General features: G+C 39.6%; 8 protein-coding genes and 2 non-coding genes across 18 annotated transcripts; 4 read left to right on the plus strand and 6 right to left on the minus strand.

The window, feature by feature from the left end:
* Window positions 1–314: 314 nt before the first annotated feature.
* LOC122984674 (rho guanine nucleotide exchange factor 17-like) lies at window positions 315–74732 on the minus strand. 2 transcript variants are annotated; one of them, XM_044355264.1, is made up of 25 exons: window positions 74446–74732; window positions 68865–74321; window positions 20654–20731; window positions 16295–16477; window positions 12422–12538; window positions 11281–11373; window positions 11015–11191; window positions 10713–10763; window positions 10397–10506; window positions 10127–10212; window positions 9663–9781; window positions 9016–9223; window positions 8800–8873; window positions 8609–8692; window positions 8354–8457; window positions 7539–7648; window positions 7266–7385; window positions 6894–7161; window positions 6708–6794; window positions 6304–6371; window positions 5844–5992; window positions 5565–5739; window positions 5151–5246; window positions 4626–4808; window positions 315–4506 (listed from the first exon to the last, which is right to left on the minus strand). In XM_044355264.1, the coding sequence occupies exons 2-25, from the start codon at window positions 74217–74219 to the stop codon at window positions 4298–4300; spliced, it is 8304 nt and encodes a 2767-aa protein (XP_044211199.1). In that variant the 5' UTR covers window positions 74220–74321; window positions 74446–74732; the 3' UTR covers window positions 315–4297. The 2 variants fall into 2 exon arrangements, with proteins under 2 accessions (XP_044211199.1, XP_044211197.1); XM_044355262.1 differs by having other exon boundaries at window positions 68865–74732.
* trnam-cau lies at window positions 14507–14579 on the minus strand. The gene has a single exon. It is a non-coding gene; the product is annotated as a tRNA-Met (tRNA).
* Window positions 74733–76268: 1536 nt separating the features above from the next.
* On the minus strand, window positions 76269–94870 carry LOC122984675 (P2Y purinoceptor 3). Of its 3 annotated transcripts, XM_044355266.1 has the most exons (5): window positions 94761–94870; window positions 94531–94636; window positions 80733–81169; window positions 79341–80028; window positions 76269–79308 (listed from the first exon to the last, which is right to left on the minus strand). In XM_044355266.1, exons 3-4 carry the CDS (start codon window positions 81158–81160, stop codon window positions 79356–79358), a joined length of 1101 nt encoding a protein of 366 aa, XP_044211201.1. In that variant the 5' UTR covers window positions 81161–81169; window positions 94531–94636; window positions 94761–94870; the 3' UTR covers window positions 76269–79308; window positions 79341–79355. The 3 variants fall into 3 exon arrangements, with proteins under 3 accessions (XP_044211201.1, XP_044211200.1, XP_044211202.1); XM_044355265.1 differs by having other exon boundaries at window positions 76269–80028; XM_044355267.1 differs by having other exon boundaries at window positions 76269–80028; window positions 94531–94618; window positions 94761–94861.
* Window positions 85062–85134, minus strand: trnaa-agc. Its single transcript has one exon. It is a non-coding gene; the product is annotated as a tRNA-Ala (tRNA).
* Window positions 94871–101535: 6665 nt separating the features above from the next.
* fam168a (family with sequence similarity 168 member A) lies at window positions 101536–134116 on the minus strand. Of its 4 annotated transcripts, none has more exons than XM_044354326.1 (8): window positions 133864–134116; window positions 118129–118236; window positions 117319–117410; window positions 112647–112727; window positions 108840–108985; window positions 107834–108020; window positions 107255–107381; window positions 101536–106966 (listed from the first exon to the last, which is right to left on the minus strand). In XM_044354326.1, exons 2-7 carry the CDS (start codon window positions 118188–118190, stop codon window positions 107269–107271), a joined length of 681 nt encoding a protein of 226 aa, XP_044210261.1. In that variant the 5' UTR covers window positions 118191–118236; window positions 133864–134116; the 3' UTR covers window positions 101536–106966; window positions 107255–107268. The 4 variants fall into 4 exon arrangements, with proteins under 4 accessions (XP_044210261.1, XP_044210260.1, XP_044210259.1 ...); XM_044354325.1 differs by having other exon boundaries at window positions 101536–105455; window positions 112647–112730; XM_044354324.1 differs by having other exon boundaries at window positions 112647–112730.
* Window positions 134117–135794: 1678 nt separating this feature from the next.
* Window positions 135795–142356, plus strand: kbtbd3 (kelch repeat and BTB (POZ) domain containing 3). Its single transcript, XM_044353686.1, has 10 exons — window positions 135795–136340; window positions 136712–136997; window positions 137087–137252; window positions 138012–138194; window positions 138733–138906; window positions 139012–139302; window positions 139413–139655; window positions 139738–140028; window positions 140185–140334; window positions 140744–142356. The coding sequence occupies exons 2-10, from the start codon at window positions 136723–136725 to the stop codon at window positions 140864–140866; spliced, it is 1896 nt and encodes a 631-aa protein (XP_044209621.1). The 5' UTR covers window positions 135795–136340; window positions 136712–136722; the 3' UTR covers window positions 140867–142356.
* On the minus strand, window positions 141857–142699 carry LOC122983696 (sarcolipin). Its single transcript, XM_044353687.1, has one exon. It carries the CDS (start codon window positions 142570–142572, stop codon window positions 142477–142479), a length of 96 nt encoding a protein of 31 aa, XP_044209622.1. The 5' UTR covers window positions 142573–142699; the 3' UTR covers window positions 141857–142476.
* A 1315-nt stretch (window positions 142700–144014) lies between these two features.
* On the plus strand, window positions 144015–162314 carry alkbh8 (alkB homolog 8, tRNA methyltransferase). 2 transcript variants are annotated; one of them, XM_044353683.1, is made up of 12 exons: window positions 144015–144425; window positions 151505–151638; window positions 151739–151839; window positions 152004–152135; window positions 152519–152614; window positions 153089–153193; window positions 154048–154118; window positions 156509–156615; window positions 156963–157123; window positions 158200–158480; window positions 160819–160968; window positions 161466–162314. In XM_044353683.1, the coding sequence occupies exons 1-12, from the start codon at window positions 144195–144197 to the stop codon at window positions 162168–162170; spliced, it is 2274 nt and encodes a 757-aa protein (XP_044209618.1). In that variant the 5' UTR covers window positions 144015–144194; the 3' UTR covers window positions 162171–162314. The 2 variants fall into 2 exon arrangements, with proteins under 2 accessions (XP_044209618.1, XP_044209620.1); XM_044353685.1 differs by lacking the exon at window positions 144015–144425 and adding an exon at window positions 149443–149629.
* A 2433-nt stretch (window positions 162315–164747) lies between these two features.
* cwf19l2 (CWF19 like cell cycle control factor 2) lies at window positions 164748–188820 on the plus strand. Of its 2 annotated transcripts, none has more exons than XM_044354117.1 (19): window positions 164748–164879; window positions 166064–166174; window positions 166694–166819; window positions 167142–167258; window positions 167721–167840; window positions 168253–168346; window positions 170373–170491; window positions 171389–171959; window positions 172215–172452; window positions 175269–175383; window positions 177380–177481; window positions 179679–179807; window positions 180385–180522; window positions 186826–187038; window positions 187281–187397; window positions 187547–187702; window positions 187851–187931; window positions 188155–188256; window positions 188537–188820. In XM_044354117.1, exons 1-19 carry the CDS (start codon window positions 164787–164789, stop codon window positions 188675–188677), a joined length of 2883 nt encoding a protein of 960 aa, XP_044210052.1. In that variant the 5' UTR covers window positions 164748–164786; the 3' UTR covers window positions 188678–188820. The 2 variants fall into 2 exon arrangements, with proteins under 2 accessions (XP_044210052.1, XP_044210053.1); XM_044354118.1 differs by having other exon boundaries at window positions 171389–171953.
* Window positions 188821–194436: 5616 nt separating this feature from the next.
* Window positions 194437–237116, plus strand: gucy1a2 (guanylate cyclase 1, soluble, alpha 2). Its single transcript, XM_044354119.1, has 9 exons — window positions 194437–195837; window positions 204108–204169; window positions 205206–205330; window positions 208044–208954; window positions 223571–223783; window positions 224400–224672; window positions 226904–227047; window positions 235017–235171; window positions 235815–237116. The coding sequence occupies exons 1-9, from the start codon at window positions 195514–195516 to the stop codon at window positions 236032–236034; spliced, it is 2427 nt and encodes an 808-aa protein (XP_044210054.1). The 5' UTR covers window positions 194437–195513; the 3' UTR covers window positions 236035–237116.
* Window positions 237117–261964: the final 24848 nt, after the last annotated feature.

Raw genomic sequence — 261964 nt, forward strand, 5'->3', positions numbered from 1 at the left:
GTAAATGGTGTCTAAAGGGGAGAATGATCATTTTCCGTGAACTTTGTATTGCTGCTTCTGGACTTTATCTGATAATGAATACAACATCTGAGTTGTCATGATAACCTGGAAGGAGTGATCTATATGTCCTGCAATATAGATTATTTATTGGACATAATGGGTTACCATAGGGACTTCTAGTCTTCTTCTAACTATAGGGCTTTTTTGTCCCTCCTGTTACAAGTATTAATGTGCATGTACACTTGTAAAATGTTGCAAATTTTCAACCCAGACCCACTCCTCAGCAGCTGAAGAAAAGAGGGACAGGCACAAACTGACACCAGTGAACTGATTTAATTACAAAGAGGAACCCACAGTGACAAAACAAGAACAGCTACATACAGGAAGTAACTCTCAGACTGAAACTGTGACAACTGAGCAGGATGTCAACCAGACCCGGAGATAAACAGAGTTATGACCAGGTGGCAGCATGTGGGTCTGCCACGTTGTTTTCCCTCTCGTAGACATCCGCAACAAGGCAAACATAAAGTTTTGGAGCCAACATGGCTACCGGTGAAAACAGCCAGCTATCTATTCAGTCGCTCTGGTGACAACAGAGGCCATCTTGTCTCCTTTTGGAAAGATGACAGTTATAATTTAAATGTGACTGACAGCGCATGCCAGAAGGAGAAAAAAAAATACAAACAAACCTTACACAAATATATAAAAATATGCCATTAGATTCATATCAACAATTGAGGGCCGTGGGTGCACTATTTACAGAAAAAAGGCAATATATACCAATATTTACAACAATAAAGACTTCGTCCACATATGGGCATGAGGAGGTTAGTTACAAGTTGCTTAGAGTTACAGTGATGATAGAATGAGTTTCATGTGATGGTGAGAGTGAAGTATAAATCTTCTGTTCCTTTAACTGGCACACAACATGCTTATTTCTCTCAATCAAATAGTCAAATGAGCATGGGGATCAGTTTTACTTCATATCTAAGAGTGTGTATGTGTGTATAAAATGAGGAGTCAGTTTAATTTCACTGGATTCAACACCAGAAATGTAAAAATATATTCTTAAGGCAAATATTTTTTCTGATTTTAAAGAAAATCTACTAAACTTCCTGAATCAGCTGAATTGAAAGTTATTTATTCAAACTATGTTAGTGATTTGTTGTAGGAAAACATGAGTATGGGTCATCAAACATACTTGTCATACTGTTTTCAGCCTAGGACACAAAGAAATTTTGTGACACCCAGAAAACACATTATTGACCATTGAGAGGTCATGACCCTCACAGTTTGAGAAACACTGCTCCAAAAGTGCAGGTACAAGCACAGATTGCACACAGATGTTGCTCTAAACACCCACAATTTTTTCTTTCATTGTTCACAGAAAACAGACTATTTCCATTCGGCAGGGCATTCACTCCCTCAGGCCCTACAGCCAGCATGGGTATACAGCATTTTCATAGGGTGAACCGACAGCTTTTGGCACTGAGAACATAATGTAAGAGTTGTTGTGAATCATACAGAACATAAAAAAACAAACACATCAGAACATGTCAGCTAAGTTTATGTTAGAAAACATTAAAGGAATAATTTGACATATTGAGAAATTAAATGTCTCAGAAGTTTTCCTTCTGAGAGTTATATGAAAAAATTGATACCACTCTCTGTCTGTCTAAATTAACATGTAATTTCAACACTTCTGTTTCTGTGTGAATTAAGCAAACGAGATGCAACATGTTAAATAGTGATTTTAGAGGTGCTACTAGGCAGAGTTGGTTACCTTTAGACAGAGCAGGCTTGCTGTTTCCCCATTTCCAGTCTTTATGCTAAGCTAAGCTAATTTGTTTCTAGCTATAGCTTGATATTTACTGTACTGACAAGAGAGTTGTATCAATCTTCTCATTTAACACTCGACAAGCATATTTCCCAAAATGTCAAACTATTCCTATAACGTTTGTTAAAACTTCCGAACTTTCCCCCATTGTACTCTTCACAGGCTACCAAAAGCTAACTGGAATTTCGCTTCAATTGTTGGCAGAAAATCACAAACAAGCTCCAAATAACAGAGCACTTGCGGAGGGCTCGCACACACAGGCCTTTCCATTTTACAGAGGCAAAAAGCTCACTTAGCTAGTAAGCGGCTATCATAACGGCAAGCTAATCCTCTTAACTGTTAGCCCTTCTCACAGTGGAAGAGTTAACCGAATGTTGATGCATTAAGATGTGGGAAAGCTGAGGTGAAGTGCCCAGATGGCTGGCAAGGTGGAGTGAGGCTTTCTAGGCTTGAAGGGATCAAAAACAATCACCGCTTAACCCCAAAGACTGAGGCTAAGGTGTGCGCAAGGACAAGTCAGAGTCATCCTTCACTTCCACAGACATCTGCTGTAGGACAGATGGAGAGCTGACTTTTCGCTGTATGTGTGTGTGCTTGTGTGTGTGTGTGTGTAAAATGGCTTAACTTTTAGCCTTCTGAAGGCACATGCAGGTGCTCAACATTTGTCCTTCTGACCTACTCTGTATCTTGTGCACTCCTTTTCCTCACAAACACACATCTGTCTTGTTTCCAATGACAATCAATATTGAAATCAGTGTTTGTGTGTATGTGTTAGTGCATTAGTGGCGAAACGATACTTTTACTTGTCAAAAATGCTACAATATGCATTGTGGAGTTGAAAAATTATTGAAATATCAAGCAAATCTTACCATGAGTGGACTGTATCATTATTCCCCTAGTTTCTGTTTGCCTGAGCCCAACAACGCCTATCTATCTATTCTGGTAATCAAGCAGGGGCCTCCTTGTTCTTCAACTCAAAAAAAAAAAAAAAGTGAAAGCTACATCTTCTATAAATTAAGTGCTGTAAAAGAAGGCGCTAAAATCAAAAACCATAAATACTGTACATAACCATCGGAGTTAACAGAGCCTGCTATAGAAATCAGCAACATCCGTCCTGATTTCCTTCTTGACTAGAGGAACGCTCAACAAATTGAAATTCCATGGCAAAAGAAATCCTTTCAGATCCCTTAATGTCAAAAACTTTAACACATAAAAAGCTTTGGCATAGTCATGTTAAGGAGGAATGTCTCCAATGCACTTTTTTCCTACCAGACAATGGGACAATGCATCATCTACGATTGTGTCATCTTAAAACTGGCTGAAAAAATTAAATAAGAAAAACAGATATGACATGATTATCTGTGGAAAAAACACATAGGATATGTTTTTCACAAATGACTACTGATTTATCGAATGAAAGGTTGTGAAATGAATGTGTGTGAGTGTATCCATGTGTTTATAGTCTTGTTAGATAGCCTTGCCACATATTGCACTTAAATCATATTCACTCTCTTTCTACGTGATCAAGGGAAAGGATGATTTTAGCAGTCTTGCATCTATAAGCACTGATTGAAGAGTCGATGTTTTTACATCCCTACTTTGCCCAGAAAGGTCTGATCTCAGATCTGCCATTAGGGTTTGTTACCCAGGCATGTGGCTGGCCAATCAGGTTTAAGGAGCCAAACCAGTTCCTCTTTTACTCCTTTAAAAGCTTGTAGACGTTAACTGAATCTTTCTGCTAAGCTTAAAATCAACACAAATTCCAAATTCAGAAATCCATCAAACTTCAGTCTGTGTTGGTATGTTTCACTTAATTTCCATTCATTAGATATATTTTGTTATGACATGTGATTAGCTGGAGGCTTTTTGTTTTCAGTTCAGGTTAAGATGAAGTGATGAGGCAGTAAAGGGTTGATGTCCAAGTCCAAAAAAACAAAAACAAAAACAGAGAAACATGCTTTACTCATGTCTCATTTCACTTAAATGTCTTTCAACTTCCTGTGCAATGGCATCCTGCAGAGTCCAAATCCTCTTCCGTCCATCTTTTCTTCACTTGTTCTCACCTCACGTCCATCTGTCAAGCTTGAAGATGTGCTCAATACATTTTTTTCCCTTCTCTGTCTTCTTCTGTCTCTTTCAGTGAGGGCTTGAGTGTAATGACCAAACGTAGAATACATCCAATGCCAAAAAAGCAAAAACACACACGCACTAACACCACTCAGTGTGGAACAACGCACGCCACCAGGAACATTAACACAAGAAAACTAGGTCCGAAGTGATCATATTCATTAGTAAGTCCAAGAGGGAGTTGACAGCCATATGCACATAGAGACTGGTGGACCGAGCAGAAGACTAAAACAACACCAAAAACTGTCCGATTGGGGGGAAATTACAGGACTTGCGCACTGTTCTCAGCAAGAGGGAGGTTGCGTCAGGTTGTTCAAACTGGGGACGATTGTCTCAGACCCTCCAAAGCAAAAGATGGTTGGTACTGTCGTCCCGTCCGACTGTTTCACTGCTATTGGTCAGTCTGAAGTCCTCATAGCCATCGCCGCCGGATATGACTAGATGATTGTTTTTTGGAGGGAGGTGGGCGGAGGCTCTGCGGCGAGCGGAGTCACGCCTTTGGAGGCTCCCGTCAACTGTGCTGCTGCTCTGGGACTGGTTGCCTAGGAAACAGAGGAGGGGAGGCACAAGAGAAGTTAACACTTCAGACTTGAAACTTTGATTCAGTTCAGGTGTTTTTCTGCTGCATAAGTAGAGCGCACATAAAAACAACAATAACTACCTGTGGAGTCAGGTGTAGGAGGAGGGAAGTTCATGTCAAAACCTTCCGGTAGTTCGATTGACGTGAGGAACCGAACGTGGCCCGTGTGTCCGTGAGCAGAGCCCATTGGCACCAAGGGGGATTTCAGTGTGCCAGCTCCAGTTCCTGAGGTCACTGCCGGGATCGCCAGTGTGAGAACCACCCCTGTGGAGAAAAACTAGCTTAAAATGTGCTTTTTGAGACCAAGGAAAAATATGGAGAACATGGCAAGAAGATAGTGATGATCCCAGTTTACATGAAACCAGATGAAAGCATAAATAAGATGTGATTAAGTCCCTCTCTATATGTAGAAGGTTTGCACTGCAAATAGTATTTTTAAAATCTGATTTGCATTTTCTTTCTAATTGATTTTATTCCTTTATTTAAAATCATAATTAACACCACAATTCACTTTTTTTTGATGAAAACTAAAAATAATTAACTATTTTGTATGCACATATTACTTTGATTTATTTTGATTTCTTTACACTAAAATTATGTTTTTACCTGCACTGGTGCCGATCCACAGCAGATCTTTACAGGCCAGCAGAGCTGTGATTCTCAGACAGGCGGCCTTGTGCTGTCTGATGATCGCATCTGCACCTGAATGGAGAAAAAGAAAATGGAGAATGGGATGGTGATCAGGGGAGAATGATGAGAGGGAAAAGAGGGTTGGGTTGGGAGGACAGTGCAAAGAGGGGAAAAAAGGTGAAGTTTAAAATTTAAGGAGCACTGAGAGGAAATGGACAGTTTGGAGAATTAAGTTAAAGACAGAAAAAATAAGAAAAAAGCTTCTGTATATAAGTTGCTGCTGACATCTAGTTTATATAATGTCAAGAATTTTCTCTATACAGGCATTTTTTGTATTAATTCTTGTCTGTATGCAGTATTTATGCTCATATAAAGTCAATACATGTTTACCTGCAAGCATCTTGTGTACAGCCGGTGCCACATCCACCTCTGTCAGGCTCTCCCAGGTTTGAGCGTGGTACAATTTGACATGCGCACTGCCCTGCAACGCCAACCACACACCCTGACCGTACGCCACCATGCACGTCACGCACCGGCTGCTGTCTGTGCCCACCTGGAACCAGTGCTGAGATGGAGGAAAGAGGTCAGATTCTGTGATCCACATCTTCACAGCTCATCCATCCCTCCAACTTCTCTCCATATGTACACACCATCCATCCCTCCACCTACCTCTTGTACCAGTGTAGTTGTGTTGATAATTAGGATTCTGTTCTGTGAGCCACACCAAAGCTTCCCTCCCACAGGAACCATTTTGGTGACAGGACTGCTGGGTGTGCCCAGAACTAATGTCTGAGAAGACTGAGGGTCCCAGAAACTTCCTGCAGATTGAGATTGACAGGGATTATATGGAGGGAAAAGGAAGAAAAAACAGACACATTTTTAAGTGGTTTTCAACTTTCTTCATCTACATTAACAGAGCAAAATCTTGAGCTGAATGCACTTTTGTCAGTATTTGGAACCTTGACTCCCAGTGGGTGCAGACTAGCAAGGCTATATGCTAGCAGCAGTTTGAAAACTGTCGCAGAGGAAAAAAAAAATCAACAAAAGCTTTACACTTCAGCTAGCACTGCAATGATTTTATTTAAATGAGCAAAAAACAGCCATATATCTGTCCTTCCTACCAACTCACCTGCTTCTCTCTGATAGACTATCACCTCTCCATTGGCCAACGACACAAACACTTTGTTGTCCAAATACCTGAAGGAGGCAAAAAAGGAGTAATGTGGAAATGATAAAGAAAAGAGAGGATTGAAGCAAAGCATACAAAGAACGACATAACGTACAATATATAACACATTTTTTGCAAAATCCTCATGTATGTTTCACAAGAAAATATACAGATAGCAGAGAGAAGAAGTAGAGACAGAGCTCAACAGCAGACAAACCTAATAAGACACATTTAAAACCGGTCGCATCAAATGGATATCCATCCCCTTTTCTCTCCCAACTGCCCTATCTGAGTATAATACAGGATAAATTGCAGTAGTAATTTTGCCTTTGAAGACAAAGTTGTGTCCAAGAAGGCAGACTCACAGTATACATAGGATGGAAGCTGAGTGTTGTATCTTCATGCTGTTTTTACGGTTGCGGATGTTGTCTGAGGACTGGTACACATGGATGCTAACAGAAACAGAGAAAATTAGGTGATGAAATCAGTGCACCAACAAACAAGGAAGTTGTGAGTGTGATTATGTAGGTTTAATTTATAAAACCACACACCATCCATCTTCTGTGCCGAGCCACACGGAGCTCTGGTAGGCCTCTGGGTCGATGCTGAGCAGGTCCTCCAGGCTTGCTCTGGTAAACGAGCCCCGGGAGGAGCGGCGCATGGCGCGGCCGTCCATGGGGCTCTCTGTGTGAGCACGGCCTCCTCCACCAACTCCTAACATCCCTGGAGCTCCATAGGAACTTGCCACCGGGAACTCCTGTTCCTCCTCACTGCTGGTGGTCTCTGTAGCCATGTCTTTGGAGCCTGGACCCTCGTCATCTTTGGGGGGAGATGAAAGAGGGTGTGAGAGCTTGAAAGAGACAGCGAGGGTGTATATTTGAGTGTGGGACTGGGGTAAACATTATACGACTGTTTTTACTCACTGCCATAGCTGGATGATATGGTGGAGTGACTGGCCTGACTCTGTAGGGTAGAAGAAGGGCTGGGTGAATCCTCATCATCAGTGTCATCGCTGTCAAATGGGACAAGCTCCGCCCCTGGTCCTGGAAATGATCAATTGATCAGTCTACATACATGCTGTGATTTTCATGTATGACGGAAAACTGCAGTACATACAGGTAGAATCCGAATAATTGAATTGAGAAACACGTTTGTTTAGCAGATTACAAGCAGACTTCTTTTAAAAAAAAACAAACCTGTGGGTTGCTCCGTCAGCTCTAGCGATGAGTGAGAGATAGATATATGCAGCTGCTGCTGGGTGTGGCCAGGTGCTGCGGGGGGAGGGGCAGACTCGGATCCACGCTCCCTAAGAGGTGAAGAGAGATTGATTAATGGCACATCGGTGAGGTCAGGAACATAGTCAATGAACCACCAGGTGGCACTACAGGGTGATATTAAAGCATCTGCTTAAAGAAACTAATGTTTGAGCTCAGCACACTATAAATCACATACTGACTGTAGAGTTAAATGCAAGCTGTTCATTTACATTACAAGAATTAGAAACAAACACTCTAAGCTAATTTCCTGACTGACTTGTGAAAGATGGTAGGTTTGGATGCTTAAAAAAGGAAAAACAATCTTCCATTGATGAGGAAAAGGAGATTGAGGACACTCCAAATTAGGTTCAAAGATATAGTGATGAAAGCAATGGGACATATTCTTGTTTCACTTTTCATAATCAGACAAAGACATAAACAGACAAAGAGAAATAAGGCTTAACCTATTGTGGACTGCCTAGGATCTTTTTCCCCAAGGTGAAAATTATTATTTGTCAAGGTAGCCACTCCACTTGTAGTCTATAGTCTAAAACTATTTCTGTTCAAGCTCTGTTTTCATTTCATCTCAGACTTGAGATGTGCAATAATTAGTTTTAAATTACTTTACAACTCAATGTAGCACATGAGTGGGGAGAATGAATCCAACAATTTTGAGTTATAACTGCAGTTTGACTTTAAAGCTTCGTAAACAACTTAAGTTTTGTGTGTGTGTGTGTGTGTGAGTGTGCACTGACCTCCCCTTCAGTCCTGGTACAGCAGCAATACAGATGATCCTCGCTGAGCAGACAGCGATGCAGGCCTCCACTGTAGGCTCATCTTTGATGTTCAACAGACACACCTGGAGAAAAAAACGTCACCACATCAATCAAACTGCTTCAAAATTCAAGCTTTTACCTCCAGCAGAGAGCACATGGAACAATCTGCTAGCCTCTCATTTACATACTGACTGATTTGTCGATTATTGGTACATATATTTTATATTTTCTCACCTGTCCCACATATCCATCACTGTTACACACCCACACCTCACAGCCACTGTCAGGGCAGCTGTGACTGGGAGAGGCACATGAAAACTGGAGACAAAAAAACAATACATGAGTGGAGATGACTTTAATATCTCTGTAAGGAACAGTCTTTTACCTTCACATATACACACTTTATATAGAGTTAATGCTCTCACCTGCATTCCACTACGTGTCTTCATAATGGGAATGGCCTTCAGGAACTCAGGGTCCCACTGGTCCTTATTCATAGCTAAAACACACAAGGAAAAATGCAACGGTGCACAGATGTTAAAATGACACCATTGCATCCCCAGGCTGCTACTACTTCTGCCATCTTATTAGCAAGCCACAGTAAATAATGTTGTGTCTGACTATAAATCTTTTTCACAGACCTAGCTTCTTCTTGGCTTCCTCAAAGGCCTGTTCAAAGTTGGAGCGAGCGTCAGGTGAGGTGAACTCAAAGATGAAGGTGTTCTCAGCGGAGACTGTGGTAAACTCCAGCTTGGTGGGCAGGAACGTCATACTGAAGGCCAAAGACTGTTTCTCTGACAGCTCCCTGTGCACCGAGGCCATCAGATCCTTTATCGCCTCATCTAGGGACTGAGAAAGACGGAGGTATGGAGAAGAAGAGAAAAAGAACAGATAAAAAAAAAAAATTACTAAACGTCCAGTTTCTCTAATGGCTCATGTTACACCTGTACTGGGAAGGAGCATTAACAACTGACCAATCTGCAGGAGGATCAACAAAATTATAATATAACATATTGAACATATTAATAACATATTGATTTGAAGAAACCAAAATTTAAAAATAAAGGAAGTAATGCAACACAATTTCTCCTTGTGTACCTCACTGTTGATCATCAAATTAAAACAATTTATGCGACTCTCACAAAGTTGGTTTATTAAATTACAGACAAGATAAAGAATAGAAGAAGAAAGGATGGGTTGAGGTAAAAATAAACATGTACCTTCAGTCTGTGTGTGTGTGTGTGTGTGTGTGTGTGTGTGTGTGTGTGTATGTGTCAGTATGCAGTACCTGGTGTGGGAAGCTGATGGTTTCAGACAGTTTGCTGATCTGACCCAGTGTACTAAGATCCTCGTCTAATCGGCTAATCATCTTCTGGATGCTCTCCTTGTTTGTTGCCTGAGCGGAGCCTGGCACAGAAAAGCACAAACAGTCAGAGAAATAGTTTCCTTAAACTCCCCCCCCCCCCCATATTTCAATTAAACGGTTAAAGAACTGCAAACTATAATGATAAAAACTAAACATCTGTAAGTTAACCAGCATATTTCTATATCTAATATTTATGCTGATGAATGAGTTGACAGTGAGGTTGACTTGATAGATCAAATCTGATTAACTAATTTCAGACTTGGGGTCTCCACCAATGAAAATTTTTTTAGATAAAAGATATTTGAAATTACACAGGGTAATAAGACTCGTACTAAAACAAAGGAAAGAAAATAAAACAAAAATGTGATCTTAACAAGAAGCCTTACTTTTCACCACCTCCACGTCCTCTAGAGGAAGCTTCCACAGGAACTTGTATTTACTGGACGTATCAATCACACTCGCAGCAGAGTATCTGAGAGTGAAAGAGACAGATGAGGACAAAAAAAAAAAAAAGATTGTCAAAAAATCTGTATATCCATTGTTAAACACCAGGGGGCAGCGTGGTTAGGAAACTATTTTGACAATGTCTGTGTTTGTGCATGTCCCCCCACGCCCCTGTAAGTGTGTTTATGTTTGTGTGTCAGTGGACTGCATACAGGCTCATGGAGCTGCGTCTTAACGAGCCAGACTTCCTCTTGAGAGTGGTGCAGATGATTAGATCACTGAAGAGGAAGAGAGAACGGTCCTTCTTCCCGCCCACTGTCTTCTACAGACAGACAGAGAGAGAGAGGAAGCAAGTCTTAACTTGGTAACAATCAAAGTTACAATACAGTATCAGCAAAAGTTAAAGTTTGCGAAAAAGTGCACAAGGTATTATATCATGGTATTGTTCTATATTTTCCAAAGGATGAATCTCAAAATGATGACACCAGTGTATTTATTTCATCTGTCAATTCAAAAATGATTTCTTACCGCCTCCATGACAATTTCCTGTCTCAGAAACTTCCTCTGGGGGTTCAGAATCTAACATAAATAAACACAGGGAAGGGTAATCATCACTTAAGTCCATAAATATGTGTGTAAACTGTGCCACATCCCACTCTTTTTGAAGGAAATCAACTATCATAGCTGTGTAAAAGCTACAACCATTGGGAAACAGGAGACTTTCTTCTGCCCCACAATCACTTGAAACTTACAGCACAATTCAGATGAGTGAACAGCTGCTATAAACAGATGTTTATCCTCATAAATATACTGTATAATAAATATCTCACATGTTCGACACCCTCTATATGCGCCTCGATCTCCTGGATGACTCTGGCCTCCCTCTCCGCCTCCTCAGCGGAGCGACGGCCCTTATTGATCTTCTCAGCCAGTCGTTTGATGTCCCTCTGGGCGTCCAGCAGGAAAGAGTGGTCCGGGTGGTCCTCTTGAGTGTGCTTGAGCAGGTCCTACACACAACACAAACATATTCAGGCTCTTTTACACAAGCTTCTTACAGTATACAGAAAAAAGACTGTTATCTTTTGAGATAATTCACCTTAACCAGCAGCTCATATCGAGGGATCCTCTGAACCGGCTTAATCATCAGATCACCCAGAGCCTGCTTCTCCTTGTTCTCACGCATGTTTTGCTGTTGAAACAAAAGATAAAAGAAAGATGGAGATAGGGCGTGGATATGAGAGAGTGAGAGAAAATAACTGAGACTGAAGTGAGCCCCAGATGATTGATGAAATCAGGTCAGTGTTGCGCTTCATTTCCCCAGCACAAGATGGCGCAGCAGTTTCACTGTCAAAACCCTGCCTGGCGTTAAGTTCTTTGTGGTGGTAAACTGAGAGCAGGACCAGGACATGACGGGTTTTTGTGGTGCCTGATTACATTTCTGCATCTGAACTCTTGCCTCTGCAGCCAGCTTGTGCAGTTTTTCCCATACATGTATTTCTGGTGGCACACCGCAGTATCAAAGTATACAACAGTGGTCTACCAAATTTAACTGGACATAGTGCCAAAACATCCCCAGGTTTTTAAGTGGAATTATCCGGTTGAGTTGGTTTAATGAGAGGACTTGTAGAACATTTCATGGACAATAATTTGTACTTACATACAGCTCCAGAAACAGGAGCGACCCAGATAAATACAAAAAACTAAGTACTGAAATATAAAATCTTTGTCTCTGGCATCGTGAGAACAATTGAGATCCTCCAGAGCTAAAAAGCAGAGGAAGAAAACATGTTTCTTAGATAAAATCTGATACCGTTTGGATCAGGAATTACATTATTAAGTGGAAATCTTGATTTGATTTTAATAGGTTGGTGTATTTCCATTTTGATTCATTCATTTATAACCAAGCACATAACTCTGGATTCATAAGACTGATCCCAAAATCCTGTAAGTGTAGAACAATCAAATATCTATCTTTGAAAGACAAAAACTTCTGGGAATACCAGCATGAACAAACAGGAGGAACACAACCACAGTGGGTATACAGTGGATAAATTCCTCTTAGGAAATGTTATGTTTATGTGTTTCTTTTGAGAGTTTCAGGCTGTAAAAAGCTGGTTAAAATGCCTTTCCACTAGATCAGGAAAACACTATAGACTGGTTTACACCTTTTCAAACAAACACATCAGAACAGCTGCTCGGAGGTTACAGCACATCCTGTGACTCACACGGACACTCACCTCCAGAAACTTGTGAAACGCTGGTTTGGCCTCCTTGGCAATCCTCACAGCATCTTTGGCGTTGAGAAAGTTGTCAATGTACGCTGAATACATATTGGCAAGAGTCTCTTTGGAGAACTGGAGAAAAGAAGGACAAGAGGGTATTAAAGTTATTATGTGTATAATTATCTTTAAGGTTTCTGTTTAAAGAAAAATGAACCAATCCAGATAAAACTTGGTTAAGAAGAGAGCTGAAGAAGTATGAATATCACATTCTACCAACACATCATAATATATCTCACCTGCTCCAGGATGGATATTCTTCAGGTACATTGTTGCATTTGGGTAAACCATCAGGAAAAACAAATATTACAAATAATAAAAAGCTAGAGCTGCATCTCTATTTTTGGTTAACCTTAAGCTAATTATGTGTGCTCAGGAGCTACCATTCAGCACTTGTTTGTGTCGCTGTGTAATTAAATCATACCTGCAAAAAAGAGCTGTAATCGGAGAGATTATCAAAGAACTTTTGGTGTTAGTGGTGTTCAGTTTTTCTATCGGTCTGGTTTTCTTTCTCTCAAACAAACACAACTACACGCATACATACAGATGAATCACCCTGACCTGCTTTCTTCTCACAAAAAGAGAGCTCAAAAAAAAGAAGATGAACAGAAAGAGAGAGTGTTAACAGACAAAACGCACAATGTGGCGCCTTCTTTAACATCTGACAGTCAACGGCTTTCTACCCTTTCAAAAAATGAACTGACCCTTTTCTGTTCCTCCTCCCTGTCTTTCTCTTTCCCTTTTCTTATCATCCATCTCCCAGTGAATTCTCCTGTCTTTATTCTCCCTCTCCCCAGTCTTTGAGCAGCGACAGAAAACAGCACAATAATGTCTGGGAAAGAACTTAAATGCTCTTTATCAGAAGCTCTGATAAGGATTTTTCTGACAATAATATATATTGTTGTCAAACGAATCATGACGGTGAGTAATCTACTCCTTAACCTTAATTACCTTTAAAGAAAAACATTGCTAGATAGCAATCCCAAATAGCATGTGAATAACTTAATGCTCCGATTTATATTTTTAAATTTTTCATTTATTTATTTTATATTGTTTGGTGTCTCTGAAACCCTCTACTTTGTCTGATTCTTGAAGAAAACGAATGTCTGCTTGCATGTGAATTTGACAGTTTTTATTTCTTAGTTTCCAATATTTCTTAAACCAGACATAAAAGAATTTGATTTTGCTGTTTTCTAATGTTATTGTTGGTTGATTAGACCCGGAGCACTGCACTTTCCATGATTTACAGATGAATAAAGTGAACGTTGAACTTTGGACGCCTGTCTCCATCTTGATAAAGGTTGCTGGATTGTGAAAACATCAGAAACAAGTCTAAGACTTAACAGTGCTACCCCTAACAAAGTCTATTGAAGTCTATAAGTTGTATATTATAAATAGATTCGAAAATTGTCAATAAACCAGACCTATTGAAACTACTTAAATACAGTAAGTATTTTTGACTGACGGGAATATTGTACAGTCTGTATCTGTGTATCAAAATCAGGGACATGTTTTCAAAAGTGTCCAAGCTAAATTTAGAAAATTGCATCCTAGTCTGGGAAAGAGACTTAATGAAGCATGCCAGTAGAGTCTAAAATCGTCGTATTACATCAAAAACAGCCCTGCGACATATATTCTGTTAAATCCTCTGGATAATATGCCTTACAGTCAAGGCTCTATTAAAATATAAAATACTGTCAGTCTTTTCCTGGATGCATTAAGACGTGCAAATAAGATTACATATATCTGTTTGAGAGGGAGGGAATCTGAGACATCTTAAAACCATGTCTCATAACAGCACAGAGTGCAACAAAAGAGGACAGAATTATGAAAATGTCAAAAAAACAAAAACAAACAAGCATTGAATCAGTGTTATCAAATCCTTCTATTATGATATTTTCCAGAGATTTAGAGCTGCTTGTGAGAGAAAGCTGCGATCAGCACAGACACAGAGACGTTTCCCACAAACTGTGCAGCAGTGACACAGCAAGACAGCTAAATCATCCGCCACTTTACACAGACCAGACCTGAACAAAAACACTCTGCCCCGTGTGAGGCTCGAACTCACGACCTTCAGATTATGAGACTGACGCGCTGCCTACTGCGCCAACGAGGCCTGAAGCACACTGCAGCTGCTGCAGCTTTAAGAGCTGCAGCGGGAGGAAAGAAGGGGGAGGGGGGAGAGGAGTGGGGGAGGGTGGCTCAGTCTGAACACTGTGGAGGTCTGACTGCAACAGGAGAAAAACTCTGCATTCTCAAGTTTTGCATGTAAATATTTACAGTTATGTTCTACTATTTGTATATTCTTATTTTCTCTTTAAAAGGATAATCCACATATAGCAACATATTGCATTATACAGTATTATGAAACTGTGAAATCTCTGGAGGTATGAAGTGTTATAAATGAGGTAATTCAATTTTGTTATGTAATTTTTTTGGGTGATCTTCTTTGCCTCGACCTAGATTCAGCAAGAGATTTCCTCGTCTTTTGACAAACTGCAGCGAGAGTTTTTGAGACAGTTTCATTCAGCAGTGGGGGGCTGAGAGTGATAACAATGGCATTAGCATAGCAAGAGAATGAAAGGTCTTCCAGTCAGTGAGATACAAAACCTGTTTCCAAACCGCTTTCTGGTCTATTGGTCTCGTCTATGAAGAAACTGGTGTCTTCTGCCATGAATTTCTGCCTGTATGTTTGTTCAAAGTCTGTTTGAAACCGTCAGCCAGGATTGCAGCTCTTTTCTCTTTCAAAACCTGACATTTAGCCCACCACTGACGTTTCAAGAGCACATGTTTTTCAACGTCTAGGTTGCAAGCCACCCTTGGGTCATGGGAAATTTTAGATGGGTTGACACAGGGTCACCGGGAAAACAAAATATTAAACTAGCGCTGCCAACTATAGAGCATCTCTCAATAAAACATATTCCCCTCACTTGGCCCTGCAGTCAATAATGCTTTTTAAAGATTGTTTATTCATTCAAGCTCAAGTCTACAGTGAAATATATTGCATGTCATGGCATCTGTGCAAGTTTCTTCACTGCTGCAGCACAGTAGATTGTAAAGGTGTTTTAGAAATTAGATTGCCGTAAAGCATTTAGAGAAAAAAACTTTGAAAGCATGAAAAAGAGTGCTATTAAAAACTATCAGAACTTCTGGACATTACATTGTCTTCATCCGGGCAATTATTTGCAGGTGTAATAAAAAATAAGCACAATAAAATGGGCTCAGGGTCTTAAAGGCTTTTATGGTTTGCTGCTGTCAAGGATTAGGAAGTGCAGAGCCCTTATTTTAAGTAAGGGTTTTTCCAGTTACTGGTTGATTCTCACTTGAGGATGTTCTGCTGTGCTCCATACTGTCGTCACATAACACAGATGTTAGCATATGCCCACGTATCTCTCACTCATCACAGTCTTATTGTTTCCTTGACAAAGGCGGTTCAGAGAGGTTAACTATCTCACACTCTCAGCCTACATGTCACATACAGAGGCTAATAATACTAACATATGCTGAATACATGCTCACAGCACAAACAGGAGATCTGAATGAAATCTCTTCAGCCAGGATGTGCGTTTACATGCATTCAAGTGACCTGGTTACAGTTGGCTTTCTGCAGTAAATTGTAAGCGTCATATAAACGAGAGGTATCTGTTATCAGTGTAGGGGATTAGAGAAGCCTGATTTCCCTTGTAGTAATTTATTTTGGTCATACATGCGGGTAACCAAGCTTTTAAATCTTCTTCTTATGATTTAACTGCGTATGAGCATGAGCTTCATGTCTGTTAAGAGAGACAGCAGAAGTGGACGGATATCATTTTTATTGTCAGCTCTACTCACCGATTGGATGAGGAGGTGTCCAACGGTCTGCCGGTCGTGCCATTGGCTGACGCAGCCAGCAACCTGCTCCAGGAAGTGCTCGTGGTGCTCCAGGATCTCAGGGATCTGGTAGAACATCTCGTCCACCAGCAGTGGGTCCACTATGGAGCCGCTGTCCGGCTGTTTGAGAGGACGCATGTAGCCCTGAGGGAAGAGAACAACCACTTAATAACAGACACCATACACCATTAATTATGCGAAAGATCAGACCTTTTTAATACCACAGAGAATGGTATTTAATACTTGTTTCACCACCTTGAGATATTATATTATTATTTATTGATAGGTCACATTTTTTCAGCACTTCCCAGAAATACAAGAGTAATTCCTGACATTGATGACTGAATGTCATCAATGAACTATATAAGCAGCTGAAAGTGGATGGATGGATGGATTAACCAATTAAAAATAATTTAGGATTCAGTTTTTACTAAAAGTTGTAAGTGTACCTCAAGTTAGGTGTTCTTTGTTTGCTTGTTTTGTTTTTTGATTGATTCCAAGGTTAATAATCAACTTTCATGCTCAAATTTGTAGTTAGCTCCATTTCATATTTTCCTCAAAACTCTGTTTATATATTCATACTCCCACTTTCATTTTCCTCTTCTAACAACTGATATTCCTGATACTCAGAGTAATCTATAACGATTTTAATACTAATAATAATAATACAGCAAAACTAAACATAACTTTCCCTCCTTTTTGCAACATTATCCTGGAAACAACAGCCTTAACAAACATCTTTAGTATTTCTCCACATGAGTATGTCATAAGCATGTTTCTTAATTAATATTTTATAGGCAGGAAGGAGAAGCAGAAACAAACTAGCACCATACTCTTAATATATTCAATGATAGTGCCTGTTAATGAGTGAATGAGTGCAAAGATGGAAGGAGGGACGCTGTCCTTTTTCCATCCACTGCTTCTCCAGCACTCCAAGTCTACAAGAATGTTAATATTGTTAGAAAATGTCTTTAAATATTTTGTTGCTAAGCATCCTCCCAACACACAAACACAGACACACACACACACACACACTCGACAAAGTGTTTATACTTCAGTTAGTGTCACCCTAATTCCTGACCGTCAGCCCACAGTATGTCAGATGTGTTGCACACACTAACACATGTAATTGACCAGCAGTGGTGGTTAGTTTGTGTGTGCTACAGGTGTGAGTTCTGGCAGCAAACGTTGCTTGTGCTGAAAAAAAAAAAAAAAAAAGCTGTTCAACTCTTTTGAATGTAGTCTATCCAACTCTCTGTGTTTGTGTGTGTCCGTCTCTCGATTTGACATAAACACACACCCACATGGCGCTCCATGGGCTGTGTTAGGAGTTCACTTGGCACCTCGGGTTTCTTTAATCCATATTTCATCACACACGTCCACCCATAAACCACCATGAGGTCATATTGGGTGAGTATTGGGTGGTACATGTCCTCAATCATCCATCTATGTATCCATCCATCACCCTCTCTCCCTCTAATTCAATGTCAACAATACTAAAAAATGATGCTAAAAACAAAGAGGCTTCGATGTTGATTCGATAAATCAAATGTTGATTCAAATTATAATCTCTGGTGACACTTTATTTTAAATCAATCAGAAGAAGTTTTCTTGTTGTCTCATAGACTGAGATATACTGCATGCACACCGAGCAGCTCGACAGATGCAGGATCTGGTTATTCTCCCTCCGTTAAAGAGAAGGTCGTTTTCTATTCACTGATCTCAAAAGATTGTGGTGAGTGCAGCTGCGCCTTGTTTCTGGATCTGTCTCTGCTTTTTAATATTAGTGATATAAAGAGGCACTCTGGCAACTCATATAGCTGTTTAGGGATCAACATTTTAATTGGCTATGTTTATTTTTTTCCCAATATTGAACATATGATTCTGGCATAAGCTGATGATATGACAGTAATAGCCAGATAAAGTAGCCTTAATTAGCTATTTTTGTTGTGTTATGTATTTGTAGTGGTTCATTAAAAGGTGAAGCCAGACACAAACAAACAGTGTATAGCTCCTTTGAAATGAGCTGAATCAGTTATACTAATGTTGATAGTTGATTTTAATTAGATGTAATTGCAGCGATGGAGGCCTTGCAGCCATGTTGCCAGCAGTTTGGTGATATTGCTGTAGTGATTTTCACCAGGTGGGAGATATCATAGCTGTGATATCTCTGACTCAGAACTACAAGTCTGAAGCTGACGTGAGTGTTTTTTTCCTCTCAGCTGCTTTGAATGATATGACATGAATGCAGCATTAGCCATGTTGATGTAACTGTCATGACAAACCAAACTGGATTCAGAGTAGTTAACATTTAAAAATTTGACTGCATATAATTATATTCCATTACCCTTCTCCTTTATTTTCTTCTTCTCCTAAATCTATTTCCATTTCTTTTTCTGCCTTTTGACTTGGATCTCAAGGTGGGGGGGGGGGGGGGGGGGGGGGGGTGACTCTGACACCCTCCCCCATCAATCCATTAAACTTGAGGGAAAATTTGGAGACTCAATTTGCTCTCTAAAATAGAGCATAACAGATGTGACCCTGATGCCTCAGGAGCTATAAAGTCCAGTCAGCTGTGCCTGACTTCGTGACACATTTAATTTGATGACTAAACCAATCTGTTGGTTAAAATACCTGAACTGAAGAGAGTTGGAACAAAGAAGGGTTTTTAGGATCTTTTTAAAGCTATCGTAATTAATGTTGTGTGTCCTTCAACTAATTTACGCTTGGAAATACAGCATTTTACATAAGAGACCTAGAACTGGAACTGCTAACTTTATCAAATGAGGAAGCTTCAGTTTCTACTTTTTATTCAGATGGACCCATATAGAGCATGATCAAGTGAATTAACACATTTTTAATTAGCCAATCACCATATGATTTGTTTGACAATCTGTAAAAAGTATAATTCATCAGCAAATGCTTATTAAAGACAGCAGCATCATCGAGATGCCAATGATGTGACTATAATTGTAATGATAAAAGATTACTTGCTCATTCACTAAAAAAAATATACTGAATGACTGAAAAGAAAAAAACTGGAAATTTCTTAGTGGACAACGAGCCTAATTACTGATTGTTCGAACAATCAGCTACGGCAGGGCAGCTCTTTTTAAAAAAATCTATTGCAGGAGTGTTCCAGTCATTTTTTGGCTTTTTTGGCTCGAAAAAAGTTCTCTTCCTGAATCGAATGGTGCAGGTAGGTTGGGAGTTTAGTGGAAATTTTAAAGCTTCTACTGGCATTAATTGTGCACTAACATGTATTGCTGCTTATTTGTGAAAGTATTCTATAGTACAGTTGCTCTTTTCTAGAGCACAGAGAGGAGAGTGTCAGGTAGGTGAGAGAGAGAGTGGAAGATGTGTAATATCCATGTAGGTCATGAGCCTCATACTGTGTGACTTGAAGATTCACAAATGCACATTTGTAACAGGTCTAGTTTCATGTGGTGCCCATCTTTTGACAGATATGTTTTTACTGTACCTGACCTGATACTGGCTGATGTTTTATTTGGATCTTTATGCATGTCCAACCTCAGCAGACTTAGCTGCATAGCAAAAGTCGCATATAGTTATTCACAGAAACCTTCCCAAGTCCAACAAAAGTGCATAGAGTTAGTTTTCAAACCTAGATCTCAACTTTGGACAGCGCTGCTGTAGAGCTGTCTCAGCTGAACCACATCTGACACCCTCCTCCTTCAGGGATATGCACTTTCACTGCTGTCACCGTGGTAACACTTACTTCTTTCCCTGTGTCACCATGGGAACGCAGCCCAGGATTATTCACTTTGTGGCCACACACACACACACACACACACACAGAAACACATGCATAGGGAAAAGCACTGCAAAGTCAGTCTGTATGTGCACACTTGCAAACACACATTGTCTGCCCACACACACAGCCAATGGTGACAGGTTACACATTGCAGGGTGATCACAGGTAGAAAAAGAGAGGGTCGTGTGTGTGTGTATGTGTGTGTGTGTGTGAAAGAGGGACGCAGCTAAGATTTGGGGTAAAGGTTAGTGAGCTCTTGGAATAGAGATGGGTGTAGGGTATAGAAGAGAGAGAGAGAGAGAGAGAGAGAGAGAGAGAGAGACTGTGTGTGTGTGTGTGTGTGTGTGTGTGTGGGCAGATAATGCTGATGACAGTGAGATGTGATGAGGTTAGCAGATTAGCCTGACAAGATGAATGACAATAAGTGGATTACATAACACCTTGGTTACCTATATTTGTTATTCATGTCCTCAGCAATATATGAATCCACAGTGGTGTGTTTGTTTTTGTGTTACTTGTAACACTGTGGATGTGTGTGTGTTTACCTGTATGAGAGTGCGTAGTGACTCCACATATGACTGTTCTGTATCCAGGAGGGTCATCATCACATGTCTCCTCATGTCCTGTGAAGACAGGAGAAGAAGGTCAATCGTTTCTTCATATAGATTTATCTTTCTCACTAACTGAGTTATCTCATATATCTATAACAATATCCTACTAGGGATACAAAACATGAAAATAACATCAATTCCTGCTGAAATGTAATGCTCTAAATGTTTTTAGGCTTGGCAAAAAAAAGAGTATATATATCTCAAATATATGTATTTCAAAAATCCACAATCTAACTTTTTGTAATACACTGTGACCTTGAAAAACCTTGTAAGGTCTGAGAGATTTAATTAAGTTCAGTCCAATTTACATTTGCAAGAACCAAGGTCAGATATCAACTCTATGTGTCTCTGACAAGACAAAGGTCTTACTGGATTTATTCTGCAGTCGTGAATTATATATTAGTGGCCTAGTGGTTAAGATGCATATCACATACAGTCCCAGTCAAAAGCAGAAGGGCACACCTTCCCATTCATTTGAATGAGAAAGTGTGTCTAAACTTTTGACTGGTACTGTAAATGCAACATCTCTGGTTATTTTCTGGCTAAGGACCTTTGTTGCATGTCATACATTCTCTCTCTTTCTCTCCCTGTTACTTGTCTGTAACTTCACCATGAAAAGGTTTCTGTCAAGGCAAAAATACCCCAAAAAAGACGGGAAACAAAAGAAAATTTGAACTATTTAATAATATTTGTTGCCATTTGGATTTTAATTTCTAAACTTCTTTCCACTCAAAAGGTGTCGAAACTCTTTATGGTTACAATACACAACGACAGAAATGGGACAAATAATCATCTGGGGACAAATAAAAATTATTTAAGTTGAAATAGCTGCAATAATGTCTGATTCTGCTCTATTAGTCTACATGACAGCAAAATGTGAAATATCTCAAAGATAGTGGAGAGATGCATCATAATGAAGCAGACTGACTCTAAAAAGTCACAGATGTTTAGATCAGCCTGGTTTTTTTTTTTAACACATATTGTACACGAACACACACTTGTATTAAAGTGCAAGAACCTACAGTAGTTCTGGTTTTAGTTCCCGGGTTGTAGTCCCTGACCCCTTTAAAGTCTCTGCTCCCAGCTTTCCTACAACCCAAGAGCACTAAGTGTGCTGCACTGTGTACACATGTTGCTGCAATTTTGAGGCTTGTGTTTGCCCAAACAGCACTGGTTGTTCCTAGCATCAATATTTTGAGGAGGGATGTTGTTGACGTTTGAGCAACAGATGCGCAGCAGACTTCCTGCAGTCTATAAAGAAAAGATTATGAGACAGAGAGTGAATCTAAGAGAAGCATCACTGTAACTTAACTTTATTTGATGTTTCACTGCTGATATACAGATGGCTAAATAACTTCTGTACTTTTCTTACTACCGCTGCAACTCTCCTTTCCAACATCAGTCACATAACGCTGAATATCGAAGAGCATCACCATTACTGCTGTTGTCTGATTGCATGCAAGAATTACGTCTGAAACCACGTGGTTGTTTTGTAATCCATTATCAATGTAATTTGCCTAATCTTTAAGGTTTTTGAGAGTAGTTCCTGCATTTTTAGTTCCTGAAACTATCTGATGGAAATGTCAGTGTGCTATATTATCAATATTATCATACAAGAGGCAAAAACGGACAAGACTGCAGTGATATTAAATATTTGAACATTCACAAACATCTAACACACACAAACACACACACGGGATTAGAAGTCACGGAGGCCAAGAAGTCCACAGAAGCAAAGCATGACTCAGCAGTTCGCCCTAACAATGACTCATAATCTTTGATAAGTGAATGAGCTGCTCAAACACACATTGGACACAAATCCAACACATTAAGCCCCGGAGGGAAAACAGACAGAATGAAAGTGAAAGAGGAAAGGGCAAGACAGAGACCCAGAAACAAAACATTATACCGTGAACAACCAGAGGGAGGAAAAAAAAACCCAATCATAAACGCTAAGTTGATTTCTCTGCAACTGATGCCGCAAATGAGGAAAATGTGATAAACTCTGTCCTATCATTTGAGACAAGCTGTGTGTGCGTGTGTGTGGCATAACGAGGAGTATAACGATCATGGAACAAGTCAGACGTATTATCTCAAGGGTCCCAGGGGACACTCCCAAAATATTCTGGTCCCAAACATGGTGGAGACGGAGCCACGGGCAAAACCCTATGATCAATCAATCAAGTTTATTTGTCACATGTAATCATATAAGGTACAATCACAGTGTGACGTAATCCTGCCAGTCCTTTCAATTTGTGCATTAAAAAGAGCTTAAATAGAATAGGAGGCAGTCTTAGGCAGTGACCTCATTCAGGATCCTGGTGGCCTGAGGGTAGAAGCTCTTCCTGAGCCTCTCAGTGGTGGCCGGGTGTATCCGGTACCTTCTTTCTGACCACAGCAGGGAGAAAAGGCTGCTGTCTGGGTGGTTGGGATCTTTAATGATGTTGCCGGTCAGGAAGCTCTCGATGGTGCAAGAGTAGAAATTCCTCAGCATTTGAGGGGATATCCAGAATTTCCTCAAGCGTCTGAGATGAAGCAGTAACTGCCTTGCCTTTCTCACCACTGAGTCAGTATGCAGCGCCCAGATCAGGCCCTTAGTGATTTGGACACTAAGGTATTTGAAGCTGTCCACCCTCTCCACTGAGGACATGTTGATCTTAGGGGGGGGGGGGGGGTTGCTTCCCTGCTTCTTCTAAAAGTCCACTATCAGCCCCTTAGTCTGACGTTCAGGAGTAGGTTGTTTTCCTGACACCAGCGGGTCAGCTCCTCTACTTCCTACAGGTAGGCCTTTTCATTGTTATCTGTGATCAGGCCCACCACAGCTGTGCCATCAGCAAACTTGAAAATGGTGTTGGGAGTCAAAAGTAGCTACACAGTTGTTGTGTGTACAAGGAGTAAAACAGGCCAAAACGCTGCCCTGGATTGCTCTGGTGTTAAGGATGAGGGTAGAAGAGGTATGTTCGCCTACCCTCACCACCTGGGGTCTGACCATCAGGAAGTCAAGGATCCACATTCACAGTGAGGTGTTTGATCCCAGGTCTTTAAGCTTTGTGACAAGCCTGAAGGAAACTATGGTGTTAAACGCTGAACTTAAGTCAACGAACAGTAATCGCAGGTGAGATGTGTGCTATGGTGACTTCCATTGATTGGTTGGGATGGTAAACTGTAGTGGGTCCACTTCATCACTACAGAGGTGAGTGCCACTGGGCGGTAGTCATTCAGACAGGCTGGTCTTGTTTTCTTGGGCACAGGAATGATGGTGGACTTCTTGAAGCACGTGGGTAGGACAGACTGAGCCAGGGACAGATTCATCATTGTGAACACCGGTGCTAGTTGGTCAGCACATAGTTTGAGGACTCACCCACTGATACCGTCTGGTCTTGCCGCTTTCTTGGTGTTCACACACTTGAAAGCCTTCTTGATGTCATGCTTAGAAAGGGTGATAGATGTGAAAGGTGCACCCACAAATCCATGAACCTCAGCTTCAGCTGTTTTTAGCTGGTGTTTATCCCGCCAAATGACAAATCTGCATGGCCGATATACTGTATGAGCAGATACTTATTGATGATATACTGCATTGGTGTAAATGTCAGATATGTTCGAAGTAGTGTAGCGATGATGCCACCATTACATATTTTTTGTGTTAAAGTTAAAAGGTGAATATCAGTCTTATATAAGGGAGTTAGCAAGAGAGAATATATTTTTCTCTTGGGCTGGTGCTGAATTGCTCCAGAAGCTAAAACTGCAGTGATAAGATGCTGTTTCTGTTAGCATTTCCTGCGAAGGTTCTGCACACACACCTCACTCCACACCAGAACACAGCTGCCTCTGCATGAATGTCTCTGTCATATTAAACCTCATTAAAGTTGATCAAATTAACGAATGCAGATCCACTTTCTTTTTCTCACGACTGCTTAATTGGAATCATTATTTTCAAGACAACCTTACGAAAACAAACACGCAAATGTGGGGGATCGACGTCTGTCACTACAATGCTGGTAAATAAATAAACACTTGCACGCCGTAGAAATGATTGTGGTGAATATCAATAAAGATGCTGATCATACACCCTGACAGTGTGTGTGTGTCTGTGTGTGACAATGAGATAAAACAAGAAGGGAACTTCCATCAAGACAGGAATGTTCCTCTGTTCTGCGCTGGTCGTCTTTATTAGATTACGCACACACACACACACACACACACACACACACACACACACACACATCAGAACATGGTGAAATAATGCTAGGAATGCTAGTTTCATTTTAATAGCAGGGTTGCCATAGTAACCCCAGCTGAGAGGCTGAATGGTCACAGGACAGCCTGCACTCACACTGCAAAGCCACCACTAGAGCTCAAGTCCAGTCTGAGAGCAGAAAGTTCAACTGAATCCAGAGCAATAAAATGAATGTTATGCTCTGTACTGTAACTGTGGTACTATGATGACACAGGAAGATGACTGTGTTTTTCACTGCTGAGGGTGCTGCTGGGTAAAATAATCATTTCAACATTTTACTAATTGCTGAGATCTAAAAAGATTTCCTATGAGGCAAAAAACATGAACAGTCAGACAAGTTTTAGATAATGTCGCAGGTTAGTAGAAAAGTAGAAAAGTAGAAAGAAAGTAGTAGTAGAAAAAAAGGCAAATGATACATTTATTACTAGACCTGTCTGTTGTAAACATCCATCACAGTTTACAGACCGATGCCCTGGTTCAAATGTGACCTACAGTGCTACAATTTTCCTGTTGAATGGGGGATTATTACCGACACGGCTGTGCTCACTTTCAATTTTACCTCTAAATTAAGCAGTTTAGATAATCTAGTGGTTTGCTTACAACCTGTCTGATTGGCTTTTTTTTAGAGATGTCGCCACATTCCCAGATCTCAGCAATTAACTTGGTGAGTAACATTTTATTGTAACCAATACAAAGCATTGCCAAAACTATAATAATAAGATTTGTGTTGTAATAAACTGAAATTGCCTTTCATTATCTTGAGACGGGAGAGGTGACGGGAGGGAGTGACGTTGGCACAGCTGAGACTGTGGCTCGGTCTTCTGTAAAAGAGAGACAGCCTCAGGAAGCTGAAGACAGGAAGATGCTGTTTGAAGTTGCTTTCTTTTTTCCTCTCACCGTGTTGAGGAGAAGCACCGACATGATCTTCTGTGTCTTAGCACCGGAGGGCTGTCACGCTCAGAGAGACGTGTCGGACACAGGTGGGATTTCAAATTGAAGTGAAGCAGCCATTATTAATGCTAAAATGACACTTGTGCTTTTCTTTCTATGTCAAATCAAAAATCTCTGCTGTGAAAATGGCCTATTCATCTGTCCTGCTGTGCAGAAAATTGAACCCCTCAGCTGATGAAGGTGACAGATCTTGCCTGTGCACGCAGCTCTGTTTATTCTACATTATGTCTCTGTATACATGGAATATTTCATGATCCACACAGACATGGCAGATGACAAAATTTACCTCATGCAGACCCTCGTAGATTCTAGTAGCCACGTGGATGCAGGGAATATAATTAAGGCTTTAGCCACAACAATATTGTTTGGTTGTTAAGTCACCACTGACAACATGAATATCCAATAGAAAAAAGAAGAACTTCAACACAGAAAGCCCAGACACATGAATCTGTATCCTTGCCAGGAAGAGGGACTTTTTTTTTTTTTTGACAGAGGCACACAATGCTGCTTCAAGATGAAAGAGCTTCACTTCCCCTGAGCAGCATCCAAACATCCTCCACATCAGTCGGGGGTTAAGCGGCAGGAGTGGATGTATCACCAGGCTCACTGTCACAGCTTACTGGGAAACTAGATTGGAACAGAGCCATCATTGATGTTATTAGTAACACGTGTCCTTTTACTACTATGATACGTCAAGATGTCTGCTGTGAAAAAGGCCTATTGTCAGCCCATCTCAGTTCGGTCTCACGGAAACAAAGATGTTGTTGTCTTAATGTACTTGTATTTAACATGTTCAGATAATGGTCTGCCTGTATTTCATAGATATTGCTTGTACAAAACAAAGCAATTAGCGCTGCACCTGGTCCAGTCTGGACTGTTTTAATCGTAAACAATTTCGGTCAATTTGCCGCTCATTTGCAGGGAATAGTGAAAAGTAGGAAAGATGAGAGGATGTGACAGAATTTCATAAAATATGAGTTAGGGTTAGGGTTATTTTTTGGAAATCTTTGAATCACAGCTTCAAATTATTTGTAATCTGAAAACTTTAATCCTTTTAAAAACCTGGATCTTAGGAATGATGAAAGAGAAATAGTCTGTGTTTGTGTAATTTAATCAGCCCAAAATGGCCCAGCTAAGTTCTGTTTAGAGAGACCGGTTTGTCATCTCAGTCTGTTCATTTGAGATGGAATTCACACCCAAAGTAAAAAAAGTATGCCAGGCTATGTAGTACAGCAAGTGTGAGGTTTTTCTTTTCACACATTAACAGTCTCAAACAGTTCATAGAAAGTCAGGGTCACAGCCTGTGGCGCGCTGATAAATGTGATTGGACGGGCGGCTCACAGGATTCGGCCCTCACTTATTAACACTGGAGGGGGATCTGAGAGGGAGCTTTCAAGTGTGTGTGAGCGAGAAACGTCTGCACGGGCGTGTATGTGTATGTGTGTGTGTGTGTGTGTGTGAGAGTACAGCATGTTCTCATGTGTCCCTCTGCGAGCTCTGGTGTCTTAATAATGGTGCGGACACAGGGGATCCATAAACTAAGTTATTCCTCACAACTGCAGCCAAATATTACAGCGCAACAGTAAAGACAACACACACCAGAGTCAGAGAACAGGCAGCTCAGATCTCATGTCATTCTGTTTAACGTGACATGATTTTAGCTGCGGTTTCATACAGCAAAGGTCATGATGTTAATCAACTATGTATGTGCTGTATTTCTGTCTTTGTTAGCAATGTTGCGCTGTTCTGTACACCGTCACATGTATCTGAAGTACCAGACGAAAGCAAAGATCAGTATTTCTTTCTTGTCTACTCTCTTTTATGTTGAGATTTTTTGTTGCTGCTCACCTTCTTGTACAAAATGTTACAAAAACAAATCCTTCGATTCTGTTTATGTACTCATTATTGTTGAAAAAAATGAGTGAATGAAATTCCCAATTATTCTTTCAATGTACTGCAGCTGCTTTTAATTTTGTGTTATAAATATTTTGTAATGTCACTTTCTTTTCTTTTTTTTTCTGTGACCTTATCCGCCAACAACAACAACACACAAAAAAAATGGGACTTAAAAGCTGCACGTGCCTTTATGAGACACAGCTGCCAAGACTGCAGCTGCATCACTTCAGACTTCACACAAATAATTTATTTGCCAACATGGGTAAGCTTTCCATCCTATTTAGGCTTTGTTTGTCTGTCTGTTGTCTTATGTGTAAACAGATTTTAAGGTCATGCAAATCCACAAGTGTTTTCAACTACAACAGACTCCTAATCAGAATGATAAAGATGTGATTGGAGCCAGGACAGTGAAGAGCTGCCAGGACAGTGAGGGAGATGTCAATCAAGCTGTCTGTACACATCGACTGAGTCCTAAGATGTCTGATAATCCAAAATAATTAAAATCAACTATGTATGTTCACCACAGCTGTGCACGGCCTCTAAAGGGAATTTGTTGGAAACAAGATTGTTTTTCATGCACATTAAGGACTGACTTTATAACCTTTGGACCATATTCTCCATGTCTAGATCTTACTTGAATGGAAATAAAAATATTTATCACCATCATTATTTTAATGGAAAAAAAGAAAGAATTGTTTCCTTTTTTATTATTAAAATAATATTACTACTATCAAGGACTGTGTAGCTGGTATGCTAAAATGCTAAAAGTCTGCTGTAGGAGCCAAATTAATGACACTTTTTTGTGCTGTAAATGCAATTTTCACCTCTCAAAGAATGAAATATAATAAGGGGGATAATAAACTAAGGGGGAAATACTGAATATGTTATGTAATTGTCATTTTTTGATACTTATCAGGTATGCATGTGGTCAAATTACAACATATAGGCATCTTAATTATAAAGATCAAAGGCAACACCGTTTGAAGTGTGAGTTGAAGTTATTACAGTGAAAACAGCAGCGACAGGGATACTTTCTCTTTCTTCTCATCTCATCGCTGTCGTCACACCTCTCCCACCCCTGCCGCCTCCATCCCCCCTCCTCTCTGCTCCCCTCCCCTCCCGGACGACTGTATCCCCTGGCAACAGCCTGGCCAAAGCAGCAACAGGCAACCTCTAAGGCCAAAGAGAGAGCATCTTCATCACCTATCTCTTCCTCTATTCATTCATCATTTATCTGAAAAAGATTGATCACAGGGTTTCAAATTTTGTTGGTTTTAAGAGGTAAAAGCCCTGAGAGTGGAGGAGTCTCTTCCTTTACTTCTTCTTGAGCTTTATCAAGAAGAATTATCAATATGCAAGAGCGTGTGTGTGTGTGTGTCTGTGTGTGTGTGTGTGTATATGTGAGTGTATGTCTCCCTAATTGTCATTTGCAGGCCACAGACTGCTCTGACCTACTCTGTACTGATCAATAACTTTCTCTCTTTTTCATGCACATGCACGCACGCACACACTATTGATCCATCTCCCAACTCCTTCCAACTCAAAACCTCCATCATCATCATCATCATCATTATCATCTCTTCCATTCCTGTCCTATCTAGGCTCTTATCCTACCCTTTCATTTCTATAGCTCTTCACATCTGTGTCGCCTCACGTTCACGCAATCAATCAACAAAGTAATCCATATTAAGGTGAGTAATTAGTCCTACTTTACTTCAATACAGCAGAAGAATAGGAGTATTGGATAAAATTAGAGCTGAAATGATTAATCTACTAGATGATTAAATTAGATGACGATTGATAACTGATTCATTGTTTAAGTTATTTCTTAAGCAAAAATGCTAAGAATGTGCTTTTTTTCCCTGTCCTCGAATATTAATATTTGCTGGTTTTCTTCGTCTTTATGATATCAAACAAAATATTTGGGGGTTTTCTGTTGGTCACACAAAACAAGCTGTTTGCATATTTCATACTTGGGCTGTGGGAAACTGTGATGGACATTTTCTAACATTTTCTGGGCCACAAAAATGAATCAAAATGACTCAGGAGATTAATCGACAATGAGACTAGTAGTTAGTTGAAGTCATATGTACAATTCCTTTTGAAGATTTTTAGAAAACTGAAACAGTATTTAAAAAGCTTCATAATGTAAGACTAAATAAAGGCTTGTGTACTTGGTGTGGTTAGCTTGATTTTTGAAATTTCTAGGGACTTAATGTGGGAACTGATTACTAAATAAATGAACAGACACTTCTATAAATCTCTTGCAGAGATTTACTTAACTCCCTCACACATACAAACACACTGCAATCCTTGGTGCAGATTAACAGGCTGGGTGTTTAGATTAGCAGAACTACAGTAGCTGTGTTATGTCTATGTGTGACTTTGTGTGTGCATATACTACATGTGAGCGTGTTTGTTAATTCTGCTCCCACTCAAGCACACGTAACTCACACATGAAGTAAGCAATTCACATGCAAAAAGACAATGCTGCTGCAGTAGAGCTACGATTACTGTGCAACTTAAATTAAACACACTTAATTATACATCTACCAAGAAGGTGTTAAGATCATCCAAACATTAGACAGCGAGTGTGCAGATTCATGAAAGAATACAGATGGACAGACAGAGGGACTACAGAGTGTGTGACTGTTTGTGACAGTAGGTGTTGGAGCTTATCGTGTGATTCACTCAGCTCTAATTCTATTATAGACAGGCATGAGAGAGAGAGAGAGGAAGAAAGAGACATTGTCTATGAGAGACACACATATTAAAACAAGGAATGAGCTGCAGGAGAACAAGCAAAAGAGAGGAAGAGAGAGTTCAAAAGGGAGAAGCGAGAGAGGAGGAAAAAGTAGATTTAATCGCAGAAGGAGGCTGGAGGGAGTGAAATCTAAATCAACTTGGACAGGCAGGTGATAACGTCCTAGATCCGCAACAGAGGTGCAAGACAGTGACTAACCACGCAGACACACACACACACACACACTTCTCTGCAAATGAGAGAAACACTAGTCTACCTCTCCGTTAGACTGGGGGCTTCCAGCACAAAGTCCATTCCCGTTCAAATTCCCGCCGGAGTGCCCGTTGTTGTTTCTGAACTGATCCACAGCATCTCTGTCTGCCACTTCTTCTCCTCCTCCACCACCACCACCACCATCTCTCTCTCCTCCACCTCCTCCTTCATCTCCAGTGTTCTCTCCACTTTCATTCATTTCCTCCAGAGCGATGCTGAACTGGGCTAGGGTTCGAACCATCTGCAGCATGCGAAGCGGTCCGTGTGCCTGTACGCACACTCGGTTTGGCACATAGACACGAAACAACCTGAGAACACCTGCAGTGTTTGTTTTGTTTTGGGTTTTTTTTTTTTAATGGGAGGTTTACTCACACGAACTCGGTCTTCATCTCCACAGAATAAAGAAAAAAAAAAACAGACACACCTGAGGGTCGATACAGAGAGAGGGAATCACCACCTTTCCTCCTATTCACAACAGAAAATAAACATCCTTCCTTCCAGATGTTTTTTCTGTCCTTTCTTCTTCTGGCAACAAACGCTCTGAATAATTCAAGCCTTCAGAAAGCAACCTTTTCTGCAAATGTTCTGCTCTTCCACACATTCAGTCTTGCATCTTCAAGTGTGTCAAAGTGTGTCACTGTTTTGTAGCAGGTAGGCTCGGCTGCGCAGCTCTTATGTGTGTGTCATACAGCGCACTCGCAGTGAGTATGTGAAAGGCAAATGAACACACTTCGGCGTGTATGCATGGGTGTCTGATCTGTTTCTACTGCATGGATGATGTAAGCAAGATCTGAGCGCATGTCGAGGTGTGCAGATAGAAAGAGTGTGTGTGGGTGTGTGTGAATGTGTCATGGCCCTCCCCCTGGGTGTGTATAATGAGAGGCAGCAGGCAGGGCAGATGCTCGCAGCGCTCAGCTCCACTCCGCTCAGCCAGACTCGACCAATCCCCCCACAAATAATCGAGTGAGGCATCTGAGGGATGAGCAGGGGGGGAGGCTGACCGAGCTGTCCATCCATCCATACGTCCATCCCCTCTATCTATCTATCAGCTGACCCTCTGCCATGGCAACCTCTGCTTTCTTCATCTCACACATAGCACAAATTATTTTATGGCAACACTGTCCAAAGTTCCCCTCCTCCCATTGCAGCTACATGCGCTATTGAGAAACACAGATTTGAATAGAAATGCTCTTTCTGCCACTTCTGTTTCTATGCAGGGAGACCCAGAAATAACCATGACAACAGTGAGCAAGGATGTAATTTTAAAAGGACCATACCTGTGTTTGGAGTGTTTTTGCCCATAAACTACAAATCACTTAAACTGTCGACAATTTTATTTTTTTAAGCATACTGTAACTTTATAAAAGGATTTCTCATCTGCTTTCTGCTCTATGACTGAAACTTTATTATTTTCATCATATATTGATCAGTCTACTTTTTATTAATCAGTTAAAGGGGAACTCCATCATTTTACACATGAAGAATGACTGTGGAGGAGCTTTACAAAGTTTAAAAATTCCGTATTGCATTTGAAAAAGTGGTGGTTGTTTTATATTCCAGGAGTAATGAGTTTGGATCACAAGATCAGAAATGTTTGAGTGGAAACAAGTACCAGAGTAACATCGGCTCCAACAAAGAGTGTTGCATTATGGGTTGTTTGTAGCATTTATGTTGCTAGGCTAGCAAGTGTATTCAAATCTGTTTATAGTGAGTCTTTTAGGGTTAGTTAGCCCTGAAAGTGTTTCATTAGCTCAGGTAAACTTGCAGGAGCTTCTGAAGGTCATGTAACGCATTTTTCTGCTGTAGGGGAAATAAATTCATGACGAGTGAAAACAACATCTACTGTAGTAACGGACCGGGGTACGAATCATCTGTCGTACAGCCAAGAATTACTGCTTTCACAGACAGAAAAATGCCAGCTGTCGGAGTAAATAAGTTTGACCGCTTCCAAGAGCCTGACAAGAGAGAATGTGAGTGTGTGACTGATAGACAAGCTACATAAATGTGGGATTTACATTCTGCTTTAATGGAAGTATTTCACTATATTTCAATATACACACTTATGATGATGACTCTCTTCTCCTTGGATTGATAGTTACAAAAAGGAAACTTTTCCATCGACTTGAACACACTACACTGGCGGCAGCTTTCCAAACAGTTCAAACTGTTTAAAAAATGTATTTCCCTGGAAATACATCTGAAAAAGTGGAGTTGTCTTATAATCAGGGTCGCCTTATATTCGGGCCAATACAGTATTTAGAAACCAATTTTTTTTTATAACATTTGAGGTTTAAACTATTTTTTTTATGGAAGTTACCGCAGTGGTTTGAATAACTCCGCTAATTTGTGCAGTAAGGAAAAAATCAATAGTTTCGTAACACTCACAGACCCCCCCCCCCCCCAAAAATGAAGAGCATAAAGACAGTAAAACTGCAAATTTAGCAAGACAAGAGAAGGATTGTGTGCATCTGCATATCAGCCAGATGGCATGAAATGCTAAAGAGTTTCCATGAGTGCAGAAATTCAAAATGTAGTTTTAATGAAAAGTTAAAGAATTGGAAGACAGCACGGGATGTGGGCTGCAAGTTAAACTCAAGAACTAGTTCCAAGTAAACTAAAAGAACAACAGTCGCTTTGAAAATACAGCAAACTATGCAATATTAATACAAATAAATGATTTGATGGCTACCCGCATAGTACAGGGCACTTCTATATTGCAGATTTTTATAGGTAAAAACTGAGAATATAATTTCATAAAAAACTGCCCTCAATGGAAACATGTTGAGCTTCATAAAGTTGAGCATGGTGTGAGGTGGCTCAGCACAGGAATAAACCAAAACAGATTTCAGGCTCTTTCTCTCCAACAGAGATCAGATGGTGACAAGAGGAAAGGTCACAAAAGGACATTTAAAGGTCAAGCTCGTGGCAGGAAATTGGCCTTTAATCCTTGTTGCCATAGAAACAATAGACGGTTTTGAAGGTCTGGTGACAGAGATCAGAGATGACAATCTCAGGCATGTTTGGAGCTGCAGCACAGACATTTTTAATACATATACTCTCTGTACGCCTGCCATGCATTTACTTTCTTTTACTTTACTCTATCAATAGAGTACCTTTTACACAAAACAACAAGTAGCTTGCAAAGAAAAACAAAACAAAAATGTCAATTTTACTTATTCAAAAATCTACCCAGGTAGTAATTTTGCACTTTGTAAATTAAGAACACTGGAGATATTTAAGTCTTTGTTTAAGTCTGCATCAGCATGTTTCTACCTTCATGTACTCAAGACTACATTTAATACAATGCTCGCATTTTCTTACTGTTTTCATTCTTGAACATCTTTCCATTGGTAATAAGTGTTACTGAGTTTGCTACCCATTAACTTACAAAAAAATAACAATTAGTGCACCACTTTTACTACAACAATCATCAGATAATAGGTAAGGTGACCACTGAGGGGATGAGACCTTTAACTATTATGAGTGTCAAAGTCAGCATGTCTGCATTAAAGGATGAGGCTCGTGTTACTCAATTTTTTTTTTTTTTTTTTGCCAAAACAAATCCAATCAAAAGGCCAAAACCAACTATGTGTTAATCCGTCTCTCAAGCCCAATCTTTCCTATTGAAAATTAATACATTTGAATATTATTTTTGAATATCAACTAGAAGAGTGCACTCAGTAAAATGCAGATCTCTACCAGGTGTGCACAGTCAAAATGGTGGCAAAGATAACAGAAATGGGGATGTATTCATCTCGTATCATGCCTAACTTTAGCAGATCATAACATATCAGGTATAGAATTAAACTGCAGATGCTCCTGTTCAAGATGAGACCAAACTTTTCTATGGATGTCAGTTTTTGAGCCACGTCAAAGGCCAAAATATGGCCTGCAACAGACTAGGTAAGCCTTGTTTTTAGCCTAGCTGATTGCCAGAAATGCTTTTTGCTTTTGTTCTGTATTTCTATTTGGTGTTCTAGTGAGTATTTACAGCAGAAGGATGATATTTGTGGGATTGACGGGAAACAAAACTACAGTGCCCATGTTTACCGTAATGAAGAAACGTGTCAGTTCAACTATGTTGCTCTTTGATGAGTTTTAATTGGTTTTTAGACCACAGTGGAGGCCTACTGTCTGTCACAGAGGAATAAATCTGATTCTTCACAGAGGAATCGGATTTATCAGGCTTTGGCTACACAGGCTTAGTGTGATCAATTCATTGTTGGTTTTGCTCTTTTCACTGGATTTTTTGACACCTGACCAGTTATACCAGCATCAATAGCATGTTGTTTCCATAGCAACTTCAGAGAGCTCACATCCTCAGCATTTCCTGTTTGGTTTTGGACTAATGCAGTTGCTAGGTAGTGAAGAAAAAAAAAAGCCATTAAGTGTGTCTGTGTGTGTTTCTGCATGTGTGCATTCAGAAAACGTGGCCAACCTGGGGATGGAGTGTTCTCCCTGAATGAGTTACCGGCTCATAGCTGGCTGACCCAGATTTCCAAGTGGTGTGCATTCATAGACATAGAAACACACACACACACACACACACACACACACACCCTTCCACATGGGCTCTAACTACATGGTCTGCTCAAGATATCTGCCTCCTTTTCTTGGAATTATTAGTGTTTTTTATGTTCAAATTGTGGACTGGCAAAAACAATGACTTATGATGAAACAGGGAGTGAACTGAACACAACAATGACCATGAGCCAAATTAAAAAAAATATTACATTCTGCAGCCTGCTAATCACCTTCAATCAAGTAAAAACTGTCCTAATCTGATTATTCAATATTTGTGTATATATCAAAATATACAGTTGGTGCAGTCAACAGCATTTATACATAAACACACCAGAACATCATGCCAGATACACATATGTGGCTGATCATGAGTGGGCTGCATCTGTAGATGTGATTCAACCTCTTATTTCCTCCCCACCCTGCAAAGAAATGTGCGTGTGGTTTAATTCCTGCTCAGCCGCCCCGCCTGGCCGGGTCACCCAGTGCTACTAAGTGCTGCTAAATGACAGCTGATGTGACATCTGCATCACAGCCCCTGAGCCATCATCGGCCCACGAAACACAGAGTCAGTCTATAGATAAACATGTAGGAGGGCTGATGACACCTGTCAGCATACCCACTGGTCCACAGGTGTGTGTGAGAAAGAGAGAGTAACCTTAGGAGTAGTGGACGCATGACTGCCCAAACAGATCAAAACAGATTTCTCATCGCACACCTGTGCATGCAGACAGCTTGTACCATTCAAGTCTTTGTGTGTGGTGTGTGTATGTGTGTGAGTATGTGTGTGTGTGTGTGTGTGTGTGTGTGTGTGTGTGTGTGTGTGTGTGTGTCCAGTTATCCATCTGGCGTTTATCACAACAACCCTTATAAAGTTACGACATTGAAAGGCAAAATAAACAAAGTAGGACAAAAAAAGATGTTTTAATGCACTAACACCACGTGTCATTCAGGTGTGTGCAGCAGGTGTGTGTGTGTGTGTGTGTGTGTGTGTGTGTGTGTGTGTCAGTGCTGGGTAACAAGATAATGACAGACGATTCCAGGAAAAAGATGATTCCCACTGCTGCCTACAACACAGGAGGTCTACATAAAGTTCTCTGTCTGTCCATATTCAGTCCATTTTATCGATTCCTGTCATACCCCGTCTCACCTTCTCTCCATATGTCTGTCTCCTTAAAACAACAGATGTATATTTATCTCTTAAATATTGTAGAAATATGATTAAGTACTGTGCGATTGATAATAACTATCAATTTCTAACCACAGCCTCATACAAGAGACTGGGGGTTAGAAAGGCTCAGGATTTAAAGGTTACTAAAGTTTGTGATTTATATCTACATCAATGTACCTGACAGCAGCACATGCATACACAGCATCCACAAGGGGGCAGTATTCATACTGAAAAATAATTACACAGTGTGTCAATGTTTTTCTTCCTGTCACAAGGTCAAGGTGTAATTACAGTTTAAACTGTTCAGAAGCCATGTGACGTCAAATATATACACTAGTATACACTAGAATAACTCTTGAGATCCTGTTTGCTTTGATAGAAAATGACATGTCATTACAATTCTTTGTCTGAGGTATTTCTAATTTGTGTTCAAGTCAGAGACAACAGTCATTAAGAGTTTAATTAACAAAGTAAACAATGCATGGTATCAAACTGAGCTGTGATTGTTGTCAAAACTGCAGCATGTGTGTACGAGAGAGAGAGAGAGAGAGAGAACGCACAGGTAACCAGATACACTTGTGCTCCAAATACGCCCTTATGGGGTGGTGTGTGTGTGTGTGTGTGTGTGTGTGTGTGTGTGTGTGTGTGTGTGTGTGTGTGTGTGTGTGTGTGTGTGTGTGTGTATGTAAGAGAGAGAGACAGAAAGAGAGATACATGTGCTGTGAAAAGAGCCTTTGTCCCTGATAGGTGAGGCTGAGGCAAGGACAGGATAGACACTTGGGCTAACACACACACACACACACACACACATACACACACACACACACACAAACACACACACTCTCTCTCTGGAGGGACCCAAGAAGAATATTCCTTCACTCTCTGACACACATGGATACACACATGTGAAGAAGAAAACAAACAAGATTTAGAGATGCAATTAAAATCCAACACCTCTTAATGACCTGCATGCTTATTAAGTCAGATTTTGAACAAAATGTTCTTCTGTTATTATAAGTACTTTTATATCACACTATCAATATATATGATGTAGTGCATTTTCAACCACAGATTAAATAACCAGATGAGAATGACCGCTTTTGGCTATTCCAGTGAATTAAATACTTCAATATTATCAAAGTACTTCATCATATTGATGCAAAAATTTGATAAATATTGTCATAAAGCATTTCCAATCATTGATTTGCAATGATTGCCTAATGCAAGCTGAGACATTCAAGGGAAAAAAAAATCTCTCTGCTCTCTGTATACTGTATAATAAAAACTCTCCTCAAATATCAAAAAATCCCTCTCTGGCCAAGGATCAAAATAATCCATGAACACTCTCAGCCTGTTACTGCAGGTCATCAGGTAGAGGTCTGCTAACTGTTCCCACACTCCACACTGAGGAGCAGCATTAGTTACTTTGTGCACTTCAGAGCTGAAGCAAACTTCCAGGAGATACATGACTCCCCCCCCCCCCCCTGACTTTTGCTACCATTAAATTCAGATTAAATACTTTTATGTTTTCCACCACCTTTAACTGAGGCACTCATCATTATTATAACCTGCACTTACATCTTTACCTATCTAGTATTTATTTCTTTGTTTTACAGCTTTAATTTCTTTTAGGTCGGTCTGAAATGTTTCATTAAGCATTTTAATGTTTTAATGCATTATACATTCAAGGCTTTGAACTACCTTTGCGTAATATTGGGCTCTACAAATATACTGGGCTTGCCTCAAGGAAGGCACATTTGATTTGCAATCTCCAGTGTGGAGTAAAACCAGAAATAAAAATATGTTTAATAATAAGTTTAGAAGAGACAAAAGGATTTGTATCCACACTGCATTCACATCAATACTTGATATAAGCCAGTAAAGGATTTCTCAATGACCTTCTAGCACTCGTTTAAAGGTCTCAAAATTAGTATACTAGTACTCAGTGCCTTTACAGTTTATGGCCTTGTTGTCATACATTTACATCAGACATGACCGTGAGTTTAGCGTCATCTTCACAAGAAGACATCCAGCCAGACAGCATTACAGTGACACACCAGGAGGAGCCTTCGATCCACTCTACATCCTTGATTTCCAGTCCTACCGCAGCCTGTAATCTGACATCCCCTCGGCTTCCTGTCCAGCAACCTATCCCACAATGCACTGGGCTCCCGAGATAGCCATCAGCCACAGAGACTAGCCTTCACCCCGACACCACTCCGGAAATACCTTCTCTGTGTCTCTGTCTCTCCCACCCAGTTTGTCCTTTCTGCCGCCCTCTGCCATCTCTTTTTCTCTCTCTCTCCGTTAATTTCTAGAATTCCTCTCATGTCTCTCACACTGCCTCCCCCACAAATTATAAGAAAAATAAATCCTATCTGTCTTTCTTTTAAAACAACAATGTTATTTCAAGGAGATGTAATACGGGGGAAGCCGTCAGCTGCATTTCCCAAGAAACTGCGTCACATAAAAAGATGCTATAGTTGGCTCTTCAGCATGCTCTCACACACTCACTCCAAAGTGCAGTGATATGTATAGTAGTTTGAGATTGAGAATGGGAAAAAGGGAAAAGGTGGTAGGAGGCGAACAGAGGAACAGGGATGAAGTGAAAGCATTGATAGAAAAAGGGGGTTAGAGGGGTTAGTTAGATAGTTAGTCAGCATTGCTCCCAGCAGATTGTACTGTTATAATACTACAGCTTAGCTGAGACTTAACACTATACTGCAGATTAAGCCAATCTCTCTCTTTTTCCCCTCCACTTCATAGTTCACTTTGTTTCTCCCCCTTGCTTGTCCCTCTTCCCCCCTTTATCCCTCTTTCTCTCCATTTCCCCTCTTTATCCTTCTTTCCTCGACATTCCTGACCCCTCACGGCCTAAAAGTCCTTGTATGTGTGTATTTGTGTGTGTGTGTGTAGAGGTTTTACTAGTAAAGCTACAATAAATGAAGCGTCTTATTACGGCTCTAAGCCATCGAGACTTGTAGCATGATCATTCAAGGGTTGAACGGACCAATAACATTTTGAGGAAGATGGTGTCAGAGAATATAGCAGCAGCAGCTTTGTGATTCGCAATAATGAAAATGCTCCAACACCACAAACATTGGGACATTTCTGCATGTGTTAGTTCACCACAGGCAGCTACAGAGCCAGTCAAATGGTGAGATCAGAGAACAACAAACACACACACACACACACACACACACACACACACACACACAGACACAGACACACACACACACACACACAAACAAAGGAGTGACATAATGCACCAGAACAAAGGAAGATCTCATGAGAGGATATGACAGAGTGGGGAAAAGGTAATGAAACACAGAAAAGAGATATTGTTGTATCCTTATTTAACCCATGGGTGTTTTACAGATTACTCGGTTCATGTTCAGACAGAGACAAGACTCTAAAAAGTAGAAATCCTTGTGAAACTTCTATTTCACTGATAGTTTAAAACTCTTAAAGAGCAACTGTTTTAGAAGGAGGCAGAAACATGGCTGCACTGGCCTCTATAAGTCTCTCAAACCACTTAAAGCACTGAACTTCACAGCCGGCTGTGGTCAGGTGTGGTCTGTTGTACTGGGTGACCACACCCTGCTGTGATGTATTGTGGTACTAGAGTGCATCAGAGCTGCACAGGCTGTGAAAAAGGCACGTTGTCACCACTACAGTAGTTGGCAGGACAAGCAGCGTTATTAGAGCATGTCTACACAGAAAGCGTAGCATGAGCAGCACGTTTAGCAGAGCAGGCAGTGCTCCGTTTGTGTGTCTACCCTGGAGGCATTCAGGCACAGTGTTGAGTGTAGGTCACCTGTGTTTTGAAGGCACTCAGTGCCCAACACATGACTGTAGTCAGGCACGTAAAACAGAGAAAAATAGACCTGAAGCCTAAAAATACGCTTCGGGTATAGTGAGAATGAAACGTGAGCCATTATGCGGGCTGTGTAGACAGCTGTATCGATTAAAATAGAGGTGTATTTGTTCTGTTGTTCACGTGTGGGACCGATGATGCAGCTGAAACTCTTTCTGTGTAGACATGGTGTTAGATCGGGTGCAGTTACTCTTTGGGCAGTGCTGCCAGGAGGGGTCTATGTTAATTTTGTTTTTGTTTTTTTACAGAGCACGACATAAAGAAAGTTGAAAATAGTTGTAAGCAGATGAAGCATGGATCACCTGTCAAACTGCAACTAGCAACCAATGAGGGGCAAGGGATCTGGTTTGATTCCCCTGTGACTAATCAACCACCAATTTTGGTTTGAAAATTTGTACTTTTCTTAATGTAATTGTAAAAAGAAGGTCCGACAGAAGTACACAAGAGTGTTTTCACAATTATTGCTGGGATCTGGGAAACCTCTCCATATGTCTGCCTTCTTTTTCATTCACAACTCTCTCTGTATCATCCTCTCATGATGCTCCTGGTGTCTTCAGTGTGTCTTGAGAATCTCTAAACGGGCAAACCTCTGCTCCACGAACATTTGCACTCTTGCACACCTGGAGGCTGTGCAGGGCAGCAGCTGCCCCACAGAGCATCTTCCCCAATGCTGTATGAAAGTGAATTCGGAGTGCAGTTATTGAAAGAGTTCACACAGATTTCTTGTGTCTAGTCAAGAAACTCAATCCTTTCATAAACTGACTCATGTAAAGCATCAGAAGAGGAAATGCTTAGTGAGTAATGATTTGATATCAGTGTCTGAAGGTCTAAAGGCCTTTATAGATAAGAAAGATGCAGGTTGTCAACTCTACTCAGCTCAATGAATGAATGTATGCCTGATAGGAGGCTACTGAGAAGGGTGAAGAGCAATTGTTTTGAGATTCTTTCAGTTTGGACAGGAAGGCAGGTTAGTTGCAGGAGAGATGGAGCAAGAGAGAAGCAGAGAGCGAGATCAAGCTCTGTTATTGGCTGGTCAGTTGCTATGTAACACTGGTTGCCACAGAAACATCTGAATGGAAGAGAAAGCATGAATGAGCAAGCAGGGGAGAAAGAGAAACCAGGCACAGAGCACCTCACGATTAGCACCTACACACACACAAACATTAACCCTGCAGTGTTACACTGCAGACGTCACACATCTCCTAGCGACCACATCTGGTACCATCATGGAGCTCTGACTGGATAACTGGCTGTGAAGCACTCACACATGTAACAGGGAGGCTAAAAAGAGATACCTGAAAAAAGATTTATGGTCAAGGATGTAGGTCAACTTAATAATGCAGCAGGAAAATGGGCCACACAAATTAGATAAGGTTAGTATGATACAGATAACTGCTGTGTCTGTTAACACGGTCTCTTCTGGTTTCTATTTTTGTTTGTGTGCTGTTTCTTTTTTCTTTGAAAAGACAAAAAAAAAAAAAAAATTCATATATTATATATATATATATATATATATATATATATTACACACACACACACACACACACACACGTGTAGATAGGAGGAAACAGTATGGGTATAATGGGTGAAGGTTTACACGGCAGTGGTAATTGTATGTAAAGGTACCGTGTGTAGTGGAGGATCATCTTGCAAGGATGTGGATATTTGTTTCTTCTTCTTCTTTTTTTTTCTTTCCAATCAGAATTAAGTTCGTTTTGTATAGGAAGTAGATATGGTGTGAAGTTGGTGTGTGTGGAGTTACTGGCTTCAACAGCAAAGGGGGGAGGTTGGTATTTGAGGCATGATTATATGTGACTGAGTGAGTGATTGCACTGTATATGTTTGTATGCTAGTAGGGTTACTTACACTGGTAGGTCTATAGAACTGATGAGTGGGGTGAATGGGGCCCAATAGTAATTAAACTGGTCAACTTGGTTTTTTTATATATTGCTTTCCATTGTGATTTGTTCAGATAGTAGGTGAAGCCACTGGGATGCTGAGAGGTTGTGTCTATTTTTCCAATTGAGTAGAATTGTATTCTTGGCAATTGTTAAAGTGATCCAAGTTGGCTGTTCATTGCTGAGCGGTGGTTCAACTAAGGAGAGTTCTCCCAAGAGACATACGGATGGGGAAACTGGAATGCTGCAACCCAGAATGGAGGATAATTTATGAGTAACAGTTGCCCAGAATGTTTGAATGGGTGGGCAGAGCCAGGTGGCATAATAGTAGTCGCCTGTGGTGTTTAGTGTGCAGTGTGTGCAAGTGTGGTTGTCTGCGAATCCCACTTTGAACATTTTCTGTTGTGTGTAGTGTACTCTGTGCAGGATTTTACACTGAATGAGTTGTATTTTAGTGTTTGAGGACACTGAAAAAGTGTTATTGCAGATTTGTTTCCAATGGTTGATATCGGTGGTAACAGCTAGGTCTTTTTCCCAGTCTTGAGTCAGAAAGGTGAAGTTGGCATCAGATTTTAACAGAATCTTATAGATTTTTAAGAGGGTTTTTTTGTGAAACGTTAGTTGTCAAAGTTGATCAATCATTGGAGGTGGTTTAAGAGTGTTGTTTGATAGGTTGATTTTACACTTAAGACAGTATTTCAGCTGTGAGTATTGCAGGAAGTTGTTATCATTGATATCATAGTTGTGGTATCGTTGAGTGGTGGTCTCTTCTGGTTTCTTGTCTCACAGCAGCTGGTTTGAGCTGTTAAGCATATAATTGAGCAGGTATAATGTTTACCATGTTCGCCATCTTAGTTTAGCATGCTGGCATGCTAACATTTGCTAATTAGCACTAAACAAAAAGTGCAGTATTGCATAAATTAATATTTTGACGTAATGATGAAGCTAGAATGAAATGTCTCTACTATTTATGGTAATCCATCCAATAGTTGTTGAGATATTTCAAATGTTAACCTGACAGTGGTGTTGGAGGAAAAGTCAGGAAATGTTATTTTCTGGTAATCAATGTCTGTATGAAATTTCATGGAAATCCATCCAATGGTTGTTGAGATATTTCATTCTGGACCAAAGTGGTGGACGCCATGCAATCATCATCCTCATTACAAGGTTTCATGTGTCCAAATGTCCATCAGGTCTACACTTCTTTTTGACAAATTTCTTGCTAATGTTAATTTATATGCTGCTTTTTTAGCATCAGATAACTATCCAGAAGGCTAAACTTGCAATGCAGCTCATATGAATGATAACATAGGACAACTTGTTACTTAACAGCATCTGTAGTGCATAAATGACATGCATAAGCCATTTAGCAAGAGAGTAATGTTTAGCTGATGAAATACTGTGGTTAGTTATTCATGAGCTGATTTTACATTAGCACAAGTTGACCGAAGATGTATCAATGTCAAAATAATCGCTTCTCTGAACATCTGAAATGAAACATGTCTTTTTAATTGGATAGACATCTTAGACCACTTGAGCAAAGCTAACATTCTAGCCACACCAATGGCAACTGTCACATGTTAAACAAGCACATAAGCTTACATAAGCCTTTGTACTGAAAGAGCAAACATAAGAGCTCCTTCGCGCTTGTCATCCATGTGAACAGAAGAAGACCTGATTGAGGACCACCCTCCAATGTGTTGTCCCAGTGGGACAGAACTAAAAAAGGGAAACAGTTTCTTTATCTTCAGTACAGACACACACACACACACACTCATGCCGATACCGGATACTCCCAGGAAAACGAATCCGTTTATAACTGCTCACATGAAACACTCACATTCCTCTACACATACAAAAAACACACAAACCACAGGGGGTGTTTCTCTGTCGTCTTACTGTACACATTAACCACTGCTTTGTCAAAATATTCACTATGTCATTATATTCACAGCGTCACGTTGAACTTTGTGACTCCACATAAAGACACCGTAGGTCCAAAAGGCTTGATTTGATGTCAGGAAACTAGTAAGAGGCAAGCAAATAAAGCAAACTCACTTTTGTCATAACTGTGGGATACAGATCAAGGTTAAACCATCAAAACCAACACAAAGGATCAATAATGCAAACATCTCTACATTAAAGCACATGTGCAAAAACAAGCCTTTTGGAGGAAATTCACAGTAAAAGATTCAACTATTCAGTCCCAAGTATTGTCGGTTTCCCGCAAGAACCTCGTATTGCCAAATATTGATATCAGCTGCTAAAAAGCACAAAGTGGTTTACAACTCACGGGTCAAGCCAAACCACTGAAAACACATTATAAAATGTCAAATACACATGGGGTCGCTTGCAGGGCTCAGTCTGCAGAAAACATTCAATAACAATGAAAACAATGAAACAATGAAATCAACAAATAGCCGAGCAGAAAATAACAGACTTTGTCACACCGTAATGTCGTAGTGGAAGTGTTCCTTTATTTGCTTACACTTCAGATTAAAACTTACTTATTTCCTAAATGGCCTTACACCGCCGTGAACCATGTGTTTGTACTGGGCTAATATCAGCGGTCTATTTGAACAGGGGCTGGTGAGCAGTGGGACATTTAGTTAATGTGTACTCATGAGTAAAGCCGGAGAGGAAAGAAAAGGTTTACAATTTATAAATGGTACAGAGAGAGCTTTCCAAAAACTGGGTGTGTACTGTCTACTGAGAGGCAGAGACAGTTAGCTTCGGACTAGGGGGGGGGGGGGGTACAAGGAGCGGGATAAGAGAACAAACTAAAACGGAAGATGATGAATAAAGAAAGAGCGAGCTGCCAATGAACTTTCAGGATAGCGAGAGAAAATGGGAAAAAAAAAAGGGAGAGAAGAAAAGAGACCCCCTGTTTCAACCCTACCCGATTCCCTCTCGCTCTCTCCTTATATGGCAGTGTTGCGTGTGTACGTGTGTGTGGTGTGTGTGTGAGTATATGTGTGTGTGTGTGGTGTGTGTGTGTGTGTGTGGTGTGTGTGTGTGTGGGGCTCAATCCCAGTGTTGCTCTCAGAGGGAGCGATTAGATCAGCGAACGCACGCTGACTAAACTCAAGGTTCTTTTCCATGCCATTTTGACTCCGCCGCCCTGTTTTACAGTTCTCCAAAAGTCCCAAAAAATGTCTATGGCATTTAATACAGACTTCGTAAAAAGAACTTTATGTTACAATTAATGTAAATTGCCAGGAACTCGTTAATGCTGTGGACTTTTTCATTCAAAAACAGCTCTATAAAAGTCCTAAGTTTTCAAGCATGGCAGCAAAAACACATTTTAGTTTCAGTCCCTCGGGTGACAAATGAACTTTTTTGGTTGTAAGCCATAATTTAGTATCATTTAAGAAAAAAAAAAACATTTTAATCTCTGAACAGCGGTGAAAAAAGTGAAGAGGAAGAGGCAAGTAGAGAGCAGAAGAAGAAAAAAAAAAAGACAAGAGATTACATCACAAATCAGCCTGTTTATGGCTACGGAGCCTCACAGGGGACAAAAATAACCCCTGGGATCTCTGCCTCAGAATGGAAGCCAGAATCCTCTCATTCTTTCTTTTCCTCTTTTGTTGATTTTTCTTTTCATTTCATCTTTCCTGCCCTCCTCCTTGCACCGGTCTGTTTCCCAGAATGTTCTGGCCTGAGCCCAAATTACTGGAATGCAGGAATCCAGGTGGAAAGTCTGCATGTATGTGTGTGCGCACACACACACACACATACACAATGCATCCATCCACACATACTGTACAAGGAGGAATGTATACTGTACATGTAAATATACACATATCAGTGCAGACATAAACTTTCAGCGAAACATGTGACCTTAAGGTGATTCCACAACTATGCTTCTAAATATTTTGAGCTCACTGGCACCAACACTGACGGTGTGCGTGCATGTGTGTGTTTGTGTGTGTGTATCCTTTAACCAAGGGAAAAAAAACAAAAGAAGTAAATTCTATTTCCTGCATTTATCTATGTTTATATAAATCTAGGAAATTTCATATTATGATGACATGTGTTATCATTCTTTTTGATGCTATTGCTACATCATTAGTGCATTAACTCTACTTAAAATCACATTTAGTTTCCTTCCACTAGTTTCCTTGAGAGAGACGATACTTTATTATAAATAATATTGTATTTTCATCATTACTAGAAAGAGCACTGTACTTTACTATCTTACATTGATGTTTAGCTCCAGCATTTCTTTAGGAGAAATTCAACTGCAAATAAAAACATAGATTACATTTTTTAACCTGATATAAGTATTTTTTTCAGCTGAGTAGTGCCTCCAGTTTTCCTAAAATTATGTGCAATCCCAACACCCTCCACCAATAAGGTAGGGCAACATATATGTAGCCTGAGAGGCAGAACCCAGGGCAAAATAAGTCTTTGTTATTTCTCTAAAACATTTAAACTGTAAAACTGGGGGAGGGGGGACAAATGTAGTATTTTGAAAAGTGAGGGGGCATGTTCTTCCTATTCCAAGTCGAAATTGTGCGCTTGTGTATGTCTAAGTGTGTCAGTTTCCACGAATCATTATTATGTAATGTAGAACACTTAGAAGCACTAGAAGCGCCCTTGAACAGGTGGAGCAGACAGAAAGAAGAAGAAAACAAAGAGCAAAAGGATGATGTGATTTTTGATGTCATGCCGTCATCAAGTTAATCATTTAATCACAAAAAAAATGTAACTGCGTATATGTTCTTTTCTCGTGCGTCATGATGAAGACTGCCCTTGAATGGATGAGGTGTTAACATCACTACAAAACAGCGGGAAAAACGAAAAAGACTAAAAAAGAAGGTAAACAACAAAATGGGTGTTTGATAAGCACATCTGGGGGATCATTGCAAAAAATGTGTGTTTACATATACATATATATATAAATATATACATACATACACATATATATCAGCCGATATATCGATATCAGAATTTTTTACTCCCTCATATCAGTATCGGCCCCAAAAATCCAGTATCAGTCGGGCTCTAGAAAAGACCACCTCCCCCTTCTCTCCTCTCCTCCTCTCTCATACCATCCCTCTTCCCCTTATCTTGTCATTTTTCTTTCCCTCCACATCAAGTCATTCCCATCTCACATGGAGAGAGAGAGAGAGAGAGAGAGAGAGAGAGAGAGAGAGAGAGAGAGAGAGAGAGAGAGAGAGAGAGAGAGAGAGAGAAAGAGAAAGAGAGACAGAGACAGAGACGGGAAAGAAAAGTTTGTTTTTCCGGAGCGGACAACATTCCCAGGCCTGAACCATTCCTCTCCCTATTAATAGAGCACACACACACACACACACACACACACACACACACACACACACAAGCCAAACACCAGCTTCACAAAAAACACAAGCCAAGTTCCATTTCTTTATGTCGTAGTCTCCAACAACAGCAACAGCCACTTAAGTTGAGCTGTGACAAGATTTTAAGAGAAAAGAGACAGAGATTCATCATTATGACTCATTATCAGTGTTAACTTGGGCCTCAAGCCTGATTTATTTTTTGTGCTTGGCTTGCCCATGTTGACCCTTTCACACTGACAGTCAACTCACGTATTTTCTGGCTCACCAACTGTAAAAGAGTCAGTGTGACACCCAACAAGTCAGTTGGCCAGAAAGCTTCTGCCCCTCCTCCACTGTTAAACTTTCTTTTTTCCTTTTTTTTACCAAGACTGCAGCCTATCATTAGGAAGATAAGAGGCACAGAACTGCTGTCATGTAACTAGCTGTTAACTCTCTGTTGGGTTAATGCGTGTAGTGTTTAGCTGCCACAGAGTTGAGACAGAGGTGAGGGATGAGAGGTCAAAAGGTCTGCTGTCGACCCTGGAGGCTGCTCACCTCCGACAGCAACAAGGAGTTTTTCAGAGCTCTGTTCAGCAACGGAGGTGGTTGTCAGATTTATAGTTAACTGTGAGTCTCTACATGATGGGAGTAATGTGTTTAATGTCACAAAGTCCCAAAGTAGAAGTGGATTTCATAGACTGCTGAGTCTAAAAAAAACAAACAACTGAACATTCCCTAATATAGATCGAAAATTACAGTCAAATCTTAACATGATGGCAGCTCCAAATGACAGCAGGCAAAAGTGAAAAAACTGAACTGTAATACCTATTTATACCAATCCAGTCATTCAGTATGAGTTTACACCAAAGGGTGACAAAGTGATGATAGAGGCAAAGGCTGTTGGCAAGTCTTTCTGTATTAGACAGAAAATGGGGAAATCTACTGTATATGGTCATAAGTGCAAAGGATGGAACATATTATGCCATATAAATACTTAGTTAAGTAGCTAGAAGAGCAGGGTTCATTGTGTAATCTTTTTTCCCCTGAATGCATGATTAGTTCTCAAGAAAAGCTTTCTATGAAGACAGTTACTGTAACTGCAAGCGTCAACGCACTACAAGATCATAAGTCAACAATAACAAAAAAAACTGTCATTTTTTCCCTACAGTCATAGAATTGATCATAGGCTTCACAATATTAGCTTTATGTATAATCAATGGTATCTATCTCAAACTGTGCATTTTATGTTTGGCAGACAACATACAAGCATCAAACATAAAACAACCACAGTGAAACCTGTGTATATATTTAGCTGTTGCACACTATTGATGAAACATGCATAATTTTGAGAGAAATACACTGCTTGTAATAAAGTAACCAGAGAAAATAAACTTTAAGACATACAACTCACCCTAAAATACATCATTGATGCACAGTATATCAAAACTGCTAGTCCATGTAGCTCCTATGCTCCTGTAAAGTGACTGAAAACTCACAGATGTTGTAATAAAAATCTCATTATTACTTGAATTAAGTTGAAATTTGTAGCCAATGGGGAAATTAATAAGTGGACTGCTAATCTAATAACTCATAAAGATCATTAAAATATAGTGAGTCAGGTTATTAAATCACTGTCAATACTATTATCACATCTTTTACTGTAATCATGGCGTATAAACATTTAATATTCATTCTATACAGCTGTTATTACATTAACTGTTTATTTTTTTCAAACCTATTCATGATAAATGTTATTGCATGCTAAAATGGTTTTCATACAGTTATTGCATCACATTTACCTTTTCATATCTGCATCATACATCTTTAAAAAAGAAAAGTCTACAAATAAAAAACAAACCAGAGACACTGTTAAAGCCTTACAGTGTTACAGCTGCTGATGAATGTCTGTACACTGTGTGTGAATGCTTGTATGGTTTGTTGAAGTCTCCTTTTAACTGCTGGGTGTTTATATTTAGGTCTGCCATGCTTTGCACAAACCAGCACACAAGTACACACACAGAGTCCAGAGAGTCTTTTATGGTTGAAGGGCTGTTCGCTCTGTCAATAAGATCCAGATGTGAGCTCAGTGGGAGAGGGGATAAAAATAGCAAGAGAGGTGAGGGAGACAGAAAGAGAAGGAAGGAGACAGCGTCAGAAAGAAAGCAAGAGAGGGACGAAGGAGCGCAGATGGACGAAGAAACAATGATCTCAGTGGGCAAAGGTGGGGGATAGACGTCCGAGGGCAGACAGACTGATGGGCCGAACAGAAAGGTGTGGAAGACATGCAAGTTTGTTTTATTGTCCCAAACTTCTTCCTCCTCCTCCTCCTTCTTCATGTTTCTCCTCTCAAACAGAAACACTAGCCGCTCTGATGTCACCACATTCCTACAGCAACATACGCACACACACCCGTCCCACACACACGGTTGCCACGGACGACCAAGCGAACACATAAGGGCGGCCGTCATCTTTCGAGTCTAAAAAAAAAAAAAAAAAAAAGTCCACATCTCCATCACTGTTGATACTAAGTACAGTGTAAGCTGCTAAAAAAAGTGTTCTGTTCGTGTTAAGTAGTGCGGCACCCGCTGTCTTTTCTGTCTTTTTGCTCTGACGAACACATTAAGAGACGTTTTGTGTGTGTGTGTGTGTGTGTGTGTGTGCATGTGTGTGTGCGCGATGGTCAAAAATGCCTCCCCCAAACCCACTTCCTGCCCTGCCCTCTCAATGAAGACAATTATGGCTCCTGCAAGAAGGATAACACAGAAGAAATAGCTCCTTAAAAGGCAGGATCCATGTTGTTTTCACCTCTGCGCACATTTTTCACATTAAAGCCAATACCGCATGTTTTTCCAAATATAAAGAATATGTTTTTTCAAGTCTGTATGAAGGTGTGCAGAGCCATTTATTATCTTTATGGCAGTTTGGCTTTATTAGAAAGTGGACAGTGACGGCAGAGCTGCCTGCCATTAAGATCACAGGCTTGATTTAAAAGGCTAATAATACAGCTTTCTACTTGGACACAGTTATGGTCCAACAGCCTTTTTGTCACATACTGTATACCTGGTAGTTGGCATGGCTGTAATTCCCATCACAAAACAGATCCCTTAACTTCAAAAGAACTAATCAATGTCTGAGGATGTCAGGGGTTTTCAGGGTTTAGAGAGAGTGAGGTCATTTGGGAAAAAGAAGGAAAGAGAGGGGTGTTTCCGCCAAACAACCAAGCCAATCAGAGCTTTGTGGGTGGGTTTAACAATGAAATTGTCATCTTCTTGTGACGAGCCAGAAAAGTAGCAACAGAAAACCTGAATTTGACATCTGACTATGGATTGATTTTGAATTCTTTGACCGATATAACAAACATTACCTGCTCCTAACAACCACTGCTGCAGTTTCCATGTCGACCAAAGATGACATTGGTGGAAGAGATACATCACTCGCTATTAATTGGTTAGGTTAAAGTAACAACACCTCCCAAATAGGGAATGGTTAAAGGCTAAAACATGCTTCTCCGGGATCGTGTGATGTTCATGTAGCTATTTCTTTATACTTGTAGATCAAACAATCAACTTGCCTGAGATGCAGGTCAGCATAACACATTGGTGAGATTTGGGAGGTTGGCACAGCAGTTCTTGTGCAAGCTTCTGAAAACTATGGTTAACCACAAAATCCTTCTGTATTTAGGTTGGCATGAATGGAAAAAAAAAAGTTGGAGGCAAACAAGTTATGAAAGGCAGAACAAAGTGAGCTGGAAACAAATGAGGTTAAAAAAAAAGTATAAAAGGCACAGCTCATTTGCTTACTTAAAAAAAAAAAGAACACTCATCCAGTGGCTCTAAGGATGATCTGCTTCCTTCAAATCACGAGAAATTATTTTGCACTTCAAGGTCAGATTGCTGGCTATTTTTAGGAAATTGGCACCTTCTTATCATGGATGTTTTGTCTGCTCAGCCTTCATTCACAACATTGTAGCTTTTCAGTGAAAGTTGTATCTGCACTGACATGCTAAACATCTGCTAGACAACAACATGATACAGCAGGACATGTGACCAAGATATGAATGCAACAAAATGACCGAATGCAATGAGTGTGTCAAAGGTTTCAGACCCACTGATATTTGTTCCCAGTTCACCTGTAGTTGCTGAACTAAAGGTTCGGATCCCAATCATACCATATACAATACAGGCGTATTATTTTAGGTCCCTACATGGCCGAATCAAATGGATTCATGGATCGAATCCTGTCCCGACATTTTTGGGGATGTTTGATGTGAATGGCATCTCTGTAGCACACTGTGTGAACCCTAAATAAGTTCTCTCCTCCTTTCACAATAACATTTCAGAACCGCACAATTGAAATGCCAACCGGTGAATAAAATGTTTGATGGAGAAAAAAGTCAAGGCCTGGTTGAAAATAAGAAGCCCATTGAGGAGTGAAGAAGGACTACATTGTTTCAGTAAAGACTGACCCGATTACCCACAACCCCCTTGCTGTCACTGGATGATGGGAGCTTTGTGTGAGCCCTTCAAACATACCTTTGGACATACACACACACACAAATCTGCAGATAAATGGCAGTCATCATCATTAACCATCATCACTGCCATGGCGATCATTACCGCTGTTTTATTTGGCGAAATTTCCACATCGCTGGATGAATGTGAGAGAGACAGCCAAGGGACAGCAGGTCAGTGTGCACAGACACACACACACACTGGACTAACTGGACACTAGTTCAAAAGGTAAAGCTTGACAAGACAAATATGGCTTGTGACCTTTGACCTCTTTACCACAGGTTGTAGGAGTCTGCTGTTGAACCAAAGTTCCTGTTTTGGACAGCTTTTAGAGGCATGAAGAGGTAAAACTATCCAAGCAAATATTAAAGAAAAGTTTGAAGAAATAGACAATTTGTGAAGCTGATTTTTTTTTTCTTAAAGGAATATTCAACATTTTGGGAAATACAGTGAGAAGATCAATACAACTCGTGTCTGTACAGTAAATATGACGCTCACTTCAACAGAGCTCACTGATTTAAAAGTTATATCTTGTTTGTCCGTACAAAAAACAAAACCGACAATTTGTGGTCGTTTTGTTTAAAAGTCTTGCTGTTTTCAGCTCACAGTACCTTCTAATTGAATCTCTGTATTTTGTAGTTTAGTTTAGTAAAAACAGGTCTAGACAACAAGATCCGGAGATTTTTCACACCATCTGGTCCGTGGATCAGTTTTAAACGTTGCAGTGAGGAATGGTACAAGCAGAGAGGCCCACCGCCGCAGGGTTGAGCGGAGGTGTGTGGGGGTGTGGGCGTGTTTATTTGTGCTCCAGAACGTAACCACTGTAAAACAATCAGAAAACGTTTTGTGGATCTGATTCTCCGCTCACTACCGGCACTCCCTCTCTTCATTCACTCTCAAGCTCGCTCGACCACAGCTGCTCTCTCTCTCTTTCTTTCGTCTTTTTTAAAATGAGTCAGGAAGCTGACAGCAAAGTTTACTTTTAACGTTATCAAATGAAGAGAAATGTCCTCCCCTCCTCCTAGTAACATCTTTATACTCCCTAATGGCAGGGTTTACAGCTCTGATCAGCCTGATCTCTGGCTGTAATTGGCCTTTAGCCGCAGTGACGTTGGGTTGCATTTCTCCAAAAGTTGACTCTGGCTCAACACTGCCGCTGCGAAACGCACTATCCCCATTCAAATGAATAAGAGGACTGGCGTTTTTCACCACTCCACCTGATTTGGTCTGAATACTGCCAAACTCTTACTGCATTTTCAGCAGACCAGCACACCTCCAACACGTCATCACATCTTTTACCTTGCCATGCTGTGCAGTGAAATAACACTTACGCCACACTCAAGGCTGTTCACAGTGTGGCTCAGCACAACTAACCTCACCACCGAGGAAAAACCCTATAATGCCGGGATCAGACTACATGATATTTTTGTCTTTCACAATGGTGACCATGTCAGATTAGGTAATCATAGTCCCAGAAATTCTTGCTGTTTCTTGGTTGGGAGACTGGCAACACTATAAGTATCACCCTGACCAATCATCATTCATGACCTTGGACAATTTCATAGGTCATGGGGTGTCCCAGATGCCACATCGTTGTTCTTTGATTATGTCACATTATACGCCCATTCGTCGTTCCCGACGTTCATAATCAGGCCCGATGCTGGAAATGTATCAACGACAACAAAATCATGTCAAAATTGGGCTGAAATCGTGGAGTCTGATCCCAGCATAAGTGAACTTTAGAGGTGCTGATGGGCGGATGCTGTCTCTTTTGGACAGAGCCAGGCTATTTCCAGTTCCCAGTCTTTATGCTAAGCTAAGCTAACCAGCTGCTGGCTCCAGTTACATATTGAACAGACAGATATGAGTATGGTATTGATCTTCTCATCTAATTCTCGGCAAAAAGGGGAATAAGTCACAAAATGTCAAACAATTTCTTTTATTCCTGTCTTGTTATCAATCTCGCGACTCCCTCAGATTTATCTTGTGACTGCTTGGAAAGTCCCAAAACCCAGGTTGGAAGCCACTGACTGACAAGATGTGACCTTAGAAAACACAATCTGGAGCAGAATACATTCCTTTAATTTACAATGTGTTCAATAACCTTAACCAAAGGTTATATTTGATTGTCTTTTCAACCCCTATCAGAGCAACACCTTTAAAGACACACCCTGTTTAACTCAAATGACATACCTATAAACACTCCATTAAGCCTTTGTTACACTAGCTTGCTCTTTACCACATGCAAACAATACTCAGCAATCGCAGAGAAATGTGGGGAACTAATTTGTGTGGCATTGTGACTGAAGTGAAGTTTAATGACGTGTTATCGCTTGGAAAACTGATTTTCTCACAATCACTGAAACACACAGTTCAGTTCACACACGCAGTGATTTATCTCTCCTCATTTCTTCCATTCTGTTGTATAATGTTGTATTGTATACTTCAACTAGTGGTTCCCAACTGAGTTCAGAAGATAAATCTGAGGGCTAAACTGATAGGATAAGAAAAAAAAACAAACATATTGTCACTTTTCTTGCTTTTCTCCATTTTTTTCTTTTAGCTTCTCAGGCCTCTGTAACTACTTGAAATGAAATAATCCAGGAAGGGAACATCAACATCACTCCTTGGCTGAATCTCTCGCAACTCATGAGGAACCACTGACTATTCTGATATGGATGCTGATAGTTGTATGTCTGCATGAGCTTGTTGTGCTTAAAACTTGCAATTAGCATCAAATTCCTAGATCCATATCAATTAGCAAGCCACAACACAGCCACGAGGAGTGATGAGGGAAAAGGAAAAGTAAGAGACAGTGAGACAGAGGAGGAGAGAGAAACAGGAAAAAGACAGACAGAGGGAGAAGACAGACATACTAGAAGAAGTATTATTTGGCTAAAGTTGTTGAAACACAGATACACACACACTACCCCCATACCTCATTCTCTCTCATTCACACTGTAACACACACACACACACACATGCACACACACACACGTCCAAGTTTTCTCGGTTGAGGTAAGGTCAACATACTTTCAGGCTGACTCAGAGTTTTGTGAAAACTCATCTTGGGACAAAATGTTTTACTTAAGTACAAAGGTTGGCAGCGGCCAGAAAGATCAAGCCTCTCACCTGAGAGGGGGCAGGGAAAAGTAACAAGTCACTCTTTTGGACGAAATCCACATGACAGGGGTGATGTCATTAATATGATGACAGCAGAAAAGAGCCAATAGTGAAATAATTCTCTAGCATATGAATGAGAAACAAATGTGAAGAGAAAAATACATACTACATATACAATAAAACAGGTTTTCACTTCAAAATTCTACTTTTTAGTGAGTCTTGTGAGTCTCTTTTTGTCATAAACTCATGCATGCATTTGACTAAATCAACACTAGCTTCAGAAAAAATGAATGTCACTCTTCACTTGAGAACTTTGAAATCTCACACACACACAAGCACACAGAGGACAGACACCACCTGCCTGTGAGGCTGCTTTGGCCTTAGCTGCGCCTGTCTCTCTTTTCCAATCATCCTCCTCCTCTCCCTGCGCCTTAATCCGAGACCCCAGCAGCCATTCAGGAGCAGCGCTCCGAGATTTCCAGCGCCTCCCATTCCCATTTTGACGAGCGTTTCTCAACTGGCAGCTAGAGCATGATCCAAACCGGCGGACCGATGCCATAAGATGGACGAAGGAGAGGGTGAGAGGAAGATAAGGGCAGATGTACAGGGAAGGAGGGAAGAAGCAGAATATTTCTACTGTCATGTTTCACTAGATGACAAAAGACAAGTGAAAGAATAGGACTGAATGGCCCAGTCAACCCACAGTCAGACTGAAGCCTAAACCCTGCATGTGTGAGTATGTGTACGTGCGTGCGTGTGTCCGACCACGCTGTAAACTATGCTATGCTACACGGGTGACACAATTGTACCATTGTGTGAGTGACTGGGGGAGATGCAGGCAACAATCAATCTATGACAATCAGTCGAAGTTCACAGATAGATATGCACAAACACATACTTGTATATAGATGCATAATACTGTAACCAAACACTGTCCACATTCTCTACTTCTTGAGTATATGTACAGTATGAATAATTTGATTAACCATTCTTCTTTGGTTCTCAAAAATCTTTGAATATTCAATACAGTATTTCTTTTCCATAATGAACTATTCAAAATACTATATAGTGTATGCCCTGGCTGAACAACAATATGCACTGCAGCTAACTGGTTGCCAGGTGGGTGGTTTTAAAAGGAAGAATTTGGCTCTAAATTATAAACACTCAATTTTTTACTCTGTGGTGAGCAGTAAATTGAGATTTCAGATGCTTGAATCATCATTTTGCGCCATTACTGACAGATGTGTTGTTGTATAATTACATTTTTTGCATCTAACAAAGGCACTGGAATGAACACTGGAATGAACACACAGACACAGCCTATTTGCTGCCAAACTACTTGAAAAAACAAAGCAAAACTTGTTGTTGCTGACAAGAGTGATGGCTTTTCATGGGCTAAAAAGTCACAATCTCAGAAGAAAATGACACAAACGCTAAGAAATTTGAGATATGCATTTTTGCACAGCTAGACATCCTTCACTGGCTAACAACTAGCAACTAGCTTGTTAGCTGGGGGGCTGCCAACTCTCACACACTGAGCGTGAGACTCACACCATTGACACCGATCTCACGCCACACGTCTTTTCTCAAGCTAACTTTTCATCTTCGCTTCCTCCAATATAAAATTTGTGATTTTTTTTTTTCCAAGTTCAAACGGGCTGAGGCACAGAGCGAAACAAGGTTAAGGCAGCACTTTCCACGGATTGTCCATGAACACAATGATCATCATCTGTTTGCCAATAACAATGATTTGTAGTTGAGCATCCAACCCACTGAGCATGAGTGGAGCAAGGCTGGAGAGACTGTGGTGTTTGCGTTGTTCACACTGTGCAGCTCACTACGTCTGCATTACAGTTACTGTATACTAATATTAGTTAACGATGGTTCAATATTTGGTGGGTAAGCACCTTCATCAGTATTGTATTTGTATTGTATCTCTTCAGCAGAGAGAGTGGTGAGGTTGTGGGTATCAAAGTAATTATACAATCTGACTTCCAGATTTATCCCTGCTGAGTTTGTTCTTAGTCATATTGTACACTGTATTCGTTTTTCTACCGTTATTTTCTCTGGTTCTCGGTCTGTATTAAGATGATAATTTATTCAGATATTACCTCTATTGGATAGACCTGCGAGACTAAAGTGGGGAGGGTTGGATGGTGGGAGTGACCTGGTGAGGAGCATAGCTATTTCTTAACCGATGTTTTGTAGAAAAATATGAGTACATCAAAAATGCTACCCAATTATCACAAATTAGCAAAAAGAAAGCAGAAAGAAAGTCTTATGAAAAAGGTGTTGGTCCATAAGGCCAGAGAGAGGTCGAATGGATCAATTCCATTACCATGAATAATTAGGGCTGTAGTCTGCTGGTCGATTAGTTGGTCGATATGCTCTCGTCTGACTAAATTCTCATTGGTCGAATAATCTCCGTGTTATTTTCATAAGGAGAAAAGTGCTACGTCAATAGCTTTCCAGGGGTAAACCATTATTTCCTGCGGCGGGAGGGACAGACTAACAAATTATCTGTATTCAAAACACCCTTGTTGTTTTCACAACTTTGAACTCGCCCAACCTAATGTAGACTGCTGGGTCTAACTATACTCAACGTTTACTGAACGTACTGAGCGTTTACTGAATCTATATTTCTCCATAATGACACAACGAGAACCCCCGCCAGGCCAAAAAAAATTTTTTTTTAATATTTGATATCCGAATCGATAGCATTTGGTAGTCTCTGTGCAGCACTGATCCAGTACGTGAGTCAACCTCTGTCGTTGCCTGGGAAACCACTGGTAGCGTGGCTATGTTAAGGAGTATGTTTGCGTAGCGAGTGGGAAAGAGTGTGGGGCAGAGAAGTGACGGTGGATATGAGCGGGGCAGAGGAAAAGGTCAGTAGTAAGTTGTCAGTCTGGCAGTAAATGTACAGTACAGACTACAGTGTGTCAGTTAATAAATGCTAAAAAAGTCACGTCTGTTGTTTCCCCAAATGCTGGAAAAGTGAAGGAGGTTAGCTCCCCCCCGCGCGACTAATCAATTAGTTGAAGATTATGTACAATTTTAGTTGACCAAGATTTTCTTTGGTTGACTACAGCCCTATGAATAATGCTCATTTTATTATAACCAAGAACTAAGTACTGCAAAAATACCCCCACGGAACAAACCTCACTCCAAGCTGAAGTTAAAAGTTGGCAGCCCTGGGCCCTACATTGGCTAATTGTTGTTCTTTTTAAACATAAGGGGGTTACTCATGTAAATGGCATTAATTCTTTGGAATGATCTGAGACTACAAGTTCTGTGATTAGAGACCTCCTAGGCTGTTGGTGTCCTGCCAAACACAAAATGTTGTGTGCTAATGCTAATGTTGATGTGATATCACTACAAATAATTAACTTATATGGCCTTATGTCAACAACCATTCTAGGACTGGAGCTATTTATTTTTATATTATCAATTAACCTCCAGATATAATTTTTCATTGGATCTTTTAATTTTTTTTCCACAACCTGAGAGTGACAACTTTCCCTTTTCATCTAAAACTATTGAGTTAATTTACAATAATAAATACAGAAAAAAGCAGCAATTTTTCATATTTACTGTAAGACAAAGGAGCCAGCAAATGTTTGGCACTGATTTTGCTTAAGAAATGACTTTAACCAGTTAATCATGTTGTTAATTAGTTTTCTTTGTGATCAGCGAATTGATGAATAGACAAATTGTTTCAACACTTTGAGAATTTTCCCTGTAAGATAATGATGAAATGTCCAGTTAGGTATATATTGCTATTATTTGACATTCAAAGTAATGTGTCGTGCTAAGCCATGCTGTGCAGCAAAAAAAAAAAAAAAAATCAACACAATGACTGAGCTACTGGCTATCAAGTGCATTGTTCATTGTTGTTTGCCGCTGTACAAGTAAGACCTGCATGTTATGATCTCCTCTCCTCTGTATCTGGAATGGATTTTTGTGGCATGTGTGGCATGTAGCTGTAACGTAAATTTTAGGTGATTCCGCCTGGGACCTGGCAGCAAACAGTGCAGCCCGACATGAAGCGGCACTACAGCAGTTGAAATAAATTAGGTGAATCATCAACAAACTGTGAACCTACATGCTCACCTCTTTGTGGCCACGTGGACTGCAGATGTATGAGTCAGACAGAAAACTACAGGGGAGACTAACATGTCTGAGGGAAACCCTGCCAGAGATATACCATATGTCTAAGGCACAAACACACAGTCCTTGACAGATGACCCCATTTTCCTGAAGTTTAAGAACCAGGTGAAACTGGAATTTACTTCACGCACACACACAAACACACATTTTAGTAGAAATCTGCTTGTGCTCACAAAAAAGCTGAAATAGCAGCTCTGCTAGAAAGTGCTGTTTCAGAGGAGGCTTTCCTTACATAAGCAAAGTGCTCTGTAATTACACTGGGTGGATCCACACAGACTGAGAGGAGAGAGTCAGGAGGAAAGCTACTGGGACAGACAGAAATGAGGATAACAAAGAGGAAAAGAACAAAGAACAAGAACCCGAATAGCCACTGTTCAGGTCTTAACAGTCATGACTTTCCACTGGTGAGCTGGAGTACATGAAAAAAAAAAATCAAGGGACTATCCTTAAAAGGGAAAGTTAAAGATTTTCAAAGCATATTGCAACTGTCACCAAGCAAGGGGCAAGGACATCCAGAACGGTTTTCCCACAGATGTTTTTTCCTCGCTGTGAGAAACCAGATGGAGCCTCATGTTGTGATTTGTTTGCAGTGACCCTACACGTCAGTCGGGTTTACATGTATTTCTTTTTTCAAAAATGCTCACAAGCTCTCATAGATACATTACAGTGGCGGCTGGTGACTCAAAAAATTGGGGAGGACAGGAGGAAAACCAACATGGAATCTTACAACAAACTGCATCAAACTATATCATTGTCCCACCTGATGAAATTGGAGGGGTGGGGGGCAATTTTGTATGCCAATAAAACAATTTGCTTGAGTGGTGAAAAGGCTGCTTCTTTAAAGACATTTAGCATATACATAATGTCTCTAAACAAAGAAGTGCTCATTTTAGCCATGGAGTGGTTCAAATGTGTCATTTTACCAATAAAGTGAAATTCAAATTTATAGTATTGTTCTATTGTGACAACAAATTTATGTTCTTATCAAAAACAGACAAGATATCACATGATTCACAAGTGTTTCCTATTTATTTTCTTAGTATACAGAAATATATTAAGTAGCTTATAATGTGATACAGGTTCAGATCAGTGCTGAATACAAGAAAGATTGAGGGGGGGTGATCCATACGGATCACGGATCAACTACAATCCGTTACACCACTAGTTAACACTTGTTATTCTAGTTACCTTAAGCTTATTACACAATATACAGCTCAGCTTAAAACAAACTAAAGAAACTGTCAGAAGCAAGCAGCCAGACCTCCTGCACTCATTCACTAATCACACATCAACAGGTGACTGAACAACCTCTCAATTAAAAAATGAATGAATGAGTGAGTCCAGACAGCTCACTGTAACTTCAACAAGCAAACTACCCACAACACATTATATGATCTCTGCTGCATTCTTGTTAAGGAGATAAAAAACACAAAAAAGCTACACAGAGAGACATTTAACCATCAGAGATGAAATTAGCGACCAAAGAGACAGAGAGAGAAGCTGTATCTGACTCACATTGTCTGACGTCTTCCTCTTTCTATCATGGAGATGAAGTATTCATGTCATAACGTCCATTTGTGACTGTTGGTCATCTTGTTTGTTAGTTAACAAGAACTTTATGGCTGCTGGTTAATCAGTCTGATATCATTAGCAACAATGACAAACGAGCTAACTCTCCTGGTTGTTTCTCTGGTTGCTTCTCTCTCCAGCCTCCCCGGCAGCGTCCTGCAGCTGCTGCGCTGCCCAGTCCAGATCATTTCTCCCATTAGCTTAACAACAGTCCTTTACAGTCCTTCCATGGATGTATAAAGGGTCCTTCAGGCTGTTACAACAAGCTAACTGTTGCGTTGGCTAACGCAAGGAGCTATCTACTGCTGCTACTCTGCCTTACAGTGGAGAGAATTGACGATGAAATCTGGAAACTATCATCGGACCAACTCAATGTCAATATTGCATTCTGGTTGTTGATTGGTAAGGGAGGACAGCCTCCCTTGGAGCGTCATTTTACGTGTCATGGATTAGCATGAAAAAAAATGAAATACATTAAGTCCAATGTAAGAGATCCCACCCTGTGGAGGACAGCAGGCACCCGTCCTCCTCTGTCCCCCACTCCACCTCCACCAATTGCGCCCACCAATAACAGCGATCACATTTTCACTCTCAGGAGAGCAGTTCCTTGTACGGCAGACGCCACTGAGCATGTGCAAGAATGCGATTCTGTTAACACTGGTTTTCTAGCATGTTGTGCTACATATCACAACTTTATGACTTTGTACTACATTGTAAATTTCTCTAAGAATTTCAGTATGAAGTCAAGATGCTGTGATATGTAGGGCTGCTAAAAAGTAGAAAACAGGACTGAGGAAAGTTACAAGCATAGTTTGACATTTTGGTGTGGATTAAACAAAGAAAATAGATACACTGTGCTAATTAAAGAGTTTTACTGCGTTTATATACCTGTCTGTGTGAGTTGAAAATGTTTCAACTTGAGCGAAATTCACGTGCATATCTTACTTCATAAATGTTTAGAGACTAGAGGAAAAAGGAGACTGGATGGAAATAACAGAAAGAACTGAAGTCTCCGGTGAGTCCAGTCAGAGACTGGCATTCACGTCCTGTCTGAATACACCTTCAGAGGTGCTGGTAGGCAGATTTTGATACCTTTGGACAGAGAACTGTTTCCTCCTGTTTCCAGTTTTTATGCCATGCTAAGCTAACAGGCTGCTGTACATTCTTGTGCTTGTCTTGGTAATATATTTAGATCAGAAGAAACATGATAGTGGACTTTGATGTCCGAACACACATTTATCTAAAGTTAGTTACCTTTAAAATTACAGCAGTATTTCTAAAATCAGCTCCCTTTTAAACTAAATATGTCCTTCATTAAATCACCCCCCTCCCCATTCAATCTTACTCAGTGGAACAAAAAAACATTTTTGTTGTGCCTGTTCCAAAAGAAACACACCAGGCTGTGTGTGCATGAGAGCGTCAGGCAGACAAGTTTGTGTGTTTGTGTGTGTGTGTGTGGACCAGGTATTCCTCGTGTTGTGGGAACTCGCCTCCCTTATGTGGACAAAAAGCAAGTCCCCTTAATGTAAATCATTAATTTTAGGGTGAAGACTTGGTTTAAAGTTAAGGTAAGTTTAGAGTGATATTAAGGTTAAGGTTAGGGTTAGGGTTAGGGTTAGTATAAGTTTTCAGGAAATGAATGTAAGTTAATATAATGAAAAGGGGACAGGATGGCCGGAGGTAGGGGACATTCTTGCTCCATAATTCTCTGCTCTCTTGGGACCTTAACTACATAGGAACAGAAACCACAGCAAACATTAAGGAACCAGTTTAGCCCCTCAGTTATTTCTGTTATTTCTTTTAAGTGAATTGCATGTTATATTAAATCTACTAAATCAGTCAAATCTACATAGACACCATCACTTTCTCTAAACAGAACCACAACATGGTCATGTCAGTATCTCAGTACAGTGATCAAGCCTCCTAAGGCGCAGTTACAACACTTTTTCCACCTCCACCAGCATAAGTAAACTCAAAATGTCTATCATTAGAGACTGCCTGTATGTCACCAACCCCACAGGTATCTGCACTGCGACCTTTTGATCTTCTGATTCATCCCACCTCTTCCCTCTCATCCGCTGGAGACATAAACGAAGAACAAACCACATCCTCATCCTTTTATCTCTCTTTCCCTTTTACCTCTCTCAGCATCCTTCACTTTTTGGACTTCACTAAACCTGTGTTGACCTTTATATGTTAAAAAGAATCCCTCGCACCCACACGGTATCCTGTATGTGTGTGTGTATAGTGACCTTTCACTTTAAAGTCTGCTTTCAAAGGAACAGGATGTTTACTGGTTTGAGGGTAAAATTTTCTACCGCAGTGTTCTTGATTGCATCACAGAACTACTATATTAGTTGTGCTGGACAGAATTTCTATGACCTTTTTTCCACTAATAATGAGAATAATGGCCTAATCAGACTGTAAACGCCTCATGTAAATACCACAATCAGGATAAACTGGCGCATTTTGAAAGAAAATATATTCAATTTAACATGCATGACATATTTGGCAGATTTATCATTTACGGTGAAAGCTGCTTTTGATTACTTTGTGTTCAGAATATCTAGCCTCTACTTTTCTTTTCTGTACATGCCGACCTATGTGATATCACTTTATTTACTGCTGAATCAATTACTTCTCAACAATCATTGACATTTCATCCTTAACAACCAACTCATGAAATAACAGCCATTTATGGCTAAAAATGGTTGCTGCATTGATATCAATGGGATTTGTTTATAGTATAAACAGATGCAAAGTGGGAGAGGCAGCTGGTTTCGGAAGTGTTTTATCCCCATTCTGTGGTCCCATTTCAAGTTTTTCTTTCAAAGATATCCTCAGTGTTACTTAACATAGAAACACGGGACTCTACTGGATAATGTGGTTTAAGTTATGGCCATGAGTTTTAATCATTTCACCTTTGTTTCTGAGAAATCATGTCTTGTCATTTTGGCATGTTGGATGGCTCAAAATACTATAATACCCATGAGCCTCGGCGCCATTGCTATGGAGAGGAGGCCAGTCTATGTTGTTGCAGTTGAGAACAAAACACAATGCTACAGTTGGTGAATTAAAACACAATTTAACCAAAATTTAAAAGTGAATTGAGTTTGTGTTTTCAGTTTTCTCATCATCGTAATCTTTAGCATTCACCCACTGTTAGCAGCGCACGTCACAGAATTTTAAGCTTGGTGTTTAGATATTTATTGCCAAAATGCACCTTGGGGGTTGTAGAACCAGATATTTCCAAATACAGTTGTTCTTTTTCTTTTGTACTGATTTAACCATGAGGAATTCATGCCAATCGAAGCCGTAGAAGTGCTCTAACTGTGAGTAACATAATGTTGTCAATGGGAAAAATGAATGGAACTTTTATTTCCAGAACCAAGGGCACCCAGAATAGCCCCTCCCACTTCGCAACTCTATTGCCCCTGTAGCCACACCCCAAACAGTGATGTCACAAAACCACCTCGCCCTTGACGCTGATGATAAATCCTGCTGTGACATCGCTGACTGAGATGTGGCCAGAAGTTAAACCTGCTTGAAAATTACAAGCTGTACAAAGATGTATGTGTTTTTCTGTTCAAAGTTGCTGCCTTAGAATTGTCGACTGACCCTTTAAAACATCCAAACATTTATTCACAAACTCCCACACAATCTGTGGTAACACAGAGTTGCAAATCCATTTTTTCTCTCTACAGAGTTTCCAATAATGTATCAAATATACCATTAGAATAACTAAAGCCTATTTTTGCCTTTTCCCTCTTTATCATAATTTCAAGTTAAACCTATGAGTCAACAGCAAACTGGTACCTTTACTATTCCTTTACAGCACAACTACATTCGGGGAAGAATGGGAATTGCAACAGGGGAGTGAAAGAAAAAATAATAGGCAGAGGGAAAGTATTTGATTCCATGTGGGTGGCCTGATAAAACAAAGTCAGTCATAAATCTAAAGCTATAAACACTGTGCTTTTAGACCTAATCCATGCAGAGTGGAGCATGTGTGTCTTTCTTCTCTTTTGGCTTTCTCCTTTCGTTGCTCTTTCACCCATTAACACTGCAACCAGCATCTTCTTTATACCTGTACTGGCCTCATCAATAGGATGAAAGGCAATACATCACCATTAGTGTAAGATGAGTCAAGCTGTTTTGAGAAATTTGTTAGTATGACTGTAAGTCAATTTGAGAACTTTGCAGGACACCAAGCTGTCCTTTGTTTATGCCAGGGTTATACAAGAAGTACACATATTAATAGGGATGGAAATCCTTGTGAGCACCAACTGTCCAAATGTGTCCAAAACACAAAGTACAAGTACTTAAAGTTGGCATCAAATGCTTCGTCACATTCTTAGTCTTGTTTACTTATTCCTTCATCAGATATTTCCTGATTTAACTCATAGTGTTACTAATTTTAGACCGTTTTATTGAAGCAAAGTTCTTGTACAAATGTTTGTGTTAAGACAGAAAAAACAAAGTGAAATATCAAACATGTTTTTATGGTATCAATATTGAAACTTTGAACATTACCCAATACAGCCACTAATGCATGACACACATGAATCTCTGGCAGTCTTCAGTTCTTTTGGGGAGTTGAGAAGACTGTTATGCAACAGGAGAAGGGAAGATGGGCTGCATTCCTGCTGCCTGCTAAAGTGAAAACTACTTAAACAGAGGAAGTGCACACACAATTATTCAAGAGGAATCGTAATCCATCAAGTGGAAAAAACAAAACAGTAACTTCTTTCAACAAACAACTGTTGTTTTCTGTAATACGTTACATTACTATCACTTTGAACCTGTCTGTTCAGCTGCTGTGAAGGAAGAGCTGTTCTGTACCTGAGATGTGTTCATTGAGAACTTGAGAATACACTCATGAAAAGTGCACAGAAAGCTGAATAAAGCCAATAGTGCTCTTTTTCTTTCACTGATTTTCTGTTCAAATTAGTGCAATAATGTTGTATTAACAATTACTGTGTCTCCATATAATCATATTCTGACAATATTCTCATATATAGATGCCTGAGATCAAAGTTTCCATGTCTAAATGAAAAACAAACAACATACTGATGTAGGTAACAAACTGAGACAGTTTGTTACCTACATCAGTATGTTGTTGTAAATCTGTATCTATGGTTTTGGATACTTCAGTAATTCACAACAAAGCAATATATCAAAATGTATGCACATACTAATTTAGTACAGATGACCCACCTCTGGTTCAAGTACAAATCTAGCCTTTTTCTACCATCCTCTCCCATCACCTCCCCCTCCCTCTGTCACTGTTTCATTCTTCAGCTCTCTCTCAGTTCTATTTTAATCCCGCAACTTTTTTTCAGCCAGCAAGTCGTTCCTTCCAGCTCTCGTCTTTTTTTGTCTTCGTCTTTCTTTCTCTCTACCTGATATTTGGCTTCGTCTGCCTTACACCAAGACAAACGTTATGACCTCACTTCACTGCAATGTTCCAGAGACACAGAGAGAGGAGAGAGACAGCAAAAAAGAAGAATAAGACGACATGTTGGAGAATTTGTTATAAAAAAGACAGAGAAAATGCAACATGCTTGCACACTACAGACACAGACTATAACCGACACATCTGGATGAGGAATGAGGGACTGATGGAGATGAGAAAAGGGAAAAAAGAGAAGAAAGTACATCAGAAATATAGAAAAAAGTGAAATTAATGACACATTTTGGTGTGAGACAGCAGGCAATGCACTATGGGTGCAGAGCCTGCCACACTCCACTCTCCAGAAAAGGAAAAACTCCTTTTCTCCCTCTTTCGCCTTCTTTCTTCCTTTCTTTCTCCCTTCTCAGAACTTGTCTGTGCCCCATTTTGGCCTGGCACAGTTATTGTTACATTCAGTCCAAATCACACACACTGTCACGGTGCACCAGAGCTGCAGGGCAGTGCTCTAAACACAGCATGTTGGCAAAACTCTGGGCTCCAAACATAGAAACAAGGCATTGATATATTCCAGACAAACAATATGCGCACACACACACACACACACACACTCACAGAAAGAAAAAGAAAGAGGAAACCAGTTTATAATACACACACACACACACACACACACACTCTCACACACACAAACATACATATGTAGGCTAGTCACAAAAACACACTACACACAATGAAGCGCACTTTCGCACACGCCAGCCGGTGGTGCTGGATATCATCAAACACTTCAGTAACCACAACAACTTCCCGTTTCCCTAAACCTATTTCCTGCCTGGTGAGGTCACTCGCCAGCTACTGCTACTGTCACTATAGCAACAACAAAAGACAATGAATGGACAAGGGACTGAAACAATCGACAACTACTGAAGGCCAGAGCAATATAGGTAAATACCATCAAAAGTCAGCAGAGCAGCTTTGTGAGAGAACTTCAAAGTTGAGAGAAATAAGTAAATTTTCGTATTGGGATAATTTTTAACAAATAAAAACAATATGGTCCAGATTACTGAACTACACACAGTGACAAATCACAAGCAACCACAGGCACCATTTGGCCTCCCGACCAAAACTGAGTGATTCCAGGGCTGCAAAATGGTAACTGCAATTAAAAAAAATAGTTATGATGTTGTGAAAGCAAAGCCCTGGATGTTGTGTCTACAACCTTCTGTCCTGAACTCAGTGAGAATGGTAATCCCTGTGTTGTTTTTACTTTCTCCATGCCTGTTCAGAGCCACATCAATGACTGTCTAATAACTTTGACTTTGGCTCTGTCAGATCTCCAGTATTATACATGTTAAACCTCACAATGGGCTATAACACAAGTTTCAGTTTAAGATTAAGTCATAAAATGCTGGTGACAGTTAAAAAATACATTAATTTACTGTCAATTTATTGTTCTGTTTAATTAGCTGATATTGATTTTTGGTTATATCATTCAGTCCAATCAGTTAGCCTTTTGAATGGCTGTAATATAATAAGTGAAAAACAGTATCCTAATGTTTAGACACTGCTGTAGCTTCGGTAACACAGACACATTGACACACTCTCACCCTATCTGTGTTTGGGTGAACTGTTTATTACATCCACTCTCTATGACTCTATAACTCTGGCACCAAGACAATCGATATTGGATGAAACAAATAAATGGAAACAGAAACACACACGCAGCGGGCCTTGGTCCACTCCTTAATGCCCTTTGTCTGAGATTTGTTTAATCAAACTAATAACATCCTCTGATGTTTGTTTAACACTGCTCAGACTTTAATGGCTTCTGTACTGTAGTCGCACTCGCAAATGCACTCTGAAAAATAACTATATGAGTTCTGATTCACAGCACTTCGTAAAAGCACAGACGCACATGTGCACTTTTGGATGTAGGAATGAAACCAAAGGAACGAGCCAACTGTACAAGACTACATTAAAGGCTATTTAGGACAACTTGTAGCTTACCTCAAACCCTATCCATCTTCCATCATGATAACAAAAAGCCAGTTTCACCATAATGTGACATCTGAATAAAGACAGTAAAGTCACAACTCATTCTCTCCTCCTCAAATAGAAACCAGATTTAAAACCTTTTGTAAAACGACCCTTTCGTAATAAAACCATTCTTTCACTGTCTCCCACTAATACATGAGGGAAAAGCTTTGACTCTAAACTTCACCTTGAGAGCAACATCCTTTCAACTCCACACCAACCAAATTCAAAATGCGTGTAGTACTGTGTGTGGTGTTAATACTACAATATCTTCAGTACTTCTTTGTGTTACCCATCAATGACAGACTACACATAAAAGTTCAATCCAAGTCATCAGAAATCACAGACATGATGCAGCAATAGAGTATTGAACTGACCAGCAGAGCTTTGGACTAGCATACATGGCTTTGAAAACCATTTTTAAAATGACTAAAAGAACAGAAACAGAAAAAATATGAACTCACCACTCTAGGCTTGGTCCTCTGCGGGATAGGCGTTGATGGAATATCCTCTGTACCCTTCTTTTGAGGCCCAGCTTCTGTAATTCCACTGGTGCCAGTCTCGCTGGGTCCCTCCAACACTGAACCCTCAGTTCCATCCCTGGTACCTGGCAGAGGCCCTGGGCCCTCAGTGTCTCTCTCAAGGGCGCTCCGTTCCAGAATATATTTCTGAGTCACATCCTCTAGAGATGGGGCCTCGTCTGCTGGAGTCTTACATGGAGGATCTGCTGAGGGTTGGATCGCGAGGCAGTCTCCTTCCTTCAGTGGCTGTAGTTGTGGAGGTGGGGAGATGGGTATAAAGGTGGCAGGTTCGCTGGCATGGCGGACATGCTTGGATCTGGGTTTGGGTTTGGATGGGGATTGGAGAGGAGGAAGAGGAGGTGTGAGGTCAGTTGACACCCTGTGATCCCCTTGCTTGTCTGAACCTGGTTCTGGGGGTTCAAATGGGTCCTCAAGAGGGGAAAACTGAGCCAACCTATTTGGACGCTTTCTGGAGGGTCGACGAACCATTCTGGGGGACAGAACCTCAGCGAGCTTAAGGTCAAAGTTAAACTTGTTCACCTCTTCGTCTTTCTGTTCTCCACCTTGGTCTATTACATCATCATCATCATGATTATCAGAGTTAGGGGTGCATTCTGATTTGGAGCGAGGCTTCTTGACTTTAGTATTGCTGTTTCCATAGTGATAGTGATCTGGCTGTGTCGGCAATGCATGTTTCGGCTGACTTTCCACCTTCCAAAGTTCCTCTCTCTGCTCGCTCAGGATTGGTTCACTGCTGGAAGGTGGGATCTGGCCAAGCTGATCCAGCTCACTGATTGGCTCAGCGCTGCCGGACTGACCTTTAAACTGAGGGTCATTCTGGGAAAGTAAAGGGGCATCACTACGGCGACTGGGGTCACTGAATGATTTCTTCTTGGGAGCTTTGCCGTTGCCATGGTCATCAGTCATCAGTCTGTCCATTGCACCTGGCTCAGCTACAATGCTCCTGATCACCCCACTGTAGTCACTAACAGCATCATCACGGAGTCCACCATCACTGTATACTGACAAGTCACTGGCCACACTACCTTTGTATTCTGACAAGGTGGCCACAGCAGAGGACTCTGGGGCACCTCCTCCTCCTCCTTTGACAGATAGAGATCCTAACAAGTTGCTGTCCACAGAGGAAAAATTGTTGTTCCCTTCCTCTGCTACAGAACACCGCCGCTGAGGCATGGGGTCACTGAGAGAGCGGTAGACTGTAGACTCCCCATTTCCAACAGCTGCCATTGTTGACTCTGCATTACTGCCATTACTGGAATCAGAGCCTGTGTTGTTATTACCAGAGGGAGAGAACTTGCGCCTTCGACGGATAGCACTGGGGGTCGCAGGGGCTTCAGCTCCTCCTGCAGTGCCAGTTGACCCCTGAGACACAGCATTGTTGGTGTTGATCTCCTCATTGGTAGTGTTGACATTGTTCATACCAGCGGTGGTACTCAAGTCCATGATAATGCTGTCACTCTCAGCCATACAGGCAGCGTGAGGCAAGGAGGGAGGTACGCTGGCTTCATTCAGACGATTTGTACAACTCATGCTGTTCTCTGTCATCTCCTCTCTTTCCTGCTTAAACCCTTCCACCTCATGGAGAGCCGATTGCTTCCATACGGTGACAGGCTGCCCTAGCACATCCCTAGCAATTCGTGACCCCAAATTAACCCCTGCTGACCCCAAAAAGGACCTTTCGGAGGGGTCACTGGGGCCAGTCTCTGGCTCTGTCACAATCCCTTCATCTGTTAAGCTAGACTCATGGCCTGAAAGTTCATCCACAGAGCGGTCGTAGAACATGCTTTCCTCCGAGTCACCCTTCAGTAAGGCTCTCTCAGTCTCTCTGCTCTGCCTCTTTGCGTTCTCCCTGTACTCTGTGCCCCTGCTGTTTAGCTTCTCCAGCTGCATACTTTGTCCATCCCTCTCGCTCCTCTCCCTCTCTCTGTTCTCTCTCTCCTTCTCATGTTTATCCCTATCCTTTGTGTTCTTAAACTCAGCCTCTTGATCTGTCTTTACCTCATCCTTAACTCTCACTCCTGCTTTCTCCCTCTCCTCATTTGTTTTCTTGACCTGGAAACATTCATTCTCCAAGTCATCCACAGTTCTCCTTATATCAACATCATCATCATCATCTTCTCTAGTGCTCATCTGGCAGATATCTCGAATAACCTGCCTGGCTTCCTGCACATACCTCTCCTGCAGTGGAGTTGGCATCACCTCATCATCATCATAGCCATAACCCCTCACCCTTTGTCCTCTTCTGACCCTAGAGTCACCTCCATCACTTTCTACTTCCCTGTCTGACACAGACACCCTCCCTCCATCCCTCTCTCCATCCAAGTCAAGCTGTTGCTCAGAGGAACTTCTCTTGGTGGGGCCAGCTGTTAAGTAACACCTCACAGCTGTTGTGGGTTTGTCTGAATAAGTGAAGGATTTTGCACGCCGCAGTGTGGCAGTCAAGTCTTTCAGTGACGGACGTCGACCAGAAGGCAGGAGGGTCCCACCATGACTCCGTGAGCCCATCCTGTACACTGATGACCCCTCCACAGCCCCGGATCTGTCCCCCTCATTTGTTTTCCGCACCCTGAGCTCTGACAGGTCAGATTTTAGGAAGCTCAAGAGTGTCATTGTTTCTGATGTGATATCAGGGTTGGACATGGATATCCGATTCTTATCTTTATCATCTACCCTCTGCCCACCTGTTGTCCTCCTTAATGCCATGGTGTCACCACCCCTAACACCTGCAGATACTCCTCCTTCTCTGGGAAGTACACTGGAGGAGGAAGTAACTGCGGGAACAATCCTGGGGCGCACCCGCACAGGGTTACGGGAGAAGTTGTCTCCATGACCAAAGCTAGGGGAGCGGTACATGGTAAAATTACCATGGTATGTTTTACTCAGCATGGACGAGGATGCATTTCTGCTGGTGCTGCCTCCCGCTCCGCTAGTGTTGAAAAACACATTTGCTGAACGGTTGCCACAGCCAGTCTGGTCCTCCTCCTTCAGTGTCTCAGTGCTGGAGTATCGGCTGCTACAACGGGAACCACCAGGACTGGAAACAAAAGGGGGGATGTTAACTTTTGACACACGTGATACACCAGGAAGTGTCGTGGACGCCACAGGTGAGGAGATGCGCTCCCATTGCTGCACCCTGGCTCTATGACTGCTGGGTTCTCTTGCTGAATGGCTCCGAGATGCTGTACCTACAAATTCTCCTCCCGTGTTCTGCTGGTGGTGCCTGTCTAAGTGCTCCATGGTCAAGGCCGTATCACTGTCACTGTCTTCTGATTCGCCATCATGATCATCGTAATCATCACGGCCTGTTGCTAGAGCAACACCACTGACCTTCTTCTTCTTTCTTAGCGAGCGGCGGCGCACTGCCTCTCGACTGGGGGGCCCTAAATAACCAGGACTGTCCTCCTCACTGCCTGAAGACCTGCCAATGCCCTTAGCACCCCACCAGCCATTTTTACTGCGTGATAAATAACTGCCTCCTCGCTCTGTGACACCCCTCTCTCCTCCTCTGTAGGAGATGGAAGAAGCAGGGCCAGAGGGAACACTCCAACCCCCTCCTCCACCTCCTCTTCTTCTCCTGATGTGCTCCTCCTCTTCGTCTCCAGAGCTAAACCTCCATCGGGAACTGACGGAAGAGGCAACTCTTGCTGGGGCTCTTAGCTCAGTGGAGGGAGCTACAGTAGAGGAGGAGGAGGTAATGGCTTTATCTGGAGCTGGAGCAGAGAAGGGGGAGGAGGAGGTGGGGGCCTGCACTCTAGAGGAGCTATGTGAGGAATGTAAACTATCCCTGGGCAGCCCGACCCCCTGTCTATCCCTTCTCTCCCTCACTGTCGGCTGCTGAAGAGAGGAGGAGCAGGAGGAGGTGTCTAGGCTCAACGAACTGCTCAAAGAAGAAGTAGCAGGGGGCTGAAGGTCAGGGTTGGGGTCAGATGTCAACCCTGTCGTCCTGGGGGTCTTACAGGCAGCCTCTGCCTCAGTGCTGGGACAGTGAGATCTGTATGGAGATGAGTTAATCCTATGGTAGTGACTACCCCGAGTACAACTTTGAATGCTACTGCTGCTTTGAAAAGTATTTCTGCCAGAAACTTTGTTGTTACTCAAACTGAGTGACTCTGTGTCTGCCTCCTCATCATTTGAGTACTGCTGGTGGTCAGCTTTGGAATTAAAGTCCATACCATAATAAAATGTCTCTTTAGCAGTACCACTTTCTCTGCTTTGTGCTCCAACTATGCATCTCTCCTGCAAAGGAAGGTTACTGGCTTCAGTAACAGAGCTGCAAGGTGCAAGCTTGTCACTTCTATCCGACAGAGGGGCACTCTCACAGGGGCTGAGCTGGTCTGGATGACCTCTGCCGACCTGTTTTAAATTCTCATAAGTGTCAGTCTTGTGCTGCTGTGTAGCTTTGCTTTGTCTCTCATCAAAAATTTGTCTAATTTTGGTAACGCTGGGCCACTTGTCAGAGTGCGGGGGAATAAAGTCACTGTGGTGTGGGGAGATATAACTTCTGTGAGATTTACAGGGCGGAGGAACCCCTCTACTAGTAACATCCTCTTCCTCATCTGTAGTCAAAGTCTTTTTGGGATCAGAGGTACATGCATTGATCTGCGAGTAATCTCTCTTACCAGAATTGCTGCTGTCGGCTAACTGTGCAAAAATCCGCCTTTCACTTCTCTTCTCCGAGTCCGACCCTGACACAGAGTCAGTGCCAGAGTGAAACTTTTGCACTTTGTCCGTGAGAGACTCTGCAGTAGTAGTATTACTATCCTGGAAATATCCACCACCGCTGTCCTCATGAAATGATTTACGAGAAGGCGACCCTTCTCTCCTGGAGCTTCTGGCCCGGGGAAGAGTGCTGCTCCCCCGCGTCACTGGTGCACCGTCTCCCGGCGAGGCTCTATGCGTCCTGTCGGAGCCACCGCTGCTGTTGTTGTTGTTACTGCTGCTGCTGCTGCTGCTAAACTTCTCAGTGAGCTGGCGGATGGATGGAGAAATAGAGGAGAGAGGAGTGGAGGAGCCTCTCTTTGAATCTGCGGTTGGGAGGCCGGCGGTGGTGGTGGTGGTGGTGGTGGTGGTGGCAGAGATTTTGGAAACTTTTCTTGACACACTGACATTACGCGTCGCCAAGGGCTGTTCTGCTTTGCTGGGCTCCGGGGGAAGGGCGACGCCAGCTGCCTCCAAATCCTCTGATTTGTGTTGTTGGTCTTCACTCCTGTTGCTCCAAGACCCCAACTTTCTGAAAGAGACGCTGCGATTCGCATTCTTCTTCTCTCTTTCTGCCATGTCTTTCTTTGTTAGATTTCATGCACACACATTTTTAACCTCACGGGTATCACAGATCCAAGCACCTTTTTGAATTGTGGTCCATTTCCCCCCCTTCGCAGCCTAAAGGCATGAAAACCCAAAAATCACTCTTTTTTAAATTTGTTGGCAAAGCCTCAAACAGTAAAGATTAGGCATTAAAGTGTTATAGTAAGTAGGTGAGTGCTCCTCTGTTATCAAAACTTACATGCTGTCGATCCACGAAACGCATCCGCGCAAAGAAAGCGCCACAAGTTTTTCTTTTTGGCCAAAACGTTCCCAACCTGTTCACAAACACAACTTTTCCATTGTTGTCCCCTCCTGTTGCCAAACTTCTGCCCATCGCCAGGTCAGCACGCCTGCACGGGCCCGACGCATCAGTCACCGTTAATTCCCAAACTGTTTGTGGATTCCTTATTTTGGCACGATTTGGTTTTCCGTGACTTATGTTGTTTTTTTTGCATGTTAATGCCTGAGATAGGGCAGAGGGGGGTGGGCGGGACTGGGGGTATAGGGGCTGTCATAGCTCCCTAGGGGATTGAGAGGAAAAGCTTTTTCTTTTTTGATAGGAGAAGACAGATACTGTGGACAAACTGGGTGTAATTATAGCCCTTTCCCGTACGAAAAAGACAGCAGCTCTGTGAGGAGTTTTAGACTCAAAACCACACATTTTCCAGCAAAACTTTGTACCTGCAGCATTTTTGTAATAGTTAAAAAAATATATCAGTAGGAAAGATTTGATCTCCACAGGTGCAGCTGAATTCTTACAGTTATATTTATCTTTTTCTCACATAGAAACCCAAAAAGGCTTCAGTTTGATTTTATCCTCTTGCCTCACACTATTTTGGTTTATTCTGCAGCATCTTTATCACCACAGTGTGTTGACATGATGGTGTTGCTGAATTAGAGTGTCAGCATTCAGAGAGTGGAGAAAAAAACAAAACAAAACAAAAAAAAAACAAAGAAAAAAAGTTTTCACCCATGCACAATAACCCCTCTGTGGTGCTTCCCATGTGGCTGTCTGGTTAACAGGTCCTTTTGTTCCAAAGGGGAATTCTGTGTTACATTCCCTCAGAGGAGAGCAGATGTTGACTGCAGCGCCCTCCACAGGCCCGACCTGTGAAATGTCAGGTGGTAGATTATGGATATATCTCATAGCTCTCTGTAGCTGGTACTTCTGAGGAGGGTAAATGTAATGAGCTCACAGAATCTGTCTTTAATTGTGTATCACTGGAGCAGGATTCAGTTTGGAGGGCTAAATGTGAACAAAAAAAAAATTTATTTTAATGCATTTGGAATGGAAGCTCGGGTTCATCTTGATACTTGCTCAAGCCAAAGTCTGACCGTTTTACTTGTGTGTTTAAATCTTACGATATTATTATTTTAGTCCAATAATTTCCAAGGAAATCTGAAGCAGACACTGTCATGTTGCCAGGTGAAATTGTTAACCTGTAAGTTGGAAAAGTAGCTCGTGTCAGGAAAGTTGCAGGTTGCAGTCCAGGAAAATGTGAGTAGGTAAAGAGAGAAAGCAACACAATCTCCTGCATCAACAAGCACAAAATACTGTTTGTTTCCTTTCAATTGCTTCTGACTGTTCATTTGGCTTTTAAAAAGTTCTGATAATAAAGCCTCAGAGTGGTTTCTGATCAGGGCTGCAATGATAAGTCGATTAATCAATTGGCTGCCAACTATTAAATTAATCGCTTCATTGTTTTGAGTCATTTTTTAAGGAAAAAAATGTCCAAATTGTCTGGTTCCAGCTACTCAAATGTGAATTTTTCCATTTTCTTTAGTCCTCTATGATAGTAAACTGAATATCTTTGGATTGTGGACATTTTTCAACATTTTCTGACATTTTATGGACCAAACAACTAATCGATTAATCGAGAAAATAATCACCAGATGAATCAATAATGAAAATAATCATTAGTTGCTGCCCTAGTTCTGACAGAGAGGAGAGGACATGGAGCCACCAGAAACCACCAGTTTGAACCACCAGAAATATAATATACAAAATGATCTTTGTCTGAATGAAGTGAAAGCATTCATGATATTTTTTAATCACCATTAATTTTACATTATGACATCATTTTCACAGGCAATGCAAGATGGCTGCATAATTTAAAATAACAAAAATATAAAGAACATAAATGTTACTTTTTCATTAAAATAATTATGTAACAAAAATATAATTCTATACCTGATTCTACTCCATGTTACAGTATTTTACAAAAGAATTCTTCTAAATAATACTGGTTGACACAAATATGTTGGCACAATGCACAGACGTCTGAATTCTCTAAAGTGACCACACACACGTATGACTCTCCAGACAGATGTGGGGAAAAAACATGTAAACTCTTGTTTTAGCTGAAGCTTAAAGCACAACATACAGTACATCACTACATTACTTATTATGTATATTGCACAGACACACACACACACACACACACACACATTAAGAAGTTCCTAACATTTTTAAGCACATGACCTCATATTGAGGTGAAAATTGTATTCACATTAAACTAATATACACAATGTTTTCCCTCTTGTAGGTGCAGAACTCATTATTGTTGCAAGCTTTTCAATGACCAGATTTCAAAAGGCTGTTGGTGAGTTGAATTAATTTAAAAATAATCTGAATTAAGGATTCATTTTGTCATTTCAGTATGATTTGGATGTTAAATTTTAACATTAGACTCTGGTCTAAGTTATGGACTGAGAGACACTATAGTCTGTTAGTTATTATATTTGGCATTAAACTAACCATCTCAGAAACACATTACAATCAGAATTAATTTATGTTGTGTATCAGCTAAATGACATAATTACCTGTATATTTCAATGCCTACATCAGAGATCTACTAATAAGACTTCTGCAGCAGTGTCAAGACATCATAAGGCACAGTTCAAAGAGCAATACGGAAGCAATGATGAAAAGATAGAAATCTTAAAGTACTGGAGAAGGTCAGGATGAAAGGCGAAGAGAAGGGGATCAAAGAAAGTTCAATCTGGACATGAGAGGCAGTGATATTTAAAAAAATCATAACAGAATTTTTTTAAAACTGTGTCAGAAAGATAGCGTGCAAAACTAAACATTGATGCTAGAACAACATTCAAGTGTGAATTTTGTTAAATTAACATTACAACACGTCATGAAGCCCATTTACAATGCAGTCTGCTTTGGTGTTCATTTCATGAACTTTACATGTACAAAATCAAAAACTCAGTAACTCAGTTACTTGGTATAACTCAATGAGAAATAGAGAAATCTCCACTGTATAGACTGTCTTTAGGATAAGGTTAAGAGCCATTGCCTGGCTTTATTTAAATTTGTATCAAAGTTTTTGTTTTCACTTTTTACTTTCAGCAGGCTTTCAAAACTATCTGTTATTTAAAGATATTCACACCCTTTTGTTTCATTTTAAATATTCTAACATTAAAAGTTCTGTCTCTTCATCAGACAAAATTAAAATTTTTATCAAGTGGAGGCCATGATACAAAGTACCACATGATACAAAGTACCACATTACACATGTACAGTTCATAGAGTACCTCTCTACAAGTACACAGTTCCTTCTCATGGCTGTCTCTACTCTCTATTGTTTACAGTATTTTCTATTTCTGTAACACTACACTTGTATCAGCAGATGTGATTTCTTGGGGGGAAAAAAAAAATCAGAAATTTCTTGGGAAAGGTTCACACACTCACAGGAAGTGGAGCCTTAATTTAGACCCCGCTCCAAAGTCTACAAATTGCATTTCTCCTTCCTTCTACTCACCTAATGCATCTGATAAGGATTTTGATATAAAAAAATATATTAATGTTGGCACAAACTTTTCAATGAAGATTTTACAGACATGTGGGAGGAAATTTATGGCCTATTTTTCCATGGCAAGAGCAGGATTACTTATCAATTTTGCTGGCATCTGTTTGTCTTTAATTGTAGTGGTTGAGTTGTAATCCTTTCTGGATACTGTTTTAATAAAAAAAAAATTTTTAAGTTTGTTTTTGTATTTTTTTTTTAGAAAAGAGCTGCATGTCAGTGCAGTGAGGTTAAAGCAGTGGTGTGCACACACCACCCGGTGGTGAAAACATGCAACAACAAGCCCTGCAACTGAGAAAGGAAGTTAAAATATATAGTCTGACTTATTTAGAGGGGGGAAAGAAAAAAAATCAGTAAAAACCTTCATGTGATGAAAGTGTAATATAAAAAGTCACATATTTTTTCAGTCTCAGTCTTGCTCTCACTATATTCATATATGTTTTTGCAATTCTGTTTTGTGGGACATTTTAACCCCAAACAAAAACTCCTTTTACAAGAACTTCATGTAATTTTAACATGGAGTCATTAACATATAACATTGCATTGAGCATTTTTCATGACTTTCATGACTGCCATAGTGGATTTTATCCCAAAAATTATTGTGTTCTCTCTTTCACTTCTGAATGTCTCCACTTCCATATCACACATATGGTCACCTTATTATACATTACATTTTACTGTACAGTTCACAGTGCTTAGTGACAGAGAAAAAATATAGAAAAAAACAAACATATTAAAAAAAAAAAAAAAGCTTCTACCTTATGACCTAGTGCACAACTTGGACTGAAAGCAAACATTTGCCAGATAACAGTGACAATGCAGGATGAGTCAGAGTGCCCTGGTCTTCTGACGGAATCATCAGCATTTACAGTGTTAATCGCCACGATAATTATGTGATCAAGACAACACAAATTATTCTGCCAAAAATGCCTGACTTCCCCTGATAAAATTACACCCATAGTCTGTGATGGCTGTGATGGTTAACAGCAACTCAAGAAAATGCACGTAGGAGAATACAGATTTTCATTTAATTTTGCGGTATTTCTCCTTGTTTTTGCAGTCTATGTTTACCTTTCATATACAAGATTACAGCCTTCACACAGCATTTCAGAAGGCCTTTTGATTTGCCAATGCCTCTCAATTTTTTAACTTTTTGCAGCAAATAGTAGGTATAAACCTGAAAGACATCAGAAACCAGCTCTTGTATCACTTTGCAGCATCATGGGATCCACCACTGGTTCTGCAACAAGGTTTTAAGATATACTGTTGCCATGTATGATTGCTTGTTGGGTCACACACTGGTGCCTTTGCTCCTAAGGGTGGTGACTCTGAGCACAAACCTTCGGGTGTTCCTCCGGTAGCGTGGCTGGGTGAAGTAGAACAGAATAGGATCCAGAAAGCTGTTCATACTGGCAAACGGCCTGGTGCTCTTATAGATGATTGAGAACATATTTCTCATCTCGCAGGGTGCGTTCGGCAGCGTGCGCACCACCAGGTACATGGTCTTGGTGAGGTGAAATGGCAGAAAGCTTATGCAGAAAACTGTCGCCACCACGATGATCATCTTCACCGCCTTGTCTCGTTTCTCCCCGGTAGCTATGGAGACACCCTGGTAGGACACCGGGCGGCAGAGGATGTGGGCCATCCGGCAGTAGCACACCATCACACCCATAAAAGGCAACAAGAAGCCGAGGCAGGTCAGAGCCATGCCATAGGGGTAGTAGTCCACAGAATGCTTCGGTGTACTTAAATCATAACACACCGTGCGGTTTCGCTGGATTCCCGTTGCAGCAAAGTGAAACGTTGGAGCACAGAGGATGGCGACCACCAGCCATACCCCTCCGCAGATAGACCACGCCATCCTCCGCCCACCTTGCTTGTGCCACATTGCGAGAGGATGGCAAATACCCAAATAGCGCTGCACACTGATGCAGGTGAGGAAGAGGATACTGCCGTGAAGATTACTAAAACAAGAAAGAAAACACTGTTAAATTATATCTTATTACTCTGTATTCTCTTGTACCGCACTGTATTGTAGATATCACATTTCAGATATGATGATCTATCAAACAGCAGGCAAAAGTTGAAATTAAGTCATACTTTTTGCTCAATAAAATAACAGTTAAGATGTATAAGATTCTTCCACTAAAACATTGTCACAAATGGAGAATATTTGGAGGTAACTAATTTGGGAAAAAGTGAAAAACTTCAAAGCTTCAGTATGCTTCAAACAAAGTGCTTGTCGGATCATCTAACAGCATCTGAACTCCTTATTCCCACATCTTTCCCACGGCAGGATTCTTGTAAACTTTGCAAACTGAAAATAATCACCCACTTCATGCACTGACCAGGTATGTGGAGGCAAGAAAGCAGGCGAGGTTTGAACTTTTTGCATGTACAAGTGATGGCAACACAACAAATGCCTTTGAGGAGACTGTCCAAAGGTGTGCACTGTTTTCCAAATTTGTGCTATTTATAGTAGCAGCCCTTCAAAAAAAATATAAATGTTTTGCCTTTAAACATGGTCTGATGACATGCCGGATGAGCTTGTCTAAAAGCTTCCTTTGAAACATACTGAGACCTTAAGAAAGTTTTCCAATTTCACTAAAAAGTTACAAGGTGCACAGGTGCTTACAGAAATAATTAGCCAACAGACAGTCAACCTCACCTGTAGAACTGAAACCTGACCAGTTTACAGGCAAACTCTCCAAAGGGCCAGTAGTCATGGCTGGCATAGTTGTAGATGAGCAAGGGAAGTGACATCACATACAGGAAGTCGGCTATGGCCAAGTTTAGCATATAGATGTTGGTGCGGGACAGATTGGGTCGCGTCCTCCATATCTTCAGTATGACAACAGCATTGAGAGGAAGGCCAAGCAGGAAGACAATGCTGTACACAGCAGGGAGTAAAATACGTTTGAAGTCCTCCTTGTAGGTGCAGCGAAGGACACCATGCCCGCTGATGTTGCTGATCCTGGGGAGTAATCCGTCTGCTGTGTATGGCTCTGTGGTGTGGTTGCTGGTAGAGAAGAAGTCCAAGGAAAAGGGTTTCGAGACGAGAGCTTCTGTAGGGAAGTAGTCGACAGAATGTGGCATCTTCACATTCTGCAGGAGAGACAAGGAGAGACATGAAGGAGGTTTAACTTTGATAACATTAATATAATAACTGAATCAAAATCAACAAGAGTGATGATGTATGGACCATTGAATGTGATAGTAAAAGGTCATTTTGAGCTTCCAGCCATATGTCTGTATGCATTTAAACTGACTTAATTTTTATGGATGTTACTGCACAAAATGTAGCACATATCACGAGTACCAAACCAGTTACTAACTATAGAAAAAGTCGCAAATTAATATTTTTCAAGTGCCATGTGATTAATGTGTGATCAAGTGTTCACAAAGATACAGCAGAAAGACAAACAGAAATCCTCCACCAGAGGGCGCAAGCAATCAGTTTTGTTTGATTTACACCATCAATATTTCAAACATCTCAGTGAAGCAGTAACCTTGAAACCTGTCAACACCAGACTTTTAGTCCAGGACCTTGTGAGCTAAGCCCATATTTTTATCCTCAGGTTACATGAGTTTATGAGTAAATGACCTTCTGACAAGCCTCAATGCTTTGTGAGCCCATATTTGGAGTAGAAATAGCAATCACAAGGTCATTAAAGGATTTCCTCTAATCTTTCTGGTTTCTTCTACACAAGTGTGGTTTCTTTCTTCTCCTTGACTGAATAATTTCATGTCCTCAGGCCTCTAAACAAGAAAAATGAAACCTATCCGGTGGTCACAAGCAGTAGATATCTGCAAGCAGTGACGAAGGGTCGCATGTAAACATTGCTTCTTTTAAAGGGCTCACAAGTAAAAAAGGTTGGAGGTGGTTTGTTGTATGTTGTAAAGTTAATTTAATCTGCACAATAACTACAGCTATCTGATGAATGTAACAGACTAAAAGTAGCCTATAGTATTTAGTAACTCTACTACCTCATAATTTTACTTTATTACTTTCCACCTGTGATCATTGTTGCAGGGTGGTTACTGTGTAATTAGTAGTAGCTGGAGTATTACTAGAAAATCCAATGGTGGTGACAATTTGAGAGCCAACCCATCAGATTATGTTCATTACATCAGTCCTTCCATCATTTCATAACAAGTACAAACTGGACAGCTGGAAGTTTTGAAATGAAAACCACTGCACACTGTCTGGTCTCCCACTCACAACTCACACTGTCTGTCAGAAACAGAGATTAATCAACAATCTGCAATTGCTGCCTCCACCGCCAACATCAATCATATCCATTTCCTTCATGGCAGCATGTGGGCGGGTAAGTGATTGGCTTAAGCCACTTCCTCCAGAGCATTGACAGACTGTGATTCATGGCATTTCACAACTAATTCCCTTTCAGCTAAAAACCCTTGCGTGTATGCATACAGTTTGTGTAAGAGTGGGTACATGTGTGGTGTCTCGTGAAACCGCTTAACAATGTGTTTGGGTGTTTTTAGAAAAAAAAGCTGTGATTGAGAATGTGTGTGTGTTTGTGCACGTACAGATTGTTGTGAACAACAGTGACGCATGATTTCATAATTCCTGGTAGAGTAATTGGAGGATTGGAGGGGGAGAGAGCAGCGTGCCAACAGACCATAAAACGTTTTTTTACACTCAACCAATGAGCAGCTAGCGAGGGATAAAAAAGGTTTGAAAAAAGTGCACTGACGTTTTATTTGCTGCTGACTCATTTACACTGTAATTCAGATTTTAGCTTGAACTTTCTTGATGTGAATGATGTCATGACGGTCATTCAAATCACTAAGCTTTCTTAGAGCACTGCATTTTAAAAAGTGATGTCTGATTAAGCCCGTAACTCACCATCTCTGTATTGTATTATTGTAGTTGTAGTATTGTGTTTCTTAAGAAGATGAGTGAATAGGGGCATGTGCAGGCTCGCCCAATATCCAAGGATTTATTGTAATAACCACTTCCCTTTTTTGGTCTGCTTCAGTCCACACTGTAACTTTCCATATGTTTAAACCACAGCTGAGGTGACTGTGTGTCCTGTGTGGGAAGATGTGTCACTTTGAAAGTGGTGAAAATGTTATAGAACAAGGCACAGACATGACACAGAACGTATTATTTGCTGTAGTAAAGAACCAAACAGCTCACCAGCAGGTCTCCTTTGTCTAGTTTTACACTTGAGGGTCTCCAAAAAAAGAAAATGCTTTAAACAAGCCCTTGAAAGCAAATCATTGGTCTACAAGGCAAAGCGGGAATAACAGCTGAGTTCTGCCAACTGAAACAGTATCTTCCAGTCCTGAGTCCCATATTGAATATCTGCTCCTTATTACAACTGGCACTGTGGAGGAGATGATCACATATCACTGGAGGAGGATACTGTTTATGAAGAATTAATGAACTGCTGAGTGTCAAATTCTTTTTAGATTAATTAGGGGAAAGGGGCAAACAGAAATATAAAACTCTTTCTGATCTATTTTATCATTGATGGTAATGTTAGACACAGATTAGCGGCCTCCATCGTAATTTACTGCACATTGAAGCATGCACGTTCTTTAGTGCTTTCTACAGCTGTCACAAAATTTGTTGAATTATTTGAAGTTGGTCTCATCGAAAACGTGAACAAGCTTCATCCTGTTACAGTCAAACATGCTTTAACAGTTGAAAACATGTCTAAAATTTGTAACACGAGCAAAATGTAATTAAAAACAATATTAGTTACCAGTTAATAAGCCATAGTTCACTACTGACTTTTATTGGTTATCTTTAATGGGTTAAAATTAAAATATTTATTCAATGAAAACAGATACACACTTCAGACTCACATTTCACATGTTCACACATGTTTCTGGTGTAAATGTATATAGAAGAGTATAAATATGAATGCATGCCAAAGAACGCACCGAAATCTTTAGTGTGTGTCAGATATGGTCATGTTTCCAATTTTTACCTTCGAGAGCAAACAGTACTCAGACAGCTCTGAGTGGTGTTTGTTCACAGCTACTCTCCAGGCTATATCTATTTCCTAATCGAGATTTGCTCTCAGTTTAGTAGCAATATAACAGACGAACACAGACAGACCACAACAAATCTTCAGCAAAATGGTAAAAAAGCGTTTCATTTAGGAATCACAACTTTTGATTTTACCAGATTTAGATCACCGGAATGACTCCAGAGTAAATATTTGTAGTCAGCATATTTGAGGCGTATAAGTGTTTTTCACTGTTCAATGCAAGCAAAAAAAAGCTCTTAGTTTTTGCCATGTATGCGTGGCTAATACCTGTGATTACATTTTTAGCCCTCTGTGTATTTACAGAGATGTATCAGATATCTGGGTGTTGGTAAAATGACACCCTTATGCATGAATATAAACCAGGCTTAAATTGGCTACAGTAATAGTAAAAATACTCCTCTCTCGAACACAATTATGTCAGAAAATAATTAAGGCAAAGTGACACAAAAGGAAGACACAAAGTTATTTTTAGACTTGATTTTCCAAACATGAAAATGGAAGTTGTAATTTAGACACTTTACGCCAGATGTCTACTCCATCATGACACTGACAGCAAACACTAATTTGAACATTACTCACTAACATGTAATCCTGCAATGGCTATTTGGCTCTTGCATTATGGTTGTGAAGGAGTCACCCACTTTTGCTTTGTGACTCAGTGCAGATTTTTCTGCCAACATAATTGTAGGTAGATTGGCAGGTTTCCTGAAACTTGTCCATACATCTTCTCCTCAAATCCTTTCTATGGGAAGTTTTAATAGATGGCAAAGTAGACAAATAAGTTGACTTTACCATCAACTCAAACAACTACTTAGAGAATGTGGTGGTTGTATCTTGTAGTACAGTACAGTTAGACTTCTTACTATTTGTTTGAGCAAGACGAGAGTTTCAAATATTCAATACGTTATACAGTAGTAATGTAAATGCTAAAATTGCATTTTACTTCAATTGTCCACAGACAAAAAGGACCTTGGAGAATGCGGGCATCGATCCCGCTACCTCTCGCATGCTAAGCGAGCGCTCTACCATTTGAGCTAATTCCCCTGCATGCTGCCTGCTGTAAAAAGCACCAAATGACAGGTCATTTAGAAGGAAACACCCACAGCACTGCCCAAAGGAGTAAAGTTACCAGTCACTGACAGCAACACTCTGCACTCTGTTTATCTCTCTCACACATGCTTTGACAAGAGAGACGCCCTGCTGCATACTCTCACCCCTCAGGCCTGCCAAGAGGCAGAACTGAAGGTTACACAAGATTATTTATAATCCATGAATGCTCGAATGTTCCGGCAACCCAGGACAAATATAGCAGATTAATAACTGACCATAACAGGGTTGTAAATCAAACTACCCTACATAAAGTTTTAATGATTATTCAGCATGTGGATTTGGTAGCATGAGGACTTTTGAACCCTGGTTACGGTGTCATGACTGAGAGCGTGAGAGAGCTCAGAGTAGGTCAATATCTGCAGCAGGCAACAGAGCCTGGCTATGACTCTCGATCAATCAAGTAGTCTATTCATCAATTGATAGTCATTTTTGTCTCAATGTCTCACATGTGAATATTTGCCAGTTTTCTTATATACGATAATATTATTATAATAGTATTCTGAATATTTTTTGGTTTTAGACGGTATGTCAAGCAAAGCAACACACCTGACTCTTACCAGTGATCAATTGATCAAGAAAATAATCTGCAGATTAATCCAAAAGGAAAGTAATCATTAGTTGCAGCCTTTTTTCTCTCTGTAATGTACACACACAACTGATAAATTGCCTGATTGCTTGAGCACTAAAGAAAATCATGGAACAAAGAGTTGTTGTGCTCTAAACACATACAAAATCAAATATGACTAGGCTATGTGCAAAAAGTATAATGTAAATAATACAGTCAAATATGATAAAAACAACACTCCAGCTACACACACACACAGACTCACAATAATTTGGTTTCATTGGCTGTGGCAGGTTCTCTGTATCTCTGGCTGGCTTCAGAGTTGCGCTGTAGGGAATCTAATCCCCTACTAATCTAACTGGTGACTGACAGATAAAGACATATAAAACCACATGCTGTATACTGTAAACACAGATGCTCTGTTTCTGTAATAAACACAGAGCAGCAGATGTAAATGAACAGAGAAGAGATGCTGAGCTGAGGAGAAAGTTTAAGTCTAAATACTCTTAGACTGTTCATGACCACTGCTCTTTACTCACTCACTCACTCACTCACTCACACTCATTCTTTGGCTGTAAAAAATCTGAAAAATAACGCACACAATGAAAAGGAAGTAAACAAAAATCAATATCACACATGATAGACTGCACCATACAATCAGGTTTGCAGACATAAATATACAGAAACCACACACACACACGAAAACAGGCTAAATACACTTGTCTGACAAATAGACGAATATAGAGACTTGCATGTACAAAATATGCAAGTACAGTGCTTCTTGAAAGTTTGTGAACCCTCTAGAATTTTCTGTATTTCTGCATAAATATGACCTAAAACATGATCAGACATTTACACAAGTTCTAAAACTAGATAAAGTGAACCCAATTAAACAAGTGAGACAAAAAAGTTTTCATTTCTTTCATCTTTTTCATTTATTTATTGAGGAAAATTATCCAATCTTACATATTTGTGGGAGGCAAAAGTATGTGAACCCTTGCTTTCAGTAACTGGCGTGACCCCCTTTTGCAGCAATAACTTCAACCAAACAGTTTCCAGTAACTGTTTATCAGCCCTGCATATCGGCTTGGAGGAATTTTAGCACATTCGTCCTTACAGAACAGTCTCAACTCAGGGATGTTAGTGGGTTTCTTTGCATGAACTACATGCTCAGGTTCTTTCACAGAATTTCTTTAGGATTAAGGTCAGGACTTTGACTCGGCCATTCCAAAACATTATCTTTCTCCTGCTTTAACCATTCTTTGGTAGAACGACTTATGCGTTTAGTGTTGTTGTCTTACTGCATGACACACTTTCTGCTGATCTTCAGTTCATACCTTGACATTTTCCTGTAGAATTTGCTGGTACAACTCAGAACTCATAGCTCCATCAATGATTACAAGCTGTCCAAGCAGCCCAAACCATGATACTACCACCACTATGTTTCACAGATGGGAGAAAGAACTTATGCTGGAATGCAATGTTTGCTCATTGCCAAACATAACGCTTCTCATTCAAGCCAAAAATTTCAATTTTGGTCTCATCCATTCACAGAACATTGTTCTAATCACCTTCTGGTTTATCCATGTGGTCTTAAGCGAACCGTAGACGGCAGCAATGTTCTTGTTGGAGAGTAGTGGCTTTCTCCTTGCAACTCTGCCATGTACACCATTGATGTTCAATGTTCTCCTGATAGTGGACTCATTAACATCGACTGTAGCCACTGCAAGAGAGGCCTTTAGTTTCCTAGATGTTACCCTGGGGTCCGTTGTGGCCTCCTGGACTATTACATGCCTGCTCTTGGTGTGATTTTTGTTGTTCGACCACTTCTGCGTAGGGTAACAATTGTGTTGGATGTCTTCAATTTGTACGTGATCTGCCTGACAGTCGACTGGTGGAGTCCTAAACTCTCTAGAAATGGTTTTGTACCCCTTTCCAGCTTGGTGAGGATCAACAACTCTTCTTCTAAGGTCCTCAGAAATCTCTTTTGTTTGGGCCATGACACACTTCCACAAACGTGTGTTGTGAAGCTCAGAGTTTCACAGTGAAGACCCAGATTTCTCTTCTTTAAATAAGGCAGGGCCTCCCAGACTCACCCTTGATTGTGACACCCGACTCCAACACATTGGATCATTTTCCTCAATAAATAAATGAACAAGTGTAAGGCTTTTGTCTCATTTGTTTAACTGATGTCTCTTTATTAGTTTTAGGACTTGAATGGAAATCTGATCACGTTTTAGCTCATATTTATGTAGAAATAGAGCAAATTCTAAAGGGTTTATGAACTTTCAAGCAACACTGTACATGTCAGCACGAAAACATAAACATCCTCTTTGCTGAACAGCAAATATTATTTAATTTTCCCAACAAATGTAGATGCAACTGCACGGACAAAACACACTGCATGTTGCAGACATCACAGCTGTTTGTCTAGATTAGGAAAGAAACAAAACATTTTACTAATTATCTTAGATAATACGGTCACACTAATAAGAGTCTATCAATCCTGAGGACAGGCCTGGTGGCCATTATGGTGCAGATGATTAAACTAATCAGCTGCACCATAAATAAATACTTGGCTGATGAGAAAGGCTGGTGTTTGACACAAGCACACTGCTTGCTGTGTGGTCAAGAAGAGAATAAAACAATTTGTTGCATGTTTGTTTGTTACATGAGGCTGAACTGCAATTAGTCAACTGTCCTAATAAACAACTTAAAAACTTTCTCAGAGAGCGCATGCCATCTTGCCAAGAAAGCAGCACGCATTTGAGCTAATCCTCCTTTCTTGGTATTCTGGGAAAAATGATGTTCGTAATGATTGTTTCACTTTCACAGAAAAAGTGCAAAACGTTTAAGTACAAATATGGGCATTATTGCATGGCGAGAGAGAGTGCTTTATGCATGAATCTAGTGTAGTAAATCCCTTCTGGAAGAATCTAAAAATGTTTAAACAGTTACATCTTCTCCACTGAAAAAGTACAGATGGACACGAGCGCATTCCAAAGTGATATGGATCACACACACAGCTGCAGATGACAATACACAGCGCTTTCTAAGTAATAATTTTCCGTAACTTGTAGACAAAGACGTGTTGATGCACGTTGCTGTAAGGATTTGGACTAAGGATTTCATCAGGTGTGTGACACAAGACTCATGTGTGTGATTGTTGTCAAGCGGTTGCCACACACAGCTCTAACAAAAGCAGAGTGTAAGTAATATACTGAGACTATCATGACTTCACCTTTATAGAGACTGTGATTTATGCTTTTTGCCCTGTGACCATTTACTCTTCTGTTGTTAGAGATCCTGCCACTCCCATCTGCCCTGCAATCACTTTATTCCCCTTACCTGAGCTCCCCCACCCATCTCCACGCCTATATCTCATGATCTTCTTCAGTCAATCATTCATATACCAGATTCACTTACCCTCTGTCAGATTGTCTAGAGTTTTATGCCTAGCTTTCCAGCAATTCCCTGCCTGATACCTTGCCTGATTACCGGTTAAAATATTTTTTTCTATTCCCCTCAGTTTTGTCTGCCTGATCTGCCTGTCTGCCTGTTTTTTTGACCCCTGCCCGCTTTTTGGACTTGATTAAAGATATTGGACACTCAGTTAACTGCCTCTGAATTCATGCTTTTGGGTTCTGTGTTTTCTGAGTCATTACAGAGACAGGATAGTCAGGCATTGATCAATGAATACGTTTACATGCACAAAATATTCTGGTTTTTGCCCTTATTCCAACAAAGACAATATTCCTACTAGGCTGTTTACATGGCCAATGAAAATGAATATTCCACTATCTATTCTCATTTACATGCAGAGGGTTTTCAACATTGCTCCAGTGGGAACGGGAATCACAAGATCTCTGTAGGTGTGAAGTACACCAGCAAGGTGAAAACCATTAGTGAGCTGCTGCCTGATATTTATAAGTGATATTGATATGACTCGTATAATAAATTTATAGTTACAGGCACATCCAGTACCTAGGTTGTTCCATGATGTTTACTACACTGCTGCATCACACCGAATCGTCACATCAGTCAAGATAATTACCAATCCCCTCCACCCCTGACGTGGGGAAGGCGCACTTTCCAGCCCGTCCTGAACAGCTCTGCACTCTCCTCTCATTCCTCTCCTCTGTCTGCCTTCCTGCTCCAGCATATGTCATTCTGCCTGCACAGGGGTAAACAGGCGAGAGGGCCGTGTGTCGCAAACAGCGGTAAAAACCCCAATTAAGATGCCTATTCCGAATGCGCTGTATACATGTTCAAATAATGCTGCTAAAACCCAAATAATATTGGCATATTCCAAATGTCTTAATCGGAAAATGCTACATTTGGAATAAGGCCTAATTCGGATTATCCAAACAGAATGTGCTGTTTACATGACCTGCATCAAATTTGGAATATTGTCATAGTCAGAATAATAGTGGAATATTAGTGTGCATGTAAACTTTCGTTAGGTTTCATTTATGGGGTTTTGTTTTGCCCTCACTACTCGGTAACTGGTCTCATTCATGAACACTGAAAAATTGTGTCAGTAAAACGGTGACAAGTGAGGATGTGATTGATGCAGCTGTTCAAGTTGTTGTTAGTAGTCTTACAAAAATAACAACTCCTGAATCGACATATTTGTCTGATCGGAGTGAAAAATGTTAACCGCTCCTGGCGAGTGCAACCACAGCTTCTGTGGATGGATACGTCACTCACTACTTAACATGGGAATCTTTCTATTCTGCCATATGGTATCAATGCGCCATGAGCACAACGCCTGGGGTGTATTCCTGAAAGCGGGTTTAGTGAAAACTCTGAGTTTGTTAGCCCTGAGATGAGGGAAACTCTGGGTTTTCAGTTCCAGAAAGAGAGTTAACTTAAACTCTGGGTCAGTTACCAAGGTAACTGACTCTGTGAAGCTCTTGCTCGCTGGCACGTTTTCTGCAACAAATCCTGAGTTTCTGTCTTATAGAGCCAGACACACTGTTACATTTCTTCATTCATTCAGTTCATATCAAAGTGCATATCGAAGCTCATTAATTAGCGGAGGTTTACTGTCTGTCAGAATCAAAGTCTTGGTTGGATATTAGTTTGTTACTCAAGGAGTATCTGTACTAACATTACTGCTTTTATGCACCATCAGTCATTTGTTTGAACAGCGTTTTTTGCTCTCAGGTTCACATATTAGCCTACACAGCGTGAATTTACCCTCAGCTCAGAATCAAACCTCTGCATGTCTTTCTTTTATAACACTGTGACTCTGTGCACACAAGATAGCTGTCAGTTTGTTAGAGCAGCTCCTGCACTGAAATGTTCATTATACATAATGTGTCATCTCAGTTTAAATTTAGAAAAGAATCGGTATGAAGCTTTAGACACGTAGGATCAATATTTCTGAGTGAGCAGGATGGAGCAGCATCACTGAATGCTGTTGAGCCAAGATACAAAATACATGTCTAAACATGTGTACTTTTCAAGTACAAATCACCAAACACATATCTCTAAGTCTTTGATCTATATATTTTTCAAATCTTTAACCATATTTTTCATCTTCAGCTGCTGCCTCCTTGTCTCCCATCAGATTAAAGCTGAACAAACGTATTTAAATATAATGTAGCTAAAGCCTGATACACAGTCAGATACCACTTTATCATCTATTAAGGAAATGGAAGTCTGGTAAATATTGAATTAATGGACAGCACTCCTTCCCTTCTCGCTCTGACTCAGGTTCTTTTGTTTAAAGACAAATGTGCACCGTTGGCATACACATGCATTAATATCTCTACGTCCAGTGGATTCAAATGGAGGCTCTGCCTTTTATTTACCTGTTGCCAGTGTGAATCATAGTATTGGAAGCTTTTTTTGGCTTTTTTCATTCATCATGCACACGCTTGACTAAGCCTGAACATAAGTCAGAGTTGATTGAACTGACTCCAATCAGCTGGTTCCCATCTCGGGGTTAATCAGCTCAGAGTTCAAGGTTTGACTTGGAGTTTGTTGAACCTGTTTTCTGGAATAAACAGATTTGAATAAATCAGAGAAGTGGGTGGACATTCAGAGGTCTAGGTTCCTTCTGTGATGGTAACAAACTCATAAAAAGGAACTTAAAATACGTATTTAGTTTAGGATTATACACAACAAATACATGTTGCAGATGCAAAAACATCTCATAAACACTAATATTTTCTACTTCTGTGGCTTCCTAAGCACTTGTGTTGAAGGGTTACTAGTTGATCGAAGTGTTGACAGACAAACATGTTGTTTCAAACAAGTTGCTGTAACGTCTTGATACACACCTTTCGTCAGGCAGAAGCTTATCAAAAGCTTAACAGACTGGTAAGTAGCAGTTTGCCTGGGCTCTGCGGTGGCTGTTGTCATGGGTTTGTGGTGCAGAAGGGATGTGAATGCAGCTCTGGTGAAAGCAGTGAGTCAGTAAAGTAAAAAAGAAAGGGACAAACAACATAAATGTCTTTACAGACTGATCACCCAATACATCTCTGACCATCTTGCGGAGTACTGTAGTTTTTTAACATGAGCTCTGGTCGCTATGGTTCCCAATTAAGACAAATTATTAGAGTCGTCCCTCTAAATCCTACTTTGGCCAGAGAGGACAGAGATATCGATCATATTAAATGATGCGGTTTCTTTAGGATAGCAGCCACTGAGCTTTTGCTTATTTACTCAGTACTGTGCACTTAACCTTGTCCTGTAAACAACTTTGTCTCTCTCTGCTGCTCTATCACCTAACTGACTGTGTCTGTGAGTCTCTTAACCAGTGTCTGTTCCCAGTCAGACAGACAAAACACCCACAGAAGCCTGACCACTGTCTGGCAGTAAGGAATCTTAACTAAAAACACAGTAACGGTAACTCCCATGGTGAATGCGCCAGGTCTTTACAGATGGCAGCCCTTCCAAATTGTTGGTTATTAATGCTGTGATGTGTCTTCTTACTGGAGTTAGGCTTAGTGCCCTTTCAAATAAAAAGCATAAAGAAAACAATGACATATAAATGTGTTAAACAAGAAAATATTGCAAAAAAAAAAAACCTCACATCTCTCATTAACAGCAGAAATGATCCACATTATGTCTTAAGGGAAGTTATTATATGCACAGATGTATAGATGTAGAGCTGCAACAATGAAGCGATTAGTTGCCAACTGTTATATTAATCGCCAACTATTTTGATAATTGATTAATCATTTTGAGTCATTTTTCAAGAAGAAAATTCTCTGATTCCATCTTCTCAAATGTGAATATTTTCTGGTTTCTTTAGTCCTCTATGATAATAAACGGAATATCTTTGGGTTATAGACTGTTAGTTGGACCAAACAAGACTTTTGAGGACATCAGCTTGGCTCTGGGAAACAGCGATCTCCATTTTTCACCATTTTCTGACATTTTCTAATACCTAATCGATTAGTAACTAAATCGATAAGAAAATAATCAGTAATTGCAGCCATAGATAGATGTAAATGGTAATACTGTATGTATAATAGCCTGCTGTGTATTGTATGTCCCACACTTTCTCTCACACTTAATGGGACGTCTTTTAGTGTCACTACCTGCTTTGACGATGCCCCGTAACGTTGCCTTTTTCCTCTCAGTCAGTGAAGTATAAACCATCTCTGCTGTTGCAGCGCAGGATGCACTGAGATATTAATGTGAAGTCAGTATTTTGAAACACTGTACTGGGTTTTCTCAGATGGCTGATACTGATAATAGAGACTAATGGTTATTCTGCAGACACACTGGTTGTTGTCAAACATCTCTGACTGTACTGGAAATTCTGGTTTGAAAAAATATTTATCAAGATTGTGAGATTCATAACAGTAATCCGTTATGTTCTTAACATTCCAAACAAATTTAAAGTGATATATAGTTTAGATTAAATTCTGAAAAATATTTGTCTTGTGGAGATTTATGAACATGAACAGGTTTCTGCAGAAATTTTTTTTATCTGTGACTTCACGCCTTTTCTCAAGCTGAAAAACTGTACTCCAGCTTCATGGGGGTTGTGGCGGTGTCACAGTATGATTTTATGGCCCAATTTTTACAGTTCAAAACTTCCGACTCAACAATAAATGTTTTTCGTTTCCTTTTTCGGTGAAGTTCTGCAAAACGTCACACTAATTCCTGCAAGCCTCACCAAGACGCCGTCACACATATTCACACCTGGTATGTCCAGTGGTTCCCACACCTGGTATGTGCACAATAACAACTCGGCGCACTGCAGCAGGCTGTGTAGCTTGCATTAGTGCCTTGCCCAAGAGCACTTTGGCTCTGTTTATTTTACTCTCCCGGATTTAGAGAGAACATTAAACCTTATTAAAACACTTGAGAGGAAAGGGATGCAACAAATCTGATGTTATCACGGCAGCCAAGCTCTTATCAAGAATATAACCACAGTAAAATGACCTGTTCTTCGCTGCACACAGGATACAAACCTTCATCCATCATGACAGCAGACATTTATGACGCTTGGTGGGTGTGTGGCGCGTTTATTTAGTACCAGAAACGTCCTGCTGTTTTGTTTCATTAACATTTCAACTGTTCCCTGACTGTGGTGAGACTTGTATACATTTGACAAGGTTTCAGATGTCTCAACAAAACTATAATGCTTTAATAAGATATCACAATGACACCACATGGACTGAACACGCTAATCCCCACTGAGAATATTATGTTTTGGTTGGTTATAAATACCTTTGCTAGAGATTTTACATTCCTTTGGGGCGTAGTGAGAAAGAGGAATCATAAAACTGTAAACTTACCTTGATTGACTGCAACAAAATTGAGTGGCAACATCAACAAGTTGGCGACTCTGCCATGGCACAAGACCCGTCCTGCTGCTTTCCTCTCCTGTGTAGCAACAAAGACCTGTTCAGCGTGAAGGAAAGCCAGAGTAAAGAAACCCCTCTGAACGCACTCCAAGCTGTTTTATATCACAAATAATGAGTACAAGTGTGGTCTGAACTCGTAGTTTATCCTGTCCCGGACCTACCTGCTGTAAAGTAGCTCTGTGGGCTGCACACACTTTTCACACAGTCCTCACACACTCCTCTCACACACTCACTGCTGTTCCTGCCACTGCGGCGCGCCACAACAGCCAGAGTCATGCCGGGGCCACGCACGCGCAGTCAGCCTTGACCCACCAGACCAGGGTAAAGGGAGCGATGCAAAACATAAATATATGTATCTATTTTTAACCTGATATGTCAGCATTTTAAACCAAGGTCACAAGGGGAATACTTTAAAAGTCCTCTGAAGTTTCATAAAACTTCAAGTAGTGGAAAGTAACTAAGTACATTTACTTAAGTACAAATTTGAGGTATTTGTACTTTCCATGTTAAGCTACTTTGTACTTGCACTCCACTACATTTCAGAGGGAACTATTGTACTACATTTATTTGACAGCTTTAGTTTCTTTTCAGATGAAGATTTGACACAATGGATTATATAACAAGCTTTTAAAATACAAAACATTGTTAAAGATGAAACCAGTGGTTTCCAACCTTTTGGGTTTTTGATGTTTTACAAAAAGCAGTGTGTAGTCGGGGTCACATTTCAGATGTCTGAGTTGTTAACAGCTCCACCAAATAGTGATTTAGTACTTTTACTTTAATACTTTAATTTTCATGTGGGACTTTTACTTGTAATGGAGCATTTTTACATGGCTCTATTGGTACTTTCACGTAAGTAAATGCTCTGAGTGTTTCTTCCACCACTGCCTGGCTTTGCAGATGCACTTAAAAATGACTTCAAACATTTCTGTTAACAGTTGAATCACCGTTCCATATCACAGCGCAACAATATTTATGCTTAAAACGACATCATCAGTAAACTGTGGTGAAAGAACCAAACCACAAGTTGCTAAAAATGGACTTAAAAATGTAAATCAGTACTGTTACAGCCAGTTTGTAAGTGCCAGTGGTGAAGCATGGCCAGGATTTAATTAATAGATGTCATGAGCTGAAGTTCCACCCATGTCCTACCAAGTTTGAGCAGACACCACCACAAGAGTCTGCAAAATTTTATAAAAATACAGACTCAATGCTTTTATGTATTCAGTTAATAGTTCAACTATTTTATGTAAAGTTTACTTGCCAAGATAAACATGTAAATGCTGTATAAACCTTCTACAAATTTCCAGGAACAAAATTCTGGTGAGGATTTTTAAATACATTAAAGATACAGGAATCAACCTTTAAAATATTCTCCATGTGTACATTTCAACACACTATAGAGACTATAGGAGACTATACTTGCTATAAATTGACCATATGGTCATTGTTTCAATTATACAATCCAATTAACAAACATCTTCGATTCTGTTTGCAGCTAAGTGATATTAAACATTGGTAAACATAAAGAAGAGAGACAGGGCTGGTTTTTGTGTGTATCACTGTGTCTCATCTAATTGGGATTTTATGAGACTCGTATTGTTCTCTTATTTGATTTGTCAGCATTGTTGTTTCCTGCACAGCATCCATTTCCCCATCAGAGTACAGCTGATAAGATGTGGTCACAAATTTAGGACACCATAGTGTTGGACAACACGATTAGCCTCCTAGAAACATCACAAAGCACAAACTGGTGTCAGTGACAAAAAAAAAAAAAGGTTGGGTTTCCCATATTAAGCCAAGAGAGTTGCATATGTGAGGCACATTTTCTGTCAATCACACCTAAAGCATTAACATTTCGAGTGTCCATGTCAATGCAGTGGTACAGCTCAGAATATACAGGTAAGAACAGCTGTAAGACCTCTGGACAACTAGTGCATTTTTGAAACACGAGCTAAGACATCATTCCTCTGAGTTCTCTAAATAAAATAAAGGAGACCAACTCCCAGTTCCAGATAAATACTGTAGATATTCACTGGAATACGAAGAGTTGAAAACCACATGTTACTGACAACGGAAGTATTAGCTGTGTTTTGGGTCCTGGCCAAGACGTCAAGTGACTGAGGCATGAAGAAAAACAGTGATTCCATATTTGTGTTTTCAAGCTGGCCTTAAAACTTTACCTAAAACATTGTAGTATGTTATGTACTCTTGCTTTTGGCCTCATCATGACTCCATCACTCTTAGTATTTATTTATTTTTAACATACATTTCAATATCAGAGGTTATTGACAGAGAGGAGAACTGTCTGTTGTCATGTTTCTTTTGAGTCACTCCCCTCTATTTTTCATTTATGGCTTATTCGAGCATGAATGATCGATTTGAACCGACTTCGCTCACTGCAGCTGTCAACAAAGATCTGAGCTGACGCCTGGAAATCAGAATATGAGCCATAACACGATGGTTTAGATCTTCCTGTTTGGCCAGACTGTCTTGTGTTGGTTGGTCTTGTCTGTTGACAGTAAAAGCATTCACTGTCATTCTTCAAATATTATTTTACTGAACTGAACAGATTGCTGGATTTATATTAACAAACCCTCAGAGGCTGCATGCTGACAAGTCTCTTATATAAGTGAATGTTTGTTTGTGAGACACAAAATAATAAATGAGAGTTCCACAACAGGAGGAGGAAGCGCTGCATGGTTCTGTCGGCTTGTGCAACAGGTGCTCTTTAGCAGGGCAGGTGAAAACATAAAAAAACAAAATCCAGGAAGTCTTGCTGAATATTTGTCCTTAAGTGGTACAGACGACCATGGGAAAAAATGAAGGCATTGCCTTAGTTTTTTCCATGTTTTTTTCCCAAAAACTAAGGCATTGCTTTCATTTTTTTCCATGGTTGTCTGCACCACTTAAGGACAAATATTCAGCAAGACTTCCTTGATTTTGTTTTTTTTAATAAATGAGAGTGTTTGTTGGTTTGAACTCAAGTGAACTGTAGCGTTCACAGAAATTAGGGACTGCTGGGAAAAAGAGAACAAGACGACTTAACTATGTAACACTGGCTACTATTATCTTTGACCACACCTTTGACGTAACAGCATAAAAACCATCTGTGTTGCTAAATTTAAATAATATCTTCACACATTTATACCATGAACACAACAATTCGAGTCAACTGATGTGGCACAAAAATCCGTCACAGGTGCACAGATGTTATAACCAAAATAAACAGAAAAGGGATGTTAGTCAAGGGGTTGAAATAAGGTTCAATAAGACTAAATGCCAACTGTAGCAAACTTAGAGTATGTATGAAGAGTGGAAATAGGACTGGACAAGAGACAATAAAAAGACCAATATGGTCAAGAAATATAGCAATATATCTGCTTTTTCTCTGTCACCGATTGAGAAAATGAATATATGAAAGAGAGTCACTTAGATAATTAAATTTACAAATGCTCAGCAAGATCACACTGACAGTTGACTGACATCCAACAGACTGAATGAACTGCTCTGATTAGTCATTTTGAAATTGAGACATGCAGATGGGGAAGTAGAATTTATTTCCCTTTAAACGCAAGTTGCTCAGAGCTAATTCAGCAAATTTGGACAATAAGTTTGAACTTTACTAACACAAGGAGACTAAGCTGTTAAATCAGTAGTATTCTGGTGAAATCCAGAGTGTCATAACTTTGCAGCATATCTACAAACTCAATCTGAAGTCACTGAAATTTATTTCAAACAACCAAAAGCCAAATCAAATAATCATTGTGTGTTGTTTCCCACAAAAGACTTTTCATGGAAAATACTCAGATGACCCTGTGTGACCCAGGTCGTGTGTACCACTTGAGCTAAATCATCAATTCCTCATTACAAACTTTCCGGTCTGTGACTTCATGTTCCTCACAGTATTGCAGTCCCGTAAACGCCTCCGTATTCTGTGAAGTGAGAGATGGAATGTTTTTACAACCTGAAGCCAGTTTTCCCAGGCTATCAGTCGCTGTCAGTTGAATTTCAAAACCCTAAAACTACTGTCTAATGTCAGAACTAATTGTATGTGTCTATGTTAAGTACAACATGTCCAGTATGTATGTTTGAGAGAGTCATCTGCAGCAGGATGCAGGATGTTATGATGTATCGATTTACCAGATGTCTTCTTAAAGACCAGTGTGTATTTTGTACATGTCAGCTGAATAAACAGATGGCAGTCTGACTGTTCTTGCACTAACAGTCGACTAGCGCAACATATGTAGTGATGGCACCCTTAAAACATACACACTGCACAGGAACTATTGCACTATAGGTCTCATTAAAGAAGAACTATATTAAATTGGAAACCCAGAATTAAAGGCACAAATACAGTTTGAAGATCATGATTCAGTCTTGGCCTGAATTTTTTTTTATTTAGGAACAAAACGTATCTTAAATTGCAGATTTTCTCTCCTTTTGAATATCAGGTGGAATCTACAAGATGAGGTGTTCATATTATCAGAGATCAGAAGTAAAAACTTAAGCAGCTGGCAATACTGGTTAGAAAGAGGCTGCATTATGGGAAAATATTATAATGTATGTTTTTATGTCTTTTAAAAAAAACATTTTTCCCTACATTGCAATAAAGCCTGTACTTTGATTTGAGTCTTAATCAGATTATGCTGCTGACGGGCTTTTATGAGATAAATATTTCTATAGAAATAACATCCTGACACATAAACTGTAAAATGTCTTAGCTGCAACAACTTAACTTCAATCACCAGTTGAAACAAGAGCACAACAGACTCAAAGAAAACATGCTGATACCAAGCTGGAGATGAAGACAGATCCGAGGCAGATACGGTCCCTCTTTTCAAGTAGCCACTGATGAATCCACTTGAAGAGTTTTATTTATAGAGCACAATCTCATACAAAAGGGTTAAATCTCATGCTGAGAGGCCATGTGTTGCCATATGATCTGACCTGTTCCCAGCGGACGACAGAGGAAGCAACATGCCAAACTAAGTCAATAATGAACCTATAATGAGAATGACCACCGTCATTCTCATTATAGGTTCACTCATCACCGACACTCATTACCTCAACTACATTCTGACACTTCTTGTCTCACTGTTATCAGTCTGTACCCTTTTTTTTCTTCCTATTTGGCAAAATTGAAATCTTTTCGTTTCTTTTTAACATCTTTTTGCATTAATTTTATTTGTTTTCTCCTTTTTTCTGTTATGCTTTTACACATGAATAATGAGATTCAATTTGCTGCTCCAAGTCTTTTGACTTTCAGTGCATTTCTTGTATGAAAGGTGGTGTATATATTCTATATATACATATAGTTTTGATTGATGGGTCATATTGTAGCATTGATTGGAGAAGCAACAACTGTATGTGTGACTGTGAAAAAGAAAGAGGAAGATGAGAGCAGACGAGATAGTGAACAGGGAAATGATATTGCACAGGCAATTAACATGTGATTCAACACCGTTTTCTGGCTAAGAAATACTTTACCTCTCACCCATCTACAAAGGCTTAATATACTGTATTTAATGACAAATAAGCATCTTTTCTTCAGAGACTTCTGCAAACCACTCAGACACAGCACTGTCACTGCACAAAAGGGTAAATTTATGAAGTTGTGTACGTTTGGCGGGGCACTGTGCATTAAAGAGGCGTGTGTCAGTGTTTGTTCAGCAGCAGTGCGTGTATGTGTATGAACGGTGGTTAGTGTTACACAACCCAGTCGGATGTCTGGTGATGGTTCGAGAGAGAAGTGAAAGAGTGAATGGTCTGTTTGTCATTCTTTTTCAGCCACAAATGACACAATGCTTTCCTTTTTTTTTTTTCAAATTGGAGACTGCATTTTTTTTAAAGTTTTGCAAATGTTATCAGTGTTTGTGTCTTTTGAGCCTGTTTTGTGTTTGTGCCTGTTCTTGGAGAGGCATGTAGAAAAATGAAGTGTGGAAACAGATTTTAAAGCACATGATTAAAATGATTTTGTACCATAAACAGAAATCTGACTACTTAAAAGGATACAGCTGGTGAAATTCTTTATTTTTATCGTGAACAAATTCCATGAAAACTTCTAAACCAACAAAAAATTTCTCTTGCTAACAGTGTATGTAGCTGTAGTCTGATAAATCTTTTCCCTCCTTGACCTTCAGTTTTGTCAAAATTCTATGAACACGAGCACTGTAGTTCATTCCAAAAACAAAGAAATTATCTCAATTACACAATCCTGCTGCTGTAAAGACTCAATAGTGCACAAAATGCATATTACTCCACAGCTGAAAATAGTCCCCAACAAAGGCACCATTAACTCCTGTTTCAGTTACATTTGCTGAAAACTAGTGTCCTGCTGTTTAAGGAAACTACGTCACCTTTTTTTCTACTATGTAGTTTTGACCCTTTTTTAAAGATTTACATAATTGGTTTGTGCCACAAGTACAGCAGGGAAGTCAGAAAGAAATACCGATGGATTGAGGTTTCTGGTTTTGATCATCTCAATCATTTGATGACAATGAGAAATTATGAATTATCCTTTCAACTGGAAACCAGAACATTAGTACTTTATGTCATCAGACGACACTTTCCAGAGTTTGGTGAGAAATTATTTGCTTATTTTATTTTTGTGCTTCCTGCTCTGAATATGAAAATGTGCTCATATATCACTGGGTCTCAGATTTGTCTCTGTATAACAGCATCACTATTGTCTTTTTTTGCTATTCGGTTTACTGAGATGCACAAATCAAACTCAAATTCACAGATTAGGTCTGAACTGTACCATTTGTGAAATTATATTAGGGCAGAATTCAACTGTAATATAATAAACTCTGGCCAGATTTGTGACTCATGATGAGATCTGTGTTCGTTTTCAATGAGATTTACTCTACAAGCAAATATAATAATGGCTAATGCGACCATAGAGTTTTCTGAATAAAGTCACACAAGACAGTCTTCCTTTTATAGGAAAATTTTAATAGTTATTCAATGTTCTACATTTTACAGTAAATATACAATTACAAACTTGGCTTAGTTATAGTACTAAGATCACTAACTGATCTTTAAAAAAAACCCTCAAAAAAAAAAAAAAAAAACGAAAAAACAAACAAAAGAAAAAAACATAAAAAAACAAAAATTAAAAACAGATTTACACTTCATATCACAAGCCTGACGCAGGTCCTTCACTCTGGACCAAATAGCTAACATACAATTCACTTCTCTCAACGCTGAACAGACGTTGGGCTTCAGTTTCAAACACAACCTTACGGTAACAGATATACCATAGCATGTGCAAACTGGGTACCAAACTAAAACTTCCAAAGATGGGGTTGTTCCTAATACTCGATCCGGGGGGGGATACAAGTACGCTTTTTTTTTTTTTTGGAAGACAAGGAATTTCCACTTTTTGCATCACATTTAGTGTCAAATTAAACTAAGAAATATCTCTGACAAATTGAAATTAAAAAGCTGCAGCAGAACATCAAAGACATTTAAGAGCCTACTATTCACTGTGATAGTAGTGTTTTAATTTATATTCATGAAAAAACTAAGACTTAGCAACTGCAAGGCAAAAAAAGAAGGGGGGAGGGGGGGAGAGTGAAGATGGAAGGACAGGAGAGATGTGTTATGAATGGTTCTGTCGCATTTTCACTATCAAAGTGAAAAAATGCAAAATAAAAATATACTGAAAACAAAAACAAAAGAAGTAATTATCATTAAAGTTACCACCTTTCAATGCTTGGAAATGTCACAGAGGAAGAGAGAGGAAAGTAAAAAAAAAAAAAGATTATAAAAGACCATGATTAAGACAACTTTGCATTTCTCCCCTAAACACTTTGAAGTGTTCAACTGTCCATTTTCACTTAAGTGCAAATTTAAATAAATGAGAAGCAAGGAATGAAGTGAAATGAGGAAGCAGTTTCACCACCCTGGAAAACAAACTGCTGAGTTGTTTTCCTTTAACTAACCTGAATGCTCTGTGGCTCTGCATCTCTACTGAGCTTCCACATTAAAAACACAATTACTGTTTTTAAGAGCACCGGTCCACTGCCCATAAGGGGAAAAATCTCTTATTACCATCTCAAACAACCGACTCCTCCTAGTAGGAAGTGTTAACACCACAAATAAAATATTAGTGTCTTGTTCTTGTCTAAAATTGTATTTCTGAAAATCTCCAAGCAACAAAACATTTAATTTGGAACAGGTCAGTTTCTTCAAATATCTCAGTGCTCAAAACAGCTGCTTATATCCACTGAAATTAGATGAGACATTGATATTTTTTCATTTTGGCTCACAGCCTTGAATCACAGTGATGCCAGTCCCAGACTTTGTCACTGGCGACATCTAGTGTTTAAACAGGCTCAGTGGAGTATTACTAATGCAAATAAAATACATTAGCTTATCACCATTGTTGACACAAATTTGATGACTATCATATAATTCAATATGTCTGCTACTCAGACAGGGTGGTGAGGGTTGCAAAGGTCAGACTGATAGCGCGTAAAGGCCAAAAAAAACATTTTGAGAGCAGAGGGTTAGAAGAAAAGATGAAGAGTGGATACTGGGGTGAGCGATACACGTGATCCGACATCATTTTGCATCCCTGAATGTAATAAAAACAAAACGTTTTAATGTTTGGGGTAGGGGGATGCAAAATGGCCTCTGAATAGGCTTGTGGCACAGAGTGAAAACAGGATACACACGGAGGATACAGTAAGAAAGATAAAAGTGAAACAGGCAATATGCATCAACAACAATGTGAGAAATAGGACAGCACTAAGAAAACAAGATTCACAGGAAGCTAGACTTAACAAGGACTCAGAATTCACCAGTTACTTAGGAAAAGAAACATATTTACTGAACAACAGTTTGTGAAATATGGCACAGAACAAAGGGCATTGATCATTCAAATATCTTTGCACCCACAGAGCAGAAATAGATAGCAAAGACGGTTTTTAAAAAGGAGCATAACGGTATCCTCCTTCAGTCAACCAAAAATGCTTTCCATTCAATGCTTTCCAAAGTCCTAACTTCATTTACAGACCTCGTCTTAACTTCTCCCCCCTCAGTGACAGATATGTAAAAGGACAAATATGCAGAAGAGGAGGTAAAAAAAAATATATATATTAAAAGCACAAACAGTAGCTGCCACACTGATGCAACCATGCTTAGCTAGAAATACATTACTGTACCACTTGCTGTATAAATATACTGCATTTTTTTTTTTAAACTTAGAGATCCAATGCTATAGTGAAATACACCTGAATATTATGCATACCCATTATGCTCAATTGACCAGAGGGAAAGAAGAAAATAAAGTTTAATTGAGAAATACTGACAGAAGTAGTGGTTGGTTAAATAAATCCTAATGACAAATAACATTACTGCTGTCGCAAGAAAATCCAGTTTTTCAATCTCTTTTTTTCCGTTTTACTGGGATTAAAATGTACAAGATCCTTAAATGGTTGTAGCATTTAATGACCCTAATAACATCCACTTGATAACCAGGCTTCTAAAATACAAGGGTCATTTTAAAAATAGGGCTCAAACATAGACGGTTTTCATCCGACAGCGGTATTATGCAATATTTTCTTGAGAATTAACCTACTAGTGTACAAACATCTGGACTAAGAATACCTCAAACACTCGACCTTATTTTATTTTTAATTACAATATAAATTGCTTCTTCCTCCCTCTTGCACTAAAAAGCCTAGGTACCTGTTACTTAGCATTAAATTATAGTCATCAAGTTTTTTTTTTCTTCTTATGTTGTGCAATATTTCCTCACAAAGTTATTCAATACCCAAATTTTTGATATGTTCTACACTTCTTAGCAGTAATAATTATTGAATGGAGGGCATACAGAGCCTGTAGTCCATGTTAAGAGATTACAACAATAAGCATTTTTTTCAAAATCAATTCAAAACGCTGATAAAATAATTACTGTTTGTCAACAGTTGGAGGCATTCCCTCTTGTTTTATTGCAATATCAAACCACTTCATCTACATACCCGCGCAGTAAATGCTCTTGTTATACCAATCGGTCCTCTACAGATTATGAAGTTGTGAATTGAGTCTTATTTTAATTGTGTAAATCCTGAAAAATGCCACAGGCCTAACCTATGTATTAAACTCCACCAACACCACCCTTTCACCTCCCTTTTCTCAAGCCAAGAACCAATAAACAAAGACTCACTGCAGAGTTCGATTAAGATGGATCATCATACTGCGTGTAGGAGCATAAATAATGCAATAAAGAAATGGTAAATTGCTCTATAGGGTCCACGTCTCATTGTCTTAAATATTATCCTCATCTAATGACTATTTGCTTAAAATCTAGTTTATGCTGGATTTTTAAAAGTAGAGGATGTTTTCATGCAGTGAGTAAAAGCAGATGTGTGTAAATCACAGCCTCTTGCAGAAATGAGCACATTGAACAAATGTATCATTCTTTATTCATAAAAACTACTAAAAGCCCCTGGTGGGATCGTGCTGCTTTGCTCCTGACCCCCCCAAGAAGGACCAAACTGGTTTAAAAGCAAGTGACTGAGTGACACTGCACCCTCACTGCACTTTTGTGATAATGGTATTCTGATTTGGCTCATGCACTCTCACAGAGGAGTGCCCATAACTGTAATTTCTGACCTAAATTCTGACAATAAAACATCCTTATGACATGGACCATGTGTACACACACTGCAGCCGCCTGGTTGGACACAATTTCCTGCTTGCACAAGCATCCAGATGTTACTGCAGAACTAAAGGATTAAATCCTTTCCAGCCGCCGGGCCCATGTATTCAACTTGTCCATTTTTTAAACTGTATGCACAGAGTCTGACTTTCTGTTTGTTGAGTGTTTGGTTATTGGTCCTCTTCTGGGAGAGAGAAGGAGAAGACGACATAATCACAGTGAGAAACCACAGTACAACACATGTAGTGCAAACAGCAATGTGTCTGTGCAGTCTCTTGCAGGTGAGATGTCACAAACTCAAATTTCTTGTGCCTTGAAATGAAATGACTGTGACCACGTTGTCGTCGTCTCCTCCTCTTCCTCCTCCTCCTCCTCCCTTGTCTGCTCTCTCTGTCTCATCCTGCTCTCTTCTCCCGCTGCCAACACAATCCCTTTAAACTCCTTCTCTGCTGGCTGTGTCTGCCATGCACACCCCTAGGATCCATGTTGTGTGTGTGTTTGCTTGTGTGTGTATGTATGTATTGATCAGTAACGACATAACTGGAGGTACTGTACAGTAAGTGCCACTAAGTGATCGTGTGTTTCCGACACGCCGCAGGAGCCCCTGCGCGTGTTCATGCTTGCGTGTATGTGTGTGAAAGTGTGCACGACCACCCATGCTGTTGACACGGTTATCATAAATATTTTTACATTTTCTAAATGTTTTGACCTACGCTAACCACATAAAAAGCTGACATGACCCGGACGACCCCAAAATGTTCTCTAGCTAGATTAAGATTTCAATAGTGTCACAACATACTAGCCTGCATAGTATGTAGCATGAAGTAGGTGATGTTTCCTTAGTGTACACTGGATATTATGCTAATGTGGACACAGTGGGACACGCAGCAGGATGGGATAATGGTTGGTAAGTGCTCTGTTCATAGTGACACAGCACTCATATGGAGACATAACAACAGGGATGACATACTGACTACTGCCGGACAGACAGCTAATGTGCTGGAAGACGACAGATTAAACTGAAAATGAAACAAAGTGGATAAAAAAAAGGATGAAGAAGAGGAACAAAAGTAGGAAAAAGTCTACAGGAAAAAAGCAAAGGTCATTCAACTGGGTGTGGTAAAAAGAGAGTATATTAAAAATTAAATAACCTGCAAAAAACAAAACAAAACAAAAAAATCCTAATTGTGTTAAAACCCTGTGCTGATATCTAGTCGTTAGAAAATTTGGCAGCATAAGTCAATAAATCTTTGTAGTGACTGATGGAGATGATAATGAGGAATAAGTGCCCGATATTTTCCAGCCAACTGAGCAGCAGGCAGGACCACACACACCAGCACAACACAAACAGGAGCAACCGACACCCGTGATTGGTCAAGAGTCCTTCTGGAGTTCCGATGACAGACACAGCAAAAGAAAATGAGGAAAGAAAAAAAAATCATTAAAAAAAAAAAAAAAAAAAACAACCGTAAAAAATAAGGTAATGACTGGTTGGCAAATGAACAGAGAAAAAAGAAAAAATAAAAGCAGCTTTTGTAAAAACGTTAGAGAATGTCGCATAATAACAATAACAATAATGGTAAAGTGGCTGTTGCACTTTAGTTTTGTTCTTGCAGACAGGTGCCGAGTTCCCATGGTTACCATAGGGAGCCCGTGTAAGATTTGAGCAGTTGCATACGATGGTGGACTCCAGATCTGGTGGGAAAGAAGAGCGAAGGTACACATTGGTGATTGATTTAAGAGCGCCTCAGACCTCTAAAGAACAGGGGGGGGGGGGGGAATGTGAGGCGGCACAGTTTGTTCAAGTCAAAGAGACAACACATGAACAAAAAAAAAAAAAAAAAAGGAATGAAAAAGGAGGAGGAGGAGGAGGAGGAGGAGGGGTCGGGGAGACAGGAGGAAACAGATGGAGGAGAGAAAATTGGGGTGGCGAGGAACATCTCAAAGAAGAGAAAGCGGACAGCGGGAGGTGCAGACACTCACATGATGGGTGGGCTCTACCAGTGAGGCGGTACGTAGCTGTACCCAGGTGTCCCTTGGGGCCTGTAGGTTGGCACAGTAACTGGGTGTGCTCCGATCGGGGCGTGCTGGGGCGTTGTCAGCAGGGTCCCTACAGGAAGTTAATGACACCATTAACTATGAGTTTTAGTCATTTATGAATCCATCTGCTGAACAGTGAGGAAGGCTCGATTACAGAGAGAGAGAGACAACAACATCATCATTTTTTAGATCTATTCAAGTATTTTTGAATATTTTCCCTCATTTTTCAAGCATTTTTCTTTTTTTTTTATATCAGATATGACATCTGAATTTACTCCATTGCTAATTAAATACTTTTCTACTGACCTTGTACCAATAAATTTCCCACTAAAAGACGTTGGCTGGATAACTGAATGTCAAAAATCTATTTATAAACATCTTTATATGGTATGCTGACCTGAACCTGCCAAGCACATAAAATCTGACATATGAAAGCTTCTCTCTCAAAATAAATAGTTAAAACATTACTGCCAATAAAACCTGAAATGACAAAATATTTGGAGTTGATGTTTCTGGTGGTACCTGCACTCATGGCCATGGTTGTCCCAGCTACCATCCCCATGGCAGCCATGCCGTTGTTGCGAGGAGCAGGTACAGGGACGGGGGCAGGGTACAGGGCTGTGGAGGGGATGCTGTTGGGCTGCACCACGGTGGTGTGATGGATCACGTGTGGCTGGGCCGCATACACTGGTTGGGTATAGTACGCTCCCTGTTGAAACAGTCGGGACAGTTGATGAGGCAGAGGGTGAATGATATAGAAAGCTTACTACAAAATTTAAATATTTATTTGAGGACATTTAATCTACTATTGGTCAATTGGCACCGCAGGATCCTTTGATGGGACTCTGGGACTTTATCTGCATCCCTACAGCAGAAACAGTTTCAGAAAAGTAGAAATCCAACACTCAGCAGACTATCACTGCTTTGGGCATCTTGCCTTTCTGGTACTTTCCATCTCTCTTCCTGCCTCTCCTCTTTTCATCCTTCTGTTCAATTTTTTTGCACAGTCGTACAGCAGTAAATTATGCAGAACATGATTGCTCTTTTGTCTTGCCGTGCGTAACTGCATCTCAAACTAAGCCAGTGCTTTTAAAATCTCCTGTCAGTCTACTTTGTCCAATCTGTCAGATGCTGTGGAAGCACAAACATGAAAGTGTTGTTATTTTTTTTAAGTTTTAGGTTTTGGAGGTCCTTAGCTTAGCTTAAGACGACTGAAAAACTTGATTCTCAACACAAAACAACATTAACATTCAAAGAATTCTTCATCCTTGATTAAACCACAGTTAATACCTAACACTGTTGCACATAACACAAAAGTGACTGTCTTTAGAGCCGAATGGTTTCCTGAAAATTAAACTATTGCAAAGATGACAGACCAGACCGTTTTTAATGTGCCTTAAAATATCATCAACTGTCCAGGCAACATAACAGCATTTACTAAAGCGAAGTGGCAGTTGAACAGGTCAAAGACAAAAAACCCTGATCAACATTTGTCGGCAGCGAAGGACAGAGTACCTCGTATCCTTACCTGTGCGTATATGTTCTGCTGAGGGTAGGCACTGCGGATGGGGTACATAGCTGTCGGGTATGGGGTGGGGGTCGGGGTGTAGGGAGGGGGCGCTCCATTTGACTGAGTAGGGGGCACTTTGTATGGGGTGCCTGCTGGAGTATATCCTAAAATAAGGAAAAATAAGGGAGAAAAGTTAGAAATAAATTAGATTAGAGTGATTTACTAATTAAATGATGAGATTTTGTTTGCAATAAGTGATTTTCTGCTCTCCACCAACTCTTTAGCTACTAAATGTTCCACTACCAGCTAATTGCTAACTGTGTCTGTCTGCAATTTGATGAGCTGCCTGAAAAAAAACCCCTCACCCTAAACCATCATCACTTCCAACAACCCCTCCTTTTAAGACTTTCTTTTTTTTTTTTTTTCCAGTTTTTTACAATGCAGCATGTCACCACCAGCCCAAAAGGCAATTCTAAACTGAACCTCAGTGGGATGACTGTTTAATATTGTATTTAGATATGGTATACCAAGGGAAGATATAAGCCAACAATATGAATCAACCACAAAACAATATCAGGGATTTATGGGGGGCAATAGAAACCAAATGAGTAACATACATATTCATACCAATTTGCCTCAAAAACATGAAAATCCCCTCTACAACAATGTGTTGTTTTATTATTTTCATTACCTACACAATCCACCAGATGGGGGACTGGTGCCGTCTTGTCACGGAAGTCTCTAAACAACATTTTATGCTGTGTTTGAGTTTGTGCATCTTAAAAAAACCTCATTCGGCCAGTTTTACCATGACCTTTGAAGATGGCATATTTGTATTGTTTACTGCTGAAGACAGTACTTGTGTAGTCAATGTATATGGAGTATATTCACCTTTTAATGGTCCAAATTCATTAAAGCAGGCTGTGAAACCCACAGAAACACACCATTATAAAATGATTTAAACGTATCCACCTTTTAACAAGCCCAACATGACTGATTGAAAAGCAGAGTGAAGGCATCTGCATTCTTGTTTGCTGCTGGCTGCAGTTCCACTGATCCGCCACTCGGAGGAGCCTGAAGGTCAAACATGCTACTAGCTAGTGCTGCTGCGGAGCTTATGAAAGCGCTTCTCTCACACAAGGACAAGGGAACAAAGAGATGCTGGAGCTGCTATGTGTGTCTAAAAGTGTGTGTGTGTGTGTATGTGTGTGTGTGTGTGTGTGTGAGTATGCACACACACATTCTTTGCTCTAACATGCATGCAGGGCATTAGAGGACAATGGTGTGTGACAATTACACAAAAGCCCTGCTGATAGAAAAACAGTTTGTCTATTCAATGGTCTTGAGATATAATGACATTGACCAAGACACGTTTCTAAATCAGACCACGGCTGGCTGGTTTCAGATTGATTCTTGTCTAGATACGCATATTTTAATCTCACTATACATTTAGAGAGAAACATTACTGCTGCTGATTTAAACTCAATAATTAGGTACACTTCAGTTGGAAGAAAGCTGGGTGCCAAAGAATAGCAGATATTTTGTTAGACTCCCAAAAGATAAAACAACACTGGGGGAGGGGACAAGAGGCGAGGGGCTTCAAAAGCAGCACAGATGAAATCTACAAACCCATCCTACGTTGGTAAGATACTTAAAATTCAGCATAATTTCTTCACAAAAGGAACCAAGTCTAGTAACTATTCACCATGGTTTCCAAAAACTAAGCATTTTTTTTAAAATCAATCTCAAGACATCACTCATTTTCTTTTTGGGCTTCAAAGCACTTTATTTTCACTTTATTGTTTTTTTTTTTACTATTCTAGTATAAAACAGAGATCCCTCTCTCATCTTTTGTGTCACCAACTTCATTGTCTTCAAAATCCATTTGGAAAAACATCTTATCGACAGTACCAATTTATTATTCCTTTATTTTTCACACCGATGTTCCAGATTATTCGATTTTTCCTTTTGTCTTCACATGGTCAGTTCACCAATCATGTGTTTTTACTGTATTTTGCTAAGTTTCTTCGGTTTGTGTACCCGATGTTGTTGATTACACTTGACTGAAATGGTTTCATATTGAGTTTGTCCTTGTAGAAGTCTCCTTGGTGTCTTTCCACCTCTTCGGTACCTTTAGATTTTTGGTTTAGGTATTCACTAAGATGCTTTGAGCGAACAAATTAACAAATCTCTTTATAAAACTGACTCACCACCAATGATCAGCTCCTTTGACAATAGCAATATAGTAGTACTCCTTTGTTTTTGGATCCAAACTGTGTCCTCCTACTATTTCTGGAATATCCCCAAATAACAGTGTTCATGACAAAAGACCCAAGTGAGGTTGTGTTCACTCAATCTGGGTTTTTAGGCTAAAAAGTTCAAGACCCCGCTGCACTAAACTATCTATATCAATACAGACACACCGTGTCTGGAAAGCACTGAGACAACTGTTATTCCCATCTGCTATTGGGACCAGACACTGAACCCCAGCAGAGTACCTATCTGCTGCTATAAGGCCACTGGCAGCTGTTACTGGCTAGCTTCCCATTCCTTCACCATCAATGCTCTTTAGTCCGGGATCACTTTTAATCCACGCTGCCTTCACATTAATGCAACCGGTGTGCAGCTCTAAACGACCTTCTGACTGACTCACAACAAATTGTGATAAAAGAGAAGCAAGAGTGATTGTAGTGTTACATGAATTTTTTTCTAGGCAACGCTGGTATATTATTCACAAATAACTTATTAAAAATGTAGGAAAACATTTGCTTTAGGATAATGATGCATAATTAACGGATACATTCAATGCATCATCATGCAGCAATATAAAGCAGCAGCAGTAATGGATCCTCTTGACTTGAAATTATATTCCATCAGTGTGTAATTTATTCAGCATATCAAGAGTTAGCAAAGTCTCATCCTAAACGCTGAGTAACTTTCATTCCACACCAACACATTACTCGATTGATTTTCAGAGTCTTAATTGGGATTCAGTGGTTACTCATCAGCATGATTAACATATTCTGAGACAAATGTATAGGTTGTTCAGTTTATACATTATTATTTTAAAACTTTAATGATTATTACAGCAACCTTGGCACTATTCATAGCTACCAAACCAGGAAAAGTCATCAGCTTAAAATGCCCAATTTAAAATGTGTTACCTTGCTCCTCGAATTGGGAGCTCAATCCATTTTATTTCTTTTTAAATTTTTTAGGGAACTCTTCTTTGGCAACACTTTGTGTGTTTTTTATTGTGAATTTACATCCATAACAGTATTGTAGAATTAGGTTTGCACAGATGACTGTTGCATGATTGTTGTTTATATAGTTATTTGCTCCTGAAATATGACATCTACTTCTCAAAGGGATTCTTTCCTTATGTTTTAACCCTTTATAATTCTGCTCTGTATCTTTACATTTTTCTATTTTGTTTTGTACAAAGAAACAAAGAGTGTCATATATACCCAAACACCTACAGAGAACCCGACACAAAGAGCAGACAGAATAAAAACACACATGCTTGTAGTGCAGTCATTAAAATGTGATGATTGGTTGTTGTAATGATAATCTGCATATACCAGTGTGTCTGTGTGATACCCCTAACACAAAACTTCAATGGATTCCCCTTAACTCGTTGCCATATTTGTTGTGTGTATATCCAAGATTTTTTTTTCCTTGAAAGATGACAAAATCCCACTAATCAACTGTAAAAACTGGGTAAACTGACAGCTTTTTAATTCCCTAGAAATTTCCTTGTTAAATATGAACAGAATCATCAAATGGCCTGTGTGTATGTATCTGGATGTGTGTGTTAGAGCTCACCTGGTGGATACCCAGGACTGCCTGTTTGATAGAGGTTGGGTGTATAGGTGGGAGCCGTGGCAGGATAACCCCCTGGATAGCCTGCTGGACACATCACAGATGAGTGACAGAAAAAGGTATCAGGAAGTGTAGATTAACAAACAGAGGCATCTGAGGACCACAGACACAAACCAACACACAGGTAGGGCTGTATTTGGTTTGGAGCAGGATGTGCACAGATGGCGCTCATTAAAAAAAATGTCTGCGCCAATAGCACAGTCGGCTGAATGCGTCTCACATACACCAATCTGGCAGACGAGACACACCTGCCAATATGGTGTGGGAGGAGATAAATTCAGAAACATTAGCAATGCACACAGACACGTGCAAGGGGGTGCACGCACACACAACGCACTTGTGCGTCATCAATTACATGCCAAGCAGACAAAGCTGATTTGACCTGAGAAAAGCTTTCCTGATGGGAGATGCGAGTTAGACAAAGAAGACAGGAGAAAAGCAGGAGACTAAGAGAAAGAATGTTGGTGAGCAAAGTGCTGCTAACGGTTTGCTATTATTGGCAGTCAATCTCACAGACTTTCTGTTCTGTAGCCTTGAGCCTTTGCTATATCTAGCTGTGGCTGCAATCGGCTGCTGTAAGTTGACCTACAGTCACATGTAACAGGTCTAATATACATCCACATATACACTGCAATGCCATACCTCAGTTAAAGACTGAGCTGAGTTTATTGTATTTTTTATTACAGCTTCGAGGGAATATTAGATTACAGATTAAATAGCCTTTTTGACTACATTGTAAACAAAACTAAATGTGTCGATTCACAAAATTCACATTTTAAATTCAATATTTTCTAACTTATTACAACACTCAGTTCACATACAATTTTAATAAGAAAAGGAAAGTCATTTATCATCAAAAATGTCAAACATTCTCTGATCATCCCTTCTCTAATTTGAGGATTTGATGCTTTTCTTTGTTCTATTTAATTGTAATTGAGTAATTGGGTTTTGGACCACTGGTCAGTCAACACTAGCAATTTGAAGATCTAGCTTTTTTACCATTTTTGACACTGTTTAGATGAAATGAATAAGCAATTAGTTTGAAAAATAATCTGTAGATTATTCAATCAAGAAAACAATCCTTATTTGCAGCCCTAAACATTACATTTTAGAGACTTTAGAAACTATAGTCTCTCGGCTCATTTGGATAAATAACAAAACTAAAGCAGTCAATAGCAAATGCAACAAAAACAGACAATATCATCTCAACTCAACAGCTGGAGAAACTTCATGGTTGGAAAGATTTAACAACATCTCTAGTGACTTGTTCAATTATGCACTAATCCAGAGTCTTGTATTAGATGGAAAACAGCAGATGTTGTTACGGCCCCTTTAAAAAAACTCTCTTTATGATTAGCAAAGTGTTAAAAGTTTGATACTTGAAAGCTAAAGGAAACTATTGAAAACTAAAAGCATGAACTGAATCGCACCTAATAAAAAAACTTTTCTTAGCTCATTTTTAGTGCTTAAAAGGAAGCAAAGTTGTGTCTGTTTTTAATGTCTGATAAAATACAAATAAAGCTGCTGCAAACAGATTAGTCGATCGACAGAAAATTAATCGGCAACTATTCTGATAATTGAACAATTGCTCTAGTATTTTTTTTTTATTTTTTATTTTTTAAAATGATTTTAAGCTTTTTTGCATCATACATGATATTAAACTGAATATCTTTGGATTTTGGACTGTTAATTGGACAAAACATGACATTCAAAGATGTCACCTTAGGCTCTGCGAAATCAAATCATTTTCACTATTTTCTGACATTTTATAGACAAAAATCTGATTAATCAATAATGAAATTAAAATAATCTGTAGTTGCAGCCCTACCTTCAACAGTATTTCATGAGTTGACCTCAATAACATTCAACCCCTCTGAACTCGACCTAGCCAGTTGCAGCATGTAGCAGATGAACTCGGGATAAAAGTTAACCATGTCTACTGGAAAACAGTCGGTTGTTTATTTGTTGTATACAGTTCTGTTGTATTCACACTTAAGTTTGCATGTTTGAGAGTCTACCACTCAAATATCAAGGTTACAAATCAACCTGATAATTAAAAACCATCAATGTTACTCAACTGAAAGAACAAATATACAAACAAACCAGGTATAACCAGCCTATTTCTAGTTCAACACAGTAATGAAGGACACCAGAAGGTGATTTTGTTAATGAAAATAATGTGAATGAATTTGCTCAAATCCATATTAAAATTATAACCAACTATGTTATTATTGCCTCTATGTCTCCCTCACTGTCAAAGTAGTTAAGAAATACATATCAGGGTTCATTCTCCTATATTCAGAAGAGGCCATTTACCACCAGTCACATTTTCACATATGAAAATCTACTTTTACTGACAATTTAATCATTCAAACATGTCTGAGTTGAGTGTTTTCGCATCAGTGGACACACATGAGATGGACTGTTGACTAACTGGCACCAACGGGGGAAAAAATGTAACACTCTGCCAGGATATAATCCTGCAAAAGACTCCATAGATTTTGTCAAATAGGAATTCTAGTTCACATAAAAATGTCACCAGTTGTAAATGTGGCATTACAGTGAGTAACACCAGAATTCTCATTTTACGGCATTAAATCTTCTTATGGAATTTAATGTGCAAGCTTGGTAGCGAATAAATAATGTTAACATTCATCATTCCTGCTGCCAACTTTGAACTACAGTTAAAACTCTGCCGTGTATTTCGGAAATACATATTAAAAAGGGAGTTGGAGAGAGGGAAAGGTACAGAGTGTGAAGAGCAGGGAGGGTGGGTTCAAATCCACAAAAAGCATGGAGTAGCTGGTAAAATATTAAAATAATTGATGTCTGCTCAAATAAATATTCTCCATGTATCTGTTTGTCATCCCGATTTTCCATAATTTAATGTCCTCATCTTTTCATTTTCATCTATTCTGTTCACACAACATTTATTACATGTCTGAAGAAGAAGCAGGATCCCCCATCTGTTGCTGCTCTTGATGTTTCTTCCTTTTTCCCCCTCTTTAAAAAGGTTTTTTTGAGGGGTAGTGGGGGGTTCTTTGTCCAAGCTCCACTTACGTGCTCACTGGCTAGCCTTTAACAGAAGCGGTTTTAACCAGCCTCTTGGTACATTTCATCGACCTGTCCTTCATCTACTGCACTGAAAGCCTGTAGCTGCTTTTATTCAATCAAAAGCCCTGTACTGATGTAAACAATAACATGTACAGGTCATTGTACGGCTTTATGCGCCTGCTCTGCTCTACCTGGGACAAAAGCCTCCCTTTAGAGACTCCATCTCAGAGCATCGACTCTGCTCTCTCCTGCGTCCTCAGACGGAGATTGATGTTCGGGAGAAGACCTCGCTCTTCTCAAACTATTATCTCCTACCTTCCTTTCCTCTTGTCTGACTTGATTTTCTCCAACTTCTACTGAAAATGCTAAGAACACTAATGTTTTGTAGATTTCCCCCCCCCCCCACCAATTACTGTAGATTTTTTTCAACTTAGGAATTAAGATTTGGTCCATTATTAGAACAGTGCGTTTTTCTAGCAAAAAACTGTTTAACTGAATACTTTAAGTTTGCTTTGTTCAAATGCACACTGAGGACACTTCCCTCACTGAAACTGAGACTCTTTCGGTTTACTACCAGCACATTTTGTTTCTTGTATGCTAAAATTGCACAAGAACAACATGCATTTAACTCCTCGTTTTGCAAGTGGAAAGATGATGTTACAGTAGGAAATGATGGTGCAACACCACTGTTGCATTCTTTAAGGAAATCCCTGGTAGCGTGTGGTACTACATTTTGAAGCCTGGGTTGAGCAAACTGCTCATTAGCATCTCTGTGAGTTATTAGAGCCAGAAAGTTAAAATATAGGCACTGAGTGGCGCTCCAGTGGGAGGAGTAAGTGGCAAACACTATTGTTGAGTAGGGCTGCTCAATTATGGCAACGATCATAATCACAATTATTTTGGTCAATATTGAGATCACGATTATTGAACACAATTACTCGCTGACTTTGGAAACATCATGTATTTATTGAGCTTTAAATATAATTCAACTGAAAAACAAATAAATATCTTGTAATTATAATAATAACAATATGATAAATATAAATACTTAATATATGATGTGTAATATAATGTCGTTTTTATTTGGTATATAAAATGTGAGAAAGGATTGCTGAAATGCCACTCAAAGCACCGGTACCGTAACAGCATGGATAGATGTGCATCAAAATCCAAGCGGCAACTGACTTGACCGGGTTTTCACGAACGACGGCTCACTTGACCGCAGTGAGCTGAACTAAACATGCTGGAGCCTGGCTGATAGTGAGTTTGGGCTTTTAGGGAGGGGCAAAAGCGCACCGCTGTTAAGGAAAGGGTGCGCTGGGTTTATAACGCATGCCCCTGTATAACCTTGAAATTGTTTTTTTACTTCTCCAAGAACTATTTTTTTTTAGCTATTAGCTATTGAGACTAACTCCCTATGCCTGTTTATAGGAGGAGCATAATGAGGCTATTAGCAGAACTGATATTATAAAAATGCACTTTGTTCACTCGCATCCCTCCTAAGAAACAGGTTTACAGTGGTTTAGGAATTGGTTGATGTGTGTGTGCCTTTTAGTCTCACCTGTAAAGGCCATGTTCTTAGGGTTTCCATAGGGGGTGCCAGGCTGAACAGGGCTGTAGACTGGATTCATAGCTGAAGATAACCTGTTCTTACTGAAAGAGAGAGAGAGATGGAGAGAAACAGAAAATGTGACAGAGAGAGGAAGGGGGATAAGAGAAGACAGAAGAAAAAAACGGAGGGGAGAGAGAGATGTAGCCATGTAAATTGGAAGGAAATTGTTACGATTATCAAGCATACGCACACACTCGTCGCACACATTAATCCCAAACTCAGATTCTTAAGGCGACATCCAGCTGAAGGATTTTGCCAGCATGCAACAAAATCAAGCACCGTGAATCCTCACCCTCAAGTAAGCTCAGCATAAGCATGTATTTAAAAACACAGACTGGTGCAATAAAAAAAAGGCACGACTACTGACAGAAAAGCACAAGAACGCATGGACCCACTGAAAATAATGGATCCGTTTCCTGTATGGCAGTTAATAGCCAGAAATACCTCATTTACACTACTGCACCAAAAACAAAGGCAGGACGAGGTTTACTGACCAGCCTGGTTTCAACTACAGGATTCAACAGAGGAGTGGCCACTGAACATTTAAGTTGCTGGCTGACTATACTACATCTCCCATAAGGCATCTTTCTCCACTGGTCTCACAATGTAGATGAAAAAGAAGACCGCTCAAGAGCTTATTTCAACTTACCTGGTCAATGAGGATATGGGCGTGAGTAAGTGTGTGTGTGTGTGTGTGTGTGTGTGTGTGTGTGTGTGTGTGTGTGTGTGTGTGAGTGTGTGTGCATGCGTGCCCCGTACCTCTTGTGCGTGTCTGGTTGATACATGAAACTGAATTTGTCTGTGGGATGCCCGCTCGCCATTCTTGCTGTATGCAAATGAGGAAGGAGTGGAAGTGGATATGCAAATCTGAAATTAAAACAGCGAGAGGTCATGATTACAACGAACACAGGAAAAGGGAAAAAATGAAAAATTAAATAAATTAAAAAAATTAAAAAAAAAAAAAAAAAAACAGCAAAAAAAGCAAGCACCAGTGCAACAGCAAATGGTTAGTGACAGCAGCAGGGGAGACGGTGATTTAGACGGTGTGTGAGTGTGTGTTTGTGGTAACTGCTGTGTCTTTGACCACCAATAAATGAAGCTAATAACTGTGCTACATACAAACAGCGCAATAAAAAACTGTTTATGTAAATGTGACAGTGAGAAATGGACTGTTTGAGCTTTGAGGTAGTTATTCCTTTCTGTTAGGAGTAGGAAATGGGGAAAAAAAGGACTCGCATAAGAATCACTATTCTTATTTTCTGTTATTCTAAACTGACTCACATATGCCAGAAATCGATTTAATAATGTTTTGTTAACTGAATGAAAAAGACAGAGCTCAATGTTGAGGGCAGAGTAATCTTGTAGTTCATCTTCGGTAAAGATTTTGGGTGTATTTTGGATTTAATAACTTAAAAATAAGCTTTGTAAGAGAAAGTTGAAGTAAGCTACTTCATGAATACTTTGATCTAAAGATTAATGTTAGCAGAGCAACCAACTCCTGCATTAACAAACAGGCTGACCAACACACACTGCAGCACTTTACAAAAACCAACTCTGAATGGTATTTTGCTTTTTTTTCTTCTCCTTTTTCCATCCCTTACTCCAACACACACACTAACTTCTGCTTTTACATTTAACCAGTGATGTTGGCCAGAAAAATTACACTTTAATTTCTTTATTCTCATACAGAGAGAAGACTGTAAGATACTTGCAAATTAATGCAGTTAATATTTTTAAATTAAAAAGCTCTCACACCCTTTTCTGCTTTTTTCCTATTCATCAGATGATGACCTTCATCAAAACCTTTAAAGTAAGGACACAATTGATTGGTTTGGCACTGGAGTTAAGGGCCTAAAACTAATGCCCCCCTTTCTATTTTTCTACTGAGAAATCTGAATTGAATCATGAAACCAAGAATCTGAATTGACTACGTGTGTATGTAAAGCCTTTACAGTGTGTGTACAGTAATGTCCGAGTGTACGAGATAGTGAAGCATGAGTATGAGTGTGTGTATCTGATGTGACGTGCTGTACAGAACATCCAATGTGAGCAGCGAAGCAAACATCCAAGACGATGAAAAAGCACAACACACCCAGTGAGCGGGCAAGTGACAAAGAGCAAAACAACAGGTCAGCACACAAAATATAGTACAGTCTTGCACCGAGCCACGTGGTAAGCATGATCCAGTACACACATGAGCACTGCACGGACACAAAGCGGAAAGCTGAGGAATAAACAAAGAGGAAAAGTGTGTGTGTTTGTGTGTGTATGTGAGTGTATTGTGGTGCAAATATGAGTTCATATGGATCTCGTGTTGAATTCTGCATCACTTCCTGAAAGAGATGGGATTCAACCAGTCGTTCTGTCTGCGTCTTGGATTAAAGTGTGGCTCCGTCATGTGTTTATGTAGAAGACTGAGATTTGTTGCGGCAAGCTCTCGGTACACAGCACATCACCCATTCATTCACCAAGCACAGAAAATAAGACCCCATTTGTCTGATTCTGCTTCCTATCGAAATATACATTTGTGAAATGGACTGTACTTATAGACATATTTCCAACTCCAATCTGTTAACGACCCACCCTGGGCTTGTGTTTCATAGCCAGTCAATAAAATCCTTTTCACCATTACAGCGTCGCTGTCATTTCCTGGGCATGCACTGTACCGCGGTGATGCCAAACGGCACCGAGTGACACTTCAAATTAGGCGAGGAAGCATTTAAAAGCTCCGTCCAGGAACACTGACGTCAAAACGCCCAAAGACACTTATCAGCTGAATGCTACCATAAAACATGTAGGTGCGCTCACTTTTTTTTTTGTTGTTGTTTTGCAAATAAAATTCCTTACAACACATGTCCTAAGAAATGAACAAACAAACAAAAAAAGAACCTGTGTGGGGGTGTTAAACAACAAGGAGAGTGGCGATATGTAAACTCTGGTTCATTACTCAGTTTCATATCTCACAATAAAACAATGTCCCAGGAGAATTGATTATCCCACCTCACAGTACATTCCTCATTAATCTTTTGTATCTCCTGTGCTTTGATCCCTTCCTCCAGCACTACTCTGCCACTCTTCTTTGTTTCATTCATCATTCATTTTCTCTTATTCTCAACAGTTTTGAGAATAAGATCAAAGCAAAACTTTGATTATTGCAACTTCCATTTTGAAAAGCACTTCCATGGGATCCTAAAAATAAAACCGCTGATTTTCCCCAGATGTCTTCCAAGCTTTTGTAAAGTTCAGCACAATTGATCAGCATAAAGACCGTAATACTATTACTTTTGTGCTAATTTTATTTTAAATGAAATCTAGAACTTCAACATTTATTCAAATGGTCAGCAACAATTTTCATAATCGAATAATTGTTATGCAAGCTTTTTAGCAAAAAATAGAAAAGATTCACAGGTTCCAGCATCCAAAATGTGAATATTTAGATCTGAAAAACAGTGAAAAATGTTTGTCACAGTGTCCTAAAATCCAAGGTGATATCTTCAGATAGATATTCAGATATTAAATTTTCAATTCAATTTACTTGTAAGACTAAGCAAAGCAGCAAATCCTCATAAACAGCTGAAACTGGGGGATGTTTTGACATTTTGTCTTTAAACTTCGACTGAAACTATTATCAAAATAGTTGGCGGTTATTTTTCTGTCAATGGACTTATTGACTAGTCGTTACAGCTCTACTTGGCTTTTGAGCTGTAATCAAAGTAACGCTGGTCATTCCCATGAACTAAGGTGTAATGTGCATGTACATGTCTGGACTAGAGTGAGGGAAAATTGCCCATTAACACATGGACAGGTGGCTAAGCTAACCCTGAGGTCCTATCCTGCATACACGACCCATACCCAATTACAGCTGTTCCTGAATAGAGCAGAGAAAGACGGGTGTGTTAATCTGTTTCAGCTTGAGAAGCAGTGTGTGTGTGTGTGTGTGTGTGTGTGTGTGTGTGTGTGTGTGTGTGTGTGTGTGTGTGTGCGCGCGCAGGCAAAGGTGATGAAAAGTGAATGGGTGAGAACAAGAGGGGTACCACAATGTGTCTAATGAAGGTAGTAAATGAAAGAACACAGGACGGCAGAGATGCATGTGTCTAACCACAACTCCCTTTGTTTTCAGGGGGAGGTGATGATGAGGCGCTTCAGGCCCTCCACTCTTCAAAAAAAAAAGCTCTTTTCTAAGCAGACACCACTATCCATGCTTGTGAAAGACCATTCTCCAGAGGACGTTCACCATACACCAGACACACAAAGACAGAGTTTGTACATTTATTTGTAGGTCAGAGGGGAAAGGAGAAGAGACGAGTCTACACATCTCATCCATGGTTTTGGAAGCATTTTTGGAAGCTCTACTTCACAGAGCGAAGAACTAAAAATGACAATGTATTGTTGGCTGCCTGAAAATGTCAAAAAAAGAAATCCACGTTTGCTTACAGACGAAAACCAGCACTTGAGGACCTGGCACAGAGCATTTGGGTTGTGTGCTGACACTGAAATACAAGCTGGTATTGATTTTATTTTGCTACTCTTTTCCCTGTAAAGGAACAAGCCACCATTTTGAGAAATCAAATTAATGATTATCATCATTTCAGATTAATCTTTTTTTTTTTAAATGAACTGACTCTCAACTAATCTGTAGATGTGTAAAAAATAATGATAAATGTCCATCACAAGTTACCAGAGAATTCCGATCGTTTATTGTAACATGTTTAGCGGTATTTCATTTGATAAATGACTAATTATCGGATGACCACCAGTCTTAAATTATACATTTTAATTTATTAATACACCGAAGAGATAAATATATATTGTTTTGCTCAATTAGTCTATAGATAAATAAATAACATAATGATAAATGCCCAAGTTACTGGAGCCCAAGTAATGTATTCAAATTGTAATAAGTTTAAAGATATCATGAAGAAAATCCATTAAATTTGCCAAACTGAGGCCGTGTCATTTAAGTAGCACAATAATGGGCAGATAGCAGAAAGATGTGAAAGAGCAGCTGGTACATGATGTACAGAAGTACTGTGTTAGCTGTTAGCCACTGAGTGCTAACTGCTCAGGAAGTTGGTCTAAACCTAGATATGTACTTTTAAGTGGCTTTTTTATTGACAGCTACTCTACAATTTCTGCTTACGCCATGTTGCTGTCTGTTGTCCCGGTGTGTTAAAATCAATTTATTTGTCTTTTCACTCATCTTTCCTTGATACAAACACCCCTGACTTCAAAGTCAGTGCAGTGTAACATTCCTTGATCTGTCAAACGGCTGCATCTTATGGGGGATGAACCTGCACATGTGACCTGAAGCATTTTCACTTAACTCCTGGCAGCTATTACACCTTTCTGTGGGTTATGACAATCAAACCAGTAACCGTGTTACAGCACGTTTGACTCTGTAACAGCCTGCCATTCACAATGTGGAATTGGGTCTCACTTCATTTTTTTTTCCTCCTACCTCTCTATGACACGGTGAGGATGAAAAACATTTATCAGAAAATTGGATTTGCACTGAAAAGTGACGCTGCTACACAAACTGTCAAGTGGATGATGTGTGCATTTCTGACTAGTTTAGTGCTTTCTGTAGGTGGCTTATCTCGCATTCACAGTTTTCAGAAGAGAAACATCAAATCTTCACATTTGAGACGTAAAATCTGGCATTTTTGCTTGATTACTGACCGAATCAATCGTTATTTTTTTTGTTGATTGACAACAAAGTAAATTAACTGCTCTTTTCAACTTTAACTGCAAAGCACAGTACTGAAACCAAATTTAACTGTCTGTGTCTCTCTAAAACACACAGAGCAGGAATTCATTCACTATTGACTGACATTATTAAGGAGTCCTCCCTGCTCCCTGGCTTAACCTGAGCCATTCTTCAGGACTTTGTTAAGCTTAAACTCTATTAGCGGGACTTCATTTGGGTTGAACTCCCAAGCTGTAGCCCCAAGGTTTCAGTATAAAGACACAGCTAGCTAGTCTGCATGCTAACACAGCTGGGTCTTTCTTTAAGTGTATTGTGTGACAGTCAGGTCTTTTATTGTTTCAGATCTTTATTCCCACTTATTTAATTTGCGTATGTTAATATATTACGTGCGTGTTTGAAAACAATAATGTTGGTTCCACTTCATAAATGGAGATTCCTGCAGCCTAGGGGGACCAGGAAAGGTAATAATGAGGGAGGAGGAGGAGGGAAGGATTGTGAAAGAATAAACCACACACACACACACACACACACACACACACACACACACACACACACACACACACACACACACACACACACACACACACACACACACACACACACACACACACACACACACACACACACACAAAGAGCTACCATTCCTGGAGAACATGTACAATACAACACAACCCCCACACCGGTTCTATCCTCCCACATAATACCTCACCAGGCATCTACTCTTTAAGCAACAAATCAAAACCAGTGGGCGTTATCACACTTCAGCACAGGAGAGAATAGAACTGAACAGATTTTTTTTTAATCCTCCAGAAGGCAGCTTTTCACTCAGGTCACAAGACAAGGAAATAGAGAAAGACAAATCATAAGACAATAAAATGCTGAGCGCTGTGTGGTGCGTCAATCAGTCTAAACATCTAATGAGTATGATGATTAATGCACTTTAATTAGGCAGCTCTTTTCCTGTTTGTTTTCTATTTTATCCTACAACATGTTATTTTGGCGTCAATTACATGTGTTATACCAATGATCACCAACAATACAACTTAATACAAGAGCTGAAAAGATTTGTCACTTAAATCGATTATTTGATCAACAGAAAATTGATTGGCAGCTATTCGAATAATGAGGAAATTGTTTTAGTAATTTTTTAAAGCAAAAATGCCAAATATTTGCTGGTTCTGGCTTTTTCATGGAATAATTTTATGATTTCTTTTTTTTCTGTGATGGTAAACTGAATGTCTTTGGGTTTTGGACTAGGTCAAGCTATGGGGTATTATGAAGGGCATTTTTCACTATTTTCTGACATTTTATTGACAAAACAACTCATTGATTAATCTGAAAATATTCAGAAGATAAATAAATAATGAAACTAATCGTTGCAGCCCTAATTAAAACTGGGATTGATCAATCAGTTATTTGATCTATGAAATGCCGCCAAACAGTAAAGAAATGCCTCTCAGCTTCCCAGAGGCCAAGGTGACATCTTCAAATGTCTTTGTTTGACAAACAGTCCAAAACCCAAAGATAATAATTTTTATAATCAAAGAGGTGATAAGAAACTGAGAAACCCAGACAATATTCACATTTGAGAAGCCGTAACCAGTGGCTAATAGCCATTTTTGCTTAAAAAACCCTTTTATAAAAAAATGGATTGTAAAAACTGTCACTAAATAATTTTCTGTTGATTAACTTATCACTTCAGCTCTATAATTAAAAGGCAACTGTTTTGATAGTAAATTTAATCACTGAAGTCATTTTTCAAGCACAAATGCCAAACATTTGATGGTTCTAGGTTGTTTTCATTCATTTTATTATAGAAACTAAATATCTTTTAGATTTTGGACAGCTGGTCAGACAAAAAAAAAAAAGCAATTTTAAGATGCCATCTATTTTCTGACCTTTTATTGACGAAACAAATACTAGATCAATCCCAAATAGGGATGTCAACAGTTAACTGTTAATCAGTTAACTGCTGAGAATAATTTTGACCTGTTTTACATGTCAGTCTATAGGTTAATTTGCATACTAGGGATAGGTACTGAACTTGTTACTTCATGTTATTGGCATTAGTTCAAAATTTCATTACTTTGCAAGACTGAGAGTGAGTGCAGCCCCAAAATAAGTTTTAAAAACACACATTTACCGACTGAAGTGTCTCACTCACAGATACAAAGATGTGACGGATTTATTTTATCAACCTGCATGGTGGCTAGCAGATAGTTAGTATGGCTAGCATCATTAGCATAGCTGTGTAAAATAGACTGTATAAAAATAAGTTGTAGCTGTGTCTCCGGTTGAACAGCACCATGCTGGGCAGGTGTGTGTATGGTGTTTGTGTGTTCTGAAAGACTTCACAGTTAGTATATAAAGTCACATACCTGACAGACTGTTAGCCTAGCATGCTAATCCTACGATCTATCTGTAATAACAATTAACAGAAACTGACATCCCAACCAAGATGAATCAAAATCAAGTTGGAGCCCAATATAGCACCTAAAAAAAAATCCTTCATCTTCTTTCTAACCTAAGTCCCTAAGGGACAGACTAACTAATAGTGCCTGCTATCACAATCAAAACTGACATCCATCATGAAGTCCAAGACCAAATCCATCTCACTACAATATTCAAGGGCAGTGTGATGGAATCAGAAATCCTTCCCTGCTTTCCACACAATCAGACCTGCCCTGCAGCAACAAGCTCCACACAGCTCTGGGCTATTTTAGATCTAGGACAGCACTATACACTTTGGGACAGCATCTTCCCTTTTTTCTGTGCTGGCGTCCTCCTCCTCTATTCTCCTTTCCAAAATCATCTCATCAGTCACACACCTCATGGGTCTGCATCCCTGGATTATGTGACAATAATGTGCTAGGCCACTGAAAATGGAAATGTTTTTATGGGCAAAGCACCTATACGGTGAGATAAATACCCTTCAACGTTATCCATTTATGGAGATTTCGTCCTCTGCTGTTGTCTCTGGTTGCATTGTGCATTATGGTAAATGGCATTATCCAAAAATATTGACTCGTTATACCTCAGATTTATCATTTTGTGTGCTTAATGGAAAGTTAAGAACACTGAGGTCAGATTGGTAAGAGTAACTTTTGTGATAAAATACTCAGTAGGTTCTGATGAGGATTTAAAACAACATAAGAAGCACTTTGTCAATTAAAGTGACTAGTGACCCCTTTAGTTGTAGTACTGGTCAAGATTAGAGCTACAACCATTAGTTGATTAAATCACTTAGTTGTCAACTCTTAAATTGTCAACTATTTTTATAAATCGATTAATCCATAGACATTTTCCCCCATTTTATGTCTAAACACCTAATCGATTAATCGAGACAATAATTTAGAGATTAATTGACAATGAAAATAATTGTTAGCCTAGTTGCAGCCCTAGTCAAGATCATGTTTTGCCAGTATTAGACAAAATTTCAACTTGAAAGATGACCACCATGGCGACAGGTGAATTTACCCTCTGGATTTTTCATATTTGTTGTGATATAGCCTTGTATTAAGTATTATGAAGAAAGAAAGCTGAATAGCCTGCAGTTATGGTGTAAAGTAGTAACAACAAGTTCTTCTTTAAAAAGGTGTTGGAGGTTTCTGTCCAACTTTCCTAAAAATGGAGCATCAAATAATATCACTTTTAATTAGCTCTCACAGCAACTAGGGCATTACAACATTGATTTGATTGGGCTAAACGGTACTGGAGACAAGCTTAATAGTTTTGCATGGATGCAAATGGAGAGAAAACATACACTGTTCATTCTAGCATTTAGCACATAACATGCTAATTTTACTCTGAGCCTGAGCCAAACTGAAATCCGGGACTGCAGAACATTAATTTGCAGTAAATGTGTGATTTTAGGTGCATTACAGCCAACCAGAAGTGCCTCCATAACCTGATGTGGTCACTTCTGTATGTTAGACAAGGCATGCTTACTGAAAGCATAAAGAGCTCCACAAAGGTGCCCCAAATTATGGACTGCCTGAAACAGGTGCATCAGATATTATTGATTGCTCTCAAATGCCACATCAACCTGAATAAGAAGGGAGAGCAAATAATGAGCTGCTGGGCAAGATGTAATTAATTTAATTTTGGATTTTAATAACCTGTCAAACATTTTTAACACTGATTTTGGAAAAAAATTGTTATACGTGTCATAACTGTAAAATACGAATTGATTTCCACAAGAAAGTCACAATCTTGAAGAAAAGCTAGGATAACAATTCAGTAATTAACAACTTAAAATCAGTACATATAATTATCAAGTTCTACTAACGAGTGTTAAAAATATTGTGAAAACCCTATCCCCAGTGCAAGTGTCACTGCATTCATTTTCTGAGTAATTTTACCCGAGGAGCTAAAGCGAAAAGACACAGAGTACAGACGGTTTTATGAGCTAGGACTTGGAAGTTAAACCCATGACAAACAATCAATAGATTCAGGCAATATTAACAGCAGACAAACATTATTGCCTGCAGTGAAGGAGGGACATAACACATACGGGAGAATAAAAGATCATATTGTACTGAAAAGTGTAATTTGTAACATTTTCCTGTCTCTTTGATGAACTGAACATAATTAATGAGCAGGGGGCTTGTAAGTGTGTCTGATCAATGCCAGTTACTCTTCTCTTGCTTCAGTTGCTGCAGATATTTCCAGCTTTCTAAACATACCCCTGAACTGCCCACAGCACACTTCACACATAGCTAAAACGATTGCGAACTTGATTACAACTACAAGTGTTGTACTCTGCTGCTTTTTAAAAAACACCCATTCATGCATGTAATGTGCCTCGTTGACCATTTTGTTTAGGAATGTATCTTTTTGGGAATTAATTACTCACAGGAAACTTAATCTAGCTGTCACTAGAAAAACTCTTTGTTTTGATTTACCGTCCCATACATAGACTGTATAGTTGTGTTTCACCACTATAAACAGCCTCGATGTCTGACATCGTAAACAAACAACCTGTGATAAGCCAAGTCTACGCTACCTGACTGTCCAGCACAAATCAGCAGAAATCCAAACTAAACCAGTGGCTGCTGGAGAAACTCAAGCATCAAGCTAACTTCAGAGTCAGATATTTTTCTCAAGAGTTGGTGGTCCAATCAGATTGATGCTCATGTTGTTCCAGTCTTCTGGATTCGAGATGCCATGGTCCCACCAATTAATAAACTTGTGACAAAACGCTCTTATTATCTGGAGAGCGCTTACTTTGATCTTTAGATAGTTAGATTTTTACTTTAGATCTTCCCCTTACTTAAGAGTTAGTGACGGTCGGCTTCAGGCTGCTGCCAGTGGGTCGTCCTCTGTGTACAGCTGGTCTGTGGCACACACAGACGCAGGGACGAGCCAGAGGACTACCATCGCTTAGAACCAGAACTGGAGAGAGACACACCGGGAGCAGGCTGAGCAGGCAGAGAGCAGAGAGTTTCTGCCAAAAACAAGCACCGAGACTCCTGAGACATGAGAGCAACTGCTCACTAACAGCTACGTGTGTTTACAGCAGAGAGCAGGAGGGAGAACAGGAGTCTCACCGCTACCCTGTGCTGCAACGCTGCTGCAGACGGAGCAGACAATTTAAGTTTATAATTGCAGCGTTTGTCATCCTAAGTATTGATAACATGCTTTGTATTTTACTAATTACAGTTTTTTTATTTGATGAACGTGGGCGCTGATATGCAAAAATGAACTAAATGGGTTTTATTTCTATAAAAAAAGAAAAACGATGCTAAGGGCGGTGGGCAAGTAATGTAATCGGTGTACATCCAAACACCGTGTAAGACTGGTAACAGACTACTACTACTTCATCTTCATTAGTGGGCCAAATATTTTTGTTGGAGGACCAGATTTGGCCCGTGGCCACTATTTGCCTACCATTGCTGAATATACACAGTATGTATCCAAAAAGGTGTAGTCTGGGATGTAACAATCTCATCAGCTTTCAGAACTTGATTGTAACTTCAACTTACTCACTGGGCTGGGACAGCGGGTGCTTGAAAGGAAGAAAATGGTGTCCCCTGAATAGGACAAAGATTGAAAATTTAGACGTCGCAGTGAATGATCATAACTTCAATATCTATTTACAACCCATTTGAATTCTGCTAGTGCTACTGCGCTAAAGCATGAGAAAATACTATTGATGGCTGTAGGTAATGCTGTTGAAAACAACAGCCTGCAGCGCAGACACATATGTGTGAGTGTGTGTGTGTGTCTATGTGCACATATGCACACAGTTGCAGACCCCTAATATGACTGACAGATGAATGTATTACAACTTAGCCTCCAGGGATCAAGTCAAGCTTTTCTCCTGGTCGTTTATTCCATGTGACATCTCTCACACGTCACTGTACACAGACATGCATGCTCATACGCACGCACGCACGCACACACACACACACACACACACACACACACACACACACACACACACACAGAGAGAGATCAAGGATTGATCATCAAGCAATGACATATCCAGACAAAGCTAGTCAGGAATGTGTTTGGGTGCTTGTTAAAGGGTTGATCAAAGCATAAGTCCATCCCACTCACAGCACAAACCAATATGGCACGCTGATGTTAAAAAGTGCCAATACATCATTGTAGTAGCAAAACACCAATAAGGGCAGAATGTTACTTGAGGATGCCTCTACAATTTTTGTTGTCATTATGTTAATACATTTACTACCAAAAAATGAAACTGCATTAATGTTATTTCACAAGATTTCTCAACATGTGCTAAAATGAAAAATGAAGTTTACTGTGATGTAGCAACTGTGATCTTAGCACAGCTATGACCTGAGTCATAGCCAAGTTTGCTCAATCCTTTGTTGCAGGCAGCAAAGCCTTAAAGTGAGACCAAGGTACCAAGTAACTATCGGAGAAGTCCACCTTCAACTCCTAGCATTCATAGACAATTTAAATCAATGCTGGAGTGCACCACAATATTCTCATGAAGCTAGAGACCAGAGTATTGAGGCTCTAAGGGGATTCTTGTTGTTGAAAAATGTGCTTTGTCTGAGGATGGTTAAATGGTAACATTCACCATTACTGCTGTGCAGTAAAGCATGTTACTTTCATGCAAAATATTTTGTAACCTCCAACATATCTAAGATCTGCATTATCTACTATATTTAAATTAACTAGGTGTTTGCTATCAACCTACAAATGTATGTGAGCAGATGAACATCACTGTCTTAAGTCATTAAAGATGCAATCTGTGACGTCAGGTGTTCAAACTACAGTAGAGACAGGAGGAGGAGATGCCAGTGTTGCAATTGTGACATTGTTTCGCTTCCTTATTGTTAGTCTGCAGTGGAAAGGTCACCGGCCAGGTAATGTGAACTAACTAATTCAAATTAAACACCACTGAAAACTGATCCACATTTCCTAATAGCAGTGAATAGAGAGCGTCTCCTGCTGTGGTATGTGAGCCCTTTAGTGTTAAATCACACCTCACAATACAGACAGATATAGCAATACACATATTCATACAAAAGCAAAACAGATGTCAGTTTTAATACAGATGTCAGTGGTAAGATGTAAAGACTTTTCTTCTATTGCTGACTATGGGGAATGGTGGTGCAAGTGTGCTTACTGTCAGTCAACCCGAACTAATGTAGATAGGGCTTGTATCATTTTGCTAGTTCTAATGTTATTGTAATACTTGTGGTTTACTACAGCATGTGGTCTATGGGAGTTCTTCTGTATTCCTTTATCAGTGCTTCACTCCCACAAAAGAAAGTATTACTAGAATGAATAGTCCAAGAACCACATCTTTATACAATTACAGAGAAAACTGATAAAGCATGAGAACGTCTTAATCTGATATCTGAGTTAAATTATTTCTTTTCATGTGGATTCTATGAAGAAACTAAGTGGATTTCAAGAATAAACTGAAACGATAACTAGTTTTCATGCTGAAATTCAGTGTTTTTGCCCTTCAAAGATGGAAAACTCCTAATCTGATGTCACCGACTTCCCAGCCTGTCCAAGCATGCAAAAATTTGCACGCTGCTAACTTCTATTAAAAAAAAAAAAAGTGGTTGGGTTGTATGGATAAATTTCTCTATCTCTGTATATGTAATTCTACACTGCAAAATCTAAATATATTGTGATATATTAAATTTAATGGAAAATTAATTGAGAAACTGTTTACGGATAGTTTTTATCCAGTTCAGCTAGTCAATTTAACTGTAAAGGAAAATAACTGACAGTAGACACATTTATATTTTCATTATTGTCTCATGGTAGTATATCGTCTCATATACACAGTATATATCGTCATATAACCCTTCATATGTTGCTGTGTGCTGGGCACCAGGACAGGGTGAATCTGGAAGCTGACGTCTGTAAGTGTTTCGTTCACTGATCTCTGATGAGCAACTTATTAAGTGGTTCAACCACATGGGAATGAAGTGCTGGAGAGACAACAGTCTGTTATAGAACCACTGACTCTCGTAACATTAAGTGACTCCAGCTTTCTATAGTCTGACAGTTTTATGGCTGCATTGTACAGCCCACCATTCATACACATGAGACTGCTCTCAACACATGCCAAAACCCACGTCACCCCCCCCTCGTTCCTCCAGTATGGCAGACAGGGGTCACCTTAGATTGAAGATGAAATTAAACTAGTGAATACTTACATTTAGCTCAGTTAAGCATACCTTGACTTTTCAATAATCCTTGTTCTTCTCCATCAGCAGAAAAATAAATGTACTTTAAGTGTTACCTTTGTACTATAATGTTCATAGTTTCTGAGTGGACTTCCCAAGGATGACCGATGTCCTTGCATTTAATACGGCTGATTACACTTAAATCTTAAAGATCGTGCACAGACTATATAATTAGGATTTTGTGCTGTTTTCATTGGGCAGTATCAATATAAACCTTAATTGTTCAGCCCTGTGAAGGCAAGCAGTAAATACAAACACAGAAGAAAACAGTTTATTTTAGAACTACTTGAATGAAAAAATAAAATAAAACACACCACTGCGTGTCTATCATACTACTGTAGTACTTCTTCCGGTCTCTGCAGAATAATATCTGAACTGTACACAGTTTACTTACACTGTGTTCCTCTCATGAAGGCCAAGAACAGTAGTATCTCAGAAATCCCTTTAGACAGATAAGGCTTCTTGAATTAATTGGGATTAGTAGTCAATGACAGAAGCAGGTAATCCCCCCCAAAAAAAGAGATGATGGTGAAGAGGATCCATTTCACTGATAAGACTAGTCATCGGAGAGAAAAAGAAGAAACTACGCCTTTAGCATTTTGTGTAATCCTGTCTCTTTCACAAAATTTGGGGTTCAAATTCAGTCAGTAAAGTGATACCCTCTAAAACTGTTGCGTGCTTAAATGATCGGTTGATTTAGATGAGCCGATGGACGGAAAATGGATTGACAATATATATATTTTGATATCATTTAGTTGTTTATTAAGCAAAACTACCAAGAATTCGCCATTTCCAGCCTCTGAAATGTGAGGATTTTCTGTTTTTCTCGATTTTATGAGACAGTAAATTGAACTATCTTTGGGTTTGAGGACAGTTGGTCTAACAAAGCAAGTGATCTGAAAAGGTTACTGTGGGTATTTTACATTAATTTCTAACTATTTGTAGACTGAATGATAATCAACAAATCGAAAAATTGATCATGAAAATCATTCGTTTGCAGCCCTACTTTCTAATCCTACACACCAAGACAAATCTGTATTCAGCATTAAATACAGATAATACTAATAATAATACTATTCTGGCAGTAGATGGGGGTCCTCATGTCCCTGAAAAACTGAACCTCAAGTGAAACTGTTTGTTATAAACCTAGGAATAAGTGCCGTGCATTGCTGTAGTAAATGTAAACCACTTAAAGTCAGTGTGCAAACATTTTCATACGCAGAATAGACGTTTCTCCTCATGTTGGGCTGAAAATGTGTCTCAACAACACCACGGATTCAGAACAAAACTCAGTTAAAAACAAACGTGTCCTTTCCCCGAAATCCAAATGTTTTGCTCATAACGGTGGCGGCATCCTGGAGGATTTGCAAGCATTTAAATTTACAACCACATCATTGGTTTAATATGTAGTTATATCCATCAGAGTGTGGCATGCACTGGCAGTGCACTGCATTCCGGAGATAGCAAGCAACGCCAAAACAGCCAGGGTTGGACAAAAATGGTCACACTCAAACAAGCTTAAGACACCATTTTGAAAATCCACCGTTTTCTAGATAACAACTCCGAGATGCCATCTTGCCAATTATCGTCAGATTAGCCACCGTTAGCATGGCTATATTCTCCCAGTCCGAAGCACCCCGTGCAGGAATCTGTGCGGGTCACGTAATACTAACGTTAGCTTAGCTCGCCTGCTAGCCTGAAAAAGACAACCGCTAACCCGCCTGTAGCATCCCCTGCATCCCCTCGGCACACGCTGCTTAAAAGTGCTAATTAGCGAGCTAGCTGGGGCAAGATTAGCAAATGACTGTGGAAAAACACTCGCCGTGGGTCAAGTCAGACTAAAAACCAGGACAACAAGGGCTATTTTTTTTTACAGCCACTAACGTTAGAAAGCCACACCGATACGACAACTAACTAGTATCAGATTCCGCTATTTTAAGCTAGCTCGTTTAGCTTTAGCCGCTAGTTCCCCCAACAGTAGCCACCGCGGAGGTAAATTGAAGGGATACGGAGGAAAAAGAAAGACAGAAAAGAACAACTAGCAAGTCTACACATGGACATTCTTGCCCCTCTTAATAATAAACAGCAGACGAGACTTACCAGTGCCACTCGGTCGAACAACAAAAGGTTTCCTCCCGTGTCTCTCTCTCTCTCTGTGTGTGTGGATGTGTGTGTATGTGTGTGTGTGTGTGTGTGTGTGTGTATATATATGGATGTGTGTACGTGCTCTGGTCGGTTGTCCCGTGTGTCGGTGCGGACTGGCTCTGCTACAACAACGTTTTGTCGGGCCAGTGGCGCTGGGAAGACAGCTTTCACCCAGAGAGACGGCCACCGTGTGGGGGATGGGGATGCACTGCCGGGAGGGAGAGAGAGGGAGGGATGCAGGGATGCAAGGAGAGAGGAGGGGGGGCAGGGGGGGCAGTGTGTGTGTGTGTGTGTGTGTGGGGGGGGGGGGGGGGGGGGGGGGCATGACCCACCGACAACAAACAGTGGAGAATCTTTAATATAAAAGCTTAAACATAATAACTTGCTTTACATATAACAACCTTATATACATATAAACCAGTTTATGAGCGGGATTACACTCATTCCTGGTGTTTGCATACTCTCATTCAGTCAATAATGGAGCATTTGATTTTTAAAGGTCAGTGCTAATCGACTATTAGGTTATTCTACTGATGGAAATGCTGTACATGAAGAAAGATTTGATATGCTGTTGTATAATAACACTGTTGGTTCTTTGTTCTTTTTTTTGGTGTGTGCGCTTTATCCATGATTGACTCCAGGGTTTTTGTGCTGATGACAAAATGACCTGTATCGATCAGTATGGCGTAACACATTACTATCGGTATTAAAAAGAAGTCACACACACATACACGTACAGTGTGGTAGTAGTACTGTAATAGTGTGTCTACAAGCCTGTAGTTATATATCTTTGTAATCAACATTTCCAGACAGGAAAGTGTGTTATTTGGTCAGCAGCACTGTGGTGGTTAAACAGTACTGCAGCATGGCTGTAAGTTCACTAATTCAGATTCAGTGCCTTTTGCCTCATGCATAACCACAACCACAAATTTAGCTTTACAGCAAGACAGCGCCACCCATTGGTGAAGAATTGCATTGCATCCAATAGGCAGCCTTATGTACATACGTATATACAGTATATACTAAGTTTAAGTTTATTTGTTTATTATAGCACATTTCATACAGTAGTTGTAACGCAAGGTGCTGTACACATAATTAAAACATTAAAAATGAGAAAACATTAAAGGACATTAAACATACTTAAAACACAAAATACATTAAAAAATGTGACACTAAAGTGCACAAAGTTTAGCAAGGAACATACACGGGTAGATGTTGGGGAAGATGTTAATTGGAGACCAGTCTGTATAGGTAAGAATTGTACAATTATTTGTACATGTACATGTACATGTATATACTGAATATCGTTTTTGCTTGAATGCAATTTATTCAATTTCTTATTTAATTTTATTTAGATATATTTAGATTTTTTTCCCCTTCTTAGTCTCAGTCTTTTGTGCTATGACGTGAATTTCACCTTAGCATTAATGATAAAACATTATATAATATTTTGTTTAAATATTAAAATAATGTGAGAAATATGAACAAATATGACTCATTATTTTTGTTAATTTAATATCAAATCCATGTAGCATGATTGCTGAATTTAGTTCAGTTGCACTATTATTAATTGCACACTGCATATACTGTTTACACAATATGTACATTTGCACATTCCTGGTCAATATTTTATACATTTCATTTCTTTCTCTTCAATTCAATTCTTCAAAATTTAAGCCTGTAGCAGCTCTTCTCACTTAGAATACTTTTAAATATTTTTATTGTAAATTTCTTTCTTTCTCATTTTACATTATTTGGAATTATTTAATTTTGCATATATTTTTGACTGTTATGCACCACAACAACACCAAGACAAATTCCTTGTATGTGCAAACCTACTTGGCAATAAACCTGTTTCTGATTCTGATTCGGTTCTAGTATTTCAGGTAAAATTGGAAGTACTATTGGTTAAAAATTAAAAAAAAAAAAAAAAAAAAAAAAAGAAAGAAAAAAGAAAAGTAAACGAATCTATCTGCAGAGCACATAAACAGTCCCAGCCAGCAAACCCAGAGACAAAGGGTTTACTAGTAGCTTCTAGTATTTGTGAACTGATAACGGTTAATCCTATAACCACACATGACTTTAAACATGAACTGAGCTCCCTGTCACCGAGTTTTAGCCAAGACTTGATGCCTGTAAGCCAACCAATTAGATAGAACTACAGTTCCCAGCAGTCATTGCGCCCCACTGACCGCAAACAAAGAGCCGCATACACGCACCCACATCTCGAGGGTTTTAAACAAGATCAAAATCGCATTATTATTTAAAAAAAAATATATATATATATGATTAACAGCGTGCTTTCAGCAAAGATGAAGTTAGTGACAAGTGTGACCGCAAAAAAACAAAAGTCTGTCCGAGACCTCGCGTGATTTCACGCGTCCGGAAGTTAGGATGGCATGAGACAGAGAGCTGTCCAGGGTGCTGACACTGTAAGTAGAGCTTCTCCTGCTTCACACTAGCTACTGGTGTATTTCACTTGTGTTCTTGTTACTTATAGCCTATATGTTTGACTTTTGACAGTGAGACGCTATCTAAGGTATAGTATGTTTTCATTTGGAATATTTGTATGCTAACATGTGCTAGACACAAACTAAGCTGTGTCCATAAACCTTTCTCAGTAGCAGTCTATGGATATTTCACACATTTAAATGTCACTATATGTTAAAGTTTTTATCCATGTATTTCATTTTGTTATCTCTACTCAACTTGATCTTTGTCTCCTTAAACTTGAAGACAGGCTCAGACATACAATGTTCTTTAAAAATGCATTTTAACCTTTGCTTTTTTCTAATATTGTCAGAATTTGGCAAGATGGATGAACTTCAAGAGCCATCCTCCTGTATCACCAACACCCATAGCCTCTGCAGCAGCCCTCCCAGCAGTAAAACTGGCAGTAGTCCAGAATGCAACGGGGTCCCAGAAAACCGTACCCAATTGCGGGTGTCTGAGTCACACGGACTTCAGCTGCTGGGCGTGCTCAGATCGTTCAGGGAGCACGGGTTGCTGTTTGACTTTACCATAAAAGTCCAGGAACACAGCTTTCCCTGCCACCGCTGTGTCCTTGCAGCATGCAGTGATTTCTTCAGGTATCGATTTATCTGTCTCTCCCTTAGAATGATCTCTCTCTATGTAATTAACATTAAATAACACTGCTGTGTAACTGCTCTACGTTTAGGGCCATGTTTCAGGTGGATATGCGAGAGCGTGATGAATGTTCGGTAACACTGGGTAACCAGAGTCCAGCGGCGGTGAGTTCCTTCCTGGACTTTGCCTACTCTGGTGAGATTCTCATCACGGATGGAAATGTGGACATGCTGTTTCAGCTTGCCTCCTTTTTACAGGTAGAAATACGACCATTAGCACCCACAGAATATCTCATTCTTTCTTCCTCTTAAGCATGCATTAGTTTTAAATAGTGAAGACAAAATGGACGATATCACCTCCTCTGGGAGAAAATGATGTCCTTGAACTGGTTACACCCTCATAAAACATGAGACAGCAGTTGCAGAGAGACTGCTTTAAAGAAAAAAAACCTTAAATAAGAGGACAAAACACATAAAGCAGCATATTCTGCTCTGAAAATGTATTCTGATGTTTCATGATGTCATCCTTGACAAAGGATTTTCTTGGTTATTGTTGGTCAAAACATCTGAATAAATTCTTGGACCAGACTGTGCCGTTATATCGTGTGCGTGATTGTGTTTTCTTCCTCTTGTTCCAGCTTGTATCATAACTTGTATCTCTTTACCTGGTGTTAGTTTAAAAAAAAGTTTTTACACCTCTGAATTGCTGCCCACATCTCTGATTAAAATTGTGATATAAAGTAAAAATAAACAACAATTTGTGAGTTTGAGTTTACTATACAGAAGCTTTACTTACATAAAATTCGGCCTAGTTTGTGATAAAGCTGTAAGGGCATCAAATATAAAGGATTTTAAGGTCATTAATACAATATTTGTGTTTCTATGTGTTAAAAGTTTTTGATATTTAATGTGCAGAATTAAATTATCTGTAAATTGCAAAGTTTTATACAGTATATGTACTCTGTTTTTGACGTGGGTTATTTCACTCTGTTTTCCTTGTTGCTGTGGTTACCTCAGGTGTCGGTCCTGTCCAGAGCGTGCAGTGACTTCCTGATAGGAACAATGGATCTCTGCAACTGCCTGTCCCTCCTGTCCGTCGCTGAGGCCTACGGATCCACCTCACTCCTCCAAAATGCCAATACGTTTGTGGTTGAGAACTTCAATGACCTTTCCGAAACCCAGGACTTCCTGGAAATGCAGGTGATAGTTGAGGCCACACAGGATTGTTTGTATGAACAAAAAATTGAGGAGATTGATCTACTAAACAGTCTCCATTAGTCCTTTAATTAATTTCTACCCTGACTATACAGTATACTATGTTTGTGGAGAATGCATTCTATCTATCAGCTATCAGTTACACCTGTTTTTGCTTAATTTCACTGATTCACATGGCAATTCTAAAATCAAGTTTCAAAGCTGCTAAATAGTAACTTAAGATTCATCTCCGTTTGATTTGATTTGTAGCATGTAATGTTCTAGAGCAGACAAAAGCTGCCCTCTGCATTACTTCCGAACACACAGTACATAATAATACATCTCATTAATTATTGTGATGTAGTTAAATGCATATTTGCATTCATAAAAATGTTTTGAATTAATTATTCCAGCAAATTTGTGGATAGAAAACAAACTTCTTTTATGACAAATAAGCTTATCATCACCCCACTTACATCAAAAAGCCTGAATGAACGGCTAAAAGTACCTGCTCAGTGTTCATCATTTCAATTGCTCCTTATAGATGAACGTGTTGGAGGCATGCCTAAGGTCAGACTCCCTAAACGTGCCCAGGGAGGAGGCCGTGGTGATGTCACTTCTGAAATGGATACGCCATGATCTTCCTGGAAGACAGAAGTTGCTACCACAACTGTTATCTCTAACCAGACTCCACCATCTACCTGTGCCCACACTAAAAGTATGCACACATTGAATGTACTATATACACACAGGTACACAAAGACACATACACTTTCATACTGCTGCACTTGTCTTATCCTCCATCCCCAACTTTCTCTTTCAGACTCTGCGTGACTCAGACTCTCTGCTCTGCAACGATGAGTCCTGTCTCGCCCTGCTGTCTGAGGCTCAGAGCACACAGAGTCAGTACAGTGGCCTGCTAACTGACGCCAGGCCCGCCACCACACAGAGCTACATTTATATCCACAAGACGGAGGAGAACGGAGAGATCTGCCACACCTTCTGCTACTGTCTAGAAACAGACAAGTGGAAAGAGCTAGGGATGGGGAATGGAGAGGGGACAGCCACGATGCCAGACCCGCCAGGCTCCTACCTGACTGGCTATGCTGAGAAGGTACGTTTTGGGATAGAGATCCTGGAATCAGAGCTCATATAAATATGTATGTTTTCATCATGCTCTTGCTTTCAGTTTGAAACATTTCATCATCTTCTCTACTGTCCAAGATGTTTGTCACAGGTGGTTGCCGGGGAAACTGTTGCCGGGCAATACGTCTACATGTTGCCGAGCCGTTCCACGATGCTACAGATGAGGTTTGGTGCTTCTGTCCTGTGACTCTAACCTGCACACCTGCACCACCAATGCTGAAACCCCGAACCATGCACACTGCTGTGACCTGCCTGGACCGAGTTTATGTCATTGGGGGACGGACCAAAGGATCCAGAGGCGGTGCTCCCACTCTGCTAGAGGTACAAACAAACAAACAGCGTATGTTGGTGTAAATTTTTCCATGTGCAGGACAAACTCTGCTCTTCTCTATCTTATGTTTAGGTGGAGTATTATAACCCTCTGTCCCAGAGCTGGTGCTCAGTCAGCCCGCTGCCCAATGCCATCTTCTACCCTGAGGCCAGTGCTTGTGGCAGCATTATCTATACGCTGGGATCAGAGGTGGAGATCACAGACTCTTTCAACCCCTCACTGGACTGCTTCTATAGCTATGATGCCCAGCAGGACCAGTGGAGCCGCCTTGTGGCAGAGTTCGGCCAGTTCTTCCATGCTACACTGGTCAAAGCGGTGTCAATTCATAATACACTGCACCTCTGCGACTTGTCCACTTATAAGGTGAGCCATCAGATGAGCACTAATGACTTAATTCATTAATCAATGAGTGAGTAAATTATGTAATGTATGGATAGGATACTGAGTAGGATGTATCAGTTTATCATCTGCAACTATAAGGTGTGTCATCTTGTTCTCTGGCCTTTGTTTTCCATACAGGTCTACAGTTTTTGTCCAGAAACCTGTGTGTGGAAGGGTGAGGGGTCGTTTGAGTGTGCAGGGTTCAATGCTGGAGCACTGGGTATGAGAGACAGAATCTACATCCTAGGTGGAGACTATTCCCCTGACGAGATCACCGATGAAGTTCAGGTAAAAGAGAAAACTTTATCCATTGAAACGAACGTATTAACTAATTTATTAACTTTCAAGAGGCCTGGTTGAATCGATCAGTTGACATTTTACAGTGGATTCAAAATTATTCAGTTGCAAACAAGATATGCAATGCAAAATGGTCCAAACTACAGTTATAAAATGACAAATTATTCCTTCAATTGTGTCCATGCCACCATGGAGACCCCCAAATGAAAAGTGTTTTTTGATTAAGAAAATTTTAGAATATCTGTGTGCACTGTATATCTTATATATTGTATACAAATATTTCATATATCATCTTTACAATAAAGAATTTAATGGGGTCTGGAGGGCCTGCACGTTACAGCTCAATGTGTCAAGCTATTAATTACAACCCACTATCTGTGTTTTCTTGTTACCTGTGCAGGTGTACCACAGTGGCAGGAGTCAATGGGAGGAAGTGGCGCCCATGCCCAGAGCGCTCACTGAGTTCCACTGCCAGCTCATCAGCTTCAACAAACACAGAGACCCGTGGGGTGACACAGCATGATACACAGCAGACAGACATCAACGTGAACACATGTGAGTGGATGAACATGTGTGCTTCCTGCATCACGGATGTAAGCATGCACCTATGAGCCTCCCTTGGCTTTCAAACCCCCGTGCATGACGGACAGCTGCGCTGAACACCTCCAGAGAAAATGTAATCCAAGTTTGTCACTAACACCACATCTCCCCTCACAGATCACCATTACATGAGACCACCTGAGCCAAATGATTTATTTTTTTATTTAAAGATCTGATCTTTAAATTTGTATTTGTGAAGCACCTGCTGTCATAATATCTTTGTGTCATCATGTGTCAATCGAAATTTGGTCCCTCCCATGGAGGAACCCTGTTGAGCAGAAGACTATTTTAGAAATCCTATTTTAGTACCTGAATATTTTTTGTCTGATACATATGTTTAAAATAGAGAATCCACTCAAAAGAACAATTCACCATATCTTTAAATGTATCAGCTCTTTTACAGCAAAAATATAGACAAGAAGAATTTGCTTTTGAGGCTCCCTTTACGCAGCTTTCAGAAAGAATTCAGCCTTAAATCTTCTCAGATTTTCTCATCTTAAGTTCTTTTTTAGCTGAAGGAGAGCTGCTCATATACACTATGTAAAACTGGATTAAACTAAAAGAATTTCATGGCAATACTGTGTGAATTATCTGGGTGGATTCTCACTTTAAGCTACTTGCCTTTATTCTGTTTCAGACTGTCATGTATCCATGCATGCCCTGTTTTTCCTCTCATGATACACACAACAACCCTGTATGTGACCAGATGATGGATCTCTTTCTGTAGCATATTCAGTTCTGTTGAAAAGTGGAAATGTGCAACTTTATCTTGTCTTGTACTTGCATCACAGAGAAACACACGCTGTAGCTTCAGTCTATTAACAAGTAAAATAACGCAGAAACCATGAGGATGGATGTCATGGTGTAAATCATGAATGCAGAATATATTTGTGCTGTGAAACAGAAAAAAGAATCAGACAAATGAAAGTCTGTATTATGGCAAGAAATGAACATAAACATAATGCTTTGTCATTTGTGTTGATGTCCTGTTCTATCAGTAAATTTGTGACATTTTGACACTTTAGAAAAATACAGAACAATATACCTTAGAGACTGAGAAACAACAGTATGGACAGTGGTTCAGTGTATCAGATGTTACATGATTGACACAGAAAAATGGGCTATATACTTCTAATATAAGTGACATTACAGCGTTCTCTAGCAGTCACTTGAAGAGTTTGCATAATGAAAGCCTAAAACTTGAATCCCTTACTCATTTTCCATATTTTTATTCACCCTTTTATCTCTTCTGTGATTTCCCCTTCGGCTCTTGCCAGAAAGTCAAGGCCACATTTAAAAATATCTCAGAAGACAAATACGAATCCAAGACTAGTTTGTCATGGTTTAAATATTATACTATTACTGCAACTCTGGACCGGAGTGGTAACCATAAACTAAAAGAATGAAGAGGTGTAAACACAAAAATCAGAATTAGTCCTACAGTAACCAAACTGGCTCCCCTCCACACATTTCCCTCCATCTCCTCCGCCTCTCTAGAGCCACGAGACAAGAGGGCTGCTTTTGCCCCATGGTTCAGTCCTGATAACTTTTCACCAGCAGCCACATCAGCAGCACGGTGATTAAGACGATCATGAAGTTGAGGAACAGCTCCTGCGCCGAGCGGTCCATGGCTGAATCCCAGACGGAGAGGACTGGAGAGACTAGGCGAGCGAGGAGCAGAGGGAGCTGCTGCCAGGGAAGAAGGTTGCTGATGTGTCGGCTGTTTGTAGAGAAGTGTGGCCCCTCGGTCCAAGACCTAAAAGTGAGCAGGAGTGGAGAGAGGAAAGGAATACTACAATATAGTATGCATGTGTGTATGTGTCAGTGGCCTATGTGCTGTGTTTGTATGTGCATGTATGTTGCCTCTATTATCATAGATTAGAGGGATCAGTCATTTCTCAGTCGGGTCGCTATATCTGTTCACAGTTACTGTGACTCAACAGGGAGCTGGGGCCACAATATTTCCTCACATATACACATGGGACATGACACGTACACATGCACAAACACACTTTTTCAGGATACAAAGTACTCTAGGGCAAAGTTGTTTTTGCACTTTAGTTACATTGAGCAAATCCATTTAAATCCACTAAAATTCACTTCAGTTCTTAGCTGTCAATTACAAATATTTTAGTTTTGATCAGTTGGTAGCATTAGTATATTATTCTCCCCAACAATAACAACATTTCTCAGGATGTTCACTAAATCAAGATGAAGTAAGTTGACTGTGAACTCACTATAAACAGGAGAAAGCAGATGTTCTCATGTGCTCCAGCAGTACAGCCTCTTGTAGTTTTGAACTCTGATGCAGCAGCTTGTCTTCAGTCTGAAAACGTCTGTGTTGTGGCAGTTCCTCACTTCCTCTCTGCAGAATCTACAGTATCAGCAGCGGACCTTTCTGCCGTTGTCCAGCTTTCTGCGGTCGTCAGGGGCAGGGCCTGCTCCTAAAGTAGGCAACCTCAGCGGACCGCCCATGGTTCACATTTACACAGACTGATGTCACACACCAACTAAATGGCCAATAGAGTGTGTTATTTTCCACAATCAGGTCCACTGGAGTGTTTCCCATCCATAACCAAACAGAGTCTCTGTCTCTGTCTCTCTCTCTCTCTCTCTCGGGGTTATTTATAAAACATTATTGCAGATACTAGGTGGATTACAGTTGTTCCAAACTCAATACTTGCCTCATTTGATTAATATAGGAAACTGAAACAGTATCACTAAGTATCTGGGGAGAAATATGCACTCGAGCAATGAAGTATAACAGAACAACCTCTCCAAAATGCAACATATGACGCAAATGGAGATAATGCCACAATTCATCAAGCTGTCTGAACCTTAAAGCCCCCCATCCACTCCACAATGTGTTTTGCTTATTGTTACGTCACTACGTGGATGTTTGAGGTTCACTGTGCAGAATGATGTATGTGACACTAGAAGGCTGTTTTCACATTCATCAGCTGGAAGTGGAAAGTTTCTCTGAGCTCAGTGAAAATCTGATTTTAAGGGGTGGGGCTAAGAGCATGATTTATGACATCACAACTAGTTTTTAACCGATCGTGGTCCAATAGGCAACGTACAGAGGTGTGATGAGGAAACTTGAAGCCTCGAGCACACATACACTGACAATGGACTTTTCAGTGAAGCGTGCTTGTGTCTAGTACTTAAACTTTTGAAGAAAGTTTTTTTCAATAAGGGGGATGATGCTGATATAATTTTCGGAATTTTGTTTGACGTTTTCTGAAATAACAATGTCAGAACAGTATCATGATATAAAATGCTGTCTGCCACTGCACTTCCATTACTTTCACTACTCTTCCTGGCTGCTGGACGACAACTGCCAATCATGGGTGACAACAAGAGGATGTATAGGTTACAGAGGAGCTGCCCACCCGACTGACACAGATTCAAATGGATTAACAGATGCAGACAAGGGGGCAGAATCAAGATTCTGTTCCCCTCTGTGGAGTGCAGGCAAGGAGGTACTGTATAATAATATACAGCACTTGCTTTTTCTTGCTCTAAGTATGAGAAAAGCCACAGTTGGTCAACGTTGCCCATATGAATTACTTGTATACAGAATGTTGCAGTCTCTGCCAAACATCATTTAGTTTGTGGTGCTGTTGAGTTGCATTGTTATACTGAGAGGTGTATTATCAGAGACACCTCTGAGATGGCATTAGTTTAGCGAGGTGTACCTAATAACTTGGCAACTAAGTGTAAATTAAAAGGTGTTTTGTGTGCACCTGTTTTTCTTTTTTTACATTATGTTATACTGATTCTAAGAAACTGATTCTGACACTTCACCACAGTGAACCTCTCAGCTCATCTCACACTTGACAGCTGCGTAGAACAGTGTTATCTCTGAACTGGTGCTAAACCCCCTCTTCACACACACTTTCCCCCATGCACACAGAGGGGTCACAGCAGGACAAACTGTGTACGAGCACGGCTCTCTTGAACTTTTCCATTACAGGATTCCAAGGTCATTCCAAGAAGACTTAACAGATCAAAACGGCTCCCACTTCATCACCCTGCTCCTCTGCCAGCCTCAGACAGATATCTATTTGACCCAGGGATTCCCATTGTCATGGAGCTCCAGTGCTGGGGTGATTGAATAAAGCAGGGTGAGGTGTGCAGGCATCTCTGTGCGAGGTGGACCACGTCCCACTCTGACAGCTGTGTGTGTGTGTGTGTGTGTGTGTGTGTGTGGGTGTGTATGTGTGTGCGCGTGTGTGTGTGTGTGTGTGTGTGTGTGTGTGTGTGTGTGTGTGTGTGTGTTTAAGTGCTGCCCTCTAAATCAGTGGAGAGACAGAGGGGTGTCAACAAGGCCTCAGAGACACCATACCACACATTCTGGGACGCTGTGCGTGTGAGTGTATGTGTGTGTGTGTGTGTGTGTGTGTGTGTGTGTGAAGGGGGGGGAATAACACTACTGTTTCTTATCAAATAAAAGCTAGTTGGATTGCAGTTTCATGCTTGCTAGTTGTGAGTTTCATGGCAAAAGTAAAATAAAGAATGACAGTGAAAAATCAAATCAAGTTATTTACAGCCTGAAGAAAAATGTTACATCCTAAACTCAAATACATATGTAGGGAGTCATTAATGGGTCAGTAAGTCCTATTTTAATGGCAATGATTTAACACTATCATATACCCTAAAAGTTAGGCTAGAGCCGGGACACATATAGCTTAGCTTAGCATAAACAATGGAAAGCACAACCTCGGTAAATGAGTACGTTTCTGTGAAAGCACAGAAGTTATTCATTACGACATATTTTAAAGCTAAAACATTGAATTCAGCCCATATATATATATGGTTAGTTGTATCTGTATATTTACATGTACAGATACAACTAGCTACTACTATTGCAGTGATAGAAACAGCATAGCTTCACACCCCACATTTCAAAGGTACATTGACAATATCTTCTATCTAAAACCAATGATAATATTGAAAAAATAAGTAAAACACCTGATTTGATGCAGAAATGTGCTGTGCTGAACGTGTTCTCTTTATTCAATAAACACCAGTTGTCCTGCGGTTTACCCTGCATATTAGTCTGCAAATAGCTGGCACTGAAAAATTATTTAGCCCACAGCTTTGGTGTCTAAATCTTTTTCCACTACAGCAACAGTGATTGGAAGAGAGACAGGAATTCACCTCAGCTGACTCTGATCCTGACAGAGATGATACACACATTCCAGATGGATCTCTAAACACAGCTCTCAGCCCTGTTGATATTTTGGCCAGTTGATATATTTTGTTTGAACATAGATCTGTTGCCAGAAACTTCCACCATTGTCTCTGCTGCCCTGTCTTTGAATAAGATATGTCCTCTGTTGTTACTATCTGTGGGAAGCAAATTGTTGACTACATACAAGCTTTACACCATGAAAGGTTCAAGGAGAACTTTATTTCCTATTTGAATTAAATCATCTAAAGTAGCACAAATATTCATGATGTTTCATTCCCTGAAAAGATGTCAGAGCAGTAAGCTAGTATACTGAGATTTGTTGAACACATGATTGTTTGTAGGTAAACATCTGTCAAACAACAAGCAGATTGCAGAAATATATTAGTTTCCTACTCTCCTACCCACATCTATACAGCATCTTTGGTCCCTTTAGTTTTAACCGATACAATACCTAATGCTGTTTGCTGTATCTCATCAACTTTGTCTAATCATCCACTGTGTTATGTTCTGTCTTTTCCAATTATGATACATCAAGTTATATATGACATATCATCTTCCTCTTGCTATGGAAAAACAGTTGTTGCAATTTTGGATTACACATTTCTGCACTTTTACCTGCTTGTTTCATCACCTCATTTTTAAATGACTCATCTTTCTCCAAGAACAGGCGGATATCTGCTTACACCAAGAGCGGTAGAGATCTATTTTAAAAAGCAGGATCTGGTTTCTGTATCTGCCCATCTCCGTCCTGCAGGCTCCAACTAATTAGAATACAAAGATGCCAGCAGCAACAGCAGCAGCATTTTGGCCTCTGGCTACTGGCCTGGCATTTCAAAGGGTGATGGTATGCCTCAGGGTACACGATTGGTTCCACTGCAGTTCTCACCATTACGCTGCTTTTTCAAAGCTTGGCTGATGTGTGAGGTGAAGCTGCCCTTGAGTTCTGGAAATGAAAATAACTGCCTAATCTCCGGTTCATAACCGTGACAAGTGACATTTGGTAGAACACTGACACAAATATCTAAGCATTATATTTAATAATAAAAGTTCAAAGTTCATTCTTGACTTTGGAAACAGCAGTTGATGTGGATCTTTAAATCATGTCACAAGCAGATCATTCATCAGTGACTAAATGGACTACATGGTGAGATTGTTTTCTCAACTACAGTATTTCTAAGACATTTTTTAACAACAAGTTTGGACTCAAGTTGACTCAAGGTGATTAATTGCAAAAAAACTAGCCAGCAGTAATTGATTTACACTGTCATAACATAGACGAAAATAGGAGTTGAACTGCCCATTAAATCATCACATTCCATGTCCAATTTTTAGGGTTATCTTCCAATGCTCATAAAAGAGAGTGTCGATTTTATTCGACTGTTTTGAAAAACAGGATGGAGCAGGGTGTTGTTATCATGGAGTCGAGGGCAGCCGCGTGCTCTCCTGTCTGACCAGCTGTTGTTTTGTAGACTAAACTGAGCGTGCTGTTAAGACGACGAAGGGTTCCCACTGGCCAGCTCAGCCTGGCGCTGTAATTACTGAGATGGCTGAGGACAGGTGAGGGCTTCATTACACAACACACCCGTATATAAATGCACGCGCACGCACACACGGATGCACATCCAAAAAATGTTTCACACTCACAAACACATACTATGACGTGCACGCTCATGCTGGAACACACACACAAACACACACACACACACACACACACACACACACACACAGAGGGCTCTAGAGTCATTAATCTGGCTGTGGGGGAATTCAAATGTAGGATCTGAACTAATTGGCTCCTTTGAGAGAGGACGCAGAGTGCAGCAACCACAGCAGACATTGCACCAAAGACAAACTGATACATAGAATTCATGATTTATAATTTAGCAACATGCAAGAATGTTGTTTCTGATCTGCCTCTTGTAATAATATGTTTTCATTCTTGGGTAATACAAGATTATCCTCAATTGCCAAAAACTGAGTGGAGTCTGATGATGGATGATGATGGCTCCCCAGGATAGCCACCCTATATAGTTACATTTTATCCCTTAGTATCAAGTTAGCGGGGCCTATAGTGATCCCTGGAGCAGTTTTGTCTGTCTTTTGTTGGGAGATTAGGCAGGCATGCAGCATGGATTTGCCATTGTGGTTTAGTTCCTATATAATGGAGCAACAGGCCACAACACCATCAGTAAGGTTTGGATACTAGATGGGTATTTCAGAACAGAAAACGGAAGGACCACTCAAACAAAAACAACTAGAGTAATCCTATTATTAGCTTTATGTTATAGATACATACCACCAGCAAAACAATATGTCCCTGCTGGAATATTATACAGTAGGAAATAAATAACCGTATGTCCCATGCAAGGCAAAAAGAGCAAAAAGTGTTACAATGTGACCTTGAGGCCTACTACTGAGTAACAAAGCAGTCCCAAAACCCACTGCATGCAGAGCACACTTGAACAGTGGATCATGCAGAATGAAATTAAGGTGAACAGGCCTTTTTTACAGCAACCATTTAGACCTGTCAAGCACAGGTCAACAACAGGTCTTCAGGCAAAAGAAGGCCTGAGGTAGACCTGTAGTTAGTTGACCACAGTGTGTGGGTGCTCCTTGTATCTAGTTTCCCTTCTTTTTCCCCATTGACTTATATGTGTTTTCATCTGGTTTGATTTTCAAAGCCTTACTGGTCGGTCAGTTTTCGCCCGACAGCCATCAAACTTAATGTGCTCAGGTCATGTCACCAAACACTCAATGAATGGCACCTTGACCCCCACTTGCCTTTGTGCCCGGAGGACTGGGAGGACATTGTCTGGGCTGGAGGAAGACTACAATTGTTGCACTTCATTTTATTGTGAATTCATTTTTGAAGTTCTAGGACTGGAGGAACTATTGTTGCACTTTTGGGGAGGCGGGTGGGGGAATGAGGGAGATCCAATCTAAAATTTCACCTTGGGCAACAACATAGTCAGGGCCAGTGTTACACCGTATTTGGTGACCCATCAGATTCTGTTACCTGCAATGTTGAAAGAAGTACTTTGATTCTTTACTTAAGTATAAGTATCTGATATATTAAATACATTTAACAAACATCATTAATAGTGATGAGTCAATGCAAAGGCCGCATTTTAGTAAATAAGTAAATTTAGCTTGTAATACTGCAGAATTTTTACTTGTAATGAAGTATTTTTACATTGTGGTATTGATAGGCTACTTTTACTTAAGCAAAGGCTCTGGGTACCTCTTTCAACACTGCAGGTGACAGAACCTGATCGGTCACCAAAATACGGTGTAACACCGGCCCTAACTACCGGTCTTCCCTTGTTGCACCCGGACGAAATAAGAAGACGTACCATGAATTCAAGCGTGGAAAACACCACCAACGTTGTCAGGAGGAATAAAGAGGAGAAGAAAGTTCTTCGAAAACAAATAAAAGCCAGTCACACTTTGCTGAAACATGAAGGCATCAGTACGACATCGCAGCCGACCAAGGTGACGCAGAACAATGACGTTTATAAACAGGAAGTTGCAGCTGATCGTGAAGAAAGCTAGCTCACATGTACCTTCCTCTAACATGAACGTAAACAAAATACGCATTTAGGTTGTCTTTTCAGCTCATGTTAGTTGACTGCTAGTTTAAAAAAGAAGACACGCTAGACAGCTACTTAAAACACAGTCAAATGATCAGTCATTGCTTTAATATCAGCTTGCAACTTGTGATTTCAGTCATATATTGTTATCATTTATCCTAAAACACATTAAATAAAACAACACCGACCGTAAACAAGTCAACATGGAAGTCAGAAATGAAGGTCAAAAGAAGGCAGCAAACGAAGAAATACTATATAAAAATCTGCATTGTATGCTTTTTCTTTTAGTTGCCAACAATTAAATTAACCGCCAATTATTTTAATAATCTATTAATCTTTTGAGTCATTTTTGTTAAAGAAAAAAGGCCCAAAATCTCTGATTTCAGCTTCTCAAGCGTGGATATTTTCTGGTTTCTTTAGTCCTCTATGATAGTAAACTGAAAACTTTGGATTGTGGACAAAACAAGACATTTAAAGACCTTGGGCTTTGGGAAACCGTGATCAACATTTTTCACCATTTTCTGACAACTCATGGACCAAACAACTAATCGGCTAATCGAGAAAATAATGAACAGATTAATTGATACTCAAAATAATCATTAGTTGCAGCACTAGTATATTTATTCCAAGACTTTTTCCCAGCTGCTGTAACACCTGAATTCCCTCCACTGGGATCAACAAAGTGTTGTCTGTAAAGTTAGTATGTGGTTCTTGGACTGTGTTGAGTCAGTATTAGGAAATAATAAGGGCCTGGTTACAATCAAGTTTATTTGTTTACAGCTTGTCATCATCAACGTCTGACTAAAACTAAAAACCATCAAGACAAAAACACAAGACATTGTTTATGTGACTATGGAGGCTGTTAGGTGTTCAGCAGTCTGACAGAAAGGGGAAGAAGCTGCTCATTCTGGTGGTGCAGGACTTAACGCAATGAACTTAAAGGATAGGTTCGCAAGTTTTCAAGTCTGTCTTAAAACAACAGTCAAGTTTTCCATGCTGTGATCATTCCTCCTGTTCACACTGATTTTTAAAAGATCCCCTTCAAATGTGCTTTCAATGTAGGTGATGGTGGCCAAAATCATTTTGTGCAAAAATGCATTTAAAAATAAGCGTTATTAGTGAAATTAAGTACATATGTTTCAACGTTTCAGTGCCAAAGTCCCTGTTTTTGTTGCTATACTCCCAACGCAGCTCAACAGGGAAACACAAAGAGGGAATTTGATGCTAAAAAGAAGTACATGTGGCAGATATCCACTTGATATGACTAACTCAGACTGCTGAAGCCTCATATAAGCTTCAGATAAACTTAAATACATTTTTGCACAGAAGGAGTCTTGGGGGGATTTTGGCCCCCATCACTTACATTGTAAGTCCATTATGAAGGGATGGTTAGTCTTGCTTTTAATTTGCCAAGTTTACATTATTAATTTCTAACTGACATTGTGGGTGTATGTGATTTGCTGTTGTGTGTAGCTTTGTATTTTGTATGGTGTGTTCTATGTGTTTTTTTTTTTTTTTTTTTTTGCTTTGTACTGTTTGTTGTTGTGCTGTTGTATGTTTTGATTGTGGGGGACTAGGGATGCAAATTAGCTTTGAGCTAACTCCGGTGCAGTGCATCTTTAATGTTTAAAACTGCACACTGTTCTAATCAATAAATCAAATCTACTTTATGGCAAAATAACCCTATTTCAGTGTTCATCTGGGCACCTGACAGACTTGAAAAATTGTCCTTTAATGCAAACAGTCTGATAAACAACAAGTTCTGTCTCCTCTGCAGAGTTTGGTGGTGGCTAACGGCGGCCTGGGGAACGGTGTCGGTCGTGAGGAGCTCTCCGCTGTGCTGAAAGAGATGGGAGAGGTGGAGACTCTGGTTATGCCCCCTTACAAGCCCTATGCTTTTGTCACATACAGGTACAGGTGCTGCATGAACAATACGTTACATCTTCGGGATCGTTTTTCTATCTGGTGCAGGCATTGACTCTTACTGTGGATATCATTGTTCTGTCTGCAGATCAGAGGAAGCTGCTCGGAAAGCCCATGTCCAGCTTAATGGCCAAAAGCTGCAATGTGGAGAGAACAGTGTCACTCTCTATCTCATTTTTGTCGACTCAGGTACTCGTCTTAAACATTTGCACACATACAAGCGCTATGCTTGTTTGAAACATATTGTTTATCTCACTTGTCAACCATGTGCTCCACAAATCATATCTTCCACATGTTTTTATAGCCAGTAGAGTGAGCCTCATTGTTTCTACTGTACATGTGTGTGTATGCAGTAACCTGTGAAAAGGAGGCGTCTGTCCCTCTGCCAGAGGGGTTAGTGTTGGTGGAAGACTTTGTGTCTCCAGAGGAAGAGGCTCTGCTGCTCGCCGCTGTAGACTGGTCGCACACTGATGATGATGTCACTGGTGAGGGGCTGCATATTGTTTTTTATGAGCATGTGTGTGGTTGTTGTGTTGCATCTTAAGCTGCTATGCAGGAACTCGTCTTTATTTTCACCCAGAGTGTTGATTATAAACCTACAGTAAGTCTTATAGATTATACAATATTGATTTAAAAACTAGTTTGAAGGATAAAATATTCTCAAAATTACAGTTAGATTGAAAAAAGTATAGTAATTGTAGTAAATTTATGCACTAGATTACTCGATGCAAGTCTTAATGAATTATGAATAGTTATTTTTCATCATGTTGTCGTACAAAGCTGTTCTACACGATACACAGATAAGAACACGATCTTATCGATCTTTTGGCTGATTTGCCAACTAATTGATTGATCTAATGTCTTTTAGCCCAAAAAGCTCTGAAGCACAGAAGAGTCAAACATTATGGTTTTGAATTTCGCTATGACAACAACAATGTGGACAAAGACAAGCCGTTACCTGCAGGTGAGTATTTTTTGGCTTTATGGGTTGCATTTTTTTCATAGTTTTGACTTCACCTACAATTTTTTGGGACTCCGCACCTGGACAAGAAATATGTGTTTTTGTGTTTCTGATTTTCATAGTTTTAGTCGTCATTCCTATCACTTCAAAAAACATTTTACTCACTGATTATCATCCTACTGTATGACATTGGGACACAGTTTGCCAAAAAGTTGCCAAAAATCAGAAATAGTACAAGTTGTATTGCATATTATTCAGCAGAGACTGAGATTTTTTCATGCTACATATCTCAACATTTCTGTTTTCAGCTCTGCAGGGTGACCTTTCAGTATTTAATAGCTCAGCGTGTCATTATATACTAGGTCGTGACGGTCTGACATTGTAATAGTGGAGGAGAAAGTAAATTGATATATTGATAAAATTCCAAAAAACAGAGGAGCTTAGCGTGTGTGTGTGTGTGTGTGTGTGTGTGTCCAGGTCTACCTGAGGAGTGTCAGTCTGTTCTGCAGCGGTGTGTGAAGAACGGACACATGGACATCATGCCAGACCAGCTGACTGTCAACCAGTATGAGTCTGGACAGGGTTTGTTATTCCAGTCATACCTTTGTTCTGTCACACTCTCCTGACTTGTGTTATCACATATGGTGAAACTAGCTGAAATCAAACCTTTGATATTGCTTGAAGTATTGATCACAAATGCTTAAAGCTGTTCAGAATACGAAAAACATGCAGTGCTGTTAAAAATTAAATAGTTTATAAGCATGAATAATTCACAGAAATATCAATGTCTTCGCCTAGGTGGTGGTTTGGGGGTGTGTTCAACAATCAATATTTGGTGGAAGAAGTGATTCTCAGCGTGATCAGCCAATACCTAATCAATACCATATTGAGTTTAATCATATGGGCTGGAGGGATTTCAAGCACACACAGGGCTGGAGAGTTTAAAGAGAGGTTTGAGAAGCACTGAAAGATAAAAAATACAGATGTATGAGTAATGTGAGGTAGTTTATTTATTTCATAGGTTGTAGGTACACTGTATGTGTTTAAAGGAAATAAAATAAAAGATAGAAAAACTAAAAGTCGAGTATTTCAGACACAGTTTCAAACTAAATAAAAACTAAAGGAGCTCACAAATAGATTTTATTGATTTTTACCACAAGGTGGTAGCAGAACCTTTCCAACATGCAGCGATGAAGGATGATTGAAAATCCTTGGTTCTTAAGTTAATAGAATTAGAGCACTAGCATCCCTTTTTAGAGCTGAAATAAGGACTTCGATAACGGAGTTGCTATTAATTATGTTATTTTAACTCAATCACATAAACTCAAATTTATTATTAAATGTCAAGAATGCTATCGAGTTTCTTATTTATTCATACTGTATTTCAACTGGTCGACCTATTTTCCTTTTACATATGTGTTTTTTACTTTTTGCAGGTATTCCTCCTCATGTGGACACTCACTCTGCCTTCGAGGACACCATCCTGTCACTGAGCCTGGGGGCAAAGGTATGACGTCACTCAGTCAGGATCTGTTTAGTTTAGGCCTCTAACGTTTTCACAAACTCTAGTGAACAATCTGTGGACGATGTGGCAAAACGTGGAACAGAAAAATACTCGCCATAGAAATGTGGGTCAGTAAATCAATCAGCTTGTGAAGCCATTATTGACCAATAGACCTCAATGTCTATTCATCTATAATTAAAAATGACAGTTAAACATTTAAAGATAAAAAGTGATGATCTTAAAAACACCAATACAGCAGATAAATGGCTACACGTAAATGGAAATAAAGTGTTTTTCCAGACACTTGTTTTTCTTTCTGTGTCTGCATTGGATCAATCAAATTAAGTGTCACTTCACTGACCGCTGTCCCATGGGGCACAGCACTCCAAGATGAGTGTGTGTGTGTGTGTGTGTGTGTGTGTGTGTGTGTGTCCAAAACAGTATGTTTCCTATCTTGTGTCCTTTACGGAGAACATTTTGTCACCTTGCTTGCTACATCTCATTCTTTTCTCTCTCTCTCTCTCTCTCGCTCTCTGACGCACACATCATCATCATACTCTCTCGCCCTCTGTGGTATTCCTGTTAATGCAGCATGTAGCATGCAGATGAATGAACAGAAGAGATGCGCTTTTTCCTTTAAACAGCGGGTGCTGGGATGCGAGTTCAGTCTCTGCAGGGTGACCGATGTAGAGAAACACCCATCTGTCCCTACTTGTCTGAAACACAGGGGCTCTATTAGCACTCGCATGTCATCTGTCACAGCATCTGTCACACACACACAGACCGGCAGACAGCATGTGTGTGTGAGTGCAGTGTATTTTTTTTTGTCTGAGCTTTCGACTCTCAGTAGGACTGTGTCACATACTGTGTATTTTGTAGCATTCTGTGAATCTGTGGATGTAACAGTAATTTGATTTGGTTCGGATTCTTTGCGGTAAAGAATCATTGCATCAAAAAGGCTCCACTCCATTTGATTAACTTGATTTGATTCATTTCAGTTCCTCCAAAAAGTAAATGCATGAAGTGTGAAGCAATGCACCAACAAAGGCAGAGAAGAAGAAGCCTGCTAGCAAGTAAACATGGGTGTAAACAGTGCAGATTTCAAACTTTTAAGAAAAATCAGCTTTGCAAAGGTTTCATGAGGAAAGAAATGCACATCTGTCAGACCTCAAGGATACAAGCATTGGATTTTGGTGAGAAATGCTGAATGTAAACAGAAACTTTGTTTACAAGAAAGCTCGACAGGGCGCTTTAACTTGAATTGGTTGCCTGTAATTATGTATGTAAAATAAGAGTTTCACTTTCCAGGTTTATTGAGCGTGTTTATGTTTGCTAAAGTCAGAGAGAGAATAAATAATGCCCATAAGTGTGTGTGTGTGTGTGTGTGTGTGAGTGAGCAGCTGCCAGCATCACCATCGATTTAGTCACATTCCACCGGTTTCATTGATTGGCTAATACTCCTCAGATGGGAACAGTGCAGTCCTGTCTGTTGTGTGTGTGTGTGTGTGTGTGTGTAAGATAGAGATTTCAGTTTTAGTTTCAGGGAAAGATCTAATTCATTTGCTTATGTTCCATGTACATAGCTCTCTCACAATCACATACAAAACACCTATGTCTCTCTCGCACACACACACACACACACAGATACATACACATGCCTCTTCTTCACAAAATCCAATTTTCCTGCTGTCAGAAGTTGGAGAGATGCAGTTTGAAATAGTGTAGATGTAATTTCCCAGCAGAGTTCATGCTGTTTTGCCCTGTAAGGAAACATTAGGATCAAACACCAACGCTGTGGTGCTGGTTGCTAGTGAGAGAGCAAGTACTGTGTCTTTTTTCTTTCCTTTTTTTTCTTTGGGTGACGTCAAAAATGTTAAGTGACAGGAAGGAGGTTTTTTTAAAAAAAATAAATATTTCAGTTAATGTTTGATGTTACAGTCTTGTAGTAGTTTTGTAATAGTTGAAGAAAAAATTCACAAAAAAACATTTGCTGCTGTACAGTCAGCCAAACCAACTGAAACTTTAATACTGAACACTCAAATAAGGTGACACATTGCTGACTGATAAACACTGAAAAACCCAATAAGCCATTACTTATTGGATATTGTATTGATAACCAAAATTATACTTTTACTGATACTTTACTGAATATAGATGCATTTTTCTACCAAATGATTTATTTTTGTCTTTACACAAACAGCTGTATAATTACTCTTTCCTAAATAGAATACATCACAACACATTTTTAGCTTCTTAAAGGTCTGCCTCAGTTTCTCTCTTCTGTATTTAATGGAGACATCATTTGGTTTTTTTTGTTTCTCTGTGTGTGAATTCCTCAGTTTTCATATAAGTGGTCAGATTTTTAAAATGTGCATGTCTGTGTATTATTACAGACGGTGATGGAGTTCCGCCATCCTGATGGTCGTGTTGTTCACGTGCTGTTGCCAGGACGAAGCCTCCTGGTGATGAAAGGAGAGAGCAGATACCTCTGGACCCATGGGTGAGCTGGACTGTGTCAGGTGGATCTGTCTCTCCCGCTGGGAGTCAGTTTATCTTATCAGGTCGATACACAGAGGAGAGACAATGCTTTTCGCCTTCTCTACCATTGTAGTGAAGGATAGGAATACTGAATGTACTGACCTTTTTCTGGGCTTCACACTGTGTAACTGTACAGTCAACTCTTTTTTTCACATTTCAGTCCCCTCACACATAAAATTTAAACCAGGCTCAGGGTCCACATCTTCCTGTCTTCATACAAAATACACCAATTTTACAGATCAGCTGCTGTGAGCTTGTTTATGAAAATCAACAACTGCTGCATCACAGTTTTCTTTTCTTTTTTTTTAGGATTACTCCTCGGAAGTTTGACATGGTGCCAGCCTGCGACCCACAATGCCCTGCTGATGCAATGTCTAACCCCGGAGCCAACAGCAATCTCACCCTGAGCAAGAGGGGCACCCGCACTTCTTTCACTTTCCGCAAGATCAGACATGAACCCTGCTGCTGTGGTGAGATTCATGCAAGTGAACAATAACACAAAACTCTGTGTGATTGTTTGATTGTTTTTTCCCCAAATTCAACTTAAAATGTGTCTGTGTACCACCACCTGTATGGTTCGTGTTATATGATTTTCAAAAGCATATCACTGCAGCATGACTATTTTTAGTAGCAGTGATTCCACTGAGGAAAAATCTGTAAGATCGCTTGTGCCATGATCCTCCCAGTGAGCTACACAGCAGCATACGCTAACATTGTGAGTCTGTTAATCTGAAGGTTTGCACCATGCTAGTTGCAGATCAGAGATTTCATAATGTAAACAGTTTGCCTCCAATCATTGCTTCTTAATGGAGTCGTAACACAGATTAGCCAGGTTGTTTAGTGTGCTGGGTAAAGGACAAAAATCCGTTTCTCTTGGGGCCTCTGATGGCCTAGTAGTTAAGATGCATATCATATACTGTGATTGCAAAGTCCTCTGTTCACTTCCAGTAATAACCCGCTCTCTCACCCTCACACTTGTTTCTATCTCTACTGTGACCAAATAAATGCAAAAGGTCAAAAAAAACTGTCTTGCTGAGAGTTAGATGAGAAGATTGATACCACTCACATGTTTGTGCAGTAAATATGACACTAAAACTAGCTGCTCGTTAGCTTAGCTTAGCATAAAGTTTGAAAATGGGGAAATAACTAACCCGGCTCAATCCAATGCCAAGCTATTACCATATAACTATAAGTTTAATTTGACTTTTTATTCCAGCTCCACTTCATCTTTGATTAAAGAGATAATTGTCTTGTTCAGATATTTCAGCGTTTGGTTAGCTTCCCTAGCTGTAGCCACTTAGCTAACTAGCAAGGGTCAAGTAAATTGTAATTTTCAATTTTTGAGACTTGAATATGGAGTGGATAATATGTAAAACAAAAGGCTAAAACAAAACTGACGGCTTGTTTGATGAAGCAATGAAATTTAACATATCTGGTCAAAGTGACGTGGTCATGCTTCAACTGAATGTTATTGTTGGCGTGTATGTATCACTCTTTGTTCTCACCATTTACCCCATTTATGTCTTCTTCTCCTCCCTCTCTCCAGCCTTCCCTTCTGCCTGTGACAGTCAGGGAGCTCCCTCAGTACCCTCAACCTCTCCGCCATCTCCCCCCTCACTCCCTTCTTGCCATACCGACGCAGCCTTTCTGGAGGAGGAGTATGTGCACCAGGTGTACAACGCCATCGCCTCCCACTTCAGCAGCACTCGTCACTCCCCATGGCCTCGTGTCTGCCACTTCCTGTCCTCGCTCCCACCTGGAAGCGTGCTAGCTGATGTGGGCTGTGGAAATGGGAAATACCTGGGTGTCAACCCAGAGGTGATTGCTGTGAGTGTCATCATATATTATAATAATGTCTGTAATCCTGCGTCACTGTGTTGATCCCTGTGGGGAAATTTCCGTTTTCATTCCATTTTTATTGCGAGCGCTTCAGAGATTACTATCGCTGTGAAATGCCACACAGTTTCATAACAGTCGTTTATGTGCAGGAACATGGTATAACTACAAGGGCTGTTTCATGGGCACATATACAGACAGCAGAGACAACAAACAATGAATCTTCATCCGAGTTACCTCCTCTGCTGCTGCCTCACATGTAAAAGACAGAGCTCCCACAGATTCCGGAGGACAATCTAAGATAGTGTAGCATTTCTTTAGACCAGTCTTCTGTAAATATCAGTGTGTTTACATGCACCTAAGTATATAACCAGGTTACTGAGAGAAATCAGGTTACATGGGTAATCAGGGGATGCGTTTACATGCACTGTAGTAACCTGGTTTCTGTAAATCTGCTTATTTTGGAAGCATGATTTTAACTATATTAGTGAAAGAAGACGGTGCTTCCTGCAGGCAGGCAGACAGACAGACAGAGTGGGGCTCTTCCTTATAGCACAAAAGTAGAAACTGACTTATTTAGATGTCTACAGGCTACTTTGTTTTAGTTTAAATTTTAGTTTTTAGTAATTTGGAATTATTTTTTAATATGAGGATGCATGTCTAATGATCTCTCCTTTCATCCAGCCACTCTGTGCTGTGCTTTCTGTCTGCAATCTTTTATTATGCACACGCATACTTCAAAAAAGATGATTAGAAACCCGATTAGGTGTAAAGTTGACAGAGAAATCAGCATTCAGGAAGAATCTACTATAGTATACTATACTATATACTCTTTATTCTAAGATAGGCTAAAGATAAGATCAGATAGTCTCCAGTTCTGAGTTTGCACTTAATGGAAAGACGTGAGATTAATTTGGAAATTTTCATGTCACTATTGGAAAGAGTGTCCCAAAATTTTGAACTATTCCTTTAAATAAAACTTCCATTGCATGACACAGATTTAAATACTTCATTTTCCTCACCCAGCTTTTATATGCTGTATGTTTAGGCATTCAGGTAAAGCGCCTTTTCAGGGTTACTTAAAGTTTAGTTCTAAACCAAAAAGGCACTGCAAAGGTCACAGCCTTTGTGCTCATTATTCTCATAAATATAAAATGAAATGGTAACAGAGTAGCTGTGGCAGGACCTCAGCTTCCAGTTGCAGATGTTGCATAAGCCAGACACCTCTCTGCACCACAGTGAAGTCAAGAGAGAGGACGAAGAGAGGTCTGCATCACTTTCCTTGAGCAAGAAGCTGCCTATTTACCTCCCAGTGTGAGTCAGGTTGCTAATGTGGGTAATGCTGTGGTACTACAGCAAGTATTATTGTTGACATGAAGGCAAATATGTTTAATCAGTTCGTAACTAGTCTGTTTTTTTTAAGTTGACTCAAGTGTAAACATTGTGTCCCATTTAAAATGAGCTAAGTAATACACTTTGGGATGATTTCCTTGGTGTTGTGTTCCTCTCACTCCAATTTCTGTTGGCTGCCATTGTTTGCATTAGCTCAGTTTCCATGGTAATATCCTAAATTTTCTGTTTACGTATGCACACTGGGATATTCATGTTAGGGATTTGGGAGGTGCGTGTAAGCAGCTTATCCTGACGCAGACCGTAACCATGAAATCATTATTGAGAACACTGTGATCATGCAGGTCACACTCCAACTTTCTACAACCCACTTTTCTCTCTTTCTGTTTCTATTCCTCTGTGCCGCTCTGCTTTTTCTTTTTGCCTCTCTCTTCTGTCCTAAACCCCCCCCCTTTCTTCTGACGTCCTCTCCCTGTCTCATTCTCTCCCCTTGCTGATTAACACTGTTAACACACGCAGCTTTAATTGAAATTAAGAAGCTCGAGTTTTGTATGTTTGCATGTCAGCAACAGATTGAGTGCATGTGTGTGTAGGATTTCTCACTATCTCTTATCACCTCTGTCTCTTTTGGGATCGTGTGACTCATGAAGCTTGATTGAATTTCTCAATAAGACAAAATGTTGGAAATTCCTGCATCCAATCGCCTCCTCTTCTCTCCACTTAAACCATTTCTCCTCTGTTTTCTCTTTTTTTCCTCTTTCGCTGCATCTAATCCATCTTCCTACCTACTCTTCTCTATGTACTTCTATAGCTCCTCTATTTTTAATTCCTTTACTACCCTTAAATTAAAAAAAATCTACTCTATGTGAAGGTTTTTGCAACTGCGGATCTGTATGAAAATGGGTCTTTCTCCACTCGTCAGCTGATAAATTTTTGGTCCTGTTTGTGAATGACATTGTATACCTGTGTCTTTTTTCAGGTGGGTTGCGATCGTAGTAGTGCTCTTGTCCAAATCTGTGCAGAGAGGGGTTTCCAGGCGTTTGTGTCAGACGCCCTCAGTGTCCCGCTACGAACAGCCTCCTGCGACGCCTGTATCTCTATAGCTGTCATACACCACTTTTCCACACAGGTATGTACAGAACACGCACACCAGTGACAGTTTAATCTCTGTGAAAAACAATACTTATTGCTGACTCTGACACACTAATATTAGGAATAGGAATGTTTTTTAATATTAAATACTAATATTAATCCTTATTATTCTAAATTATTCTATGACATCTAAAAAGAGAGAAATATAAACTGAAATTCAACTTTCTTTGCTAGTTGTTTCAGGGCAACAACACACTAAAGAACCATAAAACCATTAAAAAACCCACTCAGAAATGTTACTACTTTGGAGACAGGCGTCCTTCCTTTATCTCTTTCCTCTGCAATTTCATTCCCAACACTGATCAAACATCACAATCGCAGAGCAAAAATTCAACCTTAAATCAAACCATCATTTCTAAGTCTCTTAAAAGTCCATTTTATTTATTTATTTATTATTTATTATTTGTGAGTTTAGTTTCTGTGGTTGTGTGTGATTGAAAAGGTCAAATAAAACTGTTTGTTTATGTGTTGCAGGAGCGTCGGCTGGCAGCAGTGAGGGAGCTGTTGAGACTCCTGAAGTCTGGAGGTCGAGCACTCATCTATGTTTGGGCTTTTGAACAGGAGTACAAGCAGCAGAAGTCCAAATACCTCAAAGACTACAACAAAGAGCATCCTGGGAACCACAGCCCAAACAACAGCATATCAGAAGACAGCCAGGGCCCTGACAGACATTTAGAAGACGACAGCAAAACACACACAGAGAACTACAGGCCTGTAGACGACATACCAGATTCTGGCAAAGTGACTGATGGCAAACTTAGTGTGCACACGAATCGCACCGCCTTTAACACTCAGGACCTTTTAGTTCCCTGGCATCTGAAAAAAGGAGGAGGAAGAGGGGAGGGAGAGTCAGGAGAAGGTGTGAAGAAGGATAAAAGGAAAGGAAAGTCCAAAACGATTTCTGATAACTCTTGCCCAAACAGTCTTAACTCCAACCAGGAGCCTGACTCCATTGCAGTATGCAAGTCTGAACCCAGTCCAAGTAAAGACACGACTCAGGCGTCCAGCTGCGGTCTGAAGTCAGAGCCTGAGAGCGGCTCGGCGCCTGTGTTCCACCGCTATTACCACGTGTTCCAGCAGGGGGAGCTGGAGCAGCTGTGTGTTCAGGTGGCTGGAGTCAAAGTGCAGAGCAGCTACCACGACCAGGGAAACTGGTGTGTCATATTGGAGAAGGAATGAGGGAGACGAACTGACCGAACAATATATGAATTCTATAATGAATCATGACGATTAATACTATGTAGCCAGAGACTAAATTAAAGAATCTTACAAAACAAACCTGAGCAAGTGATGCAAAATAAATATAAAGATTTTACCGAATGACTGCTGTTGTGTTCTTACTTCAAGCATAATTTGTTTACAAGAGATAAAGGTGGAGATTCCAGGACAAGCAACAACTTGATATATTAAGATTTAAAAGCTGAAATCAAGTATTAGACTGTCTGGAAATGTTAATTGTCTGAACAGTCCTGCTGAAAATAAATGGAACTAATTGAAACAAACCTAGATGAAGTGTTGAGGAGGAATATAAAAAGCATTTACTGTACAGTAGATCACCAACAACACTCTTTATCTTACTGTTTTACTTATTCCACCGTCTTTGACCTCAGTGTCTGCTCAGAATCCTCTGAGCTATAACTAAGCTGTAAACAGTGTGCCCGACCTTTTCACATTAAAGGGCCGGGTGTAACGTGGCATCTCAGGCTGTGGGGGATTTGCTGTTTTCTTTTTGTTTTTGTTAAAAACATGTCTGACGGGGTATTTGTGCATTTGATTAAGAAAATCAGCATACTGCATCATTACCATGTTACCTTACCTTGTGTATGTTGCAGAAAACTAGACAGGGGGTATCACATGTTGTGACTTAACAAAGTTGATGGACATTTAGCAGCACCATTGCTTTTTACCTGAGTGGTCTTGTTTGGAAAATGTAGGATAAACATAATATTAGTATTAAAAGGGCTTAAAAGCAGGTAACTTCATGCACATCATACATGCGTCAGACATGCAATATGTACTATAAGCTGAGCAAAGAACAGCTGATTTATGATAGTGTGCAAATGTTTATCCTGGTCACTAAAATGATAAAGCCCATTTTAGACTGAAATGACATAACATTGAACCTACAGTATGGCTTAGAGGAGATTATTTAAACATTTCAATTCAAATTCAATAAATTGTTTTACATTAAATTAATATTGGAACAACAATATTAATGTTGCTTCATGATCTTCAGGATAATGGTGAATCCTTTGAATCAGTGCTGCAACTGACATTTTTTTCACAAAGTACAATTTACTTGAAAATGCACTTGTGCGCAACCAAAAATTGATAGGCAATACTGAATTTGAAGTTTGATTCTATATTAGTTTTTAAATTGGAATAATATACACAACACTGAAGTATGACTTCATCAGTCTTTCTCTTTTTGACTCACCCACACGTAACACACTGCATCCAATTAACAAGATAAGTTTTACCAGACGGCTGTAAAGACGGAATGAGTTGTGGGATAATGGGGTATTGATGGCGGCAGAGTGGAGCCTGGTTATTTGTTGTGGCCCTTCTGTGGCAGGTTAGTAATTGGGCTCCGGGTAAATTGCCCCTGTGGCTCCTCAGTCCTCTGGGACCCACACAGACAAACACATTGTGGTGCTCGGGCAGAAGATGGTTTGGTGGCTTTTATTGACAGTAGTTTATTCATTAAGGTGAAGCAGACTGCTGTGTGTGTGAGAGAGGGAAGAGGATAGCGTTTTTGTGTTGTTGTTGGTGAGTCTGCCAGCTGGTTTTTGCTTGTCATTTGGAGAGATAATTAAAATCTAAAGGTGTGCCTCCCCCAGGCATGGCCCATTGATGCGACAGGCTACAAGACATTTAAAATCTTTCGCTCACAGGAGTCAAGAGACATTCATATTTACATAATATGTAACAATTACTTCCGTGAAGGATCAGTGATCTGTGTGATTGTGCTTCATTTAAAAGAGAATAACTCCAGGGAGAGATGTAATAGCATAAAATAAGCCTGTGTGATTATATGTGATCAAAAGTATCCTGTGTACTTTTGGTCTGGGGGTCTTTTTCTTGGTTTAATCTAGGCCCCTTAGTTTAACTGAGGGAAATCTTAATGATACAGCATAAAACTATGATTCAGACAATAATGCACTCAAAACTGTGTGGAAGAACTTGACTTGTGAACAGAACCCCCCCACCCAGCACCTTTTGGATAAACTGGAACTGCATGCCAGGCCTTAGTGCCCAACATCAGGGCCTTGATTTTAGGCAAATGAAAGCAAAGTCCTGCAGCCAGTTTCCAAAATCATGTGGAAAGTCTTCCCAGGAGAGTGAAGGCTTTTATAGCTGCATATTAATACCCATAGTTTTGGAATGAGACAATCTTGTATTTATACTGATGCCATTGCTGTATATTCTATATATACAATTTATGTAAGGAATCCCTCCACGTTTCCTACTTCCTGGGGTTTCTGTCTTTTTTTCTTTTTTTTTCTTTTACAATGAAAAGGTTTTTGTGAGTATCTGAATTGAAGTTAAATGGATAGAGGATGTCCTGTGTTGTACAGATTTATGTTATTATATTATTATTTTATAAAATTTAAGTTATTCTTCTTATCTCATATACCGTGTATGTTAGGAGGTGTTCATTGTCGTTGGTTTTTATACTTTGATATTTGTGAATAGATCATCTTCAATCAATAAAACTACAATAACCACAAGTCGTCGGTTGCCGTAAACGGGCAGAGCTTTGCGACATTTGACAAAAACATTGACGACAGTGTCATGGCTGCGCACGGAATCAGTTTCGAGAGTGTGAGCAGCATTGAAGACAGGAAAGAAAGTAAACGACAGGCACGACAAGAGGCAATAGAAAAGGTATGAACTAAAAGCTTCTACAAATCTACATGTAACCTGAGTTTCGTTTCACTGGCGTCAGTTATGGTTCAAATCTGACCGAGATGAAGCTAACAAGCTAAGTAGGCTAATAGCTAACGTTACGTACGTTGACGTCGCCGTTTGAGTGTTTCGCGGAATTGTCATTATCCATGATGTAAATTTGTATCTTTTCTGTCTCTTTCTATCTCTATCTGTCGCTCGGAAAAACCAACAGTACTTGTGTGTCTTCACATTAACCTGCTAATGTCTGTCTCGACAGGAAAATGACCGGACAAACACTGCGGCTGTGTTTTATAGAGGGTTTTTATGTCATGGTCGTAGCTATTCACGGTGCCTCGTTGTTGTTAATCTCATATGTACACAGTTTTTTTTAAATTGTGCGCTATCTTTTTGGTGTGCAGCTGTGTTTACACAGACTCACACAGAGCAGATGAGGCTGTAAACACATTATCTGCCCAGCTCACCTGTGCCTGAACTGGCTGCACAAGGCAAAGAGTGCAGCTGGGTCTGATTTATATTATGCTCTGTAATAATATCTTTATTTGTATAGCACTGTTCAAAAACAAATTACATAGTGCTTTACAAAGACATAAACACAAAAGAAATTACCAGATAAATAATAAATAAAAGTAGAGAAAAAAAAGTGAGGTATAAATTATTAAAACAGAGTAAAAACAAAAGAATAACTGATTCAAGACAAAGCAATGCTGAAAAAGTGCGTTTTTAAGAGAGATTTAAAAGATGAAACAGAACTAACCTACCTGCTCTCCTCTGACAGGATGTTCCAGAGTTGAGGGGCCCTGACTCCGAAGGCTCTGTCTCCTCTGGTTTTTAGTCCTCACCTAGGAATTATTAACAGACCTCTGCCGGAGCCTCATTATGACTCCAGAACTCATCAGCGTTACTGTTATTGCTTTCAGAACGGTGCTCAAATATTTGAAAATCTTATCAGCAGGATCACAGCAATGTGGTGTTCTTTTCATAATGAGAATAATGTCCCTCTAATCAGATATTATTACAGTCCTCACAGTCAGTTCAGGTGGACTGGCATTAGATAAACGTGTTTGAAAATGCACATGTACCCTTTTTCCCATTTGAATGATCCCTCTCACACCTTTTTCATTCCACTCTTTTATTCCTCTTATTTCCATTCTGTCGCTCAGGCCAAGCAGAAGTATGATAGAGAAGAGAAGAGGAAGGAGCTGAAGAGGCAGAGAGGGGAGGACACCTGGATGCTTCCTGAGATCAACCAGAGGCTGCAGGAGATAGAGGATGTAAGATGCAAAGTTTTTCACTCAGAGTTGTGCATTAACTAATAATAGCGATGGTCACAGCTTAATCACTGTAGTGCACTATTATTAGACTAACTCCGCGCCAAGTCACACAACAGTGGTGGCTGTGTTGCCGGTCTGCAGTGTCATATGATAGTTTGACACCTTTATAGTTTGAGCATGTTTATGACAGTGTTATGAAATTGTAAAAAACTTTTATCCACACTTTCACTGCCATTACGAGTTAAATTAAAGCAGTTATTCAACAGAGGAACAGGCCTTGATGATAATGATGCAGGAACACACCCTTAGATCCCTAGATTGTTTGCCATTATGGAGACATATGGGCCATAAAAAACAACATTTTCAGTTGTATTGACTTCAGATTAACATGACAATCATTAAGAAGACACAAACAAGGAGCAGGAATGTAGACAATTCTCACAAGCTTAGCCGGCATTCCTCGATAACTTCTCATATGATTGAGGACTGACTCTTTGATGGAATCTGAATCTCCCACAGGAGGGCTCTGTGAAGAGCAAGAAGAAGAAAGAGAAGAAATCTAAAAAGAAAAAGGAGAAGAAGAAGAAGGCCAAGAGGGAAAAGAAGACGAAAGAAGCAGGAGATGGCTCCAGTGAGAGCTCAGAGGTAGCTTATTAATTTATTTTCTCCTGCAGGACTCCTTTAAACAAGGTCTCAAGTTGACACCTGAATAGTGCTGGCTACACTGTTAATGAATAAGTAAAAGTTTTAAAGATTTGGTTACATACAAGAGACTTAAATTCTGCTTGACTTTATATTGATGTATAATTGAGTTATTCTTGGTGTGTTAAAAATGTGTAATGATAATATTTTAATGTAATAAGAGATGCCAGTTTTTAAAAATGAGTTTTGATATGATAATCTCTCATACTATTGTCCTTCTTCATCATCATTTCCTCCTTCTCTCTCTTGTCTGTGTGTGTGTCAGGAGTCAGGGGACGAGTGGGTTGAAGCTCAACCTCAGCAACAGGTGGCTAAAGCCTGGCAGGTTTCTGATGAGTCCAAGCCTACAGAGAGCAACTCCAGCCTGGCTCAGAATGTCCAGGTAAAGCCCTCCTCCTGGTAATAATATGAGTAGTATTTGGTGTCACTCACTAAAAAATGTAATGTAATCTTTCTTTGAAGATGTTTCTGTTAATACAACAACTCCTTCATGGACACAAATGTTGCCAGCTTAGCCATAGTGTTTTCAGAAGTCCTCTTCCTCTAAATAGCAAAGTTCCTTTTCCACGGTAGAAATGAATAAGCAAGCTAGAGATGTCTAGAGGTACAAAGGAGTAATGTACATACTGGTCAGATATGTTTGCTTCTTCTGCTTTAGAACCAAATGTTTCATTCATTACTGAGAAAGGGGCTTATTTTTCTTTGCATGTGGATGCTGTTTGTATGAGAGAGCAGCGATTGTTATGTGCTAAGTTGCTTTTTAAGTGGTCATTGATCTTCCCTCAATCTGTACATCTTTCTTTTCTCGTTTAACGCCCCCCCACTGTCTGTCTCCGTCCTGTAGAGAGATGAATGGATGACGTTTGACTTCCTGGCTATGAAAACCACGTCTACGGCAGAGAAGAGAGCTGAGAAAGAACGACAGAAGGAGGAGGAGCAAGCCAAGGCTCAGGCCATTGAACAGGTGTGTGTGGATTGTTTTTTTTCACCTTTTCTCTCCAGTTTGTAATTCAATTCCAGCCTGGGAGGTTGCAGACAGTCAAGTGGTGCCTCTGATACACATAAGTTTGAATGCAAAATGAACTGCATGTGTATTTAAGAGTAAGATAAATAGTGATCATGTTGGTGTGTGCATGCAGTGCATACTATATGAAAAAAGTGTGGAAGTCAGTTTTTTCATTTTACCAACTGTGCAGTTACCAAGGTAACAGAGGGTATCCCCCCTCGGACAGCAGTTTACTGTAGTGTGTGTGTGTGTGTGTGTTCTCGTTGGTTTCTGCAGGGTGTTTTGCCTGCATTTCTATTATTTGTGCTCCTGTTGTGCTTTTGTGGATATCCAGAAATGATTCAAGTATGTATGTTGTTGGTTTCCTCAGGCCGGTCTGCACAAATTGGAGCTAAATCCGTATTGGAAGGATGGAGGAAGTGGTCTGCCCCCAGAGGAGACTGCTGGTACTGCAGCAAAAAAAGGTAATAACAAAGATCAATAAATTCTGTTTACACTCAAATGTGCCAAGAGAGCAAATGTTTTCCAACCATATAAAAGGTTCTGTTTTACTCCACGTTTTATTCATTGATGTTATTTTTCATCCACATTCAGAGAGTTTCTCCACTGAATGTTGCCTCAATACACTTGAGTGCAGTTCAGCTGCAGCACTTTGCATTTTATTGTCTCATTATTCCCCTCATACACTCCCATCTTCACTTACAGTACTTAACTGTATCCTCATCCCTCATCTTTTAATTTTTCAATAGCCTTTTCCTCTCCATTTCTTCTATTTACTCTTATTTGTCTCTCTCCATGTTTATCTGTCAGTGTTTTGTTTGTGTTTTTTGAAAGTTAGACAGACATGAGTAATTCAAGTAGTCTGAATAAGTATCTTTCTCCTGATACTCTTTTACTACCAGCGCCCCACTAGAGGATTCCTTGTATTAACAGAGGACCCCGGGGACTCTTCCATCCCCGCATACATGGTTGTACCCAAATATGTCTGCTTCAAAAAAGACAAGAGCAAGTATGTTGATAGTGGATAGAAAGTAAAGGTGAGAGGAGAATTGAATTTTAGCAACAGAGGACTTGAATACAATTATGTGTGCTGAAAAGTCAGCAAAACTGGTGTTGAGAGGACACATAGCACCAGAGCTTCAGAGTCAGGGATTTGGGGAAAGGGAGAGAAACAGAGTGAGAGAGTAAGCTCTGTTAAGCTGCATGTGTCTCTTATCTCTACCCAGTAAGTACAGGTCCCTCTGGACTTGGCATGGCCTTTATGTTGTAAGCTTCATTTTAACAGCAAGGCAAAATAAGCTGACACAAACATCAGAGTAACACACACACACACACATTTGCTTACTTTTTCCCTTCAAACTGTGCGCCAGATGGGAATGTTGTTTACCTCCTCTTGTGTTATGATTATGGGGTCACTGGAAGTACAGATTGGTGTGTGATTGTGGGTACTTTTGTGGATTTATAACACTGGATACACTTTGTTGTGTTCAGAGAGAGTCAAGGAGACGCTTGCTGGAAAATGGTCAGGTGACCTGTGGTCAGCCCCAAGATATTCTAGATAAATTGTATTTTTGATAAACAAAATATACTCTTGTGAAATACAGACTTTATTTCCATTCACTCATATGTACTGTCCACATTTATCTACATTTGTCTGATAAAACTTTTTTCATCACTGGTTAGCAGTAGCCAGTTGTCTCTTGGTGGGCATAAAAATACATGTTTAGAAAGTTCCTCTTCTACTTCATAAAGCTCGTCCTTGAAACAAAACAAAAAACATTTCGGTTCTTTTTCTCAATGTTTTTGGCCACTTTGAAGGCAAGGCAGAAGCTACAAAGGATTAAATGTTACCACATTTTCAAACAGGCAAAATCAGATACTGTGCAGTGTCGACCTTGACCAGAGAGACATTTGGTTTCAGTCAATACTTTTTTTTATGTCTTATCTCATTTGGAAGTTATAGGAAATGCTCCTGTGGAAAGAGCATTCGTTTCCCATGAATTTAAAAACTGAGTTTCTGAACCCTCTGTTTTTCCTCTCCTACGATTTTTGTCTCTTGTGTTTCCCCTGGATATCTTTCTCATTCATCAGCATTTGTAGATTTAGTTTCAGGTTTGTTTTATCTTTTCCCACAAGCATTCTCTCCCAGCTCCTTCATTTTCTTATTTACATTTTTGCAACTTTCCTATTTTTTGAACAAATAGGATTTCAAGTGCCCACATCTCTTTCTCTCACCTTTTACTCATCATCGCTGTTTCAATCCATATGAAAACTTAACTGCATGTTATTTGCAGAAAACTCACTAGAAAAATGATGATGATGCCTATTAGCATTACTTGAATTTATATCATTTTACAGGTTTTTGACCAGTGTGGAAGATATCATTACAGGCTTACTGAAGGATAATATTCAAATGTGTGTTTTGCTTGGGAACCTACAAATAATCTCTCAAATTCACAGTCTGTCTTTCCCCCTCTCCCTTCATTCCAGCCAGTACAGTAGTGAATGATGGCGGTCTGAGCTGGCTGAGGAAGAGTTTCCAGAGGATGAAGGAGCAGGCAGAGAGGGAGCAGCGCAGCCTCAATGACGTGGTGGCTGAGAGATACGGAGTGAGAACCGACGGCACACTGGCAGCACTCACACATTCACATGTAGCAGAAACATATGGTTACACCTATAAATCCAGGTCAAAGAGAAGGATGTTGCATAGTATTTAGCATATTGTAAATGGAGGTTTGTACATAAGAGTATTGATTCACTATTATTCTGACTTACGTACGACACACTTTCTCATTAACTTGAATAAGAAAGTGTGTCCAAACTTTTGACTGGTGCTGTATGTGTCAAGGTAAATGCATTCACCAGTCAAGGTCAACACACACACACACAAGCTTAACCTGCTGACTTCTAAGATATTCACTGTAGAAACTGACAGTTCATTAGCATACATTAGCTCATTCACTACTGTGTGAGGAATGTATGTTGAGAACCCTTGTTGTATTATTAATCTCTCTCTTTTCAGCCCAGTGTCCTGTGTTAAGTCTCTTTCAGCAGTGTCAGCATTTCTGTCTTGAGTTGATCGCATAGAAACTGTCACTGTCAGAACAGTGTGTGTGTGTATTTCTCTGTGTGCGCTTCCTTTTTCCTTTGTCAGAACTCAGCAGTGCATCTCATTTGTGTTTTTCCTTGTAAAGTAGAGACATCTCATATACTGTCTTTGTACCTTATCATTTACAATATAATCTTTGCATATGTGCATGGTTATTTGGGTGACTGTGTAGCACTGTATTGAGCACAGATAGAGTAGTCTGAGGGCCCATGTCTACAGAACTGTATAGACATACTGTTTGTCATTTCTGTGTTGTTAATGACTGGAGAATGATTGCTTTGTGTCTGATATAGCACCTTGTACCACAGGTGGATGATTCAGATTTGTGAAATTTTAAATAGCAAAACGTGAATAGTGGTCAAATGTTTTAATATGTCCTGTATTTCTCCTTTTTTAGTCAATGGAAGAATTTCAGCAGAGACTAGCAGAGGCTGAAGAAGCTGCTTACGAACAGAGGAGAGGGGGAGAAAGAGAACGAGACAGCACGACAAGGGGCAGCTGGAGGAAAGGAGAGGACGAAAACAGGGAGAGGTGGAGGAGAAAGGAGGGAGATGGGGCAGAGAGAGATCGGTGGAGAAGAAGTGAAAGGGAGAGAGGCTCATCACCCACCGACCGGGACAGATATTATTCTGAGAGGGAGAGGGAGAGGGGAGGCTATCGAGGCCGAGACGAAGACAGGTTTAGAGAGAAGGAAAGGGAGAGGGATAGAAACAGAAACCAGGAGAGAGATAGAGATAGGGAACGTGACAGAGGGAGGGAGAGGGATGGAGGAAGAGACAGAGAGAGAGGTGATGAAAGAGACAGATATAGGGAAAGGGACAGAGAGAATGATAGGGAGAGAAATAGAGATGGAGGTAGGCCCAGTGTCGCTTCTTCATCTGGGCAAAATTGGAGTCAACGTTCCCTCTCTCTTGGGTCACTGAAAGGCCGCTTCCTCAAACCCTCAGAAGATGATGACAGTGGTGGAGGTGGGTTAATATCAAGGCCTTTTTTTAAAAGAGGTCTGAGTCAAGTTTTGCAGAAGTAAACAACATTTTGATCTTATTTGGCAGGAAATGGTTATTAGGTTTTTTTCTTTTAAATTGCAACAACATAGGTCACATTTCTGCTCAATTTCTGCGTTAAATCAAGGAGCAAATTGTATTTCATCAAATGTTTTTGAAGGTTTTATATTACCTGATGTACAAGTTTCAACATTCTTTTTAATTTCTTTGCCCGTGCAGCTCCAGAGCGTCCTCCTCCAGCTCGGCCATCCACAGGATTCCTGAAACCCAGCTCGGACGACGAAGACTCTGGTCCGCGCAACACCAGCGTTCCGGCCTGGACGAAGAGCAGCAATCCTGCCCGTGAATCTGATGTTCTGGAAAAACCACAGCAGGAGAAAGAGAGGGAGGCTGCGAAAACTATACCTGCTGCTCCAGAGGGTCTGCACGGTGACAAAGCTGCTGTGACGGCATCAAGGTTTTAAGCTTTTTATTTTGTTGCTGTAGAAACACGGTTCACTAAATGACATCTCTGCAACAGCAGTGACTGAATATTCAATTGTGTTTGTGTTTGGGCAGACAAACCAAATTACTCAATGTCATGGTTGTCCTCTTGGGATACGGGTATATTCATGAAAGCAGTAGAAAAATTCAGCTTTTTCTATCATGGGCACATAAGCATGCTCTCTAAACCTCTTAGTAACTGTCTTTAAAACCATTGAAACCAGTATTTTGCTGTTTTCTATTCCTAGAAGACTGTAGTTTTTTCCCCTCTTTTCTTTGGGGTTCAGTACTCTATAGAAATCATGAACTGAGTCACAAACATCTCTATATCTATACATAGAATAATAAGTTTTCAGATTTTAGTACATCTGTTATCAGAGTTCTTGCATTACTTTCCAATGTAAAGCTAACTAAAAACAGAGATGGTGACTGCCTAAGTCAGACAAATAATCATCTTTTGGCAGCGATGCAGCAATAATTTGGCCCCACATACAACAAAAACAACCTGCACTCATGAAACTTAAAGCCTCTGTAGATAAGAGTATCTGTGTTTATGTCATGTTAATGTATTGACATAATAACCTTAGCAGAGACTTTCTCACAGTAATTCCTTCCATAAAACTTCACTGTCTTCACAAATGTACTTAATAAGTTTCAAGGGACCTACAAGAACTCTAATCTTATCTCTAAGAAGTCTTTATCTGCTTCTGAACATTAGTCTCGATATTCCCAGGAAAACTCTATATCTCTCCCTATCTGAACTCTTGAGCCTATGAATCATATAGTCTCATATGTTCTCTGTACTTTTATGTCTAAAGAACTAACTTTAGCAACATAAGTCGTGTGTTTACACAGCTGCTTCATCCAGAATTGTAAAGGACTCCTGCAGGGCAATTATTGTTTCCTGTATCCTCTATTGTCGCTGTCATGGTTTATTTTATTTGTCATCTGTCAGTCAATGGATGAATGTTTTTTAGTCATTACAAAGCATCAGTTATCAGTCTGTCACACAATATTACAGATACTCAGAGTGCTGTAACATAGCTCATTTCCTCTTGTCTACACAGGCCTTTTCCTCATGCTCTTTCTTGTAATTATATTTGTATCTCTTCCTCTCCCTAAATAATGGAGAATCTCTTGGCAGTCAGATGATTCACAAGCTTATATGGCTTTTTACTTTCACAGCACTCCAATGTGCAGCAATGTTGTCGACCAGATGTCAGGGTATCAATGCTTTGTAAAGCCTTCTTAGTTGTTCTGTGTTTTGCCTCATTAGGCTAAGTTGTTTGGGTAAACCAGCGCCCAGAACCCCTGCAGCATGAAATGAGTCTGCAGTGTCGCAGAAGAATGAAATGAGGCTATGAGAGGTGTAATAGCCTAGAACGATGCTTCCCAGCCTGCAGTTCAGATCCTCCCAGGCAAGGCTGTAATGATCTCTGGGGGTGCTCAGAGACTCAAATGAATCATAACAGATAAACACTGTGAGAGCTTGGAAGAAAACAACTGAATGGTTAGGGTTTGGACTATTATTAGGGTGGAATAGTTAAGCAGTGGGGGGTAGTGTATTGAAAATGTTTACTCAAGTAAAAGTAAAAATTACCATTTCACAAACCTTAAAAGTACTTGGTCAATAAACTACTCAAAGTACAAGTTACTTTGTGTTTTAATATTGTTCAGTGGGTGCAGGCCAGAGATCTTCACAATTTGTTTTATGCAAGTCCAAGTCAAGTCTCAAGTCTTTGGTTAAGAGTTTGAGTCGAATCTCAAGTCTCTTTTCAGAATAGTAAGTATTACATTTGCTTTTTTTTTTATCTACAATGTAAAAACCTTCATGTAGATTCTCCATGAAGGTATCGATAAGATGACTTTAAAATATTGTACTTGCAAGCTGTGTTGCCTGCTATTGTTGCCTGTATCTGTTATTATCTTGATATGGACATGCAGCCAACCAAACCACTTGCGTTGATATGAAGGGCGCTTCATATGATTTGCCTTCTCCAACTGCACAGGCACCCAATACACTATGATTGTAATACGCCATTAATGGAAAGTGAAAATATTTCTTCTGGCTTGTGAAAGGGTGATGCAGGCTGCTTTCCAACACAGCCACCAGTAGAACAGTGTGCAGTTACTGGGTTTGAGTTACATTAGTAAAACAACCAAACCTTAAATTGAAAAGATATTTGCCTGATTTTCTCAGTTTTGGCATTTACCCACCTCATTAATATCAGGCACAAGCACATGTCTCCGTACCGCAAGGGAGACCGGTTAAAGCTCTCCTGTGTAACTGTGTTAGATGACAGCTCAGTTCGGTTAATGTAGCAAAATGCATAGTAGATAATAGACTAGTTGTAAAGGTATGAATGGCAAATGTAGCGAAGTTAAAAGTAGATTACTGGCCCCAAAAAATGCTTGAGTAAAAAGTAAAAGTACAGTTTTAAAAAGGAACGTGAAAAGTTACCATTCCTAAAAAAAAAACCTACTTTTTTACTCATTTGTGTTACTTGTAACAAGTTACTAGCCAACCTTTGTAGTTAAGTCATTAAATTCTGAGGGTGACTTATGGGTAATAGCTGTAGGAAAAGAGATAGAGAAGCACTGAACAAGAGGACACTATATTGCTTGGAGTAAAACATTTTGGACAGATACATATACTTTCAAATGTCTTCATATTAAAGCCATGAATTGACATATAGTAACATATAAATAATTTGCATTTTAGTTTTTGAACATTTTTTTAATCCATTTTTCTTTGCCGTGCCCTCACTCCTCCTCTTCATGTTTACATAGGAGTGAGAGTGACAGTGAGGAAGAAGAGGAGGAGGAGGAGCTTCCACTGCTGTCAGAGGAAGAGATGAACAAACTGGGCGCCAAGCTGGTGAAGGCAGAGATCATGGGTAACACAGTGAGTCGGCCATCATAGTGTTACTGTTTTGCTCCCAATATAGAGTCCAGACAGTAAGTGTTAGGACATTACGCAATTTTTGTTCTTAAGGCTCTTCAATCAATTTGAAATAAAGTAATGGGCACAACATTAAAGTTCCTATATATTATAATTTGAATAGGTTTAAATCAATATAGAAAGAACTGTGTGGGAGATACAGTATAGCCCTTTTAACAAATAGACTTTAATGTAGTATCCATCATTTTATTCCAAGTTGAATGAGCTGAAGCACAGAGCTAAAGAACAAAAAATGTGTAACTGTCCAAATACTGTCTGGACTGTATGTCATATGTCACATTTTATTCACTGATCATTTTTATTCAGTCACTGTGATGACAGTTTTGGGTGGTCAGTTGTTCATTAATAGAACTCCAAAATAAACCTGAAGGAGTGATTTACAGAATAACAAGTATTTGTCCATGTGAAAAGAAATAAGAACAAGTCATACTGTACAGTCATACTCGCGGCTCTGTGAGTCTCTATTTTGGCTCTGCAGTGCTTTAAGCTAATAGCTTGCATCAACATGCTAACATGCTCACGATGACAATGAATTAAGTCATGGGCTCACCAGAGTCATTAGGATTCATCTTGTGGGCGCCATAAATGTCTTTAGCAAATTCCACGGCTAAAAACAAGCGATTATTGATCTTTTATCCACATTCACTCTGTCAATGAGTTTCGTTGTTTTATTTAGGTTTGTTTTAGTGTGGACTCTCATTAAACTCACTTGATTTTTTTTAATGCTAAAGCTTTATGGTTCAGCAGATTTGCTTTTTCTCAACACATTAGCTTCAACTCTTTCCTTAGTGTTGATTTAAAAGCACGTCAGAGGATCCATTCATTTATAGCTTTTATTGATCTGTGCGCTCCACTCCCCCTATGGCTGTCTTCACATGTCAATGCCAAGAGTGCTATTGGGATCTCTTATAGAGAGTGTTAAAAGGTTGTCTGTTACAACACACACACACACACACACACACACACACACAAACCTATAATGCTGAGTGTTATCAGCCTGACATCCAGTATCTCCCTACACGACAAAGCAATCAAACTGATATTCCCAAACCTCTGTGTGTGTGTGTGTGTGTGTGTGCATGTGTGTGTGTGTTAAGTGCCTTTAACGGTCATGCACTCTGCTTTTTATGCTCTGTATATAAAGCAATTGATGCTCAGTATATGAAGGTATCGATATCTGTCACGGTAGAGGAGGTTTTTGTGCTTGTACTATATGTGTGAGACAGATGTGTTCTCTCAGTCCTCTGTAATCCAGTATCAGCTGCTGTTAAATACTGGCCTGGTGATATACTGTATCTGTCTTTTACAGCTTTTATGTCATTTTTAAATGGGAACAAAAATCTGCCCAAAATGTTCTATCTTTTTGGGTTTTTTGTTTTCTTTTCCTCGTAATTCTTATATTTCTGTTGACACTATTGTCTTTGTTATTCTTGTGTGTTGCTAATGAACCTGTAAAAAAATACAATGTTGACTCACTGATACTCAAGGGCTGATATATATACATTAACTTAGATGTAGAGCTGCAACGACTAGTGTATTAATTCATTGTCGATCAAAAGAAAATTAATTACCAAGTGTTTTGATAATCGATCATTATAGTATTTTTAAAGAATAAATGCTAAAATTCTCTGGTTCCAGCTTCTTGAATATGAATATTTTCTGGTTTCTTTAGCCCTCTATGATAGTAACCTGAATATTTTGGGGCTGTCGACTGTTGGTTGGCAGTGGGGACACAACAAGACATTTTAGGTTGCATCTTTGGCTTTGGGAAACAGTGATTCACCATTTTCTGACATTTTAAACCCAAATGGCTGATCCAAAAATCAAGAAAGTAATCAGTGATAAAAAAAATAATAGTTGTTTGCAGCCCTATATAGATTTGCAGACATTTCTGTGTTTCAGATATATTTATGTTTGTGTATTTATGTGTGTGTTTCAGGCGCTGATTGAGAAACTGAAATCCCAGTTGGCGGCAGCTCATAAAGCCAAAGAGAGTCACGCTGCCCGAAAGAAGCTCCACGAAACAGCTAAATCAAAGCAGGTCTGTAGATACTATAAATGTATATATGAGTCTTACATTGTCATTGTGTACTGTTCACAATGGTAGAGTAAATATTAGAAACACTCTTTAGTATAACAAAACAATTCAAAAATGACCAAAAAGTAAACTCAACATGTCTCCTAAAACTGTCTCAACAATTGAACATTATAACCTTCATGCAGGTAGTATTTAATGCAGGGTTGTTATATCAGACCACATTAGTTTTAGTGAGGTGTTTACACCCCAAAAAGGACTAAAGGCTATGATTAGACTGTTCAGAATGAATAGAAGAACATCTTCTCTCCATTTCTCTCTCTGCTGTTTCTTTCCTGTCTACATACATTAACCATACATCCAACACACACAGACACACACATTCACTAAAACACACATGTATAATCACATAGAGAAAATTCCCAAATACAGACACACCATCTTAAATCAGATACATATACACACACTCTCAAATCACACACAGATATAAACACATGCACATACAGGACTATATAGATACAGAGAGTCTTGAGCCTGACACACACACACACACACACACACACACACACACTGAATCTTCCTGTGCTGGCTGCTTCTTCTTCCTTTCCCATAGTCTGAATGCTAATCCAAACACTCAAGGCTATATCTTTTCTAAACTTCACTTACACACAACAGGTTACTGCAGCATCCATCTAGTGCCTCACACACACTCGTCTTCACATGTGACTAAACTCTCTGCTGTTACGTCTGACTACTTTTTGTTTGTTTGAAATCTCTTTGCTCCTCGGGCTCTCGCGTCTCACCGCCTGTATGGAAACCGCTCCCGTTTGGCATTTCAGCAGAGCCTAATGGGAAACAAATGTCTTTTAGTGTGCTGATGACACTCCCCGAACAGGGTCATTCAGAGTGTGCCCCTGTGTTTGTGTGTGTGTGTGTGTGTGTGTGTTTGTTTTTAAAAGAGAGCAACAGAGGAAGAAAAAGACAGATTGAGAGCGAGACAGAGAGATTATCTGTGCCATCCTGTCTGCATCGGTAGTACAGGCAATTAACAGAGAGCAATGGCTGTGCCCTGACACCTCAGGGCTGCTTTATCTCCTCGGTGGCATCGCTAATGCCTTTCCTGGCTTAACACACACACACACACACACACACACACACACACACACATGCATGCACAAGTAAATGGAGGCCTATTTCCAACATGAGCAGACAACTCTACAAACACATGGAAAGCAGGCTGTGATTATTTGGCTATCATACCCAAGTAATGCCAGATTCCTCCTCAGTTAGGCCGCCCTGTCCAAATTAAAAGACGAGGGTGCAATCCTCTGAAAGGTCTTCTCAGAAAATGTCATAATTCTTAGGTTTTAGTGCACTTCTCAGCTGAGAGGCACTTCAGCCCTTTCAGAGATCCTCCAGTCTGTCTTATTATGGAAAACTTTTGGCTTGTCTTCACTGTTCAATGTTTTTGACTTTTGCTGCCTGTCTATCATATTTATTGTTTTCACTGCATATGGAGCCTTGCAAGGCCTAATTGTGACCACTGGAGCAGAAGAAATATTCTCTATTTTTTTTTTTTTTTTTGACAGTCCATTTCACTGTCTCCCAAATACAACCTTTTTCTTGTTTCTTGTCTTTTTCTTCTGCTTTTTCTGCTACTTTAGTCTTCAATAGACCATCCAATCAGATATGGGCTCTTGTTAAATATGTTGTTTATCCTTCTGAGTGTAATTAATCTGACTGAGTGAGTGCTGCATAAAATGGGATAAAATGTCCTGTTTATATTTTCTGCAAGAATAGCAAAGCAAGAATAGCTGAAATCTTTCAGCTCCTCATAATAAGCAAACTTTTTGATCTTTGTAAAAGATGAGCCTGCTTTGAGTGCTAAATTGGCACAGACTGAGCAGTCTTATCAGAATATGCTTTTACGGGAGTTTTTATTATCAGTGCAGTCATCCAGGTTGTAAATATGATCAGCAAATGTTGCATTTCTGACCTGGCATTTGGACGATTTAAAGATTTGTTTGGACAATTTACATTTTTATCGAGATGTTTCTGATGATCCTCTTTTGAGTCTCAGTTAAATACCAAAATGTGAATATTTAGGTAGATTTAAAACATGTTTAAACTTTTGGGAATGTAGTCAGTCAGCTGCATTAACATGAAAAAACAAATATAACTGAAAATGTTTTTGGTTTTTCAGGTCCCGGGTCACTCCAGTGAAGACCAGGAGGTCCTGCTGTTCAGAACAGACAAGTCAGGTCAGGCCTGGCCGGTCAAGCCATCCTCTGGACCTCAAGAGCCCCACGGCGGACGACGGAAGAAGAAACCGGTAAAGAGGCGGAGATGAAGTGTGGAAAGGGAGTAGAGAAATGACAGGACAGGATTGAAGTTAATGTACTGCTGCACACTTGGTAAAAATAAACTATATCAGAAAGCAACCATACAGCACAAAGAGAGAAAGGATTCTGCACACTGTTGCAACTAGAAGACAGTGAAAAAAAGGGGAGTAAATGACATGTTCGGGTCCTGCTATTTGTTCCTTGTCGTTTGGTATTCATCAGTGTGTGTAATGAGAGCAGGGTCTCCCTTATGACTCTGTGTTTAATGTAAACAAACCGCTCCAGTCCACTTTCTGTTCACAGTTATTACAAATTTAGTGGTCTAGTCTCCTTTATGGTCTGGGTCGCTCTCTGTCTGTCCATTTCTGTCAGCGTTCATCTTTTTACATATCCTTCATACACTTGTCTTCTTTTTCCTCTCTCCTCCTCTCCTCTCCTGTGTCCTTTGTCCCTCACTCTCTCATCCCCCCCTTTCAAAGATGTGATGCGGCACCTGATTTCCAGTGATTTTTCCTGTTCATCACCTTGTCTATTCTTTCTTAACACTCCTTTCCTCTCCCACTCCAGATTGAGACCCATGTTGACGGGGAGCGTGTGCGCTACTTCCAGGATGATGACAATGTGGGTCTGCAGGAGATGGTCAGGAGGGAGAAGATGAGCTCTGCACAGGATCAGAACGCCCTCTATTCTCGAATGGCTGCCAAGGTAAGGAAATGCTAATTTTACCACAACCTTGAAATCGCTGAGCGTTGATGAATACGATTTGGCGACTAGGGTAACAACCTTGAATGTTGATAATTATTACCAAAATGAACAGTGTGACCTGGAATTCAGTTTGTGATCATAGACCCAGAGGAATCAAAGTGGTAACTCAGAGCTGAGATCAGCTATTCCCCAGCCTGCCAACACAAGGACGAGGTTGTTCACACTCCGGCAACATAAGAGCTGCTGTTATCACAAGGTTGCACCTTTACACTACAGTTATGGAGTCAAAGACCGTTTGCACATGACACCAATCGCTCATCAAACATAATCTAAGCAACCAGATTATTTTAAATATTTGTTTTTTTTTTCTCATTAGATTTTTTTTGTCGTTTGAGCCTCAAAGCACAGCTCGGGATGCTCCATAGCACCATTGCTCTGGTCTGGATGTTTCCATGTTCTCATAGAGTTATGGGTTATTTTTTACTCAGTGATTAAGCCGCTGCTTTTCCTTTTCTGCTCTACCATTAGTCCACTTTCCCCTCTGTTGTGCTTTCTTTTATTAGTCTGATTGAATGCCATCTCAAAGTTAGTCAGACAGTTATGTCACATTGGCAACTTCTTTAACTTATGGTCAAAAAGAGATGTTTGATTTGTTGTTTGGGGACAGCAGTTTCATTTAGTTGAAAATAGAAGATGGCAAACTCAAGTAAGGTTGATCAAGTTTGCCTACACTCTGGCTTTTGTCAGTTGTTGTCATCATACCTAATATGGATACAGTTATATCCAGACAACAATTTATATTAAAAAAAAACATTTTTAGTTATTTTTTAGCCCTGACCTATATTATGAAATGTCATTTTGTACATTTTTTAATAATATTTTACTCAAACAAAGTGGAAAATGTAGTAGAGGGAAGTAGGGATTTGTGTGACTGGTTTTGTAGGAAAAACATCAGAATATGTAAAAGGACTTCTATCTACAGTTGTGGATACCAATTTATTTAAAATTATGTGTGGAGTGATTTTAATCTGTCCACAACATATTGTACCATTGGGTTTCAACCTGTTTCAAATCGATTGCTTGCGGCAACACTACAGCGTAAATTAAAAAAGTTTTCCTTAATTGATTCTAAAAGCTCCAGCACACTGCGAACATTTATGTTCACTTGACAGTCACTCATCACATATTCTTCTGCACTCATGTCTGTATAGAGATGTGCAAGGATTACTTTTCATTGAGATTGCTTGACTGATTGTCAACAATTTACTTAAGATGCACTGAATCTTATTAAGAACATGACTGATTGTCTAACTTGTCTTTATCTGGAGAAACAAACTGGTCTACATAGAGATCGGTTTTAAATATTGCAATGGAGGCAAGAGGATGCAGCAACAGTAAACAGCTTATATTATAGTATAGCATAGCATAGTATAACTAACATACCCACAGAACCCTATAAGATGAGGTCAGTACCCCTGTATTGACACCATCCGTCATGTTTCAAATGTGTTCATTTGAATTAATTTTAAAATGGATGTTATGTAACACTCGATTATGTAGAAGTTTATATTGTCTTTATTATTTTCCTCATACAAGACATCGTGATCCTGAAATTGACCATGTTTAAGTCTTTTTTTTTTTCAGTACATTTGGTCAAGTTTGCATTCACACTGCTACCACTTGTTGGTGTTGTGCAGTTGGCCTAGAGTAGCTGGATTTTATCCTTTTTGTTTTTTTCACATTAGCTGAAATACAATATTCCACAGTCTTTTTAATGACTCCTGGTAGGGAAGCACTGTTGGTACAAAAAATGTTGCTCTTAAGGAATGAACATTGAATGTATCAATCAATCCCTATTGAGCAATGTGAGCAGAGGTACAGTACATTGAAATCTGGCAGGAGTTCTGTTCTGCTGTGGTGCTATTTGTATATATATTTGTGTGTGTGTGTGTTCGTTCATGTGAAGCATCACTGGATGAATTCTGTCATACTTCTTGCAGGAAAATTTGATCTTGCATATATGGGTTTGGGTTCGTGTTGCTATCCATTTCTCTCTACTACATCTACTTGTCTCTCCTTGTCTCTCTCTCTCTCTCTCTCTTCTTCCACCGTGTGCTCGAAATAGACGTTCAGGAGCAGATGGGTTCTGCCAGGTTGTGGTGTGTTCGTCAGTCTATCAGTTACAGGCTGCACTTTTCCTCAAAGCGGAGTCACATTTTTCTTGCTTCTTCTTCTCCTTTATGCTTGTTTACTTCCCCTCTTTCTCTCTCTAGGTAGGAATATGACAACAAGTAGTGTGAACTACTAGTGTGAAAATCCTACTGACAGGTGTGTGTGTGTGTGTATGAAAAGGGATGGAGAAATGGAGGAGTTGCCATGGCGATTATAAAAAAAAAAAATACAAATGCTTTAGCTCTGTCCATGTTTTTCCTTTCTCCGACTTTCTCTGCCCTCACTCACTCACTTTCACTCACACACACACACACACACACTCAATCACTTGCCCTCACTCATATATTCATTACACATGCATGCGTATAAAAATACACATACACACACGTTCTACACCTACAAAGAGTGACACTAAAAATACATCCACAGTTACCATGGCAGGGCTTCTATAAATACCATTTCTAATCACAGCTATAGATTTATGATCTGCAAGGGAGAGAGAGAACTGTATATTGTCCCAGCGGCTCCCTCCTGTCTCTCCATCATGCTATCCTTCACTCTTTGGACGTTTCTCACAATCTCTGTTGTTCTTTCTATAATTATCTGTATAATCCTTATATCGTTTTGTCCATCTGCTTCTTTCCAGATTTTAATCATTCTCCTTCTCTATCCTTTCTTCAATCTTCCTCTGTCATCCCTTCCCTCTCCTTTTTATCCTGAGTGTGGCGTCTTCACCGAGTTGTTAAGAGGAGTGAGAGATTCAATCTCATGCCAACACACCTGGTGTCCTAAATCATGGAAAAAGAAGTCAAGAGAAAAACAAGAAATGATAAATGATCAGTTATTGGACAGAAAATGGTATTCAGATTTTGAAATTTATTGAGTTATATCAAATAAAAATATGAAACATTTGAATTTTAATAACGCTGCAACAAGCAATTACTTTAGTTGTCGACTAATCTGCCAAGGATTTTCTTGACTAATCTAATAATAATTTTATCTATAAAATGTCAAAAAAGTGAGAAATGACCTTTATAATTTTCTAGAGCCCAAGTGGATGTTTTCCAATTACTTGTCTTATCTGAGCAGCAATCCAAAACCCAAAGATATTCCATTTATTATCATACATATGAGAAAATATCTTTACATTTGTGAAACGATTAATCAGTTATCAAAGTAGTAGCTAATTCTGTCAGTTTTCTGTTTCAGCTGTAATGTTTACAACATCAAAAAATGTGCAGAGATGCTGGATTTTCTTGTTTTCATATCATTTTAAATGAGTGTTTTTGTCCCTTCAAGAGGTAGGGCCAAAAGATCTTATGTGTCCGTCCAACTCTTTGCTCCAGAGCACGATATCTCAATAATTACTGACCAACTACTTACCAGATTGCTGTGACATTTTGGATTTTTTTAAAACTTATTCCCAAGAAATATTAAAATCTAACGGACAAGTCAACACATTCATGAACCTCAGAGGATGGACCCTTCCCATTATACCACACCACATGACCCATGTGCATGACGTGTCTATTAAATTAAATACTGGTGCATTTAAAGTTGCTAATCACATTCATGCTCCCAGACAGATAACCATTTGTGATTTTAATGGCAGCGTTTTAGGCCTTGGTAACATGGACATTATTTTTTATTTTAGACATGTTGCAGACTAGATTTTTTTTACTGAAAAAAGATGAATTGATATATAATTCTTTAAATTACAGAAATATTGATTTTCTGTGGGTAAATTTCCTTTTTGCTCAACTCAGTGTCTTGTCGAAGTATATGTTAACAGGATGGATGCTGGGTATGATTAGACTTGCTCTCAGGTTTTCTGATTCATTCACTTATTATTCATCTCTAAAAATTATTGGCACAATATATTGTACAGAACATGACTGTATTCCTGTCTTTTCCCTTTACTCTTCCTTTCTCCTTCCTTTTTTCATCCATCCTTCTGCCATGTCTCTGTTGACCCCGTCTACTTCAATCTATTTTTTTTAGATCCCTTTTTAGATCTCCCTTTCACCCCCACCTCAATATCCCAAACCATGTCCTTTCTTTGGACATCGCTTTAAGGTTTGTTGTCTGTCATCTCATCTCACTATTTTCGTGCATCCTTCCTTCTCTTCATCTGCCTCCTTTTTAACCTTTTTTTTTTTTAAAGATGACTTTTTTTGGCATTTTTGCCTTGGGTGTAACACGCAGTAACCATTTGGCTATCGGACTACTCCCTTCCTTTTTATCCTTAATGATTTTGGCATTTGTATTCTCCATCTTTACTTCTCCTCTCCTTTCACTCTGTTATTATGTCTGTCTTAGTTTCCACCACTTTTCTTCAATTTCTCCTACCAGCAACCAGCCTCTCATCATTATTTCTCTTCTATAGTACGTCCCTGATAACTGTAGCCAGCTTGGTTGTAATGGTGTTTTCCCGCATGTGCACTATGAGGGTATATATGGCTGTAGGGACAATTTGACCATACAAAGCAGACACTAAAGAAGAAAGAATTAGGGACTAATAGTTAGATCTTAGAATACAGAAATTAAGAGAATTTCACACACACTCATCCATAACACAATCTGAACACACTTCACATGCTTTTTTTTCTAGTTTGTCACTCTTAGCTTTTATTCTGCTCACATTTATCAATAATCAATGTGTATCCAGAAGCAGAAAGGTGCAGCTCTGTTCGCCTCTAATGGTCAGTGACTCAGGAGACACGAGAGAGAAAATAAAAACTACAGGCATCAAATGTTTCAGTACTGTTTATTATCAGTAAGTAGAGGATTACACCATGTTTTTGGCAGTTTTATCCATTGGTCAGATACAGATAAATCAACAGCTCTGTGTGTTTAGTTAGCATACTTGCATTGTTTGGAGATTTAATGTGGTGTATTTCTTAAATAAAACATGAGTAATGTGTCAGGCAAACTGTATCGTAATCCTTTCAGCTCTCCTGCTACATGCTGAATTCACAATCTATAATTTAAACTGCATCAAGAATGAGTTGTTTTTATGTGGAGCTGCAGTGATTAGTCCATTAATTGTTATTAACTGACAGATTGTTTTTAATTGTCATTTTTCAAGGGACAATACCAAATGTTTGTTGGTTGCAGCTTCTAAAATGTGAAGCTTTTATGTGTCATACATGATAGTAAAATGAGTATCTTTGGATTTTGGACTGTTGAGTGGACAAAACAGGACATTTGAAGAAGGCTCTATGAAATTATAACAGTGTTTTCACTATATTCTAATTTATTAATCAATAAAAGAATTGTCAGAATAATCAATAGTGAAAATAATCCTTAGTTGCAGCTTTAATTTTCATATTATGCCTAAGTTGGAGTGTGTTTGTGTGTGTGAGAGTATGTGTGATTGCATGTGTGTATGTAAAGAAATAAAACTGTCTGCTCTCGTACAAATGCGTGTGCTGTTGCACACTTACGTGCCGTCCTTTGCGCACACTCACTCCTACACACACACACACACACACACACACTCCCCCTCCCACACTGTCACTAAACTAATCCAATTTTCACTCTCACTCACACACTCACTCCTACACACCGAGTCACGCACACACACTCACACACACTTCAGCCATGCCCGCCTCTCGCTCTCTCATATACACACAGATTCCAACCTGTTGCCCGGTTACCACGGCGACAAGACTCAGATGTAGAAACACCGGAGTTGATACCCAGCGTCCTGCCTCACACCGTTAACACAGAGACCAACTTACATACAGGACAGTCCGGGCACATCTCACACACACACACACAGAATATGGCATGGAACCAGCACAGACGGTAATATTGCGTCAGCACTTACAGACACCAGTTAGGGAAGCTACCAGCCAGTTTCCAAGTATGGTCAGTATCACAGCAGAGGTTCTTAATGGATTACCATTGTTTTTCTTCCCTGTTTTAAGAAGTAAAATATACACTTTTGTTTTAAGCCTGAGATAAAAAACTTGAAAATCTTGATGAAATAAACCAGATTTGACCAAGAATGATTCCTGTTAAACACTGCTCACCGTCTTCCTCTTCCTCTCTTCTTCTCTTTTCCTGCATCTCCTCTGTTGTCCCCATCGTCTCCCTCCACCACCTCTACTCTGACTGACTCTCCAGATGATGGGGAAGACGGACGGCGACAACTATACGCTGGATGACATGTTTGTGTCGAGCGCGGCGCAGCGGGAGGGTGAGGGGAGGGAGGAGGAGAGGATGAGGAGCAAAGCCATCGGGGAGAGCAGGAGGCTGGCTGCCTCCATGGAGAAATGCCATCACTGTTTCAGCAGCCAAGAGCTCCAGAAGCACCTCATAGTGGCAATAGGGAGCAAGGTAATGGATCATGAAACTTCATCATCAACCATTTTGATAATTGATTCATTTTTTAAGCATAAATGCAAATCATTCACTGGTTCCTGCTTTTTAAATGTAAGGCTTTGCTGATTTCCTGCTTTTATATCCTTATAAATTCAATTGATTAGTTTTAGCTACTATAAGACTACCATAGTACTACTATACCTCTAAATTATAGGACTTGTTGTCTCGTGTGTGTGCATTTGCGGTCTAATGTCCAGGTATACCTCAGCCTACCTGCGGGACTGTCGCTGGTTGAGGGCCACTGTCTCATCTGTCCTCTACAGCATCACTGTTCTGCCACCGGATTGGACGAGGATGTCTGGGCAGAAATGCAGGTTAGCGGTTTCCCCAATTTGACTGTCGTTTTGCAGCAGTGATATATGTAATCAAAACCAAATTCTACTTTCATTTTCAATGTTGACTGCAAAACAATAATAATAATAGCTTCATTGAGTTCACTTCCGTGCCGCTTTTCTTTCCTCAGCTGTTCCGGCGCACCTTAGTGCGTATGTTTGAGTCCCAGGATCTGGACTGTGTGTTCATGGAAACACACATGAACCTACGCAGAAGACAACACATGGTCCTAGAGTGTATCCCACTACCACGAGAACTAGGCGATATGGCACCTATATACTTTAAGGTTTGTGTCTCCTTTCATTCAGATGACGTTTATTTTGTCTAGTCTTATGCTGGAAAGGGGTTTTTTAGCAATACGTTTGAATTGAATGCATGAACATCAAGTATGTCCTCTTAAGTGTGGTAATACAGCTGTTTCTGTGTGCCTCCAGAAAGCTATCATGGAGTGTGATGAGGAGTGGGCCATGAACAAGAAGGTTGTCGACCTCTCTTCGAAAGACATCCGCCGAGCTGTATGTTTTGTCTTATTTTGTCTTTCTTTAATAGGTTTTGTTTTTTATGCCTTATATCCTGCCTTCTCTCCTTTCCTTCCTTCATTCTTTGCTGTGTTTGTTTTCTTCATACCTTCCTTTCTGTATTTTCCCTCCATCCCTCTCTTCCTGTTCTTTTATTTCTTGTCCTTTTTTCGTGAAATGCTTTCCTCCTGGTGTTAATTGTTTGTGTGATTCCTCTTAGGTTCCTCGAGGTCTGCCCTACTTTGCTGTAGACTTTGGACTCCAGGGAGGGTTTGCTCATGTCATTGAAAATGAACAGAAGTTCCCCCATTACTTTGGCAAGGTTGGTGTGTGCATTAACGCTTCTACACCTCATGCATCATTATGTATCTTTTTTGTAGGTTGTAGAAGTCACTGACATATATGCCAAATATACTACGTTACCAACCAAGCCACACTTCAAGTATCTGTTACTTTGTTGCTACTGCTAGTTATGCTAGCAGTAACATTTTAAAGATTTTTCGAGTACACTTTAGTTTAGAGTTTTTCTGCTGCAAGAAATTAATTCCAGATAATCGTTTATAGCAGTTTTTCAGTATGATCAATCCCTCTTTCCCTCACAGGAAGTGGTAGGAGGCATGATGGACGTGGAGCCACGGCGTTGGAGAAAGCTAATAAGAGAGAACTTTGACGATCAGAGGAAAAAAGTCCTGCAGTTCGCTCAATGGTGGAAACCGTACGACTGCACCAAGACTGACAGCTAACTGGAAACACTGACAGAACGCTGGTGCAGACTTGATCACGCATATAAATTCACACAGCATTCTGATTTCATGTAAATTTTCTTAATAGAAGTTACAATGTGAGAACTTTTTTTACTTAAATAAATAAATAAAATAGCCTGCATCCATGTATTTGTTGTTATTTGTACGTACATAATCAGGCTGGAAATAGCTTATTTTCATCATTTCTTTACATTGAAAAGCCCTCAAGTCCAAAATCTCATTCCCTCATCATTCATAAATTCTGAATATTAAAAAAAAACCTTAACACTAGTTTGTGAGCAAAGTTCCTAAAGGTATTTTAGTATCAAATAAAACTTCTTTTTCATTTTATAATACATATGCAGCTGGGTTGGTAGGTAGCAGAATAACTATGAAGCAGTTTCTTAGACATAAATTGGAGCCGTCTGTGTCATACCCTCTATTTTTCAAGCTCCCACCAGTTCTGCCCTTCCCTGCTCTCTAGCCCTGGGATTCAATTTCTTCCTCTGTGGCCTTGTGATCCTTTGCAGCTGTCACTTTAATTCTAAGAGGTTTCACTGTCATCACAGCCACAAGAACAAATGTATACACATGCACACAAATGCCACAGCGTCACAACCCTCACACCTAGTCTGACACTCATACACTCTTCTCATGAGCAATCAGTCACCTTGCCCCGGCATGTGACCTCATCTTTTTTTTTCAGCTATGCTATTGGCTCTTTGATTAGCTCATTACTTTGGAGAGTCACCTTATTTCCAGGTTTCATCTCAGGCACCACATGGAGCATGGGTTCAATTGGTTAGTGCTGAATTTGTGTGAATCACAAAAGAATTGTTTTTATTGCACTATTTGTGTATGTGGTCAGTGGGGTGAAAAATCAGGATTTTCTCTCTTGCATGCTCTCTAGTCTGAGAGTAAATAGAGACAGTCCTCTCCTAAATGAATCAATCCCTGTTGTTAGATAAGTAGAGGGTACACCATGTGGGAGATTCACATAGGAATAGATCCCACAGGTAGCAGTCACTCGGTGATATGTTGGATAATCTGTATGGAATGTTCAACACATTCACCGTCCCCTATGAGTAGCTCTGTTAGTATCGTCTCAGGATTTTTTTCTTCCTCATGTAATTTTAGTATCTACAGGGAAATATTATAAGGCCTTATTTTACAGGTCCCTTAAATTTACACTAATTCACTGATTTCCTGGCAATTTGCAGGTATTTAAGGAATTTTTTGGACAGAGTTGTAGTTTACAGTGAGGGTTGTGCAGTTTGCTACAAATAAGAAAAAATAGAAAAAAGTGAATGGGTAAGTGCCCAATTATTATATGTGGGTTGATTTGTAGTTTTTTTTTTTTTTTTAAACAATTCTTTCCAGTGTGTAGTTTTGTATGATATATTAGCATATTAGGTTTTTTCCAATAATTTCATAAAAGTAGCTGCTGTGTAACTGTTAATTCTTAGGACATTTCTATAAAAAAGGTTATTTAATTTGGTGGTATATGGGGAATGTGCTCATTGTAGAATTTTTAAGAAACAACCTTATATGGTAATATGTAGTTTGACACAGAAGACTACACACATAAAACTAAGTATTTTTTGTCTGTTAAAGAATTATTAAGTCTAATTTATTAAGAATTTTTGCAAATTAACAAAAGTATTTGAAGTATTACTAACATTTCCTAGCAAAACAATTGCCATCATCTGCACTATTTTTCAATCCACAGGATTGAAACGTTTGCTCTTGTAGTAATTGTTCACATATTCCTCAGTTTGCACTTATTCCAAGTAACATGGAACAAGAGTGTTTGCTAAAAGTCAGCTTTTTTTAGAGAGGTAACAGGTATATGATGAATATGGGGAAACTGACCTTCACTTGCAGGACTTAAGCTGTCAGCAAGGACACACGGGAACAGAGAAAAATGAATTTGTGTATTGTTATTATCACTATTGTAACATCACCTCGGTAAGACCTGTTTCACTGTAAGGATCAGCAAGCTGTGGCGACCATAATGTCTCTGTGGCTAAGCCGTAAATGGACTGTGGATTATTTATTGTTTATATGTGCATCAGAGGGCCAGGTCCATTGTAAATCAGCAGTAATTCAGTTTGTCTGCCACCGCTATCACCCACCACTTAAATATGATGTAAGTGCAAAAAAATCATCCCTGAATCAAAATGTGCGTTCAAAGGTCTGATCGAAAAGTGATCATTTTCAGAAAATCCAACTGAATCTATAATGCATTTTTTTCAGTACAACACCACAACATGCAATTTGCCACTCTTTAACCTTGTTTGTACTTTCTAACTCATCCCGTGGGACTGGACAGTAGGTTATTTATATTGCGCGAGTGACTGAGAGGCCGGGGTTCATGGTTAATAGCAGCGGAGTGGCGTGGAGTGATATATGGTTATGGCCAATTAGATTGGCTGGGGGCAGATTTATGACCGAGACAGCCATTTCTTTCTCCCTGTCTCTTCCTCATGCACACGAACACACACACACACACCTCTGCTTTAGTGTTATTTTGCAGCCCCCCACACCATGCTGCTTCATCCTGCTTCATCTTCACTCATTCACTCTCTGCTGCTCGGGCTCTCTAATTTCTTTCTTATTTTTCCACATTCTATTTATTGAATATACACAGTCACACATGTAGGAGGCCTATTTGACAGAAAGATGAGGAACTATACAATGTCTAACATGCCTGATAACACACTTGTCACAGACACACACACAGGAGAGCTAAAAGATCTGAAGCTGTTGCGAGTACAAACCAATAAAACATTGTGGTTTGAATGTTAAGATAGTGTTACTGTATGTGTTTGAGTGTGTCTGTATGACTGTCTGCTTATCTCCTGTGGAAGGCACCTGGTTTTGACTCACTGGTGTGTGTCAACGTGGCTGAACCTTTTCTTATCTTCCTGCATTCCACAGCTACACATATTTCACCTTTTTCTGGCTTTAACTCTGCTCTGTTTGTCTGTTCCTGGATGGTTTTGTCTATATATGGTTTTGTCGCTTTTTGCCTGCATTTATTTGAAATTTCTGTGATTCTGTTTGTGTGTGTGTGTGTATTCTTCAAGGAGAATCCAGGCTTTTACACTCCACATAAATACAAGTGGTACCTGAGATGAGTCTGTAAATCTGTCTGCAAAACATGCTAGTTATTTCCTCCCTCTCCTCTCATGTATTTAGTTTTTATGGGTCTATTTACTGCAATGCTGTCAAATTTATTGCCTGATGTTTTAAAGTTTACTCTAAATGATCAATATCTTTGGCTTTAAAGTAAACTAGTATTACTTTGGATCATGACTCTGGAAGTGTAATTTGGCCATCCAGGGCAATGTTTACATATTTGTAACATTCAGATAAATGTTTTTGAGCAGTTACAGGTTGAAAATGTGAACAAAATGGCACAAAATATTATTCATTCTATCTATTATAACATAAACTTAAACATATGGATGACATCATGAATGGATAATAACACCCATTGTTTCCATCAGTGCAGTTTAATTCTAAAAAGCGATGTCAGATAGTCAGAGGATTGGACTTCTCCATACTTTATTTACATGATAATGTTAGTAAAATGTGATGTCATCCATATTAAATGTGCGTATTGAATGAGAATAACATGCCCAGAGGTGCCCTTTCTATCTATTTCCCTTAATTCCATGATAGCACAGAGCTATTGCCCTGTCTGCACTCAGCTGTGGATGGCTTGCTGCCAGCTCGAGGCAGTCCCTCAGCTGGTGAGCTTATCTTCTCTGGAACATTATTTATTCCATTGTAGTGTTGGCTTTATTAAATGCCCACATTATTACTGATGGATGGCAGACTGATTGGTAAGTGCAAGCGACCAGATAAGGAAAGAGAAAGGAGCAGAGAGACTGTTTGAGTGTGTTAAGAGTGTGTGTCAGTGCAGCCCATGTGTGAGAGAAAGAGAGAAAGTGAGTGTGTGTGTGTTAGAGAGAGAAAGAGCAAAATTCTATGCCATGAATCGGGGTCATGCTGCTCCAGAAAGTCAAATGAATTAGTATGCACCTCCAGGAAATGACACTGTGATTGGTGCGTGTGTGTGTGTGTGTGCGTGCGTGCATGCACTTATATGATGCATCATGTCTGTTTCGGTGTCTCTCTACTTGTCCCTTTGGGGCCCTTGATGAACAGACATGCTCTGCCAATCGAGGTCAAGGTCATGGCTGTGATTAGCGCCAGACACGAGCATCATCCTGTTCTCTGATGGGAGGCAACAAGCGTGCACCATTGCTGCCAGCTCCATTATCTGCCTGTGGAGCCATATTTGTCCTTGTTGAACACATCTGGCACATTGCCGCGAACTTGGCTTATTGGCCGTGACTGTTGTTTGATTACAATCAGATGTTGCTTGATCGCCACTTCCAGTTATTTAATTGGGGAACAATCACCTGTTTGTTGTCTGCAAAGGTGTCACTGTTGCAGGGACCCGTAAATGACACTATGTGGGAATAAAAGTGACATTTACCAAACTGCTTTAATTTAGATAGTTTATTTTGTATTATACTTTTAAGACAAATGTATTATGCAGAGACCAACCAGTAGGCCGACTAGTATGCTGGAATAATATTTCTGACAAAACAATCCCAAATCAAGGGCCATTTAATAGGCTTTTCCCTGAGCTTTTAACCATTTTACATAGGCCTCAGGAGCAGATGGAGTTTGCTCAGTTGTCATGGAGATGATCTGTTCACATGTGAGGCTCTAGCTGTTAGGATTTCATCCATAGCGCTTTTAGAACGTATCATCCATGTTGGCTTAAAGTTATGCAAGACAGTTTATTCTTAACCTTAGAAACAGTAGTTTGACGACACAATCCCAACTCAAGGTTCACTTATTAGCTTTTTGCTTGAGCTTTTAACTTTTCTTAGTATGCTGAAATGATATTGGCAGGCTCCAGGTTTTGTCAAGCAGTAATTTGACTTCATTTAATTTATTTGGGAATATGCACAATATAAACTAAAATATTATATACTAATATCTTAGTACATCTTTGATATTGTATTTAAATGGTGCAAATTAGAATGCAATTCCCTAACAAACTTGAAATTAACCAAACTTTCAAAACCAACTTACATGCAGTGAATATATGACTTGTGGGCACAGAATCAGTGTTTTATCATTGAGGACATCAATTTCCACCAATTGTTTATAGGAATAAGGATTTTTAACAACCTGAGGAGCAGTTGACATTATGTAGTCACACACAGGGTGTTATTTAAAGGCTGATTCTGGTGGTATTTTAGACTAAATATCTTTCAATTTGACCTTTTAGGGCAAGAATATTAGGCTATAATAAATCAAAATGTATAAAAGTGATTATTTCTCCTCCTGCCAGTGTAAAGAAGACTTCGAATCAGCATTTTGACCATCAAAGGGAGATAAAATGAACAATGTAACTGAACAGTTAAACGCATTAATAAAATAAAAGTAGTCCAACAAAATTCAAAGAATAATAATGAAAAAAATCATTGAGTTTTGACTCATGACCTTAGTTTTTCCTGGTTATGGCCCTGCCTGGGGGGTCTGGGGCAGTTGTATCCTCATAGAGTTTTACGAAAACGTGCTCTAATAAAAATATTGTAGCTATTTGGCCAATATCCGAACTAGGCACATAACTTCATGTTGAATTTTCTTCTGTCTACTCTCTGATTGGTCGTGGTTGTCCAACTAAAACGGAGCATCGCGCTGATGCTTCCCACTGATGTGCACAGAACATCACCGGCGCGTGCTGCCGCTGGCTGACCGCTCTCTCTCTCTCTCTCTCTCTCTCTCTCTCTCTCTCTCTCTCTCTCTCTCTCTCTCTCTCTCTCTCTCTCCCTCCCTCTCGCTCTCTCTCTCTCCATCTCTCTCCCCATCTCGCGCACCTCCACTTTCCAGCCACCTTCGAGCGACGACCAAGAAGAGACAAGACGATAGAAGACGAAGGGGCCGCGGTGAGGGGAATACAAGCGGAACATGGACGAATGATGAGAGGACGGTCAGCTGGCAGACAGACAGGAGAACCGCTGTCGCAGAGGACGAGGAGGAGGAGGAGAAGGGACGGAGGAGAGAGGCAGGCAGGCGCACACATCTGCTGTGACTTTGGGGATTTCTTTACCTGGAGACGACACATTCTTCGGATGCCAAAATTCGCCGTGTGTGAGAGGAATGATTAACATGTGTCGGAATTACCGAGGTCGGCCAACATGTTGTCGAGCAGCGGCTAAAACGGCTTTTTAAGAATATCAATTACTGTGGCAACGGGTCCTTTATTTTTTAAAAAAAAATATTTTTCATTTCAAGCATCCTCTTGCGTGTGTTTGGCTTCCCATGGAGCAGAGAGGATTTGTTTTGGGGGTAAAGGAGGACGGTTTTTAGAAGGCGATGACCCCCTCTCCTCCTCATCCTCCCCCTCGTCCTCGTCCTCCCCCTTACATAAATGTTTGCGTGCCGTTAGTGCTCTCGTTCTCGGTCGACCCCCCCTCTCCCTCTGAATAGGTTTCTGAGTCTCACACGCAGACAGACGCATCTCATATGCACACATAGACACACCTGGACATTATTGCACGCGCGCAAACACAAACACCTTTCATGCATACATAAGTATACAGACAGACCTCACACACCCCTCCACCAAACCCTCTCACCCCTCCTCCCCCCCCCACCCCTCACTATCTGATGAGTCCCCGGCGTAGAGGTGGACGTGGTACGGAACCGGCTGTAGCATCATCATCATTACCATCATCATCCTCAACACTACCACTGTCATCATCATCACCATCCTCCTCTTCCTCCTCCTCACTACCATCATCATGTCCTCGTCGTCGCGCAAGATCTCCTCCGAGTCATTCAGCAGCTCGGTGGGCTCGGACTGCGGGCTCGAAAGCCCCGGGGGAGACGGAGGGGACGGCGGCTTGGAGCCGGCGGAGGAGAGCCGAGGAGGCTGCCCCTTCTCCTCCTTCCCCTCCTCTCACAGAGCGGTCCTCTGGAACGGCCGCAGCCCCGCCGAGAAGCCGGTTTGCCCGGCGGGCGAGGAGCAACACGGACCCGGTGGACCCCACAAGAGGGTGACCAGGAGGAGACGGGTGAACCTGGACTCGCTGGGAGAGAGCCTGAGGCGCTTGACCTCACCCACGGTAGGCCCTCAACTCAGTCTTGATTGTACGCTACCTTCACAAAATATATTCCAATATGTTGATTGAGCCATAAATACTTAAGTGTTCTATAGGGACTTATTTTGCCAATGTGCCACCCATGCCATTGTAAATAGGCTTTATACAGAGGATATCATATCTAACTTTATCTATAGTTTCAATGTAAATTGTAAGCTATGCCTCTTCAAATCTATTAAAAAATGTATTAGGTCTAGGAGCCTAATTTGTTTGTCATTAGATGTGCAATTAGAGCTGGGCATTATTGACCAAATCAATGACTGTTTGTCCTTTCAGAAGGTGCTCATAGATTTTTTTTTTGTTTTGTTTTTTGAGAACCAGTCAATATGATGATGAAACAGCTGGAGGCATTTATTCCATTTCACTCAGCTGTCTCCAAAGTTCAGAAACAACACAGCCTTTAAAGCCAGGAAAAGACAACATTCAAGCTATTTACACCACATTACGATTCCCCAAATCCCAGACAAAGTCTTTTCTCACATCATGATACTATGTGTGCTGTGCTGTCTATGAAAAAAAACAAGCCTCTTTTCATCCTTAACCTCTGATATCCTGAATCATCTGGCAGATTATATAATAAATATGTTGTTGTGGGGGAGAGAGAGAGAGAGATGCCCATGCCCTGTCTGTGTATATGTTATGATGTGAGGAGTATGACAAATGGGCCTGTTTCGGTCTGTGCGTCTCTGTTCTATCTGTGTCTCACTTGTATTACAGGCTGTAATATAATAAAGCATCTATTAGAACTGAGCACAACTGTGATGGATGGCATGTGATTAGGGCATTTGCTATTGCATAGTCATTTGTGATGGTACAATAGTTTGGGATTTGATCGCATCTCCTGTATTGTGGCTGTTATGTAGTTGGTCAACAACAAAGTATATGGATAAAGAGAGATAGATGTCCAAGAGGTGGACACAATAGAAATGCCATACAAGAAAAGAGTTTGACCACATACTCGTTCAAGTAATATTAAGTTGAATGTCAATTAGCAGTATGTGTAAAACTGTACAAGAAAAGACAATTACCATTTCATAATTTATACCATATTCTGTTTATACTTTCATGAAGAAACTGACCTCTCTGTCCTCAGATTTCTGTATAAACTGCAAAAGGTGAAGCTGCACCAGGAAATGTTGCACTTTGGTGGCTTCAAACGGGAAAACCCAACTGAAATATCATTAATCTAAACTCACTGACAAACAAAAACAAATGTTTTCCAACTCAACATAATGTGACTGAAGAAGTGACAGATCTGACCTTTTCTGGCCAGAGAGATTTCCTGCCAATATACATAGACCCCAGAATTCAGTCACATATGGAAGTCAATCTCTTGTACAATGGATATAAGTCAGTAATATCAAGCCATAAATAACTGTGAAGTAGCCTACGGACAGTGACATACACAGACAGACGCTTGCAGTGTTATAGGAGTTTGGCCACTTTTTCCATCACTTCATCATTAGTTGTGACTGTATTTAAAAGTCCCCAACTCTGGTAAATACAAAGTGATTTTTGTTATATATGGGGGAAACCCTGATATTTCCAGAATTGTTAAAAAAACTGTCATTACAAATCTTTTAGTAGTATTTTTCTAATTCCCTTCAAGTACTCTTGAGATGTGGATTGATTTCCTGTAGTAATCTAGTGGTGAATTTTCTTCCTTTCAGTCCCAATTTTAGTTTCAACAAACTGCAGGCACATGTTACCTAACGGCAAATTCGATAACTACACCCTACTCTTGTGCTCTTGATGGCTTTTTGGGAATTTTTGGGTCCCCCCTGTACATACGTAATGGTCTCAGTAGTTAAAGCTGCTGTAAGCAATTTTTGACCACTAGGGGTCCTTCCTTTCCTTATCAACCTTTTATGGTTAAAATTTTAGTTACTAAATGCTTGTTAACACAAATAGAGCAACATGAGCATTACAGCTGCAACGATTAGTTCATTAATCGATTAGCTGTCAATGATCATGTTAACTGCCAACTATTTTGATAGTTGTTGTTTTGTTTCATTTTTTAAGAACAATATTTTCTGGTTTCTTTAGCCTTCTACGACAGCAAACTGAATATTTTTGGGTTGTGGACTGTTGTGGACAAAACAAGACATTTGAAGACGTCACCTTGAGCTCTGGGAAACAGTGATCAGCATTTTTCACCATTTTCTGATATTTTACGGACCAAACAACCAATCAACTAATTGAGAAATTAATCAACAGATCTCCTTTGCTGACCACCTGTAGGAATTCAGTTTAATATACACAGATGTTTTAGTACACATCTGATGTACATAACTGGGAGTCATTTGATTCATTGTTAACATATAAAATATTGAACATGAAAGTTGATTCTTGACTTTGGAAACAGCAGTTTAAGCAAAAAATCCTAACTCAAGGTCAACTAACTATACTAACAGACCTGCCAACCTGTACACATTTTGACATCAAAATACGCTGGTAAGATTTGTCACTCTAAACTATGCAAAAGCGTGGTGACGCCTGTGATTCATGCTGTGAGTTCAATTGTGCACATGCAGTACGCAAGTCTAACAGCAAGATGCAGAAGCGTCTAGCCTGCCGAAAAAGAAAAGAAAAAGAGCTCGACCAATCATAGCGCCAGATTCATTCGCCCTGCCTTCACCCATTTATGTATTATAAGAGCTGGAAAGGGCGCCGCTGCTCAGCCTTGCGTCCAATTTTTCCCAGAGGCCACTTGCGGTATTGAAGCGAAAAATCCCCCTGCAGCCCAAAAAGCATTTTCCCCATAGACCACCATTGTAAGACAGACGTCTGTAAAATTGTTGACAGGACACCTAGAACTGCAAACAAGGTCAATTATGACTCTTTCTATGATGAGTTTTTGATCCATGGAGGTTTTATATTTGTAAAACTTTCCTTGAGCCGAGAAAAGCAATTTAAAAATCAGTGACATCATCAACAACAAGCTACACAAGCTATACCGCAGTAGAAGCTATATTAATGCAGCAGTAGTGGTAGGTTAGTGTGTAGCCTAAATGAAATTGTATTATTTGGTAAGCTATGTTTAGGCAGGTGAAAGACAAATGTAAATTTTTGTTTATTTGAATGTTTGAATGCAAACATTGTACGGTTATGGATATGTATGCAAATTATGCACAATAATTCATTGTGCGATCTGCAGTGGTTTGCACCTGATGCATCTAGGTTGCCAAAGTGGTACTCAAAAAAATTGTCCAGGGTTGGCAGGTCTGTACTACCTTTTTCTGGAGCTTTCAGCCATATCTCATGGGTATCACAGTTACTACATGCTGTGAAAGTGTGCACCATCACCCTAATAGTCACACCCTGTTTGAGTCTACACAGTCTACATTCGATGGATTAATGAATAGGTAAATGGATTGAAAACAGAAGGGTAGATTTTTTTGTGCCCTAGTCATTGCTTCTAATCGTGGGTTCATTGTTGAACTCACATGGGTTCCAGGTCTGTTTATGTCGGTTCTCCACACTACAGTGTTTTCATCAGACTACAGGAGGTTGTAAGAATAGGTTTCTGCAAATTGCAAATGCTCAGACTCGGTGGTCTCACTCCTTAGAGAAATAGATGTAGCAGAGAAAATCTGATCTTGTCAGTCTTTTTGCTGCTTGTGCACAAACTCGGAAAATAATGAAATTCAACAGCACAGCTAAAAATCTGAAGTTGGTGTATTTTAGAGCACTGATGAGAACCAACTTCAGCTCTCAGCTGCAGCTTAAACTGGCCCTGATCTTTTAATAGGTTTGTAAAAAAATAAGCTGCAGGCAACATTTAAAGACAGATTTGTATAACACTAACTGGTGCTGATATCCAGCATTTACATGTGGTCAACATTATAGAACAGTCTGGGGCTGTGCGTGCCACTCTGTGTACATTTGCATAAGGTAACACAAGTATGCGTTTGTTTGCCTGTAATTGCAATTACATAAATATAAATTGGCATAAATTGGGCACCAGTGGAGCCTTTATTATCTAAATATGTAAGGTTCATATGATTTGGTCACAGGGACAGGAAGAGAAAATATCCCAGGTCTTAGGTGTTAATTTCATAGAAGCTGGACTGTGATAGATCAGCTTACACTCTGAATTTCAAATTTCTGTCTCCTATAGCGCAATTCCACTGTCTAAATATATTAATAGTTTAACTGCTGTGAAGCTGTGACATCAATGTGACTTAAATGAAAATCATGCATACAGTAAAATCAGATTATTTATGGCAAGTTTAATTAAGTAGGCACAAAAATTATATATTCACAATTTTCCAAATTATTGAAATAATGTAATTTTTTTCTTTTGACTTATGAATTGATGTCAATATAATATTTTGAGCAAGTTATTTTTGGATTTATTATGATATCTGATATTTGTCTGATAGAAGGAAGAGGTGGGACTGAGTCTAGTCTTCTTCAGCAAACATGTTGAACGGGACATCGCTGCAAACCTTGACCTCACGTTAGACTCAGAAATGTTTTTTGTTTTGTTTGTTAAAAGTGAGAATAAATCGGTGGCTGCAGTGTTATGATTTGGACTGCTTCACGTGCGAATCAAGACATGGAGCCCCGTTAAGGTGGCACAGTTTTAAAGAAGTTTAAAAGAACACACCATGATACACATACTGTAACAAATTAGCCCTTAAACATAACCAGACACATTCTCTCCCCCTCTCCCTCACGCACTCACTCACTCACTCACAATACACTGTTTATCATCTCTCTCTCTCTCTCTCTCTCTCACACACACACAAACACACACCGCCACTCTCACACACACAGTGGCTGCGTGCAGCGGCAGTGTCTGTTGTTGACAGCAATGGACCGTGACAGAGAGAACAGAGCATGCTCTCTGTGGTTGTCTTCACCCTGACCACACTGACCCAGAAGCAACAACACACACGCACACACATTTACATGTGAGCAAACATTCATTTTCCCTGTCCGTTTTGTGTATACACATGGAGGGTGATCATTAGCTTAGTGACCCATGATGCTGTTCAAAAGGGCCTGAATGTTGGCCACAAATATGAAAAGTGTCAGACAAATGTGTGAGTGTGCTTTTGTGTGTAAATCAGTGGTTACATCTTCCCTAACAGGAGATTGTTTTATTATGAAATGGATCTACCTTGTTTTTAGTTAAATACTCAGTTGGTGATTTAGCGTTGAGTGAACAGATACTGGCTATTTTAATTGAAATCTATCAGTGATTAGTCTTTCTCTATTGTTTTTATATGTTCCTTGAATAGGGCTTGTTTCTTGAAACGGGGAGACAAATTATTGATCTACACACTTTTCAGTGATTTCAATACAGAGAATAAGATTCATTCAAATCTCCATAGCCTGCTATTGTTACAGACTACAGTATTTTGAATTCAGGTTGGACTTCAGTAGACTATATTGATGCATCCTGCTAATGGGATTGTGAGAAACCAAAGCAAAAGGTTTCATCAATCTAAGGCTGCAACTAACAATTATTTTCATTATTCAAATTTCCGTTATAATTTCCCACAACCCAAGGTGACGTCTTCAAATGTCTTGTTTTGTCCGACCAACAGTCAAAACCCAAAATATTCAGTTTACAATTATATAAACAGAGAAAAGCAGCAAATCTTTTCATTTGAGAAGCTGGAACCAGCAAATGTTGTTTATAACTAGCAGATGTTAATCTGGTTTAATGTTTCCTCAACTGTCCAGAGTTTACTTGCCTAATTCCTTTTTTGGCCTTTAGTTGACAGCATATAGTCAAAAGGTGTGGAGGGAGAGAGAGGGGGATTTGAACCGAGGGCGTTGCAGTTATGTGGTACACGTCTTAGACCTGTAGGCCACCATGATACCCCTACTTGCCTGGTGCATCTCTTTTGCTTAGTCAGGCCAAAATACTCACCGATGCAATGGCTGCATTTTCAGAACTAACACCACAGTACTTCATATGGCATTAATTGTTGAACTATGCTCAGAGACAACCTCGAAACCTTCTGATACCAAGCAGATTGCAGCAGAATTGTTTTCTTTGTACCTGCTCTATTACTGGCCTCCTCCCTGACAGAGAGGCCTGATGTGTCTCATGCTGTGATTTATCTTGTGGGGTCTCATCTGGTGTATGACTCTCTATTTTCTTTAGTAGTCATGGCAGCTTCCCAACTGAGCTGAAGCACCAATACCCACTGCTCTGTGACCGTAGACCACACCAGTTCATGCTAATGGAAATTTGGAGGAGGAAGATGCAATAAGAGGAGGAAAGGAGGAGCTGGTGCGCTGCACTGTGTGTGTGTGTGTGTGTGTTTGTGTAAGAGAGAATCAGTCACACAGACAGGCAGGAAAGGCCGATTCACATAGTAGAGAAGAGATGACTGAGAAACACAGGCAGAGAAAGCAATGCAGAGCAACAGAACAAGAGGAATGAGTGAGTATTGGTGAGATTCTGCTCCCCTCCCAAGGTAAAGAGACAGAGCAAACAAATGAGACAGACTGGTGTTGATAAAGAAGATGGGAACTAGAGAAAGAGGAGGGAGATAAAAGGAGAAGAGGGGTGTGTGTGTGTGTGTCCTAAAAGAAAAAGAGGAAGACTCTTTCATTTTAGTGGAAGATCTTCTCACCCCCACGTTGCCATGATTAAATGATAAAAATGTTAAAATCTTTATTCAGTTAAACACATGAAATTTATTACAATGCTTCTGTTGTCATGTGTGATTCTTGATTGGTCCACTACTGATCCATGCATGTTTGTGTTTGTGACCGAGTGAGATTAATGTATGATGCTATCGAGTTGTGCGTATAGTAAACATGCCAGTGATTGTAACAATGCAGACTAATGATGATGTATGTGTACAGTGTGTTTGCACATGCGTGTGTGTGTCTGGCTGATAACAGTTTGTGCCTGTGTGTTTGGTCATATTGTAGAATCCTCTGTGTGCACACACATGCTATACTGTGCATGCTTGGTGGTAAATGAGTAGATGAATCAAGGATGCGGTAACAGGAGATTGGCATGAGGAAACACTATTTTTGTTTCATACACGTACACACACACATATATGGACATTCAGGCAAACATGTAAGTTGGGAATAGAGAGGTGACAGAGAGAAAAGGGGAGTTTTTCTCACAAATAGTCTGTGAAGATATAGCCCACTGGGTTTTTTTTGTTTTTCTTTTGCTATCAGGTCTTAACAGTTGCTCATATGAAGACATCTTGCTCCTGTTGATGTGTGGCTCTCTGTAGTGAAAATGTTTTTGTATCAGCAGTTGTTTCAAGTAGCTCTGAGTGCTACAGTATTCTCAGTTGTTAGTGCTGTTGAGAATATGTCCTGTCCAAACAGTCAGGTACAATATAACATGTAATCCTCAATTAACCCAAGAATGGAAGACCTATATTTTTATTTTTAAACACCTGCTGACTGACGCATATGTAGATATTTTTTCTCTGTCTGCACACACACTGTTTCTCTTATTTGCCTAGTGTTTTGACTCTACAACCCCACAACTCACCAATCTCTCTCTCCCTCTATGTCTCTCTTCACACACACACAAAATCACTCCTGTATCTGTCCGGAGTGAGCGGAGGCCTCGGTATGACCTCTCCAGCTGGCACACTGTGTTCTAGTATTGTCACTACAGCCTTGCATTCGAGCTGTATCTCAGATAATCACATCGGACCTGTTCTCTGAGGCTTAAGCTGTCAGATATGCAAAATACATGACCTCCACATACACACACACACACACATCATTATTATTATTATTGCTAGTTAAGATAAATTAACACAAGATCATGCAATCTTCTGTCAAAACAAAAAATATAACCATATTTCTTAACAAAGAAATAGTTTATTTTTATCCTGAGAAAAGAACAGCAAAGTCAAACTTGGTTTGTGGAGTAAGGGAAAATTTTGGGGTAAATCATACTGTATGTTTGGAACACTGCAAAACATCACAACTTGCACATTTTTAATTGCAGCAATGTACATATGCATCATTGTATCATTTAGTAAAGAAGTGTTATATATCAGTAATAATCAGTCTCACTCAAAATTGGTCTTCCTCTCATCACTCCCTCCCAGTTTTATTATCTTACCTCAACTCTTTAATGACTTTTAGCGTTTGAATTACTGAATATATGCAGTGTTTAAGCTTTGAGGTGCAATAAATGCAGTCACATGTGAATACACAAATAAATGCACGTGCACACTTAAATACACACTTGCTTGTCTAACATTTTTCACTTCTTTTTGCAGACTCAGACTGTTCAGGAGGCTCTAAAGCGAACTCTGCAATTCTACAGACAGCAAGAGATCAGGTAGGATTGTCTCTCTCGTTTTCCGTCTGCCTCGCTCGCTGTTTCTCTTTCTGACTCTTGTCCTCTTTCATCAATCTCTAGACTCAGATACTCTCTGTCACTTGTGTCCACCTGCTGACTTGTTCTACTGTCCCCAACACTCATTTTCTACCCTTTGCCTATTTTTCTCTCTTCTTTGTCTGTCTGTCGGTCTTCCCTGTCTCTGTCCCTCATCCTCCCATCCCCAGACTCCCTGTCTTCTCCCTCTCTTTTTTTTGATCACACAGACACAAATAGAGAAAGAAACACTCACACGCATAGAGACACACTCCATCAGCTCTTGTGTCTGCCTCTCTCTCACTGTCCCTCTCTGTCAAAATAATAGAACTCAGGATTCAGTCTGGGACAACATGTGATAACATTGTCTATGAAACTCGTCCTGCATACAGCTATAGACACTGGATTGGAACAACTATGGATTTTTATTTCTCTTTGGTGCTTGTCTTTTTCTCTCCTGTCCACTCTCCTTCACACCTTGGTCTTACTTTTTGTCACTCAATGTTTCTCTGCTTGATTCATGCACAGTGTAACTGGCCTCTCTGTTTACTTTAAGCTAAAGGTTATAAATGTAGTGAAGCTTGTGACTCAAATGTCACTCCTCTGATTGTCCAGCTAACAAAATAAATCTGAGTGGGAAAGTGAGAGAGCATTTCTGGCTCCTCCCTTACTTCCATTGTTGAGGTGACCTTGGGCACTCTATATTTGTATTTTCCAACCGCATCAGTGGATATGCTCAGTGACTAATGAATATGAATCTACACAATTAAAGGGTGAGGTCACTCAGATCACAACAACAACAACAACAACAACAAAAATCCAAGTAGTATTAATGCATGCAAACATCTGTCTCTGATTTATACCATCACCCAAATAAATTAGAGATAAATGGAATTTTATTAGCGCTTATTATTAGCTTATTAGCGCTTTGTTAGTTCTTCCTTTTTGCTCACGGCTAATCATGCTTGTTCTGTGTGTGTTTGGTTTGTTTCTTTCACAGGTGTCAGGATGTTGGTAGTGAGGAGAGGCGAAGGGAGAAGAGAGAGGAAAAGTGTCCATTTCTAGAAAATTCTGGGTCAGAAGAGGATGTCCTACAAATCCTGCAGTACATGGCCACCATACTGGGTAAGAATGTGATGTGAAGTAAGAAGTGTGTGTGTATTATTGTCTGTGAGCATGGCAGCTCGCAGGCAAATGATACTTTGGATAAAATGCTATGTAAATGCAGTCCAGTCTTTTTATGTTGTATCGATTGTACTGTACTGTGTTATTTTTATTACATACTCTTTGCTCCCATGCATGTCCTCAGTATTAGTATAAAATGTATGTGTGTGTGTGTGTGTGTGTGTGTGTGTGTGTGTGTGTGTGTGTGACACTAACACACACAAGCCATCCCCTAGAGGCTAGACCTCTAAAACACATTGTAGACACATGTAATGAAAAAGGAAGATATAGTATCATGACCTAGCCAGCGTGCATGCAAATTTACAGATGCAAAGGCACAGACACACACAGATACTGTATGACTCAGTCCCAAGGCTTCTACTGTCTCTATGGCCCAACATTGAAACACACACACACACAGACACAGACCATGTCTCGGTGAGTCACTCAGTACATTTTTGTCCTCCTTCCTCTCTTTCCTACACTCCTTTTCCTCCCCCTGGTCCTCCTTCTATGTCCTGTCTCTCTGTTGCGCATTAACTGCACATTACTACTGTATTAGTCAACTTCTCTGTCCTTCAGACCTCTTCTTATCTACATTTTTTTAACCCTCACTCTTCTTTTCAGCTTACTCCATGCTCCACCTCCTCTCTCTTTTTGTCCTCTTCTCATTGCCTGCAAATCCTCTTCTCTCTCCATCTACTTCTACCATGCCCATGGTTTCTTTCATCTAATTTTTTCCGTGAAACTCTCTCACTGAGTTGTAAAAAAAGTCTTAGATTTACATAAATAAAAACAAACTGAGTTTGTGTTATGCTGTCCATTCAGTTTGTGCTTGCTATTTATGTGTAATTAGAGCGCCTGCGTTTACTATGGCATTTCCAAATTAGCACCTGGGACAGCCTTCCATATACATTCTGAGAGTAAAGCAGAGCAAAGTGCAGTTTAGTTTCCATACTTCCATCCATTTTATGCTGCTTATCTGAGTGCAAGTCATGGCAGCAGCATGCTAAGCAATTAGTTCAGACATCATTCCCCCTAAGCTACATCTTCCAGCTCTTCCTGGGCAATCCCGAGGTCTTTCCCAGCCAGATGGGACATATAATCCGTCCAGCACGGTCTGGATCAGCCCCGGGATCTACTCCCACTTGTATGTGCCTGGAATAGCTATAACCACAGGGAAGTGTCGAGGAGGCTTTACTACTACCAGACCCTGCACCCTCTGCACCACACAACAGTCCAGTTACACGCCAGCATCTCTGCTAATGCCACACCAATCTGGCTGTCCATCTCATGGTCCCATCTTACCTCTCTCACCTGTGTATACAGCTCTTAGTCATGGTTAACTGATCAGAGCACAGGAGAGCTTTCATAGTGGGTGTGTCAGTGGCAACCTATTGGTTCACTGCAATTTTTACAGTCAAGGCCGACTGCATTTTTTTACCTGCTACAAGCAAACATGTTTGGATCAGGTTAAAGTCAAAAAGCGTATGCCAGATCTACAGTGTTTTATCCTTTATTTGGCTGAATTTCAATTAAATGCATGGTAAAAAGAAGGTTTAAATCAGATGATGATAGTTATGCTAGTATGGCATTATAGATTTGCTATTTGAAGAAAGGCATTATTTTTCACTTCATAGAATTCCTACAGTCATCTGAAGGTGACAGGACAGATATACAGTATGTGTTTCCACCTTGACCAAATTGCCACTTCATTATTCTGCTAGTAAAACCACAAACTTCTCTGTGGTCTTCTGTACACCACGCTGTACAGTTAGCTATAAATTGATATTTGATATGCCAGCCCCTAACGCACCCACATGGTCCTTAGGTGTGCAGTGCACCTGTAGCCTTGAAAAAACCCCAAAAGACAGTACATGCATACATTATCTGTGGAGTTTGCATGTGTCATTCATTTGTGAATGTATGTATGCTATTTTAATTCAAGTTGTAAATGTGTATCTGCAAAAGTCAAAAAGTTGTTTGTGACAACTGCATTTTTTAATTGTGTCTTCAAGACTAAATCACCTGCATTGCTTGCTGTCCTCTCTTTAGTTTGTTTAGTTGTCTAAACCTTTTAATGCCTCCCTAATTTTGTGTATTTTCTTGCACATTTTTGGATTTTTTTCTGGGCTACAGGTTTATTTATATTAAGTGTCAGTTTTAATTTAGCTATAATCCTTTAATCCTATGTTATTCTCAGTTATTATACAGTCAGTAGGCATGTGACATGATTATTTTGTCTCATCAATATTCATTATTTTAGCAAGGCTTTGATGTTTGATTATTTTGAACACTGATTTTCTGTGGTTGATATGCTTAAAATGATTTTTGCTGATTTTAAGTGTAGGCCAAAAAATTATCATGGATCAAAGGTAACATTAGATTTCCTGTAAAAGACAGGAAATTATTATACACTCTTTCATGTACTTCTTAAGGGACTAAGTGTTCAAGTGCAGAAATTTGTTTTGGAAATAACTTTTAATGACAGTGAACCAAGTTGAAAGCTTGCAGAAGGACATGCCTCCTCAATCATACTGATTGTGTGTATTTGAACAGGTATATGACTGTGTATCACATCTATAACACTGTTAATCTATATATAATCTCAGTAGAGTGCAATGTCCAGTTGTTGACACCACAGTCCTCCTGTTTTGCATCTCCTTTCTCCCAGGAGTACCATTCTGTGAGCTGCGAGAGCATTTCGGAGAGGAGTTCTTTGGCCTCTGCTTTGAAGAAAATGAACGCGTGCTCCGGGCTGTAGGCGGCAACCTCCAGGACTTTTTCAATGGTTTTGACGCCATTTTGGAACACATTCGCACCTCTACAGGGCGCCGTGCCTCATCTGAGAGCCCCTCCTTCCAGTGCAAGGATCCCTACGAGGAAGAGACAGGGAGAAGAAAATTGGACAAAGTTGGAGAGCGAGGACAAAGAGATGGAAGAGGGAAGGTGTTACTTCTTCATTGTTTCAACCCTGCGCCTGTTGTAGGATTGGTCATGCCAGGGTTGATCAGAGCTGTTGCCAGGCGGATCTTTCATTCAGAAGTTGAAGTGGAAGAGGTACCACCTCTAACTCCATTGTTGCCCAATGAAGATGCAAAACACACAGACGGTGACTCTGTAACCCCAACTCCGACGGCGTCCCCCTCTGCGTCACCCTCCTCCTCCCCATCTCCTCCCTCTCCTTTCCCAACCTCTGCTCCCACGGTTTGCCTGTCCTTCCAAATACAGGAGACATCCCCTCCCTCCTTCTCCTCTCTCCCAAACTCTGCCTCAGTGTGCTCCAAGAGGCCTCCCCTCTCACTTTCCACCAACCCCAGTGATCTGCGCATTGGCCTGGCCACGTTTTGCCGTGCCTTTCCATTTCACCTTGTTCTGGGACCTCGCATGGAGCTACTGCAGCTTGGAGAGGGATTGAGGAGGCAGGCTCGCATCGAGCCTCACCGGAGTCTCTCATTCAGGGACTGTTTTGAGATTGTCTCACCCAAGATGGAGCCTTCGTTCCAGGGCATCCTGCTGAGGCTTGCATCACCATTTACCATTCGTACCAGGCCCGACACCACACAGGCTGGCACCAAGGAGAAGGTAAAGATATCATACCTAACAGATGGTGCTATTGCTCAAATCTTACATTTTACCACATATTATAAAGACAATTGCAGTAATAGAAACAGTTGTAAACTGCAATTCAGTTTCAAATTTTACAAGATTATTTCTGTGTTATTTGATTTTTTTCCTTAAATCTACAAATCCCCTGTAGAGACAAAACCCAGTAATGAATTTAATCAAGAAACAGTATTGTCCTTGTAGCCACAGACTAGTAGTCAGGGTCACATTTCAGATGTCTATGAGTTATTATTAACAGCTCCACCAAGTAGTGATTTTTCCCTCTAAACTTCTCACATGGTTTCATTTCAATAAATGTTCAAATGATCCAATATTTCAGCAAATTCAAAGATTAGAGAAAATTTCAAAAACTCAAAACAGATTTGTGTATCAAAACGTTTCGTCTTTCCCATTAATCATCTCACGACCCCTCAGATTTATCTGGTGACCCTTTGGAGGGGCCCGACCCCTAGGTTGGGAACCACTGGACTAAACTAGCTAACTGTATATAAAGTAGTTGAAACTAGCTCCACCTCCAGCAGCTACAACAGTATCATGCTGCTTACTGCTAATACTTCTGTACTTTTACTTAAATAGGATTTTTCATGCAGGGCTTTTACTTGTAATGGAGTATTTTTACATTGCTGTATTGGTACTTTTACTTAGGTAAAGGATCTGAGTACTGCATATTCCTGTATTACAATGAACATGGCCGGGGTAATTTATTCTAAAAATGGCTTTGTCGCTACAGAAATGGCTTTTGATCACTGGAGAGTAGCTCCATGTTGGGTAGACATGCCCTAAACTTAATAAAAACCATCCATTTTATGCATCTTTAATTAATTGGTCATTTGGATCATAACTGCACTTTGTTTTGCAATGCGTTCACCCTGTGTCATGGTAAACCACAGAGCCTCCTGTACTGGAAAAAAGTAAAAGAAAAAAAAAAAGGGTGCTCAAGCATCTCACCATCTCTTTGCTATTAATCTCCCAAATCAGAGTTCCAAGTGTTTCATTTGAAATATGTGGAGTGCAATACAGCCATGGAATAATTTTCCAGTTTGTTACAAATGTCATTGGATAAAAAACCACAGTGTTCCCTCCATGAGGATACATGTCAGGACAGAGCGTAATGTCAGAGTTTGGTACATAATACTAATACAATAATTTAATCATCTGTTGGAATTGGGAAGTCTTGTTTGGAGAGTAGCAGTGTTATTCTCTACTATGAAAGTTTGGCCACACCATCTTCAAAAACAAAAGAAGAGGAAAATCTCACTGTGGCACTGTTTATACTGAATGACATTCCATGACACACCTGTGAGCCTGTGATGTTTTCGCATGTTAGGAGAGAGGTTTGAATTGGTTTGAATTTGCCAGAAACAATTAATCAATCTGAGTTGCATGCTATATCCAGTTATTTATTGATTGGATGGTCTCCACAGGCTGTCAGTGACAGCACCAAACACCCTGATGCTAAATAGAACTGACAGAGAGGAGACTGATCAGTCCAGCCGCAGTTCTGTGCTGTGTATACATTTGTGTACGGATGGGTGAGTTAGGTGTAGGTTAGGTGTACCCTTTGATCCACCACAAAGGTATAAAATAGTTTCTGACAGTTTTGGTTACAAATTTGTACCAATTTGTCCTGAAAGGTGCAGTTACTGAGAAAGCACACTAGGTGGATGGGAAAGGTGGGTAGGAAGCTGGTGAGGGATCATGTCCTTGTCACATCACTAGCAACTCCTCCTCAAGCCAAGAGTGGGAGTGAAAAATACAATAACCAAAACAAACAAATGAATTAATAAGGATAGTTTTCTCTCAATATTGTGATATAGAGGTTGTCACTTTGGGTACATACAGTACAATAATTGGTAATTTTACAGCACAGATGCTGGACCAAGAAAGGATACGCTAATGTACTTTTAATTTACACATTGTAAGTGTAGCTGAAGTAGCTCTCAGCCATTAGTTCAACATAGTTCTTCCTGGTTACAATTATTGTTTTGTTAAGGGGTTTGTAGATTTGTGTTTGCTTTGTGATTGTTCTTCATGTTTTCTTTGTGATTGTTCTTCATGTTTTCTTGTGATGTGCTTCCTAGTTGTCCTATGTCTAGATTGGGGCTAAATATGTAAATAAACCAGACAAATTACCAATGCACAAGGCTAGCTCTTGCTTAAATTGACATGTACCTACTATTTTCACTCATGTAGGCAAAGCAGCAGTATGTGCAAAAGGGTTGGGTGAATTTAAATGAAAATTTAAAAAATAATTGGAGCAGGGACGTGCAGAGGATGTTAGAGGGGCAGGGGCCCAAATTCATAAAAGACATAATACACAATGACAACTTCACTGCTGACTTTAGTTAATGCAGATTAATTTGACGCTAGAAACTCAGATTAACTTCACTAACACTGAACACACCTCATTGGCTGTTTTTTACAGAAGGGAGGAAAACATCCTTAATTTCGTCATATTTCTTAAGTGTATCATATCGTCATTATCTTGTAACTTGTGGGGGATAATGATGCATACCTTTTTCACAACTTCATAACTAACTTAAACAACTCGGGGAAATGGGTTACATAACAGTGTCCATACGATAGTCTGTAAAAAAATATGGATGTAGTCACCGTGATGTCACCCATTGCTTTGTGGACTGCCGTTTTGAAGCCTTGAATTTTAGATATTTGACTGTGGCCATCTTGGATTCGACTGTCGCCATCTTGGACTTTTGGAGCCATAAATGACCATATTTGGACGAAAGGGTGGAGCTGACCCTAGTGCTAGCTGATACTGGTTAGCATGGTGCATTTACGATCTATGGTTCACTGTTAACATTAACATATACTAAGTCTCTGTCAGCTGTACTCAGAAAAAAAGATGAGGCACTGAGTATATTGTTGTGTCACACTGGATGTAGCAGGAATAACAGGAATTTATTTATTTATTAAAAAAACACCCCAGAAAAGGTGCACTTTCTCTCTAGGAGACCAAATGGACAGGTGCTCAAGCCCCCTTTGAGGTCTATCTATGCACGTGCCTAAATTGGAGGGTGTGGTAGTCAGATAATTATCCTCTCAATGAGTTACATTATGTGTCTTGTAGCTTTGAAATAGCTGTGCAAGTCAAAAAAGGCTCACCAACTGGAAATAAAGCTTCTACAAACAGGAAATTAATATTGTTTTTTGGATCATGCTGAGTGGCAAGACATAAATACACAGAACCACAAATCTGCAGCCAAGACAGATGGTGCGGTTAAAAGTCCTGTCATGTCATGTTTTCCTTCTTTGTCATAGTGCTGTTTGCACTAGTCTTTGCTCTGCCACAAAAATAGAGCCCACAGACAGCTAGCATACTCACAAAACACTCAAACCAGTTAAAAGACATTTCGAAACAAACTTGATACAATAATACTGGATCTGCAGATCATTTCAAGTAATTTGCTGCAATATGTAAGATGATCAGGATGTGCTGCTGCTTCGTCTTTAAATTATGTAAACTTTGAGTTCTCCATATGTTTAAATGCCGTAGAGAATATTCAATAGTCAAAGGATTATGGAGGGCAATACATTGTGTATATATTTAGATATTGTATTTAAGCATGTGCTGTAAAAGACTACTAAATTATGAATATATTTGATTATAATTATTTTAAATGGTTGTTGGTTAATATAATTTGTCATAGTAGTCAGTATGTCACAGTTTGGGAACTTGGTTATGAGACATTTTCCGTTCAAATCAACACCACAGAAGTGATTCATTCATGGGCTCTTCTCATGAACATTGTTTGCACTGCAATGTAGGGCCAGGATGATGTTTCAGGCTTGTGTACACAGAGCGCTAATCGGGTGATTTTGGTCTTGCTGTAGCCAAATAAATCAATCCCAGGATTTAGTGCATTAATCTGAACAAATGACTATGTAACATAACTACGTAAGTTCACATATCCTCCATATATGCATGCACAATAACTCACAATTCCGACATTCCACATGCCTTCAGGAATAACAGCAAGATTTCCCTCTTCACAGTCAGACCTTGAGTACCACTACAGTACCTCTCAGTTTGAGCTTTCATCCTCTCTCTGTCAGTCTCCATCACAAATTCACTCGTTCTCTCTCCCTTCCGCCTTTAACCAATTTCTCTCTTTTCCTTCTGACATATCTCTCCTGTCTCCTCTCTCATGTTCCCAGTTTTTTTTATTTTCTCCCCCTTATGTATTCAGACAGTAAATTAATTTAAAAAGGGTTTTCAGCTGTCAAAAATGGAAAAGAAACAACAGATGTTCAACAAATGATTTCTCTTTTTTCTGTCTTTCCATCTCTCAGTTTTCCACTTTGCTATTAGAGTTCCCTGATAAGAGTTAAGTCTTTTACCCTGCCTTTTCTATTTCAACTTGTGAGCTTGGCTGGAGGTCGGATCACAAATGCAATATAAGATTTGTAGCCTCAATATCTCAGTTTATGTCAGTTTTTCTTATTTTTAATTATATCAGTGCTTTGGGGTTTTCAGGGATCAAGGACATAAAATAGAAATTTCAATGTAATTCTCATATGTCACATGAACTCTAGAGTATACGTAAACTTTTAGTAGACTAAAGTATCTGTTTTTGATTCTGTGAAGCAGCCTTACATTATAAGAATTATAAGAATCTGTCTTCTTTGCCTTTCCCATCCAAAGACCACATGCAGAAAAAATGCTCCAACTTATTGACTCTGGTCTTACTGAGTTAGTGTAGTTTTCTCCTCTCTCATTTGTATGTGTGTCACCGCTGATCAGACCTGGCACGGCTGAAGTTTAAGTAAGACACTACCTCCAAACCCCAAGCATCAATCACCAACTAAACACTGAAAGATTTGCATTGCAGTATGCGTTGTGGAGCAGGGTGGGTGGACATTGTTTTTTTCTTTATTTTTGCCATATGAATCTTGTGTCACCTGGACAGAGAAGCAGAAAAAAGAGAGAAAGAGAAGGATGGGCTGACATTTTCACTAGAAAGGGCAGCGAGAGAAGGCGACAGGCCAAGGTAAAGAGTCCACACTCCCCTGTGCTGCCCTGTGTGTGTGTGTGTATTTGAGCGGCCTGTAGTGGATTTTCAGTTTGACTTCTTTCCTGTCTCTGCCCAGGGACATTGCCTGTGCAAGAGACATCCAAAGACCTACTGAAAAGGTCAAATCGCATCTCTCTGTCTCTGTGTAGTGTGTGTACTGTGGTCAGCACACGGGGGGGGGGTGCATACAGGTTGCGCTGTCAAAAACTCTCTTCTAACCAGCGCATCTCAAGCATCAAGATTCCTTCACAGCCCAGTTTCCTACATCCTTTATACAATCCTTTATTCCTAGTCTTCTTTCCTCCTTCAAAACAGAAGTTGGAACAGGTTTTGGCACGCATTAGCATGTTGTTACACTGACTAAACTAGATTGTGTTGCAGTTTCTCAACACAGTGAATTTTAGGATTATTCATCCAAGTTTAAAAATTGATTAACTCAACTGACCTGATGGAGGGAAATTATTGCTATCGTTCTCACTTTTTGAGGCATATGGAATAATGTTTGTTTTGGATACAATTTTGGGCTGTTCACATGCAAATTTGTATTTTTTGTCTAACTTCTTCCTATGACATTTGTACTTTATTCAATTAGCTAATTAAAAGAGGAAGATTGTGGACAAGGAACATTGGGGTAGGGGGATAAAGTCAACATCTTGCTTGAGGGGCCATCAGGATGTTCAACTCTGCAATTTCACACTTGTTATTTAACAAATGCAACTGTATCGCTTTTGTAGGGTTTTTTGACTGAGGTTTGTTGGTGTGTGTGCACATGTGCACCTGTGTGTCTGAGAACAAAGAGAATCTTGACATTAGCACCACCTTTGATCTGTTTCTAGATAAATCACTGATGTGTTGGTTTGTTTGTTCAGTGGAGAGTGCTTTGAAAATCACTGCCCTCTCTGTCTCTACTCTTCATAAATTTACAAAGCAGAGTGAATGAAACAGAAGAGAGGAGGGAAAAAAAGTAATGAACATGACAGATATATTTTTAGTATGATTGTTGAAGCAAAGATAAAGATAAATATGATCACTGGGTGGATACTTTGCCTTTTTTATTCTCTTTCAGAATTACCACTTCAATTGGATTAAAAAATGATCATGAAATAAGAGAAAGAAAAAAAGAGCTTTCTACTATCTCACTAAAGTCCATTTTAGTCACACATAATTCAACATTGGGCCTGGAGACAATGAAAACAAACCATTTGGCTAACGCTGTCCCATTTACAGTGATGTTGATCAATGTGTTCTGTTCCTGACAAACTGAGTCTGAGGTGTCCTAAAATGGCCACCATACTAATGGTGGCCGCTTTATGAGGGTAATAATGTTATAATTAAATAAATGCATCGACCTCTGTATCACGCTACAAACTGCTGCAGTAGGAACATTAATAAGAATAAAATTGGATGAATCACTGGCTTATTGACCAATATAAACAAGTCTTCCAGCTTTGGATGAGATGATTATGGGGGTAATGGTGCACATTTTCATACAGTCTGAGAGGTATTCATGGTGTTACACAAAAGCAAAGAAGTAATAGTGTTACGAATTACAAAAGAGAGCTTGAGAGAGGAGTTCAAACCCTGCTTACTGTCTCACCTCCACACAGTTGGTCAATCACTGCGTGAAGAGGGTGTTAAAGTCAGATTCTTGGTTGTGGAAAGTTAAGTAAACTGTTGCCACAGCTCCAAGTCCAATATTGGAAAAGTGTGAAAGGAGGAGATTTCCAAAGCTGTTCGACCATCAGACAAGCACTTCTGATGAAGCGTGCTGGCACCTTATGTATAAGCAAAGGAACAAGTGTTTCCAGTAAACTTTAAATTCTCGCCATTAACGTCATGGAAAGCGTATAGCTAATAGGTTGAGCATCTGGTTGTCAGAAGTCTGTTCTGCTGCACCATGAAACACACTTACAAAACGTTCAGACTGAAAACAGACCTGCGTTAAAACAACACAGTGGGCGTCCATGGGTACTGGTGAGATGATGAAATATGTTGCACAAAGACCGGTTTGAGTAACACTGCATATGACAATGATGTAGTGATGTAGGCTACATGTGATGCTATATTGTGTTGCAGCAAAAGTTGAGCTAGGATTAACATTTTTGTCAGAAAAGTCTTCGTTTTTTTGGCCACAGACCACTATGTTACCACCCCCGCTGACCCAACGCTTGTGTTTTTCAAGCAGTGCTGTTGTCTGTCTGAACACTGCTGTAGCAAGTCTGCCTCATGACCCTGTTCTATTCTGGAGCACTGTCAGCTTTACAGCGACGCTCTGCCTGCTGAATATGCATCCTGTAGCATTCAACAGTCATGGCTAGCATTGTTCTCCTTACTGGTAGCTTTGTTGCTATTGGCCTGTGCATGTTTCTCATGTCTTCACATTTAGGGGGCAAAAATGTCAATGATGGTAGATCTAGTCATATAGAGTATATAACTGTTATTTTCTTCACTTTTTGTGCTTTTGGATTGGCATATAATCACTAAGTTTGATCAACACTTTTGTCATATTCATTGTGGAAAGTGTACTCTAGAAATGAACCAAAAAGGTATAAGTATATAAAATGTTTTCAAGATGCAAAACATACGTTATGGTGCATAAAATGACATTGAATCTTCTCTGCATGAAAGGATTTTAAATAAGAATCATTAAACCACATGACAAAATTTTCCCTTGGAGGGTAGATGCGGTACATGCTCCAGAGACATCTGATACAATATGTGCACTGAATTTTTTCCATTAAGTGAATTTTCAAAAGGGTCATCTGTTTGTTGTCTAGATAAAAATGTATATTTGGTGGAGTCTGGTTGTGATCCCGTATTTTGACTGAAGTGTTTTATTTAAGTTCAAGTCTTATCAACTGTTTACCTCCCCCAGTTCCTTTTAAACATTGTCAGTGGTATTTTTTCCTGACACTTGCTCATTTTCACGACGGCTCACATCAACTATGTGATTTTTCTATATGACATCAGTGTTTTAAAGCTTCTGCTGACTCTTTCATCTGAAACAGGACATCCCATGCAAATGTGTTTTTTTTTTCATGCAGTGTTTATCTTGCCTACATGCTGTGAGTGTGTGTTTGTGTTTGTGTACATGTTTTACTGTGTTAGTGGGATGTAGGAGTACTGCACAATATAGCCAGGGTCTGACAAGATAAGAGCATTGCAGCGCTGCGTGTGTGTGTGTGTGTGTGTGTGTATGTATGTGTGTGTGAATATGAGAGGGAGAGAGGGATGAGAGAGGCTGACTCATTGACTCTTTGCTGCTCAGTGCTTGTTCATGCAAATGAGAGTATGTTGACATGCCAGAGTCTGCTCACAAAAGACTATCCATTAGCTGTCCGTTCCACCTCCTGCTATCCCTCTCTTCATTTCCCTCACTCTTACCTTTTTTCCATTTTTCAAGTCCAGTGCATTTCATTCTCCTTGTGTCTCTCTCCCTCTTCCTCTTCCTCTCTCCTTATTCCCCTTCTTTCTGCCTCTATTTCCATTTCTGGCCTTTTCAGCTATTCCTGCACCCCCTCCTCTCTCTCTCCTTTTCATCTACCTTCAGCTCCCTGTTGCCTATGGCGATAGCAACCTGAATCTGTACAATCCAATAATCTGTATTTGTTAAATGTGCACATACAGTGTATACTACACAGGCCTTACTCTTGTAAGGCACAGCAGCATTTACTTTGACTCGTACTGCATGATACAAAACTCTATCACGCATTAACACAAAATACACAAATATGCTCACACTGAGGTACTACTACCATCAGTTGAAAGTCAATTCTCAATAGATAGTAGTCAGTAGTACTCAGGTTTGATGAGAAAGACGAATTTGCTCCAGTGTGATCTGATTAAGAGGAAAAAAAAAAGTTTGGCCTTGAATTCCTGACAAATCAAAGAAGTGTGGGTCCCTGCTGATCTGTCAAGGATTGTAAATGCCTGCTAATGTTGTCAGTTATTGAAAACTCAAAAGTAGCTACATGATGATAGCTTCAGCATCCCATCATGGATGGAGATGTTGAATAACCATAGATGCCTTGAATACAGTATGTGTGTGGACATGTATGAACGTAGTTTGGATTTTAACTTAATTAATTAATTTGATTTAAAAATGTTAAACAGCTGTTTTTGTTAGCTAAAAACAAACAAAAACACTATTATTGTCCAGTTTAAGTGTGCAATTGATGATATGTGTATCTGGTGGTTGTGTGCAGAAAAAAACAAAAAAACAAACAGCAATTTTGTCTCACTAGTACTGCTAGTGTAAAAATATATCAGTTGGGAGATATGTTTTAAAGGAAGTAATACTAGAACAAATTGCTAGTTAAAATAATTTTGCTGATGTTTTAAACCAGGCTACCAAGACCATAAACAACATAATAGTTTTCTTTTTACCGCACAAGCCCTCCACACAAACTGTTCTTATGCCCTGATTTATAAAGTTAAAAACATTCTATCAATCATAGCTTATCTGTGAAGATTTCTCAGTGTTGCAGGTGCATAATTACCTTGGATGAAATGTATTTCCTCATGGTAACAGTGCAGTGACCTTGAACAAGAGCTCAATGTACATCTTTACTGTAACATCCTGCTTACAAATAAGACTCATTGTTACATACTCGGCTAGAACGCAACATGCTTACAGTTTGTTGTGTTTTTATCTGCTTTTGTAAAAATATATTTTACATCCCTTCCTTACTTTCTGCCTTCCATAAACTCACTCACGCTCTATTGTTGTATTGTTGAGGAAATACGTTTCATTCAAGGTAATTATGCACCAGTACCGTTTACCATATTTTTATCCCTTTCTTTCTTTTTCTCATTCAGCCTCCCACTGTCACTGTCACTTTCTCTCTCTCAACCCTCCCCCCTTCTTTCTGTTTTGCTTTCTTCACTAACCACTATCTTCTGTTTCGCCCTTTCTTGCTCCATCGTTCACTCACCTCCTCTTTCTCTGTGCTGCGATGACAGAGATGCAGGCAGAAGGAGAGGAGAGTGCTGAGTTAAACAGAGACGCACAACTAGGCCAACACAACTGCCTCCAGGGATGTGTGTGTCCATGTATGTGTGTATCTGTCTGTGTGTGCATCAGTATGTGTGTTTGACACAGAGTAAGTAAGAGAATGAGAGTGACAGAGAGACAAAGACAGACACTGAGAGTAAGGTGTTGAGACAGTGTATAATTTTACATACTATACATGATTTGCAAAAAGATAACAACTATAGTTGGATGGGAATTTCAACCTGCATTGTGTAACAGTAACACAAAAAACAGCAATTATACAACAGTAAAAGGAAAACAAAAACACATGTGAACATTAATAGCAGTTGCCTTGCAGTCCTACGCCAAACCTGCTGGAGGGTATGATGAAGTTGCTGACCACTGGCAGTGAAGTAACATCACCTGATGCTGCAGTCAAGGGCATCTCACATTTGAGGCATTACATGGTGACTAAGCTTGGCCTTCTTTGTGTATTGAACTTAAGGTGAACTTGAGGACTTTTAAAGGCTGACCTTATGAGACATTGTAGTTCCAGTGGGACCTTGTCAAGTAAAGGGTGAAAGGAAAGTTCGGCAATCAGTATTGCTGGTCATTGTGCTTGAAACAAACTGACTTGCAACAAAGCTTTAAAAGTACATGAGCCATAACTGCTTTCTCAGTCAACAAAATGCAAAAAAACCCAACTCAGCAACACTGAGCTGACTTATAGAAGAACATGTTTCAGCCTTCATCAGAGTGATTTACTGTATGTGTAAAAAAACACAGCCTACATATATACTCTACAAGAAGGCTGGATTCTCATCAGTTATCCAATGAGGGCTTGACACAGGTAAAACACACATGAACAGCAAAAAACATCTCACAGTCACAAAATACCATTACAAAAATAAGGATATAATTTAAAAACATATGTAAATGTTTCAAACTGCTAATAAAATGAGAACATCAAAAACCTTTATTAAATAATTGTAAAAATGATTATAAAAACTCTCTAATACTAAAATCTTCATTAATTCCCCTTTGGCCTGCTGGTTGTTTTTGATGGAGTTCCTGTGTTTAGTGACTCTGTCTTTTTTTCATTCAACAAAATGTCAGATATATTTTTCCATCAGATACACACTGAATGTACAACATATGAGTGACATTCTCCTGATGCTGAGCAGAGCTCATTTTACACAATCCACATGTTGATTTTCTCAAAGCATAACAACATCTTTTCCCCATCTCCACCTTTGTAATTGGTGTAAATATAAAGGATAATTCTAATTTATGACAACTTGGGTCCTACTTTTGTAGCTTTATCCATCATTGTCCAATTTACTGTTAAAAAAATAACCTTATTCTCATCAGGTGATTTGGTGAGATCTGTAAAAATGGCGAAACAAAGGCGAACTGGCGAAATTATAATGTATTGTCCTGTTGGACTTTGTTGTAGCGATTTTGCTGTTTTTCCAGATCTCAACAATGACTTTGTTGAGTGCAATGTTATCACTAAGAGAAATGATAGCGAAAAGCACAAAAATAATACCAAAGTGGAACAAAGCAGAATTTTTCTTTAGTGTAAGAGATTAATTTATGATTACATCTTTATCTGAAATCACCTTATCATTAAAAGAGCCAATGTTTCTAATCCTCTTCTTTTTTATTGAGCTCATACAGTATATATAGTGTAAGAGAGACAGACATAGACACAGAAAGGGATTTAAAGAAACAGTAGAGACAGATAAGAGAGAGAATAGTACATTTGTACAAGCAGCATTAGAGTACGTTATTCATTTTATATCTGGCTTTCCTGATTTTACAGTCTCCATGGAGATGGCTGTTAGTATGTCAGGCATGTAGGCCCTCCCACTCGGCCAGACACAACCTCAGGAAACAGCAGCTCACGTTCTACCACTGCTGACATATGTATCTAAATGTGTGTGTGTGTTTATGCAGTTGAGAGTGTACATGTGCATATTTGAGTGGGTGCACACACATTAATGTTTCTTAAACTCCCATATGACACCATGACTTCTGCTGTATTTGTGTGGCAGCATCTGCAGATGTTAGGCATAGAGGAGATGAATGTACATTTAACGTAGAGAAACCATATCTGCTAAACTACTGCACGGATGTGTGTCTGTGTTTACATCTGTGCCGAGTCTGTCAATAAGTAGTTCACACTAATATGATCACACTGAGTTGTGTTTCAAGGGAGGGGTGTGTCTTGACCTCGGACCTTGTGAGTCGAAGGCTGCATATGTGCATATATGTTTGCATGTGTGTGTATGTCGGTGTTTCTGAGGAATGAGGCAGTATGTGTGTCTCCCTGTTGGATGTACTCTGTGTTTGTGCGTAGAGAAATACTGTGTGTGTGTGTGTGTGTGTGTGGTGGTGGTGGTGGTGGTGGTGGTGGTGGGGGGGGGGTTGTAGACTGTATGTATTATGCAGACCTAGGAGAGCCTTGTGCTATAAATAAAACAGGGCTGCAGTGTGCTCACTGGCGGAATAATCTATCTGACACTATGGAGAAAGAGAGAGAGACAAGGAATGGAAGAGACAGAAAGAAGAAGAGCACAGAGAGAGAGAGAGTGAAAGACAGGCAGGAATGAAAGACAGGTAAAGATACAAAGAGATGGGATAAGAGAAAAGTAAAGAATAGGAGGGAACAGGGGAATGGGCTGAAATAAGAACAGAGAGCAATTGTGCAGAGGGAGAAGGAGAGAGCGGCTAATCCACAGGGCCTCTAGCAGAGGTTGTTAGCACCGTGAAACAGCCAGAGTCATATTCAAAAAGACAGTAAAGTCTTTCCTCAGCATCTCCTTGGGAAATCTCCAACCCATGCCCATTTCAATATCTCTCATCTATATCTGCAAGGAACAAGAGGTGGTCTGCTTTGTTTATACTCACCACACCTGTGTTGAGGATGTCCAGCAGGCCCTGCACATATTTGTCATCAAGTGCTTGAGGAAAATGTGCAGAAACTAGTAAAAATCCAATTCTTATTCATATTTTGCAGATATAGTTAGTAATATTACTGCACATATTTATGTATCATCTGCCATGTTAGTGTTTATTCAAAATTATCACATCTTATCACCAATCTGTATTTAATTGACTCTGGCTGATGTTAGAGGGTTAAGCCTATGATACTAGATGATGACAGTATTGTCTTTCAAATAACCAGGCCACCAGTTTACCCAGTTTTTAAGGGGTTTTTCCATACAGGTCAGCATGCATTATAAATTGAGCCTAGCTTTGCTTAAATGAAAATCAAAGTGTGAACTAAATCCCAGTAATCTGTGGTTAGTATAATTATCTGTGGTGTATGTACAACATTGTGTTTGCGTATGTACAGTATGTACATGTTTGTGTGTCCACATATGTATATGTCAGCATAGAACATTTATGCTTGTACTCACACACTAAGTTCATTATTTGTATGCATCTGTACTTGTTTTTATATTATATAAATCAGTACATAGTAGAGATGTTACATTATTATTTTTGAACTGACGACATGTTTAAGACGACAGCTACAGGAAATTACACATTGCCTCTGTTTGGGGTCTCAGAGACCTCAGCTGTAAAACATGTTCAAGTACAACATGTTTATGTAGAGTTATCCCTCCCAAATCTCAAATTAGTCTGAATGTCACTTATTGGGATATATGGGCCTAAATGATCCTGAACATAGGTAAGATCACTACGTGGGCATACTGTGTACATTTCCTTGTCTGTGAATTACGTTTTGGCAAAAAAAATAAATATACATTTGTTCATAAATATCCCAGATAACATATACAACATGAAATATATGGTGCAATAACAAGGCTTTATGCTCATTTCTATATTCTGTCTTCATCATCAAATGTGCAAACCAGGATAGTTTGTGTCACAGAGGAAGAGTTACCACTTCAATACTTCTCTATATTTTGGGCTTAAATAAGGTTGTGACAAAAAAATATTTAACGGGAAAAAAATGATTGATTTTGATTTTTCAATCATTGTTCTTACACATACAGCAGTGAGACGCCAAGTAATGAAGAAGGAAAGTCAATCTCAACAAAACACAGCTGACATCCTTTGAGTGTTGTAAACAGTAATTGATCATGTACTTTGCATCGTTGCTGTTGTATTGCTGCTAGTAATGCATTTTCACCGGCAAATGACCAGAAGTGCAGTGCCTTGAGATGTTTCAAGACAGCCACAATAGAGTTATGTAGTGGAAAATAATAATTAAAAATTATTTAAAACATCAAGAGATCAGGTTTCTGTCAGAAGGAAACGTTTCATTCTTGATTCACCATTTTACATTGATTTTCACATAGAGGGAAATTACAGAGGAGGCAGTCACTGAAGTAGTAGTAATACAGGGTTTATGTGCAGTAAATCAAGTCAAGTCATGTTGACCAAAGTGCCTTATAGAGAGAATTACAATCAAATAAAAAAACACACATAATTAAATGTCATTATTTGTCTGTTGATGTCCTTTAAAATAAATACATATCCAAAAGACTTTGCAGATTCACCTCTTCTCTCCAATTTGATTTCTCTATCTTCCAGGTCATGGAGTTGAAGGGTCAGATGATCCACGTGCCCGAGTCCTGCTCCCTGATGTTTCTGGGCTCGCCACGTGTTGATAAGTTGGAGGAGCTGATGGGCAGGGGCCTCCACCTGTCAGATATCCCCATCCATGATGCCACGCGGGACGTTATCCTGGTGGGGGAGCAGGCCAAGGCTCAGGATGGCCTCAAGAAGAGAATGGACAAACTGAAGGTAGAATGTTAACCGATTAGTGAAGAAATGTTTAATGCAAGCAGTGTCTTTAAATAGTCAAATTTAACAGCAATATTCAGTGTGTTTAGTCTTTGTTTTGCGGTTGGTTTCCTATCATGTACAGTACGACACAGCTCACTGGAGCAACTGTGTGCACTGATGAGTTAAATCTCACTGTTGCCATTTTAAATCCACACTAGCTGGAGGAACGTAGCTCCTGGGACTTGCTCTTATAATTTGCTTTCAAAGTACCCATGAGCAAGTCACTGAGTCTTGACCCAATCCCATGCATCTGCTCACTGCATCATTCTCTCACTGCTACTAATCCCTCAGGCCACTGTTATAAATAGCTGTATTTTAGTCAACTTTCCTGCTTGAACAATGGTATAGCACTGCATCAGACAAACTTGGCATAGAGGAGCCCGCCCACAGACACAAATAAGCATATGCAGATACACACCATCCAAAATAAATGAAATTAATACAGCAGTTTTAATTTGGTGCAGTACTCCCACATCCCAGCATTGGTGTCATCAGCGCCTTCATCAAAGCAAAGCGCACAGAACAAAACCGCTTAATCCCCCTCTCTTCTCTCTGTCTCCCCCTCCTCTCCCAGGCCACATTAGAACGGACTCATCAGGCGCTGGAGGAGGAAAAGAGGAGAACTGTTGATCTCCTTTATTCCATATTTCCGGGTGATGTGGCCCAGAAACTGTGGCAGGGTCAGCCAGTGCCCGCTCGCAAATTTGATGATGTCACCATGCTGTTCTCGGACATTGTGGGCTTTACTGCTGTGTGCGCCCAATGCACACCTATGCAGGTCATCTCCATGCTGAATGAGTTGTACACGCGCTTCGACTACCAGTGTGGCATTCTGGATGTTTACAAGGTCAGTAGACAGAGAGATGCACACAGCATACTGTATATGTGATGTACGGTAATACCTGTTGACACAAGATGTTTGTTTGGGTGAGACACAAAACACTGGGGGGGGGGGACAGTTTGATAGAAAGGGCAGAGGGTTGAGGTCACTTTAAAAGATTAACAGTAACAGTTTCCCAGGAAGTTAAATCCCCCAATTCAACTGTAAGATTAGCTAATTTTTAGGGTATGTCACTCATTGTGTGTGTGTGTGTGTGCTGTTATGTGTGTGTGTGTGTGTGTGTGTGTGCATGTGTTGTGGAAAAAGTAACTGATTAATGGCTAGTCTGTGGGAGCTTAACAAAGATGCGTCAATATTGTCCATCTGACAGAGTGGCTGTGGGCCTAGTTACAGTCATCGCTGTTGTCTGCTGTCTTTCCTTCTTTTCATCCTGTCTTTTCTGTCATCATCTCTGTCCTTTTTCTTCATGTTTACTCATTTGTCTTCTCTCTTTCATCATCATCTTTCCTTTGCGTCTCATAATCGTAGCATACAGCATATATTTGCCACTTTCTCATTAAAACATGCTTTTCCTGTGTGTATCAGAAATGTCATTTATCAGACTTTTGGAGAAGAGAGAAGAAGAGACGCTATAAGAGAGGAAGGCAGAGAGAGTGAGTGTATGTATATGTGTCTGGAAAAGAAGAGTGAGTTTGTGTGTAAAAGAAAAAGCATGAACAGGAGGACATGTTGAGGAGATTGAGGCACCCATATGTTGCCATTGTCATGGTTACTGTCTAAATGACTTAGCCAGTGGAAGGCCTAAATGAGAGCAGTTCATCTCCTTGTTTTCCTTTTTCACTCTATTTCTTTTTCTCCTCTTGTACCATCTCTCTTTTTCTTCATAACTGCTGTGTCAGCTATCGTGACACGTACAGTAGCCCCCTCACTCCTTCCACTGGAAATATGGCTACACATCCATGAAGGTGGCACTCCCTTGTTTGCTTTATTCACATGTGCTCATTTTGAATTTGGTTTTGGGGAGTAATTCTTAAATGAGGGAAGACTTGCTGTTCTTGCAATCCCTGGCAAACAGGGAATGAGTTGGCTTCATGGCCAAAATAACACTTCATCTGTATATGTAGATGTTGTCAATGTTTTGGAATGAGCTCATTGCAAATATACAAATATAACACAGTTTGAAAGACCATTTACTAACAGTATATTAAAAGAATACTTTATTAGATAAAAACCTCCCTTAGTGTTATGCACTATTAATGGCGTAAAGCAGCATGCAGGGATCATTTCTGAAACATTTTGCTCTGTCAACTGTATTTCCACAAAGGAACAAATTTAAAATTTAAAAAAATACAAAAAAATCTTTTTGGATGGGGACAACTGTATTTGGGTGAGTTGCCCAAATTAATTATATATGGGAAACTGATGCTTAAAAAATCATTGCAATCATTGGCAATTCAGAAAAAGTAATTTGAAATGAATATCCACTGATCAAGATGATCCAAGCATCTCTATGTACCAGGCCATTATCCCTTCACACAGATTGATGCAGACCAGTTATCCAGTGGTCTACATTAGAGACTCAAGATGCACCATTACTAACAGGACTATATTGTTCAGGGGTTAAGATAAAAAAGTATATCTTAATGAATTGCATTATGTTTGCCAGTTTGCAGATGTAAATTGATTTTAAGCTAACTGTGACACAATACACTAAACATTTATGTGTAATATTGTTCAAAGTTGATCACAGATAAAATACATAAACTTCATTGTCTTCCCTTTAATAAAAATTGTAACTGTAAAATTGTTACTCTAAAGGCATTAAATAAGATTGAGGCCTTTGTTTTTATGTGCTTTTTTTATGTGATGATGCAAGGTTGAAGTGACACTTTGGTTTGGTGCTTGTTTGATGACTTTCAGTAGACTTCAGGATGATAAGTACTGTTGGGGATGTATCAGTAATGATGTAATCCGAATGGTGGTGATGGATTCAAGCTGTTGTCAGGAATTTGTGGGAATGCAGTAAGTGGCTTTATTGTGAGTGCTGAAGGCCAAAAGAGAGAAACAGAGAGGTAGTTTCTATATAACAATGAAGGAGTGATATTAAGTCCTACGATTCAGTGGAGAAGATGAGTTGTTGAATGGCTCTGTAGTTTCACACATCTGCATGTAGTAACAGCCACACTTATTAATTTCAGTTTCTGTGCTTCCTCCCTGTCTTTCCATTTCTCGCACAGATCGAGACAATAGGCGATGCCTACTGTGTGGCAGGAGGACTTCACAAGAAGGTTGATAGTCATGCGAGGCCAATTGCTCACATGGCTCTGAAGATGATGGAACTTTCTGAAGAAGTGCTGACACCTGATGGAAAACCTATCAAGGTGAGTTTTCATTCATTCTTCACCATGCAGGTACCTTGAGGAAGTTATGTAACTAACTTTCTTTTTGCTCTTAAAAGCTGTCGTATACTCTTTGAGAGAGACATGCAGGGAGTGAGAACCATCTAGAACTTTAAACATAAGGAAGGATGCAGCTGGCGAGTTTGAAGAGTGTAAGGGAATATATGAAATTGCAGTAAAATTACAGTTTTCAGCTTCCTCTTCTAAAATGACTAGTGGTATAGATGAAAATATAAATAAAGTAGTACGTCAAACATGGGAAACAACATGGGTAATACAGCTTTTACAGTGTGTCCAATGTGTGAGCTTTCTAGACATGTTTAAAGCCAGTTATTTATACTAGAACAAAGCACCCTTTGGTTATTGTAACCTTTTTCCTTGACACTCCCCTGACCGTTGAGACTTTTGCCCCTGTACCCCAACCCTCTCCACTGCTTTCACCCCTAGCATTCCCTGATCCCCCTTGATCCTCTGGCCCCACCCCTTAAATATATCCTGTGCAAAGGGCAGACCTCCAAGCAGTATTAATGGTGAATTTCCTTCAATAAAAAGAAGAGAAGGCTGTGTAGGGCTGGCGGTGAGTGAACACCGGCTGAAGAGGGTAGATGCCAACTCAGCTCATTTTGTTGTCCCTGAACCTTGTTAATGGTAACTGACAGGGAACTGTTGCCTGACAAAGGTGATGCGAGGCTTGTCATTTTTGTCATGGTGAGGAATCCTTAGTAGGAAGACCCTCTGACCCCAGGCATTCCAGAGGGTGTCAATGATTTTAGGAACTCGATAGGCAGTGCATCCTTGTGATTGTCCTGCAGAACTGAGTCAGCTGAAAAGTAGACTCTCTCTTCTTCAGGGAATACAGCCAAACACATGTCATTGATGGCTCTGATACCCTTGTTCACAGGAGTGTATATGGCACCTTGAAAAGGTTGTCTTTGTCACCACATCCATTCTGGAGGTCAGGGCAGGTCTCAGAAATCAGAGTCTTGAGATCCTTCACCAAGTACCCTGAAGGAATCTGTGATCCTTCATCAAGTACCCTTGAGGAATCTGCACACCATGCATGAAAGGGTTAGGCTATTACATGAATAATCACGTTGTGAACTATGAGGTAGTTGCTAATGAAAACACAATCATATGTTCAAAACAAAAATAACAGTATAACAGTGTTAATTTCTACATCTTGGACATCAATACATGAAGACCATAAATTCATGGAGACCATGTGTGCAGTCATGGAGACCATGTGTGCAGTCTGCATTTAGACCGCATTTAGACTGCATTTAGACTGCATTTAGACTGCATTTAGACTGCGCCGACCGCAAGAAGCATGAGACACGAATGCTGAGCTAGCTAGCTAGGTACTGTATTAGCATGCCAATGCCAAATGGTGAATCAGCAGTATAATTCCGACTGCAACTAAAATTTGCTACTGCGCACCAATCTCTTGCATTTTGCGGCAACATGACTTGCCGGCAGCAATTTGCACTTCTTTTTAGGCATGATGCGTTGTTCAGAAGAACATTGTTCTTTAATGGATCCTCTCCAACGTTTTCAGTGTAACTGTTCTTCTTCTTCTTCTGTTATATTCCCGGTAGAATAGAGGCTTTGTGTAACTGTTGGTGTGGTGGAACAAGTTTCCAAAAAGATTCCAAAATAAAGGATTCCAAAGTAAAAAGTAAAGCTGCCAAATATTTATGTAACATTAAAAATGCGATGAAATGATAAAAAAAACACCACATGCAAAATCTGAACCTTTTTTTTGGGCGAGTTTGGAGGGGACTGGAGGAATGGTAGGACACACACACACATGAATACACAAACCGCGCTCCAATTATAGTAATAGGATCAGCACTTAAATCAGCCCTAAAAAGTTTTTTGTAACATCTGTCTGCTTATAACATGCAGACCATGAGCCTAATTAGTTAAAATTAGTTATTAAAGATGCCCCAATTTGTTTACTAGTGTGTTCATGTTTAGTTCCCATTATACTGTAGTTTTTATTCCAGTCATTGCCTCTTCCATGATACTGTAACATATTTAGATTAAGTGGCTACTTGACTTGCTTGCAGCGTTCAGGGGTCAGTATGTTTGGTTTGTTTGTCCATTTACGCTTTTCCTCTTCTCTTACCTTCACAATTTTACTTCCCTGTGCTTATTTACAATGATTCCATCTTATTTTACTGTATACCATTTTTTATCTACCTTCCATATATTTAAAATATGTGTTTTGTACATACTCTCCTCCAGCCAGCTGCATGTGTCATGCTGTGCGTGTGTGGCTGTATGTTTCTTAATGTAGATGCACTTGTGTTTATAGTGGGAGATTGCTATATGCGCCTATGTGTGCCATGTGGGTGTGCGTATGTGATGTTTTGTTCTATTTATGTACTATAATGCATCTGAGTGTACGTGTGTGTTAGTCTCTCTCTTCATCTCTCCCTTCCCCTTTCTGCCTCATCAGTGTTCAATGTTCCTAATTCTGTCTTCTTTTCCTTTTTCCTCTCTTTATCTATTTTTTTTTTTAAATTTTGTGTACAGATATGATTGGATGGTGAGCTGTTTGTGTGTGTGTGTGTGTGTGTGTGTATATGTGTGTGTGTGTGTGTGTGTGTGTGTATGTGTGGGACATGTGTGCAAGTGCTCACAGTGTATTTATTTCACACAATCGTCCAAGGATTGCTTGATTGACACTGTTGTAGGATTTTTTAAAATTCTTTCCTTCAGTTATATGCTGTATTTCTCCTGGACTTCTCAACAGTATGTAATATGTAAAGTTCCTTTTTGCATATCATGACCTTCATGTAGAGCTGCAACGATCAATCAATTAGTCAATAGACAGAAAATCTGTAACTATTTTGATAATAGATGAATTGTTTATGTCTTTTTTCAAGCAAAAATACCAAAAATACTCTGGTTCCTGTAATAACTTTTTGCATGTTTGTAATGAGACATTTATAACACTTATTTTACTAGAGGAGTGTCCTTTGTATCAACTGCAGTAGAGATATGATAGTAAGTGTTAAAACTGCAGTCACTTGCTGTGAACATTTTAATGTTTATCAGGTATCAACGCGAAGGTTCATGACAATGACAAAGCATTGACTCAGTGTCCGCTGTGGATTTGAATTTAACAGTTATGGACTTGTGGTTTATTTTACTGTATAATTAAATTCAAAATGAGTGGTGGATGACTTCATACAGGAACGAGATGCAAGCTGCTCTTCTGAGGAAAAACAAGACTAGGTAGTAGACTAGTATATGACTGGACTGTTTACGGGTGTGTGAAATAATGGCCAATTTGTGACAGGGATATTCAGTGGTAGTGTCTATAATGTGAATTCCTGGATATGTTCATTGGCAATTGTTATTTTGGGTGCTTTAACTGTGTGTTCTCCCTCATGCCTCTCAGTGCATGGAGAGTTGTTTTCTCTCCTACTCTGCTCTATGCTGGACTGGACCAATGGGGAAACTCGTCAGCTGACTGGTGGTGTAACTTCATCACTCAATCAGTCAGTCAGTCAGGGACAAATGCGTTTACAGGACTGGCCCCGCTGTTGCGGTCCAGCCAAAAAAGGGGTAGGAAGGGAAGGAAAGGGGCATAACTGATGGAATTGAGTTTAAACCTTTCATATTAAATCAGTAGAATGAAAAGGGAACACAGGATATAATTTATTTATATCTATCCTCAGTCCAGTCTCTGTCAAGGTCACCCATCACTCTTAGGCTGCCTTGGTAGCTTTGTGGGCCAAGGTGCCTGCTTGCAATGTCATGAGTATGAGTCAGAGTCATTACCCACAGTAAGTTGCATTTTACTTTTACTTTTGTTCTGCCGACCTTTCCCTGTTTTTTAGCAGATCAGCAATGAAGCAGGACAAATGTAGCATAAGTAAGACGTTCATAACAATGTCACTAATTTGTTTATAATAGATTTCTTTCTTTCTTATATTTAGTCATATTACAGGATAAGGCTGGTGATATTCTATATATTTATCATCCCATGAACAGAAAAAAAACAACAATGAGTTGATCACTAACAATGACTGCATTACAAAAGCCTGCTGTAGCTTAGTCCTCTGTGTCATAGAGCACCACTGTTGTCCAAAAAGCAATTAAAAACACATCAGTTAGACACACTGTTGAGTAACATGTTCCTTCATTAACATGAACACGGCCACTGTAGTTTATTTTGAGTCAATCCCACACACACTGTCCTGCTGCTGCAAATATTCACAAGAGCACCAAATGTGTATTAATCCGTCGCTGAAAATAGTTCCCAACACATGCACTATTTACTATTGATAGAATAATGTTTGCTAAACACTAAAATGCACGCCTGTTCAGGAAACACTTTTTCCTTTTTTTAAAAAATTAAACTATATATTTATGACCTGTTTTACATATTCAATGGTGACAAAAGGACTTGGGACTGAATGCTGAAAACATGGTGGGAAGTCAGAAAGTACTGAGAAGACGGACTAATACATTGCTGTTTATGGTCTTTTCAAGGATTTTTTTGACAATAAGAAAAATGTAGAATAATGACAGCCTTGTCCTTTTAACATCGCTATTAAACACTTTGCAACATTCTGTGTTTTGACTTGTTTTAAAATATAAATAGAGGATGACACAGATAGAAACTAAATGTGTGTGTATGAGAGAGAGGCAAAGACAGATAGCTGCTGAATAACAGAAAGGACACTGTTCTGTGTACTGCTGTGCTCCTAACATTGTCCATTTATCTCAAAATAGAAAGGCCTTGCCAAGCATTTTTGGCCTGCTCTCTTGCTCTTCCACTTACTCTCTCTCTCTCTCTGTCCTTCCTCTTCCCCTCTCTATCTTTCCCTGCCCCCTCCTCTCTTTCCCTCAGTCTCTCTCTCTCTCCGCTGCACTTTTCTCTAACTCACGCCTTTCATTTCCCGTCTCCAGTTGCCTTTTCTCTCCATTCTTATTCTTTTTCTGCTCTTCTGTGTTTCTTTTTCTTGCACCCTCTGTTATGCTGTCCTCTTTCTTATCTCTGTTCCCCTCATGTTGGTATAAAGGGGAGTTATGGAGATATTCAACACTTCAGCATGATAAATGCTGTTCAGTGAGTGCACTCAACTCCAGCCAATGTTGCACTGTTATGCAAACTAGCATGAGAGCTGTGAGGGAGAAAAGGGTTAGTGAGAACGAGATGGAGAGAATGATGCAGAGACATAGAGAGAAATATACAACAGGGGAAGACATATAGAAGAAATGACATATAGTAAACCTAACAACATTTACTCTACAATATATTGATGCTTTATGTTCAGGCATGTAGCATGATATCTCATAGTGTGTGATTGTGTGCTCATGTGTATGTGTGGGTGTATGAGTAGGTGTGTGGGTGTGGATGTAGGGCTTATCTTGTAACTGCTAATATGAATTATATCTAAACTGCCACAGTTTCTAACTCTACATACGTAGGAGCTATGATAATCCAATGTAAGTGCAAACACAGAAGTGCTCAGTTCTTGTGTTCACATGAGAGCGTGACTATCAAAACAACTGACAAGACTAAATTTAGTTGTTTCTCTGTGTTTATGTGGGCTTATTTCCACCAAACATATCAGCAGTATCTGAGAATTTTGGATTTAGAAAAGTTTTTGTAGTGACTACACACTCAGCCCATAAAAATACATATTATGTACGTATTATATATATATATATAAATATTAACACTGATAAGAGCTACACATTCCACTCAGTGCTTCATTGGGCTGATTAAAAGGTACAATTAGTGAAAATACTTGAAAAAATGTCACATCATTAACACAAAAGCTTTTCTCTTTTATATCTACAGCCAATTTGAGATCACCATTTTCCTTGCATGCTGATGTGAAGGTGTCACAGAAACTGGTTTTGTATGGCAGGAGGTTGCTCAAAAAATAATATACTGTAATAACAGTACTGGTTGGGGATTAAATGTGTAATTGTCATTCATTATCAATGGAGAAGCTGTGAGTTTAGAATTGGGCTCCTAATGTGATAGAACATCCACAAAGCAGAAAATAGTTTCCTTCGTTGTTTATTTTATGCTTCAAATTCATAACATTTGTTTTAAAATGTGCCATTGCTTGCATGAGTTTTATGTTTTGTTTACAGCAACTATAGTTTATGAAACATGGACTCTATGACAACTCTTTCCTCTCTCTGTATCCATCTCTGTATCCTTCTGTCAGCTTGGCCAGAGGGTAGATTGTGATTGGTTGCCTGTGCTGCTGCGCCATTTGCTCATTGGTTCACCGAGGGCCATGTGCTGTATATGCTGACTCATATCGAAACAGAGGGCAGGAGTGTATGAGTGTTTCTGTGTCTGTGTTTTGAGACTAAGAAATAAAGAGGAGAGTGGGCGCTGGATGCAGATTTGTTTGTGTGTGTGTGTGTGTGTGTGTGTGTGTATGTAAACAGTTGTCTGTTGTAGAGACGGACAGAAAAGTGTATGGCCATCTGTGAGCAGTTTAGCTGAAAAATAGGTCAATCTAGTGCACCTGCCAGCCCTTTTTTCTCTTGTTTTCTGTCTCTCTCGTTTTCTTTATCTCTCCTCCCGTGCTGTCAAGGTTTTGCCATCTAATTATAGGGTTATTTCTCTCTCCCTATTGTCTTTCTTTCTGTCTTTCTGTCTGTCTGTGCTCTTTCTACCTCACTACCCCCATCGCCTGTTGTTGCCATGACTACCTCGCAGTGTGCTGGCATGCACACAGTGGCGTTGGTTACCAAGGTGATAAGATACTCAAGTAGATCATTAGAAATCTACTTGTTTCCACCGGCTTTTGTGTGTGTGTGTACTGTATGTGTGTCCCCAAGTGGAGGAAATCAATAGTTTTGTCGAGAGGCCATGAAGTGAAATGGTCAAATTGGAATGATGGCTGGATAGCTTTCATGCTGCCTCCAGCCATTTATAGATTCATACTTTAACCAGATTATGTTATGAGCACCATGTTGGTGCCCTATATATGTCATCTATCAGCAAGAGGAGATGGCAGCAATTATTTTTCTTAATTTATTTCCCTCTCTCTCTCTCTCTTGCTATTTTAAGATTTTCATCAGTCTAAAGGTCTGTTGCCAAAGAAACTCAGATTAGATAATAACAGCTACTATGGCAGGATGATTGTTACAGTACAATTCCAATTCAGCGAATGAATGTGCACATAGCACTTCTGGTTCAAAACAAGACAGGCTTTGAGCTGCAGGATGGGCAGCACATGAATGATTGGCATCAATTTGGGAGGGAGATTCAGTTAATGAACATTCATATGTTGTTGTGGTACAGCTCAGGATGTGACAGGTTAGTCAATTTAGATGCCAGGATGGATTAAATCCTGTTGTCACATGTTACCTTTAAGGCTCGCAGTGAGATCAGACTGGGGCTCCAATTTGGGATTTTTTCATTATTTTTCCCAATAATCAATTCATCTTTTTGCCTGTAAAATGTCAGAAAATAGAGAAAAATGCCCATTCAAATTCAAATTAAGGTGACTTATTCAAATAGTTACATCCAACCAACAGCTCAAAACCCAGAAATATACAGTTTTGTATCATATATGATAAAGAAATGCATCAAATCCTAACATTTTAGAAGATGGAATCAGCTAATGTCTTTACATTTTTGCTTGATAAGTTGATCAACTAGTTGATTAATTGACTTGATCATTTCAGCACTAGATCAGACTTGAGTGATGTAACAGTCAAGCTGCAGGCATTTACAGTGTAAAGGAGTCAAAAGGAAGGGAAAAGTAACATAAACACAGACTTTAATGAAGATACAGCAACAACATCAGATGCATATCTTCCATTTTCAGGCCAAGTGTGGGCATGTGAATTGGTAAGGAATATACAGGACACAATATTTAAACTATTTTCTCTCCCTCTGCTTCTACACCTTTTTTCTCTACAATCCCACCACCTTCTTCCTCCTTGTCTCCTTTAGCTAAGAATAGGTATCCACACAGGTTCGGTGCTGGCAGGTGTGGTTGGAGTGAAAATGCCGCGTTATTGCCTGTTTGGGAACAACGTGACACTGGCCAGCAAGTTTGAATCAGGGAGCCATCCAAGGTGTATAAATGTTAGTCCCACAACTTACCAGTAAGTAACTGCACTTCATATATAAACATACACTGGATTGCACATTCTTACAGATACTCTGTTTTTCCCTATTTTCTTTTGCCTGCATGTGCTCTTTAAAAGGTTCCTTATTTTTTAATGTCATTTTTTCTTTTACATTTTCTTATGTCTTATATATTTTTTTCTCTATTTTTATGTATTTTGTCTCCGTTTGGTTAAACTTGAACAATGCACAGTCTCTGTAGATCGTAACTAATCATTTCACTGTACACAGCTCTGCAACAAATACATCTTCGAATATTTTTAATATACACATAAATTGTAAATTGTCTTTTTTTTTTTTACCACATAGCCATGATAGTAAAGGCTTTGACAAACCAGTATGCTTTAATTCAATTCAAACCTCTTCCAGAAATATATACTGTAATTACAGTTGACATCAGAAATATCTCTTCTTACTTTGCATACCATACTTTATATGTCTAATGTCTAATTCTGTGATGTATCTTATCTCGGTTTGTTGTGCTACAGTACAACAGAGATTAAGCTGTGGACACACACACCCACTGTACACACATGTACACGGACACGCAAAGCAGAAAATGTTGTTATTATCATGAGTGATTATTCATTCATGAAGTCTCTTCTCTTCTCTTCACAACAGGTTGCTGAAAGACGACCGCTCTTTTTCCTTTGTCCCTCGTTCACGGCTGGAGCTCCCAGAGAATTTTCCCAAAGAGATCCCGGGAACCTGTTACTTCCTGGAGGCGGGGACATCTCACAGCCATGCATCACTGACCAGCTCTCGCTCCGCTCCCCCAGCCTCTATGAGGAAAGTCTCCTACAGCATCGGGACCATGTTTCTAAGAGAAACAAGTTTGTAGGTCCCATACACAGACAAGGAGACATGAATATTCATGATGTAAGAGGCTGGATTTGAACCTGCGGTACATGCAGGACACCAATCGCACGGATCTATGGATATGCAAATGCGTTATGTGAAAACTTGGAGTCAGACCTGTGGGATGGCCTGTATGAAGGAAACATAAAAAAGGCTTCTCATCAAAGGGTAAAAGAACAACATGCCCTCCTGAGCAAGGGAGATATGGTTCAAAAGACTTGAGGTACAGCAACTGTGCAAGTCCCACATGGACCCTTCCCCAAGGAGGTTCAGTGATGGGGTTAATTAGTGGAGAAACGTTAATATAAAACTTTTTGATCTAGCTGGTTCCCTCAGCTCTAGATCTGACATCTAGCTCTCTTCAGCAGTCCTCTGTGTACGACTGGTTACCTAACCCTGGTCGAGAGGCAACAACGCTTGGACAAAACCTGTAGGTGGCTCATTTAAATAACCAGTGTTGCACTCATTAGCAATGGAATTGCGCAAACTGAACAAATCCATGATCCATTAACAAAATGGGTGCTGAGGAATGACGCTATATGAATAACAGTGGGAAGATGGCAACATTGCCGTACATGTTTGCTGTGCATCATGGCCTCTTGTACAAGGAAGACCACAACTGTTGTACAAGGAAGACCACTACTGAAGAACAATACAACTCCCTTTCCACCCCTTCCAACTGTCCTTCAATCATGTCATGCTTTACTAAACGTACCCCTAAACATCTGCTGCTCATTACATCAACACTTCCATCCTAGGACCAGTTGGTCGGGCGGGGGAGAGACAGATGAGAGGTATAAACAAGGAGATACAGTAGGTTTGAAAAAGGGTCATCAAAGGACAAATGCCAAAAAACGCTAGAACTAAGCTGATCTTAGAGCCCTTTTTCTGCTTTTAACCCACAGCAAACTATAATCGACAAATATCCAGCCATTTCATTGCAGGTAATATGTTTAGGACTGAAAATTATTCTCAGCTCAGTGCCTTTTTACTGCTCAAATCAGGACAAAATACAGGTTTCATTTCAAATATTTGACAAATAAAGGGAGCACTTCATTCATCTTATTTCATATGCAATGTTTCCACTTGTTTTAGGATATTTTTGTGACATTTCTGTATCTTACACTGCTGAGTGAACAATTCAAAAGAGAGAATGACATGTGCCAAAGCTTATGAGCCACATTTAAACCTGTGAGGTTGAAAGTCACGGTGGGCACCTTATCCCACCGAGCTCCTGATTAGTCCTGATCAGTGGTGTATTTAATATTGAGACTGTCATGAGTGGCTGGCAAAAAAAAAAAAAAAAAAAAAAATCAAATGCACTTCAGAGAGTTCAAATATTTGAAATCGTATTCATCTATTTTGTCCAGATCAACCAATAATACACACAATGTAGTGCATACTAACATGTACACATAGTCACAGTATGCACGCTTGACACGGTTCACATTTACATACATAATCTTTTTTAATTGCATTATTTTGTACCACACTGATATAAAAATATGTACTAGCCCCATGTAAATGTAACAGGATTCAAATTCAAGTCTACTAGTTTGCTGGTAGACTGAGTATGCTTTACTCAGTGGAAATCTCAGGCCTTCCAAATATTTCAGTGTAGCTCAGTTACCCAGATATGGGGAAGTAATTGTCAGAATTTTCATAAACTGTCATCATGAAGTTCAGGATGTGAAGGGTTGGCTTTGTTTTGTTGGATAGTCATCTAGGAACTTATTTAATGTAACTAATAGCCTGGTGATGCTGCCATTATTCCATATGGTTGTTTACATCACATATATGTAACAGTTGTGAACTTCAAATATATCAGATTTCAAATAGCTGGCCATGACCCACAAACTAAACAAAACTTTTTTGTCATCAGGCTGAGTTTCCATGAAATATTTTTTTTTAATGTCGATAGACGTTTGACAGATGTTTTTTAACATGACATTCAAATTTTAACTGATTATTTATGATTCATAACTTTTGAAATAATGTGATTAATTATTAATAATCTGCAGATATGTGCTTTCTTACTTGTTATAAAAAAGTGTTAAAATAATGTTTTTCAACTGTAAACCAACATCACAATTTGGCTTATGTTACTGACAGCTTCTGTTCAGAGGCACAATAAGAAACTCTGGTACATCTTTAAATTCACCCTTAAATCACAAAAATCACAGAAACTAAAAACACCTTAGGTTAAATGGGAAAGTATAGTAAGAGTGCTGTGGTTTCACCGCATCTTTCCAAATTATATATTGGTTGCTGAACCTCTGGAAAGCTCTGAGGAAATAAAATGTGCCAATAAATATTTTAGATCTCCAGTGTTGCTAGCACTTATTCCTATCTCTTCAACACCAGCACAGGCTAATCCTACTTAAAGGGATACTATGCAGGATTTTCCTAAAAGAAATCCAACTATGTATAGACTCATACAAAAATAATCCCGCTCAATCGTCACTTATGACCCACTAGAAGTGTGTGTCGGTGTATGTATCTACAGAGACTCTGCCCTCTGCCTGTATTTTCTTATTATTTCACTGTGTTCGGGACGCTTCCTGGCATCAGCCTTTGGGCAGTGGGTGTGTAACCCCCATTCAGTAACAGTGTGCAGGGTGTGAGTCTGGACTTGTAGTGTGGCAACCAGGTTACATCACTGTCTCTGTCTCTCTCCTCTGCTCCGCTCTGCTCTCTGTCTCTGTGTCACGGATGTATAAAGAGCTGCAGGTCTGTGTGTCTGCTTGACCGAGGGCGGGGCTGAGCTAAATCTGGCAATGCTGCACCTTCTCGCAGGGTTGTGCGGTGCTGTGCGAAGGTGTGGGTGTGTTTACTTGTGCTTTAGAACGTAACTGCTGTGAGAGAAATAACGTTTTATTTATCTGATTCACGGCTTTGTTCTCGCCAGCACTGCTCGCTCTCTTTATTCTCTCTCTCTCTGCTCTCAGCTTACTCTGGTCAAGCCAGGGAGGAGGGGCCAACTTTGAATGCTGTGTTTACAAACACCAACCAACAAATCCTGCATAGTATACCTTTAATGTTTGAAGTAAAAATTTGGCTCCCATTGTCTGTTGTGAACATGGCAGGACCAGCACATTTTGACAGTGAAACACTTTGTCAGCTGACTGGGATTCAACAGGAACATGTTTTTGTAAAACACAGTTACATTATCAGAAGAACTAATTCTTACCCAAACATTATATTTAAACAGATACACTGGCCCAGTTTAAACTTTGACATTTAATATAAACTTAAAAATTGTGACTGAAATGCAAATTTAAATGTAAGAAAGGAAAGGAAGTGTCACTCAGTCACTTAGGACACAAAAACAATTATCTATTCAAAAGCTTCACCCACTAAGGAGCATCATGCCCTCTAACTGGGATTGATACCAGCATAACAAAGTGATGTGCCATATTAGACGAGGAGGAGGAGGAGAAGGAAGAAGAATGATCTCTGATTCCCTTGTCACCTGCCACTATTTGAACTTGAGATGTTTTTTTTAAGTGATAGTTCATCATTGCCATAAATAATTCCAAGAACTGTCATCAATGTTTATGTTCTGTACAGGTTCAGATCAATTTTAGCAATGAAAATAGAAATTTTAATTGTTATTTAATAATAACAAAGAAATCACAAATATATTTTTGAAAAATATTTCTTTACATACACCCCATAATATAATCCATATTTATAATATCTTAAATAACTTATTTTCAAAATAGTTTCTGTCTCCTAAAGTATGTATGCAGAACAGAACAAACAGAGCAGACAACAGTAAAACATCAAAATAAATCCAGCCAAACACATGGGAGCATAGTTTTTAGCCTAAAGAATGTCAGAAAAAAATATGTGTATTATTTACAAACTAGGTGCTGTTGCTTAGTGGGCCAACCTTATAATCTTAAGCCTAGATATCTTAGCTACAGAATATAAAATGACTTTAAAGACTATAGTGGCAAATCAAAATTTAAGTCAAAAGGGGATTTTTTTTGGGGGGTGGGGGGGGATTTGCTACACCTGTTAGATAAAAAGCTGCATCATGTTGGTCACATTTGTAACTTGGACAAAAAGATGTTTGGACAGTTTGGTCTGTTGCAAAAAAGCCAAAACAGTTCATTAGACCAAAAGGTATTTAACACTCTTTCGTTTTGGTGATATTATAGAGAACAAGAATCTGCAACATTCACGCAAACACAACATGGTTCAGATGATCATCACTTTGACATGTTCCTTTATAGTAATGTGTAACAGGCCTGCCTTGTACAAAGAGTAACTTCTGGTCCAGTACAGATTGTCAAATACACCAGAGAATGGTTCACCAAGCTTTCTAACAGCCTGAGGAATATTTCCCATGTCTAAAGCCTCAGAAAATGGACATTGGTTTGCCTCAATTTTGCCTCAAGTGTCCTCAGCTGTTATCAAACATCTCATGTGGACAAATGAAACCATAAGCACGGGTGGATTAAACCAGAAACACAGGACAATAGTGATTTTATGTATCTGTAACAGTGTCTCATGGAAGAGCATGTATGGAAAACAGCTTTATTGAGGATGTTGCATCCTCAATAAGAGTACACTTCAGTGCAGGAACCAACATAGTTTTGGTTTCACTTGTTCGGGTTTGGAGATGATCATCTCTGAGATACATATCTCCATCCCTGCACAATGGGAAAATGAAAATAAAATTATATTACATCTTTCCTCAAGCAGTGCCCTGTTACTCTGGATAGTCCACAGAATACACTGTTGTCAGTTTTCATAGGGTAGGGACTATTTCTTTGGTAGAAAGAAGTTCCATTTATTGAATCCCAACAAAAAAACACAATTTGACCATAATATTATATAATCAAGTAATGTTAAATCAATGATTGTTGAAGAAAAAAAAAATCAGTGCATGTAAAATTCTGTGTATTGTATAAAGCAGTAAGACCTTAAGATCCTGGTAAAGTTGGTGAACCACTGTTAAGTGTATTTGACAGTTCTGTTGTCGAGCCTGGGGTTAAGTTTTTCCAAGGTTGGTTTTCACAGAAAGAGATGCAAAGGTACTCTCTGACTGCCATCCTGGTGAGACTCTATAAGTCATATAAATACATTAATATGTACTTGATGAATCTATTGTAGCATAAATGTTGTGCCGGTGTCATACACACTCAACTTCAGCGGTGCCTGAATTCAGCATCTAGGCTAAATAAAGGACACTGCACCAGCATTACGCCCACACAACTTGTGTCCAACGCCTGTGTTTCCAAGTCTGTAAATTCTTGGCACAATATTAGACGTTTGGTCAAACCTTACAAGTCTTGCTTGTTATGATGCGGAGGTGTTGCAGGTACTGGTTCTCTACAGTATTATTATCAGTCATAGACCATTACACTGCAGTGCATACTGTGCGTGAGTCACTTATAAACAGGCACACATCACAGTTACAGTGGCAATACGACTGAGCTGTACTGTAGAAGCTGTGTCAAACAATGAACATGAACAAAATGTTGAGCCTGGGGGAATGTCATGAGAGTGTGAGAGTCTTCATTGTCCACTGAGACAAATATAGCCAAAAAAATCCAGCAACTGAGATCTCTGTGCTCACACATCCATCCAAATATGAGAACATATTGAGTTTGCCGATGTACAATGTGCCAACGTGTTAATAAAGGCCTACTGTAGCTGTAACAAATCTCTACAGTTTCTATCTATTAAATATATTCTTAACTGAAGAATGGAAATTGTAATAAAATTATATAGCAGACTTTTTGGTATAATTCACAAAATGATTGGACTTTTTCCACATTTTCCACTGCTTTGCTGTCTTTTTCTACTTCAGACAATTACTTTCTGTCAGTACAGTATGTGTGCCATCTAAAGCTAGTCTGGATTTCCCAAAATGTCAGTGTCCTACAAAACCTTCTCACCCCAGAGTAATGTCCTTTTTTGCAGTACTGAAGAAAAAAATAGTAGATTTTTAACACTATTGTATTTGTTTCATTCCACATCACATTTTGCCTGGTTTTCTTCAACGCTGGTTTTATGAAATATTTTCTTTAATTGAATAAGCATGACACTGTCATTTTAGCGAAAAATAAAGTCACTTAACACATGTTTTTTGCAGGACATTGTCACAAACTGTCTCGTTGTTAAAAAGATCAACTTAATCCCCACTGACTCACAGTACAATGGCTCTATGCTGATGGGAAACTGTTCCTTATTTGTTTAACAGCAGCCTGATTTTAACAGCAGAAGCAAACATGGTTGATGCCCATGTCCAGGGTTCCCAAACAAATCCTACTCTACTGATCTCCAGTCTAGTTTCACCCTCATGACAATAGTAGCTTCCATAACATTTGTTCACCAGCTGAATTTAAAACTAATAAACATTCGCAACATGTATCAGCTCCTCACTTCACAAGGATCATTCTCAGACTTCACTTTGGAAACCTTTGATCTGTGTCACTCATTTCGGACAAAAGAGTTTTGTTAACAGTCTTGTAATATTTTGTACTTTGATGTCATGTCGTAAACATACAGAGCTGACCCTGGACATGAACCCTGTTTGATGCTGTAGTTGGAAACAGGTGTGTATCTGGAGGAGGCTTGATGACAGCGGTTGGTTTCTGACTGACATTAAGGGCACATCTTCTGTCTTATATGATGTAAATAAAAAACACCAAGTATCTTTAATAAGGAAGAAAGACTGCGTCTGTTACTGTGTATGCATTCTTTTACATGTTCATATATTTTATATGAGCGTTAGTCCGCATGGATACATTTGATTAAGTAAAGAAAACATCTATAGACACCTTCATATCTTGGATTTTCCCCTACAATATGTTAATGCCTTATGCCTTAGCATTTAAAACAGACCTACAGTTCACATATATACTGTCAGTTCTCATGTGTGTGTCCGTGTCGCAGATGAAATCAACACTGAAACACCACAGAGCGCCCATCAGTGCGTCCCGACTCCCTTAAATAATTTGAAACATGGATTCAACACGGTGCCAAGGATGCTTTCAAACTGTGTTCATAATTTCCAGCCTGCATGCAATATGCAAAATGAAATTGGTTGCCATGTCAAATATGGTAACCAGCAGGGTTGTTTTTTATTTGCCTGTCTGCTGTTATTTTTGTTTTTCATGTGTACCTCTTTGTAGGAAACGTTTTCAGACTTGGTTTCATAATCTTGGTTGTAACTGCCAAGTGATAGATTAACTGCATTAAAAACTTCCTGTTGTCATTGTTTCAATACTCAATAGATGGAAAAGGAATTGATTCTCTTTCCCTCAAAGCAGTAACCTCTTCTTTCTTCGCTCGAAGTGGTTAATTTGTATTTTCAGTGTGTATGTGGCTGTTTTGATAGAGAATGAGGTGAAAGCTATAATTTCATAGAATGTAACTGCATGACACCTTCTCAATTTCAGTGATATTGTTCATTTCCCTCTCATCTTTTCCCATAGCATCTCAGTTCACCAGTCTTCTCTGCTCAGTTTTACCTTCTCCTCTTCTCATTCCTCCAAGCCCTTCCTCCCTTTATCTTTTACCCCCTCATACCCTCCATATATGCAAATATGTCCCCATTACACTAATTGGCTGTGTGAGGTTTGAATATTTTACATGGACCGTCTTCACTGCACAGGCGGGTGAGTATGGGCTGTGGCATAACATTGCACACGCTAATGTGCTAATGGAAATCACACACAAACACTACAGGTATGAATGAGTGAACAAAGGTCATGTAATTTACACACTGTGCCTGTCATATTAGCCAAATGAAGCAGGATTGAATTATGGGGGTGTTGACGGTGTTAACAGTTCGACAGGGACTTATGAGGGTGTTGTGTGGTTAGAGGGTGTGTGTGTTTGTGTGTTTCAGACCACTCCATATCAGAATGAATTATGCAATTGTTATTCATGTATGCATCTGTAGAGGAGATGCTCTCTGATCTCTATGTGTGATGTGTATTTCAGGGTGTGTGTGGATTGTACTGAAGAATGTACAGGGTGTGGTTGAGTATGTATTCTCTTTTAGTATGACCTCCTACTGAGAGAATTTCTGTTGTGAGGGGTTCTTGGGGTTATTTTCTCCCTCTTGCTGTGATATGTGTCTGATGCCCAGCTCATTGCAAAACATTTTGCACCGTGAAAGTGAAAATAAAACACAATCAATCAGCATGATCAATATTTTATATTAACAATTGATCAAATTACTATGTTAATTAGAACAGGGTCACTTATAGTGTTAAATATAAAAGACTCTGCAGTTCCCTTCAGCTCTAATGTTTCTATTTCAGTGTCTTTAAGCTCGTTGTCTCACTGCTCTCATCAACCTCGTTTTCAGCCACAGCAGGCAGCTGTTTTCTGCAAAAACCTTTGGCATACCCACTGTATGCTTCGTGCTCAGAAAGAAACAGAATGGCACAGAGTTAGCGGAGCATTTAGCAGCTAATTCTCCACCAAATCCTGTATTTCACACAGGATTTGGTGGAGAATTGTTTCTCTGTGTCTGCTGGATGTTTAAATAGACAACTGTTTGCTAACACATTCCCCAAATCCACTTTATAAAATGTTATGTCAATGTTGTGTTTACAGCTTGTTGCGCTGCCCCCAAAGATGGCAGAAAAAATCAGTTATTGCAGGTTTAACTACCTGGATAGCACTGTCACTTTAATCAAATTGCTTCATGCGGCTAACCCAAACCTAACAGAAACAATAGCAAAACAATAAATTATTATTAATTATAAATTATCATGAGTGTGAAGATTCTAACCAAACCAAACTGCTTCAAAACAACACTTGGCACAGGTAAAAAGTTGTTGCTTACTACTGCAGGAACCCAGGGTGCGATTTGCAGTAGCAGTACAGCACCTCAGGCTCGGTCATCATTCCAACAAAGACAACTGGCTGTGTTCACATGCAGGTGAGAAGCCGGTTGCCAGAGCTGTAGCCAAATTTTAGAAATACTGAGGTCATGAGTCCACATTCTCTCAGCAGAACCCCATCCACCTGAGAAATGTTTGACCAGCTGCCACATTTCACTTATGAATTTAACTTCTCATATATATTTTCTGTATATTTTATCTCTCTACATTATGGTCTAAATGTTGTTTCAAAGGCCTCTCTATAGTGCCAGTTAGGTCATTTTGGTGGAGAATATCCTTTATTTAATTACTTAGATTTTAAAAGATATTTAGTCTGGAAATATGAGAATTAGCCTTTGTAAAGTGTATAATCGAAGAGTAACCTTACAAATTCCAATATTACCTCTGCCATGGCCCTGCTTGTCACTCCACTACTGAGAGTTGGTTCACAGGTTCACATTAGAACAAAACATGGGCAAAAAGAAATTAAATAAAAAACATCAGGGAGAGATGCAGCACAAAACATTAAGTGCTGACCTAATAAGAAGCAAAACATTCTTTCAAAACCAAAGAGACAAATTAATTCAAAAATAGAAAGTGTGACGGCTTGATCTTGTAACTGTCATTAGATAAATATGTTGGCTGTAAACATGTAGATGAAGATATATGAGGGAAGGATTGACCTTCATCATCCTTGTGGTTCTTGTGGTTAGGTATCAATCTGTCAGGTGCTCTGGCTAACAGGGCGTGTCCACACAGGGCTGAGAGGGGTGTCACACACCCTGCCAAGCCTTAAATTCACAAGTGTTTATCTGAATCAGTGCACATATCTGTGTGTGTATTTCATAGCTGTAGTTCAGTCAAGGGGCGTGGTCCTCAATAATGAATCACTGCCGCCCTCTCACTTGTTTTCTTCTTTCATCTGTTTTCTCTCTCTCCATCTTCTTCTCATCCATCACTCTCTGGCTCCCTCAGCTTTTTCAAATCATTCTTTCCTCCCAGCCAAGTCCTTTTCTCATTAACTTGCCTGTAAATTTCTCTGTTGTTGCTGTCTTTCTACTTTTTTACACTCCTTTAGTTGAATGCCAGAAAGACATTCAGATAATGTCTTCTTTACTGATTAATATTTTCTTTTTTTTTCTGCAACTGATTATTTAAAGGGGACATATCATGCACATTTCCAGGTCTGTGTTTATATTCTGGCACTCTACTGGAATATCTTTGCATGATTTACTGTAAAAAAAAAAATCCCCCAAAAAACACAACCAAAACTCCTTATTTATCTCATACTATCCTTTATGCAGCCCTTCAGTTCAGCCTCTGTCTGAAACAGGCTGTTTTAGTTCCTGTCTCTTTAAGCCCCCCACCTCCCGATGAGCCCACTCTTTTCTAATTGGTTAGCTCCTGGCTACACTGTGTCTCAGCTGACTTCAGACGGCTCAAGAGGCTACATAACAAGCAGTAGTAATAGGATTTCACTTCTTTTTCTTCTTTTTTTAAAAATTTACTGTAAATGGGAATTGCTCAAATATATCTGTACATGGTCAAGCCTGAATCTGATCCAAAATACGCACGTGGACAATGATTGGAACAACCTCAACAGTAATCTTAGCATCAGAGGCTACGCAATGGATGGCTATTTTGGACATTTGTGAACAATCTGATGTCATCACGAGGGGGAAGTAGTGAAGTAGAGCTGAAGCCTGGGTTTTTTACGTGCAGGGAGCATTTTTACATACATTCACCTCAAGCTTTCGACATTTGACCATGTTTAACATAGACATCCAACATTATAACATTATGAAAATAACAGAAAATCACAAAAAGCATAATATGTCCCTTTTAATGTTTAACTATATTATATTATAATAACGACAAGGACAAAAGGCTGAAAAAAACCTTGACTATGTCCAGTTGTAACTGTTGAAGAACTGAAGAGTGACGTAATTCTCATTGGGCTCTGAGTGAAAAACATAACAAACAATCTGAAACCTCAGACAAATTTATCCCAAACAAGCAATAATCCACATATCCTGCCTGGCTCTGATATTTTCCATCAGGGTCACCAGAGAGGAAAGAGATGAGCAGGATTGTGGATTAGAGTTGATCCATGCAAATTAAAAGATCATAGAGGCAACCTCACAAGGCCGTGTGAGTAGGATGCCCTTTGCATGAATCTGCATGTGTGTGAATGTTTAGAGTCTGTGTGCCAGAGCTTGCACTTACCCCCCTTCCACTTCCACTTTCCATGAACACGTGCCTTTTTTTCAGTGCTTTACGCATCTGTGTGAATTCATGGAGATTTAGCCTCCATTAATCTTAATGGTTTGAGCGAAGTGATGCATATTTTGCAGACTAGAATGACATGTATATTTTTCCTAGATGTCTCTGTGATCTCCCCTGGTGAAGTCCTGGTTAATCTCAGAGATCAGTGTATAATATCTCTGTGAAAATGTTTTTACCTACAGGATTACTAGAAACACACCATAAGCACCAATGTTGCAGCAAACACTGCACTGCTCTAGAAAGCCTGGATTTTACATTATAATCTGGCCTAACAGACTGAAATCAGACACATCTTGTCCGAGATTTGCATCTGTCTGTCCGTCTTGCTGTCTGTGATTACCAACTGACATAATTCATAATGATTGCAATGAAGTTTGGTGGAAGAGCTCATGATCAACTGACTTTTTATTGCTAACTTGCTGATTCATGGAAACTGTGCTGCCATATGTAAATTTATCTGTGTGTCACCAAAAGCAGGGGCAACAGGAAATAGCATGGGTAGTGTTGTACCCACAGTACCCACAGTAATAAAAAAAAGATAATTTTGTCCTTAATGTATCCTCATATCCTCATATGAACTCTCAACTTTGCTGAAGGTTGTTTAATTCACCCTAGACTTTAAAACTGCAGTGTGGGACTTTTTTAAATGAATTCAAGCCCTGGCCAAACAAGTCCACACAATGCAGATCAAGCTTATCACCATCAGATAAATCTCTCTGTATTTTACTGTATATGGAGTTTTTAACTCTCATGTCGGGGGTGAAATTCCTGCGCTGGCTGTTTGACTGTTAATTATGCTGCTCTTCTAGACTTTCCAAATGTTATCAGACTGAATGGATCAAAGTCTGTTCATTTTATTGATCTGATTCACCATCTTTCTCGCAACCATTCTCTTCATTCACTCTCTAGCTCACTCGACCACAGCTGCTTTCTCTCTCTCTCTCTCTCTCTCACTCGCTGGTGCTCTCAGCCCTCTCTCTCTCTTTTTTTCTCTCGTCTCTTTTTAAAATGAGTTGGGAAGTTGACAGAAAAGTCTAACTTTACTTTAAATGTTATCAAAGGAAGAGAAATGTCCTCCCCTTGTCCTGTCCTAGTAATGTCTTTGTACTCAGGCAATCACTGCCAAGCGCCCCCCTTTACTCTCACTGCCACAAGTCCCACACTCCAGCTTTAAATATCCAGGAATACAATCAAAGGAAAGAGTCGATTGATGTCAAAAATATTAATTGACAGAACTGTTTTCCCTTGAGCAAGGCACAAACCTGCAAGTTGCCCTTAATGTGAAGGTCATTTAAAATGTTAATCTCTGCTGGTCAATTTGGATGCCTGACTAAAAAAAGGCAGATCTGATAGAGCTGAAACAGAAAATACACAATATCCTCATTTAACACTTTGGAGACTAACTGTCTCTAATTGTGTGTGTGTGTGTGTGTGTGTGTGTGTGTGTGTGTGTGTTTTTGTCAGGCTTTGAAGTCAGTCCAGGGCTGTTCAAAGGAACTAACAGGACACAGATAAACAGCTGATGAAACAAACTGTACGTAACTGTGTGTGTGCGCGTGTGTGTGTGTGTGATTTAAGGATACACTCTGATTACCCTCCCACTTCCTGGAACATCCTGTAACTTCATTACAATCCTTTCATTAGAAACTCATTTAGACCAATCAGATTGCTCTGTAATCTAATCATTCCGCATAAATAATGAGAGAAATCTATTATTACTGCAAAGATCCAGCTAATTAGAACTGGGACCCACCATCTGTTATGTGTGCCCGTCCTTGTACTTTTACATTTGTGGGAACCGTTTGGGGTTTCACGCTGTCAAAGTGAGGACATGTTGGACAGTCCTCACTTCTTCACTGAGTTGGTTTTGGTTATAAGGGGACAGTGAAAGAGAAAGCAATTACAGTATGACATACGGACTCTCTGTTGATCTGCTGTGTGTGTGTACTTGTATGACTCATGTTGTGGCGACATAAATCTGTTTGTCACATTGTGGGAACTCTCCTCTCTTTTGAGGACAAAAAGTCCCCCAAACGTAAAATCATTCAATTTTAGGGTGAAAACTTGTTTTAAGGTGAATGTAAAGTTAGCATTATTTTAAAGATTAGGGTTAGTCAAGTAGTGGTTATGGTTAGGGTCAGGGTAAGCCTCAGGAAATGAATGTAAGTCAATGTAATGTCCTTTGTCTGCGTGTGTTTTCTGATTTTTAGATATATATTTTGTGGCATTATTTAAAGCTGAGAGCCAAGACAGACAAGAAACATGGGAAGAGACAGGACATGCAGCAAAGGTCACAACCGGGGTTGAATTGGGGAGATTTCACTTGTATGTGTCTTAGACCACGAAGACGAGGGACTAACACTAAGTGCAAGAATGAGCCTGAATTAATTTTAAGTTTAAGTTTAAGAGAGAGATGAGAGTGATTGAAGGAAGGAGAGTAGAGAAATAAAGTACAGAGCAAAAAAACAAAGGCAGGTACAAAGAGATGTGAAGTAAAATAAAGAGTGAAAAGGGGCGAACGAGACCTTCTCTCACACATAAATCTAAAATAGTTGTCAGATTTAACGAGACTGGACAATCTCAATAAACTGCCATGGCTGCACTAGTTGTTATCTAGAATTGAATAAAAACACATTCTTAGATAGCTGAGAAAATCTTGGGGAGTATTACTCATCAGTTTAAAACAAATCACAGAGATAGCTATAAATTCTACAGAGATGATAGTGAAGATTAATGAAGAAATAAATATTTTAAGAGCATCTGTGTGTGTGTGGGGGGGGGGGAGGGGAATTCATTGAAACATTGTTAATATTTGAAGACCATACCTGTTAATTACAAATCATGCATACTTCACATTACTGCCATTTATTTATATTTCATTAATGGAAAGTATGTGATTTGAAAACATTTTAAATCACTGCATAGTTTACTTAAGACTTCAAACAAGAATCCACCTTAATCTTAAAAAGTTATTTTCAGCTCAGATGTGTCAGTACATAAAGAAACATCTCAAGCTGCACTGCTGCTAGTCTGAGGACTGTGCAAAAACATGGACGCACTGTAGCATCTGTGACATCACCCACAGGTTTCTGCAAAGATGTTTGAAGCTTAGGTGTATGATCACCACTATCTTGCCAGTTGTTTGGAGCTCAAATGCCCAAATTTGGGCAATGTGGTGGTGCTGAGGTGGAATGGACGATCTCTGAGATAGGCTGAGAGATTTGTCAATCAAGGAAATATGCAACCAAACGTTCTTTTCTTTAAGCTTAAATATCATTCTTATGAAACTATGATTACATAAATGGCCACCAGGCAAAATTAGTGGAGACCCTAAAGTTTTGTAGCTGACCAAGCCTCCAGGAACAGTACTGGGCTGTGAAGCCAATGTGACATAGTGACCAAACCATGTAATTATCATATGATGCACACTGGCCCAAAAAAAATTTTTTTTTCCGCACACACAATCATTGGAAAAGGAGCAGCTGTAAAATGGCCAATACATTTTTCTGAGCATCACAACGCCTGTGAAATTACTTTTACTTGTTTATGATCAGAACTTGATCCATTTGGTTCAATAACATTTGGAAAGTCTAAAAGAGCTGCATGATTAAATAATTTTTATCCCCATTCAAGTGAACGAGGAGCCAACCGGTAGACAGCCATCTCAGCCAGTGGAAATCTCAGATGTGCCGGAGAAGGCCACTATTGCACAAGCTCTATGGGCCCAAAAACATGGAAGCCAACGGGAACATGGCATTTGGCTTCATGTTCCACTGAGCAACTTTCATAGGAATGAATGGACGCCATCTTTGAATGTGGTATCCAGTTCTCCTTAATACATCCATGACGTGGACCTACTAGTGGAATACTATACCAGTTTTCATTTGTGGCATAACATTATGGCACTAAAACAACACTCAAATATGTTGCATATCAGTTTGAACCAAATTGTAGATTGCTTTTCATTATGGTGTTTTTTGTCGTATTTTTCAACTTTTATTACTGTTTAATACAATTGTAAATAAATAATAATATGATATGATTTGTAGAAGGAAAACAATAATTTTCATTTAAAGAGACCTTGTCTTATTGTCTCTCAATTTACTCTTGTAAAATATCGAAAACCTTTCAAATTCATTTGTTCAATTACTTGTCAAAATATCAGTAGAATATTTAGTTATAAAAAAATAACTGATATTTACAGACATAGACTCAGTATTAAATAATCTTGAGTAAAATCACATGCATCCTTTTCCTAATGCCGCACAGTAAATTCTGTGTATAGTGTGAAGATCGGCTGCTTTTGCTGCATCATACAAGCTTTAGCAGCCATGTACAGTGTACAAATATTTTCCCAACAAGCGAAATGACACATCTCTTTAGAATTCAAACTCTCTTCCAACAAGCCTAATTTAATTCATACTCAGACAACAGTGTAATGTGATAGTCCACATATTAATTTTGTTCATAGATAGTTTGATGGCAACATTATTTACCACATAAGAAAAATAACACAAGACACACATAAATCATGGAGATTAAAAACAGTGGATAGGAATGTTCCTCTTTCTTGATATTTTCCTCGTATCACCCTCTTCATCTCTTCCTCTCCCCTGTGTCCTCTCAAGTTCGCAAGACACAGGCGTATACACTCAGCCATGCTAACAGATGGATAAACAAACGCATATGTAATTTAATGGTTATAGACATTCATGTTTGTGCGCCTACAAGCACGCAAACACAGAGTTTAAATACAGTTTAACAGTAAACATTCCCCCGGCCTGTTTGACATTTGACCTTTGTGGACTCGATCTATTCGTCTTCCTCCCTCAGCTGCAACAACAATCCAACAATCCTCAGTTTGTGTTTGTGTGTATGTGCATTTAACCACATGCTCATGAAGAAACTGATGGGAATTTATTGATGTTTTGATCGTTTTTTTAACCTTTCGTGGTCATAAAAGGGGAGAGGAAGGTATTTTGGTTTATGTGTTTGCTGGCTACAGAAATCTTTTGCTACGTGAAGCAACTGTCAGGCCTTTGACCAGACACCTAAATGGCAGGAAGTCGTGCAGTGATCAGCTCGGGGTGCTTCCTCTTAAATAGTGATAATTGGATGAAAAAATTCATCCATGTGTTAAAATGTCAGTACTATTTGTAGAGCTGTGATATGTGAAGAACTGAGAAACGTCTAATAAAACTGACAGTTTCATGGATGTGTAATGTAGAGCGTGGGGCTTGATTTAACATAGAAACAAGACAGACCATATTTTTCCTTAAAATATTTGGACACTGGAATTTCCTTGTGTGCGGTCTGATATGTTTTCATTTGTGAAATATTTTCCATCCGGCAGAAGTTGCTGAGCATTTTCTCCAAGGGCTCCTCACTACTACTCCCCACTGGGAATTGAACAGCCTGACCAGAGAGAATGAATGGGAAAGGCTGTGCTCAAGGGCGTAATGGTGGTAGCTGCTAAGTATTCACCTTTAATGAATTAAAGGCTGTAAAGCCCCTGATGTACAGTATTTGTCACGGTCAGAAACTCCTACAGTCCATTGTGCTGCAAGTGTGGCTGACCTCCTGAAGTCAACCCAGATAGCAAAATTGCTGTGGCCCAGATCCGGCCCACACCCGACACTTTTGGCACTTTCATCTGGCCCACATACCGCATGGAATGATGGCACTTGGGCGGTCCGCTCCTGTTTCCCAGATCTGGGCCACAAGCAAGCCGTATGTCAACCAAGAACAAACCGGATAAACTAGAACTGGTCCACATCCAGAATACACATACCTGAGAGCACTGCGTCTTTACCAAAAAAGGCCCACATTTGATTTGGGATATTTGGGCCACATTTGCTATTTTACATGTGAGCCATTTCAGGCTCACATCCATTTTGTTCATTGCCTGAAGTGGCCCACTTCCGTATGCTATCTGGGAAGGGCTTGTTTTTTTGTTGTTGTTTTTGTTTTTGTGTTTTTTAAAACCATTAAAACAATTCACAAAGGATAATCCATCATTCTAAATTAATAAATTGGTCATTTTTCTTGACCTCGCACAAAAGTCCCTAAATCAGTATCCATATTTGAACATATGAAGAAAACTGAAGAAGTGTCATGTGTTACATTAGTGTAAATGCATAATAGACCAGACACATGGTTCAGTAATATATTGTGTAGATCCTGTTCAGTTTGTAGTCCTTCTTGTTTGGCTGCACTGTTGTTGGAGCTACTCTAACTTAAGGACAGTTTAAGGTAAACTTCTGCAACCACAGAGGACTGAACATCAGGATATGTGAGTGACACCTGATATAACTTGTTTTTTATACTCTTATGTCGCTGATTCAAGTCTGATGTATCTCGCCTTCTGCTATTTCTGAGATCAGTAACACATTATAAAACTAGGAGATAAAACTGAGAACTTTGTGTTTGTAAAATTGTATTTGTTAGACATTTTTTCAAAACCAGAAATAGCTGTTGAGCCTGTCTGAGTTATGTCCAAATTCAGCACAACATTTGTGATGATTGGAGCCAACCTGATCATTTTAATGATAACAAACACTCACCCATGTAATGCAGCAGCTTGTGTTTGTCTGATTGTAATGTGGACTTATTGTATGATGCAAGTGTCTGTTGTTGGCTACAGTCACTGTTTTTGAGTTGTAAGTACAGTTTATAATCTGAGCTAATGTTTTTTTATGAAACACATAAAAAGCTGTAAAGTTGATAATGATATATAGTCATTCCATTGCATGTAATCTCCACGGAGAGTGTTTATTGTACACTGTACATGTACACACACACCTTTTCAACCTCTCTGTTGGTGTGTGTGTGCACCAGTCTGAGTTGGTGTGGATGCATATTTGAATGCTTGTGAGTGTATGTGTGTGTGATGTCCATGCCCTTTGTCATCTACCCTAGAGTGAGTGTTTATTTTTGGGGCGATGCACGATGGTTTGCTCCTGCAGGACACTTCTACTGTCAAAACAAATCATTGCATGTGTGTATGTGTGTATAACTGTGCAGCTGTGGGCTTTTTTTTATTAGTATTGTTTTGGATCAGCATGTATTAATACTTACAGTGCACATGCTAGGCGGAGGATGGCTTGGTGTGCTCTGTTTGTGTGTACGTGTATGTGTGCATTGCCATTACAGACTTTATACATGATAAAACTCACCTGTTCCACTCACTGCTGAATAACTTCAGACTGTAAAGTAAGAAAATATTTTCTGATTATATCTCAGTCATGCTGTATACACACAACGGTTAAACATTGATGTATCAACCTTAACAGAGAAATTAGGCAAATTCTGGTGAATATCAGTGTGAAATAATACAAAATGATACAATGTGGCACACAAGTAAAATCAATTAATCAAAGTTTAAATAAATAAGAGGCAAGCTCCACTATGCAATATCTTTGCTATTTAAGTTGAATCAAACTGTATTGTGAAACAGTTTCTAGCAGTGCTGAGCCTGCTGAGGAATAACACCTGACTCTGCAGCTGCACAGTGTCAGGTTTCGGCCTCTTTCAGCTCATTGTTTTAATTCTCAGGTCCGTATGGTTGAGTCTGAACAGCTCTCAGTGATCCCCCTCATTAAAAAAAACTCACACAAAGGTGACTGTATGCCAACTGTACTGTGTGAAACGACATAAACAAGATTTGAACATCTAGCAAGCCAAAGAGACCCAGATATCTTCTGTAATAAGAGTTAAATGAGATAAAACGCCAATGAACATTGGACTTGCATTTGGTGGTCGGTAAAAGAAAGGACACTGATGGGTTGTCTGAGTTAAAAAATTTAAGAAATGACCAATCTAACCAACCAACAAATTTTTTTTTGTGGTCAAAAGTTGTTTAAGGCAATTGTATATTTGCTTAATACTGCAAAAAACAACTATACAGCCTTCAGGTTGAATCATTTCTTCTGACAGTCTTAACAAAAAAAAACATTATGACCTTTTTTGTCAGTTATGTGTAACATACAGTCACAGTAGCTTGCTTAAAGAAACAACACATATTCCTAGGGACAGGTGCAGAGCAGTGGACCAAGACTAAGGTCTAATCCGCTGTGGCAGTTCTGACGTAGCTCTGACGTTAATCCTTTGTGTGTGTGTATGTGTGTCAATGCCTAAAGGTGAATTGATTTTGTGCACCCATCAACCACTCCCTTAACACTTACAATCACTGACCAGTTTCATGGGCTTATGAATGTGCGTCTGTGTTAATGAATTGTTTAAATGTTCAGCTATCAATCAGTTTGATTGACTCAACGGCTGTTGTTATTGGAAAGAAGTCGAGGGAGAAGGTGTCCTCTGTGTTTCTCAGTGCATTTCTTTTCATTCATGTTGGCTTCAGTTTCAATTATCCTTTTCATTTACCTTTTCACTCTTCAATTCAACACAAACTTCAATCTCTCCTTTTCCCACCCCTTCTCCATTTCCTCCTGCATGACTAGGAGCTCCGCATCACCAGTTTGAGAGTCTTCATTCAAAGTCTGACAATATGGTTCTGACGCAATGAAACAATTTCAAAAATAATTTTCCTTCTTGGGGATGAGAGAATGGTTTTGGCAGAGTTGGCATCACTGAACAGTGAAAATAGTTTGGTTTGAAAATATGACCCCCTCTCCAAAATTGTTTGCATGGAGGTGATTTCATGCAGATTTAAGCAGGTCTTCTTGACTTTTATCACTTTTTTTCCACAGACAAAGATATATTGAATGACTGTCAATCTTTTTGGCTTTCTTTTACCCTTTAATCTGTCTTCCAGGTGAGCATGACCATGTTTTTATTATTTTAGATATTTCACCCCTTAAATTACTCCTTTTCACGCTGACCTCTCCTCTCCTATACCTTCTTCTTTTCTTCTTCTTTACAAGTATTTTGCTCTTTTATCTCATTTATCATCCATTTATCCTCCTACTGCTTCCCTCTTTTTTCTCATTTCTCTTGCCTGTAACTCTCCTGTTGCCCCCCCACCCCCTTTGCTCTATCATGCCCTTGTGACTGATGCTACAGTTCTGCCCGCAGCATTTGTGCAGATGGCTGGGAACACACACACACACACACACACACACACACATTAGTTTGCATTAATACAGCTGGCTGGATGTGGGTGCCCCAGTTACATATGGAAAATAGGGCAGCGACAGTGGTTGTGATTAAGTTGTGCATATGTGTGTCTTAAGGCCACTTGTTTTGCACGTGTAAGGGATGGGTGAGCAAATGTCATATCTTGGAAACTGGTGTGTGTGTGTGTGCTCATGTACTTATGGAAACCAAATGTCCCCCCACAGGATACAAAGAAGGGAAAACTCATCTATGTTGAACACTTTATTACTTTCTCAGTACTCAAAGGATTTTGGGCACATTTGTAGTTATGTCATTGGTTTAGGATTAAGGTAAGCATTTGGATGATTAGGTGACATTTGGCACAATTCAAATATTCAGATTATTCATTGCTGCAGCTGTCTGCTGTATGAAGCAAAATTCTGAATCTAAATGAAAAAACCTTTAAACTAGCTGTTGCATCCTTCGGCAAATGCATGGCCCATTTCTTACCTTAAATAATTTCAGATACTGATTTTTATCTACTAGTTAGGTAAAATAAGACAAAACAATTTTTGGTCAGCTTGCTTTTTGTTTGGAAACGAGGGACAGGCTCAATTTCTGTTCACTGATTGGCTGCTGCTGCTTATAGCTGCCAATGTGATGCACATGCTGGGTTTTCAGGCCTCCTTGCTTTACTGTTTTCCTAAAGCTGGTTGTGTGAATTAGAGACAGTCCTGCAGTTATGAGAAGGCAGGTCAGGGTTAACAGCTAGAGAGGATGACAATGGGAGGTACAAGTACAGTAATTGAAATGTTTTCTTACATTTACAGTGTGTTTTATGAAGTAAAAGTATATAGCAATTATGCCAAAAAAAAGTGTAAAAATAGTGAATAGAGCCTGTAGGATAAAACTGTACACACTCTATATTACACACTGTAATAAAATCAACGTGCTAAATACCTACACTAAAAATGCAAAGCAACCCTCCCACCCAGTATCAGTTCATCAAATGACAACATGTAGCAAGACACTGAATAACAGAAAGAAAAACACCTGGAGTCAATGTCCCTTGCAGAAATCAGGAAATGTGAAATAGAAGTGATGTTACTATAACTTAGCTCTTAATATTTACAATATCAGCCTGGAATTCATGTCCTATAAAGGCCACTAAAGCTAATCTACAGGTGATTAACATTTGCTGCACAAAAAGGACTGAATTTTCTCCATAAACTACTATAATCTATTGTTGGCATCAATTTGGTCTTAGGATTCTAGTCATCCTCACCATTCAGCCTGTACTGTAATTACATGATATGTGCTCTAATACTCTTAGTAGTTAAAAATAATCAGTGTAATCCCATGCTGCATCTACAATAGACATCACAGCTAACCGACTGATGTCAGCCAGTCAGGTGATGACATCAGGGTTAGATAAAAATACACACCAATTCAATTAGAATAACACATACATATAGACCAATTTCTGATGCAAATACCTCATGAGGTTTATACTGTATCATGTTGATCTTTTGCTCATATTTTACTAAATGTATCAGTAAATGTAATGAACTTACTTACACAACCTTGTGTCTCTGACACTTTTGTAAACACCTGCAATAGTTGCATTTTTAGGTACTAAAGTGGAAACAAAGAAAAAAATATGCGGCCGTAAACATCAACTCTGCTTCAAACATACACACACATATATGTCCATTACTCAGCTCAAAAACACACACACGTACCAGATTATTTAAGCATGCAGCTGACAGTCACAATGGATGCATTTGTAATCAGAACAAGATAACAACTGCAAACATGTGCTAATGTTTCTGATTGGGTTGTGTAGGTATTACATGTCTGCCCTGTGTGTATGTGTGTGTGTGTGTGTGTGTGTATTTGATTGTGTCAAATGTGGCGTGACTTTCTAATCACACGTTGGGCTGCACAGAGCATGTTTCCAAGCAGGGGAAAAATAAACAAAGTGATGACTGAGTGATGACACACATGCACAAATACAGTACATGCATGCAACATGAAAAACACTCCAAGCAGTGGATGTTTTCAATGAGCTCTTTCACACTCATATTTCTACATTTTCTACCTTTTCTCCTGCTCTCAATAGACTCTCATGGATGAACATTTAGTCTGATTAATCAACCAGAGATATAACACGTGGCCATGACTGGTGCTTTAGTACAGATGTATGTGTTTTAAGTTATGACTGTGTTTTTTGTGTTTCTCAAAATTCTGATTAATGACATTCACCTTAACCAAACTCTCATTATCTAACTCTTACTTCATCTTAATAATCTGCTTGGCTCAACTTCTTCCTAATGCTACTTACAGTATAATCACTGTGCTCTTATACGGCTCTTTCACAGCATTTTGTATTGGAAACCACTGTCTTCAGTTAATTAATATAGGGATGCAAAATGGTGAAAGTGAGACATTATGGATCACTGAAAAATGTAAACTCCAAAGTCAAGATTAAGTGTGAACAGCCTCAGTGATTGAGCTATTTAACCAGGAGTGGCACGTGTAATAACGTCTTTTCATCTGTTGCAGTGACATTGACTGTTTCATAGCTGAGCAAACATGGACCTCAAAGCGCGGAATGAAAAAGGAAAGCTTCACTCAGGGCAACGTCAACCTCCTCTTTGCTGACTCCAAACTGCCAGCTACATCAAAGCAGCATCTTACTACCTTAGAAGTACCAAAGAATCAAGCGTCCATGAGAAAAAAAACCTTTGAATATGCTTCCCAGCTGGTCAAACAGACATAACAAAGTCTGGTCTTTGACATTACAGTAAATCACTTTAGGCTTCAGCTTAAAACTCGGTCTCTCTGCAGTGGTTGAGGAATAATTTGTTTTTTAAACCTCAAGACCCAAAGCAGCATATTTAACTACCTCCATCTCTTAAACGATTGTTGAAAATGTTTGAAGAATCTACTGCTGACATCATAATTCTCCTCCGGTGTCAGAGATCAGTATGCTTAAGAAACTCATCGTCCTCCTCAAATCAGTCTTGACTAAAAACACAGCCACATCTGCTGCAGCTCTGTGAGGCTGCACTTTGAGCTAAATGCTAACATTAGCATGCTAACATATTCCGTTAAGGAATCAGTGTGGAAGATTTAGTGGCATCTAGCGGTGCGGTTGCAGGTTGTAACCAACTGAATACCCCTTCCAAGTGTGTAGGAGAAACTACGGTGGCCGTGAAACTTGTGAAAAATGCAAGAGGCCCTCTCTAGAGCCAGTGTTTGGTTTTTCAATTCTGGGCTATTGTAGAAACATGGTGGTGCCACATGGTGGAACAGTTCGACAATAAAAGAAAAAGCACTTTTTTCGCTTTGTTGTGGAGAGTTATCCACAACAAATCGATATCACTCTTATATTGGACACAAAGGAAAGCAGCTGTTATCAGAGTTTGTGCTAAGGGAAGCTAACCAGCTGCTGATGTAGCATTATATGTAATGGACAGATATGTCAGAGTGATACAAAGTGGTATCAAGAAAATGAATAAGCATTTTTCCCAAAATGTTAAGTCTTTCCTGTTATCATACAAGATATTATTTCCATGTTTGTAGCAACTGACTCGTGAAAAGCAGGAGTTTACCATGGTCACCATGTAGCGTGTTAGCATGCTAAGATTTTACAGTTATTTTACAGAGTACAGGTGAGGTGGGTGTCATTAGTTTTGTAGGTATTTGGTGATAAACAGATTTACTTGATCAACTGAAATTCAACCTGATGATGGAATTATATCAAATAAAGTGATAACCAATTGAAGTTATTACAATTCATGTCTAATTTATGTTGCTTAATGTATTATTATATTATATTATTATTATTAATGTTTTTAAATTATTTATGTATCATAATTATTTTGACTTGTGTTTTTATTTATCATATTTTCTATTATTTAAAGATTATTTAACTTAAGTTATCATTTACTTTTCTTTTATTGCCTTACTCAATTAATTATTTTAAAGTAGGTTTTATTACATCCTTTCTTTTCTAATCTAGTATTATCTTTTATTATTTATTTATTTTATTTACATTTTACAAGTTTTTAATTTTTGGTATTTCACTTGTATCTTGGTGTGCATTATTTTCCCAATCCATAGCCTAATTACCATCCTGTGCTTTTGTCAGCCACTCCTACAGCTTTCAACTTGTATGACAGGAGCTACATGAAAAGTTTGATTGATTGATATGCTGTATTTCTTGGCAATCAATCCATGTCAAATTATTTCAGTCTGGACCAAAGAGGTGGACTGACCTACACTGCCATCCCTTGAGCCATGTGGCTAAAAAATTATATGTACCTGCTGAGCTAATGAGCATAGTGCTACAATCAGGTGTTTCACTTCAGTTTAGTTTCCTTAATCAACACAATGTAAAATATATTAAGGGATTCATTCAAACACAAAAGTCTTCTGAGCGTTTCTCAAGGCTGTAACTATCAAGGTACAAATACTTGTATCACACTTTGAAATAATGATTGAAAATAAGGAGCTTAAAAAAACATGTAGCCTTGAAATGAATAAAAATGAATCTACAGTACTTTTTAAAAAAAGTGCCAGTGAAAGTCCAAATGTGGCACAAAATGTACTCCTCTTCCTCCTCCTGAAGAAGAAACTTTGCTCTTATCCTCGACAGCAGGCTGAGCCTGGTCTCATCTCTCACCTCAGGGTAATCTCTTAGTCTGATGCCCAAAACACTCTTGTCTCCATCCCACACTTGAAAAAAAAAAAAATCTATTTCTGTGGTCTCTTCTCCAACATGCCAGTAAACCTGAGGCTACTAAAAATGGTCTCTCTCTGAGGAAAGCCTGTGTGACTCCAGTCTGACCCCGCTGCCTCTTCTCTCCTCCTTCACTGCTGGAGAGAACGCAAGATTTAAGACGGCGAGGAGGCAAACTAATTCACTCCAGCTGGAGGCAATGGCTGCATGTGTGTGTTTTCAAGCTCTATTTCTTTCACCACAGTGTACACAAGTGCATGCACATGCTCACCTACTCACTCTTGAACGAGTGCACTTCTTCTCAGACTGTCTGTACACTCGTGTGTGTGCGTGTGTGTGTCTCACGCACAAACACAAACAAAGGAGCTCCATGAAGCCATTTGGATGATAGGTTGCCATTTCATCAATACCTATAATTCCCCTCTACTCTCACGAAAGGTTACAAAAGCAGGATCAATGGTGAGACAATAAAAAGGGGTGGGAGCAGGCAGAAAAAAGGGAGAGCGTAACAAATTACATGAAGACAACAACAACAAAAAAAACTGATGGAAGGGTGGGAGATATCTGACGTGACGATGAGCAGCGGGTGCACAGGTCCTGGTGTCAAACAGTGTGTGTTTTGGGTCACACATGAAGTCAAGTGTCAGGGTATTGTGTGTGAGGTCACAGCAGGTCACACAATTGTATGTTTGCCTTTCACAAATATAATAACCAATCATTTCCTTTCCTGCCGTCAGGGTCGAAGGATTCCAGCTGTTTTGGTATTTGTATTCGTTTTAATAGAGTTTTAATTCAACTTTGATTTCAACCTCACATCAGTTTTGATCTTAGAGTTACTTTGTTTCAGTAACAAGCTCTACAGCAGTCACTTCATGTGTTTATGTTCCCCTCAGAGGTTAGAAGGGGAGGTGGAGTGTGTAACGTCACTAACGCTGCATCAACAACACATACATATTGTATTATTTGACCTC

This window comes from Thunnus albacares, chromosome 6 (genome assembly GCF_914725855.1).
Source record: "Thunnus albacares chromosome 6, fThuAlb1.1, whole genome shotgun sequence".
Classification (NCBI taxonomy): Eukaryota; Metazoa; Chordata; class Actinopteri; order Scombriformes; family Scombridae; genus Thunnus; species Thunnus albacares.

Bases quoted from the DNA above. Each gene is read 5' to 3' on its own strand.
- LOC122984674 (XM_044355264.1), bottom strand. From the start codon at position 74,219: ATGGCAGAAAGAGAGAAGAAGAATGCGAATCGCAGCGTCTCTTTCAGA. The intron at 10,764-11,014 runs GTGAGATATTTA...TATTTATGTTAG, and splicing joins ATATAGAGGGTGTCGAACAT to ATTCTGAACCCCCAGAGGAA. The intron at 4,507-4,625 runs GTAGTTATTGTT...TCTGTTTCCTAG, and splicing joins TCCTACACCTGACTCCACAG to GCAACCAGTCCCAGAGCAGC.
- alkbh8 (XM_044353683.1), top strand. From the start codon at position 144,195: ATGTCAGAACAGTATCATGATATAAAATGCTGTCTGCCACTGCACTTC. The intron at 144,426-151,504 runs GTACTGTATAAT...TCTCCTCTGCAG, and splicing joins TGTGGAGTGCAGGCAAGGAG to AGTTTGGTGGTGGCTAACGG. The intron at 152,136-152,518 runs GTGAGGGGCTGC...AATGTCTTTTAG, and splicing joins CACTGATGATGATGTCACTG to CCCAAAAAGCTCTGAAGCAC.
- gucy1a2 (XM_044354119.1), top strand. From the start codon at position 195,514: ATGTCCTCGTCGTCGCGCAAGATCTCCTCCGAGTCATTCAGCAGCTCG. The intron at 208,955-223,570 runs GTAAAGATATCA...TCTATCTTCCAG, and splicing joins AGGCTGGCACCAAGGAGAAG to GTCATGGAGTTGAAGGGTCA. The intron at 224,673-226,903 runs GTCAGTAGACAG...TTTCTCGCACAG, and splicing joins GCATTCTGGATGTTTACAAG to ATCGAGACAATAGGCGATGC.
- fam168a (XM_044354325.1), bottom strand. From the start codon at position 118,190: ATGGCGAGCGGGCATCCCACAGACAAATTCAGTTTCATGTATCAACCA. The intron at 108,986-112,646 runs GTGAGCTCTAAC...TCCTTATTTTAG, and splicing joins CAGTCCTGGGTATCCACCAG to GATATACTCCAGCAGGCACC. The intron at 107,382-107,833 runs GTACCACCAGAA...AACTTCCTGTAG, and splicing joins AACCATGGCCATGAGTGCAG to GGACCCTGCTGACAACGCCC.
- cwf19l2 (XM_044354117.1), top strand. From the start codon at position 164,787: ATGGCTGCGCACGGAATCAGTTTCGAGAGTGTGAGCAGCATTGAAGAC. The intron at 164,880-166,063 runs GTATGAACTAAA...TCTGTCGCTCAG, and splicing joins GACAAGAGGCAATAGAAAAG to GCCAAGCAGAAGTATGATAG. The intron at 171,960-172,214 runs GTGGGTTAATAT...TTGCCCGTGCAG, and splicing joins AGATGATGACAGTGGTGGAG to CTCCAGAGCGTCCTCCTCCA.
- LOC122983696 (XM_044353687.1), bottom strand. From the start codon at position 142,572: ATGGACCGCTCGGCGCAGGAGCTGTTCCTCAACTTCATGATCGTCTTA.
- kbtbd3 (XM_044353686.1), top strand. From the start codon at position 136,723: ATGGATGAACTTCAAGAGCCATCCTCCTGTATCACCAACACCCATAGC. The intron at 138,195-138,732 runs GTGATAGTTGAG...TGCTCCTTATAG, and splicing joins AGGACTTCCTGGAAATGCAG to ATGAACGTGTTGGAGGCATG. The intron at 139,656-139,737 runs GTACAAACAAAC...TCTTATGTTTAG, and splicing joins GTGCTCCCACTCTGCTAGAG to GTGGAGTATTATAACCCTCT.
- LOC122984675 (XM_044355266.1), bottom strand. From the start codon at position 81,160: ATGCCACATTCTGTCGACTACTTCCCTACAGAAGCTCTCGTCTCGAAA. The intron at 80,029-80,732 runs GTGAGGTTGACT...TTCTTGTTTTAG, and splicing joins GTCAGGTTTCAGTTCTACAG to TAATCTTCACGGCAGTATCC.